General features: G+C 53.5%; 70 protein-coding genes and 1 non-coding gene across 83 annotated transcripts in view; 33 read left to right on the forward strand and 38 right to left on the reverse strand.

The window, feature by feature from the left end:
* PV07_09206 (uncharacterized protein) overlaps positions 1-3742 on the reverse strand; it is a 7033-nt gene extending 3291 nt beyond the window's left edge. Inside the window, exon 1 of the mRNA XM_016396438.1 lies at positions 1-3742. This exon is cut by the window's left edge and continues 3291 nt beyond it. Coding sequence (XP_016246294.1) covers positions 1-3390 — 3390 coding nt within the window. The 5' untranslated portion in view covers positions 3391-3742.
* A 165-nt stretch (positions 3743-3907) lies between these two features.
* PV07_09207 (uncharacterized protein) lies at positions 3908-4824 on the reverse strand. Its single transcript, XM_016396439.1, has 5 exons — positions 4702-4824; positions 4618-4643; positions 4499-4564; positions 4393-4441; positions 3908-4338 (listed from the first exon to the last, which is right to left on the reverse strand). The coding sequence occupies exons 1-5, from the start codon at positions 4711-4713 to the stop codon at positions 4276-4278; spliced, it is 216 nt and encodes a 71-aa protein (XP_016246295.1). The 5' UTR covers positions 4714-4824; the 3' UTR covers positions 3908-4275.
* Positions 4825-5719: 895 nt separating this feature from the next.
* On the forward strand, positions 5720-7101 carry PV07_09208 (uncharacterized protein). Its single transcript, XM_016396440.1, has one exon. The coding sequence runs from the start codon at positions 5917-5919 to the stop codon at positions 6598-6600; it is 684 nt and encodes a 227-aa protein (XP_016246296.1). The 5' UTR covers positions 5720-5916; the 3' UTR covers positions 6601-7101.
* A 7-nt stretch (positions 7102-7108) lies between these two features.
* PV07_09209 (protoporphyrinogen oxidase) lies at positions 7109-10012 on the forward strand. The gene is made up of 2 exons (XM_016396441.1): positions 7109-7609; positions 7664-10012. The coding sequence occupies exons 1-2, from the start codon at positions 7208-7210 to the stop codon at positions 9239-9241; spliced, it is 1980 nt and encodes a 659-aa protein (XP_016246297.1). The 5' UTR covers positions 7109-7207; the 3' UTR covers positions 9242-10012.
* Positions 10013-12080: 2068 nt separating this feature from the next.
* PV07_09210 (uncharacterized protein) lies at positions 12081-14992 on the reverse strand. The gene is made up of 2 exons (XM_016396442.1): positions 13952-14992; positions 12081-13881 (listed from the first exon to the last, which is right to left on the reverse strand). The coding sequence occupies exons 1-2, from the start codon at positions 14039-14041 to the stop codon at positions 12271-12273; spliced, it is 1701 nt and encodes a 566-aa protein (XP_016246298.1). The 5' UTR covers positions 14042-14992; the 3' UTR covers positions 12081-12270.
* Positions 14993-16292: 1300 nt separating this feature from the next.
* On the forward strand, positions 16293-17176 carry PV07_09211 (uncharacterized protein). The gene has a single exon (XM_016396443.1). It carries the CDS (start codon positions 16732-16734, stop codon positions 17047-17049), a length of 318 nt encoding a protein of 105 aa, XP_016246299.1. The 5' UTR covers positions 16293-16731; the 3' UTR covers positions 17050-17176.
* Positions 16980-19332, reverse strand: PV07_09212 (uncharacterized protein). The gene has a single exon (XM_016396444.1). It carries the CDS (start codon positions 19220-19222, stop codon positions 17198-17200), a length of 2025 nt encoding a protein of 674 aa, XP_016246300.1. The 5' UTR covers positions 19223-19332; the 3' UTR covers positions 16980-17197.
* A 3938-nt stretch (positions 19333-23270) lies between these two features.
* Positions 23271-24848, forward strand: PV07_09213 (uncharacterized protein; the record flags this gene model as incomplete). The annotated part of the gene is made up of 4 exons (XM_016396445.1): positions 23271-23859; positions 23905-24125; positions 24174-24735; positions 24787-24848. The coding sequence occupies 4 exons, from the start codon at positions 23271-23273 to the stop codon at positions 24846-24848; spliced, it is 1434 nt and encodes a 477-aa protein (XP_016246301.1).
* Positions 24849-25434: 586 nt separating this feature from the next.
* Positions 25435-25521, forward strand: PV07_09214. The gene has a single exon. It is a non-coding gene; the product is annotated as a tRNA-Cys (tRNA).
* Positions 25522-36471: 10950 nt separating this feature from the next.
* PV07_09215 (uncharacterized protein) lies at positions 36472-38526 on the forward strand (the record flags this gene model as incomplete). Its single annotated transcript, XM_016396446.1, has 5 exons — positions 36472-36704; positions 36837-36871; positions 36978-37805; positions 37884-38104; positions 38180-38526. The coding sequence occupies exons 1-5, from the start codon at positions 36663-36665 to the stop codon at positions 38524-38526; spliced, it is 1473 nt and encodes a 490-aa protein (XP_016246302.1). The 5' UTR covers positions 36472-36662.
* PV07_09216 lies at positions 37438-40408 on the reverse strand. 2 transcript variants are annotated; one of them, XM_016396448.1, is made up of 3 exons: positions 39406-40408; positions 38892-39350; positions 37438-38832 (listed from the first exon to the last, which is right to left on the reverse strand). In XM_016396448.1, the coding sequence occupies exons 1-2, from the start codon at positions 40353-40355 to the stop codon at positions 39323-39325; spliced, it is 978 nt and encodes a 325-aa protein (XP_016246304.1). In that variant the 5' UTR covers positions 40356-40408; the 3' UTR covers positions 37438-38832; positions 38892-39322. The 2 variants fall into 2 exon arrangements, with proteins under 2 accessions (XP_016246304.1, XP_016246303.1); XM_016396447.1 differs by having other exon boundaries at positions 37438-39350.
* Positions 40409-40952: 544 nt separating this feature from the next.
* Positions 40953-43316, forward strand: PV07_09217. 2 transcript variants are annotated; one of them, XM_016396449.1, is made up of 4 exons: positions 40953-41298; positions 41373-41911; positions 41964-42580; positions 42648-43316. In XM_016396449.1, the coding sequence occupies exons 1-4, from the start codon at positions 41088-41090 to the stop codon at positions 42823-42825; spliced, it is 1545 nt and encodes a 514-aa protein (XP_016246305.1). In that variant the 5' UTR covers positions 40953-41087; the 3' UTR covers positions 42826-43316. The 2 variants fall into 2 exon arrangements, with proteins under 2 accessions (XP_016246305.1, XP_016246306.1); XM_016396450.1 differs by having other exon boundaries at positions 40953-41911.
* Positions 43317-43405: 89 nt separating this feature from the next.
* On the forward strand, positions 43406-44866 carry PV07_09218 (eukaryotic translation initiation factor 5A-2). Its single transcript, XM_016396451.1, has 4 exons — positions 43406-43615; positions 43748-44014; positions 44073-44205; positions 44257-44866. Exons 1-4 carry the CDS (start codon positions 43595-43597, stop codon positions 44319-44321), a joined length of 486 nt encoding a protein of 161 aa, XP_016246307.1. The 5' UTR covers positions 43406-43594; the 3' UTR covers positions 44322-44866.
* Positions 44867-47528: 2662 nt separating this feature from the next.
* On the forward strand, positions 47529-49877 carry PV07_09219 (uncharacterized protein). Its single transcript, XM_016396452.1, has 4 exons — positions 47529-47839; positions 47922-48031; positions 48102-48364; positions 48416-49877. Exons 1-4 carry the CDS (start codon positions 47653-47655, stop codon positions 49707-49709), a joined length of 1854 nt encoding a protein of 617 aa, XP_016246308.1. The 5' UTR covers positions 47529-47652; the 3' UTR covers positions 49710-49877.
* Positions 48623-50726, reverse strand: PV07_09220 (uncharacterized protein). Its single transcript, XM_016396453.1, has one exon. The coding sequence runs from the start codon at positions 50602-50604 to the stop codon at positions 49945-49947; it is 660 nt and encodes a 219-aa protein (XP_016246309.1). The 5' UTR covers positions 50605-50726; the 3' UTR covers positions 48623-49944.
* An 802-nt stretch (positions 50727-51528) lies between these two features.
* On the forward strand, positions 51529-53561 carry PV07_09221 (uncharacterized protein; the record flags this gene model as incomplete). Its single annotated transcript, XM_016396454.1, has 4 exons — positions 51529-52445; positions 52507-52750; positions 52843-53135; positions 53333-53561. 4 exons carry the CDS (start codon positions 51529-51531, stop codon positions 53559-53561), a joined length of 1683 nt encoding a protein of 560 aa, XP_016246310.1.
* A 1028-nt stretch (positions 53562-54589) lies between these two features.
* PV07_09222 (uncharacterized protein) lies at positions 54590-56869 on the forward strand (the record flags this gene model as incomplete). Its single annotated transcript, XM_016396455.1, has 6 exons — positions 54590-54846; positions 54895-54969; positions 55021-55533; positions 55584-55802; positions 55860-56143; positions 56196-56869. The coding sequence occupies exons 1-6, from the start codon at positions 54704-54706 to the stop codon at positions 56867-56869; spliced, it is 1908 nt and encodes a 635-aa protein (XP_016246311.1). The 5' UTR covers positions 54590-54703.
* A 327-nt stretch (positions 56870-57196) lies between these two features.
* Positions 57197-59016, forward strand: PV07_09223 (uncharacterized protein; the record flags this gene model as incomplete). The annotated part of the gene is made up of 4 exons (XM_016396456.1): positions 57197-57295; positions 57395-57706; positions 57797-58400; positions 58562-59016. The coding sequence occupies 3 exons, from the start codon at positions 57197-57199 to the stop codon at positions 58397-58399; spliced, it is 1014 nt and encodes a 337-aa protein (XP_016246312.1). The 3' UTR covers position 58400; positions 58562-59016.
* Positions 59017-63933: 4917 nt separating this feature from the next.
* On the reverse strand, positions 63934-69002 carry PV07_09224 (uncharacterized protein). Its single transcript, XM_016396457.1, has 2 exons — positions 68005-69002; positions 63934-67950 (listed from the first exon to the last, which is right to left on the reverse strand). Exons 1-2 carry the CDS (start codon positions 68483-68485, stop codon positions 64244-64246), a joined length of 4188 nt encoding a protein of 1395 aa, XP_016246313.1. The 5' UTR covers positions 68486-69002; the 3' UTR covers positions 63934-64243.
* Positions 68984-73657, reverse strand: PV07_09225 (uncharacterized protein). Its single transcript, XM_016396458.1, has 5 exons — positions 72921-73657; positions 72831-72868; positions 72742-72774; positions 72531-72688; positions 68984-72481 (listed from the first exon to the last, which is right to left on the reverse strand). Exons 1-5 carry the CDS (start codon positions 73208-73210, stop codon positions 69515-69517), a joined length of 3486 nt encoding a protein of 1161 aa, XP_016246314.1. The 5' UTR covers positions 73211-73657; the 3' UTR covers positions 68984-69514.
* A 1006-nt stretch (positions 73658-74663) lies between these two features.
* PV07_09226 (uncharacterized protein) lies at positions 74664-75987 on the reverse strand. The gene is made up of 4 exons (XM_016396459.1): positions 75841-75987; positions 75725-75782; positions 75527-75661; positions 74664-75473 (listed from the first exon to the last, which is right to left on the reverse strand). Exons 1-4 carry the CDS (start codon positions 75937-75939, stop codon positions 74974-74976), a joined length of 792 nt encoding a protein of 263 aa, XP_016246315.1. The 5' UTR covers positions 75940-75987; the 3' UTR covers positions 74664-74973.
* Positions 75988-76084: 97 nt separating this feature from the next.
* PV07_09227 (FACT complex subunit pob3) lies at positions 76085-78458 on the reverse strand. The gene is made up of 4 exons (XM_016396460.1): positions 78254-78458; positions 77472-78203; positions 76770-77409; positions 76085-76711 (listed from the first exon to the last, which is right to left on the reverse strand). Exons 1-4 carry the CDS (start codon positions 78256-78258, stop codon positions 76379-76381), a joined length of 1710 nt encoding a protein of 569 aa, XP_016246316.1. The 5' UTR covers positions 78259-78458; the 3' UTR covers positions 76085-76378.
* Positions 78459-84279: 5821 nt separating this feature from the next.
* PV07_09228 (uncharacterized protein) lies at positions 84280-85440 on the forward strand (the record flags this gene model as incomplete). Its single annotated transcript, XM_016396461.1, has 2 exons — positions 84280-84455; positions 84510-85440. The coding sequence occupies 2 exons, from the start codon at positions 84280-84282 to the stop codon at positions 85438-85440; spliced, it is 1107 nt and encodes a 368-aa protein (XP_016246317.1).
* Positions 85441-86016: 576 nt separating this feature from the next.
* PV07_09229 (uncharacterized protein) lies at positions 86017-88914 on the reverse strand. The gene has a single exon (XM_016396462.1). The coding sequence runs from the start codon at positions 87787-87789 to the stop codon at positions 86317-86319; it is 1473 nt and encodes a 490-aa protein (XP_016246318.1). The 5' UTR covers positions 87790-88914; the 3' UTR covers positions 86017-86316.
* PV07_09230 (uncharacterized protein) lies at positions 88161-89482 on the forward strand (the record flags this gene model as incomplete). Its single annotated transcript, XM_016396463.1, has 3 exons — positions 88161-88353; positions 88450-89228; positions 89318-89482. The coding sequence occupies 3 exons, from the start codon at positions 88161-88163 to the stop codon at positions 89480-89482; spliced, it is 1137 nt and encodes a 378-aa protein (XP_016246319.1).
* Positions 89483-89711: 229 nt separating this feature from the next.
* PV07_09231 (uncharacterized protein) lies at positions 89712-91853 on the reverse strand. The gene is made up of 2 exons (XM_016396464.1): positions 91801-91853; positions 89712-91692 (listed from the first exon to the last, which is right to left on the reverse strand). Exon 2 carries the CDS (start codon positions 91580-91582, stop codon positions 91085-91087), a length of 498 nt encoding a protein of 165 aa, XP_016246320.1. The 5' UTR covers positions 91583-91692; positions 91801-91853; the 3' UTR covers positions 89712-91084.
* On the forward strand, positions 91829-93087 carry PV07_09232 (uncharacterized protein). The gene is made up of 2 exons (XM_016396465.1): positions 91829-91899; positions 91953-93087. The coding sequence occupies exon 2, from the start codon at positions 92117-92119 to the stop codon at positions 92591-92593; it is 477 nt and encodes a 158-aa protein (XP_016246321.1). The 5' UTR covers positions 91829-91899; positions 91953-92116; the 3' UTR covers positions 92594-93087.
* A 332-nt stretch (positions 93088-93419) lies between these two features.
* PV07_09233 (uncharacterized protein) lies at positions 93420-95137 on the forward strand. Its single transcript, XM_016396466.1, has one exon. It carries the CDS (start codon positions 93536-93538, stop codon positions 94754-94756), a length of 1221 nt encoding a protein of 406 aa, XP_016246322.1. The 5' UTR covers positions 93420-93535; the 3' UTR covers positions 94757-95137.
* A 10758-nt stretch (positions 95138-105895) lies between these two features.
* Positions 105896-108087, reverse strand: PV07_09234 (uncharacterized protein; the record flags this gene model as incomplete). The annotated part of the gene is made up of 6 exons (XM_016396467.1): positions 105896-106451; positions 106518-106987; positions 107046-107234; positions 107344-107609; positions 107670-107888; positions 108054-108087. 6 exons carry the CDS (start codon positions 108085-108087, stop codon positions 105896-105898), a joined length of 1734 nt encoding a protein of 577 aa, XP_016246323.1.
* A 1007-nt stretch (positions 108088-109094) lies between these two features.
* PV07_09235 (uncharacterized protein) lies at positions 109095-110590 on the reverse strand (the record flags this gene model as incomplete). Its single annotated transcript, XM_016396468.1, has 2 exons — positions 109095-110069; positions 110132-110590. 2 exons carry the CDS (start codon positions 110588-110590, stop codon positions 109095-109097), a joined length of 1434 nt encoding a protein of 477 aa, XP_016246324.1.
* Positions 110591-111190: 600 nt separating this feature from the next.
* Positions 111191-111709, reverse strand: PV07_09236 (uncharacterized protein; the record flags this gene model as incomplete). The annotated part of the gene is made up of 2 exons (XM_016396469.1): positions 111545-111709; positions 111191-111475 (listed from the first exon to the last, which is right to left on the reverse strand). The coding sequence occupies exons 1-2, from the start codon at positions 111647-111649 to the stop codon at positions 111191-111193; spliced, it is 390 nt and encodes a 129-aa protein (XP_016246325.1). The 5' UTR covers positions 111650-111709.
* A 15694-nt stretch (positions 111710-127403) lies between these two features.
* Positions 127404-128503, reverse strand: PV07_09237 (uncharacterized protein; the record flags this gene model as incomplete). Its single annotated transcript, XM_016396470.1, has 4 exons — positions 127404-127461; positions 127514-128108; positions 128173-128323; positions 128441-128503. 4 exons carry the CDS (start codon positions 128501-128503, stop codon positions 127404-127406), a joined length of 867 nt encoding a protein of 288 aa, XP_016246326.1.
* Positions 128504-134924: 6421 nt separating this feature from the next.
* PV07_09238 (uncharacterized protein) lies at positions 134925-136851 on the reverse strand. Its single transcript, XM_016396471.1, has one exon. The coding sequence runs from the start codon at positions 136739-136741 to the stop codon at positions 135800-135802; it is 942 nt and encodes a 313-aa protein (XP_016246327.1). The 5' UTR covers positions 136742-136851; the 3' UTR covers positions 134925-135799.
* Positions 136852-137059: 208 nt separating this feature from the next.
* PV07_09239 (uncharacterized protein) lies at positions 137060-139968 on the forward strand. Its single transcript, XM_016396472.1, has 7 exons — positions 137060-137190; positions 137243-137710; positions 137772-138085; positions 138142-138222; positions 138279-138928; positions 139025-139207; positions 139349-139968. Exons 2-7 carry the CDS (start codon positions 137275-137277, stop codon positions 139875-139877), a joined length of 2193 nt encoding a protein of 730 aa, XP_016246328.1. The 5' UTR covers positions 137060-137190; positions 137243-137274; the 3' UTR covers positions 139878-139968.
* Positions 139969-143424: 3456 nt separating this feature from the next.
* Positions 143425-145923, forward strand: PV07_09240 (uncharacterized protein; the record flags this gene model as incomplete). The annotated part of the gene is made up of 2 exons (XM_016396473.1): positions 143425-144121; positions 144427-145923. 2 exons carry the CDS (start codon positions 143425-143427, stop codon positions 145065-145067), a joined length of 1338 nt encoding a protein of 445 aa, XP_016246329.1. The 3' UTR covers positions 145068-145923.
* A 395-nt stretch (positions 145924-146318) lies between these two features.
* PV07_09241 (uncharacterized protein) lies at positions 146319-147257 on the reverse strand (the record flags this gene model as incomplete). The annotated part of the gene is made up of 1 exon (XM_016396474.1): positions 146319-147257. One exon carries the CDS (start codon positions 147255-147257, stop codon positions 146319-146321), a length of 939 nt encoding a protein of 312 aa, XP_016246330.1.
* Positions 147258-147869: 612 nt separating this feature from the next.
* Positions 147870-148633, reverse strand: PV07_09242 (uncharacterized protein; the record flags this gene model as incomplete). Its single annotated transcript, XM_016396475.1, has 3 exons — positions 147870-148040; positions 148107-148205; positions 148280-148633. The coding sequence occupies 3 exons, from the start codon at positions 148631-148633 to the stop codon at positions 147870-147872; spliced, it is 624 nt and encodes a 207-aa protein (XP_016246331.1).
* Positions 148634-150351: 1718 nt separating this feature from the next.
* PV07_09243 (uncharacterized protein) lies at positions 150352-155141 on the forward strand. Its single transcript, XM_016396476.1, has one exon. It carries the CDS (start codon positions 150722-150724, stop codon positions 154625-154627), a length of 3906 nt encoding a protein of 1301 aa, XP_016246332.1. The 5' UTR covers positions 150352-150721; the 3' UTR covers positions 154628-155141.
* A 489-nt stretch (positions 155142-155630) lies between these two features.
* PV07_09244 lies at positions 155631-157509 on the reverse strand. Of its 2 annotated transcripts, XM_016396478.1 has the most exons (3): positions 157133-157509; positions 156816-157054; positions 155631-156758 (listed from the first exon to the last, which is right to left on the reverse strand). In XM_016396478.1, the coding sequence occupies exons 1-3, from the start codon at positions 157201-157203 to the stop codon at positions 156208-156210; spliced, it is 861 nt and encodes a 286-aa protein (XP_016246334.1). In that variant the 5' UTR covers positions 157204-157509; the 3' UTR covers positions 155631-156207. The 2 variants fall into 2 exon arrangements, with proteins under 2 accessions (XP_016246334.1, XP_016246333.1); XM_016396477.1 differs by having other exon boundaries at positions 155631-157054.
* Positions 157510-157768: 259 nt separating this feature from the next.
* Positions 157769-160536, reverse strand: PV07_09245 (uncharacterized protein). The gene is made up of 5 exons (XM_016396479.1): positions 160338-160536; positions 160108-160169; positions 159543-159815; positions 159023-159489; positions 157769-158972 (listed from the first exon to the last, which is right to left on the reverse strand). The coding sequence occupies exons 2-5, from the start codon at positions 160109-160111 to the stop codon at positions 158337-158339; spliced, it is 1380 nt and encodes a 459-aa protein (XP_016246335.1). The 5' UTR covers positions 160112-160169; positions 160338-160536; the 3' UTR covers positions 157769-158336.
* Positions 160537-160893: 357 nt separating this feature from the next.
* Positions 160894-162703, reverse strand: PV07_09246 (uncharacterized protein). Its single transcript, XM_016396480.1, has 3 exons — positions 162361-162703; positions 161991-162288; positions 160894-161932 (listed from the first exon to the last, which is right to left on the reverse strand). Exons 1-3 carry the CDS (start codon positions 162688-162690, stop codon positions 161211-161213), a joined length of 1350 nt encoding a protein of 449 aa, XP_016246336.1. The 5' UTR covers positions 162691-162703; the 3' UTR covers positions 160894-161210.
* A 75-nt stretch (positions 162704-162778) lies between these two features.
* PV07_09247 (pyruvate dehydrogenase complex dihydrolipoamide acetyltransferase) lies at positions 162779-165101 on the reverse strand. Its single transcript, XM_016396481.1, has 4 exons — positions 164699-165101; positions 164594-164646; positions 164310-164533; positions 162779-164256 (listed from the first exon to the last, which is right to left on the reverse strand). The coding sequence occupies exons 1-4, from the start codon at positions 164806-164808 to the stop codon at positions 163147-163149; spliced, it is 1497 nt and encodes a 498-aa protein (XP_016246337.1). The 5' UTR covers positions 164809-165101; the 3' UTR covers positions 162779-163146.
* Positions 165102-165279: 178 nt separating this feature from the next.
* Positions 165280-172088, forward strand: PV07_09248 (uncharacterized protein). Its single transcript, XM_016396482.1, has 2 exons — positions 165280-171152; positions 171212-172088. Exons 1-2 carry the CDS (start codon positions 165472-165474, stop codon positions 171627-171629), a joined length of 6099 nt encoding a protein of 2032 aa, XP_016246338.1. The 5' UTR covers positions 165280-165471; the 3' UTR covers positions 171630-172088.
* Positions 172089-172204: 116 nt separating this feature from the next.
* On the reverse strand, positions 172205-174784 carry PV07_09249 (the record flags this gene model as incomplete). 2 transcript variants are annotated; one of them, XM_016396483.1, is made up of 6 exons in its annotated part: positions 174542-174784; positions 174343-174390; positions 174163-174238; positions 173944-174053; positions 173579-173788; positions 172205-173468 (listed from the first exon to the last, which is right to left on the reverse strand). In XM_016396483.1, exons 1-6 carry the CDS (start codon positions 174619-174621, stop codon positions 172433-172435), a joined length of 1560 nt encoding a protein of 519 aa, XP_016246339.1. In that variant the 5' UTR covers positions 174622-174784. The 2 variants fall into 2 exon arrangements, with proteins under 2 accessions (XP_016246339.1, XP_016246340.1); XM_016396484.1 differs by having other exon boundaries at positions 172433-173468; positions 173944-174238.
* A 373-nt stretch (positions 174785-175157) lies between these two features.
* Positions 175158-177344, reverse strand: PV07_09250 (uncharacterized protein). Its single transcript, XM_016396485.1, has 3 exons — positions 177083-177344; positions 175826-176986; positions 175158-175699 (listed from the first exon to the last, which is right to left on the reverse strand). The coding sequence occupies exons 1-3, from the start codon at positions 177293-177295 to the stop codon at positions 175337-175339; spliced, it is 1737 nt and encodes a 578-aa protein (XP_016246341.1). The 5' UTR covers positions 177296-177344; the 3' UTR covers positions 175158-175336.
* Positions 177345-179167: 1823 nt separating this feature from the next.
* PV07_09251 lies at positions 179168-181033 on the reverse strand. 2 transcript variants are annotated; one of them, XM_016396487.1, is made up of 5 exons: positions 180673-181033; positions 180467-180613; positions 180062-180402; positions 179895-180005; positions 179168-179830 (listed from the first exon to the last, which is right to left on the reverse strand). In XM_016396487.1, exons 2-5 carry the CDS (start codon positions 180571-180573, stop codon positions 179391-179393), a joined length of 999 nt encoding a protein of 332 aa, XP_016246343.1. In that variant the 5' UTR covers positions 180574-180613; positions 180673-181033; the 3' UTR covers positions 179168-179390. The 2 variants fall into 2 exon arrangements, with proteins under 2 accessions (XP_016246343.1, XP_016246342.1); XM_016396486.1 differs by having other exon boundaries at positions 180467-181033.
* A 240-nt stretch (positions 181034-181273) lies between these two features.
* PV07_09252 (uncharacterized protein) lies at positions 181274-183459 on the reverse strand. Its single transcript, XM_016396488.1, has 3 exons — positions 182748-183459; positions 182415-182657; positions 181274-182356 (listed from the first exon to the last, which is right to left on the reverse strand). Exons 1-3 carry the CDS (start codon positions 182822-182824, stop codon positions 181621-181623), a joined length of 1056 nt encoding a protein of 351 aa, XP_016246344.1. The 5' UTR covers positions 182825-183459; the 3' UTR covers positions 181274-181620.
* A 367-nt stretch (positions 183460-183826) lies between these two features.
* PV07_09253 (uncharacterized protein) lies at positions 183827-185709 on the forward strand. The gene has a single exon (XM_016396489.1). It carries the CDS (start codon positions 184022-184024, stop codon positions 185108-185110), a length of 1089 nt encoding a protein of 362 aa, XP_016246345.1. The 5' UTR covers positions 183827-184021; the 3' UTR covers positions 185111-185709.
* PV07_09254 (uncharacterized protein) lies at positions 185698-188191 on the reverse strand. Its single transcript, XM_016396490.1, has 6 exons — positions 187961-188191; positions 187838-187909; positions 187624-187756; positions 187454-187558; positions 186828-187404; positions 185698-186759 (listed from the first exon to the last, which is right to left on the reverse strand). Exons 1-6 carry the CDS (start codon positions 188042-188044, stop codon positions 186117-186119), a joined length of 1614 nt encoding a protein of 537 aa, XP_016246346.1. The 5' UTR covers positions 188045-188191; the 3' UTR covers positions 185698-186116.
* A 213-nt stretch (positions 188192-188404) lies between these two features.
* Positions 188405-190176, forward strand: PV07_09255 (uncharacterized protein). Its single transcript, XM_016396491.1, has one exon. It carries the CDS (start codon positions 188598-188600, stop codon positions 190041-190043), a length of 1446 nt encoding a protein of 481 aa, XP_016246347.1. The 5' UTR covers positions 188405-188597; the 3' UTR covers positions 190044-190176.
* A 3782-nt stretch (positions 190177-193958) lies between these two features.
* On the reverse strand, positions 193959-195208 carry PV07_09256 (uncharacterized protein). Its single transcript, XM_016396492.1, has 2 exons — positions 194791-195208; positions 193959-194718 (listed from the first exon to the last, which is right to left on the reverse strand). The coding sequence occupies exon 2, from the start codon at positions 194658-194660 to the stop codon at positions 194076-194078; it is 585 nt and encodes a 194-aa protein (XP_016246348.1). The 5' UTR covers positions 194661-194718; positions 194791-195208; the 3' UTR covers positions 193959-194075.
* Positions 195209-196016: 808 nt separating this feature from the next.
* Positions 196017-198952, reverse strand: PV07_09257 (uncharacterized protein). The gene is made up of 2 exons (XM_016396493.1): positions 197197-198952; positions 196017-197142 (listed from the first exon to the last, which is right to left on the reverse strand). The coding sequence occupies exons 1-2, from the start codon at positions 198761-198763 to the stop codon at positions 197108-197110; spliced, it is 1602 nt and encodes a 533-aa protein (XP_016246349.1). The 5' UTR covers positions 198764-198952; the 3' UTR covers positions 196017-197107.
* Positions 198953-199179: 227 nt separating this feature from the next.
* Positions 199180-200350, forward strand: PV07_09258 (uncharacterized protein). The gene is made up of 2 exons (XM_016396494.1): positions 199180-199373; positions 199439-200350. The coding sequence occupies exons 1-2, from the start codon at positions 199278-199280 to the stop codon at positions 200111-200113; spliced, it is 771 nt and encodes a 256-aa protein (XP_016246350.1). The 5' UTR covers positions 199180-199277; the 3' UTR covers positions 200114-200350.
* A 153-nt stretch (positions 200351-200503) lies between these two features.
* Positions 200504-204107, forward strand: PV07_09259. 2 transcript variants are annotated; one of them, XM_016396495.1, is made up of 4 exons: positions 200504-200813; positions 200869-201586; positions 201640-203389; positions 203496-204107. In XM_016396495.1, exons 1-4 carry the CDS (start codon positions 200786-200788, stop codon positions 203508-203510), a joined length of 2511 nt encoding a protein of 836 aa, XP_016246351.1. In that variant the 5' UTR covers positions 200504-200785; the 3' UTR covers positions 203511-204107. The 2 variants fall into 2 exon arrangements, with proteins under 2 accessions (XP_016246351.1, XP_016246352.1); XM_016396496.1 differs by having other exon boundaries at positions 200504-201586.
* Positions 203823-207535, reverse strand: PV07_09260 (uncharacterized protein; the record flags this gene model as incomplete). The annotated part of the gene is made up of 1 exon (XM_016396497.1): positions 203823-207535. One exon carries the CDS (start codon positions 207533-207535, stop codon positions 204446-204448), a length of 3090 nt encoding a protein of 1029 aa, XP_016246353.1. The 3' UTR covers positions 203823-204445.
* Positions 207536-208282: 747 nt separating this feature from the next.
* On the reverse strand, positions 208283-209209 carry PV07_09261 (uncharacterized protein; the record flags this gene model as incomplete). The annotated part of the gene is made up of 1 exon (XM_016396498.1): positions 208283-209209. One exon carries the CDS (start codon positions 209207-209209, stop codon positions 208283-208285), a length of 927 nt encoding a protein of 308 aa, XP_016246354.1.
* Positions 209210-210574: 1365 nt separating this feature from the next.
* PV07_09262 (uncharacterized protein) lies at positions 210575-214245 on the reverse strand. Its single transcript, XM_016396499.1, has 2 exons — positions 211675-214245; positions 210575-211626 (listed from the first exon to the last, which is right to left on the reverse strand). The coding sequence occupies exons 1-2, from the start codon at positions 213719-213721 to the stop codon at positions 210947-210949; spliced, it is 2727 nt and encodes a 908-aa protein (XP_016246355.1). The 5' UTR covers positions 213722-214245; the 3' UTR covers positions 210575-210946.
* A 176-nt stretch (positions 214246-214421) lies between these two features.
* PV07_09263 (uncharacterized protein) lies at positions 214422-217199 on the forward strand. The gene is made up of 3 exons (XM_016396500.1): positions 214422-214492; positions 214543-216845; positions 216904-217199. Exons 2-3 carry the CDS (start codon positions 216371-216373, stop codon positions 216927-216929), a joined length of 501 nt encoding a protein of 166 aa, XP_016246356.1. The 5' UTR covers positions 214422-214492; positions 214543-216370; the 3' UTR covers positions 216930-217199.
* Positions 217200-219514: 2315 nt separating this feature from the next.
* Positions 219515-222995, forward strand: PV07_09264 (uncharacterized protein). Its single transcript, XM_016396501.1, has one exon. The coding sequence runs from the start codon at positions 219561-219563 to the stop codon at positions 222372-222374; it is 2814 nt and encodes a 937-aa protein (XP_016246357.1). The 5' UTR covers positions 219515-219560; the 3' UTR covers positions 222375-222995.
* A 78-nt stretch (positions 222996-223073) lies between these two features.
* PV07_09265 lies at positions 223074-226853 on the forward strand. Of its 4 annotated transcripts, XM_016396502.1 has the most exons (7): positions 223074-223395; positions 223491-223547; positions 223604-223791; positions 223845-226207; positions 226266-226312; positions 226366-226449; positions 226500-226853. In XM_016396502.1, exons 1-7 carry the CDS (start codon positions 223314-223316, stop codon positions 226649-226651), a joined length of 2973 nt encoding a protein of 990 aa, XP_016246358.1. In that variant the 5' UTR covers positions 223074-223313; the 3' UTR covers positions 226652-226853. The 4 variants fall into 4 exon arrangements, with proteins under 4 accessions (XP_016246358.1, XP_016246359.1, XP_016246361.1 ...); XM_016396503.1 differs by having other exon boundaries at positions 223491-223791; XM_016396505.1 differs by lacking the exon at positions 223074-223395 and having other exon boundaries at positions 223432-223547.
* PV07_09266 (uncharacterized protein) lies at positions 226128-228474 on the reverse strand. Its single transcript, XM_016396506.1, has one exon. The coding sequence runs from the start codon at positions 228348-228350 to the stop codon at positions 227037-227039; it is 1314 nt and encodes a 437-aa protein (XP_016246362.1). The 5' UTR covers positions 228351-228474; the 3' UTR covers positions 226128-227036.
* A 146-nt stretch (positions 228475-228620) lies between these two features.
* PV07_09267 (uncharacterized protein) lies at positions 228621-230322 on the forward strand. Its single transcript, XM_016396507.1, has 2 exons — positions 228621-228897; positions 228960-230322. Exons 1-2 carry the CDS (start codon positions 228718-228720, stop codon positions 229725-229727), a joined length of 948 nt encoding a protein of 315 aa, XP_016246363.1. The 5' UTR covers positions 228621-228717; the 3' UTR covers positions 229728-230322.
* Positions 230319-233138, reverse strand: PV07_09268 (uncharacterized protein). Its single transcript, XM_016396508.1, has 3 exons — positions 231657-233138; positions 231319-231605; positions 230319-231252 (listed from the first exon to the last, which is right to left on the reverse strand). The coding sequence occupies exons 1-3, from the start codon at positions 232939-232941 to the stop codon at positions 230905-230907; spliced, it is 1920 nt and encodes a 639-aa protein (XP_016246364.1). The 5' UTR covers positions 232942-233138; the 3' UTR covers positions 230319-230904.
* A 167-nt stretch (positions 233139-233305) lies between these two features.
* On the forward strand, positions 233306-234696 carry PV07_09269 (uncharacterized protein; the record flags this gene model as incomplete). Its single annotated transcript, XM_016396509.1, has 2 exons — positions 233306-234084; positions 234137-234696. 2 exons carry the CDS (start codon positions 233306-233308, stop codon positions 234549-234551), a joined length of 1194 nt encoding a protein of 397 aa, XP_016246365.1. The 3' UTR covers positions 234552-234696.
* A 430-nt stretch (positions 234697-235126) lies between these two features.
* On the forward strand, positions 235127-237784 carry PV07_09270 (eukaryotic translation initiation factor 2 subunit gamma). The gene has a single exon (XM_016396510.1). The coding sequence runs from the start codon at positions 235298-235300 to the stop codon at positions 236837-236839; it is 1542 nt and encodes a 513-aa protein (XP_016246366.1). The 5' UTR covers positions 235127-235297; the 3' UTR covers positions 236840-237784.
* Positions 237785-238763: 979 nt separating this feature from the next.
* Positions 238764-239753, forward strand: PV07_09271 (uncharacterized protein; the record flags this gene model as incomplete). The annotated part of the gene is made up of 4 exons (XM_016396511.1): positions 238764-238811; positions 238862-238957; positions 239025-239486; positions 239553-239753. 4 exons carry the CDS (start codon positions 238764-238766, stop codon positions 239751-239753), a joined length of 807 nt encoding a protein of 268 aa, XP_016246367.1.
* Positions 239754-241591: 1838 nt separating this feature from the next.
* PV07_09272 (uncharacterized protein) lies at positions 241592-243018 on the reverse strand (the record flags this gene model as incomplete). Its single annotated transcript, XM_016396512.1, has 5 exons — positions 242654-243018; positions 242181-242530; positions 242032-242093; positions 241713-241928; positions 241592-241640 (listed from the first exon to the last, which is right to left on the reverse strand). The coding sequence occupies exons 1-5, from the start codon at positions 242745-242747 to the stop codon at positions 241592-241594; spliced, it is 771 nt and encodes a 256-aa protein (XP_016246368.1). The 5' UTR covers positions 242748-243018.
* Positions 243019-243507: 489 nt separating this feature from the next.
* Positions 243508-245828, forward strand: PV07_09273. 4 transcript variants are annotated; one of them, XM_016396513.1, is made up of 7 exons: positions 243508-243677; positions 243777-243871; positions 243929-244177; positions 244226-244663; positions 244719-244996; positions 245047-245550; positions 245614-245828. In XM_016396513.1, exons 1-7 carry the CDS (start codon positions 243564-243566, stop codon positions 245727-245729), a joined length of 1794 nt encoding a protein of 597 aa, XP_016246369.1. In that variant the 5' UTR covers positions 243508-243563; the 3' UTR covers positions 245730-245828. The 4 variants fall into 4 exon arrangements, with proteins under 4 accessions (XP_016246369.1, XP_016246371.1, XP_016246370.1 ...); XM_016396515.1 differs by having other exon boundaries at positions 243508-243646; XM_016396514.1 differs by having other exon boundaries at positions 243508-243871.
* A 112-nt stretch (positions 245829-245940) lies between these two features.
* On the reverse strand, positions 245941-247005 carry PV07_09274 (uncharacterized protein; the record flags this gene model as incomplete). The annotated part of the gene is made up of 3 exons (XM_016396517.1): positions 245941-246557; positions 246614-246758; positions 246814-247005. The coding sequence occupies 3 exons, from the start codon at positions 247003-247005 to the stop codon at positions 245941-245943; spliced, it is 954 nt and encodes a 317-aa protein (XP_016246373.1).
* A 915-nt stretch (positions 247006-247920) lies between these two features.
* Positions 247921-250350, forward strand: PV07_09275 (uncharacterized protein; the record flags this gene model as incomplete). Its single annotated transcript, XM_016396518.1, has 7 exons — positions 247921-248073; positions 248124-248306; positions 248361-248720; positions 248778-249315; positions 249372-249709; positions 249772-249949; positions 250010-250350. The coding sequence occupies 7 exons, from the start codon at positions 247921-247923 to the stop codon at positions 250348-250350; spliced, it is 2091 nt and encodes a 696-aa protein (XP_016246374.1).
* Positions 250351-252489: 2139 nt separating this feature from the next.
* Positions 252490-254250, reverse strand: PV07_09276 (uncharacterized protein; the record flags this gene model as incomplete). The annotated part of the gene is made up of 6 exons (XM_016396519.1): positions 252490-253046; positions 253100-253264; positions 253312-253563; positions 253622-253864; positions 253923-254016; positions 254071-254250. The coding sequence occupies 6 exons, from the start codon at positions 254248-254250 to the stop codon at positions 252490-252492; spliced, it is 1491 nt and encodes a 496-aa protein (XP_016246375.1).
* Positions 254251-256250: the final 2000 nt, after the last annotated feature.

Below are 256250 nucleotides of genomic sequence, written 5' to 3' on the forward strand. Positions count from 1 at the left end.
CATCCAGTTCTTGTAGATGTTCTCTGCTTCATCTCTCTGGTTTTTCGTGAAATGGGAGTTGTATGGATCCAGCTCTTGCAAGTACTCTTCCTTCAGCTCAAACAAGCCAGAGTCGTGGAGACCTTCTGGTGGCCGGTATTTGGTCATCTGTTCAAGGACTTCTTGCAATTGCTCGTGGTCCTGTGCTCTTTCCGTCAGGCGAGAATAGAGATCAGAATACGACAATGGTTTGAAACAGAGCGTATGGGCGATGTCTTTTCGAAGCGTAAGAAGCTGAGATTCCGGGTTGTCTCGATCGGAGATGAGAGCATCACGGTCGGAAAGTAGATTGATCAAAAGATACACGAAATCCTCTGCAAGGTCGAGCATCTGGTTGTCATCGCAGATCTCGAGGGAGTCAAACCCATTTCGCATCCAAGCAGAAAGGCCGAAACGATCGATCATCGACGCAAGCACTCGGCTAGGGTCACATGCTACAAGTGCCGTTTGCAGAAGAAACAGGTCCCGATGATGTCCAACATCACGATGGGCAACACTTTTGTACTGTACCATCTGATGACGCAAACTCATCCCATTTCGAACCCAAAGATTGGCCTTCATCTGCGCCAACCAGGCACAAACACGAAGCGGGAAGTCGAACATCGCAAGAAGGGCATCGTCAGTTGAGTTGAGCACAGTCTTGATTGCGCCGTCTCGGGGACCCAGAGGGGTATCGTGTAGATGTGACACGAATGTTTGCGCGGTTTCCCGGAGAGTATTTATGGACTGTTTGAATTCCTTCCCGCATTCTAACAACCAGGAGAGCGTGTAGTGCAACGGATGGTGGAAACTTAACGCGCCCTTTTCTACTACGAAGTCAACAACTTCGTAGTCGTAGGGTGGTAGCTTGTGAAACCGGACAGGTTCCTTGATCTCTGCCTGCTCAAACCGACGCCGCTCGAGTCCAACAGAATTTATGATTGCGACACCTGCAGCATGCGAGATTGCGTCCCAAGTCGAACGAAGAGCCGAAGGACTGCTGTCTTTAGAGACGTGATATGCTTCTGCAAATTGTCGACATAATTTGTTGATATCGCGTGTCAACAAAGAGGCACTGATCCAGGCATCTGTCTCATATTCAACATGTTCCCCCACTGCTCTCACATTAGGACAGATACCCTGGGACAGTTTGGCCAGGTCAAGGAATTGAAACAGATACTGTGGCTCGCTGCGGGCCTTGGCTTGTACGAATGGGGATGCAAGAAAGTATCTCAGATCAGAGAAGAAATGGTAGAGTCGACGGTTGGCGACGGATCCGGCATCGAAGCCTAGGGTGGCCCCTGGGTCCAGATCCTTCGGAAATCCCACTTGTCTGGTAGTGAGGAAGGTGTAAAGAATGGCCATCAGATTCGTAAGGAAATTTCCCCGCTCAATCACTTCTTCCGTGATAGAAGGTGTAGTCAGTAGCTGCAACGACAAGTTTATGATCGAGTGGTCTGGTTCGCGATCTGCGACAAGATAGAGTTGGGCGAGGGTTGTATATAAGCCAGAGAATCTCAATCCAAGGATACGTTTGAATTGGGGAATATTGACAAGTGTGCTGATAAAGAGGTCCCGCATGTTCGTCCTTGCAAGTTTCCACAAGCGCAGATCGAAGAGGATCATCGAGTCCACCCGGATATTCTTCGTAAGATCCTCATAGACAGGGATGGGTGCGTTTTGGGGGGACTGACTTGACGGCGCCAACTTCCAGTGGTTTGGCGGCGTGGATCGGTGCCGTGTTCTGCGCGCAGAGGCCGCGGGCGTCCTTGGTATGTTGAGGTAATTGGCATTGCTATCTGGATCAGTAGGGGAGGCATCCTCACCCATTGCCACATTGTTTCCAGGGTCACCGATATCTTGAGTAGGAAGTGCTGGCGGTGGAGGAGACGGTCCGTCCATATCCATTCGTTCTGCAATGTCCAAGAAATCCCCGTCACCGTCGGTGTCCATTTCCTCAGCGTCATCTGTCACATCCGCGTCCCCTGCTTGTTCGGCCAGGAGATTCAAGCGATGCGGCGTGTCGAAACCCGTTGCAGTGAGAATAAGATCGTTCATTTCCTGGTCATCAACGTCGACCAGTTCGTTGTCGTCCTCATCTTCGTCCTCTTCGTCATCATCAACTTCCCCAGTGTCGTTGCCATCGCTAGCTTCATCTTCATCCAGAATTTCCCCGGCCATTGCTCTTTGCATTGCGAATTGAATGGGGTCAAAAATGCGCCACCTCGTCCTCCTTCTATATTCGCGATCGTCCTCGTCGCCGTGGTCATCCAGATCTTCTCTTCCCACCTTGGCGTTCCAAGCCTCACTTCCGATCCTCCAGATCTGGAGCATTTCCTCGCAAATGACACGCCGTAGGATATGCCCATCTCCTGCAATACTGGAACCGGCGATATCGGCAAGCCATTCAATGATTGTACCACACATCTGTTCCCGAAAGGTATCCCTAGATGACCTGATCGTGACTGTGACTTTGATTTCCTCGATGATCTTTGCCATCCTAGTGAGCTCTTTGAGATCGCGAGAGTGCCTGATTACACTTCTGCCGACATCATTTGCTTCTTCTGCTTTGGCCAACCCGAACGCCTCCCGCTGACGACACGCTCGTGCCACTTGCGACTGTACTTCACGCACTGTGTGCTTCTCATCATTCCAGATGATCAAGCAGTAATCAGGATTGGTTTCGACCTCGTCCCCTGACACGTAGTGCTCCGCAGAAAGCCGACTTCTGACCTCGTCTTGGGCTACCGACTCCAGCGTCTTGGGTAGGCGCAGGTTCTCTGGAGAACAAGATACGATATCACAGAAATAGTCCAAAACTGTGCCGATAGTAGTGCGAATAGACTCTTGCAAGTCTGCAGGCAAGGGAGAAACATGCTCATCGGTTGTTGCCCAATCGTCACTTGCCGTGTGAATGGCACACTTCACAGAGCGCTTCCACGCTTCGTCATCACCGCAATCGCAGCATCCGCTATTTCCAGCACTGACATTCACACTGTACTGATGCCCCTCATGATCGCTCGCAATGAAACAGCGGGAGCAGAGGACGGCGGTTGTGTCGTCGGTGCAGGTGCTACAGTGGTAGCTGGCCTCTCCTGGCTTGAAAATGTGTCCACATGGATGCCCTCTAGCCGCCGCACTATACTCAGCATCTTCTTGTACGCCCTGTGCATCTTGTAGCTTGTATGAAGGCGGAAAGCCCTGCGGAAAGAGTTCGCCTAGGTAGTCTGCTCGGTCATTCGTCAGGGCTCGAAAGAGGATCTCTAGGAGGCTGGTTCCTGCACTGGAATCGTAGCGATAGTCATGCTGTCGTGGGTGGTCGCAGAGCGCCTGGCGGAGTTGACGGTCCAGGCTGGAGATCGGCGTTGTCATGATGAGGGTTTTGAGGTGGCTGTGGCCCACATTTGGACATGTAGAAACCAGATATCCTGGTAGAGAGTGGACCGTCAGAGGTGAAGGAAAAGATGCCCCCAGGGACGAGGATGGAGGAGATGTGGTCTGGCAGGGTAGTTTTCTGGTGCAGTTATGCGGCTGCTACCAGCTAAATGGGCCGATTTAAACGTTGGGTCGTTCTCACACACGTTTCAGGGTCCGGAGAGTTGACGGAACCGTGCAAAGTGCAAATTGCGTAAGGGAAAGTAGGAATTCGGTGACTAGAGGACAATTTGGCGGAGGGAAGCGTGACGAAGGCTGCGATGCAGTTACTGATCGATGAGACCATCAAGGCCAAGGCCGTCAGGCGGATATGCCAATTCCCTTACATCGATGCCCTTTCCCCGAATTCCACATATTCTGATAGGAGCAACATCATACGGTCACGAGAGAGGGGGGCGGAGGTGCTACACTTCGTGAACCCAACAGTTGACTTTGTTCGTTTCCTCAATATCTACCACATGTCACAGTCATAGGGCAGGGCACAAAGATCCTTCAAAAGTCGATCCTCCCTATCCGGCTTCTACCGCCACCAAGTGTACCTGATCCGAATCATTGATACTCATTCAATAGCGGGTTCGCGGGTACTCAATTCTGTACGAGATGCAGCGACCGCCTCTATCCGCCACTGAAACTGCCAGGAAATGGTGCGGGTAGAAAGGTCGGAAACTGGTTTTAATTTTCGGGCTTTTCTCGTCCTTCGTGGTTATGTACATAGTCATCCTGAGTGTCTCGCCTCACAGCAGACATGCTCTTGCCCTTGCTTCCTTGGGTACCTCAGTTGTGATTGTAACTCCATCCTTCAAACACCCTGTACTAGTCGAACTACTCCTCTTCCTCTTCTTCTGCTTGCTGCATGTATCTGTGCTTGATGTCTTTCCATTGCCGCTGTATCGAGTCAGAATCTGCTTTCCAAGAGTGCATTGTTCAGAGAACACGTACGCCTTTGTTCCAGTTGTCCCATATAGAGTTCGTTGCACCTTCGAACCCCCTGCGAAAGTGCATCAGCTTCCGGGTATTTCAGATATCCGAATCGAGATGAACCCACAATTCAAAAGTGAAGGCGCCGAGGAAGATGGTCGTTAGCCAGGTAGCATTTTTTCGAATCAGGCCACTATGAAGGGGTGAGCTGGAGCAGAAGCGGATTTGCTGGAAAGGAATTCATACTTGAAGATGCCGCTGGAAATCTGGGACTGCGATTTCCGATCAGTGTTTGAACAGCGACAGATACTCAAAGAGGTGGAGACATACCACAGCCGGCATCTTGCACAAGTAGCTGTTGTTTAGAGCTGGAAATCGGCAATGAGGGAAACACGAGGATGTTCTTCAGCAGCTCAGAATCAATCGCAGTCAGGACCTTCAGACAAGCTTGCGGACGACAGCTCGAGAGCCAAGGCAGGTAACCCGAGTCAGATGTGAGGACAATGGGTGTCGCCCTAAAGAAGAAAGTATGCCGGTATATGTCTTGGCACTCCGTTTGATGCCGCGAGCCATGCAAGGTCACTGCCAACAGATGGTTTGCGAGAAAGTACGTGGTTTGAACTCACTAACATGAATAGCGCAGCTTCTTGTGGATTTCCTGGTACTTGTCGCTGTCATGGATGCCATCATTCGACGTACCTTGTTCAAAGCTTTGAATGTCGCTACCTATGTCGGCGTCGTCCGTTACGAGAGCGACAAGTACATCAACCAAGATCGTTGAGCGCAGAATTGTGTTATTTCATCCATTATCACGGCATTTATAACAACGGATTACTGATGTATAGCGAGGCTTCTGTCAATGCCAAAAATCTCAGCAACAAGGGTCACTAGGTAGGGTGGTCGTAATCATCTTCTCTCATTATTTCGACACCTGCCAGGCCTCTGATGCATACGTGCTTATGGGGTTTTGGTGATACTTCCGAGCCTTTTGCGAGGACGGTATGCATAGCGTCACTTCCAGAGGGGCAGACCGGTGTGGGAGGAGCTGTGAACTGTTCTCTGGACTACCGGGCAGCGACATTTATAGCCAGAGAGGCTGAGTATAAACTCGCCATCCGGTTGAGAAGATGCAAGAAGTGACACCCCAGACTATGGTTTGCTCCTTCATCGCGGCTTTTGTGTAGATGTCTATGGCAGGTCGCCGTCTGCGAGGCTGTTGCCCCTATTGAAGATGTATATTCAACTCCCTCGCCCCCCACCTGGTGCGGGGTTTCGCTTGGAGACTCAGCGACCACAGCGACCACAGCGACGCAGCCGTCACTCACTTGTTCTTCCATGTTCCTTTCCCCCACTCACCAAGGTCCACAAAAGCCACCGAGATTATTCGCAACACATTTCTTCGCTGCCCGAAAGCCTAGTTCAGACAGGCTTCGGCTGCGCGTCCGCGGGATCTTTAGAGAGGCCAGCGAGTTCGCCATGTTGACGCCCACTTGAATCCGCACAAGCCGCACACAATCCCTTCGCGCCGCCTAATCATCCCACAAAATGTCGACTCGACCTTCTGACGCGCCTCGAGCCAGCAAATCCGGCATACAGACCACTGCCGATGGTGCTTCGTACATTCCGGCTTCGAAACGTGCGGATGGCTCTACCAGAAAAGAAATCAGAGTGAGGCCTGGCTATAGGCCGCCAGAAGACGTCGAGACCTACAAAAATAGGAGCGCCGAGGCATGGAAGAACAGAGGTCAAGGTGGCGTGCCCGGAGCAGAGTCGTTGGGCGCAGGCAAAGATGAGGCTCCCACAATGAGCAAGAATGCAAAACGCAGGGAAGCCGCACGGAAGAGGGCAACCGCAGAAGGGTCAGCAGAAGGTGCAGGAGATGAACTCGCATCAGCGATGCAAAAGACCGACATCTCGGCGCGAGACAAGCGCAAGGAGAACTGGCACGATCCCTCGAAGCTGGCGACAAACGAGGTAATGGCCACCGATGCCGAGATGGAACAACAGAAGAAGATTCGCAACCAACTTAAGAAGTTACGTGCAGTCCGTGATCTGAGAGAAAAGCGGGCGGCCGGCGAGAAGTTGTCGCACGACCAGATCATGAAGATCGGAAAGGAGGGCGAATTACTGCGGGATCTGAAGAAGTTGGGCTACGATGGTCCGGAGTTGGAGGCAGACGCTTCCGAGCCTGGAAATGTACTGGTTTCATCGACAAACTTGGTCGGCTGACGGGATGATACCATTGTTGTTCCATCATCTGTCATCTGTCATCTGTCGACAGGTCTCTGACGTGCAGCCGCACCAGAAGTCCAAGAGACAAGGAAGGACTCAACCACTCATTCCACCTGTCTACGAACTTATGCTCACCAAGCCTATTGGCCGAGAGTCTCCGCCGCAACCATGACCACTGCGTGGAAGGAGATGAGCTGGAGATTAACAAAGGACGATTGTAACTAGCAGACTTATCGGCCTGAGTTTGCAGCGCTGTCTGCAGCACCAAATGAAGCATCCATAGTCGGCGGCGGCATCGTCTATGGTAGCCTCAGTGATGCAGTATCGAGGTCTTGATGTCGGCCTGTGGAGGAACCGCTTCTGAACGACGTCTGCCAAACCGCTGCTCGCGTGTGCATGCATGGCGTGCGGGCGAAAGCGGAGATGCGTGATGGTTTTATGGCAAGTGAACCGAGTCGCCCAGCATCATCACGCCAAACTTTTGGTAGAATCAGTTGCAATTGATAGTAATTGCCCCTGCTACTTTCCGTCCAGCGTCCAGAAGCTCTCTAGATTTATCCCGCGACCGCCTCCGCATGCACCGCTCGGTGTGTATCCACTGGATATGCGCGTGGGTGGCTGTCATGCTCCCTACCAAAATGCCGTAAAGCACGCCTTGCAGCCTCGAGCAAGCCCGAGCCTACGACTCCGTACGTTTCATTCAACAGCCAGCCATGGCCTCGTCAGGATACCCCATTCCGACGGTCAAGATATCCTACCACCCCCGAATCCGCATGCCCGAGAGATAGCCATTTTGGGCGGAGGAATTACCGGCCTCGCAACAGCCTTCCACTTGAGCAGCCAGCTTCCCAGTGCAAAGATCACGATATTCGAGAAGAAGGACAAGCTTGGTGGATGGGTTGATTCGGAGGTGATACCGGTGGGGAGGGGAGAGGTCCTTTTTGAATGGGGTCCTCGAACACTGAGAGCAGGGATAGGGCCTGCGCCGCTTGCGATGCTCGAGCTGGTAAGCCCAAGACTGATGGATCTTCTGCCTGTGATGCTAAAATGGATCCTCTAGCTTGCGCAACTGCACATAGGTAGAGATCTCGTCGCGATATCAAAGTCTAGCCCGGCTGCCCTCAATCGCTACATCTACTATCCTGACCATCTCGTCCGCTTACCCGTCCTGTCCAGACACACTTCGCTCTTTGAGCTGCTTCGGACTTTGAACACTGTGCTCACCGAACCGCTGTACGACGGAATGCTGAGATGCTTGAGAGAACCGTGGGTGGCTCCCCGAGATGAAGACGTCAAGGACGAATCCGTCGGAGATTTCATATCCCGGAGATTTGACAAGGCAGTTGCGGATAACCTGCTTTCTGCCGTGTGCCATGGGATTTTCGCTGGCGACATCTACAAGCTCAGTGCGAGGACTTTGCTGCCACAGTTGTGGCATCTTGAGACCAGAGATCGAGAAAGAGCGCCTGGCATCCTTCTGGAAATCTTGTCCAACATGGTGAACCGTATTACATTCACACCCGTCAATGTTGCTCTACATGCGCACCGGCAGATTCTCGCGCTCAGGGCACGAGAGAATTATTTCAGAAGAATACCGAATTTGGACAGCTTCGATGAAATGAGCGTCTACACGTTCAGGCGGGGCTTGGGTCAGATAACCTCTGCACTGGAACAAGAACTTAGCGAAAACAAGAACATCACCATTGCACGGTCGACCTCGGTCGAAGATGTCGTGTTCTACGACAGCAAGAATCAAGTGTCCATCACGCCCAGCCCGACTGGAATCACCTCAAACTATGATTATGTGGTTTCGACGCTAGGCCCCCGGACATTGAAACAGTTTCTCTCCAACGGCGCTCGAGTATCAGGCTCAACGCTGGACCCCAAAGTCATAAAGGCCTGTGAACACAGCGACCGCTCGGTCAATGTCATGGTCATCAATCTTTACTACAGCAACCCGAATCTGCTGCCCCAATCACTCAGAGGGTTTGGGTACCTGATTCCACGTTCCGTCCCGCTCGAGCAGAATCCCGAGCGTGCGCTGGGCGTGTTATTTGGCTCCGAGACATCGGGTCGGTCTGATACAGTTGGCCCTAGATCTGCTGAGCCTCACTTTATCTCCATTGACAGCAACCCGGGTAGCCCGCTGGATCCAGATCCCCCGACAGGCGATTCAGAGGTTGTGATGCAGGACACCGCACCAGGTACAAAGCTGACGGTCATGATGGGTGGCCATTGGTGGAGTGAATGGGCACTGAGCAACCTTCCGAGTGAAGAACAAGCTATTGAAATGGCCAAGACTCTTCTGAGAAGACACCTCAACATCGAAGAATCTCCTGAAGTTGCCAAAGCGCGGCTCAATTGCGAATGCATACCACAGTATCCCGTTGGATATGCTCAAGATATGGCCACCATTCATGAAGGATTAACGGATACGTTTCACGGACGGTTGAAAGTTGCAGGTCCCTGGTGGCGGGGCGCTCCAGGAATGAGCGACTGCGTCCTTGCCGCACGCGAATCAGCTTGGGCGATCCGCGACAAAGACGACGACTATACCGGATTACAGGGGTATACGCATGAATCATGGGTCAGGACTCATGTCCCGACTGGAACGACCACTACTGAGCGCATGCAGTGAGGCTCACGTCCTCATTCGCAGTTTTAAAAGTTTTTACGGTTGGCAGCTTCAGCTCAAGGAATAAACCTGGATTTTGTCAACGGAAGCCTACCAAGCGCAGCTAACGGGGTGAATGTTGCAATGGCAGTGGCAGAATGGACCCTTGGAGGTGATCGAACACTGGCCTTTTTCTTGTCCCTCCCAGCCGATCTTCTCACTAGACCAGCGGCGTCTTCCGGAGGATTTATTTCAGCTCTCTTGCGATCGCCTGTACTATATTTGAGCTTTTCTATCTGAAGAATGCGACCCAGGAAGACTATAAAAGTTCGACGAAGAATGCAGACAGTATTACAACCACCTTAAGACGGCCGGTCCTCCTCTGGCCTGCGTGGTGTCCTAGTATGGCCAGATTTCGATATGTGAAACTGACTTGCTCTCAATGCGGATGTGTGAAATGGTCTTTTGGATTTTGTATCTGCATGAATAGAGTCTTTGGTGTCTCTGACGTCGGAAGGGCACGCCCCCGGAAGGCCTGCGCTCTCGACGCCGGTGGTGCCTAATCCTCCCACTCTGCCAGTGCGCGAACAATCACTCTAGATCTGATCCGCCAGAGAGATTGATTGCAGGGGCCGCAATCCACCTGGGAGACTGGAAGCGGTGGTTCAACGAAATGTCAGTGTGCCAACGGGACCGATGCAATACGTTACCCATAGTGGGTGGATGGCCACTGAATACAACTTTCGTTAGACTGAGAGCTCGGTGTTGAAGATTTGCAGTTTGTCTTGGCGTGCACGGGCCACAACGACATTGTCGTGTCGTTATGTCTTGGCGTGCTCTTGACGTGCACGGGCCACAACGACATCGCCATGTCGTTATGTCTTGGCACGCCAAGACAACTACGCTCAAACATCTACCCGTCCCCTTCCACGCCCTTCACTAACAGAAATTGCGACTCGACCAATGACAGTGGATAAGGCTAGCGCAGGAAACACTGTGGCGCGAGGCACAACGTGGGCAGAACTCGTAACCCCGGTACATTATGCTTCCGCTATACGCACAAGCCCAATGAGGGAAGTGATTGCTGCAGCGGGCGCCCTCTGGAGAGAAGAACAAGACCGCAGCCGAATCTCACTCGCGGGGGTCGTCGTTACACAAGGAACGCGCGTGAGGCGTACCGGATACTGGATCTGGGTATTTTGAATACCTCCGCTAGAGTCGGGTGGTTGTATGCTGACACGAGGGCAGAAGCTGGGCACATAGTAATCGTGGACCAGGAAGCGCCAGCTCTGTAGCCATCTTCTTGGTCATGGACCGAGTGCGTATACATCTTCTTCTGTCTCTCCGTCGTCCCTCAGATCCCCCACTTCTAGATAGAGATGCCAATCGTCCCCCAGCGCGCGTTGACATGAGAAACGAAACACCGGACTCCTTTCCTCGAAACCTGGGACTCTCCTCTGTTCGCACTATGCTCAAAGTACCCGGACCAAACGGAAGAACAGGGAGATTAGAATAAACACCGCGCAGTTCCTCGGCAACATGCACGAAGGGAAACAAGTTGACACCGGGTTTTCCCCCATTTCCCACGCCCTTCAACAACATGCCCGAACCCACAGTTCACATACGCAGCCTTACTGGCGAGCAGCATCCCACATCAACCTTTGTCTAAGGCGGCTCTAGCCCCCCCAAATCATAGTGGTGTCGCCAAATGCCGGTGTCGACCACTAGATATTGCTCGCACCCTCACCAAGCAAGGGTGCGCTCCTCTCTCCGCACTCGTACTTGGGCCGAGCACATAATGGGCAGTATAGTACTAATCCACGGTCCTCAGTCTTGCGAGGACAGCCTTCCCTGCTAGCGGAACTCTAGAGCAAGAAAGGTTTTGATTTCTCCTCCCCGTCCCCCAAGACGACTCTTTGTCCTGAGAAGCTTTGGCCTTCTTTTATGCTCTTCGTTTCGGTCCCGCGTGGCTCCGGCTGTTTAAAATTACTATTCTGGAGCCGACGGAGCTCAGCTTGCTTCCTCACCCACACACCCCTTCTCTTCTTTGTCTCACCTTTCTATGGGCGACCCTCTCTTCCTTGCGAACCGCGTCATGTCACTGGAGTCGGCGTGGAGGACGTTCATGCTCTCGCTTTTCAGCCTTGGAGTCGCTGTCCCGGTTCAATGAGAAGACAAACTTGGTGAATGAGAGGTGGGTGTGTGAAAACGCACATGGGATGAAGAGGAGGCACCTTGCCCGCACCCGAAACGAGGGCATTTGGTCCGAGCGGCGACGACGGAAGAGGGAGAGGCAGGCAAATGCTATGAATGAATAGCACGCATGGAGATGGATGAGAATGGAAATGACCATGCAGCCTTGCATGGGGGCGACCGACCGACTGACCACCTGATGCGAGGAGATCAAAGATGCTCGAAGATACTCGCACAGAGCCAGACACTCCGTCGGCGATCCATCCAACGCCGACGCCCTGCGACGCCCTTCAACCCCCCTCCCAAGAGCCGGGTCCAACTGGCCGTCACATGCTTCCACTGGAGCCGGATACACAGCCACCTCTTTCTATCCTCCGCACGACAGGAGATGAGCGCTGCGGAAGGTGAGGAGGCGGCTCCTCGAGGGGTATCGATACTGATACCAAAGTCGACTTCAACTCCAAATATGAAATATACCTTCAATTGAGGACCCTACCCTCTTCGTCGACTTGGAAAAATCCAGCTAGCATTGGCGGATGTGGTCGAGTGACCTCGACGCTTCACATGGCCCGGTCTGATCAGACGAGGCCAGCGCTAGTTGGCCAACAATTACTCAACAGCGCGTAGACGAGAACGAGATGGGTTAAAGGAAGGACTCAATGGACAGATCAGTGGTCAAGGTATGTGGAGTTATTTCCCTCATTGTGACAATTTCAGATGATATTATCATAGCTCGCCTACGAGCTGTCTGCTAGTTCTGTTCTCAAAGACACAATGACATGAACGCATGCTGGGTATGGTATATCACTTTTGGACCAAGGAAAAGCGTCAAGGATACATCTTCGCTTCCCTGCGCCTCTTTATGCAATCCAGAACCAGATCCTCTCCAGCATGTTTCTCGGCTTGCGCTCAGGCCATACTATGGCATCCAGCGCAGCCTTGCCCGTGTACAGATCGGCTTCGGAGGCCTTGCGGAAGTGCGTGCGCTTGAAGATCCTCCAGAACAAGTACAGGCCGAAATAGATGGGCACTCCGATGTAGTCGGTGATGAAGGCTTGGTAATCCCAAGTTCCTGCGATCGAATCGAACCCATTGAAAAAGATGATCAGACCGAAGAAGATGGCGGAGGCATAGCCGAGGTATGGTTGCAAGGGAGACTTGAAGGGCAATTCATTGCGGTTGATACCCTGGGCATGGCAGGCGTAGTAAAAGCGAAGGTAAGCGATGCAAATGCTGACCCAGGTGAAGAGAGTGGAGATCGTGGTCAAGTTCTGGAACCACGTGAAGACAGTATTCGAGCCGGAAGAGCAAGACATGTAGGTCAGGAGAGAGATTGACCAGGTGATCAGCACACACCACACCGGGACACCAGTCTTTGTGCACTTGAGCAGGAATCTAGGTGCTTGACGGATTTGCGCAATCCCGTACAGATATCGCGACCCGGTGTACAAGAAAGCGTTGGCCGACGAAGAGGCGGATGTCAAGATGACAGCGTTGATGATGGATGGAAGAGAATCGATTCCGGCGCGGTTGATTGCGATAACCCACGGAGATTGAGCGGCACCAGGCGCACCATTTTCACGAGCGTTCAGAAGATTGGGGTCATTGTACGGGACCAAGACGCCGATTGCCAACGAGCCCAAGACGTAGAAGAACAGGATACGCCAGAAGACTCTCCGGACGGCCTTCGGAATGTTTCGGCGGGGATCCTCAGCCTCACCAGCCGCGACGGCCACCATTTCGACACCACCATATGAGAAAGCGGCATTGACGAGAGTGGACCAGAGACCAAGGAAACGACCAGTGCTGCCGGAGGCGATGTAAGCTTTCATGGCACCGGGGTTGTTCCAGTATTGGAAGCCGAGACGGTGTTGCCCTGGAACGCCACCCACATCAATGATAAGGGCGAGGATGAGCAGGCCAATGATGGTGATGATCTTGATGGAAGCGAAAATGAACTCGGCTTCGCCGTAAATGGCAACGGCGAAAATGTTAAGGGCCAGGACCAGCACTATGACGATCGAGATCCATGCTGCAACGTTGATGTCTCGAGCGCCGGGCCAGAACTGGATGACGCTCGATGCTGCAGAGATTTCGGCGCAGAGTGTGATAGCGCAGGAATACCAGTTGTTCCAGCCAACAGCAAAGCCCATGGCATCATCGACATAACGAGCGCAGAATTGTGGGATAGCACCAGGGAGCGGAAGCCACGTTGCCATCTCGCCCAGGGACATCATCATGGCAAAGACAGCCAGACCAGTGAACGTATAGCCCAGGAGAACCGACAGCGGGCCGGCTTGAAGGAAGGCACGGCCGATACCCAAGAACAGACCAGTACCGATGGTGCCACCGAGAGCAATGAACTGGATGTGACGAGATTTGAGACCTCGCGAGACATAGCCATATTCCTCTGCGGTGGCGATGTCGCCAAAGACATCGGTGGCTTCGTTGAGCTTGGAACCTCGTCGAGCCTGAGCAAGAGAAAGATGTCAGCGGCGTTGGCCCGAGTTTTTCTTTGCTGTGTACACGGTGTGAACTCACCTCGACCTTGTTGGCGTCAGTGTAGTCGAAAGGGAGGTTCTCTGGCGACTCGGAGCCAGGCGCGAGATGGAAGTCGGCGGTCTTCTCCATGTTGGAGCTTGTGGGAGCTATTGGAGATGTCGAGTGCTGACTGTTTTGCCAGTTAACAGTGCTCGACGATCCTTTTAGATCGAGCAGGGGACGAGCACCAGCACCTGGGACCTCGAGATGGGGAAAGCGAGACGAGAAGAGCCTCGCAGGGTCAGGGCGAGTTGGGAAGGTATATGTAGGACAACAACATGTGCGCGTGGACCATGCATGGGTGGTGGTGGTGTCTGGGGGCGTGGCAGATTACCCTGGCTGCACCGAGCCCATCAATGGCTCTGGCATCATCGCCTGCGCCGAAGGACAACGAGATACGAACTGTCGAGACTTTGAGGCTGGGCGCCAGAGTGTGACGCTGCGACCCACCCGAGCAAGGCGAACTGGGCAAGGCGTGAAGCCGGAAGTGGCCTACGCTAACACACAAGGGCGATGGTGCAATAGTGAAGAGCCATGGATACGGGGTACAGTAGCTCTGGGCGGTCTCGAGTCTCGACCACAGCTGCGTGGGCGAGGCGGGTGACAGGACCGGATGGGTGACCCTGGTAGAGGAGGTGTCCAGCAGGGGAAACCAAGAAAGGTGGAAGTCGTTGATCAATGGGTGGTTGGAGAGAATTGTGGTGGAGCAGGTGAGGTGTGATCTGTGATCTCCCGACTGGGGTGAAATACGATCAAGGTCACGAAGAGGCCAGTGAGGATGAGCGAGAGGCAGCCAGGTTGCCAGGATGGAGGAAAAGCAAGAGTGAGCGAGTGATAGCGCAGCCAACACCACCCCAGGCACTCCCAACTCACACAAATCCCAACTCCACCTGCAGCGCAACTCTCCTATCACTTGTTCCCCCTCTTGATTGTTCAGACTTGGCCCCTCGACCCTGCGGCCACTCGAAACAGGTGAGCCTTGCAGATAACAACGTTCCACAGGGCACCGTGATTTATTGGCAGGCACGAGGCCACTGTACGCTGTGGGACGTTGGGGGCTTTTTCGCGGGCGAGGCGTTGACATGCGGCAAGGCAGTTTTTTTGCCCGTGCCCAGATGCCCAGACTCGCCGGCGAGAATGGGCAACTTGAAGATCGAAGTGAGGTGAAGATGAGGGAGAACTGAGGCGCAGGGATGGTCAGTGGTCACGCAGCCTCCGGTTGGTGTAGCGTCGTGTGGGGTAGAGTAGCGTTGGCTCAAAAGCTGCATCCAGAACGGAAGGTCGCCGTGAATCCAAGCACCAACAAGCAACCAGGGACAAGGAAGCAAGCAACAGGCAAGCTACAGGCAAGCAAAGCCCCAAGAAAACCGTCTCAGGCCTGCCTCCTCGGCGCCTAGCCAGCCCGCTGTCAGGCTCAGGGAGCCCAAAAGCAAAGCGCCCTCCTGAAATTACTCCGACCTCCTTTCCACAGCCAACCACAGAAGCAAACATCGACAAACATCGACAAACAAGTCCAGTTCTACAAAGCGCTCCTTACGGCCTCCAGTGTCTCTCTAGCCTACCCTAATGCGCCATCTGACTGGCTTTGGCTTTGGCTTTCGCCATGCCAATTTCAATTACTCAATTTTGGCCTGAACAAACGCCATCGCGACCAGGGCGAGCCATCAGTTTTAGGACACTCGACGCGAACAACATCCAGCAGCAGGGCGACCGGGGGCGGCCCTTGTCCCCCAATCCGGTCCCCGCGTCCGATGCGCTGGACTCGAATTAGTAGTCAGTTTAGAAGGGCTTCTGGAAGGCCGCCAACGGGCGAGTTGCATCGGGCTACTGAGAAAGTCATGGCGCCGACGCCCAGATTTTTAGGTGCAGATGCAGTGGCGTATCTCTTACCCTTCAGTATTTCCCAATCCGTTTTCTTTTACTGCATTCCCAACTGACCTTCTGTCATCATTATTCGATAGGAACTGCAAGCACCGAATGGGAAGCAACAGAGTGCTGACACCCTCTTCCCGACCCGGACCGTCCAACTCTGTCTCTCTTGCCATCCATGCTTCTAGAAGCCCGTGGCCCGTGTTCGACAACTCTAACTCCTACCTATCTACCTCCTCGGCAAAGTTTCGTGGTGTGTCGCCACTAAGGCACCGGGCTCTCCTTTTGGGTTTGCAATTCCGATACGCGAAAAAGAAAAGAGACAAAAGCAAACACACATGAGATATTGTTTCAGAATGGCCAGCCGACAATAAGCGCTCCGTCGAGCTCTGTATCATGGTCCCCGACGGAAAGGCATTCCGCCCCAAATGCTAGTCTGACTGATGCTCCCTCGAGCTCCCTCCTGAGGACATCAAGACTTGCGCAATTCCAGCACCTTATCTCTGAGGGACTCTTGCTCACCCTTCTGTGAGATCAGACACCCTCTGGGACGTTGGAGCTCGCCCAGACATGGTCCTTGAGGCAAACCACTGAGGGCGTTCTTCCTGCCAGCTCTGGCGATCTATACTCTTTCATGATCGATGCCCAACCCCAATTCTCAGATAGGTTTGTTCATGAGTGTCCGAATCCGGCAACAACGAGCAACCGATTTTGAAGTTTTCCCCCACCTGTCAACCAGAGGCTACTGATTAGTGATGCCCCTATATCTCGGCTATCGAATTGTTCAGATCTCGATGTCACTCTTCGACCTGCTCTTGAATTGCCATCGTTGACATGACTATTTCGCCCATCCACCATCAGGTCTTTGTTTAACGTCACTCGCAGGTTGATGGTATAACTGGACAAACAATATGAGGATGTTTGCGAACTCTAAAATGACGTCTTGCTGTTACGGGCAAAGCAGCGGGGCCATTGTTTGCTCGTTTACATACCATCCTTGTATCGGAACCTCAACACGTACCGGGTCTGGTTTCCCAGTAAAGAAGACGTGGATTTTTCGTCGAGAAAGAGTGGACCGGAATCCATCAAAAAACGGCCTTGCCATGCCTGCGCAATTCTGGGCATATGCAAACCCGATTCACGTGGGAGCCTATACTGGATTTCTTCGACTGGCTATGCTTCTTTGCGTTCGGCACAGGACCCCTTCCGCGTGCGAGTCTGTTCTATGATGAATTCCGCCCTTGAGAGTTTGCGTGCTACTTCGCCAAGGGAGTAAGAAAAGGAGGTATTCGGGTGCCATATCACCGAGGAAACATGAATAGATCTAATTTTACCCCCCTGCGCCCAAGCCCTCATTAATGCATGTGTTTGGTCTATCTACTTCTTCATCTCGCGGACCAGACTGCTAAAATGCTCTTTCTGTTCCTCCGCCAGCTTGCCTCGCGTGTCGCTCACGATGGTCAACACCAGACTATAGTTGTTGTACAGGAACTTTGCCCTTTTACTGGCATCACCGGCCCCCTTGGCGAGCTTGCCCATCAGAGACTCGTACTCGGTCCTCAGCCGCGCGAGGCTGTTTGAGACGGGCTCGTCGTCGCCGGCCTCGGCGCTGAGTAACAGAATCCCCTGCAAGAACTGGCCGAAGCGCTGCGTGATGGCGTGCGGCGCCACCGAGGCCTTGGAGGCGTCCGACGATCCTCCCCCGACAAGGGAGAAGGCGGCTGCGGCGCCCCGGCTACCGGTCGTCGGAGCGGGGACTTTTCTCAGCGACTCGCAATGCGCATCCATGACAATTTGAAAGCGCGGCCACAGGAGAATGTTTGTGTAGTTGATGTATGAGTCTGCCACGGGGACTTTGCGCCGCTGCAGCTCGAACGCGAAGTGCTGGTTCAGACGGACGCAGAGTAAGACGCCCAAGCAGTCGTTCGTATTCTCAACAAGGGATTTGGTCAGGCTGTGACCCATGGTGAATGTAGGCTCGAAGATTTCAACCACCCGACGCGAGATCTGATGATACGTACTGGTGGAAAACAACTCGGTGATGACCGAATACTCGGCGGACACATTGTCAATGAGTGCTTGGTTGAAATTCCGGAAGGGAACTTCTAGGTAGTGTGCCGCCTTGCTTTCTTCCGCAAGGTAGGCCGGCAGAGCTGTGTCGTTCTTGGATTTGAGAAGGTCTTCCCTTCGTCCCAGGCTAAAGGCATCATGTGGTGGGGGAGCGGGTTTGGAGGCCCCCAGGACATTCCGCCTGGCTGGAGCCGGCTCTGAGCCGAGTAGGTCATGTTGATCAAAGGCGTGAATTTGTAGAGCGTCAAGAGCTTGTTGGTATCGGGAAAAGTGGCTGCTATAGTACCACCGCATGGTATTGACATATGCTTGCCCAATTTCCTCAGCCAAAACCGGGTGATTCCGAGCCAGAAAAGCGTACAGATCTTTATATCGCAGGAAAGTCTGCTGTTGGATTACTTGGGCGTTAATATTGGGTGAGCGAAGCGCTTTGATCTGAGCCACGATGTAGTCTCGTATTCGCTCGATCGCTTTGGCCTTGAGATCTTCAAGCAGAGGTTTCAGGTCCTGCAAAGCCTTGACCTGCTCCGACTTCTCCTCTTTGGCTTCTAATATGAGAGATCTTGCTTCCACCTCCTTCAGAGCCTTAACAAACGTCTCGTCCATGGGTCCTTCTGCGATAGACTTTACTGTGAGAGGAGACAGGCTGATTTCTTCCACCGCAGGGCCCAGGAGCTTCTCGACATGGCGCCGGTTGTCGAGTTTGGCGTTGAGCTGAGTAGAGCGAGCCTGTAAGTTCTCAATTTCTGCAGAGACCTGACCAAGCTCGGCCTTGAAGTTCGTCAGGTAGGATTCGACGTTGGTAAGAATCTGGTCGCATTCCGCAATTGACTTGTGGAATTCTTCAAATTTCCGCCTGTTCTCCTTTGCTGATATCTCCACGGCAGAGTCGTCGCCAGCAGGTCGCGTGGGTATATCTTGGGCCACGAACTCTTCAAGGCTCAGACCCCCAAAGTCAATCTCTTTGCCCGTTTCTCCGTCTCGATTTCTAGACCCACCATCCTGTGCTATCCCATGTCTCGAGTTCCCAAGTATAGTTTTTATTACTTTCACAGGATCTGCGACATTGGGCGGGGGCCTCTGCTCGAATCTTAGGGAGGATCCATTGGGCTGTCTCGCCGGGGTCGTAAGAGATGTTGTAGAAGTGTTCGCACTAAGGTCGAGGGAGGTTGTGGATCTCGTTGCAGATAGACCCAGCCCCGAGACTGTCCGTTGACTTGGAGCAAGCTGGGAATTCTTGCGTGGAGAGGGAGAATATGGCCTCGTTGGGGCGAGCGATTCACGAGAGGCACTGGGTGTTGCAGCACCAGCAGTTAAGCGGTCCAGCCACATGCTGAAGGATCACTTTGACAGAAGTCATTACAGGGAGTGAGCGCTATAAAGGCATGGCTCTTGTCTGAGAAGCAAGATATCAGGTAGCATACATCGCCCAATTCTTGTTCACTAGGGGTTGCATCTCGCGACGTTGGACGCGCCAAAGTGGCATCGTGAGCAACGGTGCCCAGCCTCGGGGGATTGTTAGTCCGCCCGCCGAGTTTCTCTCTTCCGAAAAAGGGTTTGAGCTTCACCTGATCCTCATTTAAAGGAATGTATTTGTCTACAATCACAGCTCTTCTAAACCAGGGGACCGCTATCTTGCCGCGTCAGAATGGGACTACTAGCCCGACGCGGGCCATGTCACCAGCTCTACTCGTTGGATCCCCAAGCCCTTTCTGGAGCTGCAACTGGGATACGAACTGACTTCTAAGACTTGAATGAATGACTGGTGCGATACAAAACCGCAGAGTTTCGAGATCGGCGGAAAGGATGACGGCTCGTGATGGGAGCCAAGTCCTCACCCCCTTGCTTCTCCTTAATCCCATGTCAACACTGGTTTTATGCATTTCCCATGGTGCATATCAGCGATTGCTTGGTTGACTTCAGTGTAGGGGTACTTGGTGATAAGGCGATCTATCGGGAATCGTCCCTGGCTCCAGAAATCGACGAGAACAGGGAGGAACTGCAAACAATTAGCTTGAACCCAGGTCGTCACCAACCGGTCATACCATCTGTGGCAATGAAGAGCCCTGACACGAGCCAACATAACTGACGTTTCTCCCTATCCAGCGGGCTGCTTCGATGTTGACAAACTTCCCCCTTGGTGCTCCTCCGACTGTTACCACTGTTCCATTGTTTGCTGCTGCCGCAATCATGGACTCGATGACAGCAACGTTTCCGGTCGCGTCGAGTGCACAATCGACACCCTCGCCGTTGGTGACGTCCTTAATCATTTCAACCACGTCTTTCCCTTTCGAATTGATCGTGTGTGTCGCGCCCAGCTCTGTCGCTAGCTGCAGTCGGGAATCCACGATATCAATAGCAATAACTTTTGTGGCAGGTGTGAATCTGGCCGCCGCCATGATCGCCGCCAGCCCGACCGACCCGACTCCAAATACCGCAACCGATGCTCCTACGGCGGGCTTGAGGAGATTCAAGACAGTACCAGCACCCGTCTGAATACCGCAACCCAGACAGCAAAGAATGTCCAGCGGAACGGTTGATGGGACCTTCACCGCACAGACTCCGCTCACGATTGAGCGAGCGGCGAAAGAAGACTGGCCGAAGTAGGATGAATTGATGTCGGTCCCGTTGAGAGAGAATGGCTTGCTCCCATCCAAGCGGGACCCGCCAAAACACAAATGTGGCCCGTTTCGACAGTATGCCGGGTTCCCTCGACGGCAAGGTGTGCAGTTCCCACAATAGTTGAAAGATAGAAGCACATGATCGCCGACAGCCACGTGTTTCACCTCGGACCCGACTTGTTCAACAACCCCAGAACCTTCATGGCCGAGAATGGCAGGTAGTGCAGGACCTCTATTCCCTATGGAAGTAGCCACGTCCGTATGGCATACACCCGTCGCTATCATGCGGACCACGATCTCATCGGGTCGCATATCATTCAGTTGTACTTCCTTAACTTCGAAGGGCCCATGTTGTTCAGAGACAACCAAAGCGACTGTGCTCCCCATACCGGTGGACTTCGAATCCGATGCCATTTTGTGCTTTGGATGTCTTCACACGGTCACAAGGAGACGAAACCGCAGAGATATAGCACCGGTAGACTGTGTCACGTGGCATTACGGTATTGATAGTCGGTATATGAACCCGCGTTTTGGCCGAAACATGCCGGGCAAAAGGTGGAGGTCAAAGTGAATTACATATGACGTGCCAATATTATTCAGCTCACTCTGTGGCCAACACTGACCTGGATGTTGCTGGCACCAACCTCCACTAGGATAGTCGAGCCCCAGATATGGCAGCTAACTATTTTCCTCGTCTAGGATTGTTACGGTTCTAACTTGGAGGAACTCGTCCATCCCCCACTGAGCACCGAATCTACCGAACCCACTCTCTTTCGCTCCCCCATGTGGTAGGAATGGCTCATCATGGATCGTCATGGCATTGATATGGCAGGCCCCAGTCTCGATCCGTCTTGCACACTTCAGCGCCTTTGGGACATTCTGGGAGAATATGCTCGCTGAGAGACCATAACCTGTGTCATTGGCCAAGGCAACCGCTTCGTCAATTGTGTCAACTGTTGTCAAGCTGATAGTTGGCCCAAAGCTCTCGTCGTAAAACAATGCCATGTCCTTTGTTACACCACTGAGAATCGTCGGCTGGAGTGACGCATTCAGGCGCAAGGGTTGTCCGAATTCTAGGTGAGCGCCCTGTTCCACTGCAGCTTGTACCAAGGATTCCGTTCGCTTCGCCCCTTCGGGGGACACGGCACTGCCTGCGGCAAATGCTTGCGCCTCCTTTTTGAGTATCTTCAAAAACTCCTCTGCTATCGGACGCATGACAATCACCCGCTCTGTCGCCATGCAGATTTGTCCATGCTACACTGTGTTAAAGGTCGCCCTACAACCCGGAGCAATCAACTCACATGCAAGAAACCTCCCATCACGACGGCCTTCGCGGCTTTGACCAAGTCTGCATCTTCAAGAACAATGCACGAAGCTTTACCGCCAAGCTCCAACAAAACAGGCTTGAGGTGACGGCCTGCCTGCTGTGCGATGACTCTTCCCACCGCAGTCGAGCCTGTAAAGTTGATTTTGCGAACTGCAGGGTGCGCAATCATGGCGTTCACCACGTCGGCAGCGTCTTCACGGGAATGCTGGATGATATTGAGCACTCCAGGCGGCAAGCCTGCGTCACGGAACACTTGTCCAATGATGTTGTGGGTCTTGGGGCTTAATTCTGACGCCTTGAGCACAGCGGTATTTCCACATATGATCGGTGTGGCTACTGCTCGAATGGCCAGGATGAACGGTGCGTTCCATGGAGCAATTCCGAGTACAACGCCATACGGTTCCCTGAAGACAAGAGCCAAGCGATCTGCACTGTTAGCAGAGAACGTGCAGGAATTCAGAGCTCACGGACTTTCAGTTTCTGTCGTTGGTAGCCATCCCGTGCTGCAAGTCGTGGCAAGGCTTGCAAGCTCCTCCAAAAACTCGACTCCCATGTGCATGTTGATTCCAGTAGCCCATTGTCTGCCGCAATTGGTTTCTTGAACCATGGTTTCAATAATTTCATCTCGGCGGGACCTGAACAACTCTGCAGCTTTGAAGAAAATGCGCCTCCTCTCTGTTGGATGGATGTGAGCCCATGATTGAAACGCTTTGGCTGCAGAATCAACAGCCTCTCGCGCAATTTCCACATTGGCAGCAGACGCCGTCCATACTTCCTTCTGGGATGTCGAATTTATGACGCTGAACGTGGTCTTGGACTGCACGGGCTTATTGTCGATCCAGAGGGGAACATTGTTCATATGCTGACCATTCAAGACATTTTCCCCCATCTTGTTACACTGCCGATACTTTCTTTGCTGGACAACTCGACTTTCCAATCCACCTGCTCTCGCACACTTTGATCGCGGAGTATGGTAAGATTTTATGGCCAAATCCTCGCTCGGCTCCTCCCAACTGCCTCCACGTCCGGAGTTCCATCGACTAAGCACTCTCCGGGTTGACAACTCCCTGTTTTAGAACCTGAGAACTCGATCCTTTCAAGTCACGTGTGGTTCGTTGGTCAGGCCGGGGGCCTCTCACTCTCTGCGGGAAACGATCCCGTACATCCAGGATCGAGTTGCCGAGACCACTCTCTCGCCATCATGAAACGCATACCTGTGCCATGAGGCGATCCTCCTGCGGCTAACGCTCTAAATGTTGTGCGGTCTATTTTGGGATCCCGTACCACGGACATCTGGCAGTGGAAAAGGAATGCTCAAAGAATATCTGCTATCCCTTGAGATACCATCGTCACTGATATTATCAGCATCAAGGCCCCAGTCCTCGTGTCGCTTACGGCTCAGTTACAAAATCTGCCTGTGCCGCCAGCCGCAATGCCTTCTTCCGAGGCCACAGCGTCAAACGGAGTATACACGGACGGCGTCGAGAGCAACAATGCGAACGGATACTCACACTCAGGTGTCAACGGAAATGGCCCATACTTGAAAGCGAATCACCCGTTAAATGTCATTATTGTCGGGGCGGGCGTTGCAGGTTTAGCGCTTGCCGGTATCTTGGGCCATTCGGGACACAAAGTTATCGTTCTGGAGGCAGCACCGATGATTGCTGAAGTGGGCGCAGGAATCAATTGCTCTCCGAACCTCACGCGCCTATTGAGCCGATGGGGCCTCGACAAGCGTGTACGCAAGCACACGAATTCTCTCACTCGAATCGACCTAAGAAGATGGAAAGACGGCGAGTTTCTCGGCGCAGCCACTCTCATGCCCGAGATCGAGAGGAGACACGGGGCGCCGCAGTATGCGATCCATCGTGCCGATCTCCACGAAGCGCTGATGGAAGAGGCCGACGCGGTGGCCGAGGTTCGCATCAACAGCATGGTTACAAGTCTTGACTTTGACAAGCCTTCGGTGACCCTGTCGGATGGCAGCGTACTTGACGCAGATGTGGTTGTTGGTGCAGACGGTGCGTGCGTCGAATCGTGTTTTGGTCATCTACTCACCGAATCAGGGATGAAATCTACCTGCAGAAGACTGATTTACCAGAAACTCGGTCTGCTCGACAAAGCGAAGCCAACGGGAGACGCTGCCTTCCGCGCATGCATACCCTTAGAACTGGTTACGGACCCAGAGTTGCGAGCTTTCATCACAGAACCCGTGGCGACGAGGTGGATGGGCCCTGATAGACATGTGCAGGCTTATCCAATACGACATGGAAATCTTTATAACATGGTGAGAGCCTTCTGCTGTCGAACCCGCGTCCCACTCACAGAATCTTAGGTGATGTGCCACCCAGACACCGGCTTCTCAGAAGAGTCCTGGACCGCGAAAGCCTCCAAACAGGAGATTCTGGACCACTTTGGGTCGTGGGACCCCGTTCGGCTGCGCAAGCTCTTGGACTTTATCCCTGACGAGAACGTGATGAAATGGCGGCTGTGCGAGCACGATCCACTTCCCACATGGGTGATGGGAAAGGTGGTTCTCCTCGGCGACGCTTGCCATCCCATGTTGCCATACGTCGCGCAAGGTGCCGCTCAAGCAATTGAAGATGTTGGGGTCATTTGCTTGGCCCTCAATCGCGTGTCGAAGCCAGAGGAAATACCAATGCTGCTCAAGGCCTTTGAAGTAGCGCGAAAGGCCCGGGCTGAGCACGTTGCGAGTACGGGTGGCGCCACGCGCCGCGTCCTGCACCTCCACGATGGGCCGGAGCAACAGGCAAGAGACGAAAAGTTCAAGTCGGTTTCCAGGGGCGGGGAGAATCCTGACCTGCTGGGCGACGCCAAGGCACAGTCGTTTCTGTGGGGGTATGATCCGGAAAAGGAATTCTCGGACACCTTTGAGAGTAAGTGAAGCATTAGACAGTGGCGATATCTCGGGTTAACTGGGATACCAGGTCTGATCCGGGAGGCACAAGACCTTCTCGCTGAGCCGACTGCAAGAGTGGTGGATCTCTGAAGTGTCGTCTGCTAGTGCTTAGATGTAGACGTGTGGTAGCCTTCAAGTTGTAATCGGAATGAGTTCCTCGCCTCCAGTGTTCTTCTCAGAGTCTTCCATCGTGTAGATCCGTTAGAGGGTGAGGAGCGTCCCTGCGATGAACCGGCATCTCGCTGTGACAATCCACAAATGATAGGCTAGATAGCAAGGTTCCGCGAAATGCTGACTCCCTCGGAATTCAGCCTTCTGAGTTCCGAGTGTGACTCAATGGAGGAACATGATGAATTCTATAGGGTCCTGGGGCCCGGCTGTCTATCTACGTTCGAGTAACTTAATTAACAAAGGGGTCTCGACGCTAGTAACAGGCCTTCGGCCGAATACTAGCGCGAACAGTCATTACATCTCTTGACGTTCTTGTCAGGCACACTGCCAGTCACACGAGTAGAAGAAGGTCAGCATGACTAGCCGGGATATCCACCCGGCCATTCGCCGCTTTTGAGCCCGAGAGCCCCACCTGCCCACACACTCGCTTAGAGTGTTGCCGCAAAATCACTTTTATGTTTTGGAGTCTCCGAAATCTTGCCTAAAAGTCGCCTCGACAGTGATGGCTTCGATAGCTCAGTGGTAGAGCGAGAGATTGCAGTCGCCATGCTCGAATATCTCTAGGTCACGTGTTCGAACCACGTTCGGAGCTTTTTTGGTTTTTGACTTGGTCGACTTGGTCCTCAACCACGTTTGGCGCAAGCATTTTATTTTTGGTTCTCTACTTCAATACTGGTTGGCGTCTTTGACTGTGTTCTTTTTCTCCCGGTTCGAAAGACGCCTTCTACCACAGTTTCAAAATATTGGAACCGTGTCCAGCGAGTGACCATGCATGTCCAATCAGCGTGAACGTGTGAATCATCTTCTAACAAGCTAACCTGCTTTCTTTTCACTCTACCCATCTGTCGTGACATGCCGTGCCATATCTCCAGAGGCACATGGGAAGCCGGTTCCTATCTCGAACTGCCGCAAGTCCCCTCAGACTTGGCCACCTAGACCAATATTATGATCGGCAAAGTTGGTGAGCTTCTCCTTTTTCGGTCTTCCATGCGTCAAACTACCGTCGAGTTCAAGCGTGAGCTGCCCAAAGAGCCCCTCGGTGTTAGCGGAGACAGATCTAACGGCTCACGCCCTGATAAGCCACGTCGTCTCCGGCCAGCAATTCCGATGATCGTACACGTGTATAGAGGTTGACGCTGGAAGTCCAGGCGCGAGTTCCCACGGGACTCGCTCCCGACCCCGGACAGGTACCCCGGATTGACGCCAACCCCGGACTATGGCCGTCCCATCTAGACCGACGCCTGGCCACCTCTATGGAGCAAGCATATTAACAGAGGTTGCCTGATCGATCTCAACTCCGGTCACACTGTGGTGGCTAGGGACAACTCAGCATAATGGCAGGAGAGGAAAAGCACACGATCCATGCAGAGAACGTGCCAGTGGACACTGCGGCACATCTGGCACACGATGACCAAGAGGTGAGATAGTGACAACCATTCATGGCGCAACTTCTCTAAAGGGAAACAGATTGAACTGGACAACGGAGAGATTCTTCTACGACTCACCCCGGGCGCCGAGAAAGGGGCCAACGTGACCAACCTCAAGCTCGCCAAAGATGGCCAAACCGTGCTGGTGCCGCAACCCTCGGACGACCCAGACGATCCCCTGAACTGGTCGTCCTTTAAGAAGCACATGATCCTCATCTGTGTCGCGTTTGGGGCCTTTGCCGGCGATTTTGGATCCGGAGCCGGGGTCGGCACCATCGTCGTGCAGGGCATCGAATGGAACATGTCGCCCGTGGTCGTCAACTACGCGGGCAATCTCAACGTCATCATGTGCGGTGTTTCGGGCCTCATCTGGATGCCGCTGCTCAACTACTGGGGCCGCACCCCGGTGCTCTTCTGGAGCTCCGTCATGGGCGCGGCCTTCACGCTGGGCTCGGCGTTGGCGCCCAACTTTGCGGCCTTCTACGGCTTTCGCACGCTGCAAGGCGTCACCCAGAGCACGGGCCAGACCATCGGCCTGGCGTTCATCCACGACATGTTCTTCTTCCACGAGCACGCGCGCAAGATCGGGGTCTGGTACGCCATCTACATCATCTCGCCCTTTGTCGGCCCCTTCTGCGGCAACTTCATCGTGGGCACGCTGGGCGAGTGGCGCCCGGTCTTCTGGCTGGTGTTTGCCTGGTCGTGCTTCCTGCTCTGCCTCATCCTCCTGTTCGGCGACGAGACCTACTACAGGCGCTCGGTGCCGCGGGCGCAGCAGCCCCGGCGCCCGGCGGGGCAGACGGGGCGGCTCTCGCGGGTGCTGGGCGTGTGGCAGATCCAGCACCACGGGCACGGCTACTTCTCGACCCTGCCGCGGTGCTACGGCCGGCTGGGCGAGGTGCTGCTCAAGCCCGTGATCCCGCTGTGCATGCTTTTCTACCTGATGATATTCATGTGGTCCGTGGGGATCAACATCACATCGTCGATCCTGCTCCAGACGCCCGTCGAGGCCGGCGGGTACGGCTTCAGCTCCATCGCGTGCGGGTATATGTACTTCACGCCCTTCGTGGCCATCCTGATCGGCGAGGCGTTCGGGCACTACTTCAACGACTGGGTCGCGGCGCGCTACGTCACGCGCCACGGCGGCCTGTTCGTGCCCGAGACGCGCCTGTGGACCAACTACATCGGCGGCGTCTTCATGGTGCCCGGGCTGGTGCTGGTCGGCCAGACGCTCCAGCACCACCTGCACTGGGTCGGCATCGTGTTCGGCTGGGGCATGTTCCAGTTCGGCGTCATGGTCGTCTCCGTCGCCACCGTCGCCTACGTGCTCGACTGCTACCCGACCGCGTCCGGCGAGGTCTCGGCCCTGATCAACTTCGCCCGCGTCCTCGGCGGCTTCACCGTCGGCTACTTCCAGCAGGCCTGGGGCCAGAAGGTGGGCTTCGACGTCTCCTTCGGCCTCCAGGCCGTCATCGTCGTCGCCGCCTACGTCATCCTCGTCTTCGTCCAGGTTTATGGCGCCAGGCTGCGCCGTTGGGCCGGCCCGGTCAGACTCGCCCTGTGAGAGGGTAGACCTTGGCGGGGGCATATGTTTCTGTACGTACCGACTACCGACGGCCCAGTGTTATCAAGTGTACATGATAAATACCGATCGGGGTCAGTCTCTCTCTGCTTCTTTTCGGGGTGATTCTCGATTCGTTTCGCAGCCTTGACCCAAGTCAATGAACCGCCAAAACACATACTTATTTTATCTTTCAACCGATTTCTGTGCTTTAACCTCGTCCCTGGTCCTTTCCCTCCTTCCCCCTGCTGTCCCGTAGGGTAGTGGGTGGCTCAAAGACCACGTTCCGGATAACACAACGTATAGCTTAGCGATGGCGATATGGAATGGAGGGAGAAAGTGGTCAGACGAGGCTAGAGAACACAACCAATGTACCATTTACTCAGAATCTATTAAAGGCCACCATTAGCTAGGCGTCCGTTTGGCCCCTCTAATACAATATCGCGTGGATACCTACACAAGGCTCTCACGAGATTCCAAATCCTAGTTGAGTTGTATGGACAGACCATACGTTGCCTTTGTATATTGTCTTCGATCAGGGGACCATCCGTATATTCGTCTACTCTCTACTCGGTACTCAGTCCCATCTGCTCAAGCCACACGCCGTGGCTCCTCTTGCCTACCGGGAGTACTTGCTTGACACAAAAACCCCCCTGACTTCAGGCCACAACCCCAGCTTCAGCTTCAGGCCCAGGCCCAGCTTGCGCCCCTTTCAGGTCCCTCTTCTTGATATTGCAGACCAGGCCCCTCTGCACGGCGAACCAGTACGTCTTTGTGCGCACCTGAGCCTTGGGGTCCGCGCGCTCAATGTCGTAGACCATGAGCAGGGACGGGATCACCTTGGACATCTCCATCAGGCTGATGTTACGGCCCGTACAGGTGCGGGAGCCGCCGCCAAACTGTCGTGGAATTTCGGTCAGAGATTTGGATTTCCTTTGTGAAGATAGACAAACAAAAAAAGAGATGGATGAGGAGTAGGGTTGGGGGAGAATAAATGGGAACGCACCACAAAGAACGCCCGCTCCATCGCTTTCAGCTGCGCCTCGTCCGCCTCGAGCCACCGCTCCGGCCGGAAGACGTCGGCGTCGTCCCCGAACACCTTCTTGTCGCGGTGGACCACCCACGCGTTGACGCCGACGATGGTGTCCTCGGGGATGCGGGTGTTGCAGAGCACGGTGCCGCCCTTGGGGACGTGGCGCTCGAGCAGGAACGACACCGAGGGGTGGTGGCGCATGCCCTCCTTCAGCACGGCCTGGAGGTACGGCAGCTGCTGCGCCTCGGCGTACTTGACGGGCAGGGACAGCTTGCCGGCGGCCCTGGCCTGGTCGATCTCGGCCTGCAGCCTGCGGTAGCACGCCGGGTGGGTGAGCAGGCCGTCGACGGCGGCGCGCAGGGCGATGGCCGTGGTGTCGCTGCCCGCGAAGACGTTGGCGCTGCTGTGCCGCACCGTGTCGACCGCCTCCATCTTGCCCTCGGCCTTGGCCTCGTACAGCCGGCCCAGGAAGTCCCGGTGGCGCGGGGACGGGTCCTGCTCCCGCTCGGCGATCCGCTCCAGCGTGAACTTGACCACGTGGTTGATGCTGTCCAGCCCCGGCAGCACGTACGGGAGCAGCGGGTTGCCGAACAGGAACTTGTGCAGGTACGGCACCTGGCCCACCACCGACGCGTACACCAGGAACTGGTCGATGGTGGCGATCAAGCCCCCGACGTCCCCGCCCTCCTGCATGCACCCGAACCGCTTGCCGAACGTGACCTCCGCGATCACGTCCATGGCGTACAGCTGGAGCCACTTGCCCAGGTCGCAGGGCTGGTGCGGGTTGACGTAGAGCTCGTCGAGCCGCTTGAAGAACAGCTCCGAGCAGTTGTCGACGTAGGGCTCGAACGCCAGCATCGAGGTCATGGAGTACGCGCTCGCGACCGACCGCTTCTGCTTCGCGTGGAACTCATCGCTCTTGGTGGAGAAGAGATTGGCGAGGTAGATTTTGCCGTACTTCATCTCCTGGATGGGGTAGAAGTCCGTCTGCTCTCGCTATTAGCAATTGATCCTGTCCGTTGAAATGAGAGGCATAGCCATCCTCAGACCTTTGTAAAGCCACTGTTCAGTCCATAGATGACGCGAAGAGCATCCGGGTCAGAGACACTGACGACGTTCGGGGCGATGCGGACCAGCGGTCCATATTGTCGGTGCAGTTGCAGGTTCTTGATGTGCCAGTCTCCCTTGGCCACCTCCCATGCTCTCCAAAAGCCTGAGAAGCTCGCCACAAACGGACCCGGGATGTGTCGCAGGCCAGTCTTGTACCGTTGGGCGACGAAATAAAGCACCACGCAGATGGCCACGGTCAATCCCAGATGTGCCCGGATATAGGAGGCCGTGTCAATCGCAAGGTCAACCACTCTCGGTGAAGCCATGTTGCCGTGTGTTGTTGCAGCTCTGGCGGAGAAGATCCCCCAGACGTCCAGGCATAGCCGTTATATCGTGCCATCTTTCTCCAAGGACAGCCTCCTCCCTAGTCTCGGATGGTATACGGGCCAGCAAGACCTGGGCCTGCTGGTACAATGCTTGCCGTGGATCGCGAAAACCATAACATCTGGGGTACATGGGATCCAAAACCGCTTGGGTGTAGTTCATTGGCTCACCGGGGGTTGCCCGCGCCTCTGGTCACTAGCCTCGGGTGTCGAGCCAGCTGCGCGGCAGGTCGGACTCTTGTGTACGGGATCTGTTCCCGAAGCCAGAGGAAGAAGCCAGCAAGCCGAGCGCCAGATGTATACTGTGTACCGAGCACAAAGCACCGGCCGGGCTGGATCGAATGTATCCACGCCTCGCCCGTGCCGCCTTTGCGTGCGGCATTGAATGGGACTCAGACGTTGGTCCTCGTTCTGATGCTGGACTCGGTAGGCAGAGGAGCCGGCCGAAAAAGACATAAGCCTCATAGTGTTGAGCGGAACTGAGCATGGGTCCGACCATACAGGTTTAGAAGATGGTTGACCTGCATTCCCTGCCAAGTGGCTCTCGACCAGAAAAGGCGATCCGCAACAACGGGCCTGACGACCTCGCTTTACAACGTTACAAGCTGCGCGAACTGGCCGAAGGTTGGCCTTGTTATAGGTATAGCTTCGCAATAGAGTAAACATGTCGAACGTCCACTGACAACAAATTCTCTTCAGAGATGCCTGTGAATGGGAAAATTTTGCTTCCATCTTCCACCCGGACGCGTACGTGTACACGACGTGGACGGGTCGAACGCCGTACAGAGACTTCATCCAAGCCTCCCAACGGGGAATGGACAACGGCGCGTTCATAATGCACCGGGTGCACGGGTCGACAACGGACATCAATCTGCAAGGCACGCGTGCCGTGACCAAAATGAAAGCGGCAATCACGCAGCGATTTGACCTCGATGGGGTAGAGGCCGACGCCGAGTCGGACTGCCGCTTCTGCTTCTTCTGGGAGAGAGACTCGACCACCGGCGCATGGGCTGCTCGCTTCGTCCGGCATTGGTATGAAAAGGACAAACTCATCCCCGTCAACCCGTCCAGGGTGCCGGTGCTGGATGACGAAAAGCTGAAGAGATATCCTATCGGGTATCGCTATCTGGCATACTGTCAGGAGACCACCATGGGGGTAAAGGTGAAATTGGACATGCCTGGCCATCGACGCGAGGGCGCAAATGACTGTGGCCGAGCTCATGATGAACTGTACTGGCAATGTAAGAGATGGGTAGAAGGCGGAACAGTGGACTTGTAAGATTTGTTTGAGAGGGGGATTGGGAACCAAGTCCCTGATGGCCTTGAGCAATTGTGACTAGCACCTCATCTGGCTGTCATGAATGGAACGTTGGCATAGGGTTATCAACCATCATCATGTCCCAAGGCACCAGGAAAAAGTCCTGCATGTTCCAAGACGGGAAAGGAGCATCGGCTCTGGTGTCATCTTTCAGAAATTCATCCAAGTTGATTCCATTAGACACAATCTCAGAGGTCGAAGAAGAATTCCGGGGCGGTGCATTGCTCGAACGTGCTCGTGGGGAGGAGGTCGGAACTACCGGTGGAATCTGTGCTGAATCTTGAGCCTCCTTGGCCTTCTTCAACATGGTGACATAGGACGATGCCATGGACGAGCGTCCTTGCATTTCGCCCAGAATAATTAGAGATTGTTCAAAGGCACTTTCGGTAGCGTCACTCTCTTCCGGATCTTCGCATTCGTATTCGATAGCCAACAGCACTGTTGCTGCGGTGAAGAGATCTATTAGGAGGGTCATCCGGTCAGTATTCAGTCATATAGTGGGAGCGCGGAGTTTCGTTAGATGACCGCTCCCACAATGGAAGGGCTAAAAGCACTCATGGACGCGAAGATAATTTCGAAAAGTCAAGAGTACTTCGCGCACTTACAGTTCATATCCGTCCACCACGCACTTGACAAACCTTGGTAATAATTGTTACTGATGACATTCACCAATTGAATGGCAGCTGACTTGCACACTGTGACACACATGGCATGAAGGGAGTTGTCAAGGGGCGCCAGGTAAACCGGCTCGGCGACGGCGGAGGACTGCTGCCAAAGAGACGCGAACGGTCTGTGAATCAATACTCTGAGATTGAGAAATCTGCAAGAGTTAGTGATACAAATGGCTTGCAAATAGCCCTAACTCACCTTGCAAGGAGGATATTTCTGGTCCTTCGAAATTCTTCCATCTCGTCCAAGGCCCCTACCTTCAAGTACTCGGGAAGCCCTCGGAACCATTCAACCAAGCTCTTGTCCAGGCTGACGGCGTCCTTGAATTCGGGAGGCGGAGAAACTTTGCCACTCTGTTGGTGACCAGAGCCGTTGAGGGGCGAGTATAGAGTGTACAGTACGTCCTTCATGATGGAACAGAAAGCCACTGATTTGATGAAGACCGTTGTCTTTGGCCGAACGTGCTCTGGCTGTTCGAGGCATCCTTCTTCGGTAATGTACTCGTCGTCAAGGTTGGAAGGCAGTGAGACACCAAAGGTACTTGGAATGGCAGTGGGACGTCCGAAATTCAGGGCCAAAACCCTTGACCTGGTTAGCAGATTCCACCATAGTAACCAGATATACCCACGAATCTAGCACAATGCACCCATACCAACATCTTCTTCGTATTTCAATCTGCAAGGGGTTGTACTGAGACGGCATTGGGTCCACGTGAGCGCCAATAGTTGTGGCGATCCTTATTGCTAAGCCTATCACGTTCCATGTCTGATTCGGGCGACTGGTGGATTGGTAGTAGAGTCCGCTGAGCAGAAGAAGTTGTAACGTTTGCAGATTTGCGTGAGCAAATTGCTCCATCGAGACAAGCTTCTGTGCATACCCGAAGAACCTATCACTCGCCGCCGATTTGTCCTCCTGTCCGTACGCGAAATGGATCCCAAGGGCGAATATGACGTTCAACATGGCCAGCCATTGATCGTCTTGTTGCTCCCCTGAGACCCAGGTGCGTTCGTACTGAGCCTCAAAAGAAGGTCGGTGCAAAAACGGGTACAGGATGTGAACGTAGCGAAAGTAGGAGTTGACCAAGTCGTCAGCAAGAGATCTCTGAGGCAAGCAATTCTCCACCCCGAGCCGGAATGAGACTGCCCGGGCTGGCCGTGGCTTGGTTCCACTTCTGTAATTCGAGTCTGGCGATACTGAATCCGGAGACGAATTTGAAATTATCGTTGTTTGGACAGCCTGCATGAAGGAAAGGGTGGACGAGTCTCCGTAGAAATCATCGGGATTCGGCTCTTCGAAGTTTGCGCTGGTATCGTGAGAGGGCGGCAGTGACCAAGACTGAGTCCTCTCAGCTCTTCCCCCAGAAAGGGCCTTGGAGGAAACGTCTTTTAATGAGACCCTGTCCCTGCTGAGGTCTTGATGTAGCGGCAGACGACTTTGGGTGGAGGATTTATCAGGCTGAATGATGGTGCCCGGATCGTTGACCGAGTCCACAGCATGTCGGTCTTGGGCACGCTCAACGTCTCGACTTCGGCTTGTGTTGCTGCTACGCGAATATGAGGCCAACTCTGACAGACTTGATGTGGCCGCATCGAGAGAATGCCTCGAAGGCTCACGCCGCTGAAGGTCTTGTCTCCTCTGGGGCGAAGCTTGACTGGGATCGGTAGGGTTCGCCGCCGCTTGTCGTTGCTCCGCCGCTTCTGCCCTTTGTTTGAGCTTCATGATGTACCTGGGATTTCATTAGACTGGCTCGAGAGACAACCCTAGAGTGCTTCTTACTCTCGAGAGACATTGACCATCTGGCTTGCGGGCTGATAAGCGCATGAGGTGCAGTTGCGCAAACAAGCAGAGCATTTTGGGCGAGTCCCATCGCAGCGGACCTTGCGTGTGCGACAAGGTATACAAGCCATGCCGACTCGTCGTCGCTTCGAAGGGGGAGAGTTGGCTTCATGACTGGAATCGAGGTCTTGGAGCTGGTCCATCACCACATGAGTTGTAACCTGCGAGAGTAGAGGTCTCTGGTACAGCAGCGAACAGGGTGTGTATCAGAAAAATAGACTTGATGGATTCAAGAGATGCAATACCTTGAACTGAGGGTGTCATACGTGCAGATTGTGTGGATTGCGTCCAGCATCACGAGGATGCAGCAACCTGCAGGCCAAGCTCAAGATCCCCCGCGATATCTTCAGCTTCCTACTCCTTCCCACACATTTCCACCCCCGACTTCTCCACGTGCTGGCAGCACTTCAAATTGCATTAAATTGCGGAGATTGCGGAGCATACTTACATGAAGCGACAGTAAGTGACCCTCACCCCTAGCTCTAGGCCATCTCATCTAAGAGGAAGGCCGACCAAGCGAGGCACCGTCCAATTGCAGAGCCTAGTGGCTGTGCCGTCCAAGCCGCGGCTTCATCTCTAATGGAAAGTCTCAGTGAAGCTTCGGGATCAGATCCCGAACCCATCCTTCGCCGGCAGTTCGCCATCTCCCGGTCTTGCTGCGTGTCGCGGTGCTGAAGGGGCGCGCCCGAGTTGGGTCAAGAAAGCTGGACAAACAATTGAACGCGGTGCACATCCGTAGTGGAGAGCATTAGGACAAGACGAAGATCCAACGATAAAGGGTTTTCTACTTGGTGAATCGGTATGTGAAATCGTTCACACACAGCAAAGCACAATTAATGACCATGGAGAACGGGACTCACACAGAGCGGATCGTGCAGGTGTCTTTGGTGCCTACGGGGCAACTGTTCTTGCCAGACAAATGGATCCTCGCCGGGGCAGACCATGCGACGAAGACGCTGTACCCGGACTACAGCTTCTACGTCCACCACCAGGCCAGCGGCAGAAGTCTCATGTTTGATCTAGGGATTCGCAAGGTATGGATCTCTGATTTCCAGCTTGGAAGGCTTATGCAAGGTGCTAAACGCTTTTGCTCAGGATCTAGAAGCATACCCTCGATGCATTCGGGAAGAATTTGTTCTCACAGAGCCTCGAGTGCCTAAGAGTGCGGCTGAATTGCTCGAGGAGGCAGGCATCTCCGCCAACTCGATCGACTATGTGGTCTACAGTCATCTTCACTTTGACCACGTCGGAAACCCTGGAGAATTCCCGCGCAGCCAGGTCGTCGTCGGTCCAGGCTCAAAAGCTGCCGCCTACCCAGGGTACCCGACCAACCCAGACTCGCCTTTCCTCGGCTCCATTCTAGAGCACCCCAGTGTCCGGGAACTGTCGTACGAAGACGACAGCTGGATCCCGTTCGGGCCTTTTCCCAAGGCGTTCGACTTCTTCGGGGACGGGAGCTTCCTCCTCCTCGACGCTCCGGGACACATGCCCGGCCACCTGATGGGGCTGGCGCGCACGGGGTCGGACGAGTACGTGGTCATGGGCGGCGACTGTTGCCACCACCGGAAGATTTTCACGGGGGAAGGCAAGCTGGGCGAAGGCCACGGGCCGAACGGCGCGTATTCGATGCACAAGGACCTCGATACGGCCAAGGCGACCATCGGCAAGCTGCACGAGATAAGCCAGAGGGAGGACGTCCTGGTGTGCTTGGCCCACGACGGCTTCCTGGAACCGGCGCTCAAGGTGTTGCCAGCGACGCTCGGGGGGTGGCGCAAGGCCGGGGTCAAGACCGAGATCGCAAAGAACGCCCCACGGGTTGCGGTAGAGGTCAAGGAGCTGCCTGGTAGTTGACGGACACCTCGCATGGTGGGATTTGCTAGAGGTGGGACTGTAAATGTTTGCGTACTCCCACTATGTAGTCCTGTCTAAGGCACCGGCGGCTCTGAGTAGAAGTGACGAATAGTCTTTAGTCAGATGAACCCCGGCGAGGGTTTTACTTCGCCTGAACATTCATAAAAGGGATTTCTCGATGCCTAGCAGCCGCGGCGACAGAGGAGATATTCCTGGTCATTCCCTGACCTTTACACAGTATAGTGTTTCTGCAGCGCAAGGCTCCAGCTTGCCTCAGACAAGGCTGTAGAGTATCATTGTGCGAGGCTGTGCGAGGCTGTGTGGGGACCCCGCTCATTCTTCCTCTTCATGCATCGACTCGGTATTTCACCGGCAAGCCGAGGTCCGGTCCACGTCCATCATCCTTCGTAACCACCACTGTCTACATCTTCCCTCTCCTCCCACAAGGCGTAGAGTGTCTCCCCCCGTTCTGATTCCAGTTCCCATTCCCTTCCATGCGACCTTGATATCGCCCCTCTACGGGCTTCGAGACTGGATCTCTAATCTACTTCATCTTCGCTCAAAGACCGTTGGCTGAGAGCTTCAAACCACCCACCGACTGAGAAATGGCGCGCAAGGACAGGCCCACGCTGCAATTCTACTACGATGTATGTGAGAGACCGGTGCTGGCTACTCGAGTCAATTAAGGGCCTCGGGGTCTCTGTTTGATTGAACTGCCTCCTCTTACTGGTACCGCTTCACTCGTCACGGGTTCTTATACTGATCCCAAATGTGACCAGGTAACATGCCCGTTCGCATACATGGGCTCGCTTCGGTAGGTAAACACACGTATTACACCACACAAACATACTCCCTCCCTTCCTGACGGACGGACCACCGGAAGAATACCATGTTCTAACGCGAGTGATTTCCGGGGGTAGCGTCGAAGCCCTCGCCCGCCGCACCGACGCCGAGCTGATCTGGATGCCGGTGCTGCTGGGCGCCATCTACCGCGAGACGGCCGCGCCGCAGGGCGCCGCGGGCTCGGCGTCGGACGTCTTCAACCCGACCAAGAAGCGGCTGACGTCGCGCGCGATGCGGCGCACCCTGCAGCGCCTGGGCGTCGAGATCGCCTGGCCGTCCGTGCACCCGCGCAGCCCCGTGCTGGCCCTACGCCTGCTGCACCACGTCCCCGCGGCACAGCGTCCGGCCCTCACCCACGCCCTGTTCCGGGCCTACTGGGTCGACGACCGCGACATCACCGACAAGGCCGTCCTCTTAGACATCGCCCGCCGCAGCGGCATCGCCAGCGCGTCGCGCCTGACTGAGTCGGTCTTCGACGACAGGGACGCCCAGGACGCCCTCCGCGCGGCGACCGCCGAGGTCGTCGCGCGCGGTGCGCCCGGGGTGCCTGCTTTCTGGGTCGCGGAGGAGACGTGGGTCGATGGTGGTGGTAATGGTGCTGCTGGCAATGGCACGCTGCGCCACGGCCGCCTCTACTGGGGACAGGATCGCATGCACTTTGTCGAGGCTGCGCTCCACGCAGTAAGACGCGGCTGCGACTACGCCCAGGTGCCCGATCTGCCAAGTTTGCAGCCCCGGTGTGTACAGGGGCCCCCGGTCGGCCAGAAAAGAGTCGAATTCTGGTACGACTTCAGCAGCCCCTGGGCGTTTCTCGGGTGGACGCAGCTGGACAGACTCAAAAGACAGTTCGGCCCGGACGTGGAGATTGTCATGAAGCCCTTTTTGCTGGGCGCCTTGTTCAAAGCGTGAGTCTATATGATCCCAGCCCCCCCCAAAAAGACTGGTTCTCGGAACGTTTTTGTTGACCGGCCACAAAAAATCAGTGTTGGCGCGCCGAACGTCCCCATGGCGGCCATTTCGCAGGCCAAAAGAGATTACATGCGCAAAGACCTGGGCGACTGGATCCGCCATTGGAACGGCGTCAACCAGCAACGCGGGTCTCACGATCAACCCATCCAGTTCCACTGGCCCAGCCAGTTCCCGATCCGCACGCCCACGGCCCTGCGCTGCGCGATCGTGGATCCGAATCTCGTCCCTCTGCTCTGTGAGTTTGTCCTTCCCGTGACCAGCCTTGGCCCCCCCTTTGTGTCACCGTTCTGACCACCGAGCGCTCAAATAGTCCGCGCGTGCTGGGAGCGCGACATCAACGTTTCCGACGACAAGGTCTTGGCCGGGTACCTCGCAACGGCGGGCTGCGATGCCGCGGCCCTGCTGAAGAAGGCTTCCTCGCCTCAAGTCAAGGACACCTTGCGAAACAACACCCAGGAAGCCGTCGATGCCGGGATCTGTGGCGTTCCGTCGTATCGAGTGTTCGAGAAGACGAGTGGAGGGTGGGTGCTCGGTGGGGTCGAGGGCGGTGTCGTCTGGGGTCAAGACGAGCTGCCCGTCGTGGAGGACGTAGTTGCCGGCTGGAAGGAGAAGGAAAGCTCCGTCGGAGGCTATGACAGACCTGCCTCCCGACTGTAAGCGTCATGTAGCCTCAGCGACAGGGTCGACGACGCACAAGGCGAAATTAAAAAGGTCGCCGTGCAGGGTAGGTGCTGGGTCTACGTATAAGAAGCGCCGGTCGTGTTATGTATATGACCCCCAGGGTCAACTTGTGCCCAGTACCTCGTGGCCTGTCCTGGTGTCTTCTTCAAAACAACATTGGTACTTTTCCCACGACTAATGTTGCAGGACCTTGACACCGTCATCGCAAGTGGTTCCCGTTGTTTGCGATTCGCATGAGCAGTGACGAGATCAATCCAGGAGCGGATCGACGGCAAACGATTCCTGGAGACTGTCAGCTTGGATCGGAATCGTGTGACTCTGGCTTGGGCGTTCACCCATACCTGTTTCTCTGAGACATCGTTGAACCAAGCCAGATCGTTGAAAGTAGAGGATATCACCACGGAAAGGAACCAGTGCCGCGATCAGACACGTTCCGGGGGGCATGGCTTCTTTAAACCAGATCTCCACGCCTCGATTCAAGGGCGCTGCCGTGTACAGTTTCCATCGGGATTCGGGGAAATGCCAGGTCAGCCCGCCAAAACTCATCTATAGCGAGTCGAAGGGCTTATCCTCCTCCTATTTCGCAGAGAAATGGGAATATGGCTTCGATAGGTTGTCCCTCGTTGTCCCTCAGCGTCTTCTCCGTCCTTCTTGACCTCTTCACGTACCCGTGGCATCAAGGCTCTCTGACGCAACCCGATCTGTGTCTCGCATACAATGAAACGGACACGATCGTATTGTTCAAACACCCGTCCTGGCTCTTGGGCGGCTATCAAAGTTTTTGGCCATAGACAACATAACTAGAAGCGTAAAGGTCAGTCAAGTCCTGGCTTTCGAGCAAGGTTGGTCACCCACATGGGCCAATAGGCATGGATGTTGTGGTTCCGAATGTCGTTGCGCGACTCCGCCAGCAGAAGCTCGAACTCTTCCACGCCCATGCCGAGCACTTTGGTGCACAGCCGCGCGGAGAAGGCATGGAGCCCGTCGAGGGTGTTGACCATGTTCCAGTAGCCGATTTTCTTGAGATGCGGGTCGCGGGGCCATTTGTTCTGTGGCCACTTGTATCGTATCTCCACCACGTTCGCGAAGCCCGCCTGTTCCATAAACTGCTTGTACTGGGCCGCCCAGGCCCCGTCCCTGTTCAGCATGTGGAGGCCCTTGACCAGGGCGTCGTTGAGTCGCTCGAACGGGGTCCCGGCCATGGTCCCGTCGTCCGACCGCACGGGAAACGCAAAGTCCTGGAGCTCGACCCAGCCGCCGGGCTTGAGGGCCAAATATGCCTGCTGGAGCAGCTTGAGGGGGTCCCCGAGCGAGCCCGCCAGCATCCGCCCGTGGATGAGGTCGAACTTTTGCGAGAAACACCAGGTCTGGTCGAAGTCGTCGACCTCGAACTTGCAGTTGGGCGGGATGAAGGAGGGCTGGATGGGACTGAGGTCGGTTCCCAGGACCGTGGACTGGGGGTTTTCGTCGGCGAAATGGATCGCCCAGATGCCCGTGCCCGTGCCGATGTCGAGCACGTCCAGGGCGGCGCCGGGCTCGACGGGGGCGGCGAGCAGTTTGTTGTTCATGGTGTGGAGGAAGATTTCATGCTGCATGTCAAGCCGCTCCTGTTCCCGCTCGTCATCGGGCATGAAGTACAGCCCGTCCTTGTATTTGTGGTAGCCTCGCCCATTTTCGTACACGCTCTGCAGCAGGCTGGACCGAAGCGACTCGGTGTCGGACTCGGAGATCAGGTCGCCCAGTCCAGAGTCGACGTCACTGAATCGCTCGGGCTCGATGTATCCTATATTCTCCTCAGAAGCCATGTTGCCGGGAAGACACCGTGGAAAAAACACAGACCGTGAGTAAGGAAAAAGAGGAAAAGGGCCCAGTGCGGGAGACGCTGGCCGGAGATAAAACTTGCGTCAATTCCTGCGCACAACCAACTCGCCCTCAACGTGCTGCATGCTCTTCTGTCGCAGAGCATCGCCTGACCGCTAGAGCCCCTCCGAGAGGGTCGGCACGCACGGACACTTGTTTGAAACTACGACAAGTAAGTACTTGGGCAGTCCCAGGCCATGGCCCGTATATGCACCTAGCACATGCAGCACCACCCCTGAAGCCCGTGGTCATTGGGTTCGGCTTGCGCAGCCAGCAGCCGGGGCGAGGCGGAAGGACGGAATCGCGATGCCTACAACGACCATCTAAGCGGCAAAGAGACTAGACACACGGCCCAGCTTCACGAATGGAGGAGAAGAATCCCATGGATCTCGAGCCATCAGCCCCTCCATCGCCTGTTGATTGCTGGGCCTGCAGCACACCACCAGGGCTTGTGTGCGCCAGTCTAGACATGTGAGTGGCCCGGAAGGGTTTATCTGGCCGCTGTGCTGTCAGTCCGTCAATCAGTCTTCGACGTTGGATACGTATTAAACCTCCAAGCTACTGGACTTCTTTTCTTTTGCTGTTGACCGCCCCCAACACGTCCTGCCGGTTGCTGTTCCTGGTCATCCTCGTCCAAGTTCTTCCTTGCTTAAACTCTGTCCAACCGTCGACGCTCAATGTCGTATCTGTACTTGAGCCTGCTCGTCTCGGGCCTGGCATGGCTCTTATACGTCGTCGCCCTGGTCGTATACCGACTGTACTTCCACCCGCTGGCTCGATTCCCAGGGCCCAAGTACGCGGCGATCAGCAAATGGCATGAGTACTACTACGATGTCCACTTGCAAGGGAAATTCATCTTCCATATTAAAGCCCTGCACGAAAAGTATGGTGCGTCAATGTGCTGGCGTCTGTGATTGTTGCAAATGGAGCTTGGGATTGACTTGTGCTCGCTGATACCACAGGGCCAATCGTGCGCATCACTCCAGACGAGGTTCATATTCTGGATTCGGACTTCTGGGAAACCATCTTTACCAAGGCTGGGAGAGTCGACAAATACGACTGGATGTCTGGTCGCTTCGGGAACGAGAACTCGGTCCTGAGCACGGCGCCGGATGAGCTGCATCGCATACGACGGAATGCGTTGAACCCGTTCTTCTCGCGCAAGAGAATCATTGACCTGCAGGTCATCATTCGCAAGAAGCTCAACCAGTTGATCGCAAAAGCACGAGAATCCCAGCAATCTGGCGCCCCGGTGGTCATCAGTCGCGGCTATATGGCCTTGGCTGAAGATGTCATCATGGAATACTGCTTCGCTCACGACTACAACAGTCTCAATGTTCCTGAGTGGACGCCTATCCTTCATGATCCGTTCAGGGCCGTCAGCATCAGTGGGAACATGTCGCTGCAGTTCCCCCTGGTGCCCAAGATCTTGAACTGCTTGCCACAGTCGTGGCTTGTCAAGCTGGAACCATTATATGCCCTTGTTTTCAAGATGCAAGGAGTGAGGCTCCAGAGTGCTCCCGCTCCCGTTTGGTCCTTTCTGACGCTCGCAGGACTTTGCCAAACAGATCATCGACTTGAAAGCCGGCAAGATTGACGCGCTTGCTGAAAAATCTCAGCACCCGACGGTGTTTTCTGAGCTGCTTCGTGGCGATCTGCCTCCCAGTGAGAAGTCCGACCGCCGCCTGCAGGATGAAGCGCAGTTGATCATAGGCGCTGGGCTCGCCACCACTGGCTGGACACTCAGCGTAGCCACCTTCTACATTCTGAGCGATCCGAAGGTCCTTGAACGCCTGCGCGCTGAGCTCGAGGAAGCCATCCCAGACATCAACGAGCTGGACCCAAGTGCTCCGCTCGAATGGACAGAACTAGAGAAGCTCCCGTATCTGTCAGGTTGCATAAAGGAAGCCATCAGGCTGTCCTACTCCACAACGGCGCGCAATGCCCGTCTATTTCCCAAGCCAGTTCAGTACGGCAAATGGACCATCCCGGCCAGGACGCCAATTTCAATGACAATCCCGTTTCTCAATCATGACGAGGAAATCTTCCCCAACTCCACCTCCTTTGTCCCTGAGCGGTGGCTCGATTCACCCAAGGCCAAGAATGGATCCAGTTTAGACAGGTATTTTGTGGGGTTTGGCAAAGGCACGAGGTCTTGTCTGGGAATCAAGTGAGTTTGAGCTTGTATCCCCTATCTGGTGTGCTCTGTTCTGATGGCGGTTTGTGTCAAACCTTAGCCTCGCCTATGCCGAACTTTACTTGACCCTGGCAGCTATGTTCCGGTACTTCCAGCTTGAGCTGTACGAGACCGACAAGAGTGATGTGGAGTTGGCTCACGACTTCTTTCTTCCATTTCCCAGGCTTGATTCCAAAGGCATCCAGGTGGTTGTCAAGCCGACGGAGAACAGTGGGTGAGGTGTTCGAGATGGTTTGGCGGCTCTGAGATGAAGTATCAAGAACCAGATTAGTCCACGCGATGGGTAGATGTCTTTTCTCTTTGTCTTTTCGTCGCAACTCACCTCGTTTCCCACCTCGCTCGGCTGAATTCGCTACATTGACCCTGTTGAGGCTTGTTGGGACTGGCCAGTCGAACTTGCACACCCGTTCCATGCCTGATAAATCATAGGTCCGTGGGAGAGGATAGTTGTTTCGTGGAGAAGGAAAGCTCCTGTGCCAACCCAAGTGCCCATGTGAAAGGACAATTAGGCTTCTCACTTGCAAACCTCAATGCCTTTGTCCTCTCACTTTTCCACCACGGCAAAGGCAGCACCCGTGGAGCACAATAGTATGGGATACCAGCCCCTCGAGGACATATCTGAGCATCTTCCCATCGCTGTCAGCGGAACAGTGACGACAGGCGAACCTTCTGACACGAAAAAGACTTTGACGTCAACATTCGACGCTGGTGGGTGGCGTTGTTATGAGTTTTCACCCACAGACGCGCCAAGACCGGCGCTCCCAAGCAGGTTAGCGCCAAGCTATCGATTGGGCGGCAAGTTGCCCCTCTGCATTGTCCACGATCCCACTTCCTGCAAAACGATATTTTCCTTTGGCCGGGCCTGGGTTCCTTTCTCCCATCCATCCCTCTCTTTCGAGAATTTGTCGCTCACGGTTTGATATCATCCTTTCCATCACTGCATATCTTGCTCTCTTTTTGTAAGCGACATCTTCTCAGCTTTTCACCATGGCGGACAACGACGCGCAGGTAAGCCTCTCCAAGGGAAAACCCTCCCCCGCCTTTTGTACTTGCGCAAACCAGTTGCCGCATTTACAAGGCCCGTTCGAGGTCTCCAGTGACTTCCTCGTCGCACCAGACACTGACATCCACTGCTTCCAGCATGAACACACCTTTGAGTCCGCCGATGCCGGAGCTTCGGCCACCTACCCGATGCAATGTTCCGCCTTGAGAAAGAACGGCTTCGTTGTCATCAAGGGCCGCCCATGCAAGATTGTCGAAATGTCCACCTCCAAGACTGGCAAACACGGTCACGCCAAGGTCCACTTGGTTGCCCTCGACATCTTCACCGGCCGAAAGATGGAAGATCTCTCCCCATCCACCCACAATATGGACGTTCCTAACGTCACTCGTCGTGAATACCAATTGGTAAGAGAAGGGTTCTACGCGGCATACGGCACGCCGAGAATGCTAATGGCGGTTGCAGCTCGACATTACTGATGACGGCTTCTTGTCCCTCATGTCTGATGATGGTTCCACCAAGGATGATGTCAAGATGCCCGAGGGCGAAGTTGGCGAAAAGATTGAGAAACTCTTCCGCACCGACGAGAAGGACACCAGTGAGTACCCAGCCGTGAAAGCACAACATCGGATTACTAATGCTGCGATAGACGTTATTGTCTTGACCGCGATGGGCGAGGAGGCTGCTGTTGATGCCAAAGAAGCTCCCAAATAAACGGGCGTTCGAGTCAACCAGCAGATCTGCGACCCCCTCTTCACGACTGATGGATTTATGGATCAGGAAACCCAGGTCATACTTCAGCGTTCTTGGTGTTGGGCAAGTTTGCACATGCCGAAAATCAGAGTAGGCGGAAAGATACGAACTTGTCTGGAGGCAGCTGGGCCATAGATCTGTGGCTTGCCCTGAAAAAGTGACTGTTTTTCACTCCAACGACGGACCAGCATCCTTCTGCATTTTGAAAAGTGGTAGCTAGACAAATAACAGAGCAATTACTCAAACCACCATCAGCCTGCTTATGCTGCTAGTCAATGCAGGGATCTATCCTTCTCGCTTCAAACAGAAATACCTGATCGCTGATTGGTTCCGCCGCGGCTCTCATCTTGCCTGCAGTTCTCAAGTTCTCGCTTGAGACCCTCCATTTGTCACGTTACGGGCTGGCTGGAAGATCCTCCTGTGGTTAAAGCGGTCATGGCAAATCCGCCATTACGTTCCGTACATCTCGCGGCGTAAGGATCCCGGTTCTTATAGCTCTGCCGTAGAAAGGTCCAGTCCAGGTAGTTAGTTGAACAAGCCGGCCATGGCCTTGGCGACTGTGTCTCCTCAGCGTCTATTTGCACGTACCCGTCACTTTCCCGAGTGCTATAAACCGAAAACAACACTCCTTCAGCTACATGATTCTTTATAATTTTTCGTCATCCATGTGGCGAACCGGTACTAACTCATGAACTTGGAGGAAAGGAAAGGAAGGCGGCTTAAGCCCCATGTCCCTTGACACCTTGAGACTCGACGGTATTGTCCGATCCAACGGCGTCTATCTCCCCTTCGTTTTTTTCCGATGCAAATCTACCTACCAAGAATGCCCTGGGCTCATCAGTTTCCTTAGCATATATATTCGACGATCTCAGGGGAAGGCATGCCTCCCTCGGTTGCTGGAGTTGAGAGCCTACAGTAACGGTCCATCGCATGTATCGGCAAAGTTTGCAAGGATGCTTCTTAGGGATGCCAAAGAGGCGTGGCCCAGCGACGCCCATTCAGCCGCACGAAGCACATATGCATGGCCTCAAAGGGTAAAGTCCCATGCAAGCACCCTGCCACGCTGCCTACCTGTGTGACAGGAGCTGGGGCTCGCAAGGGCCACGAACCAAGGCTCTTGCTGATGCTTGTTCGTGCCAGGCCCAGAAGCAGGTCGCTTCCTGTTTATTATCATAGAGGGCCGGCAATGTCCACTTCTGAAGGTCTTTCTGCGAACATGAGGTTTGTAGCTGGTAAGCCCTCCCTCCCACCTTTTTGCGCCAATTTCAATCTCTTCCTTGTCGCTTCCACTGTTGCTGAAGACCATCGCTCTCAGCATTACCGGCAACTACTCTGGCGCTCATGTTCGCAGAGCGCCCGCGACTCTATTCAGGTCACCCTGTACGCAGCCTTACGCACCACTGTCGCCCGCTGCGTGACATGTGCCCCTCTACGATATGACCCCGAGCTCGAGAGTCACCCACCACCAGAAGCCGGCACATGGCCGCAGGTGTAATCCCGCCGACGTGCAAAAGGCTTTTCGTGAGAAATTGGAACAGCTCACAGTTAAGCCTCATTGCAACCATTGTGAGGGCTGTGGTCGTCCCTATATCCGGGTGGAGAAACTGTGCAGCTGGTTGAGGGAGAAGTACTCGAAAGATTGTGGCTGTGAATGCCCAAATCACCGTCCACATCGCCGCCAAAGCGCCTTGGAAGCGAGGAAGCGAGGCTGATAGGTAGGTAGGAATCACCGAAAATCGCCAGTTGTGGCTGTGAGTGGTACGGGCCATCCTACGAGGGCAAATCACGAGAACCAAGCCCCCAGTGTCCCCCTCAATACCCCCCGCAAGCAGTGCTCGTACTCCAAGCCCTGGGGGCAAAATCAATAGCGTCTTTGGCGTTCTGGCGATCGTGCACTTCGTCGACGGTTGTTGTTGGCAGCTTGTGCGTTGTTGGGAGGTTGGTCGCCTCGTCCAGTGGCGGAGGCAGTAATCGCGCGAGCATCTGCCTGTTCCTTACGAGCGTGGATTTCATCCCGCATGGCTGCTATTGCATTACGGTCGTCCTGCGGCAGACGATGAGCAGTGGGCACCCTATCCAGCAGGCACAGACTCACACGGTCCAATTTGCGTGGTATATCAAAGACCCAAGAGTCGTGGTTGATCTGGCCTGAGTCAGTACGGGGAAGCCGAGTCCGTCACTCATTGCGCCTTGTGGCTGGCCACGAGGGGCGCATTCGGGCGGGGCACTGACCTTGACGCGATCCGGCAGGACGTGGCCAGGAAATTTTTGTTCCAGCCACTTCTTGAGGTCGGACCATTCCAACCGGTACACCTTGTAACTATCAGGCGTCAATGGGTCGTCGGCCGGCGGTGTTGCCACGGGCGTAGAGCCAGTCACCCAAGACTGGATCCGCGATATTGGTTTCATGGATATGCCGGTCCTCCGGCGAGGAGGGAGGCCCCAGCCTGGCTCTGGTGAATTGGAAGGCATGCTTTGGGCGGCTGAGATAGAAACAACCTGGTGGTGGTACCGCGAAATCGATGACGAGGAATTGGGGGATTGTGGACGAAGAAATGGAAAGAGTCGTGTCCTGGGAAGCGCCAGCCTTATCAACCGTGACAGAAACCTGAAATTCAAAGGGTTGCCTAGCACTACCGTCGCCTTTTCGGGTTCGCATGACTCCCACTCCCAGGTCGAGCGTGAGGGCTCCCAGAGGGGCGTTACAGCTGCGCTAGCAGAGAAGGCTGCAATTGGCTCATAGTGGCCGGGTTCAGAGGGGGGGAGAAGGGGGGGCTTTCTCTTGCATGGCCCCCTCGAAGCAACATTCTGCCCCGCCAAACAGCATTGCAAATGTGATGGATTTCAACAACCATGCCCTCGGACTCGTGCCCAGCGGTCGATATAGACCCTTTAAAGCAAGCGACCAAATATGCTTAAACTTTAGTGTCACTCCCGTCCAATACGGCCCGCAATTGTCAGATACTAGGAGGTACCTAGTAGGTACTTACTTGTTAGTACCTTGCCACGCTAGTAGCTAGGTACATGCTATGTAAATAATAGTGTCGGCTAGAATCATTGCCAAGGCTTTAATTCTGCACCGAGGCATCTTATGATCCACCGCACCGCGAGCAGCGGAAAGTTATGTTACCACTGCGCACAGTGCGGAGTAAGGCAAACGAACTGTACCTCGTATGTGGCACTCACAGAACACAACGACCACCTCTTCCTGCTCCTGTCGCTCTGGGTATCAGCCTTGACCAGTCATAAGCCGTCATGTTAACGAGATCGTGGGCATTTACACTCGGCCGCCATGGACGGAGAAGAGTGCGGGACATGTGGCTCAACCGAGTTTTACGATGAAGATGGCAGGATCTTTTGTGCAAACGGTCATGACCAGGATCTGGGCCTGGCGACTGCCGAGGACGACGCCGACTTTGGGAGGCAGGGCACCGTGGTGAGAAAGAAGGAAATCAAAACGAAGCAAAAGATTTCCAAAGGTATGCCAACCTCATCTGATTCACGGTTATCCGTCAAGACGTCCAGTCCTAGACCAGCCAATTAATCATCCAACTTCTGCAGTGCTTCGTGGGTCCAAAGCTTACCAACTCTTTCTTCAATCATGGCAGCTCATCCTGTGGAAGCAATGCTATGCGCTAGTCCATCAGAAAGGATTGCCGGCAGAGTTGTGGGTAAGCCGTACAATAAATCCAACTCTCCTGACTGACATGTTCACTTAATCTCTCTCTAACGACGATGCAGGCAGTTGTCCGGGACCTCTGGGCACTGTGGCTCTCGAAGCTAGAGCATCGGCTCAGCGACAGTCTCGCAGATGCGATGGACAAAGCAAACACGACAGCAAGCTCAGGCAACGAGACGGATACCGATCTGGATGCTGATGTGAAGGGTGAGCCCGAGGGCAAAAAACACACACACCTCTATCCTATGCTTGTTGATACGATAGCCTTGAACTATCTGGGCATTGTCATGCTAAGGAGACCCGTGGGACTGGCCAAAGTCTTGAAGTAAGTTACATGTGGGACTGAGGAACTCTCATTGACTCGCGCCTCGAATAGATGGATACTACAAGAAGACATTCCGTTCATCCGCGCCATCAGATATGTCCCTCAAGACATGAAAGACAGATTGCCGGGAGAGTATCAGCAAGCTTTGGATACATTACGGCTATTGGATTCTGATGACCTTCAGAAGGCTATCTATCACCGCGCAAGATGGTATGACGCATCGTTTGGCATGGTGATGCCACAGATAAATCAGAATCTCTTGCTTCTCGACTATATCCGCCAACTTGCTCTGCCACCCGAGGTCTACAGCATGGCTCGTCGGCTCAATATCATCACCAGGTACGACTTCTGCTATTCTGGTACTGCAAAATCGCCGCATCCAACGAGGCGTCAACCAACAACATACCCAGAGAGCCAGCTCATGTCTCTTGTCGTGGTTGCCACAAAGCTTCTCTTCCCATTCGACTCAGAGAACGTAAAGCGCTATCCACAAGATCCCAACGATCCAGCAACATTATGTATGAATTGGCCATCCTGGCTGGAAACCAAAGCGAACTTTGACAATCAAATCGCAGCTGGCGAAGACCGTAACGTCCTCAAACCAGGATCTGAGGTCCATGTTACAGATAGTGACATCCTCGACATGACTGACCAGCAACTGGACCAGTACATGGACTGGTACCAGAAGACGTGGGTCACAGGTAAACATACCTCACCAACAGATCAAGCGACAGATCAAGGCATCGAGAGAGATATTCTCGAAATGTTCCCACTCCATGACGTCCCCGAGCGTCCTAAGACACTGGCAGAGAATGAGAAAGCCAATGTGGAAGAACAGTCTCGTCTCAGTGCGCGGATCATGCATGTCCAATGCTCTCTAAAGGCACGACGGGCCATCACTCTGGAAGAAGAAAGCGAGCGAAGTCTAGACGTTCTGCGCCCCGGGTCTCGATACCCGCGATACCCCAAAGTCGACGACCTGGATAAGGCGGCAGAGAGTGCCGTTGTGAAGGTGTTCCACCAGGAAGCGGCCGAGGGAGCTTGTTTGAGTGTCAAGGCCTTGTTGCTGGCTGTGAATCGTACAGAGGAGAAAATGGAACAGTGGCTTGTGGATAGGAGACGGGAGGAGGCGTTCGGCGCGGGAATGGAGCAGAGTGAAAATAGTGGGGACCACGGCGACCGAGACCCTGGGGAAGACATGGATTTCATCCCTGAGACGAGTCCCCCGGGAAAACTGGCGAGAGACATGGAGGGCTTGGAGATTGGGCAGTCACCCGATGTCCAGGGCGAGATCGAAGGGGCTGTTGACATGGAGATGTTGCTTCACTCGTCACTCGGAGCGTGAGGCTCTGAAGGTGGCCAACGAAGGATAGCAATTGCTGCTTGTACATTGTGGTTATCGCTCCATCATTCATGAAGGCCGCTTGCCTGTCTGTGCAGGCTCTCAGCATATCGACTGTACATCGTTGAGGGTGCCTAGACCGACCGAGTTCGTGCCTCGTCTTCATTCGGCCCTGCAGCCGGCAGCATACATATGCACTGCCGTGGAACACCCCAGTGTCCCGACCCGGTCACCCTGGTTACACCTTTTCCACCTCTCCACCTTTCTCAGCCCATTCAGTCCAGCTCCCGGGAAACTCGCCGATCTTACCCCCGAACGCGGCCTGCCCAGCCAACCGCGCCGCCGCGCGACTCCTCACCCCGGCCTTGCAGTAGAATATCACCTCATCCTCCGGCGACGGTTTCTCCCAGCCGAACCGCTCCTCGAACTCCTCGGGGCCCAGGAAGAAGCCGTCGGCCGCGGACTTGATGGGCAGGTTGTGCGCGCCGGGGATCTTGCCCGTGGCCTTCAACTCGGAGGGTTCGCGGACGTCGACGATCACCCGGTTCGGGGCTGGACGGGACGCGAGGGTCTGCATGTCTGCGAAGGTGTAGAGCGTCGATTGCGGTTCCGCGGCCGGGGCGGAGGTGGAGGTGGAGGGGGACGAGGAGGGTTCTTCCTTGCGGGCGACCAAGGTGGTGGTGAAGTGTCGCTTTGGCTGTCGGAGGCGGGGCATCAGGGGACCACAGGCCTGGGACCTGGGGGAAAGTGATTGGGACTGGGGTTGTGTCGAGGCGAGAAGACGTCTCTGCTGCGGGCTTCCGCGGATGGTTCTGGATGAGGAGCTAGCTGCCCTTCGAGAAGCTGAGAATGTGCGCAGGCATTGCTGCAAGGATGAAGCTGGGTGTTTGGATGCCATTGTGTCAGTTGAGCCGTGAGGATGGTCTCAATACAAGCGAAACGACCTGCGCAGGAAGAGGTTAGTGGTGAGAAGGATCATTCGGATCCAATGTTGTTTTATCACCCCGGACATTTTTTTTCTTCGGTGGCTCCAACGGGCGGTGGTTATTGGGGTCGTTATCGTAGCTCGTGGTTCCGCTCAGCCTCGGCTCACCTGCTGCCCACGTAGCGGGGCGCCTCCTTCGTCGCTAACATATGGTCACAAAGCCCCCGATATATGTCTTCCACTCTCAGCACTTACCAGTATCAAGCACAAGGCATGCATGTCGGGCACCTGTCGCCATCACCGAATGTTCTTCGAGGAGCTTCTCAAAGGCCCTGGGCTGCTTCGCGGTAAAACCATAGTCTATTTACTGACTCTGAGCCTTTCTCTGATAAGCCTTGAGCAATTGCGCTCTTGATATGCATGGACTTTCCTATGACTCCCCGCCGGGTGGAGGGGATATCAGGTCTCTTCCACAGCTCAGAAGCATGTACCGTCTTCGTAGCGGCAAGCACTGGGGGTCGGGGTTTACACCATTGGGCCGCGTTTCCCCCCCCCCCCCCCCCCCTGGACGGGTTAAGCAGAGTCGAAACTCACTTTGGGCCTCACCCCGACCGTGCCGCTTTCTATCACCAATGCCAAGCCGAAAACTAACACAAATTATCTCGAGATACTTCGCCGCCTCTTTCAAGTTGTAGCTCTTTGGAGAAAATCATTCAAGGAGAAAAATACAGATCTCGCTGCTTTGTCTCAGCTTCTCAAACTCGGTGTTGCCAAGCGCTGGCGGATGCGCTAAACGCTGGCGCTAAAGAAACTTCGCCCCCGCCCCCGCTGCTACCACGTCCGCAGCTCTCCTCTGCATACTCCCCTTATTGTATCAGACTTCCCTCCAAAGCCAGCATGTTTAAGATTAACCCTCCGAAACCATCCGATCGCCGGCGTCGCCACTCACGAAAGTATGCGCCTTCTCCTGAAGAACTCCCAGAGCGTCTTGACAAGAAGAAGCAGGAAAAAAAGGTGGAGCGGAAGCCGCCGCCCGAAGTCTCGGAGCTTCTGGGCAGCTATTTCGTGACTGGAGGGCGAGCGGGAGGGAATACTCGCGCGGAACTACGGACAATTGAGAGAGAGGTTGTTGAAAGTGAAGCAACCAGACCCCGGGACCCGAAGCCTGGAGAAGTCATTTTCAAAGAACCGCCACGGCCAGAGGCACTGCGCAGAGAGAGGATCAAAACCGAACAGGTACAAGCTGAGCGTCTACGTGAGACTCTTCGTCGAGAGGAAGGAGATGGTATATATCGCCGCCACGAAGCTGAACGGCAGGGATGGGAGCATGAGCATCGACGACAACAAGAGGAAATTCGAAAATACCAAGCTGAACTTGAACGTGTGAAATATGAGCGTCAATTTGAGACTCTACGTCAAGAACACGAAGATATGTTACGGCGTAATGAAGCTGAGCTTCAACGCCGCGAAGCGGATATTGTTCGAAAACATGAAGCACGTGAAGCTGAACTTCAACGCCGCGAACTGGCTATTGTTCGAAAACGTGAAGTACGTGAAGCTGAACTTCGACGCGCTGAGAGGGAACGAGAGGTTGAAGTTCAAGGCCATGAGGGCGAGCGTCGACCTCATCAGGTTCAAGTTGACTATTCTGAACATCAAATTGTGGTTCAAGAACACAATCCTAGATCCGAATCCAGAAGGCGTTCGCGTCATGGCACGGACAGTGACAGCGACGATCGCCCCTCAGACCAACCAGAACCACGATCGGGTTTACGAGGGGGAGGGCCTTCGGGAGGAGGGAGGTATCGAAATGAGTAAGTAGAGATTGCCTACCTCGGGCTCAGCGAGAGATTTCATTCCTGAGTTTCGATGTAGCAATGCTAGACTTGAACCCGAAGATCTAATCTACATATTTTACGTTCGATACGGCGAAATTAAAGAGATACCAACGCGCCTTTCACCTAGAAGACTGGGTGGCATTGGCCGCTGGACTGATAAGGACCTTTTGACGCACCTCGTGGAGGGATACCGGAGGCAAGGTGGGAATGGAAAGTGGTGGACCTGGAGATATTGGTGGGATTCATTCATGAAGGAGATTGCTGCCTTGATCCTTATCCAAGTCAGTATTTCAACACTCGAGGACTCTCTTCTCTTGCTCCTCTTCCTGGCGCATATGTATCGCTGTCCCTGAGATTTTAACGCTTCTTATAGATGGAAGAATCGAGAGTCATTTACGAGAGGACACCATACCCCGGCCAGAGGGAGCAACCCCCAATCACCGACCTACGGCGCCAAGTCAAGCGAAGTATCGATCTCTTTGGCGGCAAAGAAGCATCAGGCCAGTTTAGATACTTGATTCGCCACTATAAAAGAAGGACCGACAACAGCCGGATCATAACGAGCCAAATCGACCGGCTGACCATATGGGCACAACAAGCCCACGCCGAGACGGAACATTACAAATATTATTTGTTGCTGCAGGTAGTTGAAGGGCAGAACGGGCAGTATGTCATGCTATTTGCTCTCCCCCCTCTTTCAATTTAGTCGAACGAGACCCGTCCATGCGCCCATCCGTCCAACCAGAGCATCCATCTCCTTTTCCCCAAAAAGGGGGAGCCAAATGGAAATTCGATAAGTACCTACTTACTCTAAGTGTCCATTCGGTGTATCCAACAACAAAAAGCTGACCCGCGAAATATAGAGCGTTCCTCCTGGGCATCCTCATCATCATACTCTGCTTCCTCGCCTTCGGCCTCGCCCTTGGCGCAACTCAAGCATCCAGCATCAGTTGGGGCGACGTCTTCTCCATTTCTGGCTTCGGCCTGGCCGCTCTGAGCGGCTTATTCGCCCTCATGGCGTTGGCCCAGTACCTCGGTTTGGAAGACATGAATCCGGGGAATCCGATTTCCAGAAGCGCGTCGGAGGATTAGCATAAACAAATTCGGATCAATCCAGATTGCTGATCCGACAATTTGGGAGAGTCCAATCCGACCGCAACGGTGAGATAGTAGCGAAGGACCAAAAGAGCGCCGTATAAATTGGTGGTAGCTTGGATCTGTTGATCGCCGCAGCTTATCTCAAATGCTGGGGACGACCAGCCATCACATTCCGGCACGCTCTCCCTGGGGCTCGATACTCTACCCAGTGGGTTGCCCCACGTGTAGGACAATGCATCGTACTTGCAAACGTCGTTGAGATCCTGAGTCACCAAAGGACAGGAAATCGGGCGGCATAATTCTAGATCGTCTTTGAGATGATCAAGCCTTTCTATCTCGTTGATGTTGGTGTTGGCAAACAGGCATACTCGAGCAAATGCGTGTTCCACCTGAGCCTTGTTGCCTTGTTAGACGGCTCAATGAGACTGACCTCCCACTGCATCGTACCGATCGTTGGTGTGAGACAACTGCTGGACAACTGGTAGCTTGTTGTATGGCACGAAGGACGTGGCCTCGGGGTTTGAGATTTTCTTCTGTTTGAGAACATTCATAATGCCGGCACTTGGAAGTGGGCGCAAGGGCCATGGCATCGGTTCATCAAAGCAAGGCGCAAGTCTGGAGCCAGATTTGGCACAAATAATGGAGGCATTTTGCCTCGTGTCAGCCTCGTCAACCCTGCTCTCATGGGAGTTCTCAAACAACGCCCAAGGTTCCGGGGCCCTTTCGGGTACGGAGCGCATCAGCCCAGTTCATTCACACTCTAAGGGGTAAACCGCCTGAAGCAATCACAGGTCTTGTCTCGTCTGCAGAATGCTTCAATGAGACAGTCTGCGGGCGTAGAAGTTGTGCTCAGCTTTACTTTTTGAGAGTTAGAAGGCGCCCTCTCTCCGCGAGACACCCTCGGTACAAGCGGTGTCCATGATACGGCGGAGCATTCGATCAGATTGGCACATATCAACGACACGTTACTCCAGCATTCCTTCTCCGTATCAATAGCACACGTGTATGCAACCCGCCGGACTGAGAACCTCATCACCCTGAATACTTCCTCATTAAACCGGCCCGACAGCAATGCGGCGTCGAGGATCTATGAATGAGAATTACGCCTCTTTGATCACTTGACCTCGAACATATCCATGGAGTCCCCAAGCTCTTCAGCTGCGCCGAGCGTCCAGAGAAGAGGAAAGCATACGCCGCGCTTGCGGAAGGCCTGCGAGTTGTGCCGAGAAGTCAAAGGGCGCTGCGTGCCCAGCCAAGGAGATCCAGCTCGATGTTTGAGGTACGGCTCCCGCTCGAGGTCACAGATGCAGACTACTGACATCCGAAGATGCGCTCGCGAAGGGAAGATATGTGTCTTTCTCGAGGCAAAAGCCAGGCCGAAAATGGCCAACGACTCTAGAAGGTAAGAACTCGGAGGCATCGCCGGACAATAAGGTGACTGAGTGATATGCAGCCGGGTCGCCGAGATGGAGCAGAGGATCGAGGGAATCTTGGCTCGTCTGTCCTCCAGCGAAGATGCCGCCGGCCAGCCATTGCATTCCAGGTTGATCACGCAGACATCAGCAAATATTCATGAGCTTCCGTATTCGCCGCTGACACAGACCGCATACACGATGCCAGTGAATCTGCCGCCCTTCCAGTTCTCGAATATTGTGTTCGACGGGTTTCAAGATGCCGTGTCCAAAGGCTTCGTCAGCTTCGAGCAAGCCGAGGCCTCGCTGCAGATGTTCCAGGGCGAGGCTCGCAATTTCCCGTTCGTGGTGATCGATCCGACAGTCGGACTGGACCTTTTTCGTCGCAAGAGGCCCTTTCTTCTCCTCTCGATCCTGACCTTTGCTGCGCAGTGGAATCTAGCTCTTCAGGCGAAACTGGAAGCCGAGCTCAAGGAGTCGTTGAGTCGAAGACTGATTGTGGAGGGGGAGAAGAGTTTGGATCTCCTGCAGGGACTTCTAGTCTACTTGAACTGGTGAGCCTCATCGCCAAAGTATACTTAAACCCAACTAATCTGGCGGATAGGTATCATTTCCAATTTGATCCAGCACGTCAGGTACTATATCAGCTCGTGCAGATGGCCAATTCCTTAGCCCTTGACCTCGGCTTGGACAACCCAGTGCGGCAGGAATTACTCGTCAATCCAGCCAGTCTTGTCCCGGAACTTCGTACCAAGTACCTCCTGGCCCTGGAAGAAGTGGAAGGACGGAGGGCTCTTCTCGGGTGCTATTATCTGTCCTCGTCGTACGCTCTCACTTGATCACCTTGGATGTGAGGTTATCGGCTGATGACCTTTGCTAGGATATGCTTAGCAATGAGGAAACCCAGCAGTCTGGCACACAGTCCTCACATCAATAGCTGTGGCGAGTTGCTTGCAGGTATCGGGGCTGCAGCGTCCGATGCGCTTCTTCCGATTTATGTCCATCTACAGCGGCTTCAAGAAGACATCAACCAAGCATTCAAATATGACAGGTCTGATCAAGAGGGTGAGCGGGACCCTGAAAAGATCGAGACGCTCTGCAACAGATTTGAACAGCAGCTTGAACAGTCACGTTCTGCACTCCCACCGGAAGTCTGGAATAACGGTGAGTATAATTCCCACAGCAGGTGAGCTGCCGTGTTGACACTTTATGACAGCTAAGCTGGCTTCTTCTTATCGTGCGATCAGGATTTACGCAAGAGAGATCGGATTTCACGCCCATCCACCCCCACCATTCAGTGTACCCACCGCTAGATCGAGCCCATCATGGTATCTTTCAACCACGCGACACAATAGCTTACTCAGCTGCTTGGAAGCCACGAGGGAATACCTGGACCATTTCTTGTCTCTCTCGGCGGCCGACATTCTCGCATTTACTACGCCTGACCTCCTGAGATTGCTGTACGCCATGCTTGTTCTCGGAAGATTTTCGACGAGTGTAGATGCCCCCTTGCTGGATGCCAACCTCCTTCATACCATGGCCAATCTAAGATACTACCTCGAATCTCTCACGGCCAAATTTCGAGACGTCCTAGCCACTATTCACAACCCGTCTGATCACTATCTGGTGTACTTATGTCGCATGTTTGCCGACTCGAAGAAGTGGTTCGCGCCGGCCTTGACAAGCTCACCCGCCGTCCATGAAGATTTATTCTCTCCTAAACTCACTCGGATGAATGCAAAGCCTCTAATTACGGGGAATGACTGCTGCCTGGACATCCCTGGGAATCAGCATAGTTGTCCAGACATAACATCTGCTTGGAGCAAACCTGTCGCAAGCTCGGACCCTTGTGAGGCGTTCATGAGGTGGGGAGATACTGGCAGCGGGTGAATCCCGAGGCAGAGTTATGCTGGATTTCAATCTCCGCAGGGACTGAGCACGAATAGTGGTGTTACTGATATCAAACACGAATGCACGAGGCTTTGGAGCGGTGGGCCAGTCCGAAGTGGCCTCTGATTGGACCGCCAGGACTTCGTCGCCGCGCCATGAAACACATCTGGCACTTCCAGCATCACCATCAACTGATCTTCCTTCCTCCCACACTCCCAGATGCGATTTCCATCGCGCCAGTTCGGATTCCATCAGCTCCTCCGACCGTCGACGTACTGCTTCTCACCCCGAGTGCCATATACCACGACTTCCGGCCTTTGCAGAAAAATGGGGCACACCTTCAGTCGCCAAGGGCCATTGGCCCAGTCCTTCTTCATCCCCAAGCCTCCACTCACAGAGAAAAACCTCCCAGACCAAACCGGAAAAGTACGTGCAGAAATCTTGTACGATCTATATCATTCGCGCTTTGTCGGCCACTGTCACACTCCGCGCAGAATGATCGTGTCTAACCTAGTGTCTGGATAGGTGTGTATTGTGACCGGAGGAAATGCCGGGGTCGGGTTCGAAGTGTGCAAAATTCTGTATGAACACAACGCGACGGTCTACCTTGCTGGCCGGTCAGAGGAGAGGTGCAAGCAAGCGATCTCGTCGATTGTCGAGTCGATCGGCTCAAAGACGAAACCGAAAGGAGCGCTCAGATTTCTGAAGCTGGACCTCGCCGATCTGACCACAATCAAAGCCAGTGCCGATGAATTCCTCCGGCAGGAGACGAGGCTGGACTGGCTCTGCAACAATGCAGGAGTCATGTTGGCACCGGCCGGCTCCCAAGGCGCTCAGGTTCGTTGAGCCTTCCCACTTGTCTGACGGTCCCTTTTGCCGTCTTCTTTGAACCACTCCAGCCGAACTGACATCCCCTCTTGTGTCAAGGGCCACGAACTGCACATTGTCACAAATTGTCTCGGTCATTGGCTCCTCACACACCTCCTACACCCCATACTCAGTTCCACAGCAGCAGGCTCGCCACCAAACACAGTCCGAGTGTCATGGGCTGGTTCTGTGGTGATCGACCTTTACTCACCCAAACACGGAATATCCTTGGACTCGGACGGCGCTCCGGCCCTCCCTCTTTCCGACCCCCAGAGACTGTATGCCATCAGCAAGGCAGGCAACCTGTTCTACGCCTCCGAATATGGCAAGCGGTCCAGGACCCAAGGCCCAAGTGTAGTCAGCACATGCTTCAACCCGGGCAATCTTCGCACCGAGTTGCAGCGCTACGTGTCACCCACGCGCAGGATGTTCCAGAATCTGGTTTTGTATCCCGCCATCTTCGGTGCATACACAGAACTATTCTCCGGGTTTGCGAAAGAGGTGAGCACCGAAAAGAACGGATGTTATATCGGGCCCTGGGGCCGTGTGTTGGATGTGAGGGCCGATGTCAGGGCGAGCTGCCAGAGTGTGGAGGAAGGCGGGAATGGGATCGCAAAGGCGTTTTGGGAATGGAGCGACAGGGAATGCAGGCCATATATGTGAGGTGAGTGGAGGCTCATGCGATGTGAAGTCACGGGCTCGAGCATGCTTTGTGATGCCGTCGCCGTGCTTGGATATTCACTCATGTCATGGCGCATCATGACGGTCTCTAGCTCCCTTCTCGGGGCAGGCTGCTGTTCGCGACCCGAGCTGATGCTGACCTAGGTTCGAACCCGAATAGCCTCGCCGCGAGAAAAGAGATACTGCATTCGAGATTCGGAAATGCAGGTCTCATCACGGCGCAATTTCGGAGGACGATGTCCAGATGGCCCGCCCCAGCCGGCGACCGGCGGTTCAGGGGAGATGCTGTGTCGACGGGTCCTTTGACCATTTCCATTCTTACAGGAGAGAGAGCGTGTGCCAAGGGCAGCACTGCGCATCTCATACGGCCGTGTTAGGGGGCTGACGAGCCTTGCTCTCTGATCTCACCATGGCCTTCTTTTCTGTAGACAGGACGTCTGCTCCGTCTGTGACAGGATGTCATGCAGCAGCATTGGGAGTCTACTGGCCCAGGGTTGAATCCCTCATCATCCCTCATCCATCCTCCGCAGAGTTAGCGAGATCGTCTGCTTTTTTTGAGCGTGGACACGACGGAGGCGTCAATGAGTCAGCTACTGAGTATGATAAGCTTACATTGAACCTTGCCCGCGTTTGTGCCGCCAGACCTCGGATCAGCATCCATTCGTCCCATCTCCTGCCACAGCGGGCCGTGATGTGTGTCCTCTGTCATACCCTCACACTTTGGGGCGCCCCTTGAACCAATCCGCTGTTTTCTAATCACCGTATACAATGAGTTATGTAGAATGGACCCTAACCCGAGGTTCTGGGGATATAGCCCCGGATACAATCCGCCCAACCACATCTTTCAGGCGAAGACACCCCCAGTCTGCGTTTCGGGATAACCCCCCATGGACCGCACGGAACTATCTATTTCCCCAGGGTTAGTTGGGTAGGTGGATAGGTGGCTTGGAGGCGCTGTCCAGCTTTCCTTCAGCGCCTAGGTACGGGATTGCGGCGAACAACAAGCACAGCCGGACCTGAGAGATACGTTAAGGCTGTTGAGAGATGTCGATGGATCTTTCATATGGTTCTCTGCGGAAAAAGAGGAGAGGTACAATGCCGAAAGGGGGCAGCATCCGTGGGGATGGGAAATGACATGTTGGATTAACCCAGATCTGCCCTGGACCCAGGACAACCCACAGACAAACAGACTTTCGTTATGGTGCGGAGTTGCGTGCGCTAAAGGATGCATTCCCTGTGTCTAAGCCCGTGGCATCTCCGCTTTGTAGCTTTGGCTTACCGAAGGAACTTCCAATAGGACGCCCGGGAGAGGGCGAGAGGGAGGGAGGGAGGGGTGGGCACAGTAGAGGCAAGACAGGGCAACAAGGAGGCTAAGCTGGGGAAAACATCAAAGCTCTTTGCATCAGCCTGCATGGATCTGGTATAACATTTGTGTCAGTATATATAACCGAGCAAGGCATGCCTCCTCCAACGTGTCTCGACCGAGGTCAACCACCACCACCACCACCAACCACAAGATGCCCTCTCTGGTCTTGACGGCCAGCACTGTCGTCCTCGTGCTGCTGGGCATCTTCATCCAGCACTACGCCAACCGCTCCAAGATCCCAGCCAATGCCAAATTACCCCCCGGGCCAAAGGGTACGTCGTCTCCCTCGGGGTGTCGTGTGTGCTGTTGCTGCTGCTGTTTCCCTTTATCCATACTCCTATCCCTCCCCACAAATGGCCAAATGACATAATTCGTTCCGTTCATCTATCTGACCGAGCGACGGCGGCACCAACAGGCAAGCCGATCGTGGGCAACCTCCTCGACATCCCGCCGCAGCACTCGTGGCTGAAGTTCAAGGCGTGGGCCGACCAGTATGGCCCGCTGTACCGCCTCTCCATCTTCGGCCGCAACCTGGTCATGGTGTCGAGCGAGAAGATCGCCAACGACCTCCTGCGGGAGCGCGGGAACCTGTACTCGTCGCGCGAGCAGCTGCCCATGGCCGCGAGGCTGATGTCGCGCGACCTGCGGCCGCTGTTCTTGCCTTATGGAGGTGCGTTGTTTTCCCTTCCCCTAGACACGTCCTACAGCCTCCAGCCTACAGCCCCGGTGTATATATGGGCTGAAAAAACTGATATGAGAGTTGGGTGATGGAACAGAGCTCTGGCGCCGCGGACGCAAAGTGATGCACAACATGACCATGCACGCCTCGGCCACGTCGTACCAGCCCGTGCAGATCTACGAGGCGGAGCGGCTGCTGTCGGACCTGCTGCGCACGCCGGAGCGGTACGAGCAGCTGTTCGAGCGCTACGCGGCCGCGGTGGTGATGCGGCTGTGCTACGGCAAGACGGTCGACACGGGCGACGAGGCGTACGTGCGCGACATCCTGCAGATCGTGCACACGGTCGAGCGCGTCGCCTCGCCCGGCGCGTACCTGGTCGACACGTTCCCGGCCCTGATGTACCTGCCGACGTGGCTGGCGCCGTTCAAGCGCGAGGCCGCGCGCCTGCACGAGTTCGAGATCAACGTCTTCCGCGGCCTGCTGCTGGAGGTGAGGGACAAGGCCGCGGCCGGCGGCGCGCCGCGCTGCTTCTCCAAGACGTTCCTCGAGCGGCAGGCCGAGTTCGGCCTCTCGGACGACGAGGGCGCCTATGTCATCGGCACGCTCTTCGAGGCCGGCGCCGGCACCACCGCCGCGGCCATGATGTCGTTCGTGCTCTGCATGTGCCACCACCCGGAGTGGCAGGCCCGGATCCAGCGCGAGGTCGACGAGGTCGTCGGCGACCGCCGCGTGCCCGACTTCAGCGACATCCCCGCGCTGCCGACCTGCCGCGCCGTGATCAAGGAGGTGCTGCGCTGGCGGCCCGTGACGGCTGGGGGGGTGCCGCACGAGCTGATCAAGGACGACGTGTACAACGGCTACTTCCTGCCGGCGGGGACCAACATCCATCCAAACCAGTGGTAAATAAATACCCTTCTTTCTTTCCCTCCACCTCCTTTCCCTTGTGCCTCACTCACTCACTCACTCACCGCCTCCCCAGGGCCATCCACCGCGACCCGGACCTGTACCCGGACCCCGAGACCTTCAACCCGGCGCGCTGGCTCGACCCGGCCTTCCCGACCTTCCGCGAGCCGCTGACCAAGTTCCCCAACCTGCAGAACTACTCGTGCTTCGGCTTCGGCCGCCGCATCTGCCCCGGCATGAACATCGCCGAGAACTCGCTGCACCTGCTGGTCGCGCGCCTCGCGTGGGCCGGCCACATCTCCAAACGGCCGGGGGTCGAGGTGCCCCTGTACGACTACACGGCGGGCTTCAACGTGCAGCCGCGGCCCTTTGTGTTTGACCTCAAGCCGCGCAGCGACGCGAGGCGGGCGCTCGTGGACAAGGTCTGGGAGGAGGGCAGGGTGAGGGATCCGCTGGACGAGGTGCATACGCTGTGACCCTGTGATTTCTGACCTATGGCCTCTACCGGTGTATTGAGGGTTTGATTCTGGGTAGGTATGATGGTATCGACGACTGACATGATGTTGAGGTGTGATTGATCTGTACCGACGTCGGGTGTTGTCGTCGGCGGGAGCAAAGAAGATAGAAGGCGTGGATGGATGGATGGATGGGCAAGACATGACGGCACAGGAAGAGTGTTTTGATGCTATGTGTGAGTGAGACTGTGACGGCAGCCCCTCGACGAAACCAGTCAGAGCCACCAAACAGCTTTCAAGCGGCTTCCAAGCAAGCCATTGTCGGGCATGACATTGTGTTTCTCCCATTCTACAAGCGTCGTCACCTGCCTGCCGGGTGAGAGCACGCGTGGTCCCCAGATTTGACCCTTTACCCCCTTTGACTTATTCATCTTTGATCCCCATGTCCAGTCTATCATTCCCTTTCACTGCTCCTTGGTCACCCTCCCGCTATTCTTCGCCTTTACTCCCCCCTCTCCCCCCCCTCTCTATCTACCCCGTATTCGACTCCTCCGGGACATCCTCGCCCGCACTCCTGCGCAAGAACGCGACCGTCTCCCCCACGCGGCTGAGGAACGGACTATGCCCGCACCCGCGGAACACCTCGGTGCGCAGCCCCGTGGCGCCTTCGGCGCGCATCCGCGCCACGATGCGCTGCTGCGTGGCGAACGTGAGGGCCTGGTCGTCCGTGGCCAGGAGGTAGTGCACCGCCACGCCGGGGACGGTGTAGGCGGTGAAGGCGGCGCGGTCGAACAGCGCGGCGGAGCTCATCGCGCGCAGCCGCGAGCCCCACCGCTCGACCTCGGCGGGCGGGAGGTCCTGGAAGAACAGGCGCGCGGGGGGCGGGTCGAACAGCGCCCCTATCCCCGCCGGGGGGTCGCGGCCTTCCAGCTCCGGCACGCTCATGCCCGCGGGGAGGAGGAAGGAGGTGATGGCCGCGATGGCGACGACGCCCGTGGTCGTCGACGCCCCCGACGCGGCGCGGCTCGTGCGGTCGAGCCCCCGGATGGCGCCCGAGGCAGGGATCCCGCCGTAGCTGTGTGGCACGACGATGACGTCGGCGCCGCGCGCCAGCTCGGCCTCGATGGCGTCGCGCACCGCCGCCACGTCGGCCTGGTGGTCCGGCACGACCTCCGCGGGCGCCTTGGCCACCGAGGGCAGCGCCGGCGCCACCGCCCGGTAGCCGTGCTGGTGGAGCGCCGCCATCAGCGGCTCGAAGTGCGCGGGCCCATGCCAGGCGCCGTGGACGATGACGAAGGTGGGCTTGGGCGGTTCGGCCATGTCTTTGTGTTGGGGCGCCCTGGTGGTGGTGCCTCTGCCGCTGTATTTATTGTGCTGACTGACGGTTTGAACCGGCGATCGATGTATGGATTGTTTGTGCCTTGACTTAATTCTCTTTCTCCCTTCTTCTGGGAGGGTCTCTTGAAATGAAAAACAAGCAGAGAACGGACGGAGCAGAAGCAGAAAGAGAAGCAGAAGGCGAAGGATGTAGCGAAAGGGGGTCTTTATGAAACTATACCATGGCGTCAGCATTTAGACCACCACAACCATACAAGCAGGTCACTCACACACACACTCACACACACATAGGCACATACATGTATCACGCCGACATTAATGTCCAAACAATAGCTAGATCGATCCTCTCACCCTCATACCCGCCACCTCTCGTACTCTCACATACCCCACCTACCCACTCACTCGCTCTCGCCTCGTTCCCATGTGGGCGATTTCATGATGCCACCCATGCCACCCCAAGCGACCCTTTACCTCCAAAGGACATGATGACAAACGCCCAATGAAACGAAAATTCCCCCTTCAAGACGCCCCAAAATAAGGGGGGAGGGGAGGGGGAACGGGCGGCCCTATACCGTGTACTCGGGTAATCGTATTAGATGACATATCATGGGGAAACGGGGGCTGAGAGGCCTGATTCCTGAAAGCGGAAATCCACAAAGTAGCCGGAATGGGAAATTGTCTTGCATCACCAAGGCCGAATACAAGCCAGCACAGAGCACTTGGTGGTCATGAGTCGGCCACTGTTCACGTAAAAGACTTCGGCGCAGAGCAAAGAGCGTAGAGGTAGGAGGTACAGGGAGAGAGTCCATACACCCAGCATGCGACGAAGAATAAATACTTTTTCCCATTCAAATCACAGCAACAAGGACTCGCTGCATCTGATGCTCATCTATCCCGTCTCATCTGCGCCAGATCCCCAATAAGCGTTACATGGTCTGCGTCCGTGTTTTGGTATGCCCATTTCTCTAAAGTCGTGCCCTTTGAACATGATCCGTTAGTCGTGACAATCATCCTTTGCCCGGTCCACCCCCCAAAATCCCAGGATCCCTCCTCGCGACCAGGAAAAGTCTCGTGTGAGCCTTGCCTCATGTTTTTCCAGCTTCCACTCCACAAGCCGCGTCTGCCGCATCATCGCCCTCGCCAGTTTCCGCGTCCACAAACTGTTCCCCCGACGTGGTCGCAAAGCTTTGCTTCCGACTCGAATCCGGCGACCGAAACCGATCATCCCAGTCCTCTTCGTGCGTCGATGAAGCATTGCTTGCCGTCCTCAGAGTCACATCTCCGTTGAGGGACGTGGTAGACACTGGAGCCTTGTCATCGACCGCCTCTTCATTTTCCCGCTCGGCCTTTCTCAGCTTCAGCCTCTCCTCGTTAGACATATGCTGCCATTCTGGAGACATGGTAATGACACTGGCCTTCTTGCCATGCAGAATGAAACTGCCGGTGCCGCGCTTCAATTCTTCGGCCTCGCCGTGCACCGACTTGCCTCCATCCTCTGTCGTAGCCAAACTAGAGCCCGACTCCTTACCCTTCTTATGGCGATGGACGCTGGGTGACTGGTGAAGATGATGGTGATGGTGGTGATGATGCGGCTCGCGCAAGCTCCGTTGTAGGCTTCGGCGGACACTTCCCGTCTTGGACGAAGGCTCAGTTGCACCCGCCATTGCGCCAACCCGATCCCTTTCGGACTCACTGGTGTCGGGCCTTCTATCCCGGGCGACGTTACCGTCCACATGCATCAGCCCTGCTTCACGCAAGACACGTTCCTCAGAGTCGTCCGCCCCACGTGCGAGCCGGTCTCTGTCTCGGCTATGGCGGGAGCTGGTGGTCGAAACTTGGTGTGACAGACTGTGCGAATCTTGAATGCTTTCGTGCCTCGACAGAGACGGCTCCGCGGACAGAGATGGGCTGGTGGCCGATGGAAGGTCGACCGTGCTTTGGTCAGTCCGCATGCTGACATTTTCTGACGTCTTGAGCTTATCAATGATGTTGGACGGTCTCGACGAAGTAGCACTGATCGGTGACAAGGTGACGTGGCTCGTGTCGGTGATGGTTCGTCCGAGATCTGCTTGGCCCGTCTTCAGAGGAGTGGTCTTCTGAGGCGTCGACGCCAACGACGCCTTGGGAGCAGGGAACGCGGTGGCGCCCTCCTCTTCGAGGTCTTTGAACAGAATGTCTCGATGCGTCCTCGTTCTCCAAAGTTCCACCCTAGTCCACTTCAACTTGGCAGACATCCGGCCGGCAGCCAGCACAAGAAATTCACGAGTCTTCTGCTGGATGGGGAGCAGGATGAGCAGGTGCCGTGCATTGCGGAGGAGATGGTCGAGTTCCTTTTGAGCCACCGCGATCCTCTCGTCGAAATCGCTGATTTTCTCGTTGATCAATTGCCGGCGGTAGAACATAATTTCCCACGCCAGCTGGGGGTCGGCCTTCTTGTCTTTCTGCGGAGTATCTCCGCTTTTGCTGGAGAAATCAGAGTCCTTTCGAAGGAGATGACGGCCTTCGTAGTTCGATCCTAGCAGCCCCCGCATCCTCACGCCGGCGGTGCGGAAAGTGGCTGCATAGTTGAGCTTGCCAATCCAGTCATTCATTTCGACCTCGCTGTTAGCCAGGAATATTTCCTCAAAACCTCCGTGTTTGATAAAAACAAAGGCATTCTTGTGTTTCTTGTAGCTCGAATCCAGTAACGCCACAGCGTCGTCCATAGACATCAGCGCGTCAGGCTCGAAAGAAGTGAGTGGCGGTTTAAAGACGAGAGGAACAGATCTATTGGTGGACTTGGAATGTGTGTCATACTGCGCAATCAGTTTCTTGACCCACCCGACGTCTTTGAAGAAGTAGAGCTTCGAGTCGGTCAGGATCGCACCCCATTCCTGCCACGGGCGCTTGGCCTTCTTCTTCTTCGGGTCCTTGCGCCACAGCAACCCCACTTTGGCAACCTTGATACTGACCAGGCCAGCTTGCGCTTCACCAGGGTTGCTGATGGTGGCTTGGGATAAGAAAGCATCGGGCCTCGACCTTGCAGACACAATTTGCAGCACGGCCGAGTTCACAAAGGCTTTATGGTGGTGATCGGTTTCGAGAACGCCTGCTGTCCCCGTGGAACAATAACAGTCCTCTGTATCCATGACATCCTTTAGAGATGGCCGCAAGACGTCTAGTTTATTGTCCAGAATCAGGGTGTACGGATCAACCGGACCGCGGAGGCTCTCGAGGCTTCTAGTCTTGATCAAGCTTCTCTTTGGCTTAGGCGCCAAGAGACGGTGGCTGTTGACGGCGACCTCGTCTTCGAAATGGATGAAGGGCGTGTAGCACACATTGTCGTAGAAGCAATCCAGGATGTCACTCGAGATCTGCACCGGCCCTTGTTGGGTATTCTTGACGTAATCTTGTTTCTGCATCTTTCGTTTGTTGTTCTTGTTGTGAGTGTCTGAGTGAAGGAGAAGGATGGAGAACGCAACAAAAGCAGCTTCGTCCGTCGAGGAGAAGATTCCCGGGTTGCATTCATAGTATCTGTCCGCGAACCCGGCCAGGAGTCTATCAATCTGTTGAGTTTCCTTGGGCAACTCCACCTCCATCAACATTTTCCGGATCGCCATGTCAATGGAATCGCCAAAATAGGAAAAGCCGCGCATGTACTTGCGCAAGCAGGTTTTGGAGAAGTCGTCGGCGCTCTTGCAAAGAATGGATGCCATCGCGCTTCTGGGAACTGCGGCATCGAGCTTTTCCAGGTAACTAGCTGGCGTATCGCCATCCTCTCGTTTGGGATACACTCGCTCTGGTTCTGGCTCTCGAGGTATATGCAAGGAGTTGGATTTGGAGCCCGGCGTTCCGGGAACTGAGCCGGCACCTGGGCGCGTAGGTGGCGCAGAATTCTGCCGTAACCTGTGAGGGAGAGATAACAGGTCGCCAAAGCTTCTTCTGCCACTCGTGGATGTCGATGTTCGCGTTGATGCTGGCTGAGGACCTGTGTCAGATAGCCTCTCAGTCGATTTCCCTAGCGAACTTAGGGTCGAAGATCTTCCTCTCCCCGATACTCGCGGAGGCACGAGTGTCACCGATGGAGTTGATTGACCGGAGTGGGTGGACCAATTGGAGTCTTGCCGTACGATGGTGGCTCCTGGTGACCCGAACGGAGCGTTGGTAAGTGCCACAGCAGAGTGAGTCGGTGAGGGAACTGCAGAACCATGTCGACTTGGCTCAGTATCAAATCTGACCGCCGTGTTTGATCTCCTACTTGGCGACATTGATTTCCTCCCGATCAGGGACTCCTGGGGGGTGTGCGAGGTCGTGGTTCGGCCAGAGGCAGGTGTTGCAAACTTTTCAGGCAGTGGAAAAAGCGGGCCTTTGTTCTTTTTGCGCCTCTTGAGTTTGAAAAAGGTGGTGGTGGTGGAGATGGTGTGTGTAGTGGTAGTCTTTGCGTAGACGTGGTGGTCACCAGAACTGTCATCCGATCGAGACGATTCCGAGAGTCTCGTAATGGGGATAGCCAGCGAGGACGAAGATTCGTCACCGTACGCAGGTGGCTCTGCGCCAGAATGACCAGTTTTGGGCCGCGGAAGACGCTCAAAAGAGGTGGATTCTTTAAGCATTCCGCGCTTCGTCAAGTTCCCCTTCTCGTCCTGCACGTCTTCTGTAGCTGTACCTTTCAGAGGGTCTAGAATAGTCCGTCTAAAACTGTGACTCTTCCGAAATGGACTCGGCGCTCGGGCAAACAATCTTCGTTTGGATGGCTTCTGGACAGGCTCGTCGAATTCATTCGTCGTAGGCGCGGTTGTGATGATTGTAGGCGCTGCACGACAAAAATCAGCAACCAGCTTCACAAGACAAGACAGAGGAGACATACGAGGTACTTCATTCGAGGGACTGATCTCCTCATTCTTAAATCTGGTAGACAGTTGTGGGTCCGACGCATGCCTCAATCCCAAGAGTGACAGCCTTTGAGGCATGGGCAGAGGACCAGAGCTGAGATCATTTTGAAGCCCGTGACTTCTTCCTCCTCCTTCAATCCGCGTGGATGATCTGGTCGCTGGAGAGCTGGCACTTTTTGGAGGGTCGGGTTGGTGGAAGGGTACATCAGGCTGGACGGGGGGCTGGTGGGAGGGCAGTCCTTCAACATCCTGTGTCAAAAATGGCGGGAAGGGTTCTTCGTTTGTCCGCGACAAACTCAAACTCAGCCTCTTCAATGAACTACCACGGCTGCGGGTGCGAGTGGACGGCACATTGCTGCTGGCCGAAGTCGAGGGGGGATCTTCGACGATACTGCTGTGTCTTCGGTGAGGAGGACCTGACGCAGGCTTCGACGGCAGTAGAGTCCGCAACGGCATGGCGTGAGATGTCGACGAAAAACGTAGTTTAGACCATGGCGATCCCAATGGCGGCAGCGATTTGTATCGTGCACAGCAGACAGAAGTCGTAGGGGGGGTGTCGGACAACGGACAACTGCGTACGTGGACAGGGAGAGATTCAGAAATTGCTTTGCTTAGACGGGAGGCCCCGAATTCTCAGTCAGCAGGCCAGCTGTGACTGTGAGACGGGTGAAATGCAGAGTATCTTGGACGCGGAAACGCAAGACACCAGGAAGAAGCGAGTAAAGAGAGTGCAAGAGGTCCGCCGTGCTGTTGTTCGGGGGGGGATAGTCGATGTGAGATAAAGTTGGCATGAAAAGGCACTATGGCCGTGATGTTCTTGGAACTGTTGGAGGACATGGGTTGTCGGAGTTGGAGGTTCACGATCGCATTCCGCTGCGGGCGGACAGCAGGAGCCCGGGTGCCCTGGGTGCCAATGAGTGGGTGCGAACTGGGTACCCCCCTGCCCCCCTAGGTCCCTCGAGGCCACTGGGCCAGTTATTCGGCCCCTAGGAGCCACTGGCTAGGCGTCCCTCCCTGGTCGCCGAGTGGTGCTTCCCCTCGCTTTCCTCAATCCAGCCAGAGCTACTGTACCTACACCGACTGCCACGTGCTTTATCTCTCAGGTGAATTTTCTCGAGCCTCCAAACTCTCCAGCCCCCTAGAATTTGGATGCAGAGGACTTGGGGGATCATGCAGACGCATGCGCACGCAGCGAGACCCCGTTCCTCGCTTAATGCCTTTCGCTTGTCCAGATCCGGGGCGGCGTCCGTGGGATTGTGCTGGTCGCAGCCAATGCAGGAATCATTATCATTACTCTCCAACCTGCCTCTAGCTTGTCCTTGGCCATTTGAGGAAGGAGCTCCTATACCTGGGGACTTTCTTATCATTCTATGCAACCCCGGATAAATGCCCTGTGCAAGGTGTTTTCCCCAACGCCCGTCGATGCCAGAACCGCTCGCTCGCTTGCAATGCAAAAGTCACCCATGAATCCCCTTCAATGACTCTCTACCGAGAACCCTGGCCACTAGGTGGCACATAATAGCCACTGAATCTCGCTTGATACATCTGATTAGGCTGCTGATGTTGCATCTGTTGCATCTGCTGTGCCTGGGCCTGTTGTTGGTATTGCCAGGCTGGCTGATTCGACCAAGCTTGCGGTGGCTGTTGCGGCATGGAACCACCCCAGTACGCAGGCGTTTGAGCATTGATCCATTGCCCACTTTGTCTGACGTCGATAGGCGAGTTGTAACCGGGGTATTGTTGCATTCCGTAGGTGCGCTCCGCCGCCTGCCTTTGCGCGATGGCCTCTTGAACCATGTGACCAGCGACGCCTTCCTTGATGTTTCTCTTTTCCTGCTCGCGTGCTTCGATCGCCCCGATCAGTCCGACTGACGGGTCTGGCGTCTTGCTTCTGTCAATCACTTGGATCAGTGGACCGCCTGTCATCTTCGCAACATGTTCCTGCTCTCTGGCCGACAGATGTGATGATGGATCGATCAACAATGAATGTCTCGAGCTTGATCGGAGCATCGAATCTCTTTTTTTCTGCAGTTTGTTTGGTGACTGCTCAACCTTGCTGTAAGAAACGCTGCGATGAGGCACATAACCCTGTGGCGCTCTCGCAGCGACAGCGCGTTGTTGGACGAACTCCTCAGCCGTTAAGCCCCCCATAGAGTTGTGCCTCGCCAGAGTCGTTCCAGGATGCCAAGCATAGCTCGAAGACCGGGAATGATTTCCCTTGGGGCTGTTCCTCTCGGCCAAAGGCGACCTTTGCTCGTCACCAGGTGTTGAGTTGGCCGGCGAGACTCGCTCATCTTGGGGAGATCTGGTCAGAGGGGTTGCGGGAGCTGTTGGAGGCCGGTCAAATGGTGACTGTCGCCCTGTGATTCCAGAAGCTGTCGGAGGGCGGCTGTGTCCCGGAGTCAAGCTTGGTGTGAAGGTCACGCCAAAGTCAACGACAGGTATGTCGACTTTCGCCGTGTCTTGGATGCCACTAGACAACTGAGGATCTCCAACTGTCTTCAAGACGCCTGTCCTGGTCTTTCTGTGGAAGACAGGGCGGTCGTCATCCTCGGGCAGGCTGTCATAGTCTGGTGAACTGCTCGGTGCCTTATCGTAGCTAGAAGCTGAATATTTAGACATGCTGTCGGGCGACTGAGCACGGTTTGATGGCGCCAACAAAGTTGAGGTCGGGGTCGGGACTGGCTTTCGATGGATCGGTTTGGAAGCTATTGAATGCTCGGTAGGGACTCGGGGATGTTCTGGTCTGACATCAGCAGGGTTTTGCATATAAGCACCTTCTGCTACCACTTCTTGAGACACGAGTTGATTAGCAGATATTTCTTCGTCGCGAGGGGTCTCATTTACCCCTCGTAGCCCCTGATTCTCGCCTTGTCGGCCATTATTCCACGCCACCAACGCTGCATGCCCCGCCGCCCCACCACTCGCGAGTTTATTCACATCGACAATCTGAGACAATGTTCCATTTGACATGCGACTTTTCTCACGTCTCAAGTCCGGTCGGGCGTCGGGTCGCCTCTGTGGGACGTCGCTGTGTTGGTGCTGCATATCTGGAGGAGCCACCACCGGCGCAGGTGGTGTTGCTTCCCTCACATCTTCTTGGATATCTTCCGGCTGAGTACGCGGCCCTTGACCGTCGCTATCCGAGCTGTACCGGCTGTCTGATGTTTCGGCTTCACTATGTATGACGTTGTTCTTGAATGGATTTCGATGAGCTGGAGGTGCCGGCGGAGGCTGAATAGGCTCCATATCGGTATATTCAGCGGACAACCTGGATGGGTTGTAGTTTTCATGCTGGCGACGATTCTGGGTCGGTGACATGTAGGCAACAGATTCTGATACAGACCTCGAATGGTGGTTTTGCCCAGGCGAAAGATACGCGATGTTCGCTGGAGCCGTTGCAGATTTCTTGGGGGAAGCAAACACTGCATCGGTTGATTGGTTGTGCTGGTGTCGAGAAGGCGGCGATGAACGGACTGATTCAGCATCGTCGTACTGCACACCTTGCCTCGATTCCGAAAACACTCGGTTTTGTCGCCTGTTTTCCAAGTTGCTGCTCAAACGTCCTTGCGCGGTCATTGACATTCGCTTGGAGGTTGCCTCCTTCAATTGTCTACGCCATTCGCGTTCGCTCCATTTCTCACTCCCTTGAGAGTGGATTAGCGCTGCAACGTCAATGATGTCCAAATAGCCATATCTCCGGTCGCGCGGCATCGCAAACATGAGGCCCCGGGTGTCCCATGTATCGGCGATCAATCGCTGAGGACGGCCGTAGAGGTGGAAGATGTCGTATACTGGAAAAAGCCAACGAAGCATCATTTCAAAGCCCGAGACTGCGGGATGTACCTCGGGCATCACGAAAACAAAGCCTTCGGTCCTGGATTCTGGTTTTGAGTGTATCGTAATGCGACCTTCGACTTTGACCAAAGTAGACTGGTCGATCAACGGTTTCGACTGGGGATAGATGGCGTATGCCGAGTACGCATCGGTTATGGTCGCGATAGGCAGAGCCTTTTTGGTTTTCTTGGTGTCATAGAATTTGATAACCCCCTTGGGCAGGGCGGGTCGGTCATACACTGATTTCTTCTTCAGAGACTTGTTCGACCTTTGCCATTCTTTCTCATCGGGAGGTTCTATCACACACCAGCATCGCCTCCATGGAGTGCCGGCGCCAAATCGAACGCGTGCCCAGTCTTCCGCCTTGAACTTTGTCCGTTCCATGATCGTGCGGATGTTGTTCAAGGATTTTCCTTTACCCGCAATTAGGGAGCCCGTGTACAGTTCCTGGAGCGAGGAATGTTCAAACATTGCGAGTCTGATGCCGGCCGTCCACTGGGTCAGAGAATGCAGCGAGTTGAAATGGAACAAGTATCGATTCTTGCCTGCCGTGGATATTGACAGCACATTCTGTAGGGGCTGAACATCGGGATTTCGTGTAGGGAGTGTCTCAATCTGCCAGAACCTCAGAATCAGGCCGCCCGGGAAAGTCTGTATATCCTACCATCTTAATGGAAGCATCCGCCAAGTTGATAAATGTGGGAGCAACTTCTCCATCTTGACCAGCTGCATCCAAAGCAGCTGCGTCCCAAAGTGAGAGCACAGTGCCCACCAGTTGAGCGAAACATTCAGTCCAGTTGCGATCCGCATTGGGTCGTCCGTCTTTCACAGGGTTACTCAATGGGAAAGGTTGAAGAGGGATCGGGAGAACTCACGAGTGTCAAGATCGTTCAATTTTAGAAAGTATCCTGCATGGGATGATCAGCATCGGGACATGTTGATCTTACAAGTCAGCAATAAGTACCTTCTTGATACAGCTTGTTGCCGTGACTTGAGAGGAAACTAGTGGGAACGTCAGCACTAGAATCCCATATAACCAGGCCGCCAGGCGCACCTGAACACTGGTTTCAACTCCTCAATGTGATTTTCTCTTTCAAACTCCATTGACGGAGGCGTATATACCATGGATGCCGGACGGGACGCAACCCGGTCTGTCCGAGGGGTCGTTCGAGGGGTTTCGGTGGGGGTTGGGGAGTCCTGGAAGCGTGCCGGTGACGGTAAGTCCTTGTCGACGATTTGTGTCTGGCCGGGGGAGGACGACTTTGAGAGCGAAGGGATCGAGAGGGTCGAATTGCTGAACGCCGCAGCCTTGAAGCTCTCGGACAGGTTGCGAAGGCGGCCCATGTTGACAGTGTTGTCGGTGTTTAGCCTTATGGAACTTGCACCTGCCGCTCGGGCCCAGACTCACTTGCCGCACACAATGACGGCCTGGAAGGGAAGGATCGAAGAGGACCGTGCAGCGTGCGACTTGACGACAAGTAGCTGTTGTCCTCACCAGCACACACCTGCGTTTGCCTTGTCGGAGAAGAGCAAGAGGTATCTTTCAGCTTGCCATCATAAGGTGTCGCCCAGAGGAACGGGTTCGGCGGGTAATGGAGGGCCGGGTTTGTGGCAGTGCAGGCCACAGCGGGTATACAGGAAAAAAGAGAGCGGAAAGGCAGCTGGTTTGAGCGAGCGGTCAATAGACAAAAGGAGGGAGGTGAAAAGGGAAGTGGAAACAACAACTGAGATGTACTACTTGCGAGCTTGGTGATCTGGGCCGCAGGTGATGTGGTGTGGGTGGTATCCGTCTCGCCATGTCATAGTGGTTCAACTTTTTCTGCTTTGCTTTTGGACGTTGTTTAACTAAACACACAGTTAAGTGGACACCTCGAGGCCCCCCTCTAGAACCGTCACCAGGCGATTCTCACCACGATACGCCGGCCACTTCGCTCAAACTAGAACAGAATCAGGTAAAACCAAGCCGTCCAGATCTGCCAGAAAAGCCACAAGGCGTCACTCTTCTCCCAGACTTCCAAGTTTCGTCTGGACGAGGCATCGTCTGCCGTTTGATGACGTCTCTAGCCAACTAAACTCTCTAGTCGAGCTACACGAGGCCAATTTGGAGATCCAAAGCCTCCCATCCACTCATCACCCAAGCTCCAGCGACATCATGAAATCATCCACCAAGGAGATTGAGCCGAGTTCTTAGCTACCAGATCCCGCCGAGTTTCCTCCTCGCTTTCCCTGGTCTGCGGACAACACTTCCAGAGCCCGTGCCCGTACCAGCATCGTCGCTAACGTCGGACGGTCCCTGGCAAAGTGGCTTGCGTGGCCTTCTGGGCCAAGCACCCCCGGAATCTGCTCAGGCCTTGATGATTGACTCCAGAGACGCAATCTGTTCGGCAGGTGGACAATACCAAAAATGCTCCGTTCGATCCTACATCCGTTGCTTTATGTAGCTCCATTGACACCTCCCTTTACTGGAAACGCCGGCACAAGAGCCCTCAGCCAGTCGTTCCAGTCGGCCCCTTGACCGTGGAGTTTTGACTGGGCGCATCCAAGAACTCGGCAGGGCGAAACATACGCGTCTCGGCACCCACCGGCGAGACATGCATGACCTCCTGTGTCTCCTGCATGTAGGAGCGAGCTACGAGTAGACTCCGCGCCCAAGGCCTTCCTTCCCTTGGGGTGGAGCTTCGTCTGGTTTGTGGGTTGACTCCGCCATCGGCCTTCGCATCAGGGACCTGGAGCATACGTTATTATTTGAAAAACACACGAGTACGGAGTAGAAACATTGAAATTCGCCTTGCCTATGGCTCGGCACGAAGTTGCCCTCTCCATTTGTGTCAAAGCTAGTAGTACAGTCGTTAACCGCCTCCGAATGGGTTGACACATCCCGTTCTAGGACCAGCCTCAATCGCCCAACTGGGTGGAGTGTTCTGTGCCTAGATCATTTGACGGTATTTTCGCTCGTTCAAAGCCCCGTGATGCCCTCTCTAGCGCCTGCCGTCCGTCGCTCCCGTAATGAAAATCATCATTCAATATCTTCATGTTGGCTTGACATGATTCTATCATGACATGTCCATCATGGCCTTCTATCGTATCTCCAAAATCGTCCTTGAGCCCTATGTTTGTAGCTCGTTAAAGGTTCTGAGCGCCATAGCGACCCTAGTGTCGGCATCAGTCAACGGGTCTTCTACTTTTGGTGCGTTATCCTCGCTCTGCTCTTTTGTGTCACGCGGCGCGTCCTGCTGCCCGCCTTCTTGTGAATTGGCGGTCACAGTGGACTCAAGATTCGGGTCGATCAAGGAGGCGTCGGTCTGATTCTGAGGAGACGAATTGCTGAGATAATAGTGAATGTTTCTGGAGAGACCACCACTTGTAGAGCTACTGGGTTCAGCTTGCACGAATCCGTATTCAGGGTGAGATTCTGTTGCAGGGTTTGCTGTTGTATAGTAGGCAGTGCCTTGGGGTGGATATGAGGTCTGGTCAGCGGCTGCGGTCGATAGAGCTTCTAAAGTGTGAGCTGCGACTTGCTGGACCATGTCAGAGGTGGTAGGAGTGCGAGGAGGGGTGACGGCGTTCGCATCGTCTGCATTCGGGTCGGCGACATGGATCCAAGTCACTGAAGAGGCAGTCAGTCTCGTTATCCAAGTTGCTAGTTGTCAAGATACAGACGTTGTTGTGGTACCGGCAGAAACGACTTCAGATCGTCTTCACTATACGTTTGGCTATACTTGAAGAAACTGTCCAGTGAATGTTCTTGGCCATCTTTGCCAAAACTCGAGTTCTGGTGGTGGCGGAAGGTGATTGCTGTGTCAGGAGTGTCAGTTCACTGAGGTCTGGTTGACGACCGCGGAGGACAGGGCGACTCACGCTCGGAGCGCACACAGTCGCGGTGCGACTTTAGACATTGTCCGCAGATCGGCTTTGCCTTGAATTTCGCGATCAGTCAGTCTTCATCAACAGCGAGGAATGCGGCGCGCTTTTACCTCGTCGCATTTCAGCTTGCGTGCGCGGCAAGTCTGGCACCCTGTACGACTCCTCACAGTCCCAGAGGACTTTGATTTGGCGGCCTTTTGCGACGCCATGTTCGCTCGGTTTGCGTTGTTGTCTGCAACGCACTGGCAGGTTTACCGACAGACACCCTCGACTTCTTAAACCCGCCGATGCCGCCGCAGTGGCTAGCGCCTTCGGATGATCGTAAATCCGATCCGATATCATCTTGGCAACCTGGTCAATGTTGAAGATGTCGTCGTCACGTGGTGAGAGAATCACGAGAAGAGGCGCAAAGAAGACGATTTAAATATGGGGGAGAGGTGAATTTCGTCGCGTTAATGTCGTTTTGCCAAGACGCGACAAGTTGCTAAGAATCGTGTCTGATCGTTTGTCTGGGAAATGTTGACCTGCGCATCATGGTTCAAGTTATGATTACTCCGTACAGGTTCCGCATCTGCTCGGCGTTGATATACAAAGCACTTGTTGGTCTCCAGCTCATCTTCGGGGCCGGTCCATGCTAGAGCCATGCCGCTATTTCTTCGCCTTCTTCTTTGGCGGTCGCTCCTCTTCCTCGTCGTCCTCACTAGCGCCAGCAGCATCGTCATCGGCATCAGCCATGTCCGCATCGCTACCCGCATCACTCCCATCACTCTCGTGGGCCGAATCATATTCTTCAGCGACGTCGCTTTCCGATTCGTCTTGGAAGTCCTCATCTGGTGACTCGTCATCCTCGTCTGCAGAACCGCGATTTACGCCAGCATCGTCTTCCTCGTCCGAGGAAGCTAGGTCCTGGTCGTCGAGAGCAGCTTTCAACAGGGCTGAGGAGTCGTCGAGCATCTCGTTCTTGAACCGGATACCCTTGGCCTGTTTTTTCCGTCATTAGCCCGAGTAGCGACTGTAGAAAGTAAAGATATTTGCTTACCTGGAAGAACGCCTCGAGAGGCTGTTGTTCCTCGCGGTTGATATTACTGAACTGGTGCTCTCCCTGTCCGTTCTTTAAGGTCATGGTGATGTCAAATGTTCGGCTCGCCGCCAAAGCTCCTCCGACCCGTGACATGGTGATACTTTGTATCGAGTCGATCGGGACGTAAGTGGCGGGCTTGGGCACGAACATGAAGCTCTTGTCCAGGCAAAACAGTAAACCTTCGTTGGCCTTGATGGAGCACTTAACCCCATTCATGTTATGGTGACTGACAAAGTCTTTGGAGGGCATGATGATCTTCTTGCCCGACAGGCCCTTGAAGACCTTGGCAATGACATGGTGAATGGGGGCTTCGTAATGTGCGTCAAGCTTGTCCTTGTATTTAGTTTCGAGGAGCTCTTCCGTCATGTTCAGATCCAGGTTGACTTCGTCGTCCAGCTTCAGTTGCATCACGATAAAAGGATATCTCGTCTGACCTTGCCGGAGAGGAGGGTCGAGGCCAAGAGTGATGAGCGTGTGCATTTCATCGTTCTTGGGCAGAATGAAGAACTTCTTGATGGATTGGTACTGAATCTTGTAGTCGTATGTTTTGCCACGCAAGCGGAAAGAGTGCTCGTACATGTCGATGTCAAAACGACCTCTGAGACCCAGGATCCATACGTCAGTCACGAGCTGCATATCAAAAACAGAATTGACACGTACCTGGGTGTGAGATGTAATATGTCCTGAAAGGTTGCGAATGTGGCGCCCGCGACGTCCCCAATTTCTGCCTTATCCATCAAGGTCTCATAAAACAAGTTGGCGGCATTTTGTTCCTCTTCCTCATCGGCGCCACTACCCTCCTCTCCGTTCACTTCTTTCTTTGATACTGTGCCTGGAATGTAAAACCGCATCTCGACAAGCTCGTCTCGGCCTGCGGCCGCCTTGTGACCTCGATTCTTGGTGCTTCCGGGCTTGTGGCCATTTGCGCCATTCTGAGCGCCATCTGGTCCCATGTTGAACTCGACGGCAATCTCATTCTTGCCCGCCAAGTTCGTGTTTGAGATTTCTGAGTAGGGGATCTCGAAGGCGGGTCTGTTTTGGACATTGAAAGCGAGCTCTGCTCTTCCGAACTCTGCTTTACCCCAGTTCCAACCTCGCAGCGCATGTTCCTTGTTTTCCACGTTGATGCCATACCAGATCTTGAAAGCTTTTGAGACACGGTCGAAATCGTCTTGCTCGAATCCGTCAAGCTGGATGACGGCGGCATCGCGTGTGATTATCTTCAGCTCATAGCCTTTTGCTGCTCGACTCCATTGCGCCGCGCCGATCTGGTTGCTGTCTAAAGTGAAGGGTTCGCTGGTTCCACTGGGCTTCCAGCCGAGTCCGCTCTCTGCCAGACGACAACGGCCAGACTGTTTCGAGAGGTCGAGATAAATATTTTCGAAGTTCTCCCTATGGAGTCTGTTAGTTCGTTGTTGCGCTGTAAAGAGGAAGACACCGACATCATATCAGCGCTGCGCCACTTGCAGCAGTGGGGAGGATATCAGAAGGTTTTCACTCAGGCGAGGATACAATGTTGGAATGAAAGAGATTCTGCAAGAGGGACAACTGAGATGGCTTTAACAAGGAGATGGAGGCGGACCGCGAATGACCACAAGGCAAAGCGAAATATATCTAGACCTGAGGTTGTCGCATCGCGGACCCTTCAAATGCCTGAGAGATAATTAAAAAGGCTAGTGAGGCGCGCCCCCAGACGCGCGAGAGCAGCAGCTTGGCGGCGACGCGGCTAGTGAGGCTCCAGCCAAAGTGAAATGTGGCTTACGTGCAGCGCATGTGGCGCTCGTTTTTCCTACAATATTACCGCCATAGCCAACTACCGACCTCCTAGTCTCGCGAAGTCCAACAGCCAAAGAGAACAGCTTGTCTCACAGCTCCTCTTGTTGTAGCGAGGTGAGTGTCTGTAACGACGTTCGCAGATCACACACCAAGCTATGTCCGCCGGAAACTTTGAGCTGCACCACCACGTTGACATGGACTCGTTCAAGCGAAATGAAGAAAGAGCCCGGGAAGCTCAGTAATGCTATAGGATACCACCTCATCCTGCACAGTTCTCAGTTTTTATGGATCCGAGACTGCAAACTACAAATTGGTGCAATCACTGACCCAGTGCAGAGTCTAGGCAATGTCCGCTGCTTGTTCGTCGAAGAAAGTCTCTGTGTCTCGCTGGTGACAGAACACGAGAGACTCTCGTGAATGATGCCGGCTACCACTCACTTCGGTGCGACGTCATTTCAACTCTTGCTCTGGCCAGTCGAGTTCCGTTGTTGGCATATCACTGTGTCACGAGGTCAGTTCGACAGTTCCGCTTCCACCTCTTGTCTGAGCTCGAGGCTCTTGTTGAAAATGACATAAATGCGAGTGCTTTCAAGAACAGCGTCAAGTTGCGAGTCTCTCATATCCCCGGGACCGACTCAGGCCAGCCTCTTCGTCCTCCATTGATGGGTAGGAACATCAAGCAACGGAGGGGCAGAGGTCTGTCAGGAGCAGAGAGAACTCTCTGAAGCTGACATCCAAGCTGAGCCTTAGCTGAAACTGACGTCGGTGAGCTGGAAACAACCCTCTTCCCATTAGCTTAATCAGGACGCGTTGCTACCCCCAGCCTTTCCCCGGAACATGTGAATTTCTTTCAAATAGCAAACAAATTCAGCAATGTGTCTATCAGATCAAGGAGCAGAACCTCGAAAAACGTAAACGGATGCTTTTGTACTGACACTTCTTCGCTTTGTTGGATGCACCTGGCAACAAGCAATCTATGAATCCATCGTTCTACTGGAAACCATTCTCTTCCATCTAGGAGAAGAGGTACACCTGCGCGCAAGGCTCTACCGGATAAGTTCAATGCTAGACTCTGTGCTCTTCACATTCAACCGGAGTTTGCACCTTGCGGTTCAGTCATTCGAAGCTTTCACAATATCTTTCCTCGGTCGTACTCTTCGTTGCAGCCGGACGCGTTTAGTCGGGGTCGGCGGAGACACAGGCAGCTCAGGAGTTGACACCGCACCTCGTTCCTTCAACATGGCAAAGGCCTGTTTGTCCCCGGTCATCGATCGTTTCGGAAGCCGACTTTGAGCGTGTCGACGAACAAATGTCGGGCAGCGATCCAAACCACCTGCGTCCAGCTCGCCGTCAGGTTGGCGCGCCTCAGGGAGGTCGCGTGTGCAAGGAGACGTGTGTAACTCGGGACTGTTCTTGGGTGACTGGTTGTCTGATTGAAACTGCGTTTGGCATGCGTTGGCTCGCCGGTCTGGTGTCTTTTGCAGTTGAAACTCTCGTGGACATGAGTGAGCACCACGGCCGCACAAAGATTCATGCGCCTTTCCAGCAGCAAGCACCGCCTCGGGGGTAGACCGGACACTCAAAGTACGATATTGTTGCCGCCCACGCCGACCCGTTACATCAAGAGATCCCGCCGAAAGCCATGCATCTCGACCGCGGCGGATCACAAGGTGATCACTGCCCATTACTCGATTATCCCTGTCGGCTTCGAAAGCCGCAAGCAATTCATCGAGAGTGCTGCTGCTGAGCAGTGCTGCATGGTATATCTGGGACGCACTGGCGGGCGCCTCGAGCGCAGAATCTGTCGATTCCGTACCCTGATCTCCCACGGTACCGTCGCCCTTGCCTGGACCCTCGATGTCGCTGGCCGTTCCACGATTCATCAGCTGAGGAAATGGACACGGTGGTAGAGCGTTTGGGACTTCGCCAATCATCCTGCCCAACGTGTATAGGCTCTTGAATATTCTGACGGGTACAAAGAGCCCGTCCCTGACACTCGTCCATGCATTCCAAATCTTCACATTGCCATTATTTCTCTGGCGGCATCGGTGGCAATTGGCCAATGTCCGTCCCGGGCGCAGGACCAGATTCCGGATTGTCGGGTACCAAGGGTCATCGCGCACGGAGAGCTTGTGGGAGATGTACAGAAGAGGCAGCATGTAGAGTCGGATTGCCAGGAGGAGGGCGAACACCGTGTGCTGTAGCAGTCTGCGTATGGTCTCACGATATTCGGAGCGGAGGCTCGTCCTCTCCGTCACAGGGGCAGCGCGACTCGGCTGGAGACTGGCGTCGAGCGGCTGCACTGGCGGGTGGGGAGAAGTCGACATCGTCTCCTAGATCCCCTGCCCGCAGAGAGGTCTGGCCGGCTGCGAGCCCGCGGTGGGCGATAGATAGGTATGTCTGTAATGGCTTATGGATGCAGTCAAGGACGGCGCGTGAGATGCAGGGCAAAAAACATATATTCGTACGACCCAACCCGATATGCCAGGTGTGTGGGGTCTGCGTAAACAATGAAATGAGGATAGGATGAAAATTCGAGGGAGCCAAAGTCCACGGCCCGTCGCTGACGTGTGAACCACCACGGTCGATGGATGGCACGGGGAAGTCGCATTGCACACCTTGGACGGTGGCTTCCTACGCTTCAGATCCAGTACAGGTTCTGCCTATTTGTCCCGCCATGGTGCAAGCGCGGCAGCGGTGCACAGTCAAGCTCAGGATTAGTTCTTAGGGAGGTCATGTGTCCGTATGACATTGGTTATCTAGACGGCAAGAGAATGTATTCGACGACAAGCTCTAAGCTGGATCAAGCTTGCGGGCACGCTGAGAGTAGAAGGCACCGAGTGCCTTGGAAATGGTTGAAATTGCGACCAAGCGGTTGGAAGACTGCAGGTCTGACAGAACTAGAGCTGTGTGGTTGTTCTGAGGTATCTCCTGGGATAGTCTATAGTAACCCAGAATGGTATAGCACGAGCCTGGCTTGCCCCACAAGAAAACGGGGATTGTATAGCAGGTTTCAATAGGTTTTGTATGTGTTTTAAAAGTGATGCAGCCGGTCCTATTGTCGGGCCATTCGCCATGCGCTCAAGTCCCTTGCTGTCCTGCTCGGCGCATCCATCATTGTGAGTTCAGACGCGGGAATAGTTTAAGGGCGTTCCCCCTGTTCAAAGCCTGAGCGAAAGCCGAATCGTCTGCAACAGCCTCGTCCAGCTCTTTGGCGAACCTATCAATCGTCTTGCGTGGTGCATATGGATAGTCACTACCATATAGCAAGTGATCGGGTTTGGTGAACGACAACAGCAGGTCAATGTTCTGCTTGGAGGAAGACAACGCCACGTCGTAGTAGAAGTTGCCGATGTCCTCGAGAACTTCATCGACCGTCTTTGTCGTGAGTCCAACCTCTCCGAGTGATGCGAGACGTTTCGCTATGTACGGTAAGCCGCCTCCCGCGTGGGCTAAGATGATCTTGACATCCGGATTGTTTCTTTGGACATTTGCCATGATGATGTCTGCGGCGGTACGCGTCGTTTCGTGTGGGTAGTCCACAATCGGCTGCGGGAGGTTGCGGGCAATCAGATTGGTGTCTACCGAGTGAGTGGGATGCACAAAGACGACAGTTTTCCGCGCATTGAGCGCCGCCCAAATCGGCGCGAAGGTTTCGTCACCCAAGTACATGTTGGTGGACCCGTATCTGGTCAAGAGGGTGACGCCGTCTGCTTTCAAAGTATCGAGGGCGTACTCGATCTCGGCGAGGGCGGCGGCGGTGTTACGGAGATCTGGAACCGTGGCAAAAAACCCATACCTGGAAGGGTCCTTGTCCCGAATGGATGCAAGGTAGTCGTTCGAGACACTGGCAAGCTTGACAGAACCTTCCAAGCCAGCGATTGGGGCCCCAGGCGACGTGAGAGAGAAAATCGTGGTCCCTATGCCTAGATCTTGACAGAAGGTGTTATCAATCTCCAGGTCCCATTGCGGTGTCCAGGAGCCGGATGGGTCGCCTCCAGCAAGCTCCAGAGCCTAGAAGGGTTCACCGTTATTGAACGTCCGATTTCTGTGATTCTCCAATGCCTTACTTTTCGATAGACGTCAGTAACAAAGTGATGGTGGACGTCAATGCGATCCTTTGCCATTTTCACGCATTCAAAACGTATTCAAACCGAGTCTCCTGAGTGATAAGCTGGCCCCGGCAGATGTTCACTGACTGGACTCAGGAAAGGGAAACTGGTCTTATGCGTGATTCAAAGCCAGCCATGACGTGCGGTAGATGGATTCCCGATGAGGCCGCCACAGGCTGAGCGCACCTGCTATGCGTCTCTTGCCAACGAGGGCTGTCCTAGAGATTCGCCATGTCTCTATCGTGGAGACTCTGCCTCCTGAAACGCGCACCGTGCCAGGTATATTCCGTCGAAGGCGTCAGTCGAGTTGCCGATTCTCTGAGATTTCCATTGGATGGGAAAGCCAAGTCATTGAGATTCCCGTCCCCACCATGTACAGGATGTCTTTTGCCGTACCCGCTTCTAAAAGTCTCACAAACACCGTGTTTGACCAGCAAATGCGAGAACTATTCCACTCCGGGGAAGTCAGCTCTTCCACCTTCAGATTTCAGTCATAAACAAATCAATTGACAGGGTCTCTATGTCAGTGGCAGGCTACGACTCGTGGGTATTACCCCACAAAGAGGTCATAGAACCATTCAATCGTTGCAGCCCGAGGCTGGGGAAACTTCTGGTGGAAAGGTTGTCTCTGTGTCTGCAGCGGGTGCACTCAAACTGGACTGCCATCACTACTACCAGGCTGCCCTGCCGCCCGTTGCGACTTTATCATATAAGATAGAAGATGTGACAGCCTTGATGGCCAGGAAGGAAGGTGTATTCGCTGTAATAATAGTAATAGAGCAATCACCAAGATCGGCAAAGAACTTCCCCGCATCACGTTCCCCAGGCACTTGCAACTTATAACCCTCTGGCTCGGACAACCTCTCAACTTCACCTCCTTCTAGATAATCGCTTCTGCATGCACCGCTCTTTAGATAACACGCACCATGGAGTCAGGCGAAGGTGCACCATGGCGGTCCGTCGCCACTGGAAGAGCGCGAGTGGTGAACAAATCGTGCCTGGGTTGCAACAGGCAGGTCGATTCTTTCCGCCGCAGTTGTGCATCGTGTCATTGACCCTTTCAATCGAGCAGGAAAAAGATAAAGTGTTGGTTGGCCGCGTTCATGCAAAGACTGGCGGCTGCTTGCGCTGACACTGGACCGCTAAGGTGATAAAAAGCGTCCAGTCTGCGGACTGTGTCGACGCGTGGGCGCAGAGTGTAGCTTTCCTCTGCGACAGCGACCACAGAAGCCTCGGAATCGCCCAAAAAGGGCACTTGGGCATGTCGAATTACAGTTGCTCTCGAGTGAGCTGGTTTCACCGTATAGAGAGGCTATAGACTATCACTGACGTTGCAGCCTCGAAAAGTCCGCGACAAGCAGCCCGGGAAATGAACAAGCGGATTGTTGTCACAGATTCTGCAGGTGTGTTGAGATATTTCAAGCATTACCACTTTGATTTTCCCTAAATCGCTCGTTGACGGTACTGAAGGGTCGGGCGCGGACATCAGCAGCGCTACAGTCCCTCAGGGGCAGGCGCACCTGGTCCTTGATGTGGACTTGTCAAGACCTTTCTCCGAAGACGCACTGCTTGGTGCCTCAATGCAAGTGCCAGTAGCTGAGTCTACAAGCGAATCGCAAAGCTGGGATACGGACGCCTTTTCTGCAGAGGAGCAATGGCTGCCACTGGAGATGGACATGGCAAACCTAGACCTGCCTGAGGAGCAGCCCACCGAAGATGCTGGCTGGGGACTGCCTGATCAGGTGGCTGGGGAACTGTATGTAATCATGCCTTTTGACCCTCGCGTACACGTCCTGACTGAATGAGATAGAATTGGCAATTTCTTCGACAATGTCCAGACTTGGCTCGGGTTTGTTCACCGACCAACATTCTACCGGAGGTACATGCGATGTGCCGGCCAGCAGGCTACGCTGATCGGACGGCCGACACTGTCAGATGATGAGTCTTTCATGATATATGCTATGTTCGCCATGGCCGCGCGATTCTCTACGTCGGAGCACTTCACAAGAACTCCAATCCACGATCGAGGCGAGCGGTTTGCAAATCATGCAGCTACTATCAAAGACTCAATAATCAAGACGGTCGAGGAGCCGAGCCTGGAATTTGTGCAGGGCTGCGTCATGCTCGCATTCTACAACTTTGCCGCAGGGCAATTCGGCCCTGGCGTTGTCTTGTCGAGCGTCTGCGTTCGGTTTGCATATGAGCTTTGTCTCGACGAAACAGACGAGGACCAATTAGATGAGGAAGGGCTCGCTATTATCGATATGCCTCACGAAAATGCGGAATCGTGGCTGAAGAAAGAGGAAAAGCGAAGACTTTGGTGGTCGATATGGGAGCTCGATACCTTCGCCTCCACGTGCTCGTTCCACCCATTCAATATCGAGAGAGCAGAAATGAAAGTTCTGCTTCCAGCACCCAACCACAACTGGCATTGCAGCATTCCTGCCAGAACAGCTTTCATCGGCCCACCGGAATCCGCGTGGAACAGTCTACAGAAATCTCCCGGCCAGTCGACCAGAGCTTGGTTTTTGGTGGCCAACTACCTGAAATCTACTATCATTTTCCAGTCTCGTCGCTCATTTCGTCACGGCACAATATCTCGATGTCGCCTTGAGACTGCTTTGTGTAACCTCAAGTTATCCCTACCGGACGCCTTTCATCTGAGATCATTATACCTCGACGCGGACAACCATCAGGATGCCATGTGGGTCATTGCAACTCACTTAATGATCATGACGTGAGGATCCTCTGAAGCGCTCTTCGTTGGACATTATGCTTACTGTTTTCTCAAAGAGCCGAGACTATCCTCGAACGATCACCATGGCCTCGGCAGGAAGGCTCGGATACAGAGTCCCCAGAGTCTGTCCAAAACAAATCTCAGTTCGCCAAGCGAATCACCTCCTACCTCTACAGAATCGGAGACGTATGGGCACCCGAATACATCCCCTTGTTCTCTCCTATCCTATGCTGTGCGGTCGTAGTACCTGGATCGACGGACCCTCTCCGGTCCGACCATAGCCTTCGAGCGCGAGAAGTCGCCAAGAACATTGTCACTCATTTCGCAAAGAACTGGCGGCTAGGGTCCAAGATGCTTCGTAAGTGCCTGGCAGATGGAATATGCGCCTTCCGGTCTAAAATCTTCCCACAGGCATGCTTCAGATGATTGAACATTGGCCACACCTCAGCCCCGGCTCTCTGAGCGATGAGGCCCAGGTTCTGTTCAAGCAGTACTCTATTCTCCTACCGTCTATGTCGAAACGAAAGAAAACACTCGAGCCACAGCCCGCCAAACTTGGTGGGGATTACCTCAGTATGGAATCTGACCAAGTCAGGCCAGTCAACGAATTGCGTGACGATAGTAATATGCATGACACACTTGGGACTTGGTCTCCATTTGAAAACCTCGGAATGCCAGCCACACCCAGTCGCTCGCTCGATCTGAATGATTATTTTACCAGTATCCACACCCAAGTACTTGGTGGAGGGTCACATTTTTCTATGTTGAGCTGACCTGCAGTTTCTGACAGCCAGAGATTTCCTCGAGCCCATTCGCCATTGTGTTTGTCTCAGAGATATTTACTCCTTGAAGCCCTCTGAAAGTCTGTTCACGTCCACATTCAGCCCGATCCGAACGACGGTGCTTCATCGATGATGGCGATTGCCTTGCCGACAAGGAACTCGTCGATGCCAAACCTACTATTATTCTTGCCCCAGCCGCTTCCCTTGACCCCTCCAAGAGGCACGGGAGATTCGTCGAACAAGGTCAAGCTGTTGATGATCACCACTCCGACTTCGAGCTGCTTGGCCACACGTATGCCTCTCAGAATGTCCTTGGTATGGATGGCACCAGTGAGGCCATAGGTGGTGTCGTTGGCGAGCCTAATTGCCTCGTTCTCATCCTCTACAACGAAAACCGAGGCCGAGGGCCCGAAGGATTCGACATCGTAGATCGGATTGTCGGGCTTGACATTGGTGATGAAAGTCGGTTCAAGGGCGGCGCCAGTTTCTCCTCGCGATTTGTTCTCGCCAATTAAGAATGTGGCTCCGTGTTCAATGGCGTCTGCGACCAGCTTTTGCGCCTTTGTGGCCATCGCGGGCGTCACGCCAAATCCGGCTTCGCCATTGAGTGCCGCAGTCGCCTCACGAAGATATCCGATGAACTCGTCAGCAACCGACCTTTCGACGATGATCCGATCGGTCGACATGCAGACCTGACCGTGGTGCATCACGGTTCCGTTAACGGCCAAGCCGGCGGCCTTCTTCAGATCCGCATCTTTGAGAACGATGGCAGGGTTCTTGCCCCCAAGCTCCATCAAAACCGGCTTCATATACTTGGCCGCAATCTGGCCGATGATCTTACCCACTGCTGCGCTGCCTATGAATTCCACCTTCCGGATGGCAGCGTTCGAAATGATCGCTTCGGTAATGCTGGCGGCATCTTCTCGCTTCGCTTGAATCTGGTTGAGAACGCCTGTGGGAAACCCAGCAGCTAAAAACGCCTCGACAACGCTATGGTGCGTACGGGGGCAGAGTTCCGACGCCTTGAAGACAACCGTACATCCGGCAGCGAGGGGTGCGGCGATCGACCGGCAGGACAGGATGATGCTACCGTTCCAAGGTGCGATCGTCAGGACTGATCCAATGGCCTGCTTAAAGACCAGGCAGAATGAATTGGCGGTTTCTGGTGGCGGCATCATTCCCGTGGCGGCAGTGGTGATACTGGCGGCAATCTCTCGAACGGCTTTGGCAGCGAGGACAACATTGAAGCGTCCCCACATCTCCGGGCAAGAGGTCTCCTCCATCTGATATCGAGCCAGCTCCTCTGATCGACTTTCCAAGATGTCTGCCACCCTCATGAGGAGCTTCCTTCGGTCATGGTACGGAACCAGACTGTATGTCTTGAACGCCTCTGCCGCGGCATCCACGGCCGCAGTAGCGTTTTCCACCTTGGCCGATTGTGCGTAGTAGACCTTTTTACCCTGCGCAGAGGAGGTCACTTCGATCAGGTTCGTTGGGTCAAGCTCGGTGGCCTTTCCATTGATCCAGAGAGGGATAACGTCCAGCCCTTCGTGCTTCTGGGTGATGGCCATTGATGCTTTCGTCCAAGCTCGAATATTGCCTAGATGCGAGAATGGTCTTCTTTGTTTGGTGTCCGGATTAGGACTGTACTTACTCCTTGAGGGATAAGGGCGTATTTACTCTTCAAGGCAGAGAATCCATGTAGACATGCTGGTACGGAAAATATGGCATTCAGGGCCTCACCGTGCCAGCATGTCCAGCAACCCCGACGGGTCCGGGAATGAGAGCCAAGGCGGGATCAAAGTCGATCATTTCCCGGGGGGCGTTAAGACCATATGAATTGGAATTCCCGTGGCAATAATGCCTTCTCTAAAGTCCCCTTCCCCTTCGGCCTAGATCTCCAGGTTTCACCATCACCTCTTTCGACGAAACCTTTCCCATCATGAGTCGCAAGACCGTGGCCATTGTTGCGACGGGTGACGGAGAGGCCCCGAGCCTGCAAGAGGTTGTTTTGGACGACATCCGCGCCGACGAGGCAATTGTCGAGATCCAGGCCGTGGGGGTCTGTCACGCTGATTTGGCTGTCTTGCACGGCCACATTCCGCTCCCGTTTCCCCGCGTTCTCGGTCACGAAGGTATGTGATGATAGACTTCCCGTTTGCCGTTCCTCCACCTAGCCACATCACTGTTGTCGAGAGACAGATTATAACCAGTGACCCCTTTACTACTAGGGGCTGGAACCGTCAGAGAAGTCGGCGCCGACATCGACCACGTCAGGCCCGGCGACAAGGTCATCCTGAGCTTCAATCCGTGCCGGGAATGTGCCAACTGCAAGGCGAAGTTGCCGGGCTACTGCGACCACCAGATGTCGCGCACCTGGGCGGGCCTTCGCCCGGACCAGAGCTTTACCTTGAGAAGCGGCGCGAGCGGCGAGCCGACCTACGGCAACTTCTTCGGCCAGAGCTCCTTTGCGCGGCTGGCCATCGCCAACAAAAGCTGCCTCGTCAAGGTTCCCCCGGAGACGGATCTCAAGCTGTTTGCTCCGCTGGGCTGTGGCGTCCAGACCGGGTACGGGGTGGCGGCAAACACCCTGAATATCCAGGCAGGGGACTCGTTCGTCGTCTCGGGTTGTGGCGCCGTCGGACTCAGCGCCATCATGGCAGCAAAGGCGCGGGGCGCTGAGACCATCATCGCCGTCGACCTCCAGGAGCGGCGCCTCGGCTTGGCCCAGGAGCTCGGGGCCACACACACCGTGAACGGCGCGAGTAGAGACCTGATTGGAGAAATCCGAGCCATTGCCCCTCTCCCAGCGGGTGTCAGGTATGCGCTGGACACGACCGCCGTGCCAAAGGTGATCGAGAACATGATCGAGGTCGTCGGGGTTCGGGGCAAGATCGTCATCGTTGGCGCGACGCCGGCAGATAAACTCGTGCAGATCCGGCCGCTTGCATTCCTGAACGCTGGGAAACAGTTGGTAGGATGCGTCGAAGGGGATAGTTACCCGCCAGAGGTGAGCGACCAATAGATTTCTTCTGTCTGTCCCGGAAATGGTGAAGTTGGCGTATGCGTGGACTAACAGGACATTTCTCTCGCTGAAAGTCAATCCCCATGTTGCTCCAGGAAGCCCGAAAGGGTGCTCTTCCGATCGAGAAGATGGTTCAGTGCTACAAAGCGGCCGACTTCCACCGAGCCTTTGAGGACATGGCAAGCGGCAAAACCATCAAGCCCGTTCTCGTTTGGGACGACATCGAGGTCTCGACTTGAACTTGAGTTGGATGTCTGCTACGCAGCAGAGAGTCCAAGGGTTGGAAAACTTCCAGGTCCGAGAGGGACACGAATGCTTTTAGGGAGAAGCACTCGAGCTCTCACGATATACAGACCGTCGGGGGTGTCATGGTTGCGACTGAAGCATGAAGAGCTAAGAGTTCGGTTGGTCGCAGTCTGGAGTGATGAACAGGCTGCACTGGCAGTGCAGCTGAAAGTCACGTAGAAAAAAAACCGAACTCCCATATCGGAACATGTGGCCTGGACATGAACAATGTCTTGCCCAGAAAAGGCCTTTCCAATGCTTCTAACTCCAAATGGTACTTGTTTTTCGGAACACAGAGCAAATCCACGGCTCCATGTAGTATCCATCGGAAAGAACATCCCGGTTCACTTTGCACAGGAGGTAGTACTCGTGGTCAATTATTTGACAAGAATCGGAATTCCGGGTGAAAGAACACAGGCAGTTCACTCTTTCGACAAGCCACACGTTCTTAATTCCGTTCATTGGCAGATTTGCTTGAGCTGACACTGAAAAGACAAGTATATCTCTGTCGCCCATGGAATAACATTGTCGCGCCAAACAATCATATTCTCTCGATGTGGTGAGTGAGCACGAATGTCAAATTTTTGGTCGGCGAGCCGAAACTGAGAGGCCATGTTTGATCATCCCACAAGAAGCCCCCATCCTTTTTGTTGGCAGAGGCCCGGCACGCTTGCGGTGTTGCAACTGTTGAGGAACGAGGTTCCATGTCTGCGAGTTGTGCGCAATCTTGACACGACCAGGTAAAAAGGGACATCAAGGCTGTACAAAACATGGAGATACAAAATCAGACTCATCTCATGCAGCCCTAGGTGCCATCCGACGCATACGGGTGGGCTGGCGCTGAACTGAGTATGTCGACTTCGCTAATGATATCCCTAAGGCCTTCAAGCCTCGGCCGAAAACAACTAGTCGCGACTCACTTGGAACATGCAGCGATCCATCATTCGAAGCTTCTCTGGACTGTTCGATTCAGTCCACCGTTGTGGGTGATATGTATCTACACCGTGACCAAAAAGTCGGTAGTTTCGGCGCAGAACTAACCGCTGATGGTGACACCAACACTTCTGGGAGCCCAGGTCCCGCCACTCTCCGCTCACTCTAGCGGGAACATGCGCGAGGTGTCGACGCAAGCAGGATACAGCAGGGCCAGAGAAGCTGCAGTGATGTCGCTGCTCGCAAAGGTGACACCGTACGTCATCGTAAATATGTCGCCGCCACTCAGAGCCTTCAGGATTCTCGACTTGGCCCAGTGAAAGCCGCGTGATAAGTTGATTGCTTGTAGATAGAGGAGGCCCAAGCTGCCACAGTGGATTGTGGTGGGGGAGGTGGTCGTACGTTGGTACGCTGTCCGCGTCACGTGCGCCGTTTTACAACTGGCAGTCGTGATCGTGCGAATGCAGTTGTTCTCGTTCGCGCCAGTATTCTGTGAAAAAGCTGCGTCGCCGGCAATGTCAAAAGTACAGAAGTGCTCAGCCAGTGCCCCTAGCAAATCCGATTAGGTTCCGTGTTGTGCCCCCTGTTAAGTAAACAACCCAAATGAAGATACCATGGGAGTCTCATTGATTACCACTCTCTAGGCGCACAATCGCCTGCCCGAGCATGATCAGCCGCTCTTGATATCGTCGGTCTTTGTTTTGATCCCACATGTTTGCGAACTCGATGCAACACAGATCCCGCGCCTGCCTGGCGCTGAGCGCCATCGTGTTATTCACAATCGCCTTGAATCTATCCTTTGTCGTGCAGAAGATGTATACTAGCTCCTCGGCGTAATCACCGATAAAGCCGCGTACCACCTCTCTCGTGATGCGATGGTTCTGAAACCCATAGGACTCGGTGCCGTAGATGGAGTGAAACAGGCCAGCATCGCAAACCTCTTCTGGAGCCCCGTGTTTTTTTAGATAAGTGTACACGTTGAAAAGGTGCTGGTAGAACGTTTTGTTGCGGTGTTTTTGGGTACCCGTGATCTCTCGGAGAAAAGCGAATTTGTCTTGAGGGGCCGATTGGTCTGGATCTGGTGGCGATTCGGCAGCAGGGAACGACATGGTAGGGACCATTGTTCCGAGACCGTTGAGAGCTGGCCCCTTGTTCAACTAAAAGGCAGCTAAACAGTTCGGCGCTTGTTGCCGTTGGGCGATGAAGCGAAGTAAATGGCTCAGCCGAAAGACTATGGGGAAAAGCCTGGTCAGCTTGTCATGTCTCCACATGTGATTAGGCATCGGCTAGTGTGGGCTTGCCACTCGCACTGGGCAGGTCACCGGAATTCTCAACTCACTCGATCTCGCAGTGCTGAATCCTTCCAACGATAGTGCGGCGCAGAAACGGGGCTGAGCTCGGCGGATGGGATGGACGAGGAAGTGTGAGCAGGACACGAGTAGGCATCAGGCTGCTATGAGGCTGAGCGAAGTGGGGCTGATCACGTGACAGATGAGTAAGCTCCAGGACAAACCATCGCACCAGTTCCAAACGGGTAGAAAGACCAGCCACTGCGTCCCTGGGTGAATGCTGCAGATTTCAATTGCTGACGATCTCCTGAAGAGCATCCACGATTTCAGAGGAAGAAAGGTAGACTTCGCACTCCCTGGTGTGCTATGAGAATTCCAGTTATGGATAAACTTAATGTAACTCGTGCCCTCCCTGCTTCTATTTTCGTGGCCAGCGACCAAGCGATACCAGATGGAGCTCTGATGATACACAACGCTGTCCTCGTCTGGCCTGCTGAAATACTCGTCCACCAAGGTCCAATCGCCTTTGCCGTCCCGAAAGAGATTTACATCGGAGGTTCACAGTTCGATAACACGCAGTACGCGAAAGCTAGTCAAGGGGGCAAATATGACTGTATGGTAGGCCGCTTTGACTGCGACATATCGGCCTTAACAACGGGTCCTGACCATTGGCATCGAATCTCCCGGGTCCGCTCAGATCTTTGTCCCACCATGCTTGAATTGTCGACATACAGACCATTTTCCGAGAGAAAACCAGCCTTCCTCTGGATCGAATCTGTGATTCCATGCACAAGGTTCCTTTCCAAGTCTTCAGCCGCTTCACTTCCAGAAGAGCACCAATGACATCCAGAATAAGAGAAGGGCAAATCTGGGTTTTCAAGTGGTAAGGAGTGACATCGTAGGACGACAGGACTGGATCAGACTCGCAGGAAGAGGGGTTCATGAACGCCGTGAAGACGTTCTCGGATGGAGGAAAGGATCCACAAGGATCATGGGTAATCGGGGGACTTGAAGGACTTGGAGGAGTCGCTGCTTGCCCTCGTAGCTTTCGACCAGGTCATTCTGTAACTTTGGAAGAGGCTACAGACGAACATTGGCAGAGTTGCGCCAGTATTGTGCACGGATATATCGGGTGCGGCAACCCAGGAGGAGTTACTTGGACGGGTGAGGTAGTTGTGTTCGATCTACCGGACGTCTTGGGCGCAGGAATGGGTGGAATCAGGCGGCCAAAGCCCGTTCTTGGCTCACGCGATTCCCCTGCCCGGATAACCTGGTCAATATGAATATTTTGTGTTGCCCTCTGGATTCCAAGCACTGGGTTGAAGAGCATTACTGATGGTAGGAATGTGATTGACGGAATGGATGCTGGAATGGAAGTTTTGGCCCATTAACTCATGGAATGTAGGCCTAAAATGGCTTTGGAATGTATGCGCATTCCTGCACGTCACTCCTTGCTTCCCAGCCTTCAGGCTTCTTGTGATAGCAATGAATGCCAAACCCAATACATTCAGACCGCGGGTTGCTAGGTGGACAGTTAGATTGAATACTGATTCAGCAGGGTCCCATAACAATCTGTGAACAAAATAAGTTAGACGCCGGTACCGGCTCACCTATATATACTAGGTCTACCTCGTTCCCTATTGCTTTTTCTCCCTTCTCAACTCTGTCACTTCCCCTTGACTCAGTTCTCTACAGATTCTCAATCATCCACTGTCTGGGCTTCGGACCAGACTGACGCCCCAAACCTCTCTTTCTCCACAAGTTTCGGTCAGCCCCTTGAAAGCCATGAATGCAGAAAGGCCGGTCAAGCGACGATTCGCCACACCGAGTAAAATGCGCGAAATGAAGAAGGCCCTGCTGGAGTTTCAGTTTTCGATCTTCCGGCGCATCAAGGAAGCATATGCCAACGAGGATGAAGAGGAGTTGAACAAACTTGGGAAAGAACTCCTCATACCCGTAAAGATCCTCAAGAACGGGGAATGGAGAGCCTACATGAACGTGGTACCGGTTGAAGCTTTCAAGCACGACAAGAACAATGACTGCATCCGCCTCTTTCCACACAAAGTATGGTGTCTGATCGACATGGTTCAAAACATCAACATCCCTTGGAACGATGCTAACAACATTGCTTCTGCTACGGAACAGGCCTGGGCGGCAGGCAACCAAAGTCCACCTGACGAGAAAGGAGAGGTCTATTTCACGACTGCCAGCTTTAAGCATGCGCCTGACACCTATCCTTCAGGTCGCTCTCGTCCCAGGGAACCAGGAAATACTGCGACCGCTCCAGGGCCAGTCATAGATTGCGCTCTGGCCAGCCTCTTGTGCATTGATCATTCCGATATTTCACCAGACGCACTCCCAGACTTACTCTACCATAGAGACCACAGCCCTTGGATTTTCCACGTCACCTATCACGGGATCGCTGATGATTTGAACCAACATCTTACCAATCAAGAATTTCCGAGGACTGTATTTGTCCTAGGTCAACTCTGTATTGCAGGTGAAGGTCTTGAGCAGTCGTTCTACCGAAACCCAGATCACTGGATTACGCCTTCATGGTTCGTTGTTGTTGTCGACCTAGAACGGCCCGGGAGGCCAGTTTGGCTTGCCCGAGACCTTCGTATTCTTTCCTGGACAACATTTGATCCATATGAGGAGAGTGAGGAGGATGAGGAGGATGAGGAGGATCGCTGGCACAGACCAATTCTTTCAGAGAGTGAGCGACGCTTTGAACCGGAGGATCCTTATAATTCTAAAATCAGAGAAGAGTTCGCCGAAGACTTTTTCAAACGTCTAGCCGGCAACGACACCGATCTCATCAAGCTTTTCTCTTCTGTCAGTGAATGGAATCACGCCGATTTGGATGCAGCTACGCTGAAGCGATATCTCTTTGACGACAATAACCGATTCCAGAAGACGATACCCCGACTCGAACACATCGTTACGGAACCTCTTAGCAGCCGTGACAAAAATGCCCCAGACCTGATGAAGCGATTGCCGTGCTAAATTTACCTCGGATCTCTTTTGAAGGTGAAAAGGTCTGCTCCAGCTCGTCACGCGTCCAAAGATTTTGATGGTGTCGGTTGAGTGGAAATGGAATTTGAGAATGTAGAGCTCGGATTGCTTTTGACCCAACCCGCCTGAGTTTGGATGGGCTCAGTACTCCTTGTTATCCAACATCGGGATCAGTGATTGTCGGCAAATCTTATCGAAATCGAATGCTTGCAAGCGTCACTCAAATCGTGTCAAAACTGTTAATGCCCGACTTACTGTCGAAAATCTCCCCGTTGTGATGGGACACGTCTGGAACTGACTGTCCCCAGGAATGAGCATATTGGAAAGGGAATGCGGTGTATTACACACATTGAGATCAGGGTTGGACCAGGGATAGATTTGTCTGTGATTTCTTCTTGAACGTTGTGGATGAATTTCTTCAGGGAGAGCATTGACGACACCAGCATCAGAGGAGACTAAAGCGAGCCCCATCAAGCCGAGCAGGCTGGATGAATGATGTTTTTCATAAATCCTCATGATGATAGGAATTGATTTCACTTCACGGCGGCAAAGGACTAGGCGGAGAACTTTCGGTAAACGATAGTTGAAGTCGGCGGAAAATCTTGTTACTCAACGAAAGAGAGCTGTTAGTTTGCGTGGGATCTTGCCGCGTAAGAGATTCTGGATGGCGAGTTTTAATCAGGCGACGAAGATAGCCGTCGGGAAGCGAGACTATTGGTATAGAAGTAAGCTTGGTGGTCAGCCTTGTGGAAGATGTAGTCACGGTAAGTTTGACCTCGATGGAGAAGAAAGAATACCAATAATTCAACATTCCTAACAATCTCGGGTTTGAGCCTATACAAAAGCAGTGGCAGTAACGAAATATACAATCCGTCAGCAGCTGCGTGCAAGGAAGCTATCCTTGACAGTCGTGCTGCAGCTCTTGCTCGAAGCCGGGCTTCATTTCACTGAACGATTTCTTGGTCTCTCTGAGTTGCACCTGAAGGTTTCGTCGTATGCTCGCCTGTAAGCTGCACGGAGAATAGTCTGTATAATTGGACCAACGCCGAAACCAATTCAAGAACAAGTATTCCGTCTTCACTGGCAGGAGGCAAGGGTATATGCTTTGTGGATACCGCCGGTCCTCCTTATTTGGTCCACCACTTTTGTCCGCAGATTTCATCTCTTCAGATACTTTTTGATCCAGCAGTCAAGATTGTGCGGGGTTCCATTTCTTGTTGGTTCCAGAACTGAATACCAAATGATCTTCGAAAGTGTTCATATGGCAGCGAAATTCTGCAGAGGGGGTCGTGCACCGCCTGGGATGCTGTGGATATGCTTTCTTGCGAAGCTGGAGGATTGCCTCGTTTCTGTGAATCGTGCCCCAGACCAAGTCTTTTGCGCACGCAATTAACAATTTAACAGACCATTCGCAACGTGGACGGCGTTACTTCGAAGGCAAAAAAACCTTGTACCAGTGAGTGTAACAATATCGAACTGGCGGCAGCGCAGGCAGAGATGAATTAAAGCGGCATGGGTACAATCACGATGAGCCGGAGGTGCTAATTGGGCAAAGAAACTACTGCCGCTTTTAATTGCGCTTTGGCATCACAAGTGTCTTGGCATCCCTTTTGCTTCAGCCTCACGATAATCATTGTTTGCTTACAGCCTGCACCTCGCTTTCCTGAACAAATGTTTCCTTGTCTGTGGCAAGTAGGAAGACAAACGTGCGGGCTGTCTCTCACACAATGACACTTGTGATCTGAGTAGCCAATGTGGCAGTCTAGATCTCCGGCAGTTTGCACCATGGAGCAAGCAGCCGCGCATCGAAATGTCCCGCACCGCCAGAGCCGTCCCGGTGTTCGCCCTGGCCCGGGGGTTGCAGAGCGTCTCTTTGTCACAGCGATTGCTTGGGACTGGTGCTCGGCCACCTAGCTGCTCTTTGCAGCCTGGGATTCAGCTATCAATCTGCTCTGGATCAATGGACAACCTTTTGTTTTGCTTCCACTTTCAGCATGTACTGCACGACAGTTTGATATTGACATTTTCTTTTTTTAGAGCTCCAGCGCTTGCATGGTCTAGACAAGGGTGGTGAGCTTCCTGTTTTGCGCGTTTTCGAAACGAGATGGATGTCCTCCACAATGGGCAAACTTGCAAACTCCTGAAGATGATATTCAGGTTCCAGACAAGTGCTCCGCAGGGAGTCTCTGATCTCTTCAAGCAGCTGTACTTTCTCAAGGCCAGGCAAAGAGAATGGGGTCCACAATCCGACCCTTCAACCCACCATGTACAAGGATTCCTCCCAACGCGCCTCCGCAATGTCTCAAAGATGATTTCTTCACCGCATATGAAGCCATATTAGATGATGCTATACGACTCGAGGAACAGGATGGCGAATACAAGTCGCAAGAATTCGGTCAGCTCATTGTTGTGTTGATCGAGATTCTGCGATGGGCAGAGCAACATGAGGGCAACAAATCACGCATGAAACCCCTACTTGAACGTCTTGGGCCTTTTCAAAAGGAGAGGAAGGACCTCCAAAAAGACATTCCAGCAGACGATTGTTTCTGCCTCCTGATACGACTGCTCGCCAGACGGAGGCAACCAGCTACGCCAGGTAAGTGCACAAGCTTTAAGGTGGAGAAACCAACACTGACTCATGTGTCCAGATGACTATCTGCGGGAGATTAAGCATTTAGAGGTTCACAAACGCATCGAGTCTGGTAGTTTCAAACTCGAAGAGTCAGGACTTCCAAATCACCTAAGCATATGCTTGGGGCCGCACACGGACCCATCGGAATCGAACATCCGCTTGCATGTTATTAGCACCAATGGCGAGCACGATAGAACGAAGCTTGGGAAGTGGGCAGAGAAATGCAGGAAAGAGCGCTTTCGGAAACATGGAAGCAATGTTCTGGGAGTTGTCAACTGTGCTGCAGAATGGTTGGAACGCAGAAGAGAAAATGATGCAAGAAAAGGTATAGAGCATCCTGAACTGAGTTTCTGCCGATTCTACGACATAGAAGCTTGGAAGGTCATGTCCACGCAGGCGAAACCTGACGAAAACCGAGTCGATGGGCCCCGAGCTTTCTGGCACACGGACGAACTGGGTGTCACATTCAGATTTGAAAACAAGAGCAAAGTGGTCATCTGTGCACGCTGCTGTTTGTGCAGAATGGTTTTCTGCTACCGCCAATGCAAGGCCACTCTCGAACTGGAGAACGATTTCAAACAGGGGCTGAAGAGCGTTGAATGCCACCTCTACAAAAACAATACTTGCTCGGAGGGACTTCTCCATGTACTCTGCGAGCTGTGCAGGATACAACGACCACCTGCGCCTTCTGAAACCGACGGCGACACGTGAGGCATTTGGGCAAGTGCAAATTGTCAGCGTCCCCTTTGAGAGAGACCGGTTGTGCTTGGAATGGTAGGAAAGAATCGGTCCGCCTCACCATGACTGCTAGAAAGAAGAATGCAGCATTTTGAAGGATGGTGACGGAGAAAGCAAGAAGGGAGAGGCGCGCGTGGTCGACTGCAGAAGCGTGTGGATAGATGGGGAGGGATTGGAATGTATTTGCTCCAATGTTTGTGGGAGTTTTTGTTGTATTGTCTGCAAAAAGTCGTTGTACACCCTGTCGTTGGAAAATGTCGTCAATCCAAGCTGTCTTACCATGGTCCCTCTCTCCCCTGAGATTGGTGTTATTGGGCCCAGTGTATTGGTCTGTCCCTTTGAGCCTTCTTGCCCGGAGTTGTTGACACATGTGCCCTGGGCGCCAGGCGGAGGCCCTTGTCTCGTTGTGATTGACCGAGGAGTGGCTATGTGTGATCTTCAAGAATGGAATGAGGCAGGGGCGCAGGAGACTCAGAACACCTCTTATTCGGTGAGGAATGTGCCTCGGGGAAAAGAGGAGGGGGAGGGGGGAGGGCCGCGGCGTCAGCGATCGACCTGGAGGACACGAAGTACGGAGTATGCGCCCATAGCAGCAATTCCTGGAGGTTTGACTGAGAATTTCAATAGCCATCTTGCGCCACCTTGTCTGATGACGCGACATACATTTCTCGCCTGTCCTTTCGTCTGGCGCAGTGGTGTGCATTTGACTGGGGGATGTAGTAGCCGGGTCCATTTTGGTACAACGATAGAGGTAGAACGAGTCAAGGATCATACAGAGGGTGGAAGGATTCGACTCGAGACCTCAGGCTGGAGTCGGTGGATGGCCCACTTGGGGTTCTTGGCACACATCTAGCCCTATTAGGAAGGTTGTCACTATGTCCATGTCGGGAATGTTAGGCGAGCATTGCGCCACCACCGCCTCATAAACCACGGTGCCACGTTCCCGCCAGACCGCCGCGATCGATAGGTAGATCAACTGCATCAACCAATTTAGTCCTGTACCAGCCTCTACCGTGGCATTGAGATTCAATACTAAAGGCACGATCTTACTTGTAAACCGTATAGCAAAATGTCGATAAATACTCCCAACAATGGGATCAGCCCCCGCGGAGAACGCGTTCGTGGTGGAGTACTGGGGAGGGTGGATTACGGTCTATGCTGAATCATGAAGTCGAAACAAAACAACGGTGGGCCGGCCGATCAGACGGCAAGGAAAGTAATCAGATCAGCGGTCGAATCCCGTCTCCTTTGAATGTGGAGAGGGTTGGGAGTTGGGATCGAGAAGATCAACGCCTGACATCGCTGTTCCTGCATGATATATGCGTTCCGCAAGAGGTCGAGAGGCTTTGGAACATGGGCGGGCTTTTTGAAGATGACCTTACTAAGACAATGCAGGACGGAATTTCAAAACGGACGCCCCCATCAGTACCATTACCGTCGATGTCGGTCAGTCCATGTTCGTAGGGTTGACGTCGAGCACCGGAAGGCCGAGACGTGCTCCCTCAGGATTCAGTTGTGACGTTTCAGCACTGGCAGGCCGAAGTCGCGGTCAGTCTCTACCGAAAATGAGCAGCCTTCAACCTGGGGTTCGGTCTTGGCTCCGTGAACAGCAACCGAGCACACGGATTAGAGTGATGCGGGACCTTCTGGGATACCTCCGGACTTCCTAATTTCTCGGCCGTGGACGATGGAAGTAGTCGTGTTTACGGGCATGAGGTAAGATGGAGATTAATCATATAAGCAACGGAGGCGGCTCATTCTTGTGTGTCCAGAAGCAGTTGAGTACACACCCGCCGCGGCCCTTTCTTGACGAGACATTGCCTGTTGAACAAAATGGCAGCCTACACGTATGACGGACCTCTGGATTGTAACATTGATCTCGACGTGAGTCCTCTCCAGAAAAAGACGGCAATTGTGACGGGGGGTGCGAAAGGCCTTGGAAAGGCTTACGCCTCTGCACTTCTTGCAACCGGCGCCACGGTTATCATCTGCGATATGGATGAAGCGGCCGGCACAGCATTCGCAGCCCAACACCCTGATTGTCTTTACTTTGTCTCCTGCAACGTCTTCAGTTGGGAGGACCAGGTGCGTTTGTTCGCGGAAGCCGCTAAGCTTTCGCCTACTGGGAAGATTCATCATGTCGTTGCAAACGCCGGTATCTTTCGACCCGACGAGGTCTACTCTTATTCCGAGACACTTTCCGAGCCCAATCTCAGCACGATTGACGTCAACGTCAAGGGCACCCTATTTACGACGAAGCTCGCCATGCATTACTTCATCAAGCAGAACGGGATCACGCAATCGCCGTCGCAAGAAGACACCAGTCTCGTTCTCATCAGCTCTGGCGCAGGCATCTATGACTGCATCCGTATGCCGGAATACTGCGCTTCGAAATGGGCAGTACGTGGAATTATGCACGGCCTACGCCGGACAGCTCATTTTTACGGCAGCCGAGTCAACATGATCAGCCCCTACTATGTCGAGACAACAGTCTTGCCTAAGAAGGTGTATGAGTACATAAAAGGGAAAGGTATAGACTTTGCCACCCTGGAGGACGCAGGGCAGTGTTTATTGCGACTTCTGAGTGATCCCACTGCCAACGGCCATTCCTTGTTCATCGCGCCGCGGAAGTGGGCTCCGAGGGGATACGTTGATCTGGACCTGGAGGACACAGAAGGCACGCCGCTGCTAAAGGAGATCCAGGCTGAGCAGATGCACAGCGAGCCGGTCGAAGCAGGGTTATTTCCGGAGCTGCCGTTGTATATGTAGGGTGTTCGCCTCTCATTTGTTACCGAGACCCAGGCTGATGAACGAGGCGAATGGCTCCAGAAGAGACAAAGGCTGATAGCATATCTGGCAATTCAAATGAGCCTGATTAGGCAGCAAGGCAATGGTGCAAGATTGTGCGCATTCCTGCGGTGAACCCATGCTGTGCTCCACGCAATTAGTGAATGTTATTTGCCATCACAGCTGCGAAGGCTGGGCTCGGTAAGGCAGCCATGGCTTTGTGGTCCCGACTGGCTTTGTCTCGTTGGAAACGCGAGGGTATCATTCACAACGTCTGGTTGACGTGACGCTGTTGTTGAAAAAGCGGGAAAATGCTGGCCATGATCGGAGTGACCGTTCGGCCTTCAACCAGACTTTCGGGTTTCGGAGTGTGGCCTGCTTTAGAGCCCGGAGTTCTTCCTCATGCGGTCTCCACCACCACTCGGTGGTCAGGACGAGCTGCTGTACAACAGATGTGCCTCGGGTGGCCATACGCTCAAGGTCTGACAAAGCGACAGTAGTCATTAAGGGAACCAGGTATGACCCTTGAAGTGCGACTATTGGCCCATATATTGTTGAAGATTCCCGATATCAAGCGCTCTCGAGTTCGAGATAGCCTGGTATCCAATCCTTTTCTACCAAAATCGTTCACCAAACCAAGCGCAGGGGTGTCTTCTGACGACAAACAGTATGACCGTTCAAAGTCACATCTCGACCACGTCGCAAGCTCCCACTACCAACGGAGTTTTAGCTGGCTCCTCCAAGCACGAGAACGAGTGGTACAACCAAGATTTTGGCGGCTTTCGCGTGACCGAGCAGCCCCTTTACACAAAACGACGCCTCAGAATGATTTGTGTGGGTGCCGGAGCCACAGGGCTCCAGATCGCCTACAAGGCAGAACGGATTCTGGACAACATCGACCTGCAGATCTACGAAAAGAACAGCGATATTGGGGGCACCTGGCTGGAGAACCGCTATCCGGGCTGCACTTGCGACATTCCCTCACACGCGTACCAGTTCACGTGGGCTCGGAACTCCGAGTGGTCTCACTTTTACTCCTCTTCCCCAGAGATCTGGCAGTATTTCAAGGACATCGCGGCAAAGTTCAACCTCGGACGGTACATACGGTACAATTCGACCGTCCACGCGGCGACCTGGGACGAAGACCAAGGCCAGTACAAACTGAGGGTGTTGGGGGCTGACGGGGTGCCGTTTGAGGACCGCTGCGACATCCTCGTCAGCGGCTCGGGCATCCTCAATTCGTGGAAGTATCCCGACATTGCAGGGCTGGACGCTTTCAAGGGGAAACTCATGCACACCGCGGATTGGGACGCCGGTTACGACTTGACCGACAAGAAAGTCGCCGTCATCGGAGGGGGCTCGTCCGCGGTGCAACTCATCCCCGCCATACAGCCTCGAGTACGGAAACTCACCGCCTTCGTGCGCTCGGCGGCGTGGATCACCACGGGGTTCGGGGCGAAGTATGCCGCAGAGGACGGCACCAACTTTCGATACTCTGAGGAGCAGAAGGCCGAGTTCCGCCAAAATCCCGGCCGCTACGATCAATACTGCCGCGACGTGGAAGGGGAACTGAACAAGAGGTTCTCGCTGATGCACACTCAGGACAAGGACCAGCTGGACTCGCGATCCGCCACCGCCGACATGATGCGGGCGCAACTGGATGGGAATTCGGCGCTGACGGAGCGACTGATCCCAGACTTCCCACTGGGCTGCCGACGCATGACACCTGGGCCGGGTTATCTACGGTCCCTTCTCCAGGACAACGTCGAGACGGTCCAGCGGTCAGTCACGCGACTCACCGAGTCGGGCGTCGTGGACGATTCGGGGACGGAGCACCACGTCGACGTGGTGATCTGCGCGACGGGCTTCGACACGTCGTTCACGCCGCATTTCCAACTGACGGGCCGCCGCGGCGTCAGCATCCAGGAGCAATTCGGCGATTTCCCCGTGGGATACTTGGGCATCACCGTCCGCAATTTCCCCAACTTCTTCCGTAAGTCCGTCACTTGGGTCGGACACCATCGTTCGTTATCGTGGGATCTAGCTAACCGCGGAGACAGTGTTGATTGGGCCCAACGGCCCCACGAGCCATGGCTCACTTTTGCAGGTCCTGGAGTGGTACACCCGCTACGCCTTCCAGATCATCGAAAAGGTCCAGACTGAGGGCATCAAGACCTTCGAGCCCAAGGAGAGCGTGATCAGGGACCACTACAACTACACCCACGAACTTATGAAGCGCATGGTGTGGTCGTCAGGTAAGGCCGCGACCCACATTCTGATACCGTGGTTCGAGGCACGATGGCTGACACGTTCCTCCGTCCAGCCTGCCGGTCGTGGTTCAAGAACGGTAAGGTCCACGGGCCGGTCACCGCCATCTATCCGGGCAGCCGGCTTCACTTCTTCGAGCTTCTGAGGCAGGTGAGGTGGGAGGACTACGACCTCACGTATCTCTCGAACAACAGGTTCCAGTTCCTCGGCAACGGCTACACGCAGTGCGAGCTCCGCGACGACACGAACTCGGTCTGGTACCTGGATGACCCATTCAACAAGATCTAGAGAGGGGGCTCTCTGGGCGGCCTGGAATGTTGTCGGGATGGCGAAGACAAAGCTCCCACGCGCAGAGATGTGGTAAAGGTTAGACAAACAAGGCGCAGAGGCAACCGGAGAAGAAAATTGAATACAATCTAGTTGATCTCAGAGAGTGTTCACATCAGATCTGGCTTTCAGACAGCGATATCTTGCATCGTGAATTGTCAAAGTTCGCAAGGGCTTTTGACCTCGCGCTCAAATGCTCAAATTAACATTAAAGCATATAGATATCACTGTGGGACCAACTTGTCCTGATTGATTGTCTATCTAACTAGTGGGGACGCGCGCACGGCAGTTTGACGTGCCGACGTGAAAATCTAATTAACCCTGCTAACATTCCTAATTGGGTTAGGGCAACTATCACCAGATAATGGGCAAATCAGCCACCTCATTCCATGTTCGCGTCTTTTCGTGTCGGCTTCTCTTCAGAATCTTAGGGTCACTGCCACATAAGATTATTCACGTAGTGGACTATTCTTGATTGCTTCCTGGAAGTCGACCAGGAAAATCCACATGGTTCTGGAGCGCCAGTTCTTCGCTTTCCACGCGTTGGCAGACGCCGGGAAGAACTCGACCACCCCGGTCAAGCTTGGGTCATGCGCAGAGACGAACCAAAGGTTGTCCTGGGCGTCGGCCTTCTGCGCTTTCAAACGCGTGGCCGATGGATCTTCCTCGCTCACGCACTGAGCAGCGGCCGGCTCGAAAAGCGCCACCTCGGTCGAGCCAGTCTTTGAGAGCAGGAACTCTCGGAACTGGCGTCCAGGGTAGGATGTCTGGACTCCAAATGGTGGTTGCGAGAGCTGGGCTGGGATCTGGACGTATGGGGAAGGTCTGATTTGGCCACTGTGATGGCAGAGATCGCCGCCCATGAAAATAAACGTTGGGGGACTCGTTGTGGTGCGAGCCAGTCCCCCCATATGACCTATCGCGTGACCCGGAGTGTCCAGCAGATAGAACGAACCGTCTCCAAAGAAGTCATGCGCGCGAAAGTCTCCCACCCTGGCGGCACGGCTGGAGTCTTCAAAGCTGATTTCCACCACTTTGCGGCCCCTGTGAGCATTTAGCGGCACAACATCTTCGACATTCTCTCGTAGACCGGAAGAGGCACGAACCGGAAGTCGCTTGCCCGCAGTGGTGAGTCGACCTTGTCGGGATAGCCCGGATAGAAATTCTCTGTGAATCCTGGGCCGACCACCAAATCTGTACCTGCAGGGAATCGTGAAGGGTCTCCGATATGGTCCCAGTGCCAATGACTACCGGCCGAGATCTGTCAACCCAGAAAGAGACCTCCATGCAGAGAGAAGGCGCGACTCACCTCCAGATTATGGTGTTGATTCGGGCGGCTGGTACCTGGTGTTCTTCAAGGATGTCGATGACCTCCTTGGGGGTCTGGATGTCCCAGTCCAGAAAGCGGTCATCGTCGGCCACCAGAGGCGCGAGCTCCGTCCGATTCTTTGGCATGCCCAGATCAAACACGGCCTTGTACCCGGAAGGATGCTCGATGAGGAACGACCAGGACGGCAATTCCGGCATCAAATCCATGCGTTCGACGGCTGGCCTCATCAGGAAAGTGAGAGGTATCTTTCCGATTCTCGCGCTGGTGTCGATAATGCGGACTTGCACGGCAATGTCTCCGGCTGGAATGTGGAACTGAGCTCGCCGGTCTGTCATGGCTGGTGTTTCGCGATATAGATCGATCGCACTTCTGATCGATGAGCGACTGGGCCAGAATGTGGCGGGAGCGTCCAGCCCATACTTAAGATACCGAGCAGATTGGGAGAGAAGGCTCCAAGACTCCGAGGGCCGAATGACCCAGCGGTCGAAGGATAGAACCTACTTGAAACGTTGTTCCCCAATCCGGCGAGCCTTTCACAGTGCCTCAAGACAGCGACGCTCGCTGGATTAGACAGCGCGGCAAAGCGATAGATCAAACGGATTCCGCGAGCACGAGACCGTTGGGGGCGGGTCGTAGCCGCGCCGTGGTCTGCACTAAAGGCCATGGAGCTCGGTGAGCAACCAGCGTTTACACCCAGGTAGCGGCTCTCTCGGTACTGGAGTCTGATAGCCCGAGCCGGACTATCAACACGATGGACAAGGATGACCGAGGTTCGAGGACCCGACTCGCAGTATTAGGTCTCTATGCACGAGAAGCAGCGAAGCACCTCATGGCGAGACTACAGAAGACTGGTAGGTACTACCTATACTTGTCCTTTGCGCACATTTTGCAGGCTAATTTGATCACGGTTGCGCCAAAGCAATGTATGCGAGAGCGATCAACTCATGCGCAGGAATCGGGGGCCTTCAGGAGGCAGAGGGAGAAAGCAGAGGCAGAGTGAGACGCAGTCCTCAAGAGATGCACTGCCATGCCGCAGTAAACAAGTATATCATTGCCAACTGATGTCCACGCCGTACAACGAACTATAGGTCTCGTCCAACAAGTTCCCGAAAAAATCCATCGCACCGCTTACCGCATTGAACTGTGTTCCATCTGCCTGAGACACATTTCCATCGCGCGCAAATGGCAACGGTTCAAGCCGATTGCTCCCACCCATCCCATACAACTGGTCACCAAAGTCGTTCTGCTGCTGGATTGCGGGTACCTGACCGCCAGATAAGCCCAGTCCAGACGGTGTCGCCACACTCATTCCCGGTTCAGAGGGCAGATGGTTCTCAGGCAAAGGCGACGCTCCGACTTGTCCAGCGGGCGCCGTGATGTCAGACGGCCCTGGCAACTTGAGCACATACTCGTGGGCGACGGCAGCGAGTTTCGGAAATATGGAAAACGGAAACTCTTGTTTCATGATGTACTCGAGACGGCGAAAGTAGCCGGCCGCAACGTCCAAAAAGGTCAAATTGTCGCGAGTTTCGGCGTGGTGCGGGTTGTCGATGACCAAGTGGAACAGGCTGAAGAAAGCGGACAGCGGGAACACCGTCAAGAGACTGTTTCTCCAGGAAGTCAGCAAATGGCTGAAGCCACAGGAATGGTCTCAGGTGGAGCTGACGCACACAGAAGGAGCGTATGGTTCTACCTCGATATGCGTCGTCAGTTCGATAACTCGACGGGCGGAGCTCATGAAAGTCTCGCGGTCGTTGGCTTCGAACCCGAAAGCACTGCAGGCGTTGACCTGTGAATTCAGCCGGCACAGCACCATGACGAAGTTATGGTAGATGAGGTGCGTCCTTAGAGCGGCCATTACAAACGTCGGACTTGCTAGATTGGCTCGGGCAAAGCGGTCGCCCGGGCGGAAGCTGGGTGGTATTGATTGTCTCCAAGCCTCCAGCTGAACGTTGATTGCTTGGAGGTCTCGCTGATACTCGTCTTTGGACTTCATGGTGGCGCTAACTGAGAAAAGGGAACTTTGGGCGCGAGATATTAGCCTGCCAAACCGAACCGAGCTCAAAAACCAGTTGAATTCTCCAAAGATAGATTCGGGAACGTGAGGGATATGGCAACCAATGTCTTCGTCGGGAATGGCCTATCCCACCTGTGTCAGAAACGATCTTGGCAAAGACAGAAAGAGCACAGTGACGCACTGAAGTCCTTCCTTGGCAGAAACTCGACAGCTTTTCGAGGGAGTATATAACCCAGAACGTTCTCTGATGGGCACCGTCCGTCAGGGCAGCAGAACCGCGATTAAGTCGAACGAACTGTGCCATCCTGGCTGCTTCAGACAACAGAGTCTCCGCGATCTGGCCTCCGCAATGTGTCATGGAATAACAGAACTTTCGACATTAGTTTCAACATAAGTGCCAAACTTGGCTATCTTACCATGGCAAGGATTGCCTACGACAATCAGTCAGCACACGCGTTGGTTTACAGTGGTGTTTGTACCTGAACGCTCTCCAAGCACGGCTTAAAGCCTATGAGTTCCTGCAAGTGGTTCAATGCCACCTGAAAGATCTGCCATGAGGGACCCTTTCCAGGTTCGAACGCCCCATATCCAGTATACTGGCTACCGATGGCTAGGACGGCATGATAAAGCACGAGGAATGGAGAGCCCTGCTCGAGAAACTCCTGGTGTCTGTTGTTCAGAACTTGTTGCGCAAAGTCTTCCTCCACCAAGAAGGGGAAGATCGGATGGATGTGGTCAAAGTAGGCTGTGAACAATGTCAGGAACAGCAGGCCGGGTCCACGCTTTGGAGAGGAGAGAATCTTGCCTCGGACGTATTGGGTCCGCTGCTCCAGAGATAGTTGCAACGGCTCGGCTTGTACTTTGAAGGTCACTTTGGGATACGACTCATTCGCCTTCCGACCGAGGCGCTTGTTGATAGAGTCGGAGAAGGATTCAATCAAGTCACCGAACCGGGTGTTGCTGAGCTTGTGAGAGATGGTGCGGATGTCATTGTCGGAGAAGAGAGAGAGACTGGAGCTGGAAACTGGCTTCCACTCAGAGTTACGTCTCAGGAGCGACGGTGTATTGCCGTGCTGGGGGATTCACTGACCATTGTGCTTTTCAGACTAAGACCGTGAATCAGCTCCATCCTACGGCTTTCCTGGAGAGTAAAATACCTTGGGAATGAGACATGCATGGAATTCCTTACCATGGACTCCTCGCTGTTCTAGCATCTCGTCCATGTATGTCTTGTGCAAAGTCGACGGCCGAGGAGCCTGCGCTTGACCACCATCCCTTACGCTGCTGAGCCAGCTCGGTTGAACCTGGGACTGGTCAGAGTATTCTAAGGTGCTTTGAATGTCCACGTCTCTCGCGGCAGATCCTCCTTCGGTTTCCGGCTCCAAGGGCCACCCTGGAGGGATCTGAGACTCCTCGGGACCATCGTCGCTCGTTTTGGTGCGTCTCTTGTTCAGGCTGAAGTGGCACGAAGTCCGACGTTTCTGGGCCTTGCCGTGAGTACACGGGTCATCACGCTTCTTACGGCTGGAACCTCACCGTGCAGTTGACGCAGGCTATGATATTAGGCTGGCGGGATCCTGGGGAAAGGTGTTAGATCTCACCCGACCGGTTGTGATCGAGGTGACCCTTCAACGCAGACTCACCACTGCATCGCACTTTGCGAAGCTTGCAATTGTCACAGGTCTTTGACAGTTTGGACTCCAGCATGACCGGGTGTGGGCGCGAAGAAGACGCTTGGAAATCAAACCCGCGGGGTGGGAAGCCGTCGTTTGGTTCAGAGTTTATGTAGTGCCGTGAGTGCGTGCTGGAAGCTTGTGCCCTGGGAGGGGAGCAGGAAGCGGGATGGACCCTCCTTCTACCCCGCTCCCTGAAGCTGATGAAGCCCGGGTGAGGCAGCGGATGCGAACACGGGAGGATCAGTGAGAGCTGGGGAACCATCAAGCATCAGAACATATCCCATGCATCCAATCAGCGAGAATAGTTTGTTACTTTAGCTTACATTTACGGTCTGCGCACGCGCTCAGCCATGCAAGCAGTGTTTGCCATTTCGAGTCCTGGTTTCTGGACCAGAACTATTGCATCTCAACTAGAGCTTGCGTGTTGAGAAAAGAGATGATCAGGTAGCGAGAAAACACTAGCCAAATATCTAACTAGCATTGCCTTGTTGGAATGTCATTGCATCCATCTGATCCCGCATCCAACACCCCCCCACCCCCCTCCCCCCCGGGTCTTAGAGAGTATAACGAAAGTTCTCGACGCCTTCAAGGATTTTGCCGTCTCGGTCTGCCCTTTTGTTCTCCTTCACGAAGTAGATCACGAGGAACGCCGTCAAGCCCAGGCAAATCGACAGGCTGGTGAAGGATGCATATAGTCCCGGCCGATAGTGGGGGTAGTCCTGCTGCCGAAAGTAGACGGAGCCAGCGATGCCGCCGATACCTCCCCAAACCGTCTGGAGAGGCACCGCGATCTGTCGCTTGGTGGTGCCGACCACGTTGTTCGCGAGGAAAGTGTACACGGCGGGGATGGCGCACTGGGAGCCGATGATGGAAAAGTAAATCCCCGTCATCTTCGCCCCGGTGTTGGGACCCCAGCCGATCATGCCAAATCCAGCCATGGTGAGAAGGACGTGGCCCACGATGAACGGGCTTCGCATATGCAGCTTGTCGGCGGCGATCCCCGTGGCAATGTTGGCCAGACACGCTGCGACATACGGGGGCGTGACCAGGATCTGGCTCATGGCCACGCTGAACCCCAAGGAGCTGAGGATGGTGGGCGTGAAAAAGCTCATGGTATACGCGGCCGAGGTGAGGAAGAACAACAGGCTCGCCAGCAGCCAGACCTTCCAGTCCCGGAAAACACTCAGGGCTCTGTCCACGGTCATTTTTTCTTCGAGAACCTCAGCGCGGTCCTCGGCGAGCCACAGCCTCAGTCGAGCCAATTCGTCGTGCTGCAACCACTTTGCTCTTTCGGGAAATTCGCAGACGAACAGCCAAACCGGAATGGCGAGCGCTATCGTGATCAGTCCCGGGACCAAGTAGATCCAACGCCAGCCGTCGAGGCCGCCGGTGCCGTCCAAGGTGCTGAGGCCGTACGAGAGAATGCCCGTAAATGCGGCCAGGAGTTGGCCCAGAGCAAACCAGATTGCAAGGCGCCTCTGCGTTTCGTACCGCGTGTACCAGGAAGAGACGATGTAGATGCACACAGGCTGGAAAAAAAATCCAAGTCAGCTTTGATTGCCGCACATCGGGCTGCTCATGTTCGACTAACCTGGAAGCTGCCTTCGAAGAGGCCGAGCAGGAGTCTGACCGCCACGAGCTGCGAGAACGTCTTCACAAAGGCGTGGCACATGGTCACCGCGCCCCAGCACAAGACCATCCCGAAGAAGAACATCTTGACGCTGACGCGCCGGAGGATGAAATTGCTCGGGATCTCGACGAGGATGTACAGTGGGAACACCACCAGAAGTGCCACCGAGTATCTGTTACCCACCAGGGCCAGGTCGGTGCCCATCCCGGCCACCCTGGCCGTGGCGATGATGTTCCTGTCGATCAGAGAGAAGGTGAAGAGAATGACAAGGATGGGTATAACCCGAAAATCGATCTTTCGCAATAGCTGTTTGTCGAGCAAGACCTCGGCTTCTTCCAGGTGCTCGGAGTCAGCATGCTTGATCTCAGTGGTTTGGATCACGTCTGTTGACACGGTTTTGGGAGTTGCCATGGCAGCCATGTCGACTTCGGGATTGGTGAGGGTACAGAGGAGAGAAAATGAAGAATGGGTAGGTGCACTGTAGCAGAGACTTGGTGGCATGGTGAATCACTGAGCGACCATATGGGATATCTACCCCAGAAACCAACCATCTCCACAGCTGCTGATTTCCACAATCCGGGGAACGTTGAATGATGGAAATCCCGAACTCCGAGATCCATGGCGATACGGGTTCGGACATCCGAGAACGATGCGGATCCTGTGGAGATGCCAGTTTGACCAGGCTCGGAAGTCGCGCAAACAGACTTCCATGCCCTCGTAGACAAAATGAACATGCTGAACTCTCGTGTAGTAAGCGGAAGCCACTACCGAACCCGAAGTGCAGGTATTTTGCGCCAATGGAATGGGGACAACCAAAGACTGAGAGTGTCATGGCCAGCAATAGCCTGATAAGTCTTGTGTTAACTGGTCGGAAATGGTCAATCGTCATCCTTTGCCGCCCAGAGGACAGTTTGATCTATCTACACCCCCCCGATTCCTGTCTCGGACGTAAACTGGCCACCCCTGCCACCTCTTACAGCCATAACGAGCTCTCATACTCTGAAAACAACGCGGCCTGTATCATTTCCCGAGCAACTCGCTGGCTACCAAGAATGCATCTCTGCCCGCCGCCATCCCAGTGTAAAGCATGCAATGGCGAATGGCCTCGCACGTATCCTCCTTGGAAAGCCCGTTGTGTGCGGTGGACAGCAGGTTGATGCGCAGCTCGTGTTCGCGGTTGGTGGCGATGAAGAGCGCAATGTTCAGCAAGTTCCGCTCTCGAAACGTAAGGCCCGGTCGAGCGTAACTGGACAGGGTGTGCTCGAACGTGTACTCTCTCAGGGTCTCCGAGAAAATGTTGCTCTCCTGATCAGATCCCAGATTCATCAGCTTTTTTATATCGATTTTTCCAGGTTTTCAGTTTGAGATCCTCACTCCAAGTTCGTAGGGCTTGCCGAGGAATTCCACCACCATCTTTTCCCCCAAGAGATATTTTTCGGAGCGTGGAGGCCCTGGCTTGCTGTCTTTTGCTGGAGCCATAATGGGCCGTGAGCTTGTTAGGTGATTGATGAAACTGGACCGATTCTTCGAGAAGTTAAGATGGGCTATAATGGATGACAATCGATTATCCCAAGCTCAGAGAAGATGAACCCGGTCTGTGGCTTAGAGTCTCGTGCTTTAAATGTCATTGTATCAGTCACATGAGCCCGTCCAAGACCGAACTCAAGTCGAGGTCCTGTTGTCCGGCCAGTTGGGACCGGCCTGACTGAATGGCCGGGGTCCGAAACCTCGGACTTGCTCTTCGGGAGGAGAAGATTGGACGTTACGGGGGGAAAAACCGACCTGGGAGCTTTCATGTTCTCGTGCATGCTTCGACTCTACTTGGAAATCACACTGAGTATATCCTCTGCCCTGTAGTTGTAGATCCAGGCCGGTCCGCCGCCACGATACTGGTAATATTTGAACATGGCCCAGATCGACCACTCCTTGACCATTTGCATCAGCCCGGAACTTCTCTTGCGGATATTTCCAGCCCTGGTCGTGTAATCCAGAATCTGACCGATGCGTTCCATCCGGTGTGTCTCCCACCGCTGAAGACACTGTTTCATGTCTGGAAGCGTAGATTCTGGCAGATTCAACCTCGCAAGCACATACGCCAACGTCTCCGCGTCTTCAAAGGCAGACGCGGCGCCCTGGCCCCCGGAAGGCGGAATGGCGTGTGCGGCATCTCCAATCAGGATCATTTTACCCGATCGAGAGACCCAGTGTTCGAGGTCGGGCACCTTTGCGAACCTGGAAGGGGGTGAGGAGTCAGCTTCATGTGGATGGGGATACATGGAGTCACGGTCACTTACGGCCAGGTCCGGAAATGCTCCAGCGGCGTCGTCCTGGACAAGTCTCGCACAAACTGTGGCCAGCCTGGCTCTTCGGTGATCTCGTCGAAGATGTTGCTGATGGCTTGTTTGTCTTTCTCCAGCGCGGCCCAATTGCTCTCCCCCCGGTCCGGAACGTCCGTTGTGATGAAATAGCCGATTTCCTCCCCGTCGTAGCTATTGGGCAGGATCGAAAACGTGCCGTTTTTGCCGAAGAACATACACGGCAACTGCACTCCCTCCATCGAGGCGCCCATCAAGCGCCTCTGAGTGTGGCCCAAGGCAACGAGCAAGCCACTGTACTTGGAGAAACTTCCAGGATAGAGGTACTGCCGCGTGGGAGAATGGATCCCATCCGCGCCGATGAGGAACTCGGTGTGAATGGTTTCCCCGTCTTCAAACGCCAGTGAAATGGTGTCTCCGTCCTCCGCCAACCCTACGCATCTCTTTCCAAAGTGCATCGGGATGCCTTGTAACCGGACTTCTGAGAGCAGCGCCTGGCGGACGACGTCTCGATTAATGCGTAGGCACTGGTAGTGGTACCTGCGCAGCCCGCCCCATGTGTGCGATCCCAGATATTTGCCCGCGACGGTGATCATCTGGACATCGTCATAGTTCCAGCCGCACTTCCTGATCCTGCCGTAGATACCGACGTGGTCTAGGACGCGCAGGGCATTGGGAGACAGGGCAATGTCGCCTCCTTTTCGGAAGTTCTCGTCGCGTACCTCGTAGATCACGCATGGAACATCCTGTTTCCGAAGGAAAAGGGCGAGGGTGAGTCCCTATAGAGCATGTGTCAAATTCTGCTGTAGATCAAGCGTGTAAGAGGCTCTCACCGCCAACCCACCGCCTAGGATGGTTACTGGTTTCATGTTTTGATGTTTTGATGTTCTACCTTGCAAGCCTCTGCTTCGGTTGTTTCCTTAAGAGTTTCTGACAAGAGACCCGTCGCCCCTTCAGCGTGTCGTTGAAGGAGTATTCTGCAAGAGGAAAGATACTTGAAAGTACCCCCGGCCTCAAGCCCGAGTCTTCTTTTCTCCACTACTCTTCCGTGTCGAGGTGCTCGGTGGTCCGACGGCTCGTAACACCGGCCAAAGTGGCTCGTTCGGTTGCGATGCACACGCGTCTTGAGCGAAGAGCATCCACCGATGTACCGTCATGTGTGAGATCAATCAGGAGGTAGGGAAGCTCCAAGACTCTGATGCTTCTCACCGAACAGATAGCCTCGGTCTTGTCCACCGACCACTGAAACTCGGCCTCTTTTGAAGGCGTTCACTTGAGCAGATCTGCTTTTGAGAGAAAAGTGTTCTTGGGTAAATGGATCACATTGTTGATTATCGTTCATTTTATGTGCCTCTTCGCAACAGAAGGTTAATTGCGGAGATTTGGGTCGGAAGACTTCATCTACGCGCTTCTCGCACTGAGAAAGAAGACATAAGGATGTTGCAAGTGCAGATAATTTTTATTTTCGGCTGACAATACACCGTCTGGCAACTTGTGGACAGCGAAGCTAACCAATGTGAGCAGACTCCTTCTACCATTCTTCAGGCTTCACCTCTCCCCTTGATGCGAGATCTCACGCGCCAACTTCTGGCAGCTCATAAGGATGCCTGACTAAAAACTCTTCAAAAGTCGAGAGTTTACCTCGCGCATTGGCAGCAGCCCAAGCCACCAACTCCTCGGACTTCGGACCAAAGTATCCAAACTCGTCTATGTAGCGGAAATAGTCCAGGAAGATTGATGTCGCTGCGGGTGGAAGGCATTTGGCGAACTCCTCATCCGAAACTTGCTTATAGGTAATGGTCTTGCCACTCGAAGTGGACAAGGCGGCTGCCATCTCCTTCATCGTGTACAGCCTGGTGGCGGCGCAGAGTGTCTTGCCCTGGAACTTGTCCGGCTCGGCGAGGATGGCACCCACGAATTTCCCGCCATCCCCGACAGCGTCGAGCAGTGGCATACGGGCCTCGGGCGCCATGTTGCGAGTCAGTATCCAGGTGTCTCGGTGCTGGGGGTCGGGGCGTGGAGCTAAGAAAGTTTGAGAGGCAAAGTTCTCCATGAAGGATCCGGGACAGTAGAACGAGCTCTTGACGGGCAAGCCTTGAATGTACTCTTCGCCCTTGGCCTTAGCGTCGAAGGGAGTGACGCCTCTATATTTTCCACCGGAAATTCTGGTGACCGACGGCAACGTGCTAAAAATGATGTACTCGACGCCTTGCTCGACGGCCACGTCAGCGATCATTTTGATGATGTTGTACTCGGCATCCAGCGCGTCGTCGCCAAACGCCGGGATGGTCATGGCAAACAGGGTATGTACCCCTGCGAGCGCTGTTTTGAGAGATGGTCTATCAGATACGTCTCCCACGACGACTTCGACTTTCGACATGAGCTGCTGAGCTTTGGGGGAGTCGACCGACCGTGTCACAGCGCGCACCGTGTACATTTTCGAAAGAGTAGCATCGTTAATGACATGGTCCACAACTGACGAGCCTTGTTGGCCCGTTGCTCCAAGAACCGCCAGCACTTTGGCCATTTTTGGTGTTGGTGTGATTGTTCGGCTGCTGGGCTGTTATCTTCTAAACGATATTGAGCAACGAATATATAGTTCTCGCAGGGATGCTTCAGGAATGGGAACTTTGCCACTCATCATGGGGTCATTGCTTTTAAAATAGTCACCACTACTGGACGCACGCCTTAAAACAGGATTGCATCAATATCCCGCTTCGCTCGCTGGAGTGGTCGATCGGAGGTTGGATTGGTCAGCACGCTGAGAGGGCAAATGTATAACATGCGGTATTGTAGAGAAATTTGGATGATCGCGAACTTGCCACTCTATTCCTCGGGACTTCGGGATCGAGATTGTCTACTACTAAAGATTCCACCCCGACGCCTTATCACTCGGTCATCGGAGTCATTTCATGGTCTCCCATACTCTGCAAAAGATGGATTTACTTAATTGGGTGCGCCGATCTACTTATTCTGAGGACTTGCATATCCCTGTAAGTGTAGTATCAGCCGAAAAGACATCTCTTGAAGCGAGCTCACGATCAAACGTGTTCCACAAGTAGACTCCATGTGCTTTTACACCAGAACTCAGATTTTCAATGCTGCAGCAGAGTCCATGAGTAACGGTGGTTCCTTATATCTTCCATAGTCTACACTGCTCAATCCCTCAACAATCATTCAGCGGCCGACATGAAGGTCCTTGTCACTGGCGGAACCGGCTTCCTTGCCGCTCACTGCATTGACCAGCTCCTACAGCGCGGTCATACAGTCGTCTTCACAGCACGTTCCGTCGAGAAAGCCCAACGTGTATTGCATAACCACTGCAGCACGCCCTCAGATACACTCGGCTATGTCATCGTCAAAGACATCGCCGAAGAGGCGGCCTTCGACGACGCAGTCCAGTCAGAGCCACCATTCGATGCCGTCCTCCACACCGCGTCACCTTTCTACTTGAACATCACTGATCCCAAAGAACTCCTGGATCCCGCCATCCTCGGCACGACCGGGTTGCTTCATTCGATAAACAGGTTAGCACCGGCCGTGCGACGCGTTGTCGTCACATCGTCGTTTGCTTCCATGATGAGCCCTGCCCGGCACCCGAAGACGTATGACGAAACGAGCTGGAACCCGATCACCAGGGATGAAGCCGCGCTTAACGCCGCGAACGCGTACCGGGCAAGCAAAACACTAGCCGAAAGAGCTGCTTGGGACTTCGTCGACAGGGAGAAGCCCAACTTCGACATCGCCACCATTAACCCGCCATTGGTGCTCGGACCTGTTACTCACGGCATCACGTCTCTCGATGGCGTCAACACCTCGAACGAACGCATTCTAGGCATGACCGAGGGCAAGTATAGGCACAGTCTTCCCCCGAGCTTGGGGGTGTACTTGTGGGCCGACGTGCGAGATGTCGCCCTGGCGCATGTCCGGGCGGCCGAAGTGCCAGAGGCCGGGGGCAGACGATTTCTCGTCGCGGCCGACACGTACTTAACCAATGCCGATATCGCGCGAGTCATCAAGGAAAGTTTTCCACATCTGGCGGATTTGCTTCCTTCCAAGCTGGAAAGTGATATGCCGGCCGACGTGTATGGCTATGACAACTCCCAGAGCAAGGCGATCTTGGAGCTTGACTACCGAAAACTGGATGACTGTGTCGTCGACACGGTCAAATCTCTCCTTGCTGTCCAGGGCTGATTGGTTTGGACCATCATTGTATCCCTCTAGCATACATCAAATTCCACAAACGGCGTACAAAATTGAAAAAACGAATCTTCCTACGTTTCGTGCTCTGGTCCTTTCTCGGCCTTGATGTAGCACTTATCGTACTTTCAAATGAAGCAATCATACTTGGGAAAGAACTACAAATTGGTCACCAACGCGGAGTCTCTTCCGTTTGCTCAAAAGCAGGACATCGTACTGAAGTAACGTCATTTACTCCTTTTTTTTGTCCCCCAAGGACTTCGCCTCCACCAAGAAGGGTACAGGACGGCTCTGACTCAGGTGTCTCAATTGATCTCGTGGCTCAAGCCATGAATTCGCACTCTGTTGGCCAACGAGGACGACCGACTTAACTCAGACCTTTAGGAGTTGTATATCGGCATTGTGCTCGATATGGCGCTCCTCTGGCTTGTCTTCGACCAACCCTGCGCCATCAGCCGTCAAGTGCACGGCCACAGTGTCGCCGAATAGAGCACCGATCTCCTCGACCGGGAGCCCTTTGGTCTCTGGGATGTAAAAGTAGGTGAAGATGAACGAAATCACACAGAGGCCAGCGTAGATCAGAAACATGCCCCATTTTCTGTGATTTGGTTAGCAAGCACAGTCAGCGTCCCTAGCTGGGGGAACGCGCATACATGCTTTGCAACGCCACGGGGGCTGGTGTCGAAAAGGTGATCGTCCCCACGAAGTACGCGCATATGGCGATGCTGACGCCCTTGGCTCGGATTGCGGTTGGAAATATCTCGGCGGTCCAGACGAATGTCGGCGCATCGATACACTGCATCCATTAGCGAGACTGCCCTATGATACCGTAAAGCAGAGATGACATACCTGGAAGAATGCGATGAACAGAAAAATAAAGAGGATGCATGCACCATTGCCGGCCTTGGATGGAGTTCCTTGATACTTCCACTGGAGGAGGGCTTCGGTAAACAAGATACAGGCAACTATGCCAAATCCTGCCACTACACAAATATGTCAGCTTTTATACCGCGAGATGGATGTGTCAACTCACAGAGGAGAATTCGGCGGCCGTATCGGTCCATGAACCACATAGTCACAAAAATGGAAGCAGTGGCGACCATGGTGTAAGAGGCTGATTATTTCAGCCGAAGTACAGTCTAATATCACGTCGCTGAGGACTCACCGTATAGGATCAGGGGAACGTCACCCGTAAGACCCAAGGATCCGACGAGGAGAGGAAAGAAATTCGTGATTCCGTAGATCTAATTAGAGTCAGCAAGGAATGTGTGCTGGTTCCCTCACACAATGCTGGTGGCTCCAGTTCAAACTTACACCTGATCCTTGTTGGGCAAATCTGTGGATACTCATCAGCCGTCTCCGGAGCTGGTACACAGGATATCGGCACTCACAAAAGCAAGAATGCGGAAAGCGAACGGCGTCGCCAGGAGGGTTTCCTCAACATTTTCCAGTACGAGGGATTCTCGTCCTTGTCCATCTCGACCTGCCTCAAGATCTGGGTGTACTCGGCTTTCGCATCGGCCTCGGACGGGCTCGACGGGTCGTGATGCAACCTCTTCAGAACATCCCAAGCTTGCTCGGTTTTCCCCCTCCAGATGAGGTAGCGGGGGGATTCTGCACGGTTGTTTCAGCACCTCCGAAGAGACCAGCCTCGCACTGGACAAGGTTACCTGGAACGAAACAGACGCCCACCAGCAAGCCAATGGGACCAACACACGCAAGCGCGAGCGGGAGTCGCCAGCTGAGAGTGAGGTTTTTGGCGTGGTAACAGCCCAGCGACCCCCACGAGCACCTTCATCCACCTTGTCGTCAGTGGTCTTTGCCGTGTCGCGTGCGGGTGCAAGGGGACGTACACTATATACCCAATACCGGTAGAAAACTGGGTTGAGCCAGTCAGGAATCCGCGATTTTGTGGCGGAGCGACCTCTGTGAGGTACAACGGGACCAGGGCGAGCAGCATTCCCAAGCCGGCGCCCTGGATAATACGCATCACAAACAACATCGGGATATTGACCGAGCCCGCCACCAGAGCGCTGCCGACGGTGGACCACAATGCAGAGCTGGCCAAGGCTCCCCTCCGCCCAATCCAGTCGGAGACGAAGCTCTGACTGATGGCGCCCACGGCACAGCCGAAGAAGAACAATGCGTTGATGGCGCTGAGGATATTGGCCGTATCTGGGGGCATTCCGTCAAAAATGAACGCTCTTTCCAAAGAATATGCATGCTCAGGGCACGTACGTAAACTGGTAGGGTCGAGGTCATAGTAGCTGTAGAAGCCCGGTTGACCGACGCTGGTCACAAAAACAGACGCTCCGTATCCGAAGCTGAAAGCGGCTATGACCACCACCAAGCAAACCTTGATGTTGTAGCTCGTGAGCTTGGGCATGATAATAACGATACAGCTCGACCCGACAAGGTGGTATCTGCTGAGTGCTGTCACGGAGGGATATGAAGGCGTCGGAGATGGGATATTGGCCGAATATATATACGGACATACAGCGCATAGGTATTGGTTGCGCCATAGGAAGGGCCATGGTTCCATTTACCCCGTGGGGTACAATTCTAGCCCAGTCAGTTCACGTTTCATGTCACCCAGATTCCATGACTCCGAAAGCCTTTCAAAACAGACTTGGCCTCATGGTTGGCATGAATGACCTCGTGGAAGAGCTGACAATCGCGTCGGTAGCGAGCTCAACAAGTGTCTCTCGGATCTTTCTCCCAAGCAAATCCACCCAACTGAATTCGAGAATAGTTCGGGTTTCGGAGCTCAGCTGGTCAAGCATATTTCGGGTCCTGAAGAAGGTTCACGGACGTGCTGATGGGTCTACGACCAACGTATCGGCAAGGTATCGGTTCAGTATTGGCCTTCACCAAAGGAGGAAGCATTGTGTAGGTCTGAACCTGAACAAACCTTGACCTGGCGTGGACAGAGATGTCGTCGGTCGGAATTCTGCACAATAGACTGTATTCGGAATAGGGAAACAAAACCAAGTACTGCCAATAATGTTGGACTGTGACAAGTCAGAACAATGAGCTCAAAGATATCACAATTCCAATACATCATTCATGTTCTATGCTGTTTCTTTTGAAGCGAGTGAGAACCTGGACTTTGGTGTAATGAGTATAGCTTCAGCTCTGGAATTGAGACAAATCAACCGAGAACCTCCCATAATGCGCTGCAATAAATTTCTCGGACCACATCATTGCCTGATAGCCCGTAATCTCAAATCTAAAACTTCGCACTTCCAACGTTCAAACATCACAACACAAGGTGCTCGTGGTTGCACCCGACGAGATTTGCCAACATATTCACGAATGGGACGGTTATCACTGCATGGCCACAATGGCAAGGCAGACCGTTGTACTGCAGCTATTTCTGATTTTTCAAGGACTCTCGGCCTGGCGAGTCCTTGACAAAATGGTCTGGAGAGTCGACAGAATCGTCTGCAATGGGAGTAAGGAGCTGCTCGACTTTAGCGACCTCGGCCGTCTGCAACTCGCCGTATCTCTGTTCCTCTATTCCTTTATCGATCGTAGGATTCCTCACCAGGGAGGGCGGTGGTGCAACGGACTTTCGAAAGTTGGGTGATTCAGTTCGACCAAGGCAGACATATTTGGCGTCCACAAAAGTTCTCTGAGACAGCGTCTCAACGATCTCATCGTCGGTCGGTACAGTGTGATAACTGCTTAGCTCCTCCGGCACGCCCAGACCGGAAGGAAAGTTTACCAGCTCTTCGACAAAGTCTCGCTCTTGGTCCGTAAGCCGTAAACCGTCAAAGACATACCCAAACGGTCCAGATCGAAATTGGTCGCATCTTGATATCAGAGTGGCTCGTGAAGAGACATACGCCGAATCAGAACCGGGAGAGGGGGCGGAGGTTCTTGCAAGGCCAGGATTGCGTGCACTTTTCTTTTCGGGTCGTGATCCCTCTTGTTGCTCGCGCCCTTTTTCGATCTGGTTTGGAAAGAGAGAGGTCTCGATCGAGGCCCGGCGACTGACTTGTCTTCGGGTTCGGCGACTGTGCCGCCCAGATGCCTTGACCGATCGTTCTGGAATCAATTGTTTCCTCCTCCAACCCAAGGCTTGCTCTGGGGGTTTTGAGACCTGGAACTCAGTCCCAGTAGCCCCGTCGAGTTGTTTGGAAATGGTTGAAAAGAACCTTTTTCTCACCCGTGCCGATTCGAAGCCGATTTTCTTTCCTGTAGAGATCGGTCGGGGCCATGTCTTTCCAGGCTCTTCAAGCTCTCCCGGGGGGAACAAGAGGTGTATGAAGGACATCTTGTGAGAGTTTCTCACCCAATTCTGTCCAGATGGAAAGATCCTTCTCAAGGGGAAACATGAATGGGTTTGGTATATTAAAACAAAGACCAGAATTCGTAAACATACATATTTGTAGTGCCGCAGAAGAAACGTCAACTTCGTAAAGATGTGAGATGTTTTCAGATATCAAGTCATGCAAAAGCCACATGCTGAGGCACAAAGGCATTCTCGCCGACAATAGAGTAATGCTGTGGTTTCTGAGCCGGACGAGTTGGAGTAGGCCATCTTGGGTGCAACAGACCGTGTAGAACTGTCCGGTGTCCAAGCGATTGATCGACACTGAATGGGTCGATCGCTTTTCTGGTATCTGGGCGATAGTTTTGCTAGGCTTCCACAGATCAGCATGTCTCGGAACCGAGAGCTGTTGATTGGTGTCGACGACGAAGGCTGTCGCCCCAAAAATAGTCGGCCCTTGACTGGGGGACAAGTCTATTACCCTCGAAATCATGTTCAAAGTGTAATTCAAGTTTAACTGGAGACAACTCGGAAGTCCGATGGGGGGATGAGCACCACGAAAGCAATACCGAAGTCCGAGGTGGCCGCTCGTCTCAAACGCCAGGCTGGATGACCGCTACAGGCTATGCTACGAACTAAGAGTTTCCATGGTACGCCGTTTTGCGAGAAGGAGGGGATCGCTGATAAGCAGCTGGCCGATCGGAAGCAGTGGTCCACACAGTAGGGTAGACGAAGATTTTTACGTTTTCCTCAGGCTGCCTCCTCCTTTGATGTCCTAGCTACTAAGTGTCCTTACGAAGTAGGTGGTACGATATCTCGGAGACCAGAGCTTCAGCTGAGACTGTCTTGTCAAAGAATTGAAGTTGGAAATGACGGTGACATCAATTGCAATTCTGCACCTCAAGGAGGGCGAACGTCCTGAGGATTCCAACACTACTGCAGGTGTCCTTCTGCAGAGGCGGCTGTCTGATATCTTGACAGCGCCAGGGGTCCAAAGTTGCCGTTGGGGCCGGTCGATCGAGCACCCAGATATCATGTACCTTATCGTCGACTGGGAGACTTTGCAAAACCATATCGACTTCAGCAATAAACCGTATGCCCAGACCGCTCCCCCCCACCGAGTATGGAGTTTTGCTTATCTTCCTCCTTGTGTACAGACGTGACGATGCCACAGAGATATCAGTTCTCTGCTATCAACCGCCTCGAGTACATCATGCAATATTCGACCCTTCCCCTCCGCGGCGATCCTTGAGCGAGCCGCATTCACCGGTCACGGAGATCGTCACCATCTGTTTCCCTTTGCACCTCTGCAAGCAGTCACAGGAAAAAGTCTCTGCAGACACCAAAGAATTCAGGAGCATTCTAGAAGGTCCGAATGGGTGCAACGGCAGTGCTGGCGGATGGATTCTGGAGGAGATTAATCCCTCCGGCAAGGAGGAGAAGAGCAAAGCCTTCACGATGATGTTCGGCTGGGACAGTGTCGAAGCTCACAACGACTTTATGAAGAAACCCCATATTCAGGAACACGTGCATTTGATCCAGGGTCTGCCAGGGCTGGCGAGTCTGGAAATGTGTCATGTTACTCTGACAGAGGTAGAGCCATAGCTCTTGTAGGAGAGAAGTGTCTGCGCGCTGGATCCAAATCAGCGCCCTTGTGTGCCACCGAAGTCGCTCAGCGAGCGAGGCTAGGTTGGAGATAGTTGTGGGTCTGAGCTGTCGTCCGTTGTTGAGTCGTTCGGACGCCTCCATCCTCCCTTCCATCAGTAGTATGATATAATACTGCAATGACGAAAGGTTGTAATGTAACTTAGTAGACAAGTTATTAGACGTCCAGATCGTAGTGAGCTTTATGTAGCTCTCCATGAAAATCAGGGCTATCGGTGGATTGTGAAGCTTCTATTCTTCAATGAACTTGAGCACTTGAATGTATCTCGACAGTTCCACTAGCGCTCGTTAGATGAGATCAATCTTGCTGTCGAACACTAGATGGGATCGGCTTTTCGAGGGGTGTTGGAACACTTCAGCCAACAAAAGTCATAGACAAGCGTCCGAGGACTCTGGTCTCTAGAAACCTCCCAGTGGCCCTTATCCTAACGTGGGTCTGCTGTGCGAGCCAGGAGATTTCTAGAACCAGATGTCGAGGCATGTCCTCTCTTAGTCGATAATACTGGCCTAGCTACTAATAGTATCCAGTTGTATTTGCGATACCGTGCTATCCGATATCCGAAGAGCGTCCATTTTGTGCAACCAAGTCAGTCATTCGGACTTCGGCTTTGAATTACAACCATCAAACCTGTTTTATTGGGACTTGTGAAGATCGAATGAGACTCTCATGATATACCAGAGAGACAAGCACTCTGCACCTTCAACCGGCAAATTGGCAAAAATCAACTATCTGATTCTCTCCACCGCGACACCATGATTCACAAATCCAGGTTCAAGGACATCGACATCCCCAGATGCAATATCCTTTCATACCTATTTCCTAAAGACACTGTGCCATCTACCAGACCTCTGTGGGTAGACGCACGAGTTCCTCAACGCTGTCTGTCACCCGCGACTTTGCTGCGATGGGTCCAGAGATTTGCGGTAGGGCTCGACCGCCTCGGGGTTCCTATGAATGAAGCTGTTATGGTCTTCACGCCCAACCATATTTTCGTGCCCGTGGTATACTTGGCGACTGCGGGGTCCAGAAGATACTTCACCGGGGCGAATCCGACGTATACGGTCGACGAGCTATCGTTCCAAATAAAGACGGTCAAGCCTGCAGTTATCCTTATCCACCCAGGCGTGCTGGAAACCGGGTATGCGGCAGTAAAGAAGGCCGGCCTACGCGCGGCCAAGGTCTTTTTATTCGATGACGCGGACTGCTCGGAGCAACACGGTATATGCGATTGGAAGACGTTCCTTGCTCCGGAAGACGAAGCGGCGTCTTGGACCTGGGACGACCTCGGCGACGATGCAACTAAACAGATCGCAGCAATCAACTTCTCCAGCGGCACCACCGGGTTGCCCAAGGGTGTCTGCATCAGCCACTACAACCTGGTCTCGAACTCCTCCCAGACCATCCATGTCAAACTATCGAGGCGGTGCTTGGAGGAAAGTCAGCGGGGTGAGAGATGGCTTGCCTTCCTGCCTTTGTACCATGCCTTCTCACAGCTGTTCACCATTAACATCGCATGCCGACTCCAGGCGACGGTCTATATCATGCGAGAGTTCTCTTTTCCTGAGTTCCTCCATTATATTCAACAATACCGAATCACGACTCTCCAAGCGGTCCCACCGGTGATGAACATGTTGGCCAAACGGCCCGAGACGGCAAAGTACGATCTCAGCAGTCTTCAAAACATCATGGTCGGAGCCGCAGCCATGCCTGTCCAGCTATCGAACGACCTAATGAAGGGTCTCGATGTCAGCATTTCTCGCGGCTGGGGAATGACCGAAACCACCTGCGTTAGTATACTCTGGCCCGATGACACACGGGACACCGAAGGCAGCTCTGGGTACCTTCTGCCAAACACAGAGGCCAAAGTCGTAGACGGCGAAGGCCACGAGGTCGAAGACACCCCTGGTGAGCTATGGGTCCGCGGTCCACAGATTATGCTTGGCTACTGGAACAACGACCAGGCCACTAACGAGACTTGTACAAAGGACCGGTGGCTCAAGACAGGCGATATTGTTGCGGTCAAGGATGACCTGTGGTGGGTGGTTGACAGGGAAAAGGAGATCATCAAAGTCAACGGCCTCCAGGTTGCCCCTGCCGAGCTTGAGGCATTATTATTACAGCACGAGGATATAGCGGATGCAGCGGTGGTTGGTTTAACTGTTGACGCGAGAGAATATCCCCGTGCCTATGTCGTGGTACGCTCGGGGCTGAGTCCAGGTGCGCTCACGGAGAGTGATGTCCAGCGTTATGTCGCTGGGCGCCTGGCAAAGCACAAACATTTGTCGGGAGGGGTTCAATTCACTCAAGCCATCCCCAGGCTCCCTAGCGGCAAGGTCATGAGGAAGACGATGAAGCAGTGGGCAAAGCAGGATGCAAGGACCTATATCAAGTCGAGCTCTAGGCTTTGACGGCTGCAGAAGAAATTAAAAGCGAAACGACCACAGATGATTTCCATCAAGGGGGAGGTCGTTCATTCATAAGGCTCTTGTGTTCGTCTTTGCTCACAATTGAAGCTATTTATCTATTTGACAAACTACATGGTTTTGAGCCTTGTGAGGCGGACAGGGTTAAGGAGCCCTTTCTGAGCTCTAGTTGACCTCTCCTGTCAAGAAACGTTCTTCTTCAAGAAGAGGGTTTGCACATTGCAAAACGCCCGAAGGCCCCCAACTGCCAAATCATCAGCAAAGGTGCAACGAGGTTTTCCAGTTCAGGTGAATAGGGGCCACTTACGGCTCCATTCATAGCCGACGCCACTCTCCTTGTGACCCCCGAAGGGAGCATTGGGGTCCAATTCAATATGCGTGTTGACCCAGACGCTCCCGGCTTCCAATTGACGGGCGATGCGATTGGCTTCCTCGAGGTCGTTCGACCAGACCGACGCGCCCAGGCCCATCCTTGTATTGTTGGCGCGTGCGATAACGTCGTTCTCCTCGCTCCACGCGAGCAGTGGTAGGATAGGCCCAAATAGCTCCTCCGTGACGATTCGCGAGTCTTCAGCCGGCCTGTCGATAATGGTTGGAGTGATAAAGTACCCGGGTCTTTCTTGATTGGTACCACCGACTGCCACACTCCAGTGGTCCGTCTTTATATCGGAAAAGAACGTCTTGACTTTCTCGTATTGCATGGCATTCTGAATGGGTCCGAGGAAGACATCCTCATCGTTTCCGTCACCCACCTTGAGGGTCTTCGTGAAGGCCACGATGTCGTTGCGAAATTCATCGTAGATCGACTCGTGTACGTAGATACGTTTGATGGCTAGACAGACCTGGCCGGAGTTGAAAAAGGCAAGAGTCGCGATCTAGATTGGATGTTAGCTGGAGTCGGATACTGGATCACAGGAGCGGAATTTGAGCTCTACCTTCTCGGCAGTGCTTTTGATGTGGACGTTCTTTGTAACGATAGCAGGATCATTGCCGCCTCTGTATTGCGTCGGTGAGAGGATGTCAAAGCGTGTAAGAAGTGTCAAGGCTTACAACTCGAGCGTAACCCTCTTCAAGGTTCTCGCAGCACTGGCCATGACGAGCCGGCCAGTCGCAGTAGACCCAGTGAAGCTGATTTTATCAGGGCCCGGATGCGCCGTAAGCCACGGACCAAGCTTGTCGTCTCCGCTCAACACCTGAAGAACACCGGGTGGAAATATGCGCTGTCCCAATTCCCCGAGCTTGAGATTGCAATAAGGAGTGAACGGTGACGGCTTGATAATGATGGGATTTCCCGTCACCAACGACGGCGCGATCTTACCACAGGCGAGATGAATAGGGAAATTCCAGGGAACGATTCCAACTGCAACACCAAGGGGTGTGTATCGAACAATCACTTGCTTTTCAGAGTCTTCCTTTGCTGTCTCCTCGCTCAATTCGATGCTTGCGAGTTCCCTCATCCACTGTACCCCAACTTGAATCTCTTGGACTGCGAACCGTATCTATATGTCCTGGGATTAGACGGCATTGTATATCATTGAAATCTCGACTTAGCGCACCGGCTTTCCCTGCTCCTGGGTCAGGAGCTTGGCGAAATCATTTGTATGTTCCTCAAGCCGGTCGGCGAATTCCAGGACCGCTTTCTTTCGTTCTTCCCACGGCGTTTTTGACCATGTTTCGAAAGCATCTTTGGCTGCTGCTACAGCGTCATCGACGTCCTTAAGCGTCGATACTGGCACGTCGGGGTTGGCCTTTCCGGTCGCTGGGTTGATACCGTGTCTTGTCGTTTCGGTTTTTGTTGATTTTCCGTTAATGGTATTGTAAAAGCCGCTGAAGACATCAAAGTCTTGGTCGACTGTTTGGGAGCCCATACTGATTCGTCAATTCTGTGGTAGTACGATGAGGCCACTTCTTGTAGGGGAAGTTCGATCTCTGAAACGAAGAGACAGGAAAATAGGGAGAGTGGCCGAAGACTTGTGTCTGCACCTTTGTCCAGCGTATATGCTCGTGGCGAAGCGACGAGTGTTAGGTCTAATATACAAAAAGCCGAAGATCCGAAAACCGAGCTCCGTGCTATGTAGATGTCGACTGACCCATGTAATATCCAAGTTCGTGATAGTGGCGACTATAGTTATACTTCCCGCTATGGGAATTAGGACCCAAGAAATTCAGGGAAAAGATCCATCACGCAGTTGTAGGCAGTCGATTGAGCCTGTTGGGGGAGACACGCTATATGGTGCCTTGAATACCGCAGCTACGGGAAGCACAAGGGCATTCCCCATGTCCTCTTAAAGCAATGCAAAGATCCCAACAGAGTGCCGCTCAGAAATGGTCCACACCGTGCTTTTCAATCCTTCTATCCTTTAGTTGCGGTGAGTTTCCTGCCTACAGCTTCAATCTCGTCCCCGATTTCTCTGTGTCCACCATCAGCAGACAGCTTTTGAGGGAGGGAATTTGCAAATTTACTGGCCTTTAAGAAGTCGGTTCTTCTCCGCAAACCTTTTTGTAGGTGCACCTTCAACAAATCTCTCTGCAACGGCTTCAGCTGCATCGTACAGTGCCAGGAGTCTCCTGCTCCGCAACGGAGCAGTCATCAGTCTCTTGTGCTCCATCATTGAGTGGCCGTCGTTGATCGCCAGCTGTTCCTCCAAAAACTGAATGACTCGGTGGTGGAATCCCTCGTGCTCAAAGACGCGGTTGACCATGCCCCACTGGACCAGCTCATCCACTGTCACCTGGCGACCGAGCATGAGAATGTCATTTGCTCGATGCACGCCAACGCTTTCGGGGAAGCTGGTTGCACTTCCAAACTCGGGAACTAGCGCTAGAGCAGAGAATGGGCATTGCAGCCAAGTGGTGGTCGATGCCAACACGATATCGGCTACTCCTTGGAACCAAGCGGCCCCTCCACCGACAGCAGGCCCGTTCATCGCGAGGACAAGTACCTTGCGGTGGTGGATCATTGAGCTCACCAACTGGATGGATGGATTCAGTTTGTTAAGGATGTCAAGTTTTTTGACCGCGTCAGAGCTGTACTCGCGCGTACTCTCGCTCGCCTCGGCTAATGTACCCCCCCGATCAGTAAGTCGTCCTCAATCATGTAGGATTTCAGAGAGATTATCTACCCTTAACATCGGCTCCCGAGGAGAAGAATCTGCCGGCAGCAGTGATAACGGTCAGCACAGTGTGGGGATGGCTATTGAGGACGCGTAGAGCATGGATCGTGTCGAAAATGAGGTTTCCACCAAATGAGTTGAGGCTCTTTGGACGATTGAACTGCGGAAGCATCAGCAGTAGAATGGCAACGCCGGAGACGCTGTATTGCAATGCGGGATCTTGCGTTACCAATCATGTCTGCTCTTTTCCTTGCACCTGTGTAAAAGGGAGCCGTACCTTGATGATCCCAATCTTCCCCTTTATGTCAAACAGAATATCTGTATACTGATAAGTCGTCATATTGGAGTTTCAACACAATTCCAATAACCAGCTTGATGTAATAGTGATCACACAGAAGCATCTAAAAAATGATCTAATGTATCTGAAAGTCGGAAATCTCAACATCGCTATTCTTCAGGGATCTTGTGCGTCCGGACAACTTCGTAGTTCCGGAGGTCTCGGTGTGCTCCTGGGGGAACAACTATGCTGTAATATGCGCGACATGTGATCAAGACCACAATAAGAGGCACCTGGTCAAACGACCATTCGGGTAGCTTTTCTTAACCTGCACCGACCACGGAACCGGAGCTGTCGCTACCAAGGTAAACGGTTCCCTGGGGTCTACAAGCTGTACATGAGACAGGTCCGAGTCTGGACGAAAGTAGGCCTCGGTGCACCGACGGCTACGTATGTGACGGAGTTGAGACTTTACATAACTTCATGAATCTCTATCATGATCACTGGTACTCTTTTTGAACAGAAGTGCAGTCTTATGCTCCTATTGGCAAAATGCCTCGCCCGCCTCGCCCTCCTTTACAGGTCCCAGAAACCTATACCTCGCTCCCTCTCCGGCAAATCAAGGTCGATAATGTACCAGAGTCCGCTGCAACCGTGACTCCCGTGCTCTTGATTACTCTAAACAGACCACAACAACTCAATGCATTTACAGATATCATGCGAGAGGACCTGGAGCGCGTGTACGAGCTTGTAGATATTGATCCGCGGGTCAAGGCGGTAGTCCTGAGAGGCGCCGGCAAGAGCTTTTGCGCCGGGGCGGACCTTGAAATCGGATTTCCTGGTGTCAGAGAGCAAGATGGGACATTTCGGAGACCCAAGGTTGAACGCGATGTGGACCATCGAGACGGGTAAGACTTGGAAATAACAGAGAATAGCCTCTGCTAATACACAATAGCGGTGGAAGAGCAGCACTTGCAATTCACCATTGCTCCAAGCCGACCATTGCGGCCATACAAGGCTCCGCCGTCGGCGTTGGCATTACCATCACCTTACCCGCCTGTATACGAATCGCCTATGCGAAGAGCAAAGTCGGGTTTGTCTTCAGCAGAAGAGGGGTTGTCATGGAGGCATGCTCTAGCTACTTTCTCCCTCGGTTGATCGGCCACTCAAGAGCAATTCACCTAGCGACCACGGGGGCAGTACACAGCGCGGACCACGATCTACTCAAACCACTTTTCTCAGAGTTGTGTGGGACCCCCGAGGAAACCATCGCACGCGCGCTGGAGGTCGCTCAAGATATCGCGCGAAACACTTCCACGGTCTCGACAAAAATAATGTGCGAGCTCATATACCGAGGTCCCGACAGCGTGGAAGAAGCGCACCTACTGGATTCGCAGATGATATATGGTCTCTATGGGCGGAAGGACAACCTCGAGGGCGTGCAGAGCTTTCTGGAGAAGAGGCAGGCGAATTTTACGGGTCGAATGCCCCAGGATGCGCCGGATGGGTACCCCTGGTGGAAGCAAATCGATGTTGGCGACAAGCCTCTGGAGTACAGCGCCGAAAAGTCCAAGCTCTAGATCATAAATTCGGGGTAGATTAGCTGCCGCTGCAATCTTCGGAGTTCGGTGGTGTGGCAATTTAAGTATCTCAAGAGGATGTCCATGTTCCGAACAGTGACAAGGCTCCCGCAGTCGGACCCGAAAAGTTAAATCGGCGATGCTCTAGCAAGATCGCACAACTAACTGGGCGAGTGAAGGACCGTGGCGTTGTTTTCTGAGGGAGAAGAAATGCGGAGAACCGAACTTCAAGCTGCTTCCATGTGAACAATTCTATTGAATCCCTTTGATGAGCTGAGAGGAAAGCTTGGCCACAGTTACAAAATCAATGGACGTCAGGAAATGTAATAAGACGACCTGGCTACTTTCACCAACCATTCCTTGTTTCTACAAAGCCTTCTCTCGAGCACTTACCTTTGATTTCCTAAGTACTATCTCGAGACGTGGAACTTCAGAGCTCTAGATATTTCGACAAAACACATGGCCGCCCACGTTTTCGAGCCTGCGCATGAGCCACTGTCGGAGTTGGGGAGGTACAGAATCCTATCCAGCACCGCCGGTATCAGGGTTTCTCCCCTATGTCTAGGTGCTTTGTCCATAGGGGATGCATGGCAAGCAGTATGGAGTCCTCCTTGTGTGCATTTGTTGATTGCCGGCAAATCATGCTAATGAAACTATCCGCGATAGATGCTGGGCAGCACGACCAAAGAGGCGTCGTTCAAGCTGCTCGACGCGTACTACGACACTGGCGGCAACTTCATTGACACTGCCGTAAGTACGAGGGTGATATGGGGCCGGTCCACTTTCTAAGCGCAACTTTTAGAATAATTACCAGGATGAACAGTCCGAGAGGTGGATCGGGGAATGGATGACAGAGAGGCAAAATCGAGACATGCTGGTATTAGCCACCAAGTAAGTCACGCTGCTGCCGCAGTGAACAACCAGAGGTAGCACCGGGACGTGATCGTTTACGCCGTTCGCCAGATTCACGTCACCATATCGTAGCCATCAACTTGGGAAAGCCCACACGGTCAACTACTCTGGCAACCATAGAAAGTCCCTCAACCTGTCGGTTACCGCCTCATTGGAGAAATTACAGACTAGCTATATCGACATCCTTTACCTGCACTGGTGGGTGAGTCACCTAGAAGGAAGTTGAGCCTTCTATGCCCTATCTCTGACAGTCTCCAGGATTGGAGCACCTCCATCGAAGAACTCATGGACAGCCTGCACATTTTAGTCGAGCAAGGAAAAGTTCTCTACCTGGGCGTCAGCGACACACCCGCCTGGATTGTCAGTGCCGCCAATATCTACGCCCGGGCGCACGGCAAGACGCCGTTCAGTGTCTACCAAGGCCGCTGGAACGTAATGCTTCGCGACCTCGAACGGGAAATCATCCCCATGGCACGCCACTTCGGTATGGCGCTGACCCCTTGGGACGTGATCGGCGGCGGCAAGTTTCAGTCCCAGACTCAAATCAAAGAACGTGAAGAGGCCGGCGAAGGCCTGCGGACCATGCTAGGTGCGGGCCAGTCACCACAAGAAGCCAAAATCAGTGCAGCGCTGGACCGTGTCGCACGACAGCATGGAATGACCAGCCTGGCTGCGGTTGCCCTCGCATACGTCATTCAGAAGGCGCCAAATGTCATCCCGATCATTGGTGGGCGCAAAATCGAGCACTTGCACGACAACATCAAGGCTTTGAGCCTGAAGCTGAGCGAGGAGGAAATGCAATATCTGGAGAGCCAGACCGAATTTGACGTGGGATTCCCGGGGAGCTTCATCGGCGAGAGTCCAGCAGCGACGGGGCGGAGTTCCCACATGGTGGCAGCGACCGCGCAAATTGCTTATCCCAGTCCGCCGAAGCCATTCGTCAAGCAGTAAACTAGGCATAATGCAGGCTAAATAACGACCAGCAGCTAAAGCCGAAGAGTGGCAGCTCTGTCCATGTTCACAAAGATCTCAGACCGGAGTGCAAGAGTGGCACACAGATGTGATTGGAGAGGCGCAACGAGGCTGGAGGTGTGTGGAGGAGCAACAATGCGGGTCTAAAACAATGTCTATAATTGGCTAACCGCAACTTTCCCAATTTGGTTAGAAAGGCATGGCACTCGTATTCTCTGCGCAGGTCTGTTCAGCTCTCCTTGGCTTCAAGTCCAGAACTGTTCAAATTCTGCATTCTATAGGACATATAATGAGGGGGCCTCCGGCCCCAGAGTTCTGAATCTGAGCTTGAAACTCTTCCTCCTCCAAGATAGCCACCTTCGGATGGTCGTTCTTTCGCTTTGAATGCTTTCCAAGGTCGAAGTCCAAGATGGAGAACGCGCAGCTCACCGATGATGCTCTTCCGTTGCTCCCAACTTCCGATTTACGACAGCGGTCGCAGTACGATGTTGGTGGCGGTGTACCGCCGCAACGCAATGAAAGGCTTCCTCCCGGTTACGAGCGATTGTCAAGCCTGCCATCTGATGAAAACCCATCTGAATGGAAGAACTCTTCTAAGTCTAGCAGGAGACAGAAACTAGGTGAGTCTCGTCGCTGCCCACAAGCCAATCAAAATCTCCACTACGTCTTCAAAGCCTAACTAGAAAATCCCACAAGTCTCCATGGCGAGTTCGGCCTCGTTGTCGACCATGGCGTCCCGGTTGTCGGTCCCCGATCCTTGGGACCATCAACTCGTCGAGACCGATACGAATGGGTCTTATCGACCAAGTACCACATGTCGGTTCAGAAGAGGCCCCCAACGTTGGAGAGTGTTCTTCAGCGGCCTGTGGCAACTGCTTGTCACCACCGCATTGTGTCTTTCCTTGTTTGGCCTTTTCTACGCCGAATCGCGCAAGCAAGTTCTGTGGCGGAAGGACAAGAATGTCTTCAACATCTTCAACATCGGCCTGTCCATGCTTCTTGGCATGGCTTTGAGCTCGGCGTTCAAAGGCTTTGCCCAGTCCCTTCGGTGGCAACTCTTGTCGACAAGGTATCTTTCTCTCGAGGACTTCGACAGAGTCATGCAGTGTGAAAGCCTGATCGCCACGACGCAATTGCTGTGGAGAGGCAGGGTCAAGGGTCGTTTGATGCCCAGTCGCATTCAATGGTATTGCGCCGCAGCTCTGAGCCTCAACCTGGGATTACAGGTTCTGGTGGCAACCCTCGGACTGTTTGCCGGCTTTGAACCGTCAGAAGAGTGGGTGAAGCTGACCGGTAATATCTCCCAGTCCCCGTATCCTTTGGCCGACATCACATGCTAACGCCTTGCTAGAGCGCAGGAACCTCATGGTCGCCGATTGGAATGCCAAAAACATTTATACGGGCCCATACGACTTGCGGGAATCAAGCATCATCTTGGCCGCTTTAAGCACGCGGCAGCAGCAAGCCGAGTCGAGCTCCAATGTTGTTCCCCTGCTCGGCTGGATTGGGTGGTATTTGTTAGAATGGGGTGACTGCGCAGATGGTGAACCCTGGAGATTTTGTGTTTGCGACAATGAGGACGAGTTGCCTTCAAGCCGTAAGGTATATCTAACGGACGGTGGGGAGCGTGCACAGCTCAGCAGCGAAAACTTGACCATCACTTCGGACCGCTCAGTTGCATCAAAGTCCGTGTGTCAACAGCATGCTGTCACCCAGTATTCACCTGGCACCTTATCATTCAAGAACAGTTCTACCAACACCATTGCATCGATTCCCTGGAATCTGACTTCGAACGAGTCGAGATTGACCTGGGCGACGTGGGGCGATGACGCCGCTTACGGGCTCCGATCTAGCAGAGTCATGGCATTCTACAATGACGGAGACATCAGGCGCCTATTCGATTGCAACAGTACGGTTTTCGAGGTAAACCTGCCTGCTTGGTACAGCGAGCCCGACGAAGGACTCAAGCTCCCCGATGAGATTGCACGGGGTTTCGCCGGGGCGATTTCTTGGGGAGGCACAGTATTTGCCGGTGACCCCAAGTGGTATATCCAGTATCCAGGCAGGGCTGCGGGGTCTGGCGCCACGAGGAACTTGGACATAGGCGGCGTCCTGGAGGGGAAATACTCCTCAGAGGAGATTGAAGCCATGGTGTCGCTGTTCTCCTTGGGTGCCCTTGCCGCCTTCGACAGATATGGTCCACGGATCGCCGTCCCTGGGTACCCGCCAGTCCCAGCAGAATACCTCAAGGTCAAATGGAAGCGGACCGCAGTCACACTGGCGAGCATACCCGCGACCCAGCTGCTTCTTCTTTGCATCGTCGCCTACGTCTCGTGTCACGCGGTCATCAAAGACACCAGCTACCTCGCGGCGGCTCATCTCTTGCGGCCGATCGTGGAGAGACTCGGGCCTCACGGGTGCATCCTCTCTGGCGAAGACATGGCGCGCTATCTAGGCAACTGTCCTGTCGTGTACGGCGTTCGACCCGGCTCCGCAAAGACCTCAGAGGAGCCGGTGTATCATGTCGACATTATTCTAGCGTCAGAGGGGATCGAAACGGACGCAGACAGCATTTGGAAGCCTGGGATGAGGATGCCGAAAGGCTTGTACGATGGGACGGGAAAGTATGACTGATTGCGCGATGCCGTGTCGACGTCTTTTGTGGAGGTAGTTCACCACCGGCAAAGCAGGTTGAGTTGTGAGATTACCCCTGAGAATGTGGAATGCTGCTCGATGTTTGCCCTGCCAGATCCTTCACTCTCCTTCTCCAGTGTTGCTTCCTTGCATATCTACCCAAAACCGATAGTGAGGCGTCACTTGCTGGAATGGCGAAGTATATTGTAGGTCCATGAAGCCGAGTTCGGCCTCGCCTCTACGGAGGAGTCGGTCACAAACAGGAAACAACTAAATCAATATTGCCAACCCTAGAGCCTCAAGTTGGAAAGAAAACTACAATGATTCGGCCGACATCGCACTTGAGCTTAGTGCCTCCAAGCCTGCATTCCTTACGAGCATCACTAGTCACACCTGGCGGCATATGTTGGGCGGCAATTCGGTAGGCTTCTCTAGTTAGCGATTTGTTTGCATGCCCCGACCCGATTATTCATTTCGCGAACCATACAATCTACATCTCGAGCGTGCTTCGGACACTGTGCTATCGCTGAGGAATGAGAGGCGATCGTAATATAGGTGGCGGTATACATCTAAAGGATTATGCCATCGTTACCTCACGTCAACCATGCACCCAAAAAAGGAAAGTGCCATATAAAGTGTCTGCAGCGGGACTCTATGGATATACTCAGCGTCACAGAGCCCGCGGATCGGGATTCTTTCCGCCCACAGCATTGCCTGCAGAGAGAGCCTTGTCTTCAGGATAATCCTTTCATTTTCCACAGCCAAACCAGGATTTGTTGAGACGAGTAGGGTTTCTGAGGCGTCTGATGTACCGTGGTCCCCCTGAAGTTGAACTTTGTCCGTGGACGTGCCGAGAGGGGAGGAAATGCGGCATTCCTACACATTGCATTCGGATCGGATGCCCTCCCTCGAGACCTTTTGGCCGAGTGTTACCGTGAACTCTCGCACAAAACCGCATACGACGGCCAAATAGATCCGCCGCAGCCGGTAGCGAAGTGACTTGAAAGCGCTCTGCTTACAGAATCGGCGCAACAAGGCATACCATGTCAACCATCGCCATTTGCTTTGAGACAAATGAGAGAATTCAGACCGGCGGTCGAGTGAAATCCAGGGTCGTTGTATCTGTGCCACAGAGGTCGTGCGGCTGGTAGTCAAGGTGTACGAAGAAATCGATATGTGACCGCCCGTCACTGAATGAGTATTTGATAATGGAAAAAGGGTAACCCGGCTGACCCAAGCCGTGGAGTGAGACAGAGAGAAATCAAGCCCGAATGGCCACCAGGAATAGGCGCGGATAGCGCAAGCAGACCTTCCCATCAACGAGCAACGGATACGCCTGCTCTATTCGTTTCAGATATGCGTCGAGGAATGCCTCTCTCTCCGGAGCTGAAAGGGGGTCGACGTAGGGTCTCAGACCTGTTCCTTTGACCCACTCCACGATGGCCTTGTGGTCTTGCAGGATGTGATAATATTCTGTATGCCAGACGTTGATATCCGAACACAAAGGCTTCAAGTGATCGTAGAGCTCCTGAGGTGACTGAAATGGTCTGCGAGCTGGTTGCAGGCGCCTCAGGGTGTCGGACCACGGACCCTCATCGGCAACCTCGCGCATAGCAACATGGGAAGGCTCTGAAAAGTTGTCGGGTACCTGGAAGGCGAAGACGCCGCCAGACTTCATCTTTTTGATTAGGTCGGTGAATATTGGAATGCGCTCTTCATAAGGAATCCATTGGTACACGGCATTGGAGTAAAGCAGGTCGGCGGGTTCGTCCTGCTTGAAGGAACTCAAATCGCTGAGGATAAACTCGAGATCGGGCAGCCTCTTTCGCGCCTTTTCGATCATGTCTGGGGATGAGTCGAGACCGACGACGTGCGCTTGGGGGAATTGCCTCCAGAGAACCTCTGTCGAATTGCCCGGTCCGCAGCCCAGATCGACCACGCGTTTTGGGGCCGTCAAAGGCACCTGTGCAAGAAGGTCCCTTGCTGGACGAGTGCGCTCGGATTCAAACTTCAGATACTGAGCCGCGCTCCAGTCTTTAGCCTCCATTGCAACTCCTGACAAGCGGAACGATCGACGACTCGCAGGTTGAAATAGATATTTACTCTCGTTCAGGAAGGGCTGTTGTGGGGAGTGTGTGTTGCGAACGCGTCTATGCACTGCTGTTGTCGCCTGCGACCAAAGAGACCTGCGGACAGCGCTCATACTCGGTGTTGGATCTCGCTCTCAATGTCGCTCCTCGTCAGTACGCTCGCCATTGTTAATATGGGAGTGATGAGTTGTTGGGCTTGCGCGGTTTTTCATTGATTGTGCCAACGGCTGCTGGGCCGATGTCGGCATCGGTGCGACACGCCATACGAGGGCGAGGATGGCGGCGTTGTGGAGGATGTGGTGAAGGGCGTGGCGCAGGCGGAGGGCGCAGGCCGCTTACGAGCGCGTGCTTCGCTTGTCAGTCTCACTCTCTCGAGCACAACTGCTTGACTCCATCTCTCTCACCAAGAGATCCACCATCACCAGCTGCGTCGTTCGTTAGCGGGCAAACTCCGCATCATCCGGGGAAGTCTGGATGCCAATCCATGGCCTTGCGATACCCTCGGCTCAATGCTGAAGGCTGAGGGCATCTAAGCGGCCATATAACCGAGAATGTCTCCCCGGTATTTGTCGTCTTCTCCGCATCAAAGCCACCGACTTGTTGACAATTCCCAGCTTGTGTTTCCCCAGGGGGACGACTTTCTCCGATGTCTACTACTGCACTCACATCCGATGGCCGACCTGTCAAGAAGCGACGCGCTCCGATCGCGTGCACCGCGTGCCATGCCAGAAAAGTCCGCTGCAATGTTGTCCTTGTCGGCCAGCCTTGCTCCAACTGCCAGCAAGACCAGACTGAATGTGCGTTGCACGTTTCTGCGAGAGGTAAACACAAACGGCGAAAGCTGAACAAAAGTGTACACGCCCGCTCTGTTACGCCTGCTTCGTTGTCTTCAGCTGAGCCGACTACGGATGCCCAAAATCCCCCCACAGCCACCACTGATCTTGCAGACCCAAACCACTCGATCAGTCCACCATCAGAACCTCCATCGCGGGATGAGTATGAGTCCAAGGCAAATGTGGAAGCTTACAGGAATATTGTCGATGCGGTTGAGACGAGCGGAGCCAAGGTGCCGCTTTATGTCGGTAGGTTGCACGGCGTCTATGCTTCGAACGAGTGAAAGCGCAGCTAAGCAGAAGGCTTCAGGCGAGCTTCAATCGCTTCGATTCATATTCCATGTCGCGAGAGACAAGAGCATCGCCTCCAAGGCTCATTACCTAGTCCCTCAGCCCAAGAGGCGGCAATTATCACCAGAAGAATACGCGTGCTTACAGGCCAAGGGGGCATTCTCAACCGAGTCGGATGATCTGAGGGACGAGCTCCTTGGCTTGTTTTTTGATTATGTCTATCCAATCTTGCCGATTGTTGACCCCTACGATTTTCGTCGTCGATACGAGGCCGGCGGTGTCCAAAGCATCAGTCCGCTCTTGCTCCAGAGCATGTTTCTTGCTGCAAGCAATGTAAGCATTTTGACCAATGCACATACAACCACAAGTCCTCAGTTCAAGTTTTCTAGTTTATCTCGACAGATGGGCTGAAAAGGTCGGGGTGGCCGTCGCTCATGCACATGAAGAGAAGATTCTATGAGAGAGCCAAGGTGATTGAATACCTTGTCTAACACATCAGGCGATGGAGCTGATCTGCTTCGAACAGGCACTCTATGACTTCGAGTACGAAACGGACAAGATATGCCTGATCCAATCAGTCTTACTGCTTGGCTATTGGCTGGGACAAGCCCACGACAGGACCGACAGCTGGCATTGGGTGGGCGTAGCAATCAGCCTGAGCCAGAGTGTCGGCCTCCACCGCGATCCGGGCTTTTCAGACGTGCCCCCGTCTCAACGCAGCTTATGGAGAAGAATCTGGTGGTGTTGCTTCTACCGGGACAGATGCATCGCGTTGGGAATGGGACGGGCGTTCCGCATCAACGCCAAAGACTGTGACGTGAAGGAGCTTACACTCGAAGACTTAGTGCACCCCACGGCCGACCCTTCATCATCGGCGTCCAGCTCATTCCTAAACTTGAATGCGGAAAGCGCAGCCATAGTGGCCAAGTGCAACAGCTACGCCCCCGTATTCCTGGAGATTGTCAGATTAAGTCAGATCCTGGGCGAAGTGCTTGCGTCGGTGTACAGGCCACGGAGAGAGCCGATGTCCTGGAGCGCGGTGGAGTTGCTCGAAGACAAGCTCGCTCGCTGGCAAGTGGCCATGGACCCGCGGTGTCGAGTTGACACGCCGTTTACCGCTTTAAACGAGCCCATCGCCATGACATTGCACAAACACTACATTCAGATCCTTCATCAGTGAGTTTGCTTCCCCCCTCTCCGTCGCCCTCTCCGTGCCGATCCTTTCACTCCTGATCTGGCACCATCGAAAGCTCACATTTTCTCTGTCTCCAGCGTCACGGTGGTCACCATGTACAAGCCCTTCGTTTTCCAAGACGGCTTGCTCCCGACCCGGCCTGAAAGCGACATCCGCGCACGGATCGCATGGGAAGGATGCCAGTTATCGGCATTCGCAGCAACAGACGGCTTCCGAAAACTCAGCGAGCTTGACCTCGTTCGGTTTTTACCTCCTGAAAGGCAAGGCACACAATTTCCTCCCCCTGGACCCCCTTTTCATATACCCTTGTCAATCGCTCTTCCGGTCTGTTGGCGAGCTTGATTATCTCCAATTATGTTTTCGATACACAAGAAGAGACCGTTCGTTAACACTTGCAGCAGTGTCACCATGCTCATCTCCATCATCGCGATTCTCTTCGTGGCAAAATGCCTGTCGACGGGCATGAAATGGCACCTGGCAAGCCAGAACCTCGACCTCGCCATGCTGGTCGTCCAGCAGCTACAGGAAAAGTACCTGGCCGCCCGGTTTATTTTTGCATACTACACGGCGGCGTTTGAGAAGGTGGCACCCTCCCAGAGACCGCTACTGGACGCCGCGTCGGCGTCGGCATCGACATCTTCCAACCTGCCGGCGGTTTCGTACTCCAATGCATTTCCGAACTTGGCAGCGGCTCCGACTACCGCCAATATTGCCACCGTGGACAATGTCCCGAGAATGTATGACAGAGGCGTCGACGGCCGCGGTGGCCCCAGCACCACCAGCCCGTTCAACGCAGTCGAGTCCTTTTCCTCGGGACAGGACGACCATCTAGGCAATTGGGCGGAGTGTTTCCCCGCGAGCATGGCTGCGGATTTTGATATCCTGTTCGGAGCGGAGGGGATCATGAGGGGGTTTGAGGAACTTGTTTGAGCAATACTGTTTGAGAGAGCACAAGGGCTGTGGACAAGTTGGAGGGATGTGACTGTTCTTGGTAGACGACGTCCTTTTGGCTGTGCTATGGATGATTCCGTCCATCTTGACAGGGATGGAATATTGCAAAGCACTCCATCGCTCATTCCCTACCTCGTACATTGTGTCTCGACAACCCAGATCCCTTGCTCTATAGCCCGTACACTTCCACGCGTGCCCGTCAGAGTTCACGACCCAGAGACAAGACTTGCTCTGTTTTTTCTCTTGTTCCCTCATAACCCCGCCGCTCCTACCAGCCCAGCCCAGAACAGCCCAGCCCAAGCTCGTCCTGGGCACGATCACGAAGCGCTATCACCCGGAAAACACGGCACGCTAGACCCTGTGCCGTCCGGCTCCCATGGCCGAAGGAAGCGTTTGTAGAGAAAAGTCATAACTCGGCACTCCTTAGTACCTCGCACCTTGTCACTCGCCCTTCGCCCCCTTCGGGCACAGTTCGCTTGGCCTCGGATGTCGAACTAGCTAACTGTTCGTATACCATGGACAGATACTCACTTATTATTACGAGACAATGTATCGTGATCGTGGGCAGAGCGTAATACATCCATACATACATACGTATATACATAGCTTAGGTAGGTACCTAGGAAGGTAAGCAAGCGTGTCGACTCAGCTGACAGTGACGGGGCCAGGCTGTACTCGGTACCGTGCGCCGTTTCGCGAGTTTCATTGTGTGTGAAGTGACCGCAACTGAGTCAGGATGGGTGACTTGTCAGGAGGATAGAGACCTTAGGCTGCCGTGTATCCATTCCTACGTACCTAGAACCTATCTATGTAGCCGCGTATGGACCTGGTTTAATGTGTAGGTAGGTAGTGTATGGACCCCTCCAGCTCACAAGGAAGGATCTCTGTTATTCCTTCTCCGCTCCACATCCGCATCCGTCCCGTGCATGCAACGCACCCCGTATTTTCCAATTCGTTGCTCCAGACTAATAAGCCACGATCCGTTCTTGGGCCTCGGTAGAAGAACAAAACCCAAAGACGGGGGTGGGCGTGATAATATGACGTTCTCCACGTTCCCCTTCCAGCCGGGAATGCGGGCTCAGTACAGAATATGAGTGGCTCCCTCATTCGAGCGTTTCCTTCAGCCGCGGTTATATGGCTATTGTCTGTCTGTCACCTTAGGATCGTCGTCAGCACCACTTACACCTCTACTAGTGGCAGCGAGACGTTCGAGAAAGAGGGGATACATGCTCGGTCGGGCTCAGTGACGCCCCCGTATCCAATCCTCGAATGACTTGTTTTGTGGTTCTGGAGGTTTTGCATACCACGCAACTTTTGGTCGAAAAAGTGTATATAACAGAGGACCCTCGAGGACGTCCGTGTCCCACCTGTTCGCCAGCTTGTGTGCTTCTCTTCGAGTAACTCCCTACCGAAGCGTCAGTGCAGAGAATTCAAGCCTGACGGATTTGATAATCACTCATTCCTAAGTGGAGAAGGCCTGTTGTGCTATAGTCCGCCCATACCGGTTACCTGCGCACCGGATTGGTCCATCTGTGGTCGATATATTCACGTCTCAGGGGCCCAAGGCGAGAAGAACTCTCTTCCAAATCTCGAGCCAGAAAGGCAATCCCTCTCGCCACGACTTTCAACCGCAAAACTACACAGGATGGCTCCAAAGAAACTACACATCGGGGTCTGCGGAGGCGGCATGGGAGGACTGACCGCAGCCATCGCATGTGTCCGAGCAGGAGCTAAAGTGACGCTCCTCGAGGCCGCCCGGGAGTTGGGCGAGATCGGGGCCGGCATCCAGATGTTCTCAAACGTGTCCCGAATCCTCATCCGGTGGGATGTGGACAAGATCATTGGCGACAACTTGGTTGCCGTGGATGAAATCAACACTTGGGGTTTGGACGACGAGTTGCTAGGCCGCTTCGATCCAAAGGAAGGACGCAAGCTCACCGGGTTTCCGCACTGGTTCGTCTATCCTCTCTGGCCCAACAGTCCTGCAGGTGGCACTCTATGCGGTCTATCCAAGTACGTACTGACAGTCTCAACTGCAGGGTCGTCCGTAGAGATCACCTCCACGCAGGGCTTACCGAGTGTGCCCGACGCAACGGGGTGGAGCTGATTGTCGGATCACGCGTCCAATCGCTCGAGGATACCAAGGACGGAGTCAAAGTCACGACGATCCATGGCGTTGAGCATACCTTTGACCTGCTCATCGGATCCGACGGCCTCAGATCGACTATTCGTCAGACCTTGTTTCCAGAAGCAGTCCCTAAAGCTGCGTCAACCGTCGCGGCTTTCCGTGGCGTGCTTTCTTACGAAGAAGTTTTTGCCAAAGTGCCCGAGGCAAGGATGTGGCTGAGAAATACGGCTGACGCCTGGATCGGGCCTCAAGGCTATATCCTCCTGTATCCCTTGACGGCGGGCCGTGAACTGAACGTGGTGGCGATGTTCCAGATGGACCGCGTCGTCACAAAGGCCGAGGAGATGGATATTGAAGAGTTCCGAAACCTGTATAAGGACTGGAGTCCATTTGCGCGCAAAGTCCTAGGGTTGCTCAAAAGCACCCAGATCTGGCCTTTGTTGGTGTTGCCTCCCATGAAGTCGTGGTCCAACGAGCACAAGAATGTTGTCCTCCTTGGAGATGCGGCTCACGGCATGCAGAACCATATGGTACGTCTCTTTCATCAGTTGATTGCAGAAATACTGATCGGGCATTTAGGCTCAAGGTGCCGCCACCGCCATGGAAGACGGGGTGTTCCTGGGGACAGTCATCTCCGAAGTGATTCGCGGGACCATTAGCCTCCCCACGGCCATCGAGCTATATGAGAAGAAGCGCATGCCTCGGGTTTGGACGAAACAGCAGGTATCTTTTGTGAACGGTACATTCAATATGGCCGGTGGGGAAGACGCAAAGAAGCGGAACAAGGCATCTCGAATCGAGGTTGCGTGTTCGGATCAGAACATCATTCAGCCCAACAGATCGCTGCCGCCGACATATAGAACCTGGCAACTGGCATTCAGCCCCGTCAGTGTGCCAGGCATCATGTATTTTGATGCTGAGGGAGACGCGGAGAACGCGGTCTGCGAGTATCTGCAGGAGACAACCCCGATGGACGAGCAGACGCTAGTGACCAAAGGCCTGTGGGACAAGTGGTGGGGGCTTGTCGACTACAACGGTGTCGAGGATGGGACTGGCAAGGCCAACGGTGTCCCGACTTGAGTAGCTGTGTACACACATGTACCCCGTAGGGGGAGGTGATTCAAAAGTATTGAACAAAGGAGGAATGGCAATTCGAGGGACAAGGATGAGGTATTGTTTTGGTTTAGTTTTGATCCCCTTTGGTTCCGGGGAGCCTCTGGGCGTCCCTTAGCGGGTGTTATGGTGGGCGTCCACGCCCAGCCAGTAGTCTGAATAGTTAAGCCCCGTTCCACTTAGGGCCCGTTGTTAGGCAGCTCAACAAGTTCGACAACCCCCGACGCCTGCCCAGTTGTGGCCCGCAGTGCCAATAATTGAAGCCCCCAAGGCCCCCAGTTAAGAATGGCACTAGGACTGACGGAGCGCATCCGGCCTCCCCACGCTCTGGCACAAATCTCATCACCAGATTCACCACCGTCACCACCCGTCAACACCATCCATCTGCGCTATCAGCCACCAATCAATCTATCTGCTGCCCCCAATCCTTATCCACCGCAATGGGAACCGAAGATCTCGAGTAGAAAAATCCCCCATCTACTCAGGAAAAATTCCCATGGCTTCGAAGGCACCCAGTCCTCCTCTGCCCGTTGTGCTGTGGCCGGCCTCCTCCTCGCGATGGTCCTGAAAGGCCGTCCTCCTCCATCACCTCTACCACTGCGACGTCTCACCATCTCTTCCGATCTCGTTTCCAATCAGCAGCCGCGATTCCTTCAGACACGGAACCATCTGCAGCCACGAAGACGCCCAGGACCAAAAAAGAACTTCCGAGATTTCCACCTGCAGCGTAGATCCGTCGCCGGTTTCTCGTCTGCAGCTTTCCCACCATCTCCGGCCCCGTCTCCATCACTATCGCCAACACCACCACCACCAACACCGTCTTCATTCTTAATCCCCCTTCTTCCCTCCGCATCTTGCCGACCTCCTCGACCTCCTTCTTCCTCTACATCTGTACGGTCCTATTGTTCCCAGCACTCCCACAGACACCCAGCCGACCTAGAAGAAGACGAAGACAAGGAAGATCTACGCACGATGCCTTCAGGTGGGTAACCTTTTGCTCGCGGTTCCACTCGTTCGAGGATGATGATGAGCATGTCAACGGTCTCTTACCAAAGAGCATACTGTGGCTTTCCCCTAACATGACCGTAATGCACAACCTTATCACCTCGTCTCCCCCTTGTTTCACAGAAGGGCTGCACCTCGCCGCAGGAGGCATTGCTATCAATCCACCTCCTCAACACTTTTTCCTACCTTCGAACACCCGAATCACGTGCCATACTCTCCTACGTCACTCTATCATTTTGAACACCGAGAAACCCCCGCTAACGACAAAGTTCCCAGTACCAGACTCGAGCAGTGATGCCTACACCAAGGCCTTCAACAACAACAGCTTATGGCGCCGCTCCCTGGCCGAAACCGAGCCCGAGCTCTTCGAGTCCATGGCCAAAGGCCAATCCCCGCAGATTCTTTGGATTGGATGTGCCGACTCGCGCTGCCCAGAGACCACCATCCTGGGCCTGAAGCCCGGTGAAATATTTTGCCACCGCAACATCGCCAACATCCTGGTCAACACAGACATCAACTCCCTCTCGGTCATTCAATATGCCGTCCAATACCTGAAGGTCAAGCACATCATCATCTGCGGCCACACCTCTTGCGGTGGTATTGCGGCGGCCTTGGGGAACAAGAAACTCGGCCTAATCGACACCTGGCTTATGCCTCTGCGGGCGATTCGCCAAGAAAACCTGCCTCTCCTAAACAGCTTGGACGAGACGCAGCGGGGCTTGAAAATGGTCGAGTTGAACGTCCGTGCCGGGGTCAAAGTGCTCCTGGCCAACCCCATCGTCCTAGACGCCATGGATGAACGCGGCCTCCAAGTCCATGCGCTCATCTACAATGTCGGGACCGGCGAGTTGCGTGAGTTGGATATCGAGGAGGATGAAGAAGTCGTCAAGAGCCGCGTCACCGCGTTCAAGACCGAAGATTAGGGAGGAGCGACAACTACGTTCGCCGGGATTGGAGGACAGGAATGGACTTTTCGTAGAACTGTATTTCGACCAACTATATTGTAGCCAACAGCACGTGGCTGCATTGGGACATTGCCTCGAAACACGCGAGGTGGGAATGTGTAGAGGTCAATGGGAGGAGTAACTGTGATGGACGACTTGCGTCTGTCAAGTCAGCTTAGTCTGGAACTTGGTGTCCCGTCCACATGCTGGCGTATTTGGTGTGCCTCTCTCTTCCGACCTCCCTTTCCTGGCGGAGAGCGAGTTGATACTCCGGCAGCCCGACTATCCACGCACCCGGACAACAGTGCTCTATCTCTCTGCCATAGGCTCGGCCGGCTCCGGCCTTGGGACTTTCATTGGGATGAGCTCAGGCCACCAACCGTACCAGAACATTTACATCCCTCCTCGCTACTTCGGCAAGCACAGCAAGGAAGGGGTGAGGAGGAATGGACGTGTCGAGCGTTTTGCCTTGATCGAGCTCCGTATATGCGTTCTCGCCATGCGCAGGAACTTTTGATCGGGTCATGAATTGCGTACGCATCGTCCTGTCCTGGTTCAGCTCGGGTTGCCGTGAATATCGCGACAGGGGGACAGGGGTGAAAGGACGAGTCTGATGCTGTCTTCGTTTCCCCCCAGCCCTGGTATGTAGGTCCTGGCCCGACCGCTCTATAGCGGGACTTTTGTCGGGAGTTGAGAGATCGCAATCCAGCAAGTTTCAGATGAGGTTGTATAGGCTGCTTGTCGTCGAACGACCTACCTGCCACGTGAGTGGAGGTTAAATGCGTGGTATTGTCCTAGAGGACAAAAGAGGAACAGATTCGATGTTCCTGGGGTTTGCTCACCTATGCATGGCCACAAAGAAACGCCGTGATCAGTTGATTCAGCCACGTAGATCTCTTTGTCCCCATCAACCGTCCAAAACCAGAACACGGATACAATCATGACCCCTTATTTGCCTGCAATCCTGGATGCCGCTTTGTGCTGGAAGGGCCAAGTGCAGAACAATGCTAGCGGCCATGGGTTTGTGACACGGGACATGACTTCGTCTCGCAAAGGCTTGGACAAGAGACAGAACCAAATGTTTGAGGGACAGGAGGCGAGCATGGAATATAGATAGATACTCTTGCTTGTCCTTTCACCCAATATTTCTCATTGTACCTCTTCCACGCCGGATAAAAGAATTGATCCGTTCGTATATGACGCCGTCCCAGAGAAAGCGAGGTTGACTCTCTACTCCGCGCCGTCATTGGCGTCAGCCTCAGCCTCAGCATTGGCCCTCGCCCGCCTTTTCTGCTTCCTCCTGTCCCGCCGTTCATTCTTCCGTTCCAGCCGTTCACGCAGCTCCCGCTGTCTCCTCATCCCTCTGAGATGTTCCAACACCTGAGCGAGCGGCGTCGGCGTCGTGTGGACGGGCGGCGGGGGCTCTCGGGCCTGGGTCAGCGTCGCGCTCCAGCCGTCCTTCTCCGCGGCGGCGATGGCGACCTCGAAGGGGTCGACGATGCTGACTTGCGTAAATCCGCGCAGCTCGGAGAGCTTGTTGAGCAGCGCCTCGCGCCACTCCAGGACCTCCGCCTGCCGCTCCTCGGTCAGCCGCCGGGACGCCTGGACCACGTCCCAGTTGGAGAAGTCGAGGATGAGGCCGTCCAGCCGGTGGCGGTGCCGCAGCCACGAGAAGAACCGCTGCCACTGTTCCTCGTGGCAGAGATCTAGCGTGGAGATGATCTCGCAGTCGAGATCCCACCCGGACCTCATGCTGACGCACAGCATGCGGAGGTTGTGGAAGTTCTGGCTGCCGATGTGCGTCGTCCACCACCGGCAGTTCTCCGCGTCCTTGAAATGGAAGATGTAGCGGCCGTAGACCAACCTGCTGCCGGCGTCGCGGAACTCCTTGTTGACCCGCATGGCGCGCAGGTCCACGTTGTCTTGCTCGACCAAGTTCGCAGAGCCCGTTCTGATATAGCCGGCCAGCTTCCCTTGTTGGTAGTAAGGCCTGATGACGTCGCCCTCGTGTGGTTTGAGAGCGAAGATATGTCCCAAGAAGAGATCCAGTGTTTCTTGCTTTGCTCTGATCGCTTTCCAGAAGCGAAACGCCGCGGGTCCGGGCGAGGGTTCGACATCTTGCTGTGTAGCTATGGGCTGCGACACCTCCATGGCGTTGTTGTCGGCCATGAGGATGAGAAGTTTGGGACCAGGGATCTCTAGTCCAACTATTAGAGACAGGCTTCACGGCCTTGTTTGACTCGGGGGGTGTTGTGATGGAGAGAGCTGGGAAGATGGCATGCGACCCTCGCACCAAGCGCCACCTGCCTTCATATCTGTCCTGCTCCAAGGGCTGACGGTTGGACCGCTTTGTTGAGGCCGTCGCTCATCTTCTCCAGTCGATGTCGGAACAAAGGCAGACTTGCTTTGCCTGACGCAAACGGTAGAGCGTAGAGCCAGTTTTGACGTCTCCGAGTGTAGTGATCCGTGCATTCTCCGGACAAAGGCTCTCCGCATGAGGCAGTGAAAGGAACACTATCCCACCTCTGAACGGAGTGTTGCGCCTTCGTTGTCGTCAGCGACAGCCATCCAAAGAGGCTAAATGGGAAGCCATCTTGGAGACCTGCTGAGAGGAAGAGAGAGGAGCTGATGATAGCATCTTGCCATAACGAAATATATATATCTAAGAGCGTGGTTGAATAAATTTGGCCTCGGGCGTGTTGGGAAAGAATGGCGAGAGATCTGTAGTTGTTCTCTCTCTCCCTCACAGCCGACATCTGGTCCTGTCCAGCAAATTCACTCTCAGTTGCGGAAAGTCCTGAACGCTTCTGCCACGGGCATGCCTCCCAACACAGCCTCTTTAACCTTGTCATCGGAGGCCACCAGCTTCGGCATGAGCGACAGGGTTTCGTCGAGCAGTTCCAGAGGGATGACCACCACTCCTTCCAGTGGATCACAGAAGATGATATCGCCCTAACATTGTGGGAGTCAGTGAAGGCAGGGAGATCAAAGCGGGCGATGAGACACCTCGTCACTTACCGGGGAAACGTCGACGCCGGTTATAGATATCCGGACGTTGCGAGCATAGGCGACCGACTCGGCATTCGTTCCGACCGTGGACTTGCCCAGGGCGAATATCTGAATGATCAGCACGGTTCGAAGGGAGAGGAAAAGAGCAAGGCCGTTGACACGATGTCCAAGGGATCACCCACCGGTAGCTGAGATTCCCTCAGCTCTGCCAAATCTCGGACACGGCCGCCGACGATACAGCCGGCAACGCCCCTGACCTTCATTCTTTGTGCCATGATGCCTCCCACGGCGGCACACTTCTGGTCTTGTGGCTGATCGATAACAACAATGGTGCCAGGTTCTGTCAGGTCCACCCAGTGACTCCCCTTGGGAATGGAATTTTCGGCTGGAGGGGTTGAATCTGGCGTGGCATTCTTCGACACCAGCTTCAAGGTACACGCCGGCGCAATCACTTTTTGCAGAGCATCTTTAGGGTCTCCGCTGGACTGCGGGAGGACAATAGGTACTTGGCCTTGGTCAACTGGAGGCCCGAACATGAGACCTTGTGGGAGGGAGGGAGCACACCGATATCAGCGAGATACCCCGCCCTCGCAACTTCTCCTGGCTTTGTTTTTTGGAGCTTCAGAAGCGCATCGGAGACCTTCTCGTGTCAGGATGGCCGACAAGACCATGTATTTAGCCGTACCTACATCACAGGGAGAATATTCGTGGAGTAGGCGAATCTTTTCTTGGAGCTCAGTCTTCCCAGTCGACATGACGACAGACCGGCGAGGAATTATCCTTAGCCACTGAATGGCAAAGGCTATAACGAGCCACTTTCGTATCGCTCAAATTATGTTCTCGATGTGGGAGGATGAGGACGCTCCAGCACAATGAGGAGAGAGTGGAAGACAGGATGAGCCCTTTATTTGACGAGATTGCACATGTCGGTGTCTGCCCGCTCCGAATTCGGAGTTCACGATTCCTACTCTATGGCTACACGCAGTCCAACACTTGCCATCTGCACAAATAGTCCTAGGGTTCCAAAATAGTTAAGCTTGGACTCACTTGCAACCGCGAGCTGCAGAAAGCCAGATAAGATCTGCAGGTGACCCAAAGACATCTAAAGATGGCCTTGATGGATTGCTCCAGGAAGCAAATGGCTGCTCCAGGATTCCAAGAAAAAGGGTGCAAATTTGTTCTCGCCTGAGATCCCCCGATCCCATACAGGAGATCAGTGAAACAGAGCAGAAGAAACATGCAAATGCTAGCCACCACGAAAAAGGATTGGGAGAGCAAAGAGAAGGATTTTGAGGATGGCCATTTTTTGTGCATTCGTCGCTGTCTGATTGCATCAGATCTTGGACATGTTGCGTTGGAAGCAAGCAGCTAGTTGCAAACAAGCTTGACTTTCGTCATGCATAGCCGTGCTGACCGATAGGCGTAATATGTACAATGCCTGTTTCCATAGGAACCCAATATGAACGATTTGTCTCGAAGTCTCAAGTAATGCGAGGCTCGGCCTAGAGAAGGAGTCAGTGACATCGAGTAATCTTCCTACCACTGCTTCACTAACCTTCCATCTGCTGTTTACTATATATGTTCGTTAGCATCTGTCCCGCAAGATGGGAACCAGAATATGGCGAACCTTCGAAGCCGACTGGGGCCGCCACGGCATCTGACTGTCCTCTTATTTTCCCAGTCAATCGGTGATCTCTTTCCATCACTGTAACAGTGAGCAATGTGACTGTGGCCTTGCTTCTTTCGTGCACCCACTTTGCCTATCCCACACATCTAATTGTCTTCTCGGTTGCTTGAAGTCGTTTGCGTAGTACCGGATCGAAGCGAGACCAGCACCCTATTGAATTGGTCAGTATGAAAGGTTCTTGTTCATGGATGAGAATGCAGTACTGTAACACCGAACATGCCAACCATGATCGCATACGGCAGAAGAGCTTCGAAAGGTACCCCCATGGCGAAGAGCTATCCCGTCAACTACGGGACAGTAGATTGACAACTGCCAAGGTCGAGGAAGGGAGATGCAGGGTTCACAGTCACAAAACGTCGTAAGCGAAGCTGTTCAGGGTGTCGGCGAGCGTGTATCTTTACTCTGTGTCGTGACAATTGCTGCGGGAAGCTGAGGGTGGGCGCAGGTCGAAAGAACGTATCGATGCGCTTTACCATATCCGGTCATAACTTGCGCTGCTTTAACAGACTTTGTCGATGAGGGTTGATTGTGGTCGGGCATTGCAGCGCGACTCATCAGAGTCCAGAACGAGCCTCAAATTATGGTAACACTGTTGAAAGCGTCCATTTGACGTGTAACAACTATCTCGAAACCCGATCAAGGCGACCATTCGAAGCCCTCTACGCTGTTGCGCTCAACCTAACGCGTCGAACAAATATTGAGCGACCAGGCGCCCCTCCATTCTCAGAATAACTGCTTGCGCCCAAGTGCCGATTTTGCTCAAGAAATCAAAAATGCTGGGTCGCATTGCGGTTTCAGTGGCGTGAATGAAAGAGATAGCAAAGCGACATTGGCGACGACAAAGAATAACAATACCTGTCTCGCGTGATGGTCATTCTCCCTTTGGGACCGACATAGGCAAGGACCGCAATACATACTACAATCCCTGACTGCTTCCATGCCGCCTCTAACCTCCGAAGAGCTGGACCAGCTAATTGGCACCGACCAGAAGACGCCCGACGATGAACAGTCACCCGCACAACTTTCAGCAGACGGGTCTCCCGAGCATGCTGGAGAGGCGTCAGAGGGAGAGCAAAATGCTTCAAATGAGGACCAAAAGAGGACAGTGGTGGCAGAACAAGTTAACCTGCACATTCCCAGTTCAGGAGATAGTGCCCTAGGCGAACAGCTACAAAGATCAGCAGAAGAGAGCCTTAGCGACAATGAAGGCAAGATCGAGGCCGATGCTGCCTCCACGTCCGCTCCGCAAACCGACTCGAAGGAAGATGTCACTATGACTGACGCCGACGCGGAAGACGAGGCCGAAGAGGATGAGGATAAAGACACTGCAGCTGACGATGAGGGCGGACAAGGCCAAGAGGGTGCAGAGGACGATGAAAGCGAAGAGGAGGAAGCTACAGGTGACAAAGAAGCTGTAGACGGAGAAGATGCGGAAGAACAAGATCAGGAAGAAACAAAGAGTGGAACAACAAGGGACGATAGCGAAGAAGACTCGGAAAGCAGCCAGGAAGAAGGTGAAGAATCATCAACATCAACATCAGCATCAGCATCAGCATCAGCATCAGAGTCAGCTTCTGGCTCTGAATCTGGCACGGAGTCGGAATCGCAGTCGGAATCGGAATCCAGCGAAGAAGACAACACGAGCGAGGCTGTCGACTCAAAACAAGACTGTGTGTTTTGCAACCAGACCGTAACCGCCGAAGGCGAGGATGGCGAGTTGAATTTGAGTTGCTCTGCCTGCGACAACCGAGCACACCAGAAATGCGCTCGAGAACACGACTCACTACGTGAAGGCGAGCCATCTCCTTGGCGATGTCCGCAGTGTCCTGTTGACAAACCCGTGCAATCAGAGTCACCCAAGGCTCGAAGCACACGATCCAAGAATTCGGCGCCCCGACTGGTTAGAGACTTGTTACCTGTGACGCGGGGCTTGCAAAAGCCGTATTCCCATTCGATCTTTGCGCAACCGGTGATTGGGGACGGTGACGACGGAGGGCGAGCTCTGAGGAAAAGGAAATCGCCAACTCAGGAGCCTGCGCCCGTCGAGAAGAGACGACGAAAAGCAACCGATCGAGCATTGGCGGCGGCGGCGACAAGCAAAGAGCTGGCAGAAAAGAAAGCAGCGATCGCGCACGCGACGAGGAGATCAAGTCAAATGAAGATCACAAAACCCACCGCGCGAATATTGCAGCATCGACCGTTCAACAAGCCGCCGCCTCACAAGTTCATCCTTGCTTTTCGTCTAGAACAACCCAAGATCGAAGCGATCTTGAGTAAGCCTCCTCGTCCCGGCAGGAGAAGAGAGAGACGATCTCAGCCGAAGAAGCCTCCGAAAATACCGCCGCCACCAATCTACCAACCTCCCGTTCCCAAATTCCCTGCTCTGCCAACACAACACCTCATCTTCCCTTCAGCTTTTATCGACCGAGAAGCCGAGCTCAACGCCAAACCGTACGGCGGCATCCTCCCCGAAGCGGATGCAGATACGAGTCGTTCACTGCCTCAACTCCGAGACCGCGAGATTTTCGAGATCGCAAGAAAAGAAGCAGAAGAAGAACGCCGCAGAGCATCTGCGGCAGCCGAGGCGGAGATCAACGGTGGAGCAGGGGATGCTACTGCAGCTTCGACCTCTACCACGAAACCCAGTAGGTCCACAGTCTCTGGGCCGCCGAGCAAGATCAAATGCATTCAGTTTGGAAAACATGTGATCGACACCTTCTATGCTGCCCCTTATCCGGAAGAATATTCACACGAAACCCGGTTGTTTATTTGTGAATTCTGCTTGAAATACCTACCATCTGAATTCGTGGCGTACAGGCATAAACTGAAATGTCCAGCGAAACACCCGCCAGGAGACGAGATATATCGTGATGGCACGGTGTCTGTCTGGGAAGTCGATGGAAGGAAAAAGACGGAATATTGCCAGTGCTTGTGCCTGATGGCGAAGATGTTTCTCGGATCAAAGACGCTGTACTATGACGTGGAACCCTTCTTGTTCTACATCCTGACGGAGTACGATGAGTTGGGATATCATTTCGTCGGATATTTCAGCAAGGAGAAGCGGCCTGCAAGTCAGAACAACGTCAGTTGCATCTTGGTGATGCCCATCCATCAACGCAAGGGTTACGCAACCTTTCTGATCGACTTCTCATACCTTCTCACCAAAATCGAAGGCAAAGAGGGATCTCCCGAGAAACCTCTCTCAGACATGGGTCTTACAGCCTACCGTTCGTACTGGGACCTCACCATCTCGCGCCATCTACTCGATCTAGGCCTCAAACCATTCTCCACAAAGATCCTGATGGCTCGAACGGGCATGACAGCTGACGATGTGATTCATTCCCTCGAACGCCTCTACGCATTTACCAAAGATCCATTGACAAAAACCTATGCAGTCAGGTATGACAGGAAGTTGTACCAGAGGATTGTGGACGATTATGAGGTAAAGAAACATCGAAAGTTGAAGCCGGACAATTTGATGTGGACACCCTACATTATGGGGCGGAGCGATCAGGCCACGTTAGATGGGCAGCCACTGCAAGCGCTGGCTCCCCGGGATGAGGAGGACGGAGACGAAGAAGACGAAGAAGTGGGCAGGGAGGTAGATGTGGACAGCGACGTGATGATGTCGAACGCTGCCAAGTCCATTGCTGGCGGCGATTTGCCAGAGACTGAGGTGGATGTGGAACGGCTTTCACGACGATCAAAATCAAAGTCTACAAGAGCGATGTCTCGGCCAGAATCGGTTGGGTTGCAGGAAGAGGACATGGATATCAAGGACCCTTCTCTCGTTGACGCACAAGGACACGTGGCGCCTGGTCCCCCTTCGACGGCGGCGCTCAGCGGTGCTGATGCAATGTCTTTGGCTACTACTCGTCCGGAGATCAAGGTCAATGGACTTGTCAATGGCGATTCTCTGAAGGAGGGCAATTCTCACCTTCAAGGCGAGACTGAAGATAAGGAGAGTGGCGGTAACGGGGACCACCATCAAGCAACCGGAGAGCAGCAAGAGCCAAACGGGATGGCTAAGGAGGGAAAGGAAGCAGAGGCTCTACTCTCAGGCTATGCCCTTGCCTTTCGCCAACATTCGATCCCACCTACACGTTTCCAAATCGATCCGCCAATCCCACCATCGATGCTTCGACAAAGGAGCACGAAGAAACGCAGCGCCGCCACTGCCTTTGGGTCTGCAAGCACGCCAAAGACGAAAGACGGGGAATTCCCTGCATTAACCGCCGCCGCTTCGGCCGTGGCAGTAAGGAGCTCACCCAGAAACGCCAATAACAACAACCACGCCGGGTTGAGTTTGTCGGGACCAGCACTTTCTGCCAACGGCAGCAGTGTTGCCAGCGCCGGAAGTGTATCTCCGAAAGGACCCGGAACGCCTGTCAGGCGGAGCGGGCGACGAAGTGGGCTTTCGACAATGACTATACTGACATCAGACGTGTCAGTCACGAACGACGACCAGGACGATGCACCTGCTGAGGAAGACGAGGATGCAGCACAAATGGAAAGTAAAGCGGAGGACGAAGAAGATGAAGAGGAACAGGAGCGGTCGTCGTCATCGAGCGGTGACGAGGAGGAAGACGAGCCGGAGGCATCGATAGCTACAGACGAAGAAGAGAGCGAAGAAGAGGAAGAGGATGCAGAAGAAGACGGGGATGATCCCAATGATGAAGACGCCGTCCCGGATGAGGAAGACGAGTCCGAGGATGAAGACGAGGACGATGACGGAGACCCCGACGCCGAGGTTGATCTAGCCGACGAGGATGAGGATGAGGATGAAGACGAGGACGAGGACGAGGGCGAAGACGAAGACGCCGAAGCAGAAGACGATGACTGATGGGAGCCGTTGTCGCGCCTCTTTCTTCACTCCTCCCTCGTTCCATCCTCGCTCTTTGCCCTGTCACGTCTCCAAAATACGCGACCTCCTCACTGGCGCAGGACATCCTGTTGTGCAACTCGTTCAGTTCACACGCCAAGAGAACGGCAGGACTGCCTAAGGAACCGGAACGCGCTGTACTCTCCAAGCTTCGCACTTTTGCAAAACAACGGGATAAAGTATCGCTAGATGCCTACATGGACGGCTAGGTGTGTACTTGAGCGGGAGTGGATATGTGGCTGGCGGGCAGAGTGGTATTCGATAGTTGCTACTTGCCGATTCTTTTTTGGGCCGAGAGCTTGCGTCGCAAGACACAGCTTCGAACCGCATTGTATAGCAGGGGAACCAGACCTGGCACTACTATTGGCGGCAGGTGGCAGCGGGATGGCAGCGGGATGGCAGCGGTGGGGAGTATGGTCACCACCTACCAAGATACCTACCTTAGATACCTATGTACCCATGTACCAGCACCTTTTTCTACCATTGGAGCGAGCCGCTCACCCACCCACACTGCCTACCTAGGTTCGGTAGGTACCTCTGTATATATGTGTGTATGTATTTATGTAATGTATGTTATGTTATGTATGCCATATACGCCATATATGTTGAAATTCCACAGCATCGATCGGGGCGGCCCATCGCGAATTCGATCGGCCACCCAAGCCGTGGAGTCGCTCTCAATCGATCCATCGCTCGATTTCATCGATCCGCCGAGAGCGAAGAAATCGAAGGAGCAGCGGAGGAAAAGAAGGCACCGCCGCCTCATACGAGAGGGGGATGTGTAGAAAGAAGAGCGGGAGGGAGGGAGGATGGCCGTCCCTTTTAAAAAGAGGGTCTGAGTTTGCGTCTGCTTGGTCCAGTCCATCATCCGGTTTCCCCCCTCCATATTGCATGTGTTCTGCGCTCCGGCTCAGTGCATGTCAGCTGGACTGTTGAAGACAATACAAACGCGGATACTTGGGGACAAGAGGAAAGGGATAACCATAACCAAGAGACAAAGCGACAAACGTTTGGTGCTCATATGGACCCAACGCCTCACACCCGTCTGGATCTAGCCTAGCTACATATCATGCCTTTTACCCATAGCCCTGGATAGAACAAAGAACAAGGAAGGAAAACCACTCCTCCACCCGGGCAGCAGTGCCAGCCAAGGCAGATACTACATAATACCTTGAGTCAAGTCGTCTTTGACTTGTCTCCTGGCTCTACTGCACCTCTTCGCGCCCTCTCCACACATCTCTCCACCATGATACCTCCTGCACGTCATACTATCCCATCCTGACCCCCTTTGCGGCGGAGGTTTATCTTTCAAATCCCTTCTATCATTCCTTTCCAGAAGCCAGTTACCAATTGACAGAGGCCTCGGAGTAAGTCACGACAAATTCAGGGATTCCGATGTAGGAGTTCCGTCCCATCCACACTCTCGATGTCTCTGCAATGCCCAGAGCATATACAATGACCACTGACTCTCCGCCCCCAACACCTAGGTTATCGAAGTTGAGTTAAATCGGCTTGGCGTCTCGCAAAGTTCTTCGTCTGCGCTATTGAGGCTTCTTTTGAGGCGTCTGACCTCCCATGTACTTGTGCACGTTGGTAGCCTCGACTGTCTGGCGCAGGAGTCCCTTGACAGTTTCCCAGGCTTGTCGAAGCGCGGGAGGAACGTTGGGATTCTGGACTTGCTGGTCGATTCTGGCCCCCATCTGAAGGAAAGCTCCCTGCACAAACTGGCTTTGAGAGTATCTTGCCCTCAAAAATACAGCGTAGATGCTCAACAGAATCCAAGAGCCCTTGCTGAACGTCAAGGCGGACAAGAACAGGCGGAACCAGAGGAGAATCTCAAGCAATGCGACCAACATCATGGAGCCGTCGTAGTATTCTTTGACAAACCGGCCGATGGAGTTGGCGAGAGGAGACTGAGAGGCCTTGGAGGCACTTGGTGAAGTAGGCGTGCTTGATGGAGCGGCTTTGGGCGGCTGAAAGGTGGGGATAATGACCGTGCGAGTGTAGGTCGCAACGTGGAAGACCGAATAGACTGTGAAAGGGAGTAGGGCCAATGGCACCTGCCTCGCGAACAACCAGACCAAGCTTATGACTGTGCATATCACATTAGACTCGTGATTGATCAGCTTGTCCCCGAGGACCAACTCACGCAGATATTGCACATTCTCATCCGAGAGCAAGAGGTAGACCGTCGAGCCGATCTTGGCGCCAGGCTTCACACGAGCACGATAAGCCTTGAAAACCACAATACCGTAGGTGGCAACCGCTGAGATGAAAGCTAGGCGATATGTGACCTGCGCCCATCTGGAGTAGTAGTTGAAAGTGAGGTAGGAGAGGCTGTATCGGATGACCGACAGAAGGAGGGTAAAGTGGCCGCAAAACCAGGCGCTGGACAGCAAGTGTTAGCACAAACTCACAAGCCTCCTCTTTCTTCGCTCCGAAAGTGAAGCTCCAGGGTATTCTCACAATTGAAGTGTTGTAGCGACCTTTGCCAGGCGCTCACCCAAGGAGGCATCAGCAGGAGGTGGGGGTGCCATATTGTCCAATCTTTGCAAACTCAAAATCCAGCTGATAGAGGGGCGGTCAAGCTACCGGGAAGCAGGACTCGTAGGTGATGTGTCGCTCAGAGGGACCGAGCTGCAGGGAGGAAGGACTGGGAGGAGGAGCAGCTGGAAAAGAGAAAGGCACTCGGAGGGGAGGGCGACACGGGGGGGTAGAAGGCGGCTGTGGACGGTAGGAGGGTCGATTGAGAGAGCAGGAAGTTGGCGAGGATGTAGGCGAGGATGTAGACTCGATGTGTAGCAGAGGTGGCTTCTGCTTGGAGCCGCTGCCTTGTGGGCGCTTTTTGGGTTTGTGGGTTTTGCAAATGATGTCAAGCCCGAACCTCGCAAGCTGCAAGCGCCACACCCACACCACCTCAACCACAGTTGCACCACTGCGTGCGACTGGTGCCATCGGCAATCCAGCCATCCATCACCATACCGACCCCTCCCTACGGACCTACCGAGCTACACTCCGAGTGCTGTGACACTCTGTGCCCAGCCCATGGGCCTTACCGAAAACGCACACCTCCCTAGTGGTATACATCGACTCCACGGTGGTCTTCAAATCAACACTTTTCTGCTGGAGCTAGCACACAACTACATAGGTACAGAGGAAGCTCGCCAGTTGGTAGTTGGAAAGAATGAAATTGAAGAAAGTCGTCCCAGCTGGCGAAGAAACCCTATGACTTCCCCTCCCGCTCAACTATCTCTCCGTTCCCAAACAAGACACGAAGGTGCTAAGGAAATATACATGATTGTTGGGTAGATGAAGGGCCCCTATCCCTCCATTCAGCCCAACCAAATTGGGGATTGTCTGTCCATCTTGGGTCCTGGACGCTGTGCTGCAATCGATCCCTTGTATTAAGCACAATCCAGGATGTTCTCGCCCTCCCATCTCCTCCCACAGCTTCTTCTGCACGGGTATGTTTTGATTAGAACGCCACAACAGCCCCAGTCTGTTGCTTGCTGGAGAACAAATACCAAACAAGTCGTTCTCGAAAAAAAGAAAGAAGGTTGGTCGGAATCGAGGATATCACCGTCATCGTTTTCGTCGCTGAGTGGAACTGGAAACGCTAGGAAAAAGAAGGCTGAGCTGGATGAGATGACCGCGACATCGCTGGCGACGTCTATCGGAGCGAGAATCCCTTCCGCTTGCCTTCTTTCTCAATTGGCCGGCCCTGCTCGATCCGTGCCTTCTTCTCCTCGAGCTCCGCTCGCTGTCGTTCCAGTTGTTCCTTCATTTCACGGTGGCGGGCGAACAATTCCTCCTCACTTTGTTGCAGTTTGCTCTCCTTCTCCTGTACCTTTTGCTGGAACACCATCTTCATTTCGGCTTCCATCTTGGCGAGCTTCTGTTCGTGAAGCGTTCTCTCCTCTTCTTGCTTCACTGCCGGATTGACCTCCTTGAACACACTAGGGTCTTGCGACACGCCCATCTGGATCAGTTTGTCCGACCGGTAGTTCTCGTAGAGTGCATTGTTAGTGTGCTCCTTGAGTTCTTCCATGTGTGTTCGGATCAACATCTGTCGCAACTTGACAAAGTCACAGTGTTCTTCATTGTCCACCTCGATTATGCCCCAAGGATAGCGTCGACCGCGCACTTTGCGACCTTCGGGATTGGTAACCTCGTAGTTGGCACCAACGACCGCAAAGGGCACTTTCGACATGATCTCCTGGTTCTCGGCAATGGTCTCCTCGTCATCGAGTTCATAGCGTGGGCCTTCGAAGATTTGGATGGAGTGGTGTTGGATGTCGGCAAGAATCTGTTTGGGTCAGCATGCGAATCTCGATTCTCCTAGTTATGGGCACTAACTCTTTGCTTGAACGCTGCGACTTCCTCATCCGTCAAGGTATCGGCTTTTGCGATGACCGGAATAAGGTTGACTTTGGTATGGAGGCGTCGCATGACTTCAATGTCCAGAGGCTTCAGCGAGTGGCCGGTGGGCTGAATGAAGTAGACGCAGGCATGGACTCTGTTGTCCACAATGTTCATGCGATTAACCTTGTTCTCGGCCTCGAGATAGGCATCAAATCGCTGCTCAATGTTCTCAACAATCGGTCTCCACGAGTCATCGTTGTTGACGAAATCTCCGAAGCCAGGGGTGTCTACCACAGTCAAACGTAGACGAACCCCGTTCTCTTCAATGTCGGCACTGATGGACTGAATGGAGACAGTCTTTGGGATGATGTCCAAGCTGGGGCCTTTACGTTCACGCGGAGGATAAAGAGAAGTGTTGAACAAAGTGTTGACCAAGGTCGATTTACCCAGTCCCGATTCGCCTGCGGGTCGTGAGTATAGAGAAGTTGGTGTATGGAATGCTCAAAGTACTTACCCACAACCATTACGTTGAAATTGAAGCCCTTCCTCACACTCTTGCGGTGCCATTGATTTGGCAAGTTTGCAAACCCAACATAGCCTGTCAACTTTCTTCTGACCACGTTTCGCATGTCATTTGCTGCCGCTGCCGCAGCCTTCGGATCTTTGGAGCTGACGGTCTGAGCGGCATTGGCTCCCATCGGATTGCTCTCCTTCACAAAAGGAGATGCAGGTTTGCCATTGGGAATGTTGGGAGAAGGGGAAGACCGGACGCCATTTGCAACGGCAGCTGGATTTTGATTCAAGTCAGTCATATTGGCAGACTGCATCTCATCAGGTGTATTTGGAGTGTCAAGAGAGGTGTCTTCTCCATCTCCTTGGGGGGTATGATATCCAGGAATGTTGGGGGCCGCGCTTGGACCAAGATTGCTCTTGACGTCCATTTCCATTCCACTTGCTCTTCCTATCGTAGCAGCAGAGGCGCACTTGACAGAAGGTGTGTTATGGGAGGGCGGAAGGAAGGTGTCGATGAAAGATGTGGGCGTGAAAGTGGAAGAATCAGGAGAGTGACGAATGCTCACCCATTTTTGGTCAGAGGACGTGGATTGTGCAGGCGACACGGAGCACAACTGAACAAAGAGAACTGCCAGGGAAATTCTGTCAGCACGCGCCCAAGATAGAAAGGGAAAACAGCCGCGATATTGGGGGGGGACCTTGGATGCATCAAGTCACGGTGGGTTGCCTGCGCCCAGGGGAATTTGAGGGCCGTGAAGAATTCGGGGTACATAAAAAAAGAGAGCGCGACACTTACCTGATCAATAGCAGACTCTACTGAAATGTCCGTGGCGGGTTCCAAGCGAGCGTAAGAAGGTGAATCTGATGCGCAAGAATAAGAAAAAAGAAGCCAAAAGGATGGGGGCACGAGAAGGAAGAGATAGAAACGTCGTGTGAAGTTGGACTGCAGCGAGTGTGGCCTCTCAATCAATTCCAGGTGGAAACCGTGAACCAGGGGACAAGGACAGGTGGGAAAAAAGGAGACACGACTGCCATCGCCTGTCGGGCTGTTCGAGGCTTGGGCAATGGGGGCACCACCAGCGCCAGTGGCTGCAGCGGCCGTAGTGGAGAAGCATGCCAAGCTCCGTCTTGGGGCGGCCACGGAAGGAGCCTGGCGCGGCTTTGATTGGAGATCAGCAACAAGGCCCCGGAACATTTAGCAGCCCAGTCCCTACGCCGGGCCCCCCCATTGGTGGCTAGCCCTGCTGATTGTCCCTACCCCTGGATCTTCCCCAGCCTGGGTCTGGTGTCACCAGTTTGAAAGGCTGCATGGAGGGCCATACCTTGGTGCTAGGTGAGTAGTAGTAAGTCGGGGCAAGGCGCCTCGCGACAACCATTATTTGTTATTCCGTCCGCAGTACTCGGTATTCCCATATCCGTCTCTACATCCCCGCCCACGGCATAGAGTTGAAATGTGACTTCGTTAGTGTACAATCTATCTTCCATCCTCTTTTCTATACCTTCAAAGGGGGGGTATTCCCGGCCATCCAAGCCCGGTATAGTGGCTGTGGCACGTTATATCTCAACGCCTGCAAATGCCAGATATTCAATCCGACCATCCACCCATCCATCTTCTCTGCCAGGGAATCATGGCGCTGTATAATCACAAACGATCTGCACAAAGGCATCTTCAAATCACTCCCGCTCCTTCTTGAGACTGAAGCCGCTCCATTTGCTTCAACAAATACTGGTACAGGACAAGCATCGTCCCACTCTGAACACTCGTCCACACAAACCTGGGTCCTACCCCACGAAACATGCCGGCAATACCCTCGGTCTTGTATATCAAGTGCAGCCCTTCCATCACAGAGGACGTGTCGAGTGTAGGAGTGGAATGGGGGACCGTTCGAGGTCCTGAATGGATCAATCTTGTCTGCGGCTGTCTTTTGGTGCATGGCTTCTGGCTGCTCTTGACTGTCTTTTCCAGATGTGAAGCCTGGCTGTTCTTCGCACCATTGGGGTTGATCTGAGTCTGAGTCCTAGTCTTCACCACATCGAGTGGGCAGGTTATGACTCCCGCAGCACCACCCGCCGAGGCTGCGGTGAAGATTTCCAGGCCCAGCCCGATGTCTTGGGTTTCCATCCAATTCTGAGCAAACCTGCGTTCCTGCTCGTAAAATGCAAACTGCAGTGCTGAAAACGGTAGGTCCCGGACGATGGTGGCTTTATATCCGGAATACAATGCCCCAAATCCTTCCGTCCTAGCTATTGTCCGGGCTGCATCCCAGGTTGACTTGTAGTTATATCCGGAATTGAAAAAAGGGTTGTTATACCGACCTTGGAGCTGCAATCGTGTCTTCAGCACTTCGGACGGAACGTACACAATGGATGCCGCAAGGTCGGCAAGGAAACCTAGGGTGGCATGTAAGCACGTGCGCAGCGAAACGGAAGGCGAGGAGGGTGCGCTTACCACTTGCGAGATATGATATGGATGGATTGATACCACGATCCAGCATGTGTCGCTTGCAATATTCATAGGACCCAAAGAATATAACCGTGCCTGGGAAAGACCCCAACATAGCTGCCGTAAAGCCTCCATAGAGTCCTCTTCTCACTCCTTCTTGCCGGAATATCTTGAGGTAGGAATCGGACAATGAGGTGTATTTCGGGGGGAAATGAGGGTCGCCTTGTTGTCTCGTCTTCACAGTGTCCAGAGAATGCATCAGAATATCGCCGCTCGTGCCGCCTATTCCTCCAGCCAGCATCGACTGTCATTCTCCATCAGCAAAAATGGTCTGCCTAAGTGGGGGGGGGGGAGGTGTTGAGTATTTGTAACATACATGAATGTATGGGGGCCTCTTCAGCTCCAAATCGGCTTCCGCCTCCTCCAATCTCTCCATTGTTCGAGGCCGCTTATTCTGTCGTGTGCCGTCGAGACCAAAGTCCGGTTCCGAATAGCCATTGTGCTGTGCATCAACAGCAGTGTTTCCGACAGAGCTGTCTGAAAAGAACCAATTGGACAGGCGTGAAGTTAGGCTCATGGAGGGCTCTGGGCCCCTTGAATACACAGTCGCAGGTGAAGAAAACGGGCTGTTGGAATTAAGGTGACTGAACAGGAGGAGGAAACGAGTTGTTCGCCGCAACGAGATCAGCGCAAGGCCCTCTCTCATCAAAAAGTTTGGCGGTCTCAACTTCGGCCTTTGGCGGGACTTGGCGAGGCTCGCTCGGCCGATTGAGTAGGCTTCCTCCGATTGGACAGCCTTGCGGACCAAAATTGGTCACCAAACGGGTGATTAATGGTTGGGTTCGGAGTCCAGCATGATTGTCAAAGTTCCAACAAGAATGCCATCCACCATTGTGCTACCTTCATGTACTGTGTACTCATGACATGGTCAGGATTGGGCGGACAAAGGAAATCCCCCAGCCAATTCCAATCCAATGCTGTCTCTCCATCCCTTAGCGTTATGACAAGAGGCATTCACCGCGTTGGCCGAAGCTCAATTAGTAGCATTGAAGGACAAGACAAATGCAGGCGCAACTTTTGCCAAAGAAGTAAGGGAGAATAATTTTGTACACGCCGTCCCTGCATCCGCCTCGCTAAATCCAGCCAAACCCGACAAGCACTCTCACAGCATCATCTCCAACGGGTTCTCCACCACCTTCTTCAATTCCTTGATCCATTCAGCTCCCACAGCCCCGTCCACGACCTTGTGGTCGAAACTGCCAGTGACAATGATTTGGTCATCCCATTCAGTGACAGTGCCTTCTTCAGTCTCAACCGGTACGGCAACCTTGCGAGTGGTGCCGACGGCGAGAATTGCGGCTTGGGGCGGGTTGATCACCGCAGTGAATCTTTCAACCGCATGGTTCATGCCCATGTTGCTGATTGTGAATGTGCCGCCTTGGTACTCTTCGGGCTTAAGCTTGCCGTCTCGTGCTCGCTTTCCAAGGTCTTTGACTGAGTTTGAAATTGCAGAGAGCCCAATACTGTCGGCATTCTTCACAATAGGGGTCATCAAGCCGATGGGCGTGGCCACGGCGACGCTCACATCAACTGTGTTGTGTTGACGAATGATCGCCTGACCACCATCTTCTCTCCAACTAGAGTTCACGGCCGGCACCTTCTTGCATGCGATTGCGCAGGCTTTGATCAGGAAATCGTTGACGGACAATTTGTACTTGCCGTCAGATGCGGCATTGAGTGCTTCTCTCAGCTTCAGCAATTTTGTTACCGACAGAGTTGTCGAGACGAAATAGTGGGGGTTTTGGTTCATCGATTCGCGGAGTCGTGTAGCAATAGTCTTCCGCATCGAGCTCGCGGGGATGTCCTCATAAGATGGGCCGGCGGCTGCAGTAGGTGCAGCACCCGCCGTAGGCTTATACTTCTCAACGTCGGCGAGGGTGATACGTCCTCCTGGGCCAGTGCCTTTGACCGATTTGATAGGGACACCTTTTTCAAGAGCCAGCTTTTTAACAGCAGGGCTGATGACCGGCTCCCTGTCTAGCACTGACTGAAGCCTCTCACCTGTGGTATCAGCTTCGACAGCTTCCGGCTTGGGTTCTTTGGTTTCTCCAGGAGGGGCTGTGCCTGAACCGGAGTCTGGCTTCTCTGTGGCTTGAGATGTTTCTTCTGCTGGTTTCTCCTGCGGAGGTGCTTTCTCACCGCCGGCGTCTTCGAGCGTGAAAGATTCAAATGCCGAGACATCTGTGCCTTCGTCGACCATCACAGCAATCGGCTAATTCTGTGTTAGCATGTCCGGAATGTGATTTATGACCTTCATTGCCTTACATTTCCGACTGCGACATCCTTCTCACCTGTTTCCTTCAGGATTTTCGCAAGCACGCCTTCCTCTTGAAATTCGAAGTCCATTTGAGCTTTGTCTGTCTCGATCTCCACAAGGACGTCTCCAGGAGCCAACTTGTCTCCAACCTTTTTCTGCCATGCGCCAATATTGCCGGCGGACATGGTGGGTGAGAGTGCAGGCATACTGATCACAGTATGAGGGGGAAACGCTGTCGGAATTGTCAGTCATGTTCACGCTTTGCCGGGGGAATTGTAGGATTGAGGCGCACATTTCGAGGCATAGTAGCGGCTAAGCACTGACAGGCACGGGAAAGGTTGGGCCCTGCACGCGTGAGTTAGTTTATAGGTGCGCTTCTTTGGGGTGTAGTCCGTACACTGCTGGGTTTTGTAGTCTTTGCAAGGCACTCTTGCTAACTCTTGAGCTGGCAGAGGATTGAAGTAGGATGCGTGACCCTGATCGGGACAACAGCGTTGAGGTCGCCATTGGGAAGCACCAGGAGCGGCGGAAAGGGAGAAGACGGGCCGCAGTCTGGGAGGACTCAATGAGGGCAAAGGAGCGACAAGGAAGGAAAAAGAGACAGAAGAGAACCCTGACAGATGACGGTCCCTTTGGCAATGAAGCTTGCAAGATATAAGGGATTGTTGGAGTGTTGGCGACAGCTAAGAAAATGGGTTGAGCACAGAGTCCAACTCCACTCCGGTTTCCGAAATGGCAGGGAGAGACAAGGCGGGCGACAGCTTTTTTGGGGGGCGCTCCTTAGGCTAGTGAGGCCCAACGATTGGAGGTCCGGAGAGAGAACAGCTCCAGCTTGAGCTCTTCACTTAGACCGTGAGTGTCCGTCCGTTGCAACCACGTAAGCAGCGGCATTGGTCTCTATACCTGAACGCAGAACACCCTGTCCCCAAGGGCGGACCCTGTGCGGTTTATGCTGCACCCTGACTCTCCGCAGCATTTGACAGATGTGAGCAGGCACTGATTATTCCTGGCAACACGGAAACGAACATCTGGACAGATCGAGTTTGCGACTATCATTCTCCAATTTCTGCGCCGACCCCATGACTGCAATGTGTCCGACGTTCCCTGCCGACCTTAGGTGATCTTGAATCCTCTATCTGGTCCATAATCCTCCTTTCCGCGCCCGGCCAAATGTCTGGCGTCGAGGGTGAGCCGCCGCCGATCGATGCCAACCCGGACCACGACTTACGATCAGAACCTCTCTCGGAAGACGAGGCCGAGACTACTGTGCCCGAACATGAAGCGGATTCCACTGACGAGGCTGGCTACGATGAGCCGTCGAATCATGGGGTAACAATAACTATCGAGGATGCGGATGCTGAAGATGGTTTACCGGAAGAGGACACGGGCGAGGTTGTCTCCGAAGGCGATATCTCGGTGGTGATAGAGTCTCAGCAGGACTCTGACAAGGGTACCGAACCTAGGGAAGAGGTGGAAGAGGCTCCGCAGACTGATGCTCCCGAGAATGCGCCCACCGATGCTGTGGTTGTCAACTCGACAGAGGTGGAGGAGCGCCCGAACCAGCACCAGGATGAGCCAGAGCCTAAAGAGATCCCAGCTGCAGCTGCTTCGGAGGATCATCCAGATATGCCAGGGCGAAGGCCTACCATGACAGCAACACGCCCTGTGCAGGTGAATTCCTCCGTCTTCGTTGTCAGTGCTCTAGAAACGATCGGAGCAGCCAAGGAAGTCCGCAAGAATAAGGAATTTGCAGATGCTGTCCAGGCTGCTCTGTCGAATATCAAGAACACGGAACAGGCAGTCAATCCAGAAATCATATTCCGCCCATTGCAAATGGCAACCAAATCGTTCACCATACCTCTGCAGGTGACGGCATTGGATTGTATCGGAAAGTTGATCAGCTATTCATATTTTGCATTTCCAGTTGTCGCAACAAACCAAGCCGGTTCAGCAGACACTCCACCTCTGATTGAAAGGGCGATTGAGGCGATTTGCGACTGCTTCGAAAACGAAGCCACTGCCGTGGAAATTCAGCAACAGATTATCAAGTCATTGCTCGCAGCCGTCCTAGACGACAAGATCGTCGTGCACGGCGCGGGTCTTCTGAAAGCCGTCCGCCAAATTTACAATATTTTCATATATTCCAAATCGAGCCAAAATCAACAAGTTGCCCAAGGGTCTTTGCTTCAGATGATTGCCACAGTTTTCGAAAGGGTCAGAGTGCGATTGGACTTGAAGGAGGCACGCCTAAGAGAGTCCAACGATGCGAAGACGGACGAAGGGTTGACTGCGGAGACATCCATACTGGGCAACGGAGGCGTGAACGGCATGAATGGACAAGTGGACACCCCGGACCATGAGACTCCTCCCCAGCTCGCGGATGGGCTGGCTCCTGGCCAGGAAAAACTGACTCTGCAAAGCTTCGAAAACAACAAGAACCTCGACGATGCGATTGTCGCGGACAGCGCTCCAACAACAGTCACACGCGCCAGACGGGAGCGCAAAAACACTCGCACTAGTTCCGCGCCAGTATCTCGATCCAGCTTGCAAGAAGACCGCGACGAGACGGAACTATCTCCGGAAGACGAAGACGATGTCTACATCAAAGATGCCTTCTTGGTGTTTCGGTCGCTTTGCAAACTCAGCCAGAAAGTCTTGAGCTACGATCAGCAGCAGGATCTGCGGAGTCAAAACATGCGCTCCAAGCTCTTGTCCTTACATTTGATTTATCATGTCATCAACAACTATACGACAGTCTTCACGTCTTCATTCTCGAATATCAAGAGTGGCGGCAATGCTGAGCCTACACCATTCTTGCAAGTTGCCAAACCTCACTTGTGCCTCAGTCTTTCTAGGAATGCGGCGAGCTCGGTTCCCCGGGTTTATGAAGTGTGTTGCGAAATATTCTGGCTTTCGCTGAAACATATGCGCGTCCTACTGAAAAAGGAGCTTGAGGTTTTCTTAAAAGAAGTTTATCTTGCTGTATTGGAACGGCGCAATGCACCACTTTTCCAGAAACAAATGTTCATGGACGTTTTGGAAAGACTCTCGGGAGATCCTCGTGCTCTAGTTGAGATCTACCTCAATTACGACTGCGACCGGACGGCGCTGGACAACATGTACCAAGAAATAATTGAACACCTATCTCGGATCTGCAGCACACCCGTTGCAGTCACTCCTATCCAGCAACACCAATACCAAGAACAACAGACAAAACCATCGACCCCCGTCTCTGAGTGGCATTCACGAGGCGCATTACTACCCGGACTGTCGACAGCCAGTTTGAGCCAGCATCCACCTCCACCGCCGCCGATACCGATTGAGTATTCTCTGAAGCAGCAATCATTGCGTTGTCTGGTCGAAATCCTTCACTCGCTCGATAATTGGTCTAGTCAAGGCAGCCCAGAACAGGTCAATGGATCTCGATATCCGGCATCGAGAGGCTCGTACGAGGACTCAAGGGAGTCACTGGACTATAGCGAAAAGCCACCTCCGTCGCCTCGCGTTCCAGGCATAGGTAGCGAATCAGGAATCTCCACGCCAGTGGTAGAAGATGATCCGACTGAAGTCGAGAAAGTGAGAATGCGCAAATTTGCTCTGAACGAGGCGATCCGACAATTCAACTTCAAGCCGAAACGAGGAATCAAAGCTCTCTTGGCTGAAGGATTCATTCGCAGTGATAGCCCACACGATATTGCCAAGTTCTTGTATGCAAATGACAGACTGGACAAAGCCATGCTAGGAGAATACCTCGGCGAAGGCGACGAAAAGAATATCGCCATCATGCATGCTTTTGTGGACATGATGGACTTTGGCAAGAGGCGTTTTGTTGACGCCCTAAGGCAGTTCCTGCAAAGTTTTCGCCTTCCTGGAGAAGCGCAGAAGATCGATCGGTTCATGCTCAAGTTCGCGGAGCGATACCTCAGTGGCAATCCAAACGCATTTGCGAATGCCGACACTGCTTATGTACTAGCATATTCGGTCATCATGTTAAACACTGATCAACATAGTTCAAAGCTGAAAGGTGCCAGAATGACTGTAGAAGATTTCATCAAGAACAACAGGGGAATCAACGACGGTCAGGATTTGCCCGCGGACTATCTAAGCGGCATCTTCGAGGAAATATCCAACAGCGAAATCGTCCTGGATTCTGAGCGGGAACACGCTGCCGAGTTGGGGATTGCTACTGTTACGAGTGCGGGCTTCGCATCAAGGGCAGGTCAAGCGCTGGCCAACGTCGGCCGAGACTTGCAAAAGGAGAAGTACACCCAGGCGTCTGAGGAAATGGCAAACAAGACGGAACAGTTATATCGAAGTCTCATCAGGGCACAGAAGCGTTCCGCAGTCCGGGAGGCGTTGTCACGATTCATTCCAGCGACCTCAATCAAGCATGTTGGGCCCATGTTCAACGTGACATGGATGTCATTCCTGTCGGCCTTTTCCAGTCAGATGCAGGACGCGCAAAACCTCGATCTTATCAGGCAGTGCCTGGAAGGCTTAAGGTTGGCTATCAGAATAGCCTGCAGGTTTGACTTGGAGACACCCAGAGTTGCATTTGTCACGGCGCTTGCCAAGTTCACGAACCTGGGTAACCTCAAAGAAATGATGGCAAAGAACTTGGAGGCGTTGAAGGTGCTCATTGAAGTTGCTCTGACCGAAGGCGATCTCTTGAAATCCTCTTGGCGGGAGGTGTTGATGTGCATCAGTCAGCTCGACAGACTGCAGCTTCTTTCGACCGGAATTGATGAAGGGGTCATCCCAGATGTCACAAGGGCCCACATTTCCACACCCTCAGCTACCCCTAGGGACGGTGCAAGGAGCCGTCGGTCAATGCAAGCTTCCAAACGACCGAGGCCGAGATCTGCGCATAGCTTCCGGCCAGAGGTTGCAGATGAGACCAAGTCTACAGATATGGTCCGAGGAGTAGACAGGATATTCACCAACACTGCCAAGCTCTCGTCTGAGGCAATTGTCGACTTCGTCCAGGCATTGAGCGATGTCAGTTGGCAAGAGATTCAATCCTCGGGCAACAGCGAATCTCCGCGCATGTACAGTCTTCAAAAACTAGTGGAAATCAGCTATTACAACATGACAAGAGTCAGGATAGAATGGACCCGGATCTGGGAAGTGCTTGGGGAACACTTCAACCAGGTTGGCTGCCACAACAACACCGCTGTGGTGTTCTTTGCCCTGGATTCGCTCCGCCAGCTCTCGATGAGGTTCATGGAAATCGAAGAGTTGCCGGGGTTCAAATTCCAAAAAGACTTCCTGAAGCCATTTGAGCACGTGATGGCGAACAGCACCGTTGTTACCGTCAAGGACATGGTCTTGAGATGTCTGATCCAGATGATCCAAGCTCGTGGGGACAACATCAGGTCGGGCTGGAAGACCATGTTTGGCGTCTTCTCAGTTGCTGCCAGAGAACAATATGAAGCAATTGTCAACATTGCTTTTGACTATACCAACCAGATCTACAATACCCGATTCGGCGTGGTCATTTCGCAAGGCTCATTTCCAGACCTGGTTGTCTGTCTGACCGAGTTCTCCAAAAACCTCAAGTTCCAGAAGAAATCATTACAAGCGATTGAATTGCTGAAATCAACGGTACCGAAGATGCTAAAGACTCCAGAATGCCCACTCTCAAGACGTCATGGCAAGGTTCCCGGTTCCGAGGAGTCTGGCGTGGTGGCAGGTGTCAAGCAACCTACTTCGCAAACCGAGGAGGAACAGTTCTGGTACCCGGTCCTGATCGCTTACCAGGACGTGTTGATGACGGGTGAGGATCTTGAAGTCCGGTCCAGAGCCCTCACCTATCTATTTGAAACTCTTATCAGATACGGTGGTGATTTCCCTACCGAGTTCTGGGATGTCCTTTGGCGACAATTACTGTACCCAATATTTGTCGTTTTGCAAAGCAAGTCGGAGATGTCGAAAGCCCCCAATCACGAGGAACTGTCAGTGTGGTTGTCGACGACAATGATTCAAGCCCTTCGGAACATGATCACACTCTTCACGCATTACTTTGACTCGCTAGAGCATATGCTTGATCGCTTCCTGGATCTTCTTACATTGTGTATTTGTCAGGAAAATGACACTATAGCCCGCATAGGGAGCAACTGCCTCCAGCAACTAATCCTCCAGAACGTTACCAAATTCTCGCCCGAGCATTGGTCGAGAATTGTGTCTGCATTCGTGGAGCTCTTCAACAGGACGACAGCCTATGAACTGTTCTCGGCCGCAGCAACAATGTCCGACGCTCGACCTTCACCAGGCCATGATGGGTCCGAAGGCCTATCTATCTCTGGAACCACGATTGTCGAGACCCCGACAACTAATGGCGCCCCCATGTCCTTCCACGGCGCAACTCCTTCCTTGGAATCGCAATCAAGCTCGGCCGCCCCTCTCCCTGAAATCCCTCAGACTCAGAGCACCCAGGAGTTGGAGGACTATCGCCCGCATTCAGACATGCAAGCACCCGCACCGGTGGTGACTGCTGCGCGCCGACGCTTCTTTAACAAGATCATCACAAATTGTGTTCTGCAGCTACTTATGATCGAGACCGTCGCAGAACTGTTCTCGAATGATTCGGTCTATGCCCAAATACCCTCAGCCGAGCTTCTGCGCCTGATGGCACTCCTGAAGAAGTCGTATCAATTCGCCAAGAAGTTCAATGGTGACAAAGAGCTGCGCATGGCTCTTTGGAGACAAGGATTCATGCGACAACCGCCGAATTTGCTGAAGCAAGAATCCGGATCGGCGAATACATATGTGAGCATCTTGCTCCGTATGTATCATGACGAAGGGGAAGAGCGGAGGTCAAGTCGCGATCAAACCGAAGGCGCTCTGATTCCGTAAGTTCTTTTTGGGGGGATAGACATAAACTTCGTTGCTAATTCCATTGTTTCTCCAGACTGTGCGCCGACATCATCCGCTCCTTCATTCTCCTCGACGAAGAAACCCAACAACGAAACATCGTCGCATGGAGGCCCGTCGTCATTGATGTCCTGGAGGGCTACACGAACTTCCCCAAGGAGAGTTTTGAGAAGCACCTCGACACATTCTACCCGCTTGCCGTGGGCCTGTTGGAAAAAGAAATCGGCTCCGATCTGCGCAACGCGCTGTGGGGCATGTTCCGCCGCGTGGGGGAGGTCAAGTTTGGCATGCCTGAACTGGTGCTCATGAGAGGGAGGGATGGCAGCATGAGCTCGACGAGGAATGGCAGTGTTGGCGCCGCGCCGACCAGTCCGAGCCAGTCGAGTCGGGGATTTGAGTTCTCACAAAGTGGCGGCAGGAGGGGGAGTCGGGTGAGCAGGACGGGGCCGGCATGAAGAAAGAGAAAAGGAAGCAGCAGGCAGGCAGATATTTATGCCTATGCCGTGGTGTGCTTGCTTGCTTGCTTGCTTTCAGAGATGTTTTTAGACTTGCGGTCAGGTCAAGCTGCATTCTCTGGCATGCATTCCCTCCGACGGACCCGTGGTGTCAGTCCCGGACAATGACCACACCAGTCCAGATCAGACCACACGGGAACCAACACGAGCGGTCTCCCTATTCCGCCCCAGTGTAACAAAGGAAAAAATGGATGTCATGTTCTTTGTCTTGCATAGCGTCCTACCTACTCTCTATCTATGTACGATCTCCGGCTCCATTGGTGGCGAATGATTGTTTGGTCCCATCAACACAGACGGCAGCCGCCTTGTGCTCATATAGAGGGAGAGAAGCGGGCAGCGCGGCATGTAGGGAAATCTATGCAATGAAATCAAGGAATTCAAGCGGTCAGACGCCCTGGGTATCTACTGGTTGCTGTGTAGTGTAGTTCTTTGTTCCTCGTTACACATGGCCGCTTGTCGGCGTGTCAGCTTGTGAGCTTGTGAGGTTGTTTACCTGCAAAGCTGTTTGCTTGTTTGCTTGTCTGCTTGTCTGCTTGTCTGCTTGTCTATCGCCCTGGCTGTCTAGCTATTTGTCATCCCAATCACGAACCCAAACAAACAAACAAACAAACAAGCAGCCCAGACTAAGACTATACGTGAGGGCAAGAGCAAGGGCTCAAACACCACCCATCCCCTCGCCTTCCCTTATCGTCTCCATTTTCCTATTCTATTTCCTGTCGCAAAAGAAAAGGATATCAAAGGCGTCACGACGACGACGACGATAATGGCCGTGGCAGCGGTGCCGCCATCTTCCGCTTGAGCCAGCCGCAGAAGCTCTCGAAGAGGACGGGGTCCCGGCCCTGGAGATGGCGCATGTGGATCCGCATTATTGGGATCTTGTCGGTCGTCGCTGTATTGGATACGGTTCCGGTCCGGCTTTGGATTGGGATGTTTGTGTCGACGCTGCTTCTGGAGGGAGGAGGGGGATCAGAACGAGGCGGAGACGGGGAGGGCGTGATGGAAATCCGAACGACGAGGGCCGGTTCAGGCGCGGTTTCTTCATCTGATGAATTGGAGTCGGAGGAACCATTATCATCCTTCATATCGGTGTCTGCGTCATGTTTGCGTTCTCTTGCCTTCTGGTCGGCGGCCCGAGTCGGGCGAGTTTCGCGTCCGTGGCCAAGTTCGCCCTCGGCCTTCTTCCTTCTCCTTGCCTTGCGACTCCACACGTCTCCGTCCCTGGACATGAACATGCCGACACCCCCGCCGTGATCAATCTTCCACAGCACCCCGTCGAGGCGCTTGATCTCCGCGCCGATCCTGTCGAGCACGGCCTCGACACCTGCGCCGCGCGACTCGGCCTCGAACTCCACCTCCGTGATCGTGGGGAGCAGTTTCTTCTCGACGCCGCTCCCGCCGCCCACCGACCGCGCCACGTCGGCGGCAGGCCTGTACCCCATCCAGCTCCAGGCGACGCACCACCGCCGCGTCCGCTGGCCCTGGACGAACTCGGCCACCGCGTAGTTCGCGCACCCGCTCTCCCGGAGCCGCTCCACGACGGTGCCCACGCTCGACAGCTTGCCCAGCATGGCGCTGAACCATTGGATCTTGCTCTTGTTGGCTCGGAGGCGTGATTCGGCGACGAGTTTGGAGACGAAGCCGACTTCGCCGCCCGGCGTGATCATCTCCACGGCGGAGCCGGTACAGCTGGAATTCGGCGGGCGGGACTTTTGCCGGACGGAATCGAGGAGGGATTCGGTCGAAGGGTAGAACGGCGGGTTTGTGATGAGGATGTCGACCCTGGAGTGGAGAAGAAGAATGGCCCTCAGCAAGTCAACCGACTAGGTACTCATCCCTCCTGACTTGGGCCGATGAAGGAAGCAATGCTGGTTCAGATGTCTACCACGTACCGGTCAAACCTCTCAAGCTGGTCTGTGGGGATCAACCGGTCTCCTTTGACGTCCGTGTCGATCAGCCTAATGCGTGCCTGCAACTTGTTGGCCAGGATATTTCTCTGCGCGTACTCGCGGTTCTTCTCGTCGATCTCTGTTGCCAGGAAGCGCCATTGCGGGCGTTGCCGGCAAGCGAGGAGCGGGTATATTGCAGACGCGCCAGTGCCGCTTTTTCACGGCGCGCTCGAAACATGGTCAGCCATAGAACTGATATCTAGACCAGTCGAAGCTATATAGACAGAAAGAAAGAGGAACGGTCCATAGAAGGATGATATAAGCCGACAAGGACACAGGGGGAAAAAGGGAACGAGGAAGAAGCTAACATATCGAGTCCAATCACCTGCCTGTCGGGATCGAATCCCATGTGGAAAGACGGAGATGTGCTGTCCAGCAGACGCTGGATGAAGAGTATGTAGTTGAACCTATTCGGGACCTATTCCTATCACCATTAACGACCACCTCATCTAAGAAGTGGGTATATAGGTCGGATCGACAGAGGTGCATGACTCTTTCCCGCTGCAATTGGGGATTCTCAAACGTACAGGAGGACATAGCCTATCTTCGGGCAAGTCGACGGTGAGATCAAAGTCTCGATGAAGGAGGCATTTGGTTAATTGTCTGGAGAAACGAGGCTCGAGGTTAGAGGGGGGAGAAAGATGAAGCGGTAGTTATAGTTTGAGGACTGAAGAAGCTTGATATGGCGTTGGTTGGTCAAGACATACCTGACACTCTCTGGGTCGGAGAAGTCGAGTTGGCGGTTGGGTTTGAGCCTTGACGTCAAGGACATTCGTCAGCTAGACATTCCCTTGTCCTGTTCATGATCGCGTGACTGATTGACGGCGACGGAGAGGGGGACAGTGGCAGTAGAGAGGACATCCTTCTCCGATGCAGCTTGCGTCTACCCTAAGGCCTGGACCTCACCTTTTGGCGAAATCGGGATATTGCAGCGCCAGCGTCGTGAAATCCACATCGCTCTCATAGATGTTGTCAGGCGCTGGCATCTTTTTTGCTTTTGTGCGTACTTGCTAAGCGTAACGTTCCTGGTTTGGGGTAGATCGTATCCGCGTCCACATCCAAAGTATCAAAGATGCTCGTTCCTATATCAAAGTCATGATCAGAAGGTTGATGTACCTAGTTATATGTGGCGGGTGGACGACACAAGAGGTTTTCGTTAGTGACATCGACAAGACACGACAAGGCTGTGGCCGTCCGGAGACGCTGCAGCCTTTCGGGTTGCCAAGATGAATCTTCCCGCTTTCGGCCGATGGTGATGCCGCCCTATGCCGCACTAGCTTACCTCTAGTTTCCTCTGTTTAGCCTATTATGGGTTGGTCTGTGATCTAATTCGCTTAGAAGCCCCGTAGGACTTGGTCCCTGCTGCAAGTACTATCAGCATCTAATACGAAAGGCTATCTCACTGACGAGCGTGATGGCGATGGGTGCAATAATGGTAACTCATACACTGGTCATCCGCCTGATAGGCACGGACGGTATGACCAGTGATGCCTCAACACGACATCACAAGCTTCATCTTGCCATTGTTACCTACAAATATAGACGACATTTGCAAAAGAGCGTAGTTCCTATCATTTTTTTCTGTGTTGTTCTCCTTTTGCAGTCTGGGGGTTTGAAGCACACCATCAATTAGCTGGATACACATTCTCCTGGGTTCAGTTTTCTCTTCTTGGGCTCGCCTTCAGCCCCTGCGCACGGGGCTTAGAAGAGATCGTGGTGGTCCGCCTTGATCAAATCGGCCGCTTTCTCCCCTACGGCGTACACCGAGTTCTGGATTCGGCAGTCCGGAATCACAGGTATGACACTCGCGTCCGCCACACGCAGTCGCTTGATCCCATGCACCCTGAGCTGTGGATCAACCACTCCCTGTCCAATGTTCTTGGACAGTCGGTTGGTGCCGCACGGGTGGAAGGCGGTCTGGCAGCGGTCGAGCACGGCGCGGTGCATTTCCTTCTCATCATCCAGGGGCATTTCCCATGGGTATTCCTTCACGACGATGTCCTTGAATCCATCGCCTTTGGTGAGCACATCGTATGTGAAGCGGATACCTTCGCGCATGGCGATCTGCGAGAGAGATATCCCATTAGCTTGTTTCGACATTGATCCAAGTAGTGTTAACCACTACTCCCCCCCCCACCCCCCCACAAAAAAGAGAGGAAAATCTCATGAGCAACAAAAGGGAAAACTCACAATGTCCAAGTCGTCGGCAAAGAAATTCAAGTTGATGTTCGGTTGGACAAGAGGGTCGGCAGAGTTAAGCGTCACTTCCCCCGGGTCCGAGATGGGGCGAACCAGGTCGACGACGATAGTGATATAGTTGCCGTGTTTTGGGGTGGGGAAATGCCACTGGAAGGCCGGGCCGAACATACACACGAAATCCAATTCGAAATGCGGTTGTCCTTCAGGCGAGAATGGGTCACGACCGCCATTGGCGGCCTTGGCCTTTTGGTACTGCGGGTCTTTCTCCAGGTACTTGTCGATACGAGGAAATCCGACCAGCTCGAGGAGGCCGGATCCCATAGGACCAGAGTGATCCTTCTTGTACGAGGAAATAGCCGCCTCTTGTTTGGGACCTTTGCGGACGAGGTGGTCTTCCAAACCATAGCCGTCCTTGACTTGGAGCACAAAGGGGACACCGGGATGGTCGATGAGATTTTGGCCAACGTGGAGAGAATCGACAATGACCGGGATGCCGTGCTTTTCAAGTTCACGGGCAGGACCGATACCGCTAAGCATAAGGAGCTTAGGACTCTCAAAGACACCCTGGGACAGGATGACCTCTCTGTTCGCATAGAGATTAAGTTCTCTGCCGGTAGGATCGATGACTGTGACTCCCTTGCAGGTCTTATCCGCGTCGTCGATGATAAGGCGTTTCGAGTGGACCAGCGGTAAGATGGTGACGTTGGGCTTGTTGCGCAGGAATAGGTAGCTGCCCGAACGGACTCCTTTGTAGATGGTGTCACAGCAATGAGTGAGGCCATAGAGTTCGCCATCGTAGATGTTCTCATTAACGGGCTCGCCACGCGACTTCCATGCCTTGATAACAGCGTCGCGGAAGGGTGCCATCTCTTCGACTAGCTCAGCGTGAGAGATGGGAATGGGGCCTCCTCCGCCAATCTTTTTGAGCTCTGGTAGGTAGAGCTTTGGGTCGTCGTGATACGTAGCACTCTTGCGAAGGTAAGGGACAAGATGGTCCCATGTCCATTCCTTACCGCCGTATTCCCCCCAGCGATCAAAGGTGGGCTTGCAACCTGGAACCCAGGTGAAATAGTTGAGAGCGGAGCTACCACCGAGAGCCTTGCCACGGGTGTTGGGCTTCTCGATCCGCTCATAATCGTCACGTTTCACCATCTGCTCACCCCAATCAGCCCGAGATAACTATAGGTAGAACGACGACGACCCCTTCAACGACAATAGAGCTTCTCAAAAGAGGAGGGGAGAACGCACGGTAGTCTTGTAAGCCCAGTCATACTGGCTGCTCCTCAAATCCTGTGCCAGTGCTGGAGTAGTGATCTCGTCAATCTCGTGAGAATTAGCAACGCCTGCCTCGACGACTAGGATAGTGACGTTGGCATTTTCTGCAAGGCGACCGGCAACGGTGTTGCCCGCCGTACCCCCTCCCACAACAATGAAGTCGAAATGTGCTCCGTCCGAGACCATGATTGGGCAGGAATCCGAAAACTAAGTCCGGTTATCGAATATATTTTCTGGGTGTCTCAAAGAGGCAGATGAGAGCGAGGAAGCGTCCTTTATATATGTACAAATCCCCTATCTTAGACCCTAGCGAGCATTGGGACAGGAGCATGATCGTTCAGGTTGCCATCTCGCTCTTTCCTTCCTCCCGGATACACCGGAATGTGGTGTTTTCTCGAGAGCAGGCGTTCGTGCGAGAGAGGCATACTGCAGCCCAATGTTCCCGTGCGAGTTGTGAGCGGGGAGATCGAGCTGGCCTGGTCTTCCACTTCCACTCGTGAGTACACGGTGCGATGTTTCCCTTCGGGGAGCCTTTAGGTGAATGGATGGAGGCATGGAGTCTGACCGGGGCTATCAGTCTCAAAGTTTAGAAGGTTCTTGATGGTCCTCTTGAACTGGGTCAACTGGGGAGCGGTTGGTTTTGGGTACAATCGACCAGCTTATAAATCGCCCCAACTCATAAGATTGGTGGAAACCCCTGCCTGGTGGAGGAGTTTCCGGGGCTATGAGAATTGGGTAATGCAGGGAGGGAGCTGGAAAGCTGACACATTGGTTTGGATGTTTCCATAATGTCCCAGCAACAATGGCGTGGAAGAAGGAGCATAGGCTGCAAGAAGGAGCAGAAGAAAGCTGAAGCTAAATTTCATTGGGCTTAGTCTGAAGTCTAATTACAATACCTTGCTCTGACTGGACAAAGACGAGCTAGACTGTAGCCAATCGGACACCAAGGCTGGAGCGCATATGAGTATCCGAGAGCTAACCCAAAACAGAATGCTGGGGGACAACCGCAACGAAGGGATCAGCGATGACTGTCCGGCTTTGCACTTCATGTCTTCCCCATATTTGGAAATGGGCCAGTCTAGTGAGCCAGACTGTTCCGTCGTGCGAAGGCACCGCCTACATGGTGTTAGTGGCGTGGGTTCTGAGTTACGAGCCATGCGTTATAGACCTCGCGCGAACCTCGCACGAACCCTCGCTTATGCTGCTCCTCCATCTGGGGTCGAACGCGTTCCAACATGTTCATCCTTTCGTGCGTATCATTGGATAGGACGCGTCAGCTTGGAGAGGGGTTTTTTACGGTCCTCGAAAGTATAGCAATGAGCATCACGCCTAACATGCTGATGTGATGCGCTCGGTCTACCAGTAGTAGCGTCACAATAGCACTGAGAGACAGAGGAGCCGAGTTCAATGGCCTTAAGGGTTCGACCCTTGCGCCAATGCATGTGAGCCGATTATGCCGATCCAACCCAATGAGGGACCGATTTCCATCAGCGCTACAAGCATCGGACAGTGTCTCTCAGCTCCGGTTCTTGGGTGGCCCTTGACTTCACAGCAGAACCCATTTCCGAAATCGTTGAATTTACAATTGAAAGTACCCGGGCGGTCTTGCGTCTTAGTATGACTTTCTCGTGAAAACAGCAGTGAAGGAATCAGCTCGAGCTCGATCCTTACTTGTATCCAAATGCGAAGAGAAGCGAGATAAGAGAAGAGCAAACATAGATGGGGAGACAAAGCTCTGGGAATAAGCGAAACCAGCCCCGATCGTGATTCGGACTGAATTATGTGCAATATTCTCAGCACACTTAGAATGGGGAACTGCTTTATCTATGAAGTTCAGAAAATGCCGAAACTTCCTGTCTTTTGTTGCTCCGGACGTAGTAGTTCGAAGTAGGCTCAATTACATCGGGTCGCTTTTATCTGAACTTCCTACGTCAAGGGAGAAGTCGAGACATGGAAGGGCAACCGGAGGGCGGCCTTACGACCCCTCGACGAAGGAGAGGCGACACGGGTAGGAATGACACGATATGACTGAAATTGAGTCGATCGGAAGGAAAATTCGCGGGAGCGTTCCTCCACCTGGAACTTTTGCTTACTATATTGGACCTTGCTGATAAAAAGGGAACAATGCTTCGTTCTAGAGGCCTAATTCCATATCACGATATTCATAGGCGCCAGTTATGACTGAATGAAACATTCATCAGTATAAGAAATACTAACGCAACGTCCGCTGGCAATGGCGCTTGCTTGCTCTAGTACTCAATTTCGGCAGACGAGCCCTCACTCAGCGAAGCACAACAGCTTGTTGGATCTCCTGGACCCCGGACGTGGAAATCCGATAGTTCTTCCTCTTGGTCCTATCCCACCGCATGACAGTGACCAGTTCGTTCCGCTCCAGTATGATGTGGACGGCGAGCCCTTCCCTTGTGTCGAGCAGTTCCGGGTTCAGGGGGAACCAGATGCGCGACCGGTCAAACTCGGTCAGGATCTCCAGCTCGGGGAGGAGAAAGCAGTCGAGATGCGCGTCTGGGTGGCTGCCGAACGTGTCGTTGATCAAGTCGTGAAGGCGGGTCTGCAGGTTCTGCAGCGTCTTGTGGCTTACAGGCCGTCTGATAACGGGACTGAGATTCTCGTAGAGGTCCCTCCATCCGTGGTCTCGGGCAATGTCCAGCGGCGTGCTGTGTTCGGTCGAATCTCTCGTCGCTCGCGAGGTTCTCACGAGACCTAGGGAAGGGGAATTAGCCTGGTGTTCCACACACACACTCCGGGGAAACGACTCGTCACTCACGCCAGGCTCCCTCCTTCAACAGAGACTCCACGGCCGACTTGTTCCCGTGCCATGCGGCTTGGTGCAAAGGCCTGAATCCACTGGTGATGCTGTGTCTCTCGGTGGCTTTGTCTAGGAAGATAGTCAACATGAGTCTTGGGTCACGAATGCGTGGATTTGACAGTTACATATTGGCGTGCAGTTGATCCAATTCTGCCTATACTCCTTGCGGGCCTTTCCGAGCAACTCTATGACCTCATTCCAGTTGCCAGCCCAGGCCCGTTCAGACAGCAGGTGCCGGTCTCGGAAGTAGGGTATTGTGAGATCCTGGCCCGGCTTGCAACGGTACTGCCCATACCAAGCAATTCCCTCGGCCTTGTAGGGAGAATAGACGCCGTTGTCATCGAACCGAGGCGTGACATGGTTGTCTGAATTCAGCTTGAGGGCCATATACATGACCAAATCCAGGATCTTGGAGACTTGTTCCGAATTCTGAGAGAGTTGTTGATGATGTTCAAAAAGGTACTCGCTGTAACGTGTCAGTGAGTCTCTCCCTGCGCACAATTCGAACTGAAGAGACGACGACATCATACTTTACGAGCCGCTTCGATATCCATTCCGTCTGTTCCTGCAATTTCCTCACTTTGTCTTCGACGACGTCTTTCCTCCGCAGCCACCACCACCTGTCCGCAAGCTTCATCTTCCCTTCTCCCCCGTCGCCGTCCTTGTTGCCAGGTTTCCTGCCAGATGTGAGGTCGTCCAGGTCTTTCAGCAGGTCGGTCCATTCGGCCGAACTCACTTGTTTGTCGAGGATGTCTCGCTGCTCCTGAGGTAGAGCGCGCTGGAAGATCAACAGCCGGTCCAGCAGCGCGCGGAGCTTTTCGGTCTCGTTGATAACGCGGGTCAGACCTTCTGGAGCATCGTGCATGGTCTGGCCAGCTTCGATGAGGCGTTTCACCACTGCGCCCACAATCTCGAGCACAGAGACAACCGTGCCGGGGTCCATTGCGACGATCCACAGACTGCAGAGTGCCCAAAGCGGTGGGACGGGCTCAATTCACCCAGACCGTCATGGGCGCAAAGAAGATTGTTTTTCGATGTGATAGAGGTGGTGGTGGTGGTGGTGTAATTGGTGGACAGGTGTATGCTGTTGCCACACCGTCAGGAGTTCCACAAAGATGCCATAGGACGAGGAGTCTTAAAGTCTTGGATTCGTTGTCTTCTGCCTAACGAGATATCGGCCCCCATTACAGGCTCTGCGGGGCACGGACCTTCCAGCACGTTGTCAGGTACCGAATACATTTCTTTGTTTGGATACAACCATTACACTGTTTGTCAACGAGAAACTAAGAAGTGCATGCAGGAACCAGAAAAGGTCTCGACGAGACGGAGATAGCAAGTGCACGGTGGTATCAAAGCGATAGTATTTGTATCTGAACAAGAACATCAACCTTTCCGACCCGGTGCATGCACCAGACACGCACCAGCCCAAATCATGGCCATGGGTATGAAGCCGAGTCGACTGAACTCATGGGAACGGAAATTCGAAGGTATAAACCAACTGAGATCCCTGGCGCCGTCAATGGTCAACCGACAATAATCGTAAACTCGTATCATCCTGTGTTCCCAAGTTCGACCCCCCCCCAAAGCCACAAGCACTGTACATAATGCAGACCCAAACCGCGCGGCACAACATATCCTCCAGCAGTGCCGAGATTCTGTTCAACCACATCGCTCCCACGGCTCCCTATTTCTTCAATACGGCTTCATACAAGCTCACGGCGGCACCAAGTCCTGAACTGACCAATACTGCGAAGTAACCGCCTGGTATGCTCTCGTTGACCGTGGCGATGGTGTAGTTATTGAAGAGTCCGCCCAGAGTGTAGTGGTAGGCATACACCAGGTACACAATCAAGCCTTTGGCGAGACTGAAAACGAAGGGATCAAATTGCATTTGCGCATTCGCCTGGAGAGCTGCTTGACGCGTCGAATAGCTGTGGCTGGGATGCGCCTTCAGCGGCAGGTTGATGAAGTACGAGATGGTGGCCGGTAGGATCAGCGACGTCAGCGTCCACAGAGAGAAGGGGGACCAGAACTTGGAATCCAACAACAGAAAGAGATCTGGCACGACGATTGGCGTCTTGGTCGACTTGACGTACGGGATGGCAGGAACTTCGGTTAAGAGCTTGTTGGGTAAGATTTGCGCGCGAAGGCCATAGGCTTCCAGCAGGATGGCGAGCACGATGACGGTCACAGGCGACGACAGAATATCGCGCGTAGCATCGGCAAATTCATGAACCTGAGTCTGCTCATAAGCATGGGAGATGGAGGTTCGAATGCGACGCGTCTGTTGGTCGATGGCATCCGTGACAACAGCCGGCGAGGGCGGAATGGGAATCTGTGACGCCAGAATCGAAGTCCGACGCGCCACCTCTTTGGCCGGAGTCTTGATAAGCGCGTTGACTGTCGGTTGTGGTTCCTCCCTATTTTTGACGATGATCAGCAAAGCAGAAAGGGAAGGGGGTGAGACGCGCTACATACGCTTCTTGAGTGGTCGAGGTTGTCTTCCGTCTCGGCTTCTTCACAGGAGCAGGGACGTCGTCGTCCGTCTTGACATTCTCCGAGACCTTTTCAGCTGCCGTTCTCTTGGTGGGCGAGCGCGAGCTGCTTGCCAGACGCTTGTAATATTCGCTCAGCGAGGGATCTCTGCCGTATGTTGTCGAATTGGAGCGCAAGTGTTCGTCGAGGGCGACCTCGAGCTCGGCCTTCTTCAAATGCGCATAGCTGCGGTCGCATCCAAGTTAGCATGCATGCGCCAGGTTATGCGACACCAAAAACGACGCGTTGGAACCAGACGCGAGGGTAAGAACGTACTCGGGCAATTTGCTGGTCTCGGCGAACTCGGTAAGCTCGCTCTTGCGCAGTTTCTGGAGATATGGTAAACCTGACATGATGGCCGGCAGGGCGCAGTGTGGAACGAGTGCGCGTTCGTCTTGTGTTGATGTGCGCGATGCGACTGTGTATGGGAGATGTTTGCAGATGCAAGGAATGCGACGGCGAGATCAGTGGAGGGATGGATGGATGGTGGATGGTGTGAGGATGTGCGATGATGGAGGAGGCTGGGGGGATGGCGGACGTTGGACGGGCAGCCAGCACAAAAGCGGGTAGAAATCCAAGTGGCTGGGGAGGGAGAGGGTGAAGCTACTCCCAAGTATGTAAACAACCAGCTCCCAATCCGGTCTCAGTGCCTGGCCATGGTCACCAATTTGGGGGTGGATGATGTGATTGGGTGTGGTATCGATGCTGTTCTCGTTGCTGTGATTTGGCCTCGGGAGTTGTTGTTTTGGACGCGTTGATGTCGAGCAGAGGGAACAACTTAGACAGCCACAACAGCTACACACGTACTGGATCCCCTCGCACCCTCTCGATCTGTGAGGTGCGCGGTCTTGGAGGCTGCAGCCTGGAGGCACCAGGGGGACGTGACGCGATGACGTATGGGTTGGAGAAGCTGTCTGCTTGTATACTTGTAGAGCAGTCCCCCTCGCCCCCCAAGAACTCTTCCGGGCACCAGCGGGTGTTCCCTCTAGGCCCCTGGTTAGTCATAGGGATGCTTCTGGCACCTCGACTCCCTAATGAGCCCTATTTCTCAAGCTGGGCGGTGCACCAGGCATCCCCCAGGCCTTTGCTTTTCAGACCCGGTGACGCAGCCTCGCCGCTCTCGACTGTTTCCCTCAGGCCATCGTCGTCATATCTGCTTATTTCACACAAACCACTCATCCCCCCCCCGCTATCGCATTACCCATCCCCCGGCATGAGCATTTTATTCTCCTTGTACGTAGCTAACCACTGCAGCCAGTGCCTGAGTACTCCGTCCCTCAGGGGGGCGATTACGAATGCTCTGAGGCTCCCCCAGAGGCACCTCGAACATTGAGTTGGCTCTGTGTCCTCCTGCGGCCTGCCAAGCATCTCGTCCAGTCAGCTGCCCGCTGAGCCGCCTTGTTCGCCATCCCCCCTCCATTTCCCTTATTACCCATGATGGTCTTGCGCTGTGGCATGACAACCACCCCAGTAATCATTCTCGCACACATCCTTTCTTCTAATATCCTTCCCTCTCGTTGCCGCCTCTTAAGTTCGTCTCTTGTGTTGAGATGGCCCCTCCAGACCTAAACTCTCTTCCTCCCTCCAGATCGACGTCTTCCTCACCCATGCAGCCCCGCTCCATGCAGACTACTAACATTCCTCCCAACCGCCAACAAACCCCCTCTCCTCGAAGCTCCTCCATATCTCTCGCTGCTGCCGCCGTTACAAATGCCGCAAACGAATCGAGAAGATCTTCTTTGAGCAACAGAGGGTCTCCTCGCTTGGGTCGGATGCCTAGTGACCGCCGTCGCTCCCAGGTCGCCATGAACCTCAACCTGAACGACCCTACCATTCCAAGCCCTGGTGAACTCTCCAGCAGTGATCCGAGAATTGGGTTTGGTCACAGCTACGCCTCGGCGAGTCCGCCTACCATCGGCGGGAGGACTGCCATCGCCACAGGCGATCCACACCATCAGCGTCAACCCAGTCTCGGCGAAATTCATAATGAGCTGGAACAGGAGCAAGAGGCACAAGTGAACCGGATGCTGCAGATGATCCGAGAGCAACAGCTACAACTTGACGCTCTCCGGAACAGCCAAGGTCAGAATGGTCACCATTCTCGACATTCCTCACAGCCCAACTCGGCTCTGCCCGCCAACAGTACCGCAGTGGTCGACGACGAAACGCCTGCCTCAGAACGTTCCATCACCTTCCCATCAGTTCACCCCGCAGTCCCCACGGTTCCTCCGCTCACTAGACGTATCTCTCGCGGACCTTCCAGCGCAAGCCGTTCGCCGGCTCTGAGACCACTGCCTGGCCAGGAGTCAAGCATGGGCAATACCACAAGTGGCGATTGGCCTCCGTCCCCCCTCGAGTCTATCAGCACAGCACGGAGAAACAGTTTCCGCGACGAGACCGCCTTCTACCAGGCCGAAACCGCCAATTTGACTCGTGAAAACCAGATGCTGAGAATGCGCATCCGCGAACTGGAGAAGCAGATTGGTGAACTGACTGCCACCCCAGCAAATACGCCCGCCACGCCCTCAAATCTAGTCAGCAGTCCGCCGGTGAACAGTGCACCAGGGACAGCTGGACAAGACGAGGCGTCTGCTGCAGCCGAGGTGGCAAGGGTTACCGTCGAGCCGGACAAGGCTTGAACATTCGGTGTGGCAATTTGACGATGGGAAATTCATCGGGCTATGTACCACGTACGAGGCTGTGCACGAAGGAGTCAAACATTGAGCAAAATTCATTTATTTCTTTCGCTTGGGATTTTCACATGGAGGCATCCGGATTAGGGAAAAGCCCGGTGCTAGACACTGCTACGGTGGGAAAAATGGTCGTGGGAAACGGCCTAGGTTGGCGGACCAGGCGGGATCAACTACTGTGTGGCACAGTGTGACAGAAAGGGCTGTTTCGGTTCAGCATGCTCATTTCAAGGCGTTCGGGGGAAGTGGTGACACTACAGCTCACTTTACCAAATTCCCATTCCACATTGTTATTACTAGCTTCGTGTGTTGCTGATCTCGACCTCTTCCTTTACATTCGAGGCCAGTCGAAGGAGACGGGGGTTTACTCCGCGTATATGCGTTGGACCCCGGCCTAGCTATGGGCTGACAAGACACTCCCTCCCTGCGCGGAGGCCAGGGCCAGGCAGGCTCCTGAGGAAATGGGTTCCAATGTGTCTTCCTCAAATACATACCTGGGTTCTAGGTATCTCCTGATGGAACAAATGAGCAAGATCCTTTCTTCGAACCGTACCCTGGTCCTCGTTTTCCATACCGGCTAGGTTGGCGAGGCAGTTACCTAAACCTCATGTACCTATATAGGTACGTCCTATCTACCTGCATGTATGATATCTTTCGCCCCGTTCTTGTCCTGCGCCGATCTGATCTGGCCGTTGTCTACTCTCAGCACAATACACTTCTGCTCAGCGTCTTTGTAGATGTTGAATCCCCAGAAGCCTTCTATTTTCCAGTCTAGAATTCTCTAATCCAAATGCCACCCGTCTCTATACCGTGCCAAAAAATATTTGTGGGTAAGTACAAATCACACATCCCAGAACTTCAGGCAGCCTAGGCCGGAAACGAAAAGCACGGTCTATAGAATTGCCCTCTCGAGCAGACCTGAATATAGATAAAGAGCCCTCGGACGAGATATCTGTCAGGCCACTCTTTCATGGTCCGATCTCCGGCTTACCTTTCCTTCCTTCCCTTTAGCTTTGTGCACCTCGTTCTCGTGCCAGATGCTCCACAAACAACACAGCACACCAAGCACCGAGGCACCAAAGGTCACCCAGTATGCGGATCGGTAACACTCCTTGCCGACAAGACACTCCATATGCCCTTCTTCTTCGTTTCGGACTGAATGTGCGTCGTAGATCTTTCCATAAAGAATGTTGAAAACGTTGCCGGAGATGACAGGCGCGAGGGTCATGGTCCCCCAATTCTGCGAGAGACCATGAACACCAAAACAATGCGCGACGAGGCTGGGGTACACCCCGAACAGCATCCCGTAAGCCAGACCCGTGAACCCCGACACAAACATAAGATAATGGGGGTCTGAGACGGCCGTTGCAACCACTTGTGCCAAACAGAATGTGAGGGCGGACGCAAACAGGCACCAAAACCGAGACCTGTTAAGTTTTGCCACGAGGATGTCGGAACCGATGCCTGACAGGAGGCGACCGCTGAAACTGCAGAAGGAAAGAATGGAAACGTGCATTGCCTGGCGGCTTTCAATGAAGGACGCAGGCGTGGAAGGGTCGTAGTGTTTCCAAAGCGCTTGGGCATCGTTGCCGATGTTGCTACAAAGACACAATGTCAGCAGTGCCCGCTTTTCGAGCAATGGCCGAGGTGAGAACTCAAGACTTACTTGATTGTCATTAGACCGATACCGGTCATCAAGCCCAGCATCAAGAACAATTGCCAAAACTCGGCATGGGGTAAGAGAGCGAAACCTCGGATGTCTAAATGTGGATGTTCATGGATCCTGTCAGATTCAAGCTGCTTTGAACTTTCAAGGTCTTCGGCCTCTTGCTCTTGGCTGGAAGTTTTGGAGAGCAAGGAAGACTCCTCATCCCCACTGATGGCTTCGTGGCCGTGGGACCGCTCTATGCCGCTGATGGAGGACTGAGCCTTGGGGTTTCGTGTGTGTGGCGCACCTGGTTCTTCGAGATGGGGAAGATGACGACTTCCTGGCGATCTGGTTCGGTGGAGGACTTGTCGTTCGTGCTGGGGAAGGTGATGGTAGGTGTGAGGAAGTATGACACGCATAAAAGGAAAGCATATCAAAGGAAGAAGAACCGTCCCCGTCGCAAGAAGAATGAGGAAGTTGTATGTCCCGCCGGGGAGTAATTGCGCGATAGCAGCGAAGAACAAAGCGCTCAGCCCGAAAGCTGCGAGGGGAAAGGCTGTTGCGGTTCCTCGAGATTCGGGATAGTTTAGGGCGGCTGGCCAGAGTCAGCTATAATTCAGAGCATGTGCGAATTTCTTTATTACCAGCTTTGATGGATGCAGTGAAGGCTGAACAACTTCCCGCACCGGTAAAGAACGAGAAAACACAGATCAATGCCACGCTATAGTGCCCCGGGCCAGCATCGTATGCTAGATGGTTGTCAGAAAGGTCTCTCGCCGCCGCATTCGGACACGGAGAACTCCGGGAGCCGTACCTTTGGCAATGGGATAGTAACCGGCGGCGAACAAGACAATGCCCAAAGCGATTCCCCATCGTGGCCCTTTTGCATCTACCATCATACCGGAAGGAATGCCAAATGCATACATCCCAAAATTGCCCACGGTTCCCTGCGCAACCCCAGATTGTTAGTCCATGTTCCCTCTCTTGACGGTCTCTTTGCGGTCTCTTTGCGGTAGGCTTTAACGTACGATAAGATTGCTGTCCGTGGCAGTCAACTTGAGACGAGAGGCGAAACTAGGTCCCCAGATGGAGTAGCCATACTAGCATTGTGGTCAGTAGTCGTCTCATAGTGGGGGAGGGGACCTGCGCACGTTGGAACCGCAAGCCAACGCAGTGACGGTACATGCGATCACGGTTATGATGCGGGCCTTCTTGTGGTCTGATGTGCGTATCATCTTGGGAAGCTCTGGTGGGAGACCACAATGGTCATCCCGTCATGGTCGAAAGAAAGATATCTCTGACTCCCCAGAATCCCGAGAGGTGAGATGTGCGGGACGGGAGGTGAGGTGAGGTGAGGGAGCAACTGATAAAGAGGGTTCGACGTTGGGACGCCAGAAATTCGTCAATCGGCAATGGATCCGACACCGAAGCACGGCCTCTCTGCTCAGAATGGTAAAGCGTGGCATGACGACGCCCGCACGAGCCAATGGGAAAAATGGTTGATCCGGCTAACCTGCCTTTGGAGGTGCCGTTTTCCCGGCTGCCACTGACCTCACTCTCCCACCAAGTAGTTGCCGCCTGCGTTCCTCTACTCCCCCATTTCTTCCATCAACATCTACCGCCAATCAACACAGCATCTTATTGTATGAAACCGAATAACGATAGGAAGCATTGTGCTGCCTTGCCCACAGCTTGATCTCACCAATCCCAGCCATCGATATCCGCCGAGGACACATTGCCCACACCTCGAAGCACAGCTCCTAGACGAACCCTTCCTCCCTCTCCAACATGGGCGGCGTCCTCGCTATTCCGGCCCTTATCCTGCCTTCCGCGGCGACATTGTGGTCGGTGGCAGCCTCGTGCTGCGGTGCGGCATCATGTTCTATGATTTGTGGGCCTTGTGGCATGTCCAAGTTCCGATCCTCGATCGCCACAAGAATTGCGTACGCTATGATACTGCTGGTCAACAGTATTCTGGCATGGATAATGCTCACACCCTGGGCCATTAAGAAGCTGGAACACCTGACTCTCGATTACATGAACTTTAAATGCGGCTCCTCTGAGTGTTACGGCTATTTTGCAGTCCAGCGCATCAATTTCGCCTTGGGCATGTTCCACTTGATCCTCTCCGTCCTCCTCATTGGCGTCCGAAGTACCAAAGACACTCGAGCCGGTCTGCAGAATGGCTTCTGGGGCCCGAAACTGCTGGTTTGGATCAGCTTCATCGTCGTCTCCTTTCTCATTCCAGAAGGCTTTTTCCTCTTCTGGGGTAATTATGTCGCCTATGCCGGGGCAATGCTCTTCGTGCTTTTGGGTCTTATCCTCCTGGTCGACCTCGCACACACTTGGGCAGAGCTCTGTCAGGACAAAATTGACGAAGGTGATGGTCCCAACTACCGACTGTGGCAAGTTTTACTTATGGGGTCGAGCTTGGGCATGTATCTGGCTGCGTTCGCCATGACCATCGTCATGTACATCTTCTTCGCTAGCAGTGGCTGCAGCATGAACATTGCCGCCATCACCATCAACTTGATCCTCCTCTTTATCGTCACTTTCCTCAGCGTCCAGCCGACTATTCAGGAAGCCAATCCGAAGGCAGGTCTGGCGCAGTCGGCCATGGTGGCAGTCTACTGCACCTACCTCACATTCTCAGCGGTGGCCATGGAACCAGATGACAAAAACTGCAATCCTCTTATCCGTGCTCGGGGTGCACGAACTACCACTGTCGTGTTGGGCGCGATTGTCACTATGCTAACCATTGCTTACACCACTACCCGGGCAGCTACACAAGGGTTCGCAATGGGATCGAACACTGGAAAGAACCGATATGCTCAGCTCACCCAAGACGAGAACGAACACGGCCTGGTGTCTCAGCAGCCAGCGTCCCGTCGTGAAATTATGAGAGCGGCGGTGGAAAGTGGAGCGCTCCCAGCCTCGGCGTTGGACGAGGACTCGGATGATGAAGATACTGCCGAAGTCAGTTCCAAGGACGACGAACGCCAAGGTACGCAGTATAACTACAGCTTGTTCCACATCATCTTCCTTATGGCGACATGCTGGGTGGCGACGCTTTTGACGCAGAAAATGGACCCGGAGAGCTCGACCGACTTTACCCCTGTGGGACGAACATACTGGGCCAGCTGGATCAAGATTATTAGTGCATGGGTATGCTATGCCATATACAGCTGGACTTTGGTTGCGCCGATTGTGCTGGAGGGGCGAGATTTCTCATGACGGGTTGAGGGTACCGGGTTTGGCGTAGGACAATGTTTTGTCTGTTGGGGTATCCAAAAGCCTGGATCATTTTGGCCGAGGGCATGATTATTGTATAGCGAACGTACCAATGTTGAACGAATTCGCCATTGAATCCCTCCCGTAAGTTCAGAACTGCGTATCAGCGCAGCCACCGCCCTGGTCGAGGCCAGCGGCCTTTCCAGGTCGATCGCTTGAATGTCTCTGCGGACCAACTCGTCTACTCTTGGCTGTCTCCTCAGCATCTCGGTGACAACTAGCGAGTGACCGGAGAGCACGGCGAGCGGGTTGCTGACATGCCAGGCAATCCCCTCTGGTGGGAACTGAGATTTCAATCCGATGGACGAATTCAGGACTCAGGAGTGCCTGGGCAGGGAGCTGGTCTATTCTACCCACCACCCTTCCTCGCAAACCGGACCATAGTGGAAGGGGATGCTGCAGAGGGATTCATGCTGGTGTAGGGAGATTTCGAGCGAGCGAGCCAGCCAGCGAGTGGCGGGAGTAGCTTTGGGACGGAGGACGGGCACGCTGCTCGGGAATCCGCCTCTGGACGAGGCCGACCTCTCGTCTTCTCTCAGCTGTGGTCGACTCCATAAGTCCCTTCCCGGTTGATAGTACGAGTAGTTACGATGCCGTACGCGCATGGGCGCCGGGCGGCGGTGATGGGCTGGTGACGGCGGTGACGACCCAGATACAATGCAGGCCAATCAATCATCGCGCGCCCAGTCTCGCAGGAGCCAAGGCATCCCCATCACACCTTGCAGCCCGATGATGATTTTGACGGGACTTCAGATTCACACCGTGATCGCCACGGCCGGACACCATTTGGACACCATTTGGTTTTTTTCCTGCCCCGATTGGGGGTGGTCCCTGTTTGTGTGGAAGGACTGCTACTCGCAGGCACTAGTATTGGTGTCGGTAGTGGCCCGATTCGTTTTTTTGCTGGAGCAAGGACTCGCGTACCGGGGGGACTCGGGGGGTACTCATCGTAGTTAGCTGGATAGCCAAGGGGTGAGGCGGCCCAAGAGAGGCAATCTCACTCGGATCGAGCTGAGGGCTTGCCAATCGGTCCCGCGATCACTTGGCTATTGGGTTAGTCAGTTGGTTGGTTCTAGCTTCGATGGGATGGGGATGGCGACCCCGAGTCCCCTGACTTATCTCAACCTAGATACCTCTGCAGATCGACGGCCCATCGCCAGCCTGAGGACCCATGTTCAGCTGCGCAAGGCACCGGGAGGCGATCCGCTCACGGATGGCGGGACGCGAGTCTTCCAGCATCTGGGCAAGTGACCTTGTCCAGTGGGCAGCTGGAGAGAGAGAGAGAGAGAACGAGAGAACGAGCAACCTCCCAAGATGGGAAGGGGAAGAGTGGAGGGTCGTCGTTTGAGGTGTAATATCATCATCCATCCACGTCCCAGATCTGGACTTTTGGAGGGTGGGAATTGGATTCCGCCCGGCGATCAAAAACTGGCAAACCGGGGCGCCAGCTCCATCAATCACCAAGTGCAAATGCACATGCACATGCACATGCACATGCAGACACCCTTTTTCCCCATCGCACACACACACACACAGAGAGAGAGAGAGGCAAACAAACAAAAAAAAAATAACGACAGGGTTCATCATTCCAAATGGACACGCATGCTCCGGAAAGTCAAAGATCCTCTTTTCAGACTCTATCTCATGCTCAGCTAAGTAAGTCACGACGCCGATGGCGCTAATGCTAACAGTCGCAGGATGCAGTGTGCAAAGGACAATGACCCAGAGCATGAGGGACTATACGAAGCGATAGGCAGCTGAGCATTCACCTACCTTTCTCCCTACCTCCCTACCTCCCTACCTACCTATCTACCTATCTACCTACCTACACGACACCTCCAGCTCGTACGAGGACTAGGAGGAGTATATTCTCCTCCCTCTCCAGCAACGTACAGTACTCACCCACCGGTCCATCCACACCATTTGCCCCATTTCCATTGCCCGTTGCTGACGCCTCATTACTGCATCTCGGGACTGGGCCCCGGAGATGCAAGATGCCTCGTATTCCCAACCATTTGAGCTGCTGTAGCTAGAGCTAGAGCTGCCGCATGCATCCAGTACCTACGTCGTGAAACCAATGTCGGGGCGGAACCATTTTCCACCTCCCCTGTCCTTCGTTACCTCGCATTGTCTCTCGCATTGTCTCTCGCATTTGCCTTTCTTGAGCGTCGCCACCAATCAAAACACCCCAAAAAGCTGCCTCGAGGAAAAAGTCGAGCATTCACGTCTCAGCTACTTCTCCCCCCCCCCCCCCCCGGCCCATCCCTGCTCTATCCAACCCAGCCCAACCTGGGCCAGTGGCTCGCGTGCTCCGAGTTTCTGAAAGCTTTTGTACCACCGACGGCGGAAGCGAACAGGGGTGCATGCATGTGCATGTGCATGTGCTTGTGCTTGTGGTTGTGGTAGAAGAAGAGCCGCAGCAGAGGATCAACGCCGCCCTGCTCTGCGCTGTCTCTTGCTCCCTTGCTCCCTTGTCCCTTGGTCGACCCTTATGCATCGTCCCTTTTCTCTAGACGGCTGACCGCTTGCCTTTTCCAAGGAGAGGGAGTTTAACGCACGTAAACAACACGAAGGGAAGCAAAGCATTGCATCCTCTCCCAAGGGGGGGGGGGGCCACCAGCCGCCGCCCAGCTAACAAACAAGACCGGTTCCGCGCGAACCCCACTGGTCGTCGTGGCCCTCGCTCCTCCCATGTCGTCTTTGTATGGATGGTGCTCTAGCATGATATCAAGACTCTTTTTGGGGGGGGGGGGGGGGGGGGGAAAGAAAAAAAGGGGGGGGAAAAAAAGGGGGGGGGGGGGGGGCAGAGAAGTCTAAAACGGGGGAGAAAGAAGAGAGCGTGAGGGGGTGGAGTGGGATGGGATGGGCGAGAGAAGCGGCAGGAGGAGGTCAGCGGGAGGAAGCCATGCTGCTCCCTGGGCTGGGAAGAGGACTCTTCTATCAATCACTCCAACCAGCGCTCCTGTAGTTTTGCAGCCAGAGAGAGGAAATTGTTTATATACGTGTCTACTAGTTGTCTGTGTTTGACGTTCGCATCAACCTAGGTAGGTACTTGGATATTCATTTCCTCCAGCATCACACTCTCAGTCATCGCGTGCGTACCTATCTTCGTAACAGATCCGTGGTTGAACGTAGATACCCCTATATCCCATGATCTGTTTGCAAAAAAAGTATCTCATACATCGTGATGATGGCGTCCCTAGCTCTGTCCTCTGTACAAGGAATCCCAAACAGCAACGAGGAAGAAATCAGCATCAAATACCCAATGCAAATCGTACCACCGCAGGACAACCAAGGTCAAGTCCCTAAAAGGTACGTATGGGAACTCTCTCTCTCTCTCTCTGTGTGTGGGCTTAGAGGTCCCAGAAGCCCCAAAGTCAGATTTTAGGTGAACGGGTGCAGGAATTGAGTTCTCTTCCTTGCCGTCCCCCACACGCACAAAATTGCCCTCCTCCAAAAAAAAATCGTAGAATTCGCTCCCGTGAGATAAATGGAGTGCGGTCTATCTGTATACGTTCAGTGCTTGCAAAGGTCGTTTTCGAGTGCTCGTGCAGTAGTTGTAGTTCTCAGACTAGAAAGGAGACGAGATATATTTCCCTTGCGTAACTGGGTACCGGCACATGGCGCGGAAGGGAGGGAAGGGGAGGGAGGAAAACAGCAGCAGCGCACGAAACACACTGCGCATCATCCCCGTGAATAGCCATTGCTCGTGTCTCGATTTGGCTCTGTTCCTGCTGTGTCATGTCGTCTTGGAACTGCATTGTTCACGCGATTGATGGGCCCCAGGCCAGGTAACGAGGAACCAAGGCAGGTGTCCAGTAAAGGAAAGGGGCTGGCGAGTGCGCAGGCAGACAGTTGGATAGTCAACGGTGTAAGAAAATATTCTGTCGTCCAGGGTCACCGTGACGATGTCATTATCACGCTGATCTCTTGTTGTGGTGCTATGGAAACCCTCAATGAAGCCTCAGTCCCCAGTCAAACCAGGCCATGCGACCCTGAGCCAAACCTCGAACAATGTCGTCGCAGGGGAACAAAGTCAGAAACCCTGTCCGCAGATACCTCCTCCCACACAATCCGCAGCCACGTCGCTGCTGTCACTTGTATGTAGTTAACCGCCCTACTTGTTGTGCCAGCACCCATTCCATTCCTTTCCATTGTAGTCCCGAAAGAACAAAAGCCACCACCACCAAGCCCAAGTTTGGCCGATCGCGTCGGGATAAGGGATATGTGGAACGAGAGGACAAGCCACAAGGACGTCAGATAGACATGTTCAAGGCGCTGCTGAACGTGCAATAGGCCATCGCGGCCACCCGAGAGCGCCTGCGCAGCAAGAAGATCCCCAACCCTCAACTCGATATGTCTCCTCCTACTTGGCTCACCGGCCGCGATAGCGATTCTGAGAAGGTACAGTGACACCGGTGCGTTGTTCGCTGTAGTTGCAGCAGCTCGGGCATAAGTTATGGCCGCAGTTCTCGCACTGGTAGATTGTGGTATGGGTCTCTGTGCATTTCTGGCACCGCCATACCAAAGGGCTATCTCTCGCGGCCGACATCTTGACATATTGATGCAGCGGACATTGTTGATAAGTGTATCGGAAATTCAGTCGGGTGTTGGCTGGCTATACGCATGCCTCAAACGTCAGTGGTATTCCGCAGCCCAGAAGGACCTCTGCCCGACAGTCAAGACTCACGTCAGTGTTGGTCTTCATGTTGTCTTATCTTTTCCTATGTGGTTTCAATCGCAATGGATGGTTGGGCAGTCGTAGTCAAGGTTTCATTGGGAGACGGTTGGACGAATGGACAGCGATAGGAAAAGACGGAGCGATACTTATAGCCGCCGTTTGTTCATACAAGTGAGGCTTCAGAAAGGACGGCATGGTGATTCATCATGCTTCAACGCATCAGCCGGGCGCTCACGGAGCGTGTCAAGCAAACCGATCAATTGCACCACTCTGCATCTATCACTTGGCGTCGAGAACGTCAGGGGCGATTGTGGCTGCCGCTTTGCAGATGCAGAGATGAGCCCAGGGAAGGAGAAAATCCTGGCGGTGACACTGTCCGCGTGGAAGTCCTTTGAAGAGAAAGAACCCGTCCAGCAGCACTTCTTACTTACCCTTAAGGGGATGGCTCCCCAGAGACAGGGTCGCCTTCGACGAGGGGATTGAACGAATCGAACGCTGGAACGCTGGAGCGGCAAGTGGTATTGCAGCTAATCCCTCCCCAAGAAAGTCTGAGGTATCCCATAGCTCAACGGGAACGCATCCCCCCGGTAGCCTAACAATTCAGCTCAGGTTCTCTCTTGAGAGTCCTCATGTGCCCACCCCAGCCTGTAGGCATCTGACGAGAATGTGGACTGCGGCGTCACCACCCCCTTTCCCAGTCCTGAGCCAGAATTAGAGTTTCCCTTTGGATCTCGAGAAGGTACTCCGTACAAGATGACATACCGCTCCACGGTTGGCCAGGCTTGAGGAGAAAAGGACAGGCTGATGGAGCCATGCCATCGTCGAACCGGCGTGGGTTGACCTTGCAACTATCGTTACCGCGGGTTGGATTTGTGGGGCGGTTCAGGGCGGTGGACCGTGGCCCAGGCCCCTGCAAGGTTCGATAGTCCGTGCTCCAATATCATGGGGAGCCGATGCAACCAGGTGGCTTTTCCAGACGCTCCAGAGCCCAGACAAAAGCCTCAGCTGTGTCACCCTCAACGGACCGAAGTATATCAGGGCGGTCCCCATACCGGCGCTGTCGCCGTCTGGACAAAGCTGCGCAATCATGAAGGACGAACCGAGGAGCAAGCCACAAGTCTCGGGACACAATTGCCTAGCGACGCCAGCGTAGTGGTTCTCGCGGTGTAGTCCGATCGTGTGTTTAACGAGGCGTAGTGTCGATCTTTTCTTACCGAGAGATTTCCAGCTCGCCAGCTTGCCAGATCCTAACCCTGGTGCTGCAGTGTGCGGGCCTCTTTCGCCCCCCTCCAAGTTTTTTTTGGGCGAGAGATCTTTAGTGAAGTCGCCCACACAACTCCTCCCCCAAATGCCCCCCAACCGGATCCGTGCCCCTGCTAATCACTTGGTCCCGGCTGATGACTCGCTCTCGAAGACTGCGCTAGCTGCTCCTTAGACAAGGCCCGCAGCTGCAACGCAACGCGTGCCCTGATCCTTAGTGGGTGGAAGAGATGCGTCTGGTCTGGATCTTGCTTCCGCTTCTGGCTGGTTCAGCTGCCCACCCTCCAAGCTCTACATCACAGGCTGTTCGAGCGAGTGAAATGAAAAAGAATAGTAGCCTCTAATAATGCTCCATGGTAATACACTGAGCTCCAATCGTGGTCATGTAGGAAGTCTCTGCGTCCACATAACGCGCGACAGCAACCTCCTGTTTATCGGGCAAAAGGAAAAACAAAAAGACGGGTCAAAGTCATCATGCGTCCTTAGGTGCTGCCGCTCCGAGAATGCGAGGCAGATACGGAGGATTCTGTCGTGTCGATCCCTCGTCGTTGAAAGAAATCTCTTGGATATGTTCGAGCTACTTCCGGTTTGTGTTACTCGAGTGCCAGCACTGATTGGAGGAACCGAAAATGGAAGAAGCATGGTCCCTTTCCTGGGTGGTTCGCAACGCCGTGCTCGAAACGAAAGTGGCTTGAAAAAATCCGAAAATTGGTGTAACACAACAGCACATGCCCTGCCTACCAGCCATGATCTGACAGCGTCATGGCGTTGCCAACGCCCGGAAGGTGCCGACAAGATTTGGGGCTTCTGATGTGCGCCGTTGCGGCATATCCGTGAGCTCATGGGCAAGAGAACTTTGTTTCCTGCGTTACAGGGGTAGCACCGTCGAGTGTTTGCATTACGTACTTTGAAGCACTTGTAGATCATGAAGCTGTAACTGATTGGTCATGTCGCCCTTCGACTCAAGGCATTTCGAGGATTCATGACGCTTGGTCGACCAAACGACAGGCGCGATGGGACAAGATTGGTTGTGACTAAGGATTCGGGCTGAGACAGCTGGTCATTCTCATGCATTCAAATGGAACAGAGTCGACATATCCTCTGCGTGATGGACGAGTCAGCTGCGAATTCCTCAAACCAGGCGCCTGAACTTACCTCCGTGGTGATTGCGTCGGATGGCCTCTGCCAGCAGATTTGAGAGGTCGATCATTATGAGCTTCTTCGAGGCGCGGATCCGCTCAGGCGGCACGGGAAAGGTATTTGTCACGACGATATAGTCAATGTAGTCGCACGCGTCTAGCTCCTCCAAGGAGTTTTCGCCAAAGAGTCCGTGGATGGCGATGCAATAAACTTTTCTGGCATGGCCGATCTTGACACAGGTTTCCGCAGCTGCAATCCACGACCCAGACCGATCAATAATATCGTCCATCAGGAGAACAGTCTTATCCTTGACGTTCCCTACGAGGGTGATGGTGTGTTCAAGATCAGGATTCTTAATACCCTCCTCTTCCTCGTCTGATGTCGCGGCCGCGTCGAAGGTCCCACCCAGCGCGTGTTCGGGTTGAAAGGACGATGCATTGGATACAAAAGAAGAAGTCATAGGATCGTTGGTGGGATTCTCTGTCCCGTCTTGCCCAGGCCGGTCGCCCGCGAGATTAGCAAGGGAAGCCGACATGCTTGACATTGCTGACGACGGATGATCTTCGTCCACCAGGTGGCCTTGGACCAGCCGACCCACGACTACATCTCTCGCCCGCTGATCGTTCTGTGCTTCACTAGCTTCGTATTCAGAGGGTCTACGTGCGCTGGGAACTGGCTCGAGGCGGGCTGCCGGGTCGGGCGAGGCAGGAGGGGAAGGCGTTTCGACCCTTGCCGCTTGGACCAGGGGGCTCGCTGCAATTGTGACTGCCTTGGGCCTGCCAATGCCAGAGCGGCTGACACCATTCAGGGTAGGACCCCTGGCACGGTGAGGAAACCCACGGTGGCGTGACTTCTCGGATTCATTGTCTGCATCGTCTGTGTCGTCCCCATCCAGAAGGTGGTTGCGATAACGGATGGACTGTGGCTCGATGGCATCAAAAAATATAGTGCTGTCCGCTAGGTTGTTGTGGTGGTGTGAATGTCGCGAGCGATCCTTGTCGGTGGACACAAGAGCGAAGCTGAGCTTGAGGGCGTCGGCCAGCGAAGTGACTCGCTTGGTGCCACCCACATTCTTGCTCACCACGACCGCATCACTCCAGCGGGGAACGTTGGCCTTGATCCACCGGGCAATGATCGGTTCCGCGAATAGGTTGTCGACGGGCTTGCCAAAGAACCCTTGCATCTGCGAGGCATGAAGGTCCACAGTGATGATGTGGTCCACGCCTGCTACCACCATGAGATTGGCCAGCATCTTTGCAGTGACGGCCCCTCGATGGCTCTTCTTCTTGGATTGGCGCGAGTAGGGGAAGTAAGGCATCACAGCGGTGATGGACTTGGCTGAGCCGCCTTTGCATGCAGCGATCATGATGAGCATTTCCATGACACTGTCGTTGACGCGAGGGCTGCCACTCTGCACGATGAAGACATCTTCGTTTCTAACGGAGACACCTATCTGGACGCTGATTTCGCCGTTTGCGAAGTTGCCCAGCTCGCATTTGGCTGGCGAAGAGCCCAGCCGCTCACAGATGGACTCGACGAGGACAGGATGAGACCGGCCGGAGAAGACTTGGACGCCTCGCATGTTGATCAAATGAACAGGTGCTAAGGTTGAGGTAGAAGTAACGAGAATAGGAAGGGTCTAGCAACTCCTGCTATGAGTAGTATAGCTTATCGACTCAGCTCGATGTCATCTTCTTCAGGTAAGTTTCATTCTTGGATCTTTCATTGTCTCGGAGGTTACACAAGAGCGTGGACTGCCAGAAACAAGCTGGAGTGGAAGGTGAAAGTGACTTTTTTTTGAACAGTGAAGAGACAGTCAACCAATCACACAACAGTTAAAAATCTAATCACGTGACACTAGGCTAAGCAAGAGAATTGGGTTCGTCAGACTGCTCCCAAAACTTGCTTCTGTGCCGGTCTTGCCGCCTTTAGAGGCTGTCAGACAGGACAATGCCATTTTTTTCCCCAGCAGTGTTTGTCTTATCTGCCTCATTGCATTCCACATCATTCATTATGAAATCAGCCGGCCACAATATCCCGTCCGCAGTCAGATCGGACTCCATGGCATTTGTGGACCGTATCACTATGCGCTCATCATGCCTTCCAAATTTCCAGAGATCCAGGGCGGAGGCTCCCTGATTCTCGCATGGCAGATCAAAGGCAAGCAAGTCCTCGTGATCGGCGGTGGTGAGGTATGTTTTGAGGGAGACGCCACTGGAGACTGCGACACGCAACACTAACTCGCACTGTGGCTTAGGTCGCTGCCGGTCGGATTGTCAACTTGCTTAATGCGGACGCAAAAGTGACTGTTGTTTGCCCGCGCGCGGGCCTGAACGAAGAGGTGGCATATCGAGTAGACCAAGGTCAGGTCAAACATGTCGACCGAGTATTCCTCCCTCTCGACCTTGAGCCGGAAAAGAACGTCGCCATGGTGCTCAGCGCGATTGATGACCCGGAGGCGTCAACGCGTATATGGAAGTACTGCAAGAGGTTGAAAGTCCCCGCCAACATTGCCGATGTGCCACCTGAATGCGACTTCTACTTTGGCAGCGTCCACCGCGATGGTCCCCTTCAAATAATGGTATCCACCAACGGAAATGGGCCCAGGATGGCCGCCGCCATCCGGCGGCAGATTGGCGAGATGCTGCCCAAGGGCACGGGAGACAGCATCAAGAAGGTCGGGCAGCTAAGACGAATGCTTCGAAAAGCAGCGCCAGGCAAAACCACACGCGACATCAGCAAGAGGATGGGCTGGATGAGCGAGGTCTGCGATAAATGGAGCACCGAGGAGTTCAATGCGATGGATGAGGAAGACATGGCCGAGCTGGTGCAATACTACGAAAGGGGCGTTGTGCCGAGTTTCGAGGAGATCCGGCTTGGATATCAGGGGGACGTGGTATGGGAGTTTGATGGGTCATTTGGATGGATGTAGACGAGTGAATTCTGTTTCCAATCTTCGCATAGCTGCCTGTATGCTGTGAGAGTGCTAACAACAGATGGCATCCTCCTTGTCTCGGTCGTCCCTGGTTCTCAGCACCTGCATCACCAAATTGTGCAGATGGTGTTTCTTTGGTAGATCCAACGTTTGGCCCAGGTGTTGATAGCATACTCCAGAGTTGCATCGGAACCTAATCGGTGGCACCAGCACCGACACGGATCGGATAGCGGCATGGATGGAGGGGGGCCAAGAGGAGGGAGGGAGGTTGGAGGAGTAGCGCAGCTGAGAGCGAGAACCAAGGCCGTGAATGACGTAGTTTGTTGGTCGCGCAAGCTGAACCTGAACATCTGACACCGCAACAGCATGCGCCCAGCAGCAGCCCATGCCCCAGTCCACCTCGAATGCCTTGACCTTGGTCAAAAATCCTCAGAAAGTATATTCCCACATCTTATCTGTCAAGAGTTCTTTCGCTTGTCTCTTGTCTCTCCCATACTATTGCACTGCTTCAGTTCTGTTGACCAGTTACTCGTTGCATTCTTGACCCCGCCCGCGAACTAGGCCATTGCACCAACAGATTGATTGGCACGGCACTGGATCGCGCCTGTACGCACTTGAATTACACTCCTGCCTCAGGTGACAAGCGAGAGCAAGAGAAAACGTACCAGGATGCAGGCCCTTCGCGAGAAGCTCAAAGGTCAGCCTTGTCGACCCTCCATGCCCGAACAGGTAGATGATTATCCCCCTTCTAGATTCCAAGCTGCACGATGCCAAAATCGAGGCCATCCATTTCAAGCACAAGATTGGCAAGCTCAAGAACCTGGTCAACAAGAACCATCGCCATGACGAGGCGCATGAACAAGAGACGGACCGGAAGAGGACGGCCATCTGCGAGTCCCATCGCTTCGAGTCCTTCTTCCCCGAGCGCGAAAACAACCGCATCAAATGGTATGTCGATGGTCGCGACTACTTCTGGGCCGTCTCGGTAGGTCTAGAAAATGCTAAAGAGACCATCTACATTGCCGACTGGTGGCTATCGCCCGAACTGTTCTTGCGCCGCCCTCCCTTTTTCAACCAAGAATGGCGTCTTGATCAAACCATCAAGCGTGCCGCTGAGCGTGGGGTTCAAGTCTACGTGATCGTCTACAAGGAGGTCCAGCAAGCCTTGACCTGTAACTCGGCCCATACGAAGCATGCCTTACGAGCACTTTGCCCCGAAGGCAGTCCTGGCCACGGGAATATCCACGTCCTGCGCCACCCGGACCACAATGTGTTTGAGAACCTTGGTGACATGACCTTCTACTGGGCGCACCATGAGAAGTTTATTGTTATTGACTACCACCTTGCATTCATCGGAGGCCTAGATCTCTGCTATGGGAGGTGGGATCTCCGTCAGCATCTTTTGGCGGATGTCCACCCCTCGGGAGTGGTCAATGAAATCTTCCCAGGACAAGACTTCAATAACAACAGGTAAACCACCTCACTCTCTCTGAAAACTCCGGACTGATTGAGAATCCGCATAGAATCATGGACTTCCACACGGTGGAGGATTGGTCGAACAACGAGCTCAACAAGACCGACTACGGCAGAATGCCATGGCATGACGTCGCAATGGCTCTCATCGGCGAGTCTGTGTTAGACATTGCCGAACATTTTGTACTGAGATGGAACTTTGTCAAACGAGACAAATACAAGCGAGACGAGGGTGTCGACTATCTGTGTATGTCTACTCGAGCAAAGGCGGATGGCTCCAACCCGGACGAAGACCTCATTGCGATACAGAGGCCAAAACATCCAGTGGGAAAGTATATCGAACATCCCCTCAGTCCGCTCGAGGGCAAGGGTCTCCAGAACGCCGGCACTGTCCATGCGCAGTTGGTTCGTAGCAGCGATGACTGGAGCAGTGGCATCCTCCTCGATCACAGTATTCAAACCGCCTACGTGGAAGTGATCGAAAGTGCCCAGCACTATGTCTACATTGAAAACCAGTTCTTCATCACCGCGACCGGCGAGCATCAGTCGCCTGTCCACAACCGAATCGGCCGAGCAATAGTCAACGCCTGCCTCCGTGCTGCAAAGGAAAACCGCAAATTCAGAGTCATCATCCTCATCCCTGCCATACCAGGCTTTGCAGGCGATCTTCGTAGCGATGCCGCCATCGGTACAAGGGCCATAATGGATTACCAGTACAAGAGCATCAATCGCGGTGAACATTCCATCTTTGGACAGCTGAAAGCGGCTGGGGTGGATCCGACCCAGTACATCTTCGTCTTCAATCTGCGCGCTTACGACCGCATCGACAAGACCCCGTCACTCATTCAACAGGAGAAAGAGTCTGGAGTCTCCTATCAACAGCTCCAGCGCGCCGAAGCAGAGGAGATCATGGGTAGCGGCATCCATGGCTATGAAGGTGAAAAGACTGAGAAGGAATCCCGCGGTACAGGCTCCCATGTCAGTGAAGATGAGCAACACGCCATCATCGACCGGAAACGTCGATTCGAGGCTGCACGCAAGAAACTCGATGTCAAAGACCCCGTCACCTCTGCCGAATCGATTGCCGAAGACGCCATGGCTCGCGGCGGGCTCGTCAGCGAAGAACCATGGGAGGGCGAACCGGAGGCCGAAAAGGACAACTTCGTGCAAGAGGAACTGTACATCCATGCGAAATTGCTGATTGCAGACGACAAGACGGTGATTTGCGGGTCGAGCAACATCAACGATCGCTCTCTCATGGGCTCGCACGACTCGGAACTCGCTATCGTCATGACCGACACCAAAGTTCTTGAGTCGACGATGGACGGCAAGCCCTACCAAGCAGGCTACCACGCTGCCAGTCTCCGTCGGCATATTTGGCGCGAACACTTAGGACTGATCGAAGCGCAGTCCGTGGACGCCTCGAATGACCCTAACGCTCAGCCGCCAACCGTCTGCATGAACGACGAGTACTCCGGTGAAGAATGGGAGTTTGTCGCCGACCCCTTGTCTGACGTGCTGTGGGAAAAATGGACAACCCAAGCGACGACCAACACTGACGTCTACCGCTACCTGTTCCGCGCAGACCCGGACAACCATATCAAGACGTGGAAGGATTACGACGACTTTGCACCCCGCAAGACGATCAAACAGGGCCATCTGCACGATCCTCATATGCCGGTAGAGCTTGTCCGGAAGGAACTGGACAAGATTAGGGGACATCTCGTTTGGATGCCCCTAGATTTCTTGTGCGAGGAAGAGATGGCAGAGAGAGGTATACAAGTTAATGCGTACACCGAGGTGAGCTTCAACTTTACTACTCAATCGCCGCGTGTTTTTCATTCTTCAACATCATCACTACAGAACCATTGTGGGGACGTATGCTAATCGTGGTGACTTATTGCAGAGTGTATACACTTGATTGAAGATTCAAAACAACGTGCCTCCGCAGCTGGAACAGGGACTTTAGGGGAACGGGAGGCAAGGTAGGCTCGGGCTATTCTCATTCAGATGCTCGGTGAGTGGTGAGGTAAGAATGACGCTCATGGTGCGTGCATACCGTGCACAAAGCGGGAAACTGATCGATGGTGCGCTTGGGGAGGGAGGGGGGTTTGCCAAAATTCCCATCAATGTCGCTGGGATTGGTATTACTGCGGCTGCGGGCAGTCAGGCCTGATGACGGGTCAAAAGGTAGGGATGGTGCCCAGGGCAGGAAGATTGAGAAATTGCCATGTCGTGGCGCATCGACTGTTGATGCTTCAGAACACTATTTTCCTCTGCCTCTGTCTCTGTCTCTGTCTCTAGGTACACCTCTCTTTACCCCTCTCGAGTCTCGATCGCCTCGCCCCTCAGGAGAGCGGGACAGATTTGTCATTTCCTCCCTCTGCCTGTGTATCGAATTGATTAAATCGCCTCCTCGACGCGGGCTAGGGCTAGACATCTCGACACGATACGCCGCGATCCAAAGGCTTTGCTTTCGTTTTACGAACAGTCAAACATCCAGGGTGTTGGGTGTCCGGATGAGATGGCTCCTTTTGATCGTTCCAGCGCTATTTGTTTCTTTGCTCGCTTGCTCGCCTACTGAATCTCTTTTGTGAGTTGTATTTACACTGCAAAGGCCACCGTCGGGTGCTTGATACATTTTGCATTGTATCACCATGAGATGTTCTTCTTTCGCCCCGTTCATTCCTTGTCTCTCGTGTCTCGTGTCTCGGTTCGGTCCTCGCCGCTGTGCGACCTGTCCAGTTCACTCGCTACAAACGATCCAGAACTTGATTTACGCCTCCCGCGTCTCAACCCCTGACAAAGGCAGGCCATCTCACCGCTGACTTCGCCTACAGCCCGACCAGGGAGGCTTCACGCGGCGTCCGCGGCGGCATCAGCGTCGACTTCGGCGGCAGCGCGCTTCAAGCGCGCCCAGTCCTCGTCGCCCGCCTCCTCCCACGCCTTGCCGCGGCCCAAGACCCTGCGCGCCGCGCTCCGCGCCTTGAAGCGCCACTTGGGCTCGACGGCCCCGCCGGTGCGCTCGCGCTGCAGGGGCCCCAGCTCGCGGTACCGCCGCATCACCCACGCCGTCTTGTCGACCACCTGCCGCCACTGGGCGCGGGGGACGTGGTCAAAGTCCTCGGCCGGGGACGCCGCGGTCAGCAGCGCGCGCCACGCTTTCTCGCTCCACTGCAGCGCCGCGTAGGGCCGCCGCCGCCACTGCGCGATGCGCGAGAGCAGCGTCCACAGCGGCGCCGACGAGGTCGCCAGAGGCGCGACCTGCGTGTCGACCAGGTGCAGGAACGCGCGCGGCGTGTACGGCAGTTTCCCCCCCTTGGGTACTGGCGTCGTTGTCGCTGTCGTGGCGTCGGGGTTGGTTTTTGGTATCGGTGATTCGTCGTCGTCCTTCTCATGCTGGCCGTTCTGCCTAGACTGTTTCTCCTCCGGACCAGCCGTCTCTGCGGCGCCTGCTTCGGCGGTAGCAGCAGGTTGGTCCTGCTCGTCCCCTTCTTCGCCCTCGTCTGTCGAAGGATACGTCCACGTCCCCGTGACGTAGTCTATGAGGACGGCTAGGATCTTCAGATCAATACACTTCTCCCCTTCTCTCTTGCCTCGCAGCTCCACCACACGCTCCATTGCCTGGATGACCTCCCCCCACGGCGTGTTTGCTGACGGGGGTATGCTCGCCGCGACCGTGAGGTAGTTGTCCCAGATCCGCGCGTCGTCTCTTTTCAGCGTCGCCGCGCGGCGCAGGGCCCGCAGAGCGTCTCGTAGGTGCCGATACGGGTCGGCTCTCTGCGCGGGAGGAGGAGGCCCCGAAGCAGCATCTGCCTCTGCGTCGGCGGTCGTTGCAGTAGACTCGCGGTCTTGTTGCGGCACATCCACGGATCCGGTCACCGGTCTGTCTAGCCTCAACAACGCAACGGCCAGATTCGACCAGCTCTCCGCGTCCCTGTCGTCCAACTGTACGCACCGAGTAAAGCTCTCGACCGCGGGCATCCACTCCTCCTGCTCTAGCTGCAGGCACCCCAACGCGAACCAGCTCGCTCGGTCGACGCGAGAGATACTCAGCGCGAGGGTGTACGCCTCTGCGGCACTCGGAAAGTCGCGCTTCTTGGTGTGGTACCGGCCGAGCGAGCGTTGAGCGCGGGCGTACCGGTTGGAGGAGACGGTCCAGGCGAGGGAATAGCAGGAGGGGTCATCGGTGATGTCGCCTAGTATACAAAGAAGACGGGGACCGTCTGTCGGGGGAGGAGAGCGTAGCCGTCTGTCAGTATCTGCGGCCTGCGGCTCTTCAAACAGCAACTCCTTGAGCAACTCCACCGCTTTGCCCTCCTGATCCGTCGCTGCAAGACATAGCGCCACCTCTGCGTTCATCTGGAGACGGTTGTAGATATCCAGAGCCGTTTTGAGGCCGCCCATCTGAGTCCAGCGCTGGGCGAGCTCGGCCTCGAGCTCCCATCGCAACGGTGGGGAGAGCTGGTATACGTATTTCAGACGTTCGGCGACGGAGGCGGACTCGGAGGGGTCTGCCTTGGGCAGGAATGTAGTTGCACCTGTTGTCGACGGGTCTGCTGACTCTGTGGCAGATGTCGTTGGGTTCTTCGTATCTGACGCTGAAGATGTGGACTCTGGTGTCGTTTCGATAATGACCTGATCAACGAGCGCCTGCAACTGTAACAGGCCTCTCTCTGCGGTACGGGCCCGGTAACCTTCAATTCTGCTCCTAACAAGTAGGGCTTGAGTGTATACTTGCCAGTTGGAGGATCCTCCTTCCAGGACCCGAGTCGCGTAGGGCAAAGTCTCTTCCCTTACCAGGCCATCATCTGGAGAGGTGTTGGTGATGCTGCTCGCGGTGGCAAGCAGGATGATACTGTCCATGGGGAAGAGAAGTGGCTGATTCGCCGGATCAAGAGATGCGAGTTGCGGGGGGATGTTGGAGTCGGGGGACGCAATGTGTGTCATTGTGTCTTCTGACACAGGAGCTGATGGAATACTGGATTGGAACTGGATGCGCTCGAGAAGGGTGTCGTCGTTGAGAGGCAGGCTCTCTGGTTTCGTCGCAGAGCTCCCAGGCGTAGCACTGGCTTCATCACGGTCAATCTCTGCGATGGGCTCGCTGGATTTTGTGCCCTCGACCCTACTGCCCTTACGACTGGTATAAGGTTCTGGTTCTTGGTCTCGACTCTTTGCCAATATGACAAGCTGGCTGATATCCCGGTCCTGGAATTTCGTCCTTTTGCCCAACGCCCCAGTCAGCACAAATTGAAACTGGCGCGTTGTGGCAGCTTTGGCGAGGTCGGCTCTTGCCAGCGCATCATCACCGTAGTATGTCCGGATCACTGCTCGCTCAATCAGGAACTCGACAAAATGTTCTTCGGCAGCTGCTCCGCCAAACGCCAAGCGAGAAGTCAGCTGGTGTTCGAGGATCTCGGCGTCCGAATAGAGGGCGTCACGCAGAGAGGGAGACTCCTCCAGGAGGAGTTTCTGATGCCAGAAGTTGACTCGAAAGCGTGCTCGCCGGCCATTGAACCCGGCTTCAGCCAGTGTAGGATTCGACAAGATGACTTTGGCGAGCCAGAAGAGCTCAATGTGCGGTGTTAGTGGGTATGGGCGAGAGCCATCGGCAGAAAGGTACTCGGACAGGGCCTGCTTTACCGATTCGAGGCCTTCGTTTCGGTATGGCGGTGGGAAAATGACCTCCTCGGGTTTGAACTCCAGTGGGGGCCCAGTACAGTTGGCCTGCAAGAATGCCTCGAGCGCGGTATACCCAATTTTGAGGAACGAGAGCTGTTGCATGGCATCGTTGAGTAAAAACTTGGCCCGCGAGGTGACCCCGCTGACGAAGGGGATTGGTTCGGCGTGGACGGCCTCAAAGCCCAGCAACTTGCGAGTCAAGGGATCCTGCAGAATTTCGAGGAATGAAGTGCCCATCTTGGGGTAAGGGTAGAGGTGCTCCATTGCGGCAGGTTGCTTGTCTCTTCATTAGAGTCCGGCTTTTGTCTTGGGGGGCTTGGTGGCCCTCTCAATCGCAGGACCTGCAACTACAAAGTTGTACAGGTATGGAACCAGCGTAATGAGTTGTAAGCTGTCCTTGACTGCTTCAGGGTTCTCCTAGCTGAAATTAGGTATCGCAGTGAAATTTTTGGCTTTAGAGGGGTCTCGCAATACGCGAGAGGAAGAATGAGGGCACTATTCCCAAGCCTGCGCCACACAAACCGGTCGGGAGAAGAGGCGCTATTCGATTCATGGTCTACAGACCGTGGAAGACAGAAGAGGACATAATAGAGGAGCGGAAGAAAAAGAGTGCCTCGTAGCGAATGATAAGCTGGGTTGGCCACCCTCGTCGTCTTCTTCTCGCTCATCAAATACAAAAAGGACGATGAAGGCCGCGGCGGCGAAAATGCAAAAGGCGACGAAAGTTTCTGTCTGTAGCGGTCACGTGCCACTTCACTCCGTCGCAACTCGTATACAAAAAAACTCATCATCATTCACCGGACATGTTCAATATCGTGTCTGAATCACTGCTGTTGTTGGTACAAATTCCATTTGTGAATCGCGCCATTCACAGTAAAAGCGAGGGTATCTCACCAACCAGTCTTTCACCAGTCTTTCAAAAAAGTGCGCCCGCTGCTCCTCCTCCCGCTGTCTTGGTACGGTGGCTGAAGCTAAAATCAATCTCCAATCAATCTCCAGTCACCTCCAGGTCTATATCCTCTTGCCAGTGCGCCCGGCCTGAGCCGCCTTTCGCTTTCTATACACACTTCTATATTGGATCCGGCCAATGGTGCCCAGTCCGTACGCCAGGAGGAACAAGAATGTCCACGAGCAGGTGACGATCAACCCCGTGGGGAAAATGCCCAGGCTCGTGCCGGGCAGGACAAAAGGCACCGCCGCGGTGATGGCGGCGGCGGCGACCGACGAGCTGACGAGGGCGTTCTTGAACTCGTCCTTGAATGATCCCACCACGAACCAAGCTCCGTCGGCGGCGCTGACGTTGGCCATGATGGGCGTCTGAGAGTTGGTCGCTGCGTTCAGCTTGATATCCGGCAGCATCAGCGACATGATTTGCGTGTCGTTCAGCATGGCGAGGTTCAAGTTCTTCTCAATCGTGCCAAAGAGGGTGTACTGCTGCACCTCGACCATGCTGCTTTGTCGGGCCTCCACATCTCGCTTCCTCCGCTTGGTTAGCGACTGGAACGTGGTGCTAGTGGGGTATGTCAAGCTGATCATGATGTCGTTGATGGGCACGTTCTCGAAGTTGCCCGTCGGCTGGAACATCTGGTAGAGTCGGAGATCGGCCTCGAAGGCCCCTTGCTTGCTGTCGTATTGCATGATGTTGTAGCATGCGGCGAGGCCGGCGGCATTCTCGACCGAACTGAGTGATTTGAGACTATTGACGCAAGCGGTTGCAATTGTCTCGTTCAATGCGCCCGTCGGTGCCGCCACGGAAAGGGAGCCGGTGGAGGACTGCGGCTCTCGTCGGAGAATCCTATCGGCCTCTCTCTCCATACCTTGGTCCCAGGCATTTCTCCTTCTGATCGCGTTGGGCAGATGCACAATGGCTTTGGCGGCAATAATGTCGGCCTCGGCCAAGAGCAACAACGCCGAGGCGACAATGGTTGTCAAATGCATCTTTCAGGTTGATATGCTTTTGCTTTTTCTTCCGGTAGTGATCGTTGGGTATTGGGGGTAAAACGGTGGTCGTCGAGACCGGTGATTTGAGACCAAGCACTGCTTGCTGAATAAGGAATGTAGGCACGGCCAGCGACTGCCAGGGAAAAGAATGAGGGATTGCTCAAGGAAAACGGGAGAGGAACCTGCCCACGAGCATGTAAAGCTTCTCGCAAAAATGACGGAGAAGAAAAGAACCAGAGAAAAAAGAGACAGGAGCAAAAAAAGGAGAGGTTGTTGCTGGGCCTGTGCAAGAAAAGAGTGGTCTGATAGAGCGCAACAACTACCAGGAGTTGGGCCCCGGATCAATATAAAACATTTACTGTAGGGGAACTCCCTCGGCCAAGGAGGGTTGACACATGGCCGGTGGGCTGGAATGGAGACCTGGTCCGCGGGTGTTGGTTCGTCTAACCTGGGCTATTGTGGTCTGTAGATATGAGGTGCTCCGCACCTACTTACGAGTAGGGGGGGCAGGGAGAGGAGGGACGGTCTGGTGGTCACATTCGAGCAGTACCTAGCCCTTGGTTAGAACGGTTGAGGAAAGGAAGTGGATGCTGGCATGAAACAACACGAGCAGATCGCCGGCGCAGCACGAAACGCGAAAGTGGGATGTCGCAACAGAGGTCGCATGGTGTCAAGGTATAGAGCGAATCGCTGAACAGACTTGTATAGTGGGCGAGGCCAGGGAGAAGGGGTTGGAGGGGTCGGGAGCAATCGAGCCAAGATACAAGCGAGAGCCTTGGTGGAGCAAGCTCCAGAGTACTCCGTACTCGCACCGAGTACATACTGTCCCAAGTGCCGCTGATGTCGGTGTGCTCTTGGAAAGCAGGGGGAAGAGGGTGGTATGTCTCGCGCAGGGCGGGTTTTGCCCAGCAAATTCGACACAATGGCTTGCAGCCAACCGGAGCCAGGGGCAGGGGGAGGAGGCTGATGTGCCCAGATGATTGGGCAGGAGGTGCGCCGGGCGGGGTCTCGGCGGGGTCTCGGCGGGGCGGAGGGACAAGGAGGCGTCCCCGCCGATCGTTTGAGAATCGACCATCTTGAAACAACGCCACCCTCCCTCGCGAACCATTGGCCGCTCGCTGCACTCCTTTAAATGACCCCTTTATTCATTCGCTGCCAGCGTCCGACTCTTTCTGCCCTCGTCCAACAACCGTCGCAACCTCCGGCAACCAGTTTCGAGGCCGGCCTCTTCGGTGGTTCTCGTCCAACCATCGCACAATGGCAATTTGAAAAATGGAAACTGACAGGTTCATCGCAACCCAAACTAGATCACGTCGTGGTTTATTCTTGATTTACCGCGCGGACGAGAGGTTGACATTATTGGAACGACTTTGTTGTTATTGTTGTCAACGAGGCTGACGGTTCTGGTTTCTGTGCTCTCCTCGTGTTGCGCGCGTTACCAGTAGCACGAGCTCGCAGTATACTACTAACATTGACTGAATTAGACATTGCGTGTATCCGTCCGTTGATGCAATAGTTGTTCCCCAGCTGGTCCCCCCTTCCCAGCCACGACAAATTATGCAAAAGGCATTCACATAATTGGCCACACAGATTTAGCGCAACGTGAACATGATTAACACTTTGATGCCCTGCGTGCCGAGTGGAAACATGCGCACCGATGCATTGACTGACACGTGAAACTCGTTGCTTGTGGCCCATATGATGTCCTCAATCACGTTGTGCCACACACAGAACCTAGTTTCCGGACCCTTGAACCATCCTTAAAAAGTCCCGGACTCGTCCTAGCTGCGAATTGTTGCTCATCTCCTTTTGCTCGCTGATGACCGCCTGCACGAGACCATCCAGCAAGCTATCAACCTTGTCTTCGTCAGCACCCGTACACAGACTCACAATCTTCTTGTACCGTGCTTCCAGCTCCACACTGTGGGCTTTGAGCACCTTGGCCATCTGGTCCAGCTGTTGGTTGTGTCGCTGATACACCTGGACCCGCCCCGACACCACCTCCGCTCTTTCCAGGCTTCCCAAGAGGTTAAGTTGCTCCTGGCTCAATGTCATGAGCCCGGCATCTACCTCGCCGTCAGGGAAGAACTGCGCCAGGAGCGGCAATTGTCCTTCCAGGTCAAGGCCCCGGTCTGCTTCTCCAACCGTGACTTTGTCTTGTATCGTGTTGAGCGGGTTCGATTCGCTCAACTCGGCGCGAAGTTTGGCCGCCGCTCGACGTAAATTGCCGATTTTCTGCTCTAGCTCGTCCTTTTCTCGGACTTTGGCTCGGTTCTCTTCTAGTCGCCGCCGCTCCTCTGCAAGCGAGCTACCAGACTCCTTCAATGCTGCGTTGGTCTTGTCCAGGATCTCCTTCTTTTCTTTCATCTCGGCTGCGAAGTCGGCCTCGGATTGAGACAGGACCTCTCGTATTGCTACCGTCATTAGCATCTAGAGACCATACGGTAAACAACATCACTTACAGGCCATGAGTCCTTCTTGAGCCTCTTCAAAGGATTTCTGTGTTGACCCGTTCGCTATTGGAGGCTGGTCTAACGGTGCGAATGCTGGGTCGAACATGTGGTTGTTGACCGGTCCACCGCCCACTCCAAAATCTGCTGGAGACAACCCGCCGCGGTTACTGATGTGCGGATCGGCACCAACCTCGACCAACTGATCAATGATGGTAGTCGTGCTTGTTCTTGCCGCCAGGTTCAAAGCTGTATCTCCTGTCTTATCTTGAGCATTCACAATTTCCGACATGAACCTCGCCAGGGTCATAGGATTGGTCTGGCTTAGGCTGTTGAGTCCGCCCATCGTCTCAAACTGCGTGCTTGTTTTGGACGAAGTGCCTTGTCGAATCACATACTCGAGTAGAGACTCGAGATAATACTTTCCGACTGCAGCTCTACCCTTTATCGCCGAAGCGACGGCGATGTGATGGAGCATTGTCCGGCCACGTCCATCTCTGACCTCGATGCTGGGACCGAGGAGCTCCAGCAGAGCAGGAAAAGAACTCTGATCGAGATTATTCCTCGCCTGGCATGCAGCGATCAATGCTGTCTCCCCCCCACTGTTTGCTCGCCGCATGTTGAATCCCTTCTCGAGCAACTTTCGAACGAGGGCGACTCGACCCAATGTAGCCGCCCAGTGTAAAGCAGTGTTAGATGAGCCATCAATTGGCACCTCATACTCATCGCCACTGAGTCGCAGAAAGGCTGGATGGTCGTCGAAGTCGGTACGTGAAGGGTCGATGAAAAGATCGAGTAAAAGTTCCTTTTTTTGCTCTTCCAAGGGGCCAGACGGATGAGCAAGTGGTTCTAGCCCATAGGGCAGCGGATCTGCAGAAATAAAAGCCTGTCCGGATTGAGAAAAGAATGAGACATTCGGCTCTGTCGGGACGCTGTCCTGCATGCTGAGGTCTATCGCGCCATCATAGATGAATGACGACTGTGGTGAAGGTCGAATGCGTTTGCGCGGCGGCTCCTGCGAATCTGTTGGAGGGAAATCCACGAAGCTGGCACCCTGGCTCATGATCCCACCATTGGTGCCGAAGCTATCCTGAGTCGTCATGCTGGGCATACTCTGCTGGCTTGCATACATGGCCTCCTGACTGTAACCAAAGGATTGGGATTGTTTTCTGGGGCCGATGGAGCGTCGTCCGTCCATATTGGGCGAGTCGAGCCTCGTTCTATTCAAGGCATGGATGGCGTTTGCCGCAGTGCTGGACATACTTTTGAAAAAGGTACCTCCGGTCGGCTGCCCAGCTAGTCGGCTGTCACCACCATACATTCTTTTTCTCTGAGCTGCCATGGCTTGCTCCTTGGTTGGGGTCTCCATGCCCTGAGAGACCCCCGACATACCATCCGAATTGATGTCGTACTCCAACAGCGGTAGGAGCAGCTGCTCGACCCCGTATTGTCTGCAAAACTCACGACCGCGCTGATAATTGACCCAGGTGCCCTGGTACTTTCCGTAGCCGCCTTGAACCTTTTCATGCTCGCCGGTGATTTCCTTTTCGAGCACTTTTGTTCGTTTACCCTTATCCACTCCCGCTACCTTGAGAATCTGGGTCGCGTTCAGCCAAGAGTCCGCACGGCGCCGCATAACAGCTACGCCATTGACCTCCATCTCGAAAACGGACACGTTGGAATAGACGGCGGTGTATATCTGTGGCTTGAGCCCGTTCGCGTAATAGTCGGGTTGGGTGAACGCATTTGCCTCCGAGTAGCCACCGAAGTTATTGGGCGGTGCCATCATATTTCCGTTTGACATGGAGGCTGTTCCATTCATGCTATATACCATCTGTTGCTGGGCCGATAAGGCCTGCTGCTGTTGGTGTTGAGATGCCGGTCTCGGAGGCGGAGGAGTGGGTGCTGGCGTAGAAGCGATCGACTGGCCCTCGAACGGGCCCATGGGCGGGGGTTGTTGCGCGAAAGTTGGGTTCATAGAGGTGGAATGGCCGTGTTGAGGGAAAGGTGGAGGGGGTTGCGCATAGACTCCTGAGTGAATGCCTCCCGATGCCATCATGATCAACAAGTGTGGAAACAAATCGAGCTCGGTGAAATTGGTCGAGAAGAAGTATGTGAACCGTGTGTCAAGACATGTCGGGTGCGCACACAGCGCTATCCAACCTGTTCTGGGGGATGTTCTTTCTTTTCAATGATAAAGGAGACCTTCCACCACCTAGCTTTCCTTTCACTAGTTTTTCCTTCCGACCGGACAGTATGACGGGCTCAGCTCGACAAAGAATCCAACACCAGTCAAACGCGACCCGATGTCAAGGCAGGAAGTAGAGCTATGAGGGCGGTGCCAGGTCGACTCTTCACGTTCAAGATCGGGGAGGCTAGTGTGTAGCACGGGAAGGATGGTCAGAGAGTTTCTCGGCGCCGACCAGGCAGGGAATTTTCGCATGGACTCGGACTGGACCGAGTTGCAGCGGCAGCCTCTTGGTGGTCACAGTGTCAGTTGTAAGTTGCAACCTGGGATCAGAGCCGTGCAGGCGGTTTGCGCAGGCTGTCGGTCGTCTGTGGTCTGTGGTCCGTGGTCTGTCGGCCAGGGAAATGGGCGCAGTCGAAATTGAATCACGTCTTGGGCAGTCACGCAGTGTGGAGCGGGGGAATTGGCCGCTGCTTCGGCCTCGATTTGTCGCGTCGCCCTTAGCGCGTTTTGCACGCTCGCCCCCGAAAACTCACAGCGACTTCAACTTTTCGGTTCTCCTGACATTCTATCTACCGGGTACGGAGTACATCCCACCCTCCCACCAATAAGGGGTTTCACGCGCTGCATTTTGGGTTCGAGGTCACTCGACCATTTCATCCTTACAAGAGAGACAACTAACTATTCGTCAGGGGCCGTCGCCAGCGATGGCGGTGCGCATCAGAACGTGAGGCAGACCGACGACGCCTCTAAGCTGATCAATCCGGACGACATCTCCACGAACCTGCATGGCTGGGTTCGACCCTTCTTCCCACTGAATATGAGCAACTCGACCTTTGCGAGAAATCGATCGAGCAGTCCAACCATATGGGTCGCTGTCGAATGCAGCCCGGACTCACTACCGCCTTCGGTGACCACTACTAAGTATCAAGCTTCTTATAGTATCAGCGCGACCTGAATGCAGAGCGATCAAGAAACAGAGTCTTTCGCAAGAGCCTCGATTGGCGCCCTCTCCAGTCTACCATGGCCAGCGACGGTTCTCATCTACAAACACCACATGAAGTTGGGTTACATCACGGAACATGCTTCCAGTTTCGAGTCGTTGGGCGCGAGATCTTGTGTATGGTGTCATCTACCTATAGAAGACGGATTTTCCCACGCAGGGACGAGTTTTGGCTATGCCAGTATAACAGACCTGCGGATATACGGGCCGGATCACTGCCACTTGCTGAAAGACATTCATTCCACAGCTGCATCCTGCCCAGCTCCCAGGATGTCGAAGATGTCTGACCGATTCTCCCAGTTAAAGAATGTTTAACTTGGGTGACTACAAAATCCCGTCAACTCGCTTCACTTACAAGCTGCTACGGAGAGTCAATCCAACAAATATCCGGTAAGTTGAAGTTCGAGAACCTAATGCTGACAGTCGGGATGCGTTGCCCCATGCCCGATGGTCATAGCTCGAGAGTGTCTTATTACGTATCTTCTCTAGGATACTATTGAGAATCGTAAAGCAAACCTCGCCTTGCACAAGCCCTGACCCTCTCGATGGCCACGTGGCGAGGGTGAACCAAGGTAGGACAGAAGTCATACCAGAGTCACGCACCTAGACGTCACCAGGCTTTTCATACTTCCAGATTCCGATCCAGGTCGCCTCCGTTCTCTTCTGGGTGTTCTTGAATGGGTTCTCAACTGTGAGGTCCATCTCCGTATCAGTGGTGATAAACTGAGTATCCTTCCCAACATGGCAGTGCATCTCACATGATCCCAGACCCAGTGACACTAAACCTCCTGAGAACTGGCATGAAGGTCCCCATCTACAGCTGCTTGATAGTTCTAACTCTCCTCTATCTTCAAAAGATAGTACACGACAGTCAAAGGGATACAGTTGTTGCAGTGGTCTTTGTGACTTCCAATTTCCTCCTTTGCCGCCAAATTGGATACTTTTACACGACCGATCATGCTTTGCCATGAGTTTTCTCCACCAGAAAACGAACGGATTCAATGCCACCATGCAGCGACACTCATGACATCATGTTAGGAGTCATCAGAGAATGGTCTGAAACTATCTGTTTGTTACAGGACAAAGATTCAATGAAGAACAATGGGCCAGCGCCGGTTGCAAGGGTCCTTGCAGGAGGAAACAAAGTCGTCCAGCACCCTTAGCCAGGGCTTCTTGACATGATACAGACACTTACACCGCACTCAGTATCCTGCCGTATTAGTGTTGGAGGCTCATTTGCCTCCACTTTCCTGCACTACTCCTCCCAGATGGGGAATCTGGATGTTCAACATGGCTTGCTACAGGTTTGCTTTCCAACCGCTGGATGATTTCCACAAAGCAACTGTTTGCTGATCTTCTTTGGCCAGTGGAGATAGGGTGAGAGATTCACTAAACAAGAGACCATGTTGAAGTTAGGCCAGGAAAGTACAAGAAGTGAACGATGCCACTCCTAAAGTACCCCCCAAATTCCTTCATTGCATAACATACCATCAACTTCTTCAAGATTTCCTTGTTACATGACAGATCACCGACGATCCCACCAAATGGCTCAGTTTGACCGCAGCAAGTGTTTCTTCTGTCCCAACACGAATTCCTGCACCTCAATACGTTGCAACGCCTGCAAGGCCTTGACCTTGCCAACGAAGGAAGATGATCAACGCGCGATAGAGTGGCACCTTATGGCCTTCGGCAGCAATGCTCCTGCTCCCTGCAGATCCCCATCATCCTTTTTTGACAAAGCCTTCGAATCCTTGGATGGTCTCCACAATGCTGCTATTTACATTGGTGATGCAAAAGAAGAAGTCCTGTTGATTCAGCGCCCCATTGAAGGAGACAAGGGAGGGTTGGAGAAGCAATTTTGCATTGGCACAACACAACCGAATGGCGAGAAACGTATACGAACCTGGACCTTTCTGGATGGAGTTCAAGGCAGTCGGCGAGCGTTCTTTGGCCCGGTGCGACGGATTTTGGCCCGTGGCACCATGATTTCTGGTAAGCACCATCCCTTCCAGTCCATTTGATTGAACTTTTACTAATTCTGGTTCTACAGGCAGTGCAGTCTGGCATCTGATTTGAATTGTGCGATAGGCTGGACATCATCACCGACAACCAACTTGCAAAACCAGAGGGGGAAAGATGTGGAAGAGTGATGGTAGCAGAGATCGGCTGGTCAACCATGGCAGACGCGTAATGGGAGAAGATGGCGATTGCCGGGCATGGGTCTTAGAAAACGGGGGCAGGTAAAGAAGGACCATGTTCTATGACATCCTCTGAAGGTGAACCAAAATGTTTGCGAAACGTTCAAACTCCTGCAGTGCATTCCTTTCCTTGGCTGTTGATATTAAGGCTGTGCTGTCATTATCCTCCTCACACCAACTCCTTGGGTGCGGCTGGCGATCTTTGGCCCTCAAGCATCAATTCACCAACTCATTCTCGTTACCGTCAAAGAATCTCATACCACGATGCTGGATCGAAGTCGCTGGCCCGCCAATCGACCACCTCATGTACATTCTTGGCTCCGCGATGCACGGACTTGATTTTTTGACCGTCAGGTCGGCATTTGCAGAAAGGCGCACGATATAGTGGGGGCAGAGGGGAATTGTGAGTGGTTTGGCAAAAGCGAATGGCTCTTCGGATCGGTACCAACGCCTGACTCAGAACTTCCCAGGCAGGGCCATCTTCCAACTCTGGACAAACCCTGTCCCAGATGCCTTCAAAAAGTTCCTCCTGGTCGCAGGTCCAGGCCCTGGCGCAGTATTTCTCCGCCCACCAAGGATAGAACCCGGCGGTCTCCCAGTCGAGAATCGCGATGATCTTGTCGTCCTTGACCATGATATTTCTGAGGTTGAAATCCCCATGGGTCAACACATACGGGTCTCCGCGTGGAAAGTTGTCTTTGATCTGTTGGAGTTTCTCTTCAATCACTTTCTCGTCTTTGATCAGGTACTGTCGACATAGCCCACCACGGATAGTTTCTGAGATTCCCTCCAGCCATTCGTCCATCGAATATCCTATTTTGAAGCAGGTGGGCGGAGCGCGACCCCTGCAGTTGGCGAGGATGCAATCGTCAAGTTTGTCGCCATTGATCTTTTGGGGGAAAGGTGCTGTGACTTGTCGCATTCGCTTGAGAATCTCCACCATTTGATCTCTGTAGCCCGCTTTCTGCTCGGCAGAACACTTGGGCCAGACGGAAGCCAGCGTCTTACCCTGGACTCGAGAGATGAGCGTGAATTGGAGGGAATCCTGAGGGTCACTTAAGGGGATCATCTTTTCCACCAGAGGCATATCCAGACCCGGTTGCTCTTTGAGGAACTTCCATGTCAAATAGTCATTCCCGCACCAGTCGTGCTTTGGTTCATCCTTGATCAGCCACTTGGATCCAATGGACCACATGCCCATGTTGTCACGGGCATACATGATTCTGACTCGTGGTGAATAGCCAGTGGTGTCTTGCTCTTGCGTAGACCAACCACACGCCCAGCATAGCAGAAGCGGCTCATGTCGGTGGTGAAACATTCTCCATCCAGTTTCTTGCCATTCTTTGCAGATATCGGGGGCAAGATTGGCAAAGTGACGTTCAGGATGGGTATAGTCGTGTTCGACTGGTTCGTTCCCGTTTTCATCGTCATGGTCGAACATCGTGACAGCTATCCGAAGAAAGGACCACAAGAGACAAATAGCATTGAGAAGGGGAGGAGAAGGAATCAGGAGAATCGGAGGAATTTGTTGATGGCAGTGGGAATGCAGATATATAGAGATTCGCGGAATCGACTGAAAGCTAGGTCCATTTCCGCAAACGGTAGACTCGCAACATTTCCGGACCATCTCTGCAGCAGAAGATACCGTATGAAACTCTTCTTTGAGCAGAATCCCGGCCCAATCTGTCTCTACACCTAGACGAAGTCAATGGCCGCAAACATCGACGTGAGCTTAAGGTGGCCGTGAGCATCATGAGCCGCTTGGTGAACTCGGTACAAGGAAGATACCGGAACAAGCATTGGTCTAACATACCATCGTCGAGGCCTGTGCTTTACACACGGCACGTGCCTCCCCAGAAGCGGACAATTTGTATAGCCTCTTTGTCGTGATTTTTGTTCGTTTCCTCACACAGCGAGCACATGACAGTAGCAATTCCGGACTAACCTGGTCTCTTTGTCCGAGACACATGGGCTTCCTGTCGAGGCATAACCCCTAGATGTACATCCGCGGACGGGCATCGTCATTACCAGTGCGCTAGGAGCATTGGCAGCAAACTGAAAATGGTCCCATAGCTATACCCGTTTAGTTTGACCGTGAGATCTCCAGCAGGAGCCTCGAAACAAGTCTCAATTGGTGATTTCCTTGGTTGATCTTGTTGAAAGGAGGATGGATCGGCTGGGGGGATCTCGTCTTTCGGGTCCAGCAGCAAGACAGACAGCTTCAAATAATCAGCACTACGTCTTTAAACCTTTCAGTGTTTGTAGGAGAGAGTGCTCAAGGCGATTCGTATCAACTCGCGAATCGACGCAACAACTGGCATCAACGATGGATGATGGAGATCAGCCCCACGGCCTCGCAGCCTCAAGCCTCCTTCCTGGGTTGTCGCCAAGAGCCGTTATCCCCGCAACAAAAATTGTTATCTCCGCAATTGGTATCATATTTTCCTGCGCACAACCCTACGAGCGCCATCGATCCTGGTGGCCCAAACTTTTCAACATCTAGATAACTATGCCTCGCCAGGCACACGGTAGGCCACTCCATGCGGCCAGAGCAAATACTACCGTCAAGAGGAAACCTGCCAGAAACCGCAGACTGAACGCACTCGAGATTGCGGAGCGAGAACATCCCGATGAGATTAAGATTCGACAGCACCGCCTCGGCCAGGTCGACGATGAGTTTCAAGATCCGCGCAGTAGGGCAGATGCCGACGAGCGGTCGTCGAAGAGAAGGAAACTTGCCATCACAGCTGCAGATGAGATTGAAGAGGAAGGTTCGGATCTCGAGGGCAACCGATGGCATCTGGGTGTGAACGAGGAGGATGAAGATAGTGACATTGACAGCGATGACGCCTTTGGTGCAAGCGATGAGGAAAGGTTTGCGGACTTTACCTTCCGCGGAAGTGCTACAACGTCCTCGGAGCCCAAGCGCCGGGGGGTTGCTGCTGCGTCCATTGAACCTGAACTCGACCTCGATGAAGAAGGCTGGGCTGGCGAAGAAAGCGAGAAGCCCGATGATGACCCAGATGACGATTTCGGGGATGAGGCTGTGGATTTGGCCACGGCTTGGGATATGGACGACCAAGAAAATGACGAAGTATCAAGAAGACGATCAAAAACGGGGACACGGCTCACAAACGACAATCACGACAACGACGAAGACTCCATGCCAGAACTTGGCGACACCCAAGAATCAGATGAGGACATGTCTCAATTTGAGGATGATGCGGAGTCGGAATTGTCCGTCTCTGAAGACGAAGGCGATCATTCAAGGCTTCAGAATTTTGTTGAAGGTCTAGCAAGCGGTGACAAGCGCCAATCAACTATCGAACGGCGACGTCTCCAAAATCTGCCAAATAAACCGTCGCAATTCGGTCTCAGCACTGCAAAAATCTCCGCTAGTGATCTTCTACACTATATCAAAGATCCTCGCCAGAGACAATCTCTAAAAATCTTGCAGAACAGCCAGAGCAAGGGAAACGACGCTTACAGAAGTGGAATTCCAGGGAAACTTGCCCCTCCTCTCGCAAAAAGGCAGCAAGATCGTCTTGATCGTTCTGCGGCATACGAGGAGACGAAAAAGGAGTTAGGCAAGTGGATCGAAACAATCAAGCAGAATCGACGTGCTGAGCACCTCTCATTCCCCCTGGTTGATGCTGCAGCAGCTGGTATGTTGAGCAATAAGCAACTTGGACCGACCGCTACTGCAGAGCCTATGACTTCGCTCGAATCAACAATCCAGAATATCATGACGGAGAGTGGGATGCAGCCGAAAGATAGAATGTCCCAGGAGGCTCAGGAACATGCCTTTGAGGAACTGAACGAGAAGAGAATGCCACTGGCGGAAGTGCAAGCCCGGAGAGCAGAACTGAGGCGGATGCGGGATCTGATGTTTCGTGAAGAAATCCGTGCACGACGGATCAAGAAGATCAAAAGCAAGGCATATCGTCGTGTCCACCGCAAAGAGCGCGAGCATGCAAGCCAGGAGAATAGAACTCTACTGGCGGCGCAAGGCTTGATCGATTCAGACGAAGAAAGAGAGAGGACCGAGCGCCGGCGAGCCGAGGAACGGATGGGCGCGCGTCATAGGGAGAGTAAATGGGCCAAAAGTGTCAAGTCTACAGGCAGGGCTGCTTGGGATGAGGATGCCAGACATGGTGTGACAGACCTTGCGAGGCGAGATGAAGAACTCCGCAGACGAATTGAAGGCAAGACCAGTACTGGCTTGGACGGGTCCGATTCAGAGTCTTCCGATTTCGACGGCTTCTCAGGTTCCGATGACGAAAAACAACACGTGGAAAGTAAGCTCGATGATCTTGAACGCGATGAAGTCGATACGTTCGAGACGAGGCTTGGCTCAATGGCATTTATGAGAAAAGCAGAGGCGGCAAGGAAAGCTGCCAATGAGGAAGAGATCCGCAACATAAGACGCGGTCTCCACGGCGATGAGGTAGGAGCGGTCGGCGAGGAGCATCTCGAATATGACGCCCCAGTGGGACGTCAAAAGTTTGGAGCGGTCACCCGAGATGTTACTGTGAAGCCACAACTTCATGTTTCCAAGAGCGAGTTCGAGGAACGCGATTCGGAGGCTGAGCTGGAAGAACCCCGAGCTCAAGACCAAACGGAAGGAATGAACGGCGATTTGCCAACAGCTATGAGGCCTAAAACCGACGAAATCAAGCTCAAATCGTCGTTGAAGCCCCCAGGCCCAGCGAAGCAGATGCCAAAATCCGACCTCAAAGGCGAGCTGTCGAGCAAGAATTATTCATCCAGCCTCGCCAAAAATGGTCGGAAGAAGCTGACACAAGTGCCACAGAGCCGCCTTCTCGATGATAATATTCCATCTGAGTCTGAGAATGAGCAGGATGAGAGAATCGCACTTGCACAAGCGATCTTTACTGGCTCGGATGAGATTCAGCAGGAGTTTGCGAAAGAAAAGAGAGAAACCGTGGAGGAAGAAGGGGATCAAATCGTGGACAACGGCCTTCCTGGATGGGGAAGTTGGACAGGAGAAGGAATCAGCAAGAAAGCTCAAAAGAGGGTCAAGGGTCGGTTTTTGACGACGGTCAAGGGTGTGGCGGAAGAAAAGCGACAAGACTCCAGGCTGGAAAAGGTCATCATCAACGAAAAGCGTGTCAAGAAGAACGGCAAGTATTTGGCCAGCGAACTCCCTCATCCATTCGAGTCACGACAACAGTACGAACGATCGCTTCGTCTACCCCTGGGACCTGAATGGACGACGAAGACTACGTTCCAGGACAGCACGAAGCCGCGCGTGTTGATCAAGCAGGGCGTCATCCAGCCCATGGCACGACCTCTGGCATAGAGGCCGAAGATAGATTGTGAGCAGTGGAGATGAAAAGCAGACCAAATGAGCAGGATCAGGATCGTGTCAAAATCAGTGCTTCAAGTTAGACGAAGAGGAGCACCTTACAGTATATGTGGAGTGGCATTCAGAAGAATTCAGCCTTGTCCTCAGACAGGACTCCTAATCTTGGCAACACGGCACGTGATCGACTTTCCACTGTCCTCTACAATCTCCTCGACCTCTGCCTCCTCCTTTCTCTCCATCACTTTGGAACACTCTGCACCACTTGCCGCCAGCGTCACGGACGGCCCTAGCTCTTTCCACCTCGCCGCCATGTCCACGTACGAAGCCCCGCCAAATCCTTGCTCTCATGCAGGAAGCAGCAATGGACAGCGTCTCAAATCAAGGGCACAAACTGTGCTATGCTCCCAACTTCGTTCTCGACCACATCATTTTTCTACACTCTCTGCCCTCCTGATCCGTCTATACGTTTTATCAACCCTCATTCCTAGTCATCAGACATCCTTTGGCCGCGTTTCCTATTCATATTCTTGGTCGCAGTTCTGCCGCAGTGTCACCTCGCCCCTAAGCTCGAGCCTCCTCGACCAGGTAGCCGCACAGATCGCCTTCTTCGCCGTGCATGTCCGCGCCAAAGCCTCCCGGTCTCGCTCTGGTATGCCCGGATGCCCCTCCCCACTACCTCACATACCATCTCGATCTGGAAAACTATTTTGCCCGCCATTTTTCTCCTCTCCTCAGCCTCGTCCCAGAGCTCGTCCCGTCTCCTCCCTGTTGAAGGAAGAGTAAAACTATTGTGATTCGGCTCTATACCTTGATTCGTGGACAAGAAGAGTATAGGAGCGCTCTGCAACCTCCAAACAGCACATCAACAATCCGCCGGAGATTCCGCACGCTTACCCATCGAGAAGACTACACTTCCCCCGCCCTTCTCCTTTCATGCGCCCTCAGTGCAGATCATGTTTGCTAACACTACTCCAGGTCCTGTTTGCTTCAGCCTTACCTATTCATCGGTTCTTCGGTCCGTTAAGCTCTCTAAATCCTGCATGTGATAGAGGTGGTCAAGATTTTTGATAGTGGCGGATTACTGACAATCCTCATCATCCAATCACACAGGTGCCAATGCAGCTCTTACCACTGACATCTTACCTCAACCCGCACCGTCCATATCAGGTCTGCATCCTCCCCGCTCGGCAGGATCGGTTGGTGGTGTTGACACCGCGGTTTAGGGGACACCCCCGACTCCAACATTGCATTGGCTGTCTATGACGCAGATGTTGAATCACAGAGCTATTCGTCTGCGATCACCTTTGCCGATCCACATCTCAGTATCCAAACCGTCACCATCACCGCATTACCTTCCTCGCAAGTTCCAACCGTGACTTCTGCAAGCCAAAGCGTTCCAGACACTACTGGTGTTAGTTTTATGCCTCTGCCCGTCCTCAAGCCTCAGATCGCTAATTTATCCAGTCATTAATTACGACTCTTGAAACCGAAGGGAATCCTCCCGTACAGCCTTTCCCTACAAGTATTCAAACTGTTGCCTCGCCCACTTTGGAGCCTCTGAATGGAACTGCTCCCTTCGGCAATTCAACAGCGATTAGTGCGCAGAGCACAGTGACCGAGACCATCACATTGCCACTGACAACTTTCGAAAGCATCTCGACCACGCAAACCGTGGCAACCGTGGCAATTGAAACGACCGCGGTTATAACTGCCGTCACAGTCCTCAACACCACTATTACTGCCGACGGGTCCATCGTAGCAACATCATCCGCAGGTACAACGGTCCTTACTACAACTGGAACAGCACTCGTCGAAACCACTTTGACAGCGTCATCAACCGTGACTGGGACGGTAGCAACAACCTTGACGGCGGCCCTCGGTTCAATCTCAAGTCTCCCCACCGCCAGTCCGGCCTGCTTGGTGAGCATGGGTTGCTCTGGACAGGATATCTTTCTGCCTGTTGCGCTGGGGCAACCCCCTAATAACATCGAACAAAGAGGTGGACATCCTGTTCCGCGGCTTGGGATTATTGATGTTGGCGGCCCAATCGAGACAAATAAATTCTACGAAAACTTCGTGCTAGGCTCCCAAGGCTCTCCCAGTTTTGTGATGCCGTACTCCCTAGCTTGGAGCAAGGGGAGTGGAAATGCCTTGAGTTGGGGAATGGCAATATCGCATCTTGATGACGACCAGAAGCATTTTGGGCCGAACAATACTGCGATCCCAGGCGCACCAGCATCTTACTACATCAATGGGCTCGGAATCCAGTCGGTGATCCTCTCCGCCGTCGAGTTTGGCTCAAACACAGTTCTGACAGCGGATTCCTTGTTGGCGTTCTCTGCAAACATCCATCTTCAGCCTTCAACCGGCTCACCTTCGGTGCTTACCATGTCGGTGGTCCAGGGCATGGCCTTTATCACTGGGCAATACGTCAATCTGCAGCCAGCGATACAAAGCAGCGTCTTCTTCCGGAATGTCGCTGCAGCGGGCGAACCGAAGCCAGGCATTTTCAAATACAGGGTCACTTTAGAAGACGGAAAACTGTGGCTGATATATGCTATACCAGCCAATGGACTCACCCCCAACTTCCAGCTCAGCTCAAGTACGTTACTCCGAGGCTTGCCAAATTGGTATGGAGATATACAGATTGCGAAGCTCTCTGATGACAGTTTGGAGTCTATATATGATGATGCGGCCGGCGCCTATCCAACAGCTGGACACATTTCCGGCTCCGCCCAGAACACGACCGCTCAATACAGTTTGTCTTGGTCCAAGGGAGGGGTTTATTCGAGCAACACGACTCTTCTCATGTTTGCTTTGCCTCATCACCGTGAGTCTTTCGACTCCTTTACCCAATGCAACGTCACTGCGATTGAGCTCGCCACCACAACCAAGGGCAACGCGACAGCAGTTGTGAGTGACTATTGGGTTCTGGAGGAGCGCAACCTCCCAATTACCCTGGGATTCGCGCCCTGGCGACCAGGAAATCCCACAGACTTCCAAGGGGCGAATTCCCTCTCCCCTGCAGCGCTTTCCATCATACAAAACGTCGCTGCAACTGAAGCCTCTCAGAACATGTCAGTCCAAACAAACCTCAACAGCATGTATTATAGCGGAAAGGCTCTGAGCAAATTCGCGCAGCTTGTTTACACCATGCACGATCTCGCGAATCAGCAAGATCTGGCAAACGCCGCGTTACTGGAGCTTGAAAGCTGCTTCGAGGTCTTCGCAGATAACCAGCAACAGTATCCTTTGATCTACGACACGGACTGGAAGGGCCTGGTGTCCTCAGCGAGTTATGTGACAGGGGATCCCGGTGTAGACTTTGGAAACTCCTACTACAATGATCACCACTTTCACTACGGCTACTTCCTCCACGCAGCTGCTGTCGTTGGTTATCTGGACCCTGCCTGGCTCAATCAGAACAAGGATTATGTGAACGCTTTAGTTCGCGATGTCTCCAACCCCAGTACTCTGGATCAATATTTCCCGGTTTTCCGATCCTTTGATTGGTATCATGGGCACTCATGGGCCAAAGGACTTTTTGAGTCTGGCGATGGCAAGGATGAAGAATCCTCTTCTGAGGATGCTATGTTTGCATACGGGCTGAAGATGTGGGGCAGGACGGTCGGCGATGCCTCCATGGAAGCTCGTGGCAATCTGATGCTCGCAGTTCTGGCACGCAGTCTGCAGAACTATTTCCTGATGACATCGGACAATACCAATCAGCCCGCCGCTTTCATTGGGAACAAAGTGACCGGCATCCTGTTTGAGAACAAAGCAGATCATGTCACCTACTTTGGTACTGATCTGAGCTATGTTCAAGGGTATGATACACTGTTTACTTCTCACACTTCCGCTTGCTACGTTGCTGATTACTCGCAGCATCCACATGATCCCTCTCATGCCTTTCTCGACGTTGACTCGGACCGGTAAGAGCTTCCACCAACCGAAGTCGCGCACCAAACTGACTTGCCTGTGACAGAGCAATTCGTAACAGAGGAATGGATCACATACTTCGCAGATGGCGCCGTTCGACAGGTTATAGATATTACTGGTGGCTGGAAAGGTGAGCGGTACGAGGACCATCTGATGGAGCGCAACACTGACAATCCTCAGGCATTGTGTATGCGAATTTAGCAATCATCAACCCAACAGCAGCGTACAATTTCTTCACGCAGCCTAGTTTTGACATGGGATGGATCGATGGCGGAGCGTCCCTGACGTGGTACATTGCAATGAGTGCCCTGTTGGGAGGGACGCCGTCATAGACAAGGGCTCCAGTGAGAGAGATCTGAGCTCGATCAGCCAACAGAAAGTTTGCAACAGACGGCAATGATCAGGGCATGGTCTGGAAAACGGTACCGGCACACGCATCTGAATTCAGGCAAGGATCCGGGCCAAGCACGGCATCAGGTCTGCATGAAGAGTGTTTGGCTTCCGGGATCGACGCGAGTGAATAAATTCTGCTCCTCCCTTCTGCTCAAAAGTATCGATTTAGTAGAAAGCCAACGTTCCCGTTTCCTCAGCGTTATCGTTGTCCACTCTCCAACCCATGGATGAGGATCTAGGAAGCTGCATCCGCCACAAACGCCGTCGACGCATTGCAGTTCAGTCGAGGGCGGCATGCCTCAGCTCTCGTTCATCTACGCTCCATCACCCAAACAAAAGCCTTGCTTGCCTGTCTTTCAAGGATTCCGACATGTTCTGCTCGCTTTTCTCCATCTCCGCCCTGGAGATGCCATCGTCCCAGTAGAAGACCAATCCCAAATCCGCGGCGGCCTTTGTACCGGCAGCCGCTGTCTTCACCAAGGGGGTCTGTTTCAAGACCACGCGGGAGAGTAGTCTTTGAAGAAGCCGAGGCGTGATTTTGTGAGGGCGACCGCTGTGCCAGTCCTTGAGACGGGGCCCGGGCCGGGGACCTTCCAATATCAGACAGGACTGGCTGTCGAGCCACTCCTGCTGCTGGATGGCCTCAGGCGAGATCCACGCCGGGGTCCGGCGCCGGACGAACGGTTCCATCTCCCTCCTGCCGCTCACGAGGTCGTGGAGCTCCCGGTACTCGTCTTCCGGCAGTGGGGGAAGCGCGGCCTTGACGTTGTGGTTGTACCATTTGCGGCGCAGGTTCTTGTACCGCGACTGCGGGAGCGGTTTGCCCCAGATGGTTGTCTCGGGCGGGTTGAATCGCGACTTGACTTTGAGGTGGGCGCCGACGCGCGTGAAGTAGACCTGTTCGCTGGCTTGGGACGCGATCAGGGCGAGCAGGCGCGGGGGAAGCTCCAGATTCTCCCATTTTTCGGTCGGCGCGTCTTGCTTCCCGCGGGGACGAGGCGTGGCGGGAACGGAGGTAGTGCCGTCGCCATCACCTCGCGCGGTCGTGACTGTGGGCTGTAAAGAAGGGTATAATGTGTCCTCTTCTGTGGTGCTCACAGAGTCCTCCTCCTCCGCCGCCACCTCCCCCGCGTCGTCCTTGAGTGTTTCATCAAGATCTAGTTCCGAGCTGGTAGGAGAGACGGCGTCCGCCAATGCCATTTCCGCGGTCGCGATATTCTGGCCCTTTGCGTCTTTTCCAAGTCCCGTTCTTCCGCCTTCAGGGCCCAGGGTGGCGGGTGGATACAAGAACTTTTCCAGGAGGTCATATTTCCTGGGCCCTTTTCTCCCGTAGGTCATGCGTAACACGTTCTCCAGCGCGGCGGTGTACCCTTGGTTCGCATGCCGGAGGATCGAAGCCAGTTTCCTGGCCTGGTGGAGCAGTCGCGTCACTTGCTCGGGCGCAAGGTCTCGGTCACGGCGGTGGAGTATGCGGCTTCGGTCGCCTCCTCCGGTGGTAGGCAACTTGGGAATCCAGCGCCGGAAGCCGTCGATGGTGAATTTTCGCATGTACGCCCGACATTGCGGGAGGGGGAGGTAGGAGCATTCTCGCAGGCACGCCCGGTAGATGTGTAGCGGGTTCGTTTCTGGGGGAGGCATTCACATGGTTCGATTGGACTGTAAAGGAGCGAGCGGTTGGGGTGCTGGTGTATTGCAAGAAGGTGAGTTACCTAGGTGCACTACAAGTACTCCGTGCAGAGCAGCCGTGTACAAAATATCTACGAGGTAGTATGGGCGAGTGGTGCCAGAAAGTTGAATGGGACATGTTGGCCAATGAGCGCTCGCGATGATCGGAGTCGGGAGCGAGCACAGCTGGACCCCGTTAGGACGGCATGACACTCGTCCTAAAACGACCATCAGTTTTTCAATGTTTCTTGCTCTTTTGTCGACGCTTCAGCATCGCAGAACGTCCATGGTTTTATAGCCGAAGAAACGCGAAGGGCGCCAGGACACTCCTACAGTTGCCATGGTCAAGCCTTCGCCTCAACTATGCGCCCGCCTGCGCTTCACCACCAAGCAGGTTGGCCGCGGATTCTACCGCGGAAATCGAGCTGGAGCGATGGGTGCTCACACCGAATTCGGCCGTTACGTGATCGACTGGCGGAAGACTGTACATTATAACATGCCCGAGATGAAAGACTTTCCAGTAAGCTCCTCCCGGGAATGTTCTGCGGGAAGTTCAGACACTAACTACTGGCCGCAAACTAGCTCACACCCTTCGTGACCATGGAGATGGAACCGAAAAGCAGAGCCGAGGATCGCCCCGACGGGACGACGTACGTACCGAGTCGGATCGATGCGCTGGAATTCCTGAGAACTTGGAAAAAGATCAATCCATTGGAGTATGATGGCATTGTCGCTCATCAGGAGGAAGAACGCCGACGGTTTGCGGCTGCAACAGCTGAACAGAACCATGAGGAGACGCAGGAGCAGGAGCAGGGGCAGGAGCAGGAGCGGGCCCAGCAGGAGGCTGAACGGTGGGCCCGAGAACAAGCGCAACAGCGACCCCAGAAGCGGATTCAAAAGCAAGTACAACAACAAACGCGATCCATCCATACGACCAGGAGATTGCGGACACCTGCCCAGGCTCCCGTGGTCCCAGAGCAACCCGACCAGCCGGGAAAGGAGTGGAATCAAATGTCCAGAGCTGAAAGGAAGGGACTGGTCAACAAAGCCACCACGTCGGAACTACGCCAGCTCAGACGAGAGCGCAAGGGCTCCAAAATCACACCGCAGGAGAAGAAGGAAACCAAGAAAGATGTCAAAGTGCGGCTGAGAAGGGAACTTCTTGGCAAAGGACTGTTCCAGGACGAGAAGGAGCTCCAAAAGCTGTTGACGGAAGAAGGCCGTCGGAGGAAGCGAGCCGGTCTGCCTCGCGCGACGGACGAAGAGAAGGGCCGATTTTTGGACGGGTTACAGCACAAGACCGAGGCGAAGGGGCTGTTTGACAAGATATTCGGTGGAGGAAGGCAATGACCAGAATGCTTGCCCGCTAAAGCCTTGCCCCGACATGGTAGAGGCTTTCAGACGCCCTCGATGAGGAATTCGCGCTGGCCAGCTGCCGCGCATTGGGAGCCACTTGCTGCGGAGTGGCTTTAGCAGCGACGCAGTCTGAACTGCTGTTCACGCGACAAGGCATCTTTGTCTGAAGGCCTCCCAGAGTTGGAAGCCTATGGCCAGCCTCATCGAACCACACAGCGCGGGGAACCATGAGAGGGTACTGAGAATTGCAATTCCGGGGGAACATTGCGAGCGTTGGACAGAGCCATGTCACATGTATTATTATACTGCCTTGGAGGACGGGTGGTGGCGTATATCTACAGCGGCCCTGTCAAAGGCCTGTCTGTGGTTTGTCCGCCGCTTCCTCCTGCAAGCCTGCAATACCCGTTTCTTCCACATCGTCCCCCGAAACATCCGCAACGCCAAGCCTCCAGTGCCCATTGTCGATGCCGGTGCCAGAAAGGGAGGATCAGTATAGAACAGTGTTCGTACTTAGTGGTATCACGAGGGCATGGTATTATGTAGTAAAACGAGGCCACTTTGACAATCCCATCCAGTGCATAGAGGGTGTACACGTGCTTGGGCATTGTAAGACTCTACCGTGACTACTTAGCAACCTGGTCACCTCCACCACCCACCTCCTATTCACGGCGGCAACGGATAGATGAGAGTGAACTATAGCGACGGGCTAGCTTGATATTCCCTTTGCTTGATATGTTGATCCCCTTTCTATTCGCGAGATCGCGGCATGAACCTGCGCCCCTTTATCAAATCTTTTCATAGAAATTCATGTCAATACTGGACACCGTCATACATCCAAGCCACTTCTCTGCCACAACATCTCTGCCCTAAAGTCGAAGACGTAGAGGATCGCCAGGCACAGGACAATCCCGGAGCTGTCACTCTCTTCTACCTGAGGTGCAAGTCGCCGCAAAGGACCGCCTGTTTCTCACGGTTCACTTCTGCCCTAGGTGTTCCGAGTCCTTCAAGAAAGATAGGGGATGCGAAGTGAACGTGTAGGCTCCCATAAGAGCTTCTTCGCCCGCTCGGCTGACTTCTATCGCAAGTGCGTCAAAGGGTTCGTCGTGCACTTCATCAGTTTCGTGGTTCGTGGGACTCGCTCTCGGTGCAGACCACGATTGTTTCCCAAGAATCATCTGTCCGGTCGTGGCTTTTCTGACTTCATTTTATCTTCCTCAAATTCCGGCGCCAGAATACTTTCTTCCCACCTTTTGGGCGATGATCCGGAAGAAGGTGGCAGAGAAGGCGCGAGGGAGGCGTAGCCTGAGTCACGTGGTGAGTCTGCCATTGAAGTTGGACGGGTCGGCAAAGGTCGGTAGGGGTATGATGAAAGTCGTGATGTTGGCCCAGAATGTAGGTGGGAGGCATAGCCTGAGTCCGGTAGTGAGTCCGCCATTTTTGACATTCGTTGGAAGCGCATATACGCCCGGTGGGTTAGTGATGGCATAGTGAGACCGTGCTGTTCGTCCCCTGAGGAGATCTAATTATGCGGAGTCAGTAAGTCTCGTTGTCTGGCTGTGGTCTATATGGGCTTGTGGTGACTTGCCTCGTTCTCGCTGTCCGACGTCGAAGGGTTTAATGCTGTACGGAAAAGAGCCAGTGGATCTGCAGACACGCTGCTCTGAGAGTCCAGCAGGTACCTCTTGCAAAGTACGTCGAGCAAGGTCGGAAGCTTAACTGAAGCCATGCCGAATGTCTGCCGGATATCTTCCAGGCTACGAGTCATGGGAATAACATAACCTGCTCCAAAGGTATCGGAGGCGACGACGTGGCCGTAGACTTCAAGTCGAGATGCATGAAGTACCCAGGACCCTGAATCACCGTCACCGATCTCTACATATCTGGTCAGCAAGACAGCGGTTTGGGGGGTTGAATTAACTCTACCGGCATCTCCGTCTAATTTGAGCGTGTACGCATCCACAAACTCTCTGCCATGACCGAGCAAGACTCGACAGGGCAGAGACGACAGCACCCCAGACTGAATTCCTTGCAGGCCACTCTTCATGACGACTGGGCGTGTCCTTGGGGATTCCATGAAATTAATCGTGCCCACCGTGAAGTCCCCTGAGCGGTGGCTGTGATCGTCGCCAAGCTGGTTAACGCTATAGTTGAGTCGGTCGTCAATGTCAATCAGAGCCCAATCATAGTAGTGTGGACGCTGAGGAAAATCCGAAACGGGGGGATCCAAGATCTGTCCTATGTTGTCCCACAACTCAGGCTTGGGCGACGGGGTTTCAGACAATAGCGATTTGATAAGGCCAGAAGCCTGTCCGAGCACCAGGGGATCGCGCTTGTCAAGAGGATTATTAGGGACACTGAGGTCCTCGTTGTCATCTTCGTCGTCTGAGATCAAGCTGTCGCTGTTGCTGTCACTGTCATCATCAGCGACAGTGAGATTCAGATCATAGGTGCCTTTCACTTGATCTGTGAGGTGACCAGCAGTCATGCCGTACAAAACATAATCACCTTCGCGAGAGGTCAGCTTGACGAGACCCCCGCAGGTTCCAATCCGAGATTCAACGCCCTTGACCAGCTTCATCGGTGCACCACACAGCGTTGTGTCCAGAGACCGAGGTCTCTCTATATTGCTTATGCAGACATTGATAGCACCGCCTCTGGTCTTCGGAGACTGGCCAACCACCAACACCTCAAAGGAGGGTATTGATGAATCTTGTGGTTGAGTGATAGCCTTCACGTGTTGTTGTTCAAAGAACTTTCGCGCCCGTTTGGCACGCGCCTCATGGCATAAGACCACGATCCAGGCTTTAGCGGTGTCTTCAGTATGTCCAAGCACCATCAGCCTCAGGGCCATGGGCTCACGCTTTAATGAACGTTTTGTCAATTGATGGAGTAATGGCCCTTCGACCCGCTCGAGGACATCTTTGAAGCGAGCAATCGTCGCTGTGTCAACGGGTTTATCGAATTCTCGCAAGCTGTCGCCACTGGAGGGAGGGAAAAGTACAATGCCTGTCCTATCACTACTGGCAACTCTCGACGGGTTGGATGTCTTTTCCAGGGTTTTCGGGGAGTGGGACGCGCTCGCATAGCCAGAGTCTGCACGGCTATCGTAGGAGATATTCTGATTGATATCGATTGGTAGGGGATGCTCGCTGGTCCTGCTCTCAGGAGGGATGCCACTATTTTCGGGGGTAGCAGTAACGTCGCCCATCGTTGTTTCCTTGCAGAGACAACGGACTGGAGTTTGAGGCGTTCTTTCCAAAGAGACTTCGGTCAATTTTTCATGGAGGAGCGAGTTGGGAGGAGGGTGTAGATGAAGAGAGAGGTAATGTAGTCGGTTCAGCCTCACCACTGCACAGCCCCGCCAACGCACACAGCTCCAATGGCAGCATCTCTCTTAGCGACCACAGCCACCACCGCGAGTCTGCGACAGCAAAGACACGCTGGGCCATGCGCGTGCTGCGCCTCCATTGTGAACATGGGCATTGACACTCATGGGAAAGACGAGAACGCATGACAAGCCTCCTCCTCCTCCTCCTCCTCCTCCGTCCTAGACTCTTGCTCTATCCAGCAGAATGATCTTCTTGTCGTCGCCGTTCCCCCTAGAGCACGTTTCTGACCAACAACTCCAGCGACTGTGCGAGGTGCTTTGGAGCTGGAAGATTTGTCTGAGCTGCAAAGCAGGACAAGGCTGCACGACACCTCATTGCTCATGGCCACGATCACAAAGACTGGCCGGGTATTTTGCATTCTACAAGGACATCACGGCTCTCTATGTCCCTGAATTCCTCCCCGGTAGCCATCCTGCCCTAAGAAGTCACGAGGATTTGTTCGAGATCATCCGAGTGCTCAAGTCTCAGCCTGATGTGCCACGCTTCCAGCTGACGAAGCACTATTTCTCGACTCGAGACGGCGGCAATGCTCCTATGCCGCCCATTTCTGACCAGGACAGAGCTGTCAGTCTCGCTGTGAGGGCCATGGCAATGGTCAAATGCTCCGCCGAGAAGCAATCTTTGGACTTTGTCGAGCTAGGGACCAAATCTCTGCAGTGGCGCCAAGAGATCTCGCTCTCTCAGTTTGTGACAGAGGCATTCCCGGAGACAAGCCACCCAGCGCTCAGTGAGAAGGACAATACCGGCAGCTCCTTGGAGATTAAGGCCCAGTTGACAGCACAGAGACTCAAAAAGATTGCGGGCCTGAAGTTCCAGCCGACGAGTGATCTTGGAGAACATCTGAAGCTTGACCAGAAGCTCGGGGTGGTGCATATCTTCCATCACACAGCTTTCCTGACCGAACACCTGATCGCAAGCCAGTCAATCTCCACGACGGTCTCCGTCGGCAAAGCCATCGAACTGTAGGCGCCTCCAACCACCACTACCGCATCGAGTGCAGGCTGACTATCGCAGGGCCAACATTCCACGCCAACTGGCGCTCGAGTCGCTCGACTCGGTACAACGAATCCTCTTCCCACCCGACATACACTCACAGTCCCTCCTGCGCTCCCTCGTCTCCAAAGCCGCTTTTGACCCCGACTGCCTGCGCTTTGAGTCCGCCCCTTACCGCTCCGACGATGAAAACGACATCACCTACCATCACTTCTGCTCTAGGCTGATGGACCTCTATGACGAGACCATCAGTCCGACGCCACGCAGCCTTGTCGACAAATGGGTTGAAAAGAGAAGCGGTGCGAGACATGTCATGATGGCGACACTCGTCGGTGTAATTATCGCCATCATTCTCGGAATACTCTCCCTTGCTGTTTCGATCTTCCAGGCTTGGGTCGGGTATCAAGCGTGGAAACATCCCCTACCCAATGTCTGAGCTCACAACGCATCCAGGGGAGGCTCAAATCTTCGACTCCATGGGGTCGCTCTCTAATGTTCTCGAAAATCGTCCATCTCTCTGGTTGCTGCTCTCTCGAACTTAGCTCTGCATTAAATCTTCCCAGCGCATCTTGGCAGTCAAGGTAGACCATGAAATAAATAAATAAAAAAGGCCCCTGGCGCGCAAAAAGGAGCAACTCCTGATACCAAACTACTTACAACTGTCCCACCTCCATACTCCACTGTGCGGTTCTCCCCAACTGGCCATCTGCCATGTCTCCTCGTCTGCTGTCGCACATGTCGGAGGTGGCAGCTTGGTCAGGTATCCGACGTGTGAGCTCACGGGTGACATGGACTGTAAACTCGAGGCGCAGTTTGGATGTAGAAGTCTGGCGATGCTGCTTTTGGGAAGAATTCCTATTGGATGAGCCGCCAACCGCAGCGAGAGCCACGGTCCTCAGCTGCTTCGATAGGGCGGCATCGCCATCGTCCCAATGGGGTTAAGGCGCGCCCTCGATTCCACGTCGTCTTGGCATCTGGAAACTGAATTTTGTATGTATTTCGTCTTCGCAGCCACCCCGCAATATCAACTGAGTCACACCATTCGCCTCCAGATATATCCTGCGAACATCGAAGGCTCCCTCAAACCGCAAGACATTCGACACAGCTTCTGTTGACAAGTTGACCGCTCTGGGCTACTTGTAGAAACTCTGAAATCTGTACGGCCTCAAGCCATCCACAAACATGGCTACCAACGGCGATCTGCCCTCTGACGATGAATTTTCTCAGCCTGGCACCCCCCCTGGCGACGAGAATGATGTCGATGACATTGAAGAAACCAACCAACCACCCAAATCCGCGCTGAAGAAGAACACCTCGGCCGCGATTCCTGAACCACAAGTCCCTCGCCCTGTCCTGCCCGAGCAGCCCGACCCGAAAGATCTCGATGTCTCGAAACTAACTCCTCTGTCACCCGAAATCATTGCAAGGCAAGCCACGATCAACATCGGCACAATAGGCCATGTGGCTCACGGGAAGTCGACCGTCGTCAAGGCCATCTCGGGAGTCCAAACCGTCCGATTCAAAAATGAGTTGGAACGAAACATCACCATCAAGTTGGGGTATGCCAACGCCAAAATCTACAAGTGTGACAATCCAGAGTGTCCGCGACCTACATGTTACAAATCCTACAAGTCTGAAAAGGAGGTCGACCCTCCGTGTGAAAGAGAAGGGTGCGGAGGCACGTACCGACTTCTCCGCCACGTGTCTTTCGTCGACTGTCCTGGGCACGATATTCTGATGAGCACCATGTTGTCTGGCGCCGCAGTCATGGATGCAGCGTTGCTTCTCATAGCAGGAAACGAAAGCTGTCCCCAGCCACAGACCTCGGAACATCTTGCTGCCATCGAGATCATGAAACTGAACCATATCATCATCCTACAGAACAAGGTCGACTTGATGAGGGAAGAGGGGGCACAAGCACATTACGAGTCGATTCTGAAGTTCATCAAAGGCACTGTTGCAGATGGCTCACCGATTATCCCCATCTCTGCTCAGCTGAAGTACAATATTGACGCCATTAACGAGTACCTGGTCACCAAAATCCCTGTTCCGGTGCGAAATTTCAGCGCCGCACCACATATGATCGTAATTCGATCATTTGATGTGAACAAGCCCGGCGCTGAGATCGAGGATCTCAAAGGCGGCGTCGCGGGCGGTTCTATCCTCACTGGCGTCCTCAAACTCGGCGACGAAATCGAGATCCGCCCGGGAATCATCACGAAAGACGCAACAGGTCAGACTGTGTGCCGCCCCATCATGTCCCGGGTTGTGAGCTTGTTCGCCGAACACAATGATCTGAAATTCGCCGTGCCTGGAGGCCTTATCGGCGTAGGCACCCGGGTTGACCCCACACTCTGCAGAGCAGACCGTCTAGTCGGCCATGTACTGGGGTTGAAGGGCCAACTCCCTGAAATCTACATGGAACTTGAGGTTAACTACTTCTTGCTCCGGCGTCTGTTGGGCGTCAAGACCGCGGATGGCAAGCAAGCTAAAGTGGCCAAACTAGCAAAGAACGAAGTATTGATGGTGAATATCGGATCAACAGCAACGGGTGCCAAGGTTATGGGCGTCAAGGCCGATGCGGCCAAGTTGACTTTGACTAACCCCGCCTGTACGGCTATCGGAGAGAAGATTGCGCTGAGTCGGAGAATCGAGAAGCACTGGCGATTGATCGGGTGGGCCAATATTGTGGCAGGCAACACCATCGAACCGGAGTCTTCTTAGGATGAGACTTTGAGATGAGACTACGCCATGTCGGGGGGGTTGAAAAGTGCGAGGAAGGCCAAGAACGGAAAAGAGAAGGAAGGACAAGGAACCCTTGAAATTTGAGGGAAAGAACTGGATTTCAGCCAGCGATGCTTGGATCAGGCTGGACAGATTGAAGTTTGACATGACAGCGATGGCCATGGCAGTGATGAGATTGACATGGCACAGCGACCGCAAAGTATGGATGAATTCTACATGACACACCTGGCGGAAGCAGACAACTGTGTCTCGGGAGTTATTGAACTCTCATGTCCTCTTTTCGCGACCACATGGACCAGACATGCTCTGGGATGAAGCGACAGGTTCCCGAAAGCGTGTCGGCGAGAGAGAGCAGTGGATTGAACGTGACACGAAGACGAGATGCATGACGAAAGAGAGATATCGAAGAATAGAGGAGACAAACCCAGTGATCATGGCTCCATTGACCAAAATGTGCCTGCGTCTGGTCCCAGTTCCAGCCCGAGTCCGAACAGATCCCCCGGTGGGCGAGAGTGCCATCCCAGCCCATATTGAAAGTCCCAAGGATCGAGAACGAGGTCCAAGGCAACCAACGCCACACTCTGGCTCGTATGATTCCCTTTACGCCCCAGCTGCATCGGACTCGGACCAGCCAAAACAAAAACAATCTATGAGAAGGGGCACAAGGGGCGGCGGACTTGGGAGTGGTTTGATGAACCGGCGTGGTTTGGAATTGGGACTGGAACGGGCACTAGGAGTGGGAATGAGAACCAGAGTCTCTCAAGCTCCCCCGGACTGATTTCTAGAACCTGATTCGGGTAGTACGGTAGAAGTACATCACAACATACGTTGTACGGACCTTTATTTAGACAGGAAGAGAGAGAATCGAGAGCTACATCAGAAATCAAAGTTCCCCAGGACCCAAACTGACGGACAAGAAGGACGGAGACTATACTGTATTGATTGATACGCTACAGTGTGAAATTCGCCCATCGAGGTATGTAGTAGTTAGGCTCTTGCTCAATATGGAATACGAGAAGTGAAAAAGAGAATGTGTCTCTCTCTCCGTGTGATATTAACCCCTTCTTTTCCTTGGACTAAAGGAGGACGAAAGGTATATATATATATATATATATATATACATAAACCCCGAACAGTCGTCGCCCGCGCCTTTTTCACTGACTCATGACCCGTCGCTTTACTCTCCCGCTAACGACTATTTAGTCGACTCGCTCCCTCGTCCGCTCTCTTCTGCTTCCTCCCTCTCTTTCGCGCTCCTCTTGTACTCCCGTCTGCTCCCTTCCGGCTCTGGCCCGCTCCTACTGTACTCCCTCACGTGCCAGCGAGGCTCCCGTTCGGGCTCTAGTCTTTGGATCTTTTTGCTGTTTGAAACCGGGGACGACCGCTATGAAGCCAATTGAAGTGTCATGTTGGTAAAGACTCGAAGTTAAGTATGTATCTGACTTGATGCTGAAGCAAGGAAAGTACCGTGTCGAGCTTGAAGGACGTGCTGCTTGAATTTTAATTTCTGATCCGGGCTGCTATGATCTCTGTGACGCCTTTCTCTCGCATTGATAGCCATGCAACCGTCACACCGGTTGAAATTGTGACATGGGATTGATATGGTGCAGTTGTGATTGGGGTGGCCCCTTGGCGCCCCAAGGACACGTGACCCACTGTAATGACGCTCAAAGCCGTCAGTACTGTCATTATAACGCTAGTATTATATAGTCTGACGGATCCCTCAGACCCTCTGAATCCATCATGTCCTCCAAGAGTCACATCTGCATCGCTACGACGCATCGCACCCCTCGCCAAACTAGCAATTATATCTCTGACCCTAAGCTCCTTGCCTGTACTCCGACAGTGTTTGATACACGCCTACCGAAAACCGCGCTTTTCATCATACGACCAGTATCATCGTATGACACGGAGAGACAAGTGTGATGCCTGCAGGAAGGCCAAAATCAAGGTACGTGCGACGAATAAGTTGTGTACACCCTGCATCTGATAACCATATAGTGTGATGAGTCGTCGCCCCAATGTTTCAACTGTGTTCGTCTGGGGAAAGCCTGTACTCGTGACCAGTATACAAAGGCTCAGTTCAAATTTGTCGAGGTAAAAGCTAGGATACCGGAGGGAGCCAAACAGCCATGCTTACCCTCCGCTGATGGGCTCGAGCCAGGACGCCTCGAATGCGCAAAGGGCTTTATTGGGACAGAGGAAATCCACCGTCGTTGTGAGACATCGACGTGACACTGGACAGGCAATCGGGCGAAGGGCAGCGAGACCGATCGAATCAGAACTGTCCCAAGCCGACCTCTTCTGGTCTCGCTCCGAAAGTTCTACGCTTCTCGCCAGATGGGCGTTCTCGACCGAAAATTATATCGATCATGTGGACAGCTATGGCGGCTGGTCCACCTATGTGCCTTGCTATCTCGGGAGAAGTGAGGCAGTCAGCAATGCTGCGCGCTGCTTCATGGAATGTAGACAAACTTTGGCGAATCAAACCGAGACTAACCTTAGAGCTCTCGAGTTGTCTAACGTCGATGCCGTGCGAAGTATTCGACAGGCCCTAGAGACGAGAGGTTCGCCCCCTTGTAAAGGAGACATTCTCCTAGCCGTCCAGCTGCTCTACGTCGTTGAAGTAGGTCGCCTACCACTGCCAAACGATTGAATGCTGCATATCTTGCTAATACCGAATGCACGCTAGGTCATGCTGACCCACAATCCCTCCGCCTTCGTCATCCATGTTGAGGGCTTGATAGCCCTTTTGAAAGCGCACAAGAAGCACCTGGGCGACCCAGATGACCAGGAAGAACTGATGAGCAGAATTATTTTTCAGTCGACATTCGCCAGCGGGGCAAGATCGTCAAAACACCTGCACCTTTCCATGTTGCTGCAGATATGCTGATGATGGGATTGTAGCTGGTCCCTGCCATGTTCGCCGGAACGAACCACGGTCTGGACGACCCAGAATGGCTGACAACTCCCCTGCTGCCGCGGGACATTTCCGGTGTTTCCAGAACAATGACACAACAGACTAGCGCGAGGGTTGCTCACTCTTTCCTTCTTATCCCGCGTCTGGCACGCCTAGTCAGGCTTCTCCGCGCCTCCGCAAATGAACCAGACGCCTAGAAGGAGGCCCTCGAACTCGCGCAGCACCTCTTCAATAACACAGTGGACGCCGAATTCTTCCGTGAGGCTACAGCTTCTGGCGAGCTTCGCCTCGAGCAGACGGTACTTCGGGAAATTGTTGAGGCAGTGCCAATGTCGTACCGCTTCGGATCGGTGCGCCTGTCAGTGTTGCTGTCAAGCTACTGGTCCTGTCGGCTCTTTATTTGTGGGTTGGTAGAAGCCCTGCTAGCCGTGTCACCAGTTGCGTCGCTCATGTTCGACGAGTGCACAGTACACAGCGAGGACGGTCGCGTGGCAACTGACGCCTTAATGGCTACGCAGCACACCGTCATGACAGTGGCAGCGGCGACAGACAAGACCCCCCACCGTGGCAGTGAGATGCGGCTGCTGATGCTACTTAATGCGGCCTTTGGCTCTTGGGTTCGACTGGAGAGAAGGCTGGAGGCATCGGGGAGGAGGCTAGGGAAAGAGAGACTGAAGCGAGCAACAAGGATGAAGCAGTCGTGTTTGGACATGGCGAATCGACTTCTAGTTGCATCGCATGCTGCCCCCATGACGGAAACTGGGTTGAAGGCTATTATAGACTTGTATTCCGGCGGTTCTCTAGTCGGCACCTAACCAACGACCGAGGTCTCGAAACATGCCACATTGTCTCTGTGCCAAGTCAACACGGAGACATGAGCAGGCCCCGACGAAGGCCGACAAGTATCCAGATCAAGCCTGCGTGTCTCCAGCATGTGGTGATTCTAGCCGAGCAACAGCATGCCACTGATGTCTGGAGGAGCAAGATAGTCCAGCAATACCTGTTCAGGGGGGCGCAGACCCTCCTCAATTCCTACTGATTATTACATGACACAGAAGAACATATTGAACTGGGGCGAGGCTTCTAGCCATAGGCGCCAACTCGTACGGCGGTAGGTAACAGGCACGTTCACATCTTGTAAAGCAGTTGATTGATTGTGTTGTTGTCTCTCTATCTCCCCAGACGAATGACAAAAGAAAAGACCACCAAGCTAAAGTGGTACCCTCGAACTGGCCAATCAGAGAGTGGCAACGTTTGCCTGTACAATGTACAGCCAAAAGTCGACCAATCACCTTGCTCGTCCGCCTTGTACCTCAGGTCCCCTTCAAACATTTCCCATTACAATATAGACATAGAACAGACGGCGCCTCACATCCTCCCTCCAGGAACCATGCTCAAGGTTACGTTGTCTTGTCGTGGGTACTTACTCTTCCGCTCGCCTTTGCCCTAGGCACGAGTGTCATGTCTGATATATCGAGGATAATGAAGTTAGGCAAGGAGGACCCTGAGTAATATGCGACAAAGGGATCGACGAGTCAAGTAGGGAAAAAAAGAGCCGGGTGCAGCGGGAGTTCGAAGCAGACTTGGGATCAGTTGAATTACCTACTCTCTTTTCCGCTCTCGAAATCTAAGTTTGCGTTCTTGGTGTCGATCGAAGACTCGCCTATATTTTTCTTTTCAAGTGCGGCGGGAAATACCTCGGTCTTGGTGAATTGAAACCTGATACTTCGGCCCGCCTTAATCAAAGATACGAGATATCTATCTACCTACTCACCCTTCCACCCATCCTATCTTTGTAATATTTACCAGTCTCAAGTCGCTCTCAAATAGCTTCCAAAGAACTCCGCCAATTCGCCGTACCTAGGACGTCGCGTGATGTCAGTCCAAACCAAACCACGAGATCAAACCAAAGGTCTCTCCAATAGCACTCACCCTCGCTCGAATTCTGCTCGACTGTGAAGCCCTTCAAGGTCCGCACGCGCACCCATCCAGCCATGCCACATGGTGCTGTATGTCTCGACATGTCCACCAATACCGTTCGACCTGACAACGTCGGCGTAGACTTTGACGAGATCGACCGGCTCATCCTTGGAAGCGAGGGTCATGTGTGGAATGGTCAGGCTTTCAGCGTCGGCTCTGTCCATGCGGCTGTGATAGTAACAGGTTAGGATAAGATATTCAGAATCAACGGCAAGAACAAGAAATCATCATGGTTCTGGAATAACGGAATGGAAAGTGGTATTTCGCTTACGCAGGATGGGCCTGAGCCGAAGCATCAAAGGGAGACTCGGAACCTGAAACAAATACAGCTATCTTCAAACCAGTATCAGTGTCTGAATCTGTCTCAGGCACCTCGATCGATTTCCTTGACAGAAAACATCAAGGCAAAAGAATAGATACCTTGCCACCCCAACAAAGTCCGTAAACGCCCCAATGCTCGACCGTCGGGAGTTTGGCTTTACACTCGCCCACGACCTCCAAGAGCGCTGCGCGACTCTTCTCGATACCCGCCTTCTGAGCCATGAAAGTCCCGAAAAGCAGCTTCTTTTCCTCTGTGTCCGTCGGTATCCAATCAAATTGGACGCCGGAGCCGTTGAAGAAGTCGGGGACCAAGACCACGGCAGAATCATTGAATTGGGTGGCAGACGAAAGAAGGTCGGCACCCTGGAGAGTTTGCGGACTGATGCCGAAGATGTCATATATTGCGATGATGCCGATTTTGGGGTTGGTGGTGGAAGGACCGGTAATGTCTGGTTATGAGCACGGCCATTCATTGGTCAGCTGATTGAGTATTTGTGTAACGTCTCTCGTGGGCATAGGATGACGGGGCAGAAATGGAGACAGGATATCTGAAGGAGAGGGGACAATTGTACAAGTCTTCAATCCCGCGAAAGTCTCATAGTTTCCCTTGGGAGTGTACTCCTTTGGCACGACGGTGGGAACGCTGTGGCATGCTTCGCTGGTCATCGTAAGCGCGCCACCCGTACATTTACCAGAAGTCCGGTGCGAATCTAGGAAGGAAAGCTTGGGTAGGGTGAAAGGATCCGTAACCTCAGATTGAAGTCTTCGTGAGACCTGAAGTTCCTGCAAGATTTGAGCAAATTGGCAAGCCTTTTCGTGCGAACAAATATAAAAGGCTACGTGGATGTGTTTGAATCCAGCCCCAACCCAAGTAGACGGACAAATTCCAGTTTTCGGATGTCAGTCCAACGGATCTGTCCAAGGCTGAAGTATTCCATACCATGTCAAAGTCAGTGGGACCTGAACTCCAGCGTATTCAAAATAGCCTCCCCTGATGTGAATGTGGATTCCCGTGGAGCTAAACAATGCACGATTAGATTAAAAAGCGAGGACGAAACCACAAACAGGCCCCTTCGTGGATTCTCCGCTCCGCTCGCCGTCGGGTACATCGGTCCGAGAGTTGTATTTGCCCAGGAACCTAATTGGCTTCTCTTTTCCTTGTGCAGCTGTAATGCCCTTTAGCGCATCCGATGTCTGTCCTGAAATCAGTTTAGTTCTGCCGATTGCCGACGGACACGATGGCACTTTGGATCGAGCCACGGACATGGCTCGGGGAGGGACAAGGTGACTATTGCTACTGGTTTCCCAGCACCTAAAGGACCAATAACGGAGTGGGAATCCGAGCCCCGCCCTCGCTGGCCAAGCCCAAAGTCTCATACCCCTCTTCAGGTTATCAAATCTCCCTCACTAACACTCACCCTTCTCACACGACGTCGCGAACAAAGAGAAAAATCCGTTGGGATAGAGACAGAGACGGTTGAAATGTCACTTGGAACCGATACGGGCTCGGGCTGGCCATCTGCAAGGGATCAGCCGCCATCCTCCAGCGGTATTACGCGCAACCGGTATGCGTGCACCGAATGCAGGAAGTCAAAGGTCTTTCTTTAGCCTGCCCCTCTTTGCCATAACATAACTCCACCACGAGTTGAGCCTTCACGTCAATGTATAGAGATATCTGACGAAAGCTGCCATCAGTTGCGATGTGATGCGCCGAAGAATCCATGCTCGCGATGCAGCAGACTTGGGCTGAAGTGCGAGGTTACATCAACTAAAAGGCTGAATAAAAGCCGGTAACTGTCCATATCAACTCTATTACTCCAAAGAGCTTTCAAGCTGACTACCGATAGCAAAATTGAAACTTTAGAGAAAGAATTACAACATCTGAGATCCGTTGTGGAATCGAATGCGACGTCAGGACCAGCCAACATTCCGGCGACCGGAACAACAGTTGGTATATCCTATTTACATCCGGCTTACAGCGTGGAGTTTCACCAATCCCTACCAGTACCTAGACAGTTTCAGACATCTACGGGTGATTCCAGAACCATAGAAACTGTCGAAATAGAGGGTGCTGAAGTCGAATATCTATTTCAAAAGTCAGTGGCTTGATTACATCTATCTGGCGGACTACTTATAAGACGCAGGTATTTCGCACACTACCATCCATTCCTTCCATTTCTCTCGCCATCCAAAACCACAAATCAGTATTACGATGACTCCATCCTCCTGTTCTGGTCGATTGTCTGCGTGGCGGCTCGCCGATGTCGAACAGGGGAAATTCTTTTGAGTAAGCTCACAGGGCCGGTGACAAGACTTCTCTGGGCAACCATCTCTTCCACGCCCATCTCACTCTTCAGCTTACAAGCTATCATTGTTCTTTCTGCGTGGCCCTTTCCAACGGCCAGGTTGACGACTGATCCCTCCCATGTCCTTACCGGGATCGCCATCAACTCCGCCATGTGTCTGGGCTTAAACCGACATGGAGCAGCAGTCAATCTCACAGAATCGGGGACCATCTTCACAGAAACGGAATGTCAAGAACGTCGCAGAACCTGGGCAGCGTGTAACATTTTATCTGAAACGTATGTCACCCCCCCATCAATACTGTCCGAAGCAATGCCCTGACTTGGAACACAGCGTGTGCTCAAGGCTTGGCCATTCCACCCCTGCGCAAACATTTGATTGGGGAATTGATCGTGCATGCGAATCTGGGTCCAGCTATAGCAACGCCCTTCACCCGAACCTTCGTCACCATTTGACCATTCAACGATTTTGCAACCGTGTCAATAAACTTATGACAGGAAATCGGTTAGATCCCAATGGATTCCCCTCGGACGGCGAACGATACTCGATGATGAATATGCTGGAAAATGACTTCGGTTCTCTTGAATTAGCTTTGGACAATGAACTATCAAGTCAGTTACGCCATTCAGATCACTACATTTCTTCTAATACGAGCAAGAAGATATCAATCAGCTCCACTTGCAGGCGGTCAAACTTTATCTGCATCTTTTCCATTTCTTTGATTCCTGCCTCTCTGAAGCTCGACAGGCGGGCATTCTCCGAGCTTATAACATTGCGACAAGCTTTATTTCCACGATGGTCGCCGCCGACACTGCTTCAGATGTTTTGGCATACACTCCTGTATATCTCATCCAAAGCTTGAGTACTGCTGCTCAAGTCATCTTTAAGGTCTTGAACTCCAGTTATCATCGTTTTGTTGATGGTGATGCCGGAAGTATGAGTTTTCACACAGCCACAGTTATCCTTCGCCGAAGCTCCTTGGAGAGCAATGACATAGGGGATAGAGCAGCTAGCAGGCTCACTCAGCTATGGCGTGCATATAGTATCATCCAGGAAAAGAAGCAGGAAGAGCCCGTCTTACAAGTGAAGAATCGATTGGGCGCTAGTTTGATGTACGACTTCTTGTGGCAGTACAGAGATCATTGCGGTATCCAAGCAAATGGAGGTTCGTGTTGCATGCCTACCAAAAAGGAGCTTCCAGAGGGGCTGTCGCTGACCTGACAAGCAGCAACAATCGATCGAATTTCTAGTAGCACTACTCATTCCTGCCCCCCGACAATAGTGCCTGATCCGATGATGAATTGGGAGGGGCTTGAAGATTTGGACTTGTGCTATAACTTTTGATCCTACGGGCCGTAAACGATCTCAGCACCAGAATGATTAAATTTGCATCGAAGTTGATAATGTACATTGGGAATAGCTATTTGGTCTCTACAATCGTGCCAGTCGTACTTCGCAGCGACTTACTTGCATGAAGGGACTCTGTTCTTAATCATAGCTGACAAATACGGAGTTACCTTTCGACAAAGCATATGTGTGTCGTCTAATGGGGGTTTCAGATATCCTGTAACAAGAGCCCGCCAGCTTTACGATCAAACTCAATCAGCTCTCGCATACCAGACACTGCTATCATATCCCGTGGGCCTGGGACGTCTCTATCCGCATCGCCTGTTTCCTTCAGCCTTTTCAATGCTGCTGAGACATATTTGAAGGTGGGAGCCAGACAGGCTCCGGGATATATGATGATTTTAATTCCCAATTCTTGCGCCTCGGTTACCGTGAGATGAGGCGTTGAGGATCCTTGAACCATGCCATACAGCACCGGTACAGGGGAGAGCACCTCACACAGTCTTCTGACTTGCTCTCTTGTTTGGATGGCTTCAAGCATGGCCACATCGGCGCCGACTTCAACGGCTTTCTTCAGCCTCAACAGTGCAGCTTCAAACCCGAGCTCATGCAAAGAGTCTGTCCTGGCAATGATGACAATGTCGGATCGGACGATTTTGCGCATCTCAGTGGCGGCTCGAATGCGGGATAGGAAGATCTCTTCTGAAACAAGTTCTTTCTGGTTAAGGTGTCCGCAACGTTTATTCACAACCTGGTCCTCCAGATGCAACGCGGCAACCCCTGCACGGCAATACTGTTCGACAGTCCGGCCTACCATTATCGGACCTGTGAACCCTAAGTGTCATTGCTCAAGACAAGGGCGGAGGAGCCGGGTCACGCACCTCCGTATCCAGTATCGGCATCTGCTATGACTGGGATGTCGCGATGGATGTTCGCTATCATTTCTGCATTCTCCTTCATGTCGTTCAAGGTTGCAAGACCAAGATCTGGGGTCCCGACTCGCGATACGCTTGTTCCTGCACCGGTCTGCCGCCTTTCGTGTCAGTTCAGCCATTCTGATATCAGTTCGCATGCTGCTGACCATGTACAAGCATTCAAATCCCGCATGCAGGGCCAATCTTGTCGACAAACCATCATATACACCAGGACAAACAACTATCTTTGCTGGGTCGGCCAACATCGATCTTAATTTTGCGGCCGCGTTTGGCAGGGGATTGGTCACGTATTGGCCGTGAGGCAGGCCATTTTGGACACTAGTACCTGTGCTTTCCATTTTTTTCTCCTATGGACAAAGACTTCTCTCTTCACAGCAGGTTTCAGAAATGGATTGAAAATGTGGGATGCGACTCAAAGGGATGTTCGTATATTCTTCACGATTGTTGTAACCAAGGCTACAAACCAACTTCACACGCACGTACCGATGACTTTTGCGGCACTAGCCTGTTCGATTCACCGGACATGCCGTAGCTGGTTGATGTTTCGGGTACAAATAATCGGCTAAAGTTCATCAAAGTTCATCTCGCACCGACACGCTCCGGCCCATGATACCCAATGATGCAGAGAGCGGAATGAACTCTCGACGCTAAGATGTAGACATGGCATCTATTAGCACTCACCCATCAGCCAATCCCGGCGGGAGATAAGAGTTCTTTGATTGTGAATTTGCAAGCACAGGAGTGATGGAAGTTGCATATTAAAGCACAACTTGCCGTCAACAGGCAAAACACGAAGGTTATCATCACAATGTCAACAATATTAGCCGAAGACTCTCATGCCATGCGAGCGAGCCGCGACATTGACGACACGTGTGAAAAGGTCCTCTCGCTTCTTAAGGATCTCAGAGGTGTTGAAATCGTCCAAGATGCAGTCTCAGGCAGGTCTACTTGCTACAATGACGGTCTCTATTGTTTGCTTAACTAATTGAGCTCAAGGGATTCTGACTCACTATTCGAATCTTCTGGGTTTCATAGATTCCTTGAGTCAAATACTCCCATCCATGGGGTACCCCCATGAATCGTCCGCTTTAAGATACGTTGTGGAAGTATGCACTACTTCTAACGACTTTGGTGGTCTGGGAATTGATACAAAAGCGTCCCTCTCTGACAGTGCAGAAGACGAAGTGGTATTCTTGGTTTCAGCTTGGTTGCAGGCTCTCAATTCTTCAGACCGAGCCAAATCTGTGCCAAAAATGCTGCCAATCAGGCCACCGGGAAGAAAGCCCATGACAATGGCAGAGAAAATTCTCGCCACACATGACACCGAGAGACGAGGTGAGGTGCAACTAGGAGATACCCTGCGTATAGATGTGGACTGGGTGATTGCTTCGGAGCTGTCTTGGAAGGTATGGCACTGGGTCAATCTCAAAGTCAATCGACGATAACGTGCATACAGGGGATGGAAAGGACGTACGATCTGATGGGAAAGCCTGGGATTTTCAGAAACGACCGTTTTTGGCTTGCAGGAGATCACAGAGTCCATCCTCGGCTGACCCAGGAGCCGCAAATAAAGGCGTTGATGGACGCCAGTGTGAGAGCGAAAAAAGATTTCAAAATGACCGAATTCCAGGGATTCAACGTAAGTCGCCACCTCTCATCGCTACTGTCGACCATCTGATGATTTCTCCTTCAGTATACCATTCTGCATACGGAATTCTTTCGTGAACGCGCACAACCAGGGATGCTAGTGATTGGTTCTGATTCTCATACATGTTCTGCAGGTGCCATTGGTTGTCTGGCGATCGGTTTGGGAGGAGCAGACGTGACGGTGCCACTCATTACAGGCGAAACTTGGATAAAAGTTCCCGAGATTGTTAATCTGCGTTTTATTAACAGACCACCCCGCGGGATTGGAGGGAAGGATACAATCCTATATATCCTCAAAGAGTTTAAGAGGAACACAATTGCTGCGGATAGGATTGTCGAGTTCACAGGTCCAGGCTTGAAGTATCTTTCCCTTGATGCTCGCTTTGCAATCGCTAATATGACAACGGTAGGTCTCCTTCAGCCTTTAAATTACTTGGATCCGCTGATGATGAATTGCATTTAGGAGCTCGGGGGGGTGACTGGGATTTTTGAGGCTGATCAACGGACATTTGACTTCGTCAATCGCCGACATATGAAGAGATATAAGAACGATTCGAACTATTTCCGAGCAGATCTAGATGCAAACTATTGCAAGATCTTCGAGATCGATCTCGCGAAAGTAGAAGCTTTTGTGGCGAGATTTCCGTCACCAGACAATGTCGTTCCTATTCAAGACATCGCCGGCATGAAGTTGGAAGGGTGCTTTATCGGTGCGTGTACGACTGCAGAAGAAGATCTCATCATTGGTGCGATGGTATTGGAGGAAGGAATGAAACAAGGAATGGTACCCGTGAAGGGAAGGAGACTGGTGATTCCAGGATCCAGGCCCATTCGACATAAGCTGGACAAACTTGGCTTTACCGAAATCTATCAGGCGGCTGGTTTTGAAGTCGGTGTTCCAGGCTGCAGTATGTGCGTTGGCACAGGTGTTGATCGAGCAGGCGAAGGAGAAATGTGGTTGTCTTCGCAAAATCGGAATTTCAAGAATCGTATGGGAAAGGGTGAGTGCTAATCTAGCTCTCCGAAAGCCAGTTCTCACCATCTCTTGAACAAATAGGATCTGTTGCGAATCTCGCATCTGCAGCCACCGTGGCGGCATCTTCATTCAAAATGGAAGTCACAAACCCGCAATATCTGCTAGAACGACTGGACGAAGCGCGATTGACTCAATATCTGGGATATGACCCTTTGATTGATCGGATTCCAGTTAGCATAGGAAGCCCGAGCTTTATGGAACCAGGCGGGTCAAGCACAGCTACAACACACGAAATTGCCGGTCCAATTGTAAGAAAGTCCACAGCGATGAAGACAGCCAGGCCGTCAGATGAGGCGAAGCCTAGCACGATCATTTCGGGGAAGGTCTTCAAACTTGGGGATTTTATTGACACGGATGCAGTACGTCAGAGGCTATGGACCAGCCTCCCTCCATTCTACGGGAAACTGACATAAGTGTATAGATTGCTCCTTCGCAGTTCGCGATGAGTTCCAAAACCCAGGCCGATTTTGGGCTACACTGCATGGAGCTCTTCATGCCAGAATTCAGACAATTGGTGAAAGATGGACTGAATGTAATTGTAGCTGGAGAATCTTTTGGCTGCGGCTCGTCGCGCGAAGCTGCCGTCACCTGTCTATTGGGTGAGCCATCTTTTCCCCACTACTTGAAAGCAAAAAATACTGACAAGAGACCACAACTAGGGGCCGGAATTCATTGTGTGATTGCAAAGTCGTTTTCTTTCATTTATGCCCGCAATCAGCCGAATCTGGGTCTTTTGGGCTTTACCATCACAGACAAAGACTTCCACGAATTGGCACAGCAAGGCGCGGAGATCAATATAAACCTGTCGGCCAGAGAGGTTATGATTCAAGGCAAAAGGTTTCCGTTCAAACTCAGTGAAATGGAGAAACAACTGATTGCTGTTGGAGGAATTACGTCGGCTTTCCAAGAATTTGGAAAGCGACTGTTCGAGCGCATGTGTTCTGGCCAACCGACTGTGGCTCGACAGAGACCACAGGACGAAAGACGCGAACTTTTTTAACCCAAGGCAATGAAGATTTGACTAATGATAAAATCTTGAATTGTGATATGTCAGCCGGAATGCTCATCTGAGATATTGAATGCTCCTTACTCCTGGTGCCTATTAGGCAAGGTGGTGCAGTCATGACGCCTGCATTGTTACCTACACCAAACCAGCCCTGTGGTGCCCATTACCACATCTCCTTGCGTAAGATGATGTCTATATAATGCAGATAGTCCTCCTGGTAGCCATGCTCTTCAGAGCCATCAATGACAATCATTTGCATGCATACTGTACGACATGATACCTCAACCTCCAAGGGTCATCACACATCTACATTGTTCTAACGCTAGAAACGATTTGGAATAATTGAATTCAGTCTCTGTTCATATGGCAGTGCCAATTTCAGCGAAGCCACTCTCGGTACTCGCAAGATTCTTCGGACGGGCTCCATCTCGGCCCAGAGCGGAATGTTATGATTTCGGTCCGAGTTTATCTAGGAGGTATGTACCCATTTGCTAGTATGCTATTGTGGGGACTCCAGGATTGTTGACGTTCATGGTTAAGGATTTTATCGATAAAATGAAGGCAAAGGAGGGAGATTGACTGTTATTCCACGCTACGCATTTCAGCTTCTTTGCTCCAAGATGGTGGATCACACTTTCAAATATTTTACATTCACTACTCCTCAGGAATGGATTGGACACGTGGAGATTAATAGGCCCGAAACGTTGAATGCTTTCTTTGAAGAGTAAGACCTTGTGATATGGTTCACATCTGAAAAATATTATACATTTTCGCCCTTCGAGATTAAACTAACACGGATATAGCATGTTGCACGAGCTCCGAGACATCTTCAAGTGGCTGTCCAGCGACGCTGACACCCGTGTTGTTATTCTTTCCGGTGCAGGACCTCGAGCGTTTTCGACAGGAATAGATGTCAAAAGGCCTTCTGCAAAAGTCGTGATACGGAACGGAGAGATACAAGACCCTGCAAGGAGGGCGAGGCAGATCAGGAGACATGTCATGGATGTCCAAGACTGTGTCAGTTCCATTGAATGCTGCGAAAAGCGTATGTCACAATCAAATGCTTGCAGTGTATGAAATTGCTCAAAGGGGGCCCTCAGGCTAACTGGCACAATCAAAATTGGAAGCTGTGATATGCATCATGCACGGCTACACTCTGGGACTAGCCATCGATATCTCAGCCAGCGCCGACATACGGATATGCACTAAAGACGCAATCTTCTCTGTCAAAGAGGTCGATTTGGGTCTTGCTGCAGATGCTGGGGCTCTTCAACGGCTGCCCAGCATTGTTGGCTCCTTATCTTGGGTCAAAGATGTCTGTTATACTGGGAGAAGATTCGGCGCCGAAGAGGCATTGAGCGTGGGATACGTCAGCTCCATTTCAAAAGACAAACAAAGTGCCACCCAAGAGGCCATTAAATTGGCCGCAAATATCGCTAGCAAAAGTCAGATTGCTGTACTGGGCACGAAAGAGTTGCTTAATTATGGCACGAATCATGACGCTTCAAATGGTAAGACTCTAAAATCTCAGGCAGCAATGGCGCCTCGGTACTAAATTGTTTTACAGGCCTTAGATACACTTCTCTATGGAGCGGTGCGATGCTTCAAACCAGGGATATATCCTCTGCCGTCAACGCAATGAAGCATAGGAAGAAGGCGACATTTGCGAACTTGTAAATTCCCATGGTTTCTCAAGCGAATGGGCCACCCGATCGCACCCTTATGGCAATATTCTTCAGTGCATCGAACCGCAACGATTATATTATATATGACTTGAAGGGAAAAGCGATCCTACTTGTCTAATCCGCCTTTTTTTTTTCAACTCTCCGACGTTTACCAAGTGTCTCGTTCGCTTTCGAGGCGAGAAGACCTTACTCTTGAGTAGAGCGAGCCGGTACATTTTCTGCCATGTACCATTCGTAATCTGATCAGTTTCACTATAAATCTAACTCAACGAGCTATCATGATACTGCGCGATACGACTCCTGATAGGTCGGTGGGCGACTCGCTTGTAATGTATGACATAGGCTACTTCGTTCAAGGAAGTCGATGAGATATTTTCTGTTTCACAGGTGTGGTAGTCGGAAGTGAGGATATATTTGCCCCAAAAAGTAATCTCCCACCACCACAGTCTCACAGAATGTATCGAAAGGCAATGTGATCATCGTAAACCTCCTCCAGCGATTTTTCCATATGAGGGTGAATCTCGTTTCTTGACGCGTATTCCGCTTTGACACGCTCTTTGCCACGGTTCTTGATTCGCATGATGGCTTGAGCCGTAACTGTGAGAATCAGACCAGTTACGAGGAGGGCCAAGACAATGCAATGTCCCTCAATGTAGCGAGGTGACTTTTTATAGATCTGCGTCCCGATCATGGATAGGCATTGGCTGAAAACCTGTGAAATGGCGTACACGGTCGCACGTTTGGTGTAGCCGGCAATATTGATTCCCACCCAAGCAACAAGCAGAACCACCGAAGGAAAGACCCCGCTGGATACGAGACAAGTGCCGAAGATCAGAACCGGAACATTCGTGACTGTAAGCAGGATGATGTACCCAACGCAGGAAAGACCAAGGGTTCCCATAAGAAAGTATCCTTTCAGGCCTGTGCGATCTGAGAGGATGTTGACAACAATCATCGTGGCTGTTGCACATGCGTATGGAATGACTGAGAAGAGTTGTGTATTAACTGCCTAACAATCAGTTCTGTCGGCGGAGGCATTACTGTAGATGGCAACGAACGTGGGGAGAATCCGAACGCCCTGATGAAGCTGGGAAGGAAAGAACTGAGCGATGCCACTCCTAAACCCAAAGACCCAGTAATGAGGCTGAATAAGTAGAGCCGAGCGTCTTTGAAGGCGATCAAAATCTGCCGAGGTTGAACCTTTGATTCAGGAGTATTGTAGACTGTGTCGTGTTAGTTGACGTAAATTAAGGCTGCTTTGATGATGTACCCAGCGAACGATCGATAGCCAACGCTACTTCTTTGTCCGTGAAAGGGAATTTCTTTTTGTTCTTCATTTGGTCTGGAAAGCCGGGAAGGATGATCCAAACTAGGAGGCCCAGACCTACAGCTATCGCTCCTTCGATGATGAACAGCCACTGCCACCCGGCTTTCCCGTGCACCCCAGTCAGATTCTTTTCAACTCCATAGGCCAACAGACCACTAAAGGAGCCAGATATTGTCGCAGCGGAGTAATAAACAGCTTTTTGCCGGTCAGCAACATCTTCATACACTAGAACAAAGTCAGATAAATAACTTACCTCCCCGAGTGGCAACCTCATCTCTTTTGTACCACACATTAGTATATAGGACCAGGCTCTGAATAAAGGCCTCCGAGGCTCCAATCAGAACACGAACCCCGGCGATTGTCTTCCAGTTACGGGCAGCGGACATTACGAAGACACATACGCCCAAAAGAATGCTGGCGCCACCAAGTTGGCGGTGTGGTCCTATCACACGCAGAAGTAGGTTGGCTGGCAGCATGAAAACACAATATCCGACAACTTGGAAAATCAGCATCGGCACGGCGAAAAAGATTCTTATTGAGGAAGGTTGACTAACAAAACAGCATCAGACAGTTGTAGAATTGGCCATCGGTCATTCTCAAATCCTTTTGCAGCGTCATGATTCGAGCGTTGCCCAAGTTGTTTCTGTCCTGTTCAATGTCACCAATTAGTGGAGGCTCTGGAGTCCAAAAAGGTACGCTCACAAGATATGCAACCAAAAAACTTGTTGCAAGCATTGGCAGAATGAAGAAATCCATTTTCCGCACAAGTAGCCGTTCAGCTCGCGATTTGCCGGGAGTTCCGCTGTTTGTCTGCTCTGAAGGATCGGTGACGGAAGCATCATCAGATTGGTCAACCTGAATTTCCTTGTTCTGCTCAGACATGGGGGGAGAACGAGACCGTCTGTGTTAGCTGTATCTTTTCTGTTGCTGGAGTTTCTAAGTCGAATCCGAATAGCAACAGGGTAAAGATGAATGAACGGGGAAGTGAGACCGGTTTTTTTTCTTCCTAAACAAGGCTTCCAATGACTGATTAAGTTATAGAGATGAAATCCTAGCTTTATGGAGAATACGGGGAAATTATCTGGGGAACAAGAGATCCCTCGGGCTAGGAGGCGCCTTCAGGTGTCGACCGGTCCGTAACTTTTAGTGCAATTAATCTTGCAGCAATTTGCATCGGTCCCAACTCAGCAAGCCCTGTCAACTCTGTTGAAATCTTGCGGTAGGCTAATGGTAGAGAAAGTACTACTCCTGAAGACCGGGGCGCCGTAAATGTGTGACACGTCTTTCGGTGCGCGTCTCGTACACTTTTATCTATAACCTACCTATGCTAAATTATCTAGAATATTAACTGCTTCCGAGAGCTTTTATGGAGGGAGTCGATGAGGACCACCGCAAGGTAATAAATCTGCATTTGGACATTGCGACTCCTCTGCATAGCAAGTCTGAAGAGGAAAATGGTCTCCAGTATCTGTGAGTAGAAGCTACAGGGTTAACCTCTTCTGTTTCCATGCTACTCGGTCCGAGTCGGTCCGAAATTGATCTGCCGCAATACCCGATCGGGTCAATGAATCGACCCAAGAGCCGATGGAAAGATGTTGCAGAGCAGGTGGGATGGATTCGCATGAAGAACCAGCTGGCTGTGAACGGGGTTGCGTGCATTACTTGCGGCTCAATGCTTCACTTAAGTCGGACTATGGCATTCATGCTAGAGAATCCGACAATTACTCCATGCCCTACTGCAAAGTTCTCCCCATAACACATGTCCAGCGGCTTTGACGAGGACCGATTCACGATGTTTCTAGCGGCGACTGCTGCCGCAACAGGTGGTGCGGCTATTGCAGCATATGTAGATGCCAAACTTGATATCACAAAGGACCTTCAATCAATATTAATCCAAAAAACAGTGGAGAGGAAATGGAAAAGAGCAGGTAAGTCGAAGTCAGAATGTGAATGTATTTTCATGCTGATCTCGATTCCCTCTGTGTAGTCACAAAGAAGAAGAAAAGCCTTTGGTATCTTTTCGAGTTCGAGGCTCGGCTACATCCTGTGAAGGAGTGCATATGGTCTGAAGCCGGCTCTTATACTTGGGCCGAAGTCCATCAGCAAAGCTGCCGCTATGCCAACTGGTTTCTCTCACAAGGAATAGCCTCGGGACAGTTGGTGGCTTTGTACCTGCAAAATTGCCCAGAATTCATTTTCGCCTGGTTAGGCCTCTGGGCCATTGGTTGTGCGCCGGCAATGATCAACTACAACCTCTCGGGAGATGCGTTACTGCATTGCTTACGGCTGGCCGAAGCTCCTCTTATTCTGGTCGACTCAGAGTTCCCAAAGCGCGTACTTGAGCATAGAGAAATTCTAGAATGCGAACTAGGATCTAAGATCGTCACTCTTGATCAGGAAGTCAAAGATGAGATTTCGAGAGAGGTTACAGATAGGCCAGGCGACAAATACAGAGATAATGTGAATGGCACAGATGCAAACAGCCTCATCTTCACCAGGTAGGTGGTATTTGGTACAACACTTACAGACCTCTACTGATGCTTTGTCAATAGTGGAACTACAGGTCGACCCAAAGCCTGTCCTCATCCAGTTTTGAAGGGGTTTGTATCTGGTTCAGTGGCAGGTCGAAATATAGGGCTTACGACTGACACGCGCTTGTACAATTGTATGCCCTTATATCACGCAACTGGCGGCCAGATCAGCATGATGTGCATGATGGGAGGTCTTTCTCTGTGCCTTGGAAAGAAATTTAGTGCCTCAGGGTTCTGGAACGATGTCAGGAAGTCACAAGCAACGTGCATAACCTATGTCGGGGAGACGGCACGATACCTGCTCGCTATGCCACCAAGCCCGCTAGATAAGCAGCACAGAGTGCAATGTAT

This window comes from Cladophialophora immunda, assembly GCF_000835495.1.
Source record: "Cladophialophora immunda strain CBS 83496 unplaced genomic scaffold supercont1.5, whole genome shotgun sequence".
Classification (NCBI taxonomy): Eukaryota; Fungi; Ascomycota; class Eurotiomycetes; order Chaetothyriales; family Herpotrichiellaceae; genus Cladophialophora; species Cladophialophora immunda.

What these genes read in the sequence shown, in the direction of transcription:
- PV07_09207 (XM_016396439.1), bottom strand. An exon ending in GGCGCCTTCACTTTTGAATT is followed by an intron (nt 4,442 to 4,498) that starts GTGGGTTCATCT and finishes GCACTTTCGCAG; the next exon opens with GGGGTTCGAAGGTGCAACGA. An exon ending in GGGACAACTGGAACAAAGGC is followed by an intron (nt 4,339 to 4,392) that starts GTACGTGTTCTC and finishes GACTCGATACAG; the next exon opens with CGGCAATGGAAAGACATCAA.
- PV07_09208 (XM_016396440.1), top strand. Translation starts at nt 5,917, where the DNA reads ATGTCGACTCGACCTTCTGACGCGCCTCGAGCCAGCAAATCCGGCATA.
- PV07_09209 (XM_016396441.1), top strand. Translation starts at nt 7,208, where the DNA reads ATGCGCGTGGGTGGCTGTCATGCTCCCTACCAAAATGCCGTAAAGCAC. An exon ending in CGCTTGCGATGCTCGAGCTG is followed by an intron (nt 7,610 to 7,663) that starts GTAAGCCCAAGA and finishes TGGATCCTCTAG; the next exon opens with CTTGCGCAACTGCACATAGG.
- PV07_09210 (XM_016396442.1), bottom strand. Translation starts at nt 14,041, where the DNA reads ATGGAGAAGACCGCCGACTTCCATCTCGCGCCTGGCTCCGAGTCGCCA. An exon ending in CTGACGCCAACAAGGTCGAG is followed by an intron (nt 13,882 to 13,951) that starts GTGAGTTCACAC and finishes TCTCTTGCTCAG; the next exon opens with GCTCGACGAGGTTCCAAGCT.
- PV07_09211 (XM_016396443.1), top strand. Translation starts at nt 16,732, where the DNA reads ATGAGGATGTTTGCGAACTCTAAAATGACGTCTTGCTGTTACGGGCAA.
- PV07_09212 (XM_016396444.1), bottom strand. Translation starts at nt 19,222, where the DNA reads ATGTGGCTGGACCGCTTAACTGCTGGTGCTGCAACACCCAGTGCCTCT.
- PV07_09216 (XM_016396448.1), bottom strand. Translation starts at nt 40,355, where the DNA reads ATGGCTTCTGAGGAGAATATAGGATACATCGAGCCCGAGCGATTCAGT. An exon ending in ATCCATGCCTATTGGCCCAT is followed by an intron (nt 39,351 to 39,405) that starts GTGGGTGACCAA and finishes TTACGCTTCTAG; the next exon opens with TTATGTTGTCTATGGCCAAA.
- PV07_09217 (XM_016396449.1), top strand. Translation starts at nt 41,088, where the DNA reads ATGTCGTATCTGTACTTGAGCCTGCTCGTCTCGGGCCTGGCATGGCTC. An exon ending in TTGTTTTCAAGATGCAAGGA is followed by an intron (nt 41,912 to 41,963) that starts GTGAGGCTCCAG and finishes TGACGCTCGCAG; the next exon opens with GACTTTGCCAAACAGATCAT. An exon ending in AGGTCTTGTCTGGGAATCAA is followed by an intron (nt 42,581 to 42,647) that starts GTGAGTTTGAGC and finishes GTCAAACCTTAG; the next exon opens with CCTCGCCTATGCCGAACTTT.
- PV07_09218 (XM_016396451.1), top strand. Translation starts at nt 43,595, where the DNA reads ATGGCGGACAACGACGCGCAG. An exon ending in TGGCGGACAACGACGCGCAG is followed by an intron (nt 43,616 to 43,747) that starts GTAAGCCTCTCC and finishes CACTGCTTCCAG; the next exon opens with CATGAACACACCTTTGAGTC. An exon ending in CTCGTCGTGAATACCAATTG is followed by an intron (nt 44,015 to 44,072) that starts GTAAGAGAAGGG and finishes TGGCGGTTGCAG; the next exon opens with CTCGACATTACTGATGACGG.
- PV07_09219 (XM_016396452.1), top strand. Translation starts at nt 47,653, where the DNA reads ATGGACGGAGAAGAGTGCGGGACATGTGGCTCAACCGAGTTTTACGAT. An exon ending in GAAGCAAAAGATTTCCAAAG is followed by an intron (nt 47,840 to 47,921) that starts GTATGCCAACCT and finishes CAACTTCTGCAG; the next exon opens with TGCTTCGTGGGTCCAAAGCT. An exon ending in GATTGCCGGCAGAGTTGTGG is followed by an intron (nt 48,032 to 48,101) that starts GTAAGCCGTACA and finishes ACGACGATGCAG; the next exon opens with GCAGTTGTCCGGGACCTCTG.
- PV07_09220 (XM_016396453.1), bottom strand. Translation starts at nt 50,604, where the DNA reads ATGGCATCCAAACACCCAGCTTCATCCTTGCAGCAATGCCTGCGCACA.
- PV07_09224 (XM_016396457.1), bottom strand. Translation starts at nt 68,485, where the DNA reads ATGCCGTTGCGGACTCTACTGCCGTCGAAGCCTGCGTCAGGTCCTCCT. An exon ending in TCCCTCGAATGAAGTACCTC is followed by an intron (nt 67,951 to 68,004) that starts GTATGTCTCCTC and finishes TTTGTCGTGCAG; the next exon opens with CGCCTACAATCATCACAACC.
- PV07_09225 (XM_016396458.1), bottom strand. Translation starts at nt 73,210, where the DNA reads ATGGGCCGCCTTCGCAACCTGTCCGAGAGCTTCAAGGCTGCGGCGTTC. An exon ending in GAGTTGAAACCAGTGTTCAG is followed by an intron (nt 72,869 to 72,920) that starts GTGCGCCTGGCG and finishes CGTTCCCACTAG; the next exon opens with TTTCCTCTCAAGTCACGGCA. An exon ending in CAACAAGCTGTATCAAGAAG is followed by an intron (nt 72,775 to 72,830) that starts GTACTTATTGCT and finishes CATCCCATGCAG; the next exon opens with GATACTTTCTAAAATTGAAC.
- PV07_09226 (XM_016396459.1), bottom strand. Translation starts at nt 75,939, where the DNA reads ATGGCGTCGCAAAAGGCCGCCAAATCAAAGTCCTCTGGGACTGTGAGG. An exon ending in CGACTGTGTGCGCTCCGAGC is followed by an intron (nt 75,662 to 75,724) that starts GTGAGTCGCCCT and finishes CTCCTGACACAG; the next exon opens with CAATCACCTTCCGCCACCAC. An exon ending in TCTGCCGGTACCACAACAAC is followed by an intron (nt 75,474 to 75,526) that starts GTCTGTATCTTG and finishes CTGCCTCTTCAG; the next exon opens with TGACTTGGATCCATGTCGCC.
- PV07_09227 (XM_016396460.1), bottom strand. An exon ending in ATATTACATCTCACACCCAG is followed by an intron (nt 77,410 to 77,471) that starts GTACGTGTCAAT and finishes CCTGGGTCTCAG; the next exon opens with AGGTCGTTTTGACATCGACA. An exon ending in CTCTCGAGGCGTTCTTCCAG is followed by an intron (nt 76,712 to 76,769) that starts GTAAGCAAATAT and finishes CGGAAAAAACAG; the next exon opens with GCCAAGGGTATCCGGTTCAA.
- PV07_09229 (XM_016396462.1), bottom strand. Translation starts at nt 87,789, where the DNA reads ATGGCCATCACCCAGAAGCACGAAGGGCTGGACGTTATCCCTCTCTGG.
- PV07_09231 (XM_016396464.1), bottom strand. Translation starts at nt 91,582, where the DNA reads ATGGTCCCTACCATGTCGTTCCCTGCTGCCGAATCGCCACCAGATCCA.
- PV07_09232 (XM_016396465.1), top strand. Translation starts at nt 92,117, where the DNA reads ATGAGAATTCCAGTTATGGATAAACTTAATGTAACTCGTGCCCTCCCT.
- PV07_09233 (XM_016396466.1), top strand. Translation starts at nt 93,536, where the DNA reads ATGAATGCAGAAAGGCCGGTCAAGCGACGATTCGCCACACCGAGTAAA.
- PV07_09238 (XM_016396471.1), bottom strand. Translation starts at nt 136,741, where the DNA reads ATGAGCGCTGTCCGCAGGTCTCTTTGGTCGCAGGCGACAACAGCAGTG.
- PV07_09239 (XM_016396472.1), top strand. Translation starts at nt 137,275, where the DNA reads ATGTCTACTACTGCACTCACATCCGATGGCCGACCTGTCAAGAAGCGA. An exon ending in CAAGGTGCCGCTTTATGTCG is followed by an intron (nt 137,711 to 137,771) that starts GTAGGTTGCACG and finishes AGAAGGCTTCAG; the next exon opens with GCGAGCTTCAATCGCTTCGA. An exon ending in GATTCTATGAGAGAGCCAAG is followed by an intron (nt 138,223 to 138,278) that starts GTGATTGAATAC and finishes TGCTTCGAACAG; the next exon opens with GCACTCTATGACTTCGAGTA.
- PV07_09243 (XM_016396476.1), top strand. Translation starts at nt 150,722, where the DNA reads ATGCCGCCTCTAACCTCCGAAGAGCTGGACCAGCTAATTGGCACCGAC.
- PV07_09244 (XM_016396477.1), bottom strand. Translation starts at nt 157,203, where the DNA reads ATGGCACCCCCACCTCCTGCTGATGCCTCCTTGGGTGAGCGCCTGGCA. An exon ending in GTCGCTACAACACTTCAATT is followed by an intron (nt 157,055 to 157,132) that starts GTGAGAATACCC and finishes CTTGCTGTCCAG; the next exon opens with CGCCTGGTTTTGCGGCCACT.
- PV07_09245 (XM_016396479.1), bottom strand. An exon ending in TTTCAACGTAATGGTTGTGG is followed by an intron (nt 159,490 to 159,542) that starts GTAAGTACTTTG and finishes CACGACCCGCAG; the next exon opens with GCGAATCGGGACTGGGTAAA. An exon ending in TCGCAGCGTTCAAGCAAAGA is followed by an intron (nt 158,973 to 159,022) that starts GTTAGTGCCCAT and finishes TGACCCAAACAG; the next exon opens with ATTCTTGCCGACATCCAACA.
- PV07_09246 (XM_016396480.1), bottom strand. Translation starts at nt 162,690, where the DNA reads ATGAGAGAGGGCCTTGCGCTGATCTCGTTGCGGCGAACAACTCGTTTC. An exon ending in AGAGGCCCCCATACATTCAT is followed by an intron (nt 162,289 to 162,360) that starts GTATGTTACAAA and finishes GGAGAATGACAG; the next exon opens with TCGATGCTGGCTGGAGGAAT. An exon ending in CATATCATATCTCGCAAGTG is followed by an intron (nt 161,933 to 161,990) that starts GTAAGCGCACCC and finishes ATGCCACCCTAG; the next exon opens with GTTTCCTTGCCGACCTTGCG.
- PV07_09247 (XM_016396481.1), bottom strand. Translation starts at nt 164,808, where the DNA reads ATGGCGACCTCAACGCTGTTGTCCCGATCAGGGTCACGCATCCTACTT. An exon ending in AGACTACAAAACCCAGCAGT is followed by an intron (nt 164,647 to 164,698) that starts GTACGGACTACA and finishes TCACGCGTGCAG; the next exon opens with GGCCCAACCTTTCCCGTGCC. An exon ending in AGGATGTCGCAGTCGGAAAT is followed by an intron (nt 164,257 to 164,309) that starts GTAAGGCAATGA and finishes ACACAGAATTAG; the next exon opens with CCGATTGCTGTGATGGTCGA.
- PV07_09248 (XM_016396482.1), top strand. Translation starts at nt 165,472, where the DNA reads ATGTCTGGCGTCGAGGGTGAGCCGCCGCCGATCGATGCCAACCCGGAC. An exon ending in ACCGAAGGCGCTCTGATTCC is followed by an intron (nt 171,153 to 171,211) that starts GTAAGTTCTTTT and finishes TTGTTTCTCCAG; the next exon opens with ACTGTGCGCCGACATCATCC.
- PV07_09250 (XM_016396485.1), bottom strand. Translation starts at nt 177,295, where the DNA reads ATGGTCTCGGACGGAGCACATTTCGACTTCATTGTTGTGGGAGGGGGT. An exon ending in ACTGGGCTTACAAGACTACC is followed by an intron (nt 176,987 to 177,082) that starts GTGCGTTCTCCC and finishes TGGGGTGAGCAG; the next exon opens with ATGGTGAAACGTGACGATTA. An exon ending in TTGCCGACGACTTGGACATT is followed by an intron (nt 175,700 to 175,825) that starts GTGAGTTTTCCC and finishes TCTCTCTCGCAG; the next exon opens with ATCGCCATGCGCGAAGGTAT.
- PV07_09251 (XM_016396486.1), bottom strand. Translation starts at nt 180,879, where the DNA reads ATGGACCCCGGCACGGTTGTCTCTGTGCTCGAGATTGTGGGCGCAGTG. An exon ending in ATATCGAAGCGGCTCGTAAA is followed by an intron (nt 180,403 to 180,466) that starts GTATGATGTCGT and finishes GACACGTTACAG; the next exon opens with CGAGTACCTTTTTGAACATC. An exon ending in GATCAACTGCACGCCAATAT is followed by an intron (nt 180,006 to 180,061) that starts GTAACTGTCAAA and finishes CTATCTTCCTAG; the next exon opens with ACAAAGCCACCGAGAGACAC.
- PV07_09252 (XM_016396488.1), bottom strand. Translation starts at nt 182,824, where the DNA reads ATGTCAGGTTTACCATATCTCCAGAAACTGCGCAAGAGCGAGCTTACC. An exon ending in GAGACCAGCAAATTGCCCGA is followed by an intron (nt 182,658 to 182,747) that starts GTACGTTCTTAC and finishes ATGCGACCGCAG; the next exon opens with CTATGCGCATTTGAAGAAGG. An exon ending in ACCTCGACCACTCAAGAAGC is followed by an intron (nt 182,357 to 182,414) that starts GTATGTAGCGCG and finishes CGTCAAAAATAG; the next exon opens with GGAGGAACCACAACCGACAG.
- PV07_09253 (XM_016396489.1), top strand. Translation starts at nt 184,022, where the DNA reads ATGGCCCCTCCAGACCTAAACTCTCTTCCTCCCTCCAGATCGACGTCT.
- PV07_09254 (XM_016396490.1), bottom strand. Translation starts at nt 188,044, where the DNA reads ATGATACGCACATCAGACCACAAGAAGGCCCGCATCATAACCGTGATC. An exon ending in CCACGGACAGCAATCTTATC is followed by an intron (nt 187,757 to 187,837) that starts GTACGTTAAAGC and finishes GGGGTTGCGCAG; the next exon opens with GGAACCGTGGGCAATTTTGG. An exon ending in ATCGGTCTAATGACAATCAA is followed by an intron (nt 186,760 to 186,827) that starts GTAAGTCTTGAG and finishes GTGTCTTTGTAG; the next exon opens with CAACATCGGCAACGATGCCC.
- PV07_09255 (XM_016396491.1), top strand. Translation starts at nt 188,598, where the DNA reads ATGGGCGGCGTCCTCGCTATTCCGGCCCTTATCCTGCCTTCCGCGGCG.
- PV07_09256 (XM_016396492.1), bottom strand. Translation starts at nt 194,660, where the DNA reads ATGTCAAGATGTCGGCCGCGAGAGATAGCCCTTTGGTATGGCGGTGCC.
- PV07_09257 (XM_016396493.1), bottom strand. Translation starts at nt 198,763, where the DNA reads ATGCGAGGCGTCCAAGTCTTCTCCGGCCGGTCTCATCCTGTCCTCGTC. An exon ending in CCGACGCAATCACCACGGAG is followed by an intron (nt 197,143 to 197,196) that starts GTAAGTTCAGGC and finishes TCCATCACGCAG; the next exon opens with AGGATATGTCGACTCTGTTC.
- PV07_09258 (XM_016396494.1), top strand. Translation starts at nt 199,278, where the DNA reads ATGCCTTCCAAATTTCCAGAGATCCAGGGCGGAGGCTCCCTGATTCTC. An exon ending in TCGTGATCGGCGGTGGTGAG is followed by an intron (nt 199,374 to 199,438) that starts GTATGTTTTGAG and finishes ACTGTGGCTTAG; the next exon opens with GTCGCTGCCGGTCGGATTGT.
- PV07_09259 (XM_016396495.1), top strand. Translation starts at nt 200,786, where the DNA reads ATGCAGGCCCTTCGCGAGAAGCTCAAAG. An exon ending in CCTTCGCGAGAAGCTCAAAG is followed by an intron (nt 200,814 to 200,868) that starts GTCAGCCTTGTC and finishes TCCCCCTTCTAG; the next exon opens with ATTCCAAGCTGCACGATGCC. An exon ending in CAAGACTTCAATAACAACAG is followed by an intron (nt 201,587 to 201,639) that starts GTAAACCACCTC and finishes GAATCCGCATAG; the next exon opens with AATCATGGACTTCCACACGG.
- PV07_09262 (XM_016396499.1), bottom strand. Translation starts at nt 213,721, where the DNA reads ATGATGGCATCGGGAGGCATTCACTCAGGAGTCTATGCGCAACCCCCT. An exon ending in TCAAGAAGGACTCATGGCCT is followed by an intron (nt 211,627 to 211,674) that starts GTAAGTGATGTT and finishes TAATGACGGTAG; the next exon opens with CAATACGAGAGGTCCTGTCT.
- PV07_09263 (XM_016396500.1), top strand. Translation starts at nt 216,371, where the DNA reads ATGACAGATCACCGACGATCCCACCAAATGGCTCAGTTTGACCGCAGC. An exon ending in CCGTGGCACCATGATTTCTG is followed by an intron (nt 216,846 to 216,903) that starts GTAAGCACCATC and finishes CTGGTTCTACAG; the next exon opens with GCAGTGCAGTCTGGCATCTG.
- PV07_09264 (XM_016396501.1), top strand. Translation starts at nt 219,561, where the DNA reads ATGCCTCGCCAGGCACACGGTAGGCCACTCCATGCGGCCAGAGCAAAT.
- PV07_09265 (XM_016396502.1), top strand. Translation starts at nt 223,314, where the DNA reads ATGCGCCCTCAGTGCAGATCATGTTTGCTAACACTACTCCAGGTCCTG. An exon ending in ACCTATTCATCGGTTCTTCG is followed by an intron (nt 223,396 to 223,490) that starts GTCCGTTAAGCT and finishes CCAATCACACAG; the next exon opens with GTGCCAATGCAGCTCTTACC. An exon ending in GCGTTCCAGACACTACTGGT is followed by an intron (nt 223,792 to 223,844) that starts GTTAGTTTTATG and finishes TAATTTATCCAG; the next exon opens with TCATTAATTACGACTCTTGA.
- PV07_09266 (XM_016396506.1), bottom strand. Translation starts at nt 228,350, where the DNA reads ATGCCTCCCCCAGAAACGAACCCGCTACACATCTACCGGGCGTGCCTG.
- PV07_09267 (XM_016396507.1), top strand. Translation starts at nt 228,718, where the DNA reads ATGGTCAAGCCTTCGCCTCAACTATGCGCCCGCCTGCGCTTCACCACC. An exon ending in CCGAGATGAAAGACTTTCCA is followed by an intron (nt 228,898 to 228,959) that starts GTAAGCTCCTCC and finishes GCCGCAAACTAG; the next exon opens with CTCACACCCTTCGTGACCAT.
- PV07_09268 (XM_016396508.1), bottom strand. Translation starts at nt 232,941, where the DNA reads ATGGGCGACGTTACTGCTACCCCCGAAAATAGTGGCATCCCTCCTGAG. An exon ending in CAAATTAGACGGAGATGCCG is followed by an intron (nt 231,606 to 231,656) that starts GTAGAGTTAATT and finishes CCAGATATGTAG; the next exon opens with AGATCGGTGACGGTGATTCA. An exon ending in CGTCGGACAGCGAGAACGAG is followed by an intron (nt 231,253 to 231,318) that starts GCAAGTCACCAC and finishes CCGCATAATTAG; the next exon opens with ATCTCCTCAGGGGACGAACA.
- PV07_09270 (XM_016396510.1), top strand. Translation starts at nt 235,298, where the DNA reads ATGGCTACCAACGGCGATCTGCCCTCTGACGATGAATTTTCTCAGCCT.
- PV07_09273 (XM_016396513.1), top strand. Translation starts at nt 243,564, where the DNA reads ATGTCACTTGGAACCGATACGGGCTCGGGCTGGCCATCTGCAAGGGAT. An exon ending in TGTAACATTTTATCTGAAAC is followed by an intron (nt 244,664 to 244,718) that starts GTATGTCACCCC and finishes CTTGGAACACAG; the next exon opens with CGTGTGCTCAAGGCTTGGCC. An exon ending in CGGTATCCAAGCAAATGGAG is followed by an intron (nt 245,551 to 245,613) that starts GTTCGTGTTGCA and finishes CCTGACAAGCAG; the next exon opens with CAACAATCGATCGAATTTCT.